Source organism: Dasypus novemcinctus, chromosome X (genome assembly GCF_030445035.2).
Source record: "Dasypus novemcinctus isolate mDasNov1 chromosome X, mDasNov1.1.hap2, whole genome shotgun sequence".
In the NCBI taxonomy this organism is placed as follows: Eukaryota; Metazoa; Chordata; class Mammalia; order Cingulata; family Dasypodidae; genus Dasypus; species Dasypus novemcinctus.
In genome coordinates this window covers 50,565,940-50,854,297 of record NC_080704.1, presented here as the reverse complement: position 1 = coordinate 50,854,297, position 288,358 = coordinate 50,565,940, and the positions used below count along the sequence as shown (strand labels likewise).

General features: G+C 39.0%; 2 protein-coding genes and 2 pseudogenes across 2 annotated transcripts in view; 1 reads left to right on the top strand and 3 right to left on the bottom strand.

Moving 5' to 3' along the window:
- Window positions 1-91,342: 91,342 nt before the first annotated feature.
- LOC101414940 (phosphomannomutase 2-like) lies at window positions 91,343-92,465 on the bottom strand (annotated as a pseudogene).
- A 13,579-nt stretch (window positions 92,466-106,044) lies between these two features.
- On the top strand, window positions 106,045-239,021 carry MAOB (monoamine oxidase B). The gene is made up of 15 exons (XM_058292115.2): window positions 106,045-106,275; window positions 153,252-153,346; window positions 155,849-155,986; window positions 203,394-203,498; window positions 204,235-204,326; window positions 208,740-208,881; window positions 212,552-212,701; window positions 213,944-214,103; window positions 221,958-222,054; window positions 223,153-223,206; window positions 225,167-225,224; window positions 231,441-231,538; window positions 236,241-236,352; window positions 236,926-236,988; window positions 238,026-239,021. The coding sequence occupies exons 1-15, from the start codon at window positions 106,230-106,232 to the stop codon at window positions 238,176-238,178; spliced, it is 1,563 nt and encodes a 520-aa protein (XP_058148098.1). The 5' UTR covers window positions 106,045-106,229; the 3' UTR covers window positions 238,179-239,021.
- Window positions 239,022-258,460: 19,439 nt separating this feature from the next.
- LOC101432821 (SRSF protein kinase 2 pseudogene) lies at window positions 258,461-259,392 on the bottom strand (annotated as a pseudogene).
- A 14,864-nt stretch (window positions 259,393-274,256) lies between these two features.
- Window positions 274,257-288,358, bottom strand: part of LOC101433264 (amine oxidase [flavin-containing] A) — a 90,832-nt gene continuing 76,730 nt past the window's right edge. Inside the window, exons 7-15 of the mRNA XM_058292105.2 lie at window positions 288,122-288,271; window positions 287,684-287,843; window positions 286,750-286,846; window positions 285,172-285,225; window positions 281,618-281,675; window positions 280,270-280,367; window positions 278,407-278,518; window positions 278,160-278,222; window positions 274,257-277,124 (exon numbers count right to left, since the gene is read on the bottom strand). Of these exons, the coding sequence (XP_058148088.1) occupies window positions 276,978-277,124; window positions 278,160-278,222; window positions 278,407-278,518; window positions 280,270-280,367; window positions 281,618-281,675; window positions 285,172-285,225; window positions 286,750-286,846; window positions 287,684-287,843; window positions 288,122-288,271 (939 nt within the window). The 3' untranslated portion in view covers window positions 274,257-276,977. The remainder of the gene's footprint in view (window positions 277,125-278,159; window positions 278,223-278,406; window positions 278,519-280,269; window positions 280,368-281,617; window positions 281,676-285,171; window positions 285,226-286,749; window positions 286,847-287,683; window positions 287,844-288,121; window positions 288,272-288,358) is intronic.

Genomic DNA, 288,358 nt, shown 5'->3' with positions numbered 1-288,358 from the left:
CTAGAATTAGAATTTCTAGATCAGGACTCAAGCTTCCTGACTTTAATGTATATTACAAAGCTGTAGTGGTCAAAATAGCATAATATTGACACAAGGACAGACATGTTGACCAATGGAATCAAATTGAGAGTTCAGAAAGAGATCCTCTTATTTTTGGCAAATTGATTTTTTGATAAGGCTGCCAAATCCACTCAATTGGGAAAAATAATCTCTTCAACAAATAGTGCTGGGAGACTTGCATACCCATATGCAAAAGAATGAAAAAGGACCTATAACACCATATACAATAATTAACTCAAAATGGATCAAAGATCTAAATATAAGAACCAGGGCTATAAAACTCCTAGAACATGTAGGGAAGTATCTTCAGGAACTTGTGTTGGGCAATGGTTTCTTAGACTTTACACTCAATGCACAAGCAAAAAAAGGAAAGAAAAATAGATAAATGGAACCTCCTCAAAGTTAAAAACTTTGTTCCTCAAAGGACTTTATCATGAAAGTAAAACGACAACCTACATGATGGGAGAAAGTATTTGGAAACCACATATCCGATAAAGGACTAATACCCAGAAGATACAATGAAATCTTACACTTCAACAATAAAAAGACAAACAACCCAATTAAAAATGGGTGAAAGACATGAACAGATACCTTTACAAAGAAGATATACAAACGGCCAGAAAGCACATGAAAAGATGCTCAACATCATCAGCCAATAGGAAAATGGAAATCAAAACCACAATGAGATATAATTTCATACCCATTAGAATGGCTGCTATTGAAAAAAAAACAAAAAACAAAGTGGATATGGCTTAAGCAGTTCAGCACCCACTTCCCACATGGGAGGTCCTTCATTTGTTCTCAGTGCCTCCTGAAAAAAAAAAAAGCAAAACAAACAACAAGCAAAACAGTCAAGGAAGCCAACTCAGGGAAGTGGATGTGATTCAGTGGTTTTGAGTGCCAGCTTCCTGCATATGAGGTTTCAGGTCCAATTCCCGGCCCCTGGTACCTAAATAAATAAATAAATAAATAAATAAATAAATAAATAAATAAATAAAATGTTGAAAAGGATGTGGCTGGTGGCAATGGAAAATGGTGAAGCCACTGTGGTAGCCAGTTTTGCAGTTCCTCAGAAAGTTAAGTACAGAATTACTATATGTAACTCCACTCCTAGGTATACTCCTCAAAGAATTGAAAGCAAGGACTTGATCTGAACACTGATGTTCATAGTGGCTTTATTCACAATTGTCAAAAGATGGAAGAAACTCAAGTCTCCATCAAAGAATGAATGGATAAAATGTGGTATATATACATTCAATGGAATATTATTCTGCTATAAAAAGGAAGTCCTGATATATGTAACATGGATGAACATGGAAGACATCATGTTGAATGAAATAAGCCAGCCACAAAAGGACAAATATTGTATAATGCCACTGATTTGAAACAATTTGAGTAAGCAAACTCATAGAGTCAGAATGTAGAATATAGTTTGCCAGCAGATGGGATGGGGATAGGGAATGGAAGTTAAAAATTAAAATGTACAGTGTTCTTACTTGGAATGATGGTAATTGGATGGTGGTGATGGTAGCACAACATCCTGAATACAATTAATAGTATTGGAATATGTATTTCAATATGATTAAAAGGGGAAAATTATATATATGGTAACAGAATAAAATTTTTAAAAAATATCCATGGATTTACACTACAGAATTAGTAAACACTAAGTTAAACCATGGATATTAATTAATAGTACAATTACAAAAACATGCTATCTTTATTTATTTATTTTTATTTTTTTATTTTTATTTTTTGTCTTTATTTTTTCAATGTTACATTCAAAAAATATAAGAGGTGCCCATATACCTCCCACCCCCCTCACCCCACTCCTCCCATAACAACAACCTCCTCCATCATCATGGGACATTCATTGCATTTGGTGAATACATCTCTGAGCACTGCTGCACCACATGGTCAATGTTCCACATTATAGTTTACACTCTCCCCCAGTCCACCCAGTGGGCCATGGGCGGACATACAATGTACAGTATCTTTCCCTTCAGTACCACCCAGGACAATTCCAAGTTCTGAAAATGCCCCCACATTACATCTCTTCTTCCCACTCCCCACCCTCAGCAGCTACCATGGCCACTTTCTCCACATCAATGCTACATTTTCTTTGATTACTAATCACAGTAGGTTCATGAATAGAATATCAGTAAGTCCACTCTAATCCATATTCTGTTCCTCCATCCTGTGGACTCTGGAATGGTTGTCCTATCTTTATTTATTTATTTATTTATTTTTAAAGATTTATTTTATTTATTTCTCTCCCCTTTCCCCCTTCCCCCGAGCCCCTGTTGTCTGTTCTCTGTGTACATTTGCTGCGTGTTCTTTGTCCGCTTCTGTTGTCAGCGGCATGGGAATCGTCATCTTGCTGCGTCAGCTTTCCATGTGTGCAGCGCCGTTCCTGGGCAGGCTGCACTCTCACCCTGGGCGGCTCTCCTTACGGGAGAAGTGCGTGTGGGGCTCCCCTATGCGGGGGACACCCCTGCATGGCACGGCTCTTCTTGTGTGCATCAGCACTGTGCATGGGCCAGCCCCACACGGGTCAAGGAGGCCCGGGGTTTGAACCCGGACCTCCCATGTGGTAGACGGATGCCCTATCTACTGGGCCATATCTACTGGGCCAAGTCCGCTTCCCTGTGCTATCTCTAATTGTAACAAATATTCTACAGCAGGGCAAGTTATTGTTGATGGTAGTGGTGTATGAGAATCTTGTAAACCCACAAGTTCTCTAATAAAGAAAAATTTTTAAGATAAAACGTTACTTATAATGAAAGGATAGCAACTATATGATCATTTCAATAGATGTCAAAAACACATTGAATAAAATAGTATAGTTACTCTTTAATTTTTTTTTCAACAGGGAGCAGATGTGGCTCAAGCAGGTGGGTACCTGCTTCCCACATGGGAGGTCCTGGGTTCAGTTCCCAGTGCCTCCTAAAGAAGACGAGCAGATGCAGCAAGCTGACATGAGTGGACACAACGAGCAGACAACAGAGAGATGAGGGAGCCATGTTGGGGGGGATTTTTTTTCAAGCAAAATAGAAATAGGAGAAAACAGTTTCAATAATGTAAATGCTAGTCACCAAGGCATCATCTTAAATGGTAAAGTCTTGTATTTAAATCATAAGCTAGACAGAATTGTTTGCTATCACAATTATTCAACATTGTCTTGGAAGTTCTATACAATGCAAGACAAGGAAATAAAATTATTGTTATAAATATTAAGCAATGTAAATGATCCCTCTTTACAGATGAATATGATCATATACTTAAGAAGCACTAGAGATAAAAGAAAAAACATTGACATTTATAAGGGAATTTGGCTAAGATGGTCAGATATAAAATGCACATGCAAAACAACATGTATCTCAATTGTAGTAATAAGCATTAAAAATGTAAACAGGAGGAAATATTCTATATAAAGCAGTACAAAAGTAACAGCATGCTTGGGATTATATTACAAAGAATGGTAAAGTCCTACATGAAGATCCCTATAAAATGTTATTCAAGGACATAAAATTAGATTTGAAAAAATGGAATGATATACCATGTTTTAAATATGAAAAATTTGGTCCCTTAAAATTATAGTACAAACATAATACAATTTCAACTGTCCAAAAAAGTATTCTTTTTTGTTTTGTTTTATGAATTGTATAAAATAACTTTAAAATGAACATAGAATAAATAATGCCAAGAATATCCAATATTTTTAAGGAAATGAATTAAACTGGTGATTTGATGTACTCAATACAAAAATATTATATAGGGAATTCTGCTTCCAAAAATTGTCAGAGGAAGACACTGATGAACAACCAAAAACTAGAGGGGTATGGCCATGTGAAGAAGGAAAGTAGATTGCCTGAGATCTACAGGTAAATGACTTTAGCACTTGAGGCCATTACCCAGTCTAGGTAGTGCACAGAAAACTGAGCTCCAGCAGAAGGTAAAAATATTGTTGGGCTGGGGAATCAAAGCTTAGAGTTTGAGGTTGCAAGATCAGATGGAATCTGGAGCAGAGAGAATCCTAGAATTGCAGACATGAAGTAGGGCAGGGGAGGAAGCAAAATCTTTGTATAAAATTCCCTCACATCTTTGGTTGACTCCTAAACTGTACATACAGGAACAAAGTAGAAAGCAACAACCAGAAGACAAAAAGCTGAGCATCTGCCCAATCCTGGGAAGACCAAATTTCAAATCTCACCATTTTCGGGGCTTGGTAATCACCTTGAACTTCCATTACAATCCTAAATGGACCTGCCATTGGATTAAAATATATTTCAATAGTGCAAAGGATGAGATGGGGGCAAATGGAATTGTTTTTGTAACATTCTTACTTTATATGTAAAATATAATAATAACAAATCAATATATGTGATAAGTTAAGGATGCACAGTCTATCTCTAAAGCAATTACTAAAAATTAATACAAACAGATCTAGCTAAAAATCAAATAGAGAAGAAAAAGGAACTACAAAACAATACCCAATCATCTCAAAAGTAAAAAGGACCGTATGATCCAATAATTCCTGTACTAGGAATATATCCAGAAGAAATGAAATCTGTGACATGGAAAGACATTTGCACTCTGATATTCATAGCAGCATTATTCACAATTGCCAAAGGATTGTCAATCAACTGATAAACCTGAGTGTCTATCAACTGATAAACAAAATGTGGTATATACATACAATGGAATACTATGCTGCTATAAGAAATGAAATTGGGACACATATGATTACATAGATGAGCCTTGAAGACATTATGCTAAGTGAAATAAGCCAGACGCAAAGGACAAATATTGCAAGGCCTCACTAATATGAATTAAATACAAGGAATAAACACATGGAGTTAAAACCTAGAGTATAGGTTATTAGGAGATAAGAAGAGGCTGAGAAGGGGTACTGATGTTTAATGTACACAGAAGTTTTAATGAACCTGACTGTAAAAGTGGAAATGGATAGAGTTGATAGTAACACATTATAATTAGTAGAACTAATGCAACTGGTTTATGTATGGGATTGTGGCTGAAAAGGGTAGTCTAGAGATGTACATGTCAACTGAAAGAAAACTAGAGAATAATCTAGGGGCTGAATAACATACTGAACCCAGAGGTGGATGAGAATTGTGGTTAATAGAACAAATATCCTTCTATGAACTAGAACAAACATGCATCTCTATTGCAAAGTAGTAAGAATCTGGAGAAACATGGGAAAAATACAATTACTGTAACTAATGGACTATACTTAACAGCAATATATAATATTGTTGCATTACTCCCAAAGGTGTACTGTGTTAATAGTAGGGGGTATGGAAAAATATACCAAATGTATATTATAGACTATAGTCAGTGGTAGTAGGACGATGATATTATCTCATATTCTGTAAAAAATATTCCATTACAATGTAGTGTGTTGGTGAAGGGGTATTGTATGGGAATTCCACACATGTGCATGATTGTTTTGTAAGTTCACAACTTCTCTAATAAAAATATATTTTAAAAAAGTAAACAGGAAGGGAAAAGCAAATGAATAAAAGCTAGAAGAGACATATAGAAAAAAAGAAAGATGGTTAATTTAAACCTAGTTATATTACTTATAAAATAGCTCTATCATTAAATACAAATTGACTAAACACTCTAATTAAAATTTAGGGATTATCAGAAGAATAAAAATCAAGATCTAACTATGCAATGTTTACAAGAGACACATTTTAAATATAGGACAAAAACAAGTTGAAATTAAAAAGATGAAAAAAGAAATACCCATACAAACACTAAGTATAAATATTGTTGTACTAATATCGGACAAAATAAACTTCAAGACAACATCAAGCACCAAAGAAAGAGAATATCAAGAAGATAAATGTGTATACAGTAGTAACAGGAATTTAGAATACATAAAACAAAACTTTACAGAAATAAAGAGAGAAAATATATGATCCATAATCATAGTTAGGGATTTTAAGTCATGTTCTCAGTAATTCATAGATCAAGCATACAAAGAAATCAGTACAGATATAGAAGATTTGTACACTTTCAACTAACTTGACAACTGATCATTTTAGAGCACTACACTCAATAACTGCATAGAATGCAAATTATTTTCAGATGCACAGGGAACATTCATCAATATAGACTTTTTGCTGGCCATAAAACAATCTCAAAATTTTTGGTAATATTTAAGTCATTACAGAGTATGATTTCTGACTACAAAGGATTAAATTAGAAAGTCATGACAAAGCATACAGACACCATGATATATCTGTAGAATGCAGCTAAAGTAATTCTTGGATGGAAATGTTTGACTTTAAAGGCTTATATTAGAAAATAAAACGCATGCCTCTTCTGTCACTTTTACTAAGCCTGTGGTTGGCGCTGGGTTTGGTGTATGCTCATAAGACTCGAATCTTTGGACTGTCTGTGTGCCAGCTGGGTCCTGAGCCTCAGCAGAGTTGCAGCACCTACTTTCTGGTTCGTTGGACTTACCCAGATCAGCTAACAAGGAGGTGAGGATGGTCAACATGACCCCAGGGAACCAAGAGAGTCTACAGCTGCAAGCAGGAGAATTCCATCCATCAGCCATGTGGGATCTAAGACCCCTTTTGATTTAGAGGTGGAGTGGACATCACCATCCCAGGGTGCTCAGTATGGAGGAATATGGATTAGAGTGGACCTACTGGTATTCTACTATAGAATTATTGTGACTCTAGCAATGGAAGAATTTGTGTCATTGATGTGGAGACAGTGGCTGTGGGAGTTGCTGAAGGCAGGAAGAGGGAAAAAGAAGTGTGATATTGGGGCATTTTCAGGATTTGGAGTTGTTCTGAATGATATTGCAGGAACAGATGCAGGACATTCTATATCCTACCAAATCCACTGAATGGACTGGGAGTGTGTAAACTGCAACATAAACTATAATCCATACTGTATAGCAATGCTCCAAAACATACTCATCAAATGCAATGAATGTACCACACTAATGAAATTAATTGTCAATGTGGGACAAGTGGGGATGTGGGGAGTGGGGTATACGGGAACTTCTTATATTTTTTATTGTAACATTTTGTGTGATTTATGTATCTTTAAAAAAGATAATTTTAAAAAGCGCTTGTGTCAAAAGAATAGCACCTTTGTGTACGGCAGGGGAAGCATAGAGAGATTAAGAGGTGATGAGTTTTGTTTGTCTATCTGTTTTTTGTTTATTATTATTAGACTAATAAAAGTGCTCTAAGAGTGATTGAAGTGATGAATACACAAATATATGATTAAAGTGAATACCATTGTTTGTACACTTTGGATGGATTTATGCTTTACTAATATGTATCAATAAAATTAATTTATTAAAAAAAGGCATACAATTAATAATGTAAGTTTACACCTTAAGATGAACAAATTAAACTTGAAGTACGTAGAAGACAGGACATAATAAAAGAGCCAAAATCAATTAATAGAAAACTGACAAACAATAGAGAATATCAGTACAGTCAAAAGTTGATTCTTTGAAAAGATTAATAAACTTAAAACTGATTTATCTCTTGCAAGACTTAGCAAGAGAGGGAAAACACAAATTGCTAATATTAGGAAAGAAAGGGAGAACATTCCTTCAGTTTCTACAGCCATTAAAAAGATGAAAAGAGAATATATGATCAACTTCATGCTAATACAATGCAAAATTTATATGAAGCGGACAAATTCTTTGAGAGACACAACCCTAAAAAAGCTCATATAAGGGAAGCAGATGTGGCTCAAGCAATTGGGCTCCTGCCTACCACATGTGAGGTCCATGGTTTGGTTCCTGGTGCCTCCTAAAGAAGACAGTGAGCTGGCACGATGGGCAGACATAGTGAGTTGATGCAACAAGATGACACAACAAGAGACATAAGAATAAAAATATGAGTGACACAGCAAAGCAGGGAGTGGAGGTGGCTCAAGCAATTGGGCTCCTAACCTCCTACATTGGAAGTCCTGGGTTTGGTTCCTGTTGCCTCCTAAAGAAACAAGGAAGATGAACAGACACAGCAAGTGCGAACAACAAGGAGGTGGGGAGAAATAAATAAATAAAATAAATCTTTTTAAAAAGCTGACAGAAAAAGTAATAAAAATTCTTTTTTAAAAAAAGATTTATTTATTTATTTAAATGTATTTAATTTCTCTCCTCCCACCCCAGTTGTCTGCTCTCTGTGTCCATTCGCTGTATGTTCTTCTGTGCCTGCTTGTATCAGTGGCACCCGGAGTCTGTGTCTCATTTTTTTGTGTCATCTTGCTGCATCAGCTCTCCGTGTGTGCGGCACCATTCCTGGGCAGGCTGCACTTTTTTCGCCCTGGGTGGCTCTCCTTACAGGTCGCACTCCTTGCGCGTGGAGCTCCCCTACACAGGGGACACCCCTGCATGGCACTGTGCATGGGCCAGCTCATCAAATGGGTCAGGAGGCCCCGGGTTTGAACCTTGGACCTCCCATGTGGTAGGCAGATGCCCTATCTGTTGGGCCAAATCTGCTTCCCAATAAAAATTCTAAATAGCTCCGTACTTATTAAAGAAACTAAGTTCATAATAAAAAAAAAAACCAATAAAACAACCCTTTCCACAAAACAAATTCGAAATCCAGATATTTACATTGGTGAATTCTATCAAAATGTAAGCAGAAATAACATCAATGTTATACAAACTCTTTTAGGTGGAAATATTTCCCAATTCATTGTATAAGGTCAGCACAACCCAGATACTCCAAACCATCAAGAATAACAAAAGAAAATAACCTTACAGGTGATCTATCACTTAAGAGCATTAATACAAAAATCCCTAAAAGTATTAATAAAATTAATCCAGCTATAGAGACAAAGGATGTTATGTTACAACTAAATGGAATTTATCACAGGAATGAAAGCTTGTTTTAAGATTTAAAACCAATTAATGTAACTTAAAACTCTATTAATAGAATAAAAGGAGAAATCATATGATTACTTCAATAGATGAAGAAAAATGGTATTTGACAAAATTCAATACACATTCATGGTAAAAACTCTCAGCAAATTAGAAAGGGGGGGAACTTAATCTGATAAATGATAAAAACTCTACAGCTAACATCATTAGTTAGCAATATTGAATGCTTTACCCCTCTGATTGGGATTAAGGGAAGGAATGCTGTTCTCACCATTTCAATTCACCACATAACTGGAGTTTGTTTACTTAAGGAAAAAGAAAAAGATAAAAAGGCATAAAAATATGAAATAAATTAAAACTGTCCTCGTGCAGGTAACATTATTGCATGGTTGTGTATAAGAAAATTTTAAGGATTCTACAAAAAAACTTAATACAACTAAGTCAACTTGAAAAGCGACAGGGTACAAGGTCTATATATAGACATCAATTCTATTTCTATATACTCACAAAAAATGATTGAAAAACAAAATAACTCTAAGATATTATTGACAAAAATTACAGAACTCTAAATAAATGGAAAGAGATGCATATTCATTGATCAGAAAATTTAATATTGTTAAAATGTCAATTTCCCCCAAATGGACCTGTATACTCAAAGCAGCCCCTAACATAATACTAACAGGGTTTTTTGATAAAAATGACAGCTGATTCTAAAAGTTACGTGGAAATACAAAGGACCGAAAATAGATAAACAATTCTGAAAAAGATAAAAGAAAGTTGGAGAACTAACACTACCTGATTTTAAGACTTACTCTAAAGCTTTTACAGAGTGATATCAGCACAAGGACAGACAAATATGTCCATGGACTATTATAGAGTTCAGGAATTGACATTATAAATAAACATATATATATACACACATGCACACAATAAACATATATATCATGTATATGTGTATACAATAAATAATTGATTTTAATAAAACACAAAACTTAAGTAATAGTGAAAGTAAAGTAATTTTAATAAATTGTACTTGAATAGCTGTGTATCTGTATGGAATAAAATGAGCCACATCTACCTCATACCATGAAAATTTTATTTGAGATGTTCACAAACTTAAACATAAAAGCTCTAGCTATACAGATTCTAGAAGAAAATGTAGACATCGATCTTCACAACTATAGGATAAGAAAAGACACAGAAAGCATTACCTATAAAAGATAAAATCATTAAATTACATTTTATCAGAGCTAAAAACTTCTGTTAATCAAAAGATACTGTTAAAAGAATTGAGGCAATCCATAGACTGGGAGATATATTCATAATACCTATATCTGATAAAGACTTGTATTCTGAATACAAGTCTTTCTAGTCTGAATATATATATTTTTATTTTCCCCCTTTCCCCTCCCCCTCCCTCCACCCTACTGGTTTTGCTCTCTATCCATTCACTGTGTGATCTTCTGTATCTACTTCTCTTTTACCAGTCTTCTCATATTTTCTCCATTAGGATTCACCAGAATTTGATCCTGGAGACCTCTGATGTGGAGAGACGTTCACTGTCAGCTGAGCCACCTCAGTTTCTGGTCTCTGCTGCACTTCATCTTGGTTCTTTCCTTCATCTCTTTTTTGTTGCATCATCATCTTGACGCATGATTCACTTGCACAGGCACTCTCGCCATGCAGGCACTCAGCTCACCACACAGGCACTGGCTTACCATGCAGGCATGCTTTCTCTTCTTTTTCACCAGGAGGCCCCAGGGATCTAACCCGGGTACTCCCATATGGTAGGCAGAGGTCTTATCACTTGAGCCTGAATATATATATATATTTTTTGAATATATTTTTAAAACACCCACAAATCAACAATAAAAATAAAATCCAAAAAATAAAAAAATAAAACCCAATAGAAAAAATAATGAGCAAACAACTTCAGAAGACAGTTAAAAAGGAAGGTATAGGTGGCTAAAAGTACATGAAAAGGTACTAAAGTGCATAGGCCATCAGGGAAATGAAAATTAAACCCAATGAGATATAAATTGTATCTCAATAAGAAATTAAAAAGCAAGCCAAAAGGAAAGTGGCATACAAGACCGCCTAAAATTTAAAGACTGACAATACCAAATACTGGCAAGAATATAGACCAATTAAAATTCTCATAAAATGGTAGGAGTGTAAAATGGAACCACTTTGGAAAAGAGTTTAACAGGTCAAACATATACCTACTCAATGACCAAGCAATTCTACTCTTACATGTTTACCCGAGAAAAACAAAAATACTTGTCAACCAAAAGATCTGTACAAAAAAAATTTTAAGGAGCTTTGCAGATGGAAACACCCAAATGGCCATCAACAGGAGAATGGATAAACACACTGTGGTATATTGCATACATTCACACAATGGATTAAAAAATCAAAAAGAATGAAACAACCTGGATGAATCTCAAAAACATTGTGTTGAGGGAAAGAAGCCAGGTACAAAAGAATATATGACCCCATCTCTTTGATATTCTGGTAAAAGTGAAACAAATATGTATGTCTAGAAATCAGAAATGTTTGCCACTGGAAGGTGGAGCATGAAGGAACTTTCTGAAGATATGGAAATGTTTTATATCTTGATTAGGGTGGTGTTTACATGAGTGTATACAGAGTGCAACGAGCAATTATTTAAGATCTGTGCATTTTAATATATGTAAGTTATACCACAATAGAAAAGAAATATTGGAAGTAAAAACAAATTGCCAAGGGTAAGAGATGAAATATCACTTGTATAGGTCAAATGAGGCACCTAAAAATCATATACTGCAGATTTAGGCATGGATTCCATGAAGGAACTATACCTAAACCCAAAAGGGCAGTTGTTGCAGCATTCCATTTATTTTAAGGATTTCACTGATTAGTCAAGGTAGTACTTCTCTTCAGTAGGAAAAGGATGGAAGGGTTCTGAAACAATGATTCTAGCACAATTGGCTTTATCTCTCTAAAAAAATAAAACCAGACACATATATTCCAACAAAGTAACAAAAGTTTCATATGGATTAAGAATTCAAAGTTTAAAAATAGAATACAAATTATCCTACAACAAAAAACACAATTAGAAAATGGGCAGGGTGTTCCAAGAAAGTGGCATCAGAGTAGGTCAGGCAGGGTGCTGCTCTCTTGTAAGACAGGGGAGAAGGGGTAGAAGTTGTCTGAGAGTGCTGCTTTAGGGATCTGCAGATCAAGAGATTGTTGCACACATTGTTCAGGAAGGACTGGGGACAGAGTGAGAAAAGATCAAAAAGAGTTGAGGGCAGAGAGAGAAGTGGCTGGGAATGCTGTCCATTCCCCACCCCTGAGGTTAACAGCCTTGGTAAAATCTGTGACTGAGCAACTAACAGATGGGGAAAGGATATATCCCCCCCCCTGGGAAGAGGGAAGGTGTGGTGGAAAGTTGAGTGTGGTTTCTTCTTGGCAAGTTTAACCAGCATAACTCAGTTTTGAATTGCTGTTCAAAAGATCCAGTCAGTGGAAATTGAAGGATTCATCTCTGTGGAAAGGTTTGCCAGAGAGTGGCATCTGCTGGTCAGCCAGGAAAGTGAAGGAAGACAAGCCTTTCTCTCCCATTTCTTTCCCCAGCGTATTAGATCTGGTCTACACCCCAGTAGTGGCTCCCTGGCCATGTTTTGACCATTTAAACAGGGCAATGTTAAAGTTTTAGAAAAAACTGAACCCAAACTCAAAGAAGAGCACTGAAATAAAGCCACTAGGTGAGAGAGAGAAATTATCAGCAGAGTAAAATTACCAACACAATCAGATGCCTAGATAGCAACAAAAAGGATTAAGCCATACTAAGAAACAGGAAGATATGGCTCAGTCAAAGGAAAAAACTAAGAATGCAGATTAGACACGGGAAGACAACTAATCAATGATGTTCACACAAATCTCTTTAATCAATTTAAGATGTTGAAGGAAAATATGACTAAAGAGATAAAGGATATTATAATACTGTGTGAGCATAAAGAATAATTTGAAAGCATGCAAAAAAGTAACAGAACTTATGGCAATGAAAGACACAATGGATGAGATTAAAATACATTAGAGACAGATAATAGCAGATTTAAATTGGTTGAGGACAGAATTAGTGAATTGGAAGATGGGACTTCTAAGCTTGAAAAGACAGAAGAAAAGAATGGAAAAAATTGAACAGGGTCTCAGGAATTGAGTGGTAGCATGAAATGCACACACATATGCATTATAAGTGTCCCAAAAGAAGAAGAGAATGGAAAAGGAAAAGAAAGACTATTTGGGGAAATAGTGACTGAAACATTTCCAACCCTTATGAAAGACATGAATATCAATATTCAAGAAGAACAACATATTCTCCACAGAATAAATCTGAATAGACTTATTTGTAGACATCTATTATTCAGAATGTCAAATGTCAGAGATAAAGAGAGGATTTCAGAAGCAGCAAGAGAAAAGCAATATATCACATACAAGGAAGCCTCAATAAGACTAAGTGCCGATCTCTCATTAGAAACCATGGAGGCAAGAAGGCAGTGATATGGTTTAAGATACTGAAAGAGAAAAACTGTCAGCCAAGAATTCTCTATCCAGCAAAACTATCCTTCAGAAATGAAGGTGAGTTTAAAGTCTTCACGGACAAACAAAAGTTGAGAGAATTTGTCTCCAAGAGACCAGATTTACAAGGGATATTAAAGGGTGTGTTGCAGTCTGAAAGGAAAAGACAAGGGTGAGGGACTTGGAGAAGAGTGTAGAAATGAAGCATATAAGAGAAATTGAGAGGGTTAAAACACAGACAGCAGTAAGATATGACAACAGAAAGCCAAGGAATAAAATGGATAAAATAAGTAATGCCTTCACAGTAGTAACATTGGCTGTTAATGGATTGAACTCCCCAATCAAAAGACATAGACTGACAGAATGGATAAAAAAAATTTGATCCTTCTATTTGTTGTCTACAAGAGAGTCACCTTAGATGCAAGGACACAATTGGGCTGAAAGTGAAAGGCTGGAAAAAGATGTTCCACACAAATAATAATCAAACAAGATCTGGAGTAGTGATATTAATTTCAGACAAAATAGATTTTAAATGCAAAACTGGTATAAGATATGAAGAAAGTCACTATATATTAATAAAAGGAAAAATCCACCAATAAGAAATAAAAATAATAAATGTCTATGCACTTAACTTAGGTGCCCCAACACTGGCAAAACTGAAGGGAGAAACAGATGTCTTTACATGACTGTAACCTTCAACACACCACTCTCAATGTTAGCTAGAACATCTGGACAGAGGATAAATAAAGAAATAAAGTGCTTGAATAATATGATAAATGAACTATATCTAAGACATTTTATAGAACATTACACCCCAAAACAGCAGAATATACATTATTTTCAAGTTGTCATGAATCTTTCTTCAGGACAGACCATATGTTGGGTCATAAGTTAGATCCCAATAAATTTTAAAAGACTGAAATTATGCAAAGCACTTTATCTGACCATAGTGGAATAAAGTTGGAAAGTAATAACAGCCAGAAAAGGGAAAATTCACAAATGCATGTAGATTAAACAACACACTCTTAAATAATTAGTGGGTCAAAGAAGAAATTACAAGAGAAATCAGCAAATATCTTAAGACAAATGGAAGTGAGAACACAATATATCAAAACTTATGAGATACAGTAAAAACGGTGCTGAGAGGGAAAGCTATAGTCTCCAAAGCTTGCATTAAAAAAAGAAGAAAAAGCAAAAATCAAAGATTTAACTGCACTCCTGGAGGAACTAGAAAAACAATAGCAAACCAACCCCAAAGAAAGAAGAAGGAAAGAAATAATAAAGATTAGAGAAGAAATAAATGAAATGGAGAATAAAAAAATAGAGAACCAACAGAACTAAAAGTTTGTTTTTGAGAACAATAAAATCAACAAATCCTGAACTAGACTAACAAAGAGAAAAGAGAGAAGATACAAATAAATAAAATCAGAAATGAGAAGGGGAGCATTACCACTGATCCAGTAGAAATAAAAGAGACCATAAGAGGATACTATAAACAGCTATATGCCAGCAAACCATAGACAATATTGATGAAATGGACAAATTCCTGGAAACACATGAACAACTCACACTGACCCAAGAAGAAATAGAAGCCCTCAACAAACCAATCACCAATAAAGAAAATAAAACAGTCATCAAAAATCTCCCCAAAATGAAAAATCCAGGACCAGATGACTTCACAGGTGAAATCTACCGATCATTTAAATAAGATCTAATACCAATCTTGCTCAAAATCTTCCAAAAACTGAATAGGAAGGAATGCTACCAAAATCTTTCTGTGAAGCCAACATCACCCCAAAACCAAAGCCAAATAAATATATTATAAGAAAAAAGAAAATTAAAGAATTTAATTTCTCTAATGACTATAGATGACTATAGATGCAAAAATCCTTAGCAAAGTACCAGGTTGTAAGGATGGTTTAGCATAAGAAAATAAATCAGTGTAATACAATGCATTAATAAACTGAAGAAGAAAAATCACATCACCATTTCAATTGATGCAGAAAAAGTATTTGACAAAATATAACACCTTTTCTTGATATTTTGTTATTCCGAAAGATAGGAATAGTAGGAAACTTTCTCAAAGTGATAAAGTGCATGTATGAAAAACACACGGCTAACATTGTACTGAAAGATGAAAGACTGAAAGCTTTTGTGCTGAGATCAGGAACAAAATAACGATGCTCACTGTCTCCACTGTTATTTAATATTGTGCTAGAAGTTCTAGCTAGAACAATAAGGCAAGAAAAAGATATAAAAAAAAAAGAAAAAGATATAAAAGTCACACAAATAAGAAAGGAAGAAGTTAAACTTTCACTATTCCATGATGATAGAACCCAGTCTTTAGAAAATCTCCAAAAAATCCACAACAAACCTACTAGAACTAATAGATTATTTCAGCAAATGGGGGGATACAAGACTAATAAACAAAAATCAGTAGTATTCTATACACTACTAATGAGCAATCTGAGAAGGAAGTCAGAAAAAATTCTATTTACAATAGTGACTGAAAGAATCAAATATTTTGGAATACACTTAACCAAGGACACTAAGGGCCTATTCATAAAATTAAAAAATATTGCTAAAAGATACCAAAGAATACCTAAATAAATGGAAGGACATTCCGTGTTCATGGGTTGGAAAACTAAATATCACTATAATGTCAATTCTACCCAAACTGATCTACAGATTCAATGCAATTTTGATAAAAATTCTAGCAGCCTTCTTTGTAGAATTGGAAAAGCCAAATTTGAAGTTTATCTGTCAAGGTAAGGGCCCCCAGATAGTCAAAAATAACTTAAAAAGGAAGAATGAAATTGGAGAACTCTCACTTCCTGACTTTAAAGCATATTATTTTGCTACAGTGGTAAAAACAGGATGGTACTGGCACAAAGATAGATAGACCAATGGAATCAAATCAAAAGTTCAGAAATAGACCCTCACATGTATGACCAAGTGATTTTTGACAAGCCTGTCAGACCCACTCAGCTGGGTCAGAACAGCCTATTCAACAAATGGTACTGGGAAAACTGGATTTTCATATCTAAAAGAAAGAAAGAGGACCCCTATCTCATGCCTCATACAAAAATTAACTCAAAATGAATCAAACACTGATCAAAAATGAGAAACATAAAGCTCCTAGAAGAAAATGTAGGGAAACATCTTCAAAATCTTGTGGTAGACAGCAGTTTCTTGGACCATATACCCAAAGCATGAGCAACGAAAGAAAAAATAGGTAAATAGGACTTCCTTAAAATCAAACACTTTGTATTTCAAATGATTTTGTTAAAAAGGTGAAAAAGCAGCCTATACAATGGGAGAAAATCTTCAGAAACCACATATTCAACAGGGGATTTATTTCTATGTTATATAAAGGGATCACACAACTTAAAGACAAAAAGGCAAGCAACCTAATTAAAAATGGGTAAATGACTTGAAAAGACATTTTTTGAAAGAGGAAATACAAATGGCCAAAAAGCACATGGAAAGATGCTCAACACCACTAGCTATTAGGACAATTCAGATCAAAACTACACTTAGAAATCATTTCATACCTTTCAGAATGGCCCCTATTTAAAAAAAAAAAACCCACAAAAAACCTGCAAGTGCTGGAGAGGATGTGGAGAAATAGGAACACTCTTCACTGTTGGTGGGAGTGTAAAATGGTGCAGCCTCTGGAAGACGTTTTGATGGTTTCTCAGGAAGCTAAATATAGAACTGACATATGATCCAGCAATCATGCTACTAGGAATATATCCAGAAGAACTGAAAGTAATGATGTGAACGGATCAATCGATGAATAAACAAAATGTGGTATATACATATGATGGAATACTCTTCAACTGTAAGAAGATAAGAACTGAGGAAGCACGTGACCACATAGCTGAACCTTGAGGATATTATGTTGAGTCAAATAAGTCAGACACAAAGGTATGAATATTGTATGGTCTCACTGATATTAATTAAATACAATGAGTACACTTATGGAGTTGGACTATAGAGTATAGATTAGTAGGAGACAGAACGTGGGTTGAGAAGGGGGAGTTGATCCCGAATATATGGAGTATGTTTAATAATTCCAACTGTAAATATGTGGTAATGGATGGCGTTAATGGTAGCACATTATAAGAAGCATAAATAACAATGCTGATTTATAAATGTGATTGCAGCTGAAAGGGGGTAGTATAGGGAGGTTAATGTTAATTGAAAGACTATGAGATAATAATAGAGACTGTATAACAGTGGTTTTGGTAGTAGATGAGGATTGAGTTTAAGAATATAAGTACAAGAATGTTCTTCTACAAGGTGTTAAGAATATAGTGATACAAAGGGAAACAGAGCTAATGTAACTTGTAGACTATAGTTAAGAGTAATATTGTAGCATTTTTGTAGCAAAGACAAAGAAGGAACTGTATAAATACTAAAGGTCAAAAAAGAATATGAAGTTTTGTTTTATGAAATATGAATATGATTATGCACGTTTTCCATTTTCTTCATTAACAAGGGGACTTGGTCATGTTATTTAACATAAGATACATAAGATTTTTGTTATCTTTCTGAACACTGGAGAAAAATTTGAGTTTTAGGATTAAGTGAGATAAACATGTCTGTGCAGAACTATTTAGAGTAACATTTTCATAATTTATTTAAGTTGCCTTTATTTTTTGAAATTGAAATAAAGTTTACTTTAAAAAAAGAAAACGGGCAAAAGTCATGAAGAAACATTTCAACAAAAGAGGATATACAGATGGCAAATAAACACATGAAAAGATGTTCAACATAATTAGCTATGAGGGAATTGGAAATTTAAACCACAATGAGATATCACTATATACCTGTCAGAATGACTAAAATAAAAAAAAATTTGATCACAACACTAAATGCTGGTGAGGATGTGGAGAAACTCTCAATCACTTGTACATTGCTTATAGGAATGTAAAATGATACAGCTTCTCTGGAGAACAGTTTTGCAAGTTTTTAAAAAATTAAACATGCAACTAACATATGCCCAGCTGTTGCACTCCTGGGCATTTATCCCAGTGAGATGAAAATTTATACTTATACAACAACCTGTATACAATTTTTCATAGCAGCTTTATTTGTAATAGCCCAAAACTGGAAACAAACCAAATATTCCTCAACAAGTAAATGGGTAAACAAACTGTAGTAAATTTATATAATATTCTTGAAATAATGAAATAATAGAGATGAACAACAGGTTGTGAGGGAATGGCATTGGGAGAAGGAAGTGGGTGTCTCTATAAAGAGATAGCAGGAGGGAGCTTTGTGATGAAGGAATTGTTTTGTACATTGGTTGTGGTGGAAGTTACATGAAGCTACATATATGATACAATTGCATAAAACTATACACATTAACTCATGCACACACACAAGTGCAGGTAAAACTGGTGAAATCTGAAAAGTTCTGGATATTATACCAATGTCATTTTGTTTTGATACTGTACTATATTTATGCAAGTTGTTTTCATTGGGGGAAACTTAATGAAAGGAACATGGGGTCTTCCTGAAAGCGTTTTTACAATTTTCTGTGCATTAATAATTATTTTAAAATAGAAAAATTTTAAAAATTCTATAAGAAAATGTAGAGACTTATATGGATAATATAAGACAGCACTGTTGAATAGAAATATAATGTGAGCCAGAAATGTGCGCTACATATTTAATGATAAATTTTCTAATAATTGCATGAGGGAAGTAGAGAAAAACGGATAAAATTAGTGATATATTTTATTTAACCCTACATGTCCAAAATATTATTATTTCAACATATAATCAATATAAAAAGTTATTAATAAGAAAGTTTACCTTCTTCTTCTACCAGCTCTTCAAAATCTAGTGTGTATTTTACATTTACAGCCCATCTCACTTTGGGCTAGTCACATTTCAAGAGCTCAATAGCCACATGTGGCTAGAGGCTACCATATTGAACAGTGCAGTTCTAAGGAATGAGGAGACATTCTTAACTAAAACTTGAAACTCAGAAGCCAGAGAACACATATCTATGATATGTATTGACTACATTTTGGGGCAAACATTACCATAAATAAAGTTAATAAATGAGATTTAAACAAATACGTTAATACAGAGGACAAACAGAGAGTCAATATCTATTACAAAGAACCCTTGCAATTGGGCAAGAAGACCAGACAAGGGACATGAATAAACATCTGGGAGAAGAACAAATATAAAAGCTCAACTTACACATGAAAGGATGCAAATTGAAGTAACAGTGAGGTTTTACTTTATACCTAACAAATTGCTGTTCAAGGGAAAGGATTCTCTCATACACTGCTTCTTTCAGTATAAAAGATCAAAGTCATTTTGGAAAGAGATCTGGCAGTTTTTAAAAATTAAGAAATGCATATGTCCTTTGACTAAGTGCAGCAGTCTTGGAAAACTCTTCCTTTGAAATAAAAGCACCCGTGTGTAATGATATGTGTACAAAGGCACTTATTCATAGAGAGGTAAAACACTGGAAATAAATTTTGTCAGAAAGGAATGGTTCAATAAGTTATGTTCAACTGTAGACTATTTTCAGCCACTAAAAAGAAGGTACCACTTGATTTGGGGGGGCTTTTAAGATTTATTAGAAAAAGAAGATGCAAAAAAGAGTGTATAATAAGATACACATTTTTGAAATAAACTATGAAACACCAATGTGTGTGTGTATGTATGATGCATGTGCATATGTGATCATATAAGCTTAGTGAGAAATATGAAGGATACACACTTGGTAATCAATATGGTTTGTGTGTGTATTGGAGGGGTGATTGTGGGTGAGAGTAGAGTGAGGAGGTAGATGAAGCATCAAAGCTAAAAAGGAAAAAAGCATAAAAGTTTGCTTTATCAAAAATATATGCATATGATAATGTATATGAATCCACAAAGCATTTCAAATATATGTTTTAAAAGAATTTTATAAATAACAAAATTTTATGATTCATGTTCATATTTAAAACACCTCTGGAATTTGAAGTTGATACTTACAGATGTCCTTTGTTTCGAGAGACTAGAGCTAAATAAAAGAAGCATTGTTTTCCTCTAAGAAGGATTTCAGGATCATGTAATTCATAACTTCTGATCTTATTGCCAAAAAATTATCAGAACCTAAATCTATGAAATCCATTCTTTTGTTTCATGTTCACACACACGCACATCCTCCTTTGCCCTGGCTCATGCACAAACATCTGGCCAACTTATTTTAAAATTGCTTGTTGTTGTTTTGATCAGACTGAGATATTCTATGGCTGTCACTGAAGTAACTGAAATATAATATAATGAAATTTGTCTTAGATAAAATTTTTCTTGTGTTGGATGGTTTGGATTTAAGCAAATACCTGGGAAAAACAAATAAATTAGCTCTGCTTTCCGCCTAGAATTTAAATTAGCTTTTTTCAAGAGTTGGATCAGCCCTTTTTAGATGCTTTTACTCTAAGGAGGTTCTAGATATGAGAGTCTTGGGTGCTGACATAATTCAGAATGATTTAAAAAGGGCACAGCCCTTGCTAAATGAAAGGAAATGTTTTGATTCAACAGTCTAGCTCAATAGCATAGAAAAAATCCAGGAGATGTTTAAGTCTGAATCACGCAGGAGCATAATGTACATAGCTGCTTCTCCCCACCCCGATAATCAAATGAACGAACAAAAACCACAAGACTTCTTTGGGGCATGTGAGATTCTCCAGACTGGTTAAGAAATGGAGGGCCCATTTGCCATTGTCTTTATATGGAAATAAGAAGAGAATGTGGCCAAGTTTTACTGAATAATGCTGGAAACCTGTTACTATTGGAAACTAACGTAATATTCGAATCTTGGCAACTAGCAATTTCATAGAAGATTAACTTCTAGCTTTGTTGCATAAGCCTCCCCATCCTGAATTCTGAGCACACTTCAGTGGATAACTTGCCCACCAAATTAAAATATGTGGGACTTTAAAACTCAAATTTTTAATTTTGCAAATTTTTTTACTCTAAGATAAAACTTCAGTGTGTCTGAATTGTTTGCCTAGATGAACCGTGGGACTATATATGACTGCTTTCTTGTGGGACTCTTAGGTTTGTCCTTAGACCTGCCAAGTGCACTGAAGGACAGAAAGATGATTGAGTCCAAAGTGTACTCTTTACCTTTAATGTACAGTTAACAACTAACTCATGAGTGACTTGAGCCATCACTTCAAAATACCACAAATTCTGAACATTCCATGCAAATTGTCTTTTTGTTTATGTAATTCTGTTGTATGTTCTTTGTTGTTTTTTTTTTATACACCATCCCAGATGTTTGGTGCTAAATAAGTTTTAGTTAGATTATTTAATTAATATTTAAAACTCTCTTTTAGATAGCTGATGGAGCAACCGTGCCTGCCTTGACTCAGATGGCCATCAACCCCTTTTCTGGATGACTGAAATCCACTATCTCTTGACAGTTAGGAGTCCTCCAAATTCCACTAAGTTGCTGCAGTTAGTATGAACATTTTGAAATACAAATTCTTCCTCCAGCTTATAATTTTTTATGGCTTCTCTTAATTTTACAGGATACACTTCCAATTCGTATTAGTCAGCGAAGGGGGTTCTGATGCAAAATATCAGAAATTGATTGGTTTTTACAAAGGGTATTTATTTGGGGTAGAAGCTTACAGTTACCGGACCATAAAGCATAAGTTACTTCCCTCACCAAAGTCTATTTTCACATGTTGGAGCAAGATGACTGCCAACATCTGCCAGGGTTCAGGCTTCCTGGATTCCTCCTTTCCAGGGTCTTGCTTCTATCTGGGTTCAGGGTTCCTCACTTCCCAGGGCCCCAGCTTCAGCATCAAACTCCAACATCAAAATTCCAACATTCAGAACTCTTAGCTCTATCCTTTGCCATGCCTTTTTTTGTGAGTCCCCACCCATCAAAGGGTAGGGACTCAATGCCCTACTGGCACAAGAGGTTTACATAATTATTTACTCAAGTAAACCTATGAATCCGATATAATCTAAAATGCCCAGAGGAAAAGATTGGTTTACCAATGTAATCCAATATTTCTTTTTGGAATTCATCAATAATATCAAACTGCTACACAATTCTTTAGCCTTGACCAGGGGCAACATGACTATGCTCTTGCCTATCTCTCTACCTTGCCCTCTGTCATACCCTTCAGGTTCCTTCTTTTCAGGAACATTGAGACATGCTGCATATTGTGCTACATCGGGCCACTATACCTCCTCACAAGAGACTGTGTCTTCTGCGAAGATCCTTCATCTCATAAACTCCTACTACTGGCATCAAAATTAATTTTTGTCTGTAACATTCCCCAGGAAGTCTTCTTAGTTAGGACTTAATTTTCAAGTAACAGATACTGTTTAGAGTTGGGTTAAGGGGAAAATAAATATTTTTGTAAGGGTTTAGAAAAGGACTGAAAACAAGAAACAAGAAGCCACTAAAACCCCATAGTTTCTCACTTTTCACTTGCCTCATCTATTTCACTTTTCATCTATTTTACTTCTTTGCCAAGTGGTCTTTATTTTTTTTGGTTGCCATAGAGCAAGGAAATTTAACTGCTAAGTTTCAGTTTCCTCAGCTGTACAATGGGATAATAATAGTAGCTAACTCAAAGTAATATTGTAAAAATAAAATGAAATGATGCTTTTAAAGGATTTAAATACATTCCTTGGCACATATTAAATATTATTTGTTATGTTATTAGGCAAATGGATCATCTGTATATTAAGATTCTGATTACATTCTATTCAATGTCCAAGACATTATAAGAACTCAGTACCAAATTAAGTGATCCATAAAAGTAAATTGATAGGAAGCAGGTATGGCTTAAGCAGTTGGGCACTGACCTACCACATGGGAGGTCCTAGGTTTGGTTTCCTGTGCCTCCTAAAGAAGACGAGCAAGACAGCAATCTGATGCAACAAGATGACAAACAAGATGAACCACAATGAGAGACACAACAAGCAGGGAGCAGAGGTGGCTCAAATGATTAGGTGCCTCCCTTCTACATGGGAGGTCCCAGATTTGGCTCCTGGTGCCTTCTAAAAAGAAGACGAGCAGACACAGAGAGCACACAACAAGCAGACAGCGAGTGCAAACAAGGAGGTGGGGGGAGAGAAGTAAATAAAATAATATAAATCTTTTTTAAAAAGTAGAATTTTTAAAAGTATATTGAACAATGCATTATACCAGATACTGTGGGAACAAAATATAAAACTAAATGAATATATTTGGAAGTTGGAATGATGTTCCTGTTCTCCTCAAGGGAAGCAAGGTGTGTTCTGACAACCAGAGAAAAATATGCTTGATGGAATTGCTTAGCAAAATTCTGAAACAGATGTCAGAGGGGTGGTCTGGGATGCACACAAGGAAGCCATGACCACTGAGCGTTAGCAATGCACGTTCACTAACAAGAAAGTCAAACTTCATTTCCTTTGTTGATGATGTTAATGAAACTGTTAGGTAAGAGGAATTTTGTGGGCTTAGTGAATCTTAAATTCATCAAGGTATTTGACAAAGCTTTTCATAAGATGTTTGTAAACAAATTTGTCAGATTAGTAACCATTTGAAGGGTTTTATCCAAAGAATGATGAATTGATATTAATAGATGTGTTCAGTGGTGGGTTCAAGGGCTCTGTTCTTTACCCAGCTTTGTTCATTTAATGCCCACAGCAACTCTGCAAGTTAGAGAGTATCATCTCCATTTTACAGTGAAGAAATGAAAGCACAGCATGGGTAAGAAACTTGTGCAATGCCTCACAGCTAGAAAGTCAGAAGAAAACCTTCCTGGAGAAATACTGCTCTGTCAGACACCAGTAACCTTGGGCAGGTTACTGGACCACTCTGAAACTCAATATCCTAGTTGCCGAAATGGGAATAATAATCTTAACAGGATTGTTAGGATGATTAGGTTACTTTTATTCATTCATTTATTAATTCATTCATTCAACAAATACCAATCATTGTGCAAGATGCTGGGGATACACTGGGGTGTGGGGCAGGAAGTGGGTACAGACATAAAAGGAGGAGGAAGGGAGACCTCTAATTACAAGTAAGCAAACAAAAAGGTATCAATTTTGTAAATTGCACTTGCACAATAAAGCAAAAGTACAGGTGCTGTGAGAAAAACTAGCAGGTAGGAAATTCTTTAAGATACAAAAGAACAGGAAATGTGCTTGGTAAATTTTAAGAGTCTATAAAGACATTAAAGGGCCAAATGAGCCATATTAGAGATTAAAGAAAAGTGGGATTCCTCAGGCTGAGATGGTCAGGAAGGCATTTTTAGGGAGAGAGATTTTAAGCTAAATCTTTAAGAATGAGGTCTATTTGGATAGTTAGAGGAAGAAGCAGCATATTTAGGCAAGGGGAGAAGGTTTGGGCAAAGGTCTCAGAAGAAATGGTTCTTATGCCAAACTTTAAGCCAAATGATTTTAATATTTATTCTGTTCCCCATCCTTACAGTTTATGTGTAGATATTCATGCTATCACCTTTAACTTAAAGTACAGGCATCATGTACCTTTAGGGATTATTAAGTAAACATATAAGGAAATGTCTCTAAGAAGATAAGCTTGTGTTATTACTGGACAATTAGAGATTTTGTAGATTGAAAGTAAGGACAATACATACTAAATAGCTGAGAGCAAGATTAAGTAACATGGATATTGGAAATTCAGTGAGACTTGACCACGAAGGAACTCTAGCCTTAAATTCCTGGATATTTAATACACTTTACCCTGGGTAAGTTTTATGGCCTGCATGCTTGTGGTTTTGAGGTCTTAGTAAAATACAGCTAGGGTAGATCATAAGAATAGCAAGGAGAATAAGTTTAAGTTCAGTCTTTGCAAAAGAAGTCTTTTAACACGGAGGGTACATGAAGTATTAACGTCTAGTTTCAAGACAGAGGACTTGGGATCTCAATGAGTCTTCTTACTATTAATAGTAGTAAAATTATGCCATGATTTGAAATGAATAACATAAATGTGAATTGGCAATTAAAACTCATTTCGCCAGTTGCCCATCTTCACCCATTTTTTTAAAAGATTTATTTATTTAATCCCCCCGCCCCCCTTCGCCAGCCCCATTGTCTGCTCTGTGTCCATTCACTGTGTTCTTTGTTTCTGCTTTTATTCTCATCAGGCAGCACTGGGGATCTGTGTCTCTTTTTGTTGTGTCATCTTTCTGCGTCAGCTCTCTGTATGTGTGGCACCACTCCTAGGCAGGCTGCAGTTTCATGCGGGGTTTTCTTGCGCAGGGCCAATCCTTGTGCTGGGGGTACCCTTACGTGGGGGCATCCCTGCATGACACAGCACTCTTTGCACGCAACAGCACTGCACGTGGGCCAGCTCAACACACAAGCCAGCAGGCCCTGGGTATTGAAACCTTGGACCTCCTATGTGGTAGGCGGACACTTTATCTGTTGAGCCATATCTGCTTCCCCATCCACGATTTTTTTCTTCTCTACCGGCAACCAATGTTATTCTGTTCTTTGTGTTCTTCCAGAGATGTGGCACAGAGAGGGAGCCCAGTTTGCAGGGCCACAGTGTTGCACAATGCTAAGGGACACCATAGATATTGAATTCCCAGGATGCTATCGACAGAATACAGTGGAATGGCACTTCCTGAAGTTGTGCGACATAGAAGTCCCAACCAAAGATGTTTGTGTGTGTGTGTATTAAATATACACTTATAAATATATACATGTGCATTTATTTTACACCTCTTTTTTATTTTTAATTTTTTAATGTATTTTTTTATTATTGATTCTGTAAAAATATTACATTAAAAAATATATATGAGGACCCATTCAACCCCACCACCCCCACCCCATCACTCCCCCCCCAGCAACACTCATTCCCATCATCATGACACATCCATTGCATTTGGTAAGTACATCTCTGGGCACCTCTGCACCTCATGGTCAATGGTCCACATCATGGCCCATACTCTCCCCCCATTCCATCCAGTGGGCCCTGTGAGGATTTACAATGCCCAGTGATTGCCCCTGAAGCACCATCCAGGGCAGCTCCAAGTCCCAAAGACGCCTCCACATCTCGTCTCTTCCTGCCAATCCCCATACCCATTAGCCACCATGTCCACTTTTCCCACTCCAATGCCACCTTTTCTCTGTGGACATTGGATTGGTTGTGTCCATTGCACCTCTATGTCAAGAGGAGGCTCAGATTCCATATGGATACTGGATGCAATCCTCCCACTTTCAGTTGTAGGCACTCTAGGCTCCATGAACACCTCTTTTTTAAACCAAGGGTAACATATTGTACACACTGCTCTGTACCTTGTCTTTTTTCTGTTAATAAAATATCTTGATATTTTGTCATAACAGTTTATAAGATGTCCTCATTCTTTTTTATGATGATGATAATAATGTGGTGGTACTGGTGGTGCTCACATATTGAATCTTTTAGGCATTGCTCTAAGCACTTAGCATGTATTAACTCCTACAATCCTCACAATAACCCTATGAGATAGGCCCAGAGAGGTTAAAGGACTGACCCCAAGTCACAGCTAGGAATGGAAACCATCATGGAATTCTTCCATGGTTCCTTGTAGAACTTACATAACCCTGTGTTTTACATTTACAACTATGATTCATTTAGAGTTCTTTCTGGTATGAAATGAGGATCCAATTTCATTGGCTGTTTGGAGATGCTATCTTTCTCATACACAAAAGCTTTGAAAGATTTGGACCTGCTTCTGGACTTTATCTGTTCCATTGATTGTTCTGTCTATATAATCAGGTACCAGTTCCACATAATTTTAGTTAATGAGGTTTCCTAATTTGTGTTCATCTCTTTTGTCTCCTCATTATGCTCCTTTCTCAGAACTATCCCACCAACTGTTAACTTGTTTTTCATTGTTCTTTTCCTTTATTAGAGAGGTTGTGGGTTTAAAGAAAATCATGCATATAATACAGAATTCTCATACACCACTCCACCACCAACACCTTGCATTGCTGTGGAACATTTGTTACAACTGATAGCACATTTTTATAATTGTACTATTAATTAAAGTCCATGGTTTAACTTAGGGTTCACTGTGTAGTGTGGTTCTATGTATACTTAATTTTTTAAATTTTGTTACCATATATAAAACCTAACATTTCCCCTTTTAATCATATTCAGATATATATTTCAGTGCTGTTAATTGCATTCACAGTGTTGTGCTACCGTCACCACCATCCATTACCAAAATATTTCTATCGTTTTACCCATGTTTTTAAAGGAGATGTGTAGAATGTATAGAGATGTATGAAAATGCACAAAGTTAGTAGTTCCTTTATTCTTAAACTGGGGGGTTCCATATAGACATTATGCTCTCTAATGTAGAAAGGATCTAAAGACCCACATAATAGTTCAATGGAGAGTCACGGTGCCCAGGAACACAAACTGTAAAAAAAACTGTTTCAAAATAACTGATTTTATAAAACTGTCTCATGCAACCATAGGGATGCACAAGTTCAGATTCCACAGGGTAAGCTGCAAACCAGGGGCTCCAAAGAAGGTCCTTGATGAGTTCCCAGGAGATGCTGACTGACTAAAGAAGAGGTGGGGATTCTCTCTCCCTGATTGCTGAAATCACTTCCCCTTTTAAGGCCTTCAGCTGATTGGATGAGACATCACTCATTGCTGACAGCAATCTCCTTATTTGATTGTAGATGTAACCAGCCATCTATGCAATCAACTCAATTAGCCCAGTGCTAGCCTGATCAAACAACTGGGCACCATTACCTGGCCAAGTTGACACATTAGCCTAACCATCACAGTCTACCACTTGTCAGCTTGGCAGCCATACACATCACCTGAAACCATACTTAATCTCTAAATAGAAATAATAACATATCTATATTTCCACCTAACAATATTTTACTGTCCTGTCTACAACTGGAATCACACTAAATCCCTGCAGAATAGGGTGCAAGTCCTTGGGTAATATTCACTCTTAAACTTTACACCCTTAAATACTATGACATGAAACTGATACAACTTACGTCATACAGTAAAGGGAAAAGTTAGGGAAGAAAACATAATTTTGCCCGCTTTTTTAAAGAAAATGTACAGACTGGATAGAGATGTATGAAAATGCACAGATAAAGGTAGTAGTTCCTTTATCTTACTCTTTTTCTGGGAATGAGATGACCTAGGGGGCAATTTAACAGTGGTTTTTAAATATACAAAGCACAGGCTATTGAGAGTGAAGCTTATTTTTCTTTTCCATTGAAAGAAAAGCCTAAGAAAAGACTTTAGCAGAATAAATAATTTACATAAGATGGAAGGAAAGAAGGATTTTTTATAGTAAGAATCCTCTAATAAACACTTGAATGAATTACCCAAGGACATTGGAAATCTTCTATTAAGGTATTTTGTAGACATTTACAAGAGTGCTGGGATGGGGATCAGAAGGCCTTTAACCATTATTCACTAATTAGTTCCATGACATTAGGTAAACCACATTACTTCTATGGGTCCTAATTTCTTGAGATGTAACAGAACAGCTTTGTATTGAAGGACACCTTTAATTTTTGGCTAGATTCTCATCTTGCTGGGATAATTCCTAAATCAAGTCAAGGAAAGGGGCTAGATTTCCTTGCTAGGTTATTTAATGGCTTGCAATAATGCTTTTCCACTGAAAGCACTGAATTCTTCACATTTTCTTATCATTTCAGCCATACCCTAGATAGAAAAATGCAAAATATTTTTGTAATGTCTCACAACCAGCATATATTTACTCTGAAAGGTCAAATCGCTACATTGTTTGAACGTTGATGCTTTGCGAAGTGTACTATATGATTTCTTGGAGCTCTTTACAACTTCTGTTTATATTCAGCCAGGACCAGGGATAAGGTATAGACAGGTTCAGCTATCAGCTATCAGCTATCAGAGAGTGACTCTTACTTGTCTTTTCTTTTACCACCCGAGAAAAAGAAAAAGTGATGACAAACTTTTTTTAAGTCACTTTGAGCTGTTATGTTTGTGGTGCTTATTTGCAAAGCTACACATGTACTTCTACAGATATTAGTTCAGGTAAACCAATGTAGATTGAGCAGGCATCATGCTGGGAATACAAAGTTCCTGCTTTATTAGACTCTGGATTAGCTTAAAGATTTATGGATAATAACCCCATCTCTTTCACAGTAATGTGCTACTTGCTGTGATGGAGGCACACACATGGCAGAGAGGTGTCCAGAGAAGGATATTCAGGCTAACCCAGGGGTCCAGGGAAATCTTTCTGAATGACATGATGTTTGAAATGTGTGTCTAGAGACTGAGTAAGAAAGCATTCCAGTTAGGGTTGCCAGGTTGAATATAGGACATCCAGTTAAATTTGAATTTCCCATAAACAATGAACAATTTTTAGTGAAAATATGTCCTATGTATTGTATGGTGCACATTTACACTAAAAAATTTGTTTTTATTTCCCAAATCTGTCAACCCTAGTTTCAGATAAAAGGAACAGCTTTAACAAAGAAGCAGAAGTGAAGCAGCCGGGTGTACAGCGTTACAGGAGGGCCACGCACAAGGCAGAAGTGTGGGAGATGAGGTTAGGGATAGGTAGGGACTAGGTCATGGGAATAATTTCTGTTTCTGGCAAATCTAGAAGGTACAGAAGGTTGAAGAAGAAAGATCTACTCTGTTGACCCAGAATGCATGGATGCCTGCAGAAAGGGTCATATTTTTTGAACTCTCTCAACTCCATCACTTCTGATCATGTCTGTGAAGTCACACCTGGTTCCTTATACCCAAATTCCTTCTTTCTTCTTGCAGCAAAGCCACAGGAGTGTCACACTCAGTCCCAGCCCCACCTGGACTGTAGAGAACTTAAGGATTTGTATTTCAGTAATAAATATTACTGAAAATCCAATCCAACTTCGTGCTGGGTGTGCCTTGGGTCCAGCACTCTGTTGGCTTTATTTTATTTTTATTTTTCCTGCCATCTTCCTGTGATCAAATTCTACTCTGTGAGAGAGTTAATCCTAGTTAATACTGGTAACATGACCAATACCTCTGATGCTTCCTCCAAGGCTAGGAACAGGTGTTCTAGTCAGATCACTCACATTTTATAGACTATGTTGTGCCTGTCCCTTTAAGAGATAAACTCTGGGCTAGCAAGTTTTCCCTCTTAGGAGTCTGACCTTTCACCAGCTTTCTGGTTGGCTACTTTGACTACCCTGGTGGGTACCTGAACTGAGCTTCCAGGTGTTAACTTTTGCCTTGCTCAAGCCATTACTTCAAGTCCCAGGCCTCTGACACCAGTTCCTTGCTTCTCTTCTATCTGCTATAAACTGGTGGGCCTTGGCTACTTCATAGCCTCCAGCCATGGGCACTACTCTGACTCCATCCAGTCCAGTGACTAAGATCCCCACCCTGGGACTGGCACATGCAGCTAGAGTTCCTGCCTCAGCTAGAATGAACTTTACTTATCTTTCTGGGCCTCAATGGTTCTGAACATGCCATCTGGCTCCTCTACCCCTCCTGTCTGGTTGTTCTTTTGAAATTCCTGCCCATCTTAAGGGATACCAGTTTCCAGGGGACAGCCCACCCCTTCTCTAGTCTGGTTCAACTATCCCACTCCCAACGTCAGCGCTCCCCACCAGCTATGGGCCGAGGCTCATGGTTAGTGTGGTTGAGGAAGGCCTTCTTCAATTTGACTTCTGCCTCCCTCTCCAACCTCAGCTCTCACCACCCTTCTATGCTCCTGGCATAGTATATTACTGTTCTTTCCCCAAGGGAGGTACTGTGCAGTTCCACCCCTCTCTATAATGCCTTCTTCCCAGAATGGCCATCCCTGACATGTGTACCCTATTCCCATTAAATTTAATGATTAACTTTATGCTTCTCTGCATTGTGCTAACATCATCACTCAGCATTAATCTCTATATAAAGACTTATCACACTATGTTGCAATTATTTATTGCATTGATTATTCTTTCTCTTAGAATATAAGCATCTAGACCTCCGTGTTATTCATCTTGGTATCATCAGACTGCCTGGTAGCAGGTAAGATCTCAGTGAACATTCATTGCCTAGATGAACATATGGATGCAGATATGCATGAATGAGCCAGACTGCACTGGTTTATACACTGAAGGGCAGATGAGGGTGACACTTTGGACAAGATCATTTATATAGTTTTCCCTATTCTATTCTGCAATTTAAGTGTATTGGGTATTTATCACGCAGTCGACATTCCTCCCCTTTTAACTGTTCAGGATCTAAACTCCCTTCTTACATTTGGAAAATTTGCCATTGAATTAATTCAACCACATGATGGGAGACAGAAGCTAACAGCTAGGTTACAGTCACGTGACCCAAACATAATTAGAGTAATTAGGTATCCCTACCCAAAATTTGAATTCAGAATGAGTGATAGTAGAAGCCAGAGCAGTTAGTGGTGGCCAACAGTGGCTGGTGATACCCTCACCAGGGAATTTGTCTTCTGCGTAACTATGATAGTCTTGAATGCTGTTTATTAATATTTCTAGTTCTTCCATTTTTCTGGATATGTAGTAGAATTTCACTTCCTGGGTACTGTGTGTTTGAGTGGGACCATGTTACAGTTATTTCCAATGAGTTGGGGTGGAAGTGACATGTGTTACTTTAGGGCTGAGAATTTAATTTGTAAAGTGAGATCATTCCCAAGTTCTCTTTTCCCTCTGACATGACCACTGGCAATGTTTGAAATGGTGGCTGCTTTATCAGCCCGGGGTTTTGGAGTGAATACATTGAGCAGAGCCCCTGTTCCAACCCAAGATGAACATGTGGCTTGAGAAATAAACCTTTATTGATTTAAGCTGCTTCAAGATAACCCAGCCAAAATTGTAATTTTGGTTTCTGTTTGCTTATTGGCCTAGTTCTTTAGTCTTCCCACTGATTCTGTGAACCAAAACATGCTCTTCCAACAAGTTCTTTTCTTCTTAAGATAGGCAGAATCTATTGCATGTGTTTACTACCAAAAATACCACCTGGCCCATGGAGGATACACCGACAACTGTGTTAGAAGGTGGCCATTGCAATATGCTAGCTTTGGTTTCATAGGAAAGGCATCATTTTGTCCTAAGACCTATTTTCAAATTATTGCAGACAAGAGGCAGAAAGTTCAGACATCAGAACATTGTCAAAAGTCCAAATATTCTACAGCTTGGTAGCTGTGCTACCTCTGAAATGTTGCTGCCACATTTACCGATTGAAACCTGTTTTTCCAGGTTTTCTCTAATACTATTGTATGGGATGCTTGTGGAAAACCTCCTGACACTCATATATGCATAATCTGGAAGGGAAAGTGAATTAACTGCCCATCAGGCAAACCTTGACCTACAGGAATGTGAGCCAGTGGATAAATAGTCCCTCTCTGTGCCTTTGGCAGACAATCCTGAGGTGCATTCTAAACATCTCCCAGAAGGTCCTGGTGAGATTGAACCCTGGGTGCCCATGAAGGTCCCTTCTTTCTTCTATCCTCTCTCTGAATCCCCATTAAAGTTCCCTGGAATCACTTTCTAAAATAAACTACCTGAATGAAAACCCTTGTCTCAGGCTTTGCTTTTCAGGACAATCCAGGCTAAGGGAAACCTCATTATTAGCAGAGCTAAGGCAAGGTACTAATGCTCTCCAGACTTCTCTGTCCAACTCTATTCCCTCATTGTTTCCAGAATACCTTCCTAAAATACCCACATCCCACACTGGTCTTCTTTCACTTCTCACTTTATTTTTCTTTTTTGTATATGTCTTCCTCATTCATCTACACTCACATGTACACACCATGGATGTTGTTGATTGTTGAGGTTTGCCTTTTTTCTCTCCCCATTGAAGAATACTCAGACACTACCATTAAACAGACTGATATCTTTCCCTAACAACAGTAATAATATATTGATTTACTAGTTTAAGGTGGACACGTTTTACCTTTGCCAAATTAAGACATTTGGAGACCGTTTATTTGATCATTTTTTTTCTTAGAGCAGTTGTAGGTTTATAGAAATATCATGCAGAAAGTACATATACCCACCCCTCCCTATTATTAACATATTGCATTAGTGTGGTAACTTTGTTACAATTGATGAAACAATATTATAATTACATTGTTAACTGTAGTACATAGTTTATATTAAAATTCACTATTTGTATTGTACAGTTCTATGGGTTTTTATCCTGGTAACATACATAATCTAAAATTTCCCACTTTAAAACTTTCAAGTATACAATTCAGGGTTGTTACTTATATTCACAATATTGTGCTACCATCACAACCATTCACTACGTTTTAGTTTGCTAAATGCTGACAAAGCAATATACCAGAAATGAGTTGGCTTTGACAATGGGATTTATTAGGTTAAATGCTCACAGTTCTGAGGCCGTGAAAGTTTCCAAATCAAGGCATCATCAGAGAAGCTTTCTTCCCAAGCTGCAGCTATGGGTGATCAGGCACATGGAAGTGTCTGCTTGTCTCTCCCCTCTCTTCTGGATCTCATTGTTTTCAGCTTCAGGCTGCTCCACTTGTGGCATTTCTCTCTTCTGAATTCATTGACTTCAATGTCTGGAAGCTTCTCTCTGTCTCTGCAGCTTTTTTCTCTATTTGCAGCTTTTTATTCCTCCTTTTATATAGGATGCCAGTAAGAGGATTAAGACCCACCCTGGGTCCTACAGTCTAATCAAAGGCCCTTAAGTGAAGTAATTTAATAAAAATTCCTACCTACAATAGGTTTACATGCACATGAATAGATTAGCATAATAATATCATTTTCCTGGGTCCACAAAAGCTTCAAACTGCCACACTCCACCCTCCGGACTCCAAAAGACATGTTTTTTCCATATGCAAAATATATTCTTTCCATCACTATACTTCAAAAGCCTTAAATCATTTTAGTAACAGCATTAAGTACAAGTCTCATAAAAATCAGCTATAGATTTGCAAACAACTTTTAATCAATTCTACATAGATTAACCCTCAGCTCTCCATTCTCTACCCACCTATTTTATTCTAATTATTAACTCCATGAGTTTAGAGTAATGTATTTAGTTTATGATAGCACAATCATACACTATTTGTCCTTTGTGCCTGGTTTGTTTCTAGAAATGGTTGAAGCATATCGTGGTGTTTGTAACTAGCAGTGCTATTAAATGAATATGACAGTGGTTGAAAGGGAAAGCCTAAGGTCATGTATATTACTAGAAGGAAAATTAAAACTGTAACATGGTGTAGCAGTTTGAAATGGTTATGAATTCCAAAAATTGATATTGGATTATGTTTATAATCTGATTTGTACCTGGGCATGATTGAGTTATGATTAGGGCGTTGAGTCCCCACCCATCCAGGGGTGGGGACTCACAGATAAAAGGCATGGCAAAGAACAGAGTTGAGGGTTTCTTTCTGATGTTGGAGTTTTTTGTGTTTATTTTAAATATTTATTATTTATTTATTTATTTCTCTACCCCACCCCCACACCCCCAGTTGTCTGCTCTCTGTGTCCACTCACTGTGTGTTCTTCTTTGACTGCTTATATCCTTATTAGCAGCACCGGGATTCTGTGTTTCTTTTAGTTGCATCATCTTATTGTGTCAGCTCTCTGTGTGTGCGGCACCATTCTTGGGCAGGCTGCACTTTCTTTCGCGCTGGGCGGCTGTCCTTACGGGGCGCACTCCTTGCACATGGGGCTCCCCTATGCGGGGGGCACCCCTGCGTGGCACAGCACTCCTTGTGCGCATCAGTACTGTGCATGGGCCAGCTCCATATGGGTCAAGGAGGCTCGGGATTTGAACCGTGGACCTCCCATGTGGTAGGCAGAAGCCCTACACATTGGGCCAAGTCCGCTTCCCTCATGTTGGAGTTTGATGCTGAAGTCTTAAGCTGGAATCCCAGGGAAAGAGACAGAGCTGTTTACTTGATAGTCTACAGCTGACCTTGTGGAGGAAACAGAGGAGTTGAGCCCAGAGGAACCCACGAAGCCTGAACCCTCGCAGGCAACAGCAGCCATCTTGCTCCAACATGTGGAAATAGACTTTGGTGAGGAAAGTAACTTAAGCTTTATGACCTGGTAACTGTAAGCTCCTACCCCAAATAAATACCCTTTAAAATGCCCAGCAGATTTCTGGTATTTTGCATTAGCACCCCTTTGGCTGAATACACATGGACTCTATAAGATAGTAAAACCTCAAGTAAAACACGAATATTGGGGATATTGTAAATATAAGTCTGTTTTTACAAAATATTAATACAAATGTACTAGAGAGAAGGAAAAAGAATAGCAGCTGTGTATGGCAGGGGAAGTATAGTGAGATTAGAAGTGGTGAGGGAGGCGGGGCAAGATAACGTCTGAGAGCACCTTACAATCTCTCCTGCAAAGAAGTGGCTGAGTAGGATTGGAATCTTACTGGAGTGGGCTGTTTCGGGGGCTTGCAAGGCAAGAGGTGTAAGGATGTCAATTTGGAGAGACTGTGACAGAAGTAGGGCTTGCTAAAGGTAGAATTGCGGGTTACTAACACAGAGGTCGGAAGTTGTGGGGAGGCAGGACCCTTCCCCCTAGGGCTGGCAGCCACGGTGTTCCCTGAAAACTGTCAGTTGTGTGGCAGTGTCCCCAAGCCCTGTGATCCCCAGATGAATGGTCCCCAGGTCGGTGTCCCCTAAGCCCCATAGCCCATGTTCCACACACCCTGAGTCTACAATATTCTGGACTTCCCTTTCCCAAATCCAGCACTCCCAGAGGTCCAGGATTACCCTAGCTCCCTGGTTTTGGACTAAGTCTGTGAGTGGGAGCGATGCGGTGGAAGGCACAGAGGGGCCAGATGAGTGTGGGTTCAATTTTCTAGTCCCCCCATTTCTTTGTTTTGTTTTGTTTTGGCTTTTTTTTTTTTTTTTTTTTTTTGCACTTGGAGGAACATACCAGCTGGCTTGGGGAGAGCCTGGGAAGAAAGGAGTGGCGAATCTGCTGAGAAAGCCTAATTTACTTAAAACATCTGCGATAGGAAAATTGGTCTGGGAGACGGTGGAGTCAGAAAATCAACTGCCCTCCTGTAACACACCTAAGGGAGAGGGACTGTAGGAGGTGCTTTCCAAGCTTCCAATAGCATACTTGGGGTTCCTGGTGAGGTGTGGGTGCTCTCTCTCTGGAAATTAAGAGTCCTTGTCTTCTGTGCTGAGCTGGTTCAATAAGAACCCACTTGAATCTCCTACCGGACCTCTCAGGCAGCTTTTCTCTGCCCTGGGAGAGAGGGAAATGAGGAAAGGAGAAATGGGGAACGTTAGATTCCTAAGCACTTTATTTAACTGCAAAGAGGATTCCTTGCTTGAAACTTTGTCTGGTTTCAAAGAAACCTTTGTTGGTTTGTCTACTTGTTTTTCCTTCCTCTTTATCCCCCCAAGGCCCTTTTTTCTTTCTTTCTTTTTCCTCTTTTTCTTTTTCTTGCTGGCTTCCCCCCACCCTTTGTCCCCTCTTTCTTTTTTCTTTTCTTTTCTTTCTTTCTTTCTTTCTTTCTTTCTTTCTTTCTTTCTTTCTTTCTTTCTTTCTTTCTTTCTTTCTCTTTCTTTCTTTCTTTCTCTTCTTTTTAATTTTTTAAATATTAGGTGCTGCAGGGAGCATTTCACATTTGCTGTATTTCCTCATCCTCCATTTCCTCTTTTCTGTGTGTATTGATTTTGGCCACCAACATGATTCACTTTCCTCTACATCTTTCTATCCTCCATCATTTATTGTTTCTCTTACATTACACACCTTTTTGTTTGCCTCCCAATTTTTCTGACTGTTTATTTCTAATACCTTTGTTCTGTTTTCTGTCTTCACTCTTGATTTTATTGTCCTTTCTTTTCTCTTACCGTCTCTCCCGAACACACTGGCCTTTTAATTCACACTATATTCCACCCCATATTCAGTTTACTGTCTCAATATAGGTGCTCTACTTTTCTTACTGTTATAACTCTACAGAACTTACATGAGTCTAATATCCATTCTCCTAGATTTCACATGGTTCTTCTGTGAATATTTACTATCAACACTACTATAATTTCTTTTCTTTAATTACTCACTTTTTTATAGCCATAAATTCATACATCAAAAAAGAAGAAAGAGCTAAAATTGAAGACCTAACGCACACTTGGAGGAATTAGTAAAAAAAAAAAACAAAAATCTAAAACCCAAAGGAAGACGAAAAAAAGAAAGAACAAAGATCAGAGCAGAACTAAATGAAATAGAAAATAGGAAAGCACTCGAAAAAATAAACAAAACCAAGAGCTGGTTCTTTGAGAAGATCAATAAAATTGACAAATCCTTAGCCAGACTAACAAAGAAAAAGGAGAAATGATGCAAATACACAAAATAAGAAATGAGAAAGGAGATATCACCACTGACCCCACAGAAACAGACTATCATAAGAGGATACTTTGAAAAATTATATGCCAATAAGAAAAACAATTTAGAGAAAATGGACAAAATCCTAGTAACACATAAGCAGCCTATATTGACAAAAGAAGAAATTGATGATCTCAACAAACCAATCAAAAGTAAAGAGATAGAATCAGTCACTAAAAGCCTCCCAACTAAGAAGAGCCCGGGGCCAGATGGCTTCACAAGTGAATTCTACAAAACATTCTGGAAAGACTAACACCAATCATGCTTAAACTCTTCCAAGAAAATTGAAATTGAAGGAACATTGCTTTACTCATTCTATGATGCCAACTTTGCTCCAGTACCAAAGTCAAACAAAGACTTCACAAGAAAGGAAAATTATAGACCAATCTCTCTAATGAATCTTGATGTGAAAATCCTCAAAAAAATGCTTCCTAATTGTATTCGACAACACATTAAACAAATTATACACAATCACCCTGTGGGAATCATTCCTGGTATGCAAGGATGGTTCAAATTAAGAAAATCAATTAATGTAATACAACATATAAGCAGATTGAAGGGGAAAAAATCTAATGATCATATCTATAGATACAGAAAAAGCATTTGACAAAATACAGCACACTTTCTTGAAAAAACACTGTAAAAGATCAGAATAGAAGGAAACTTTTGAACATGAAAAAAGGGTATATATGAAAAACACTCAGTTAACATCATTTACAGTGGTGAAATGTTAAAATCTTTCCCTCTAAGATCAGAAACAAGACAAGGCTGCCCACTGACACCCTTTCTATTTAATGTAGTCTTAGAAGTTCTTGATAGAGAACTGAAGAAAGAACCAGGCATAAAAAGCATCCAAATTGGAAAGGAAGAAGTCAAAATTTTACTATTTGCAGATGATAGGATCCTATACATAGAAAACACTGAGAAGTCTACCACAAAGCTTCTAGAACTTATAAATGAGTTTAATAAAGTTGCAGTTTACAAGAGCAACATGCAAAAATCAGTAGCATTTCTGTACACCAATAATGAGCAATCTCAGGAGGAAATCAAGAAACAGATACCATTTACAATAGTAAATAAAAAAACCAAATACCTAGGAATAAATTTAACTAAAGATGTAAAATACTTATACACAGAGAACTACATAACACTGTTCAAGGAAATCAAAGAAGACCTAAATAAATGGAAGAATAGGCCCGGCTCATGGATAGGGAGACTAAATATTATTATGATGTCTATCCTACCAAAACTGATCTACAGATTCAGAGCAATCACAATAAAAACAACACAGCATTCTTTAATGAACTAGAGAAACTAACTATGAAATTTATTTGGAAAGGAAAGAGGCCCCAAATAGCCAAAGACCTATTGAAAAAGAAAAAAGAAAATGGAGCAATCACACTACCTGACTTCAAAACATACTACAGGGAAGTGGACTTGGCTCAGTGGATAGGGCATCCATCTACCACATGGGAGGTCTGCGGTTCAAACCCAGGGCCTCCTTGGCCCGTGTGGAGCTGGCCTACACGCAGTGCCGATGCATGCAAGGAGTGCCAATGTGCGCAAGAAGTGCCCTGTCACGCAGGGGTGTCCCCCTCATGGGGAGTGCACCCGGTAAGGAGAGCTGCCCAGTGCGAAAGTAAGAGCAGCCTGGCACCACACGCACAGAGACCTGACACAACAAGATGACGCAACAAAAAGAAATACAGATTCCCATGCTGCTACAACAACAGAAGTGGACAAAAGCAAGAACACGCAGCAAATGGACAGAGAACAGAAAACTGGGGGAGGGGGGGTAGAAATAAATAAAATTTAAAAAAATACTACAAAGCTACAGTAGTGAAAACAGCATGGTATAGGCACAAGGAGAGACACACTGACCAATGGAACTGAATTGAGAGTTCTGATATAGATCCTCATATATATAGCCATATGGTATTCCACAAGGCCACCAAACCCTCTCAACTGGGAGAGAATGGCCTCTTCAACAAATGGTGCCTGGAGAACTGGATATCCATATGTAAAAGAATGAAAGAGGATTACCAGCTCACACCTTATACAAAAATCAACTCAAGATGGATCAAAGACCTAAATATAAGAGCCAAGAGCATAAAGACCTTGGAAAGCAGTGTAGAGAAGCATCTACAAGACATTATAATAGGAAATGGCTTCATGAACTTCACACCAAAGCATGAGCAGCAAAAGAACAAATAGATAAATGGGACTTCCTCAAAGTTAAAGCCTTCTGCACCTCAAAGGAGTATTTTAAGAAACTGAAAAGAAAGCCTACGCAATGGCAGAAAATATTTGGTAACCATATATCTGATAGGAGACTTATATCCTGCATATATAAAGAACACCTATATCTCAAAAATAAAAAAAAGACAAATAACCCATTTTAAAAATGGGAAAACGATTTTAACAGATACTACTCCAAACAAGTTATACAAATGGCTAAAAAGCACATGAAAAAATGCTCAAAATCATTAAGTATTATGGAAATGCAAATCAAAACAATAATTAAATACCATTTTATTCCCATAAGACTGGTAGCTATCAAAAAATCAGAAGAGTACAAGTCCTGGAGAGGTTATGGAGGAATGGGCACACTCATTCACTGCCTGTACGAATGCAGAAGGATCCAGCCATAGGTGGTTTCTCAAAAAACTAACTATAGATTTGCCATATAACCCAGCATTTCCTCTGCTGAGTATATACCCAGTAGAACTGAAAACAAGGAAACAAACTGTTATATGCACACCAGTGTTCATAGTAGCACTATTCACTATTGCCAAAAGTTGGAATCAACTCAAATGCCCAACAACAGATGAATGAATAAATAAAATGTGGTATATACATACAATGGAATCTACTCAGCTATAAGAACAAATACAGTGCAAGCACTTGTGATAACATGGATGAATCTTGAGAACCTTATGTTGAGTGAAGCACCCAGGCATTGAAGGACAAATACTACATGACCTCTCTGATATGAAATAAGTAAACCATGCTGTCTCAGAGAGCTAGAGACTGGATGATAGGCTTAAAGGAAGTTGGGAGTAGAGGAAGGTTGTGAGCTGACACCTACATGGGTGAAATCTATGATAAGCTGAAGGTAAGTATTTGTACATGGAAGGGATGAAATGGGGGCATAGGGATACCTTTGGGTGGGGCTTTGGGGGCTTGAGGGGGTCTAGGGGTGGGAGGAAGGGTCAGATGGCTCACGAAATTGGAGGGAGGATGGGGGTAACATTTGAACTTAGGTGATTGTCAGGTATGTAGTTGAAAGAATAATGTAGAGAAAATTCTTTAGAAAATATAATAAGGAAGGTTACCTGTTTAAGATGCTTAACGGAGGGGCATCTGACACAGGGCAAGCTTTTAGGGAGTGTGCGAGTGCTCATTTTGTCATAGTGGGTTATGTCATTCGGTTGAGACCCCTACAATGAGAGTGTAGTTATACCCACATCCTGTGGAGGACTGATGTTCTCAAACAGCGGGAATTGTATCTCTCGAGAGAATTGGTGGCTTCCAATGGGTTACAGCAGTCGAGTATGTCAAGTCATCAACATTGTTGCAAGTATCTCTGAATATGGTCCTTCAAGTAATGAAGATTGATTGTCACTGTGGGCCCTGAGGGCAGAGGAAAAGAGGTATTGAATAGATGGAATCAGTGTAACTGTGGGACAATGGAAGTGTTCCACAAGATCATGCAATGATGGATATAGGACATGTTAAATTATATCAAAATGCATAAAAGTCTATAGGGTAAAATGTAAACCAAATGTAAAACATAAGATAACTAAAAATTTAGAAAATTATATAGTCTAAAATACTAACCATAATGTAAACCCAAATGGAACCATGTTTGAAAGTCATTGTTTCAATATCTGTACATGAGCTGAAGCAAATATAATATGAACATGTAAAAAGATCATTGCTGGGGAAGGGACAAAGAGTTTGATGTTGGATATATGGGAGTACCATATATTGTATATGTGACTTTTGTGAAGACAAACTTAATAAGTAGAAAAAAAAAAGAAAGGATGTAGACAATGAGGAAGAAGTGGAAGAAATTGCCTTGCCACTGTACATACAGGACAATACCTATAGCAGTGACGAAAGGCAAAACATCAAAAACAAAGCTTTTTCAGTTTTTCAGTTTTTGATACCCAAATTTATTTTTACTTTATTTAATTTTTCTAAATTAGTATGTATTCTATATCTAACCTTTAAGCCCATCACTATATTCCATTTTACTATTAATGGAACCTGGCAATATATTTGGTTTCATTTTGAAAGAAGTTTCAGACCACAGAGAGGTTCAACTATGGCAGGGGAGGAACACAGGTGTGGGATGTTATTGATAGGGGGCACATGGTTGGGAGGGAGTTCTCCAGGGCATGTATACAGGGTACATAAGAATGTTTGATATTTTTGTAGTGGTTTCAGTTAAAAATGACAACTGAGTGAGTGCTGACTTCCTAGCCAGGTGAGCACTATCACATTCCCCAATGGAACAGCAACAATCCCCCAAGTGCAATGGCAAAGACCAATAAAGACTGATGGTCCAACAATAAGCCCTTGATACTGATGGCTATGATTATGAGCCTGTGCACTTGAAATATGAACTAGGCCTAGAGCTGCAGGGTGCCTAAGTGATACCTCCTGAGAGCCTCCATGTTGCTCAAATGTGGCCACTCTCTAAGCCAAACTAGCATGTAAAGGCATTACCTTCCCCCCATCATGAGACATGATTCCCAGGAATGAGCCTCCCGGGTGCTAAGGGATTGCTACCAAGCACCAGCTGATGATGTAACTAGAATAAGACCTAGAATAAAAGGGTCAACTCAGACCAGCAGAATATTTCAGCCTACATGTAATATCAGGAAATAGAAACTGCGTTATGACTTTGGATAAAAGGGGAAATGGAAAGGAGTCTCCAAAAAAGAGCCAGGAGTTCATCAGAGGGGTAATGCTTATGCACGCCTCAGCAGGGTCCCAGAGACAGTCAAAGTAGATACAACCCCAGGTACTGGTTCTCCTGAGGGCTACAGAGACCCACATGCTCTATGGTCATGGCAGATCGTTCTGGAGTTCAGTTCCATGTCAGATGGCCCTACTTTGGAGTTTGTGTTTCTGAATGTGATGTAGTTGGACTCAGATGTGACCTTTCTACACATGCTTCTTCTGTTACTTTTCTCAGACCTGTGGTTGGTGCTAGGGTTTGTGTATACTCAGGAGACCTGTTGTCTATGTGACAGCCAGGCCCTGAGCCTCAGCATACTTGCAGCTCCTACCCAAGAGTGCCTAAAACTGCAAGCAGGAGAATTGCATCCATCATCCATGTGGAATCTAAGCTCCTTCTTGATATAGAGGGGGAGTGGACATAATCATCCCAGAGTCCACAGGATAGAAGAATAGAGTATGGATTAGAGTGGACTTACTGATATTCTACTATGGAACTTTTGTGATTAGTAATGGAAGAAATTGTAGTATTGATGTGGAGAAAGTGACCGTGGTAGCTGCTGAGGTTAGGGAAAGGGAAGAAGAGATATTATGTGGGGGCATTTTCAGGACTTGGAATTGTCCTGGGTGGTACTGCAGGGACAGATGCTGAACATTATTTGTCCTGGCATGTCCCACTGTGTGGACTGGGGAAGAGTGTAAACTATAATGTAAACCACTGTCCATGTGGTGCAGCAGTGCTCCAAAATGTATTCACCAAATGCAATGAATGTGCCGCAATGATGAAAGAGGTTGTTGATGTGGGAGGAGTGGGTTGAGGGGGGTGGAGGATATATGGGGACCTCATATTTTTTTAATGTAAAATTTAAAAACAAAATAAAGGTGGAAAAAATAGAAAAAAAACAAATGGTGAGTTTCATTTGTTTGTTTATTATTATTATTGGAATAATGAAAGTGCTCTAAGAATGACTGAAGTGTTTAATATACAAATATGTGATTACACTGCATAGTATTGATTGTATACTTTGGATGGATTTATGCTTTATTAATGTGTATCAATAGAATTGATTTGTTTTAAAAAATCAGTCATAGCTTGTCTGTACTGGGGCAAAATTCCCTTCTGGCTGTGGACCTGTTAAACATACAATACACATTACCTGCTTCCAATATACAAAGAAGGGACAGTCACAGGATAAATACTTCCATTGCCATAGGTAGAAATTGGAAGGAAAACAGAGGTGATGGGAGCCAAACAGTTGCAAAAACCTACAGGGTATACTCCACTAGTTTTCAAAATCTAAGAGTCACTTACAGAACTATGGTTTCTTATCCTTGTGGTTGGATGGAGCAGCAATCTGACCCTTTCCAAGGGCTTATACAGCAGCCATGCTCTCAGCAACTCAAGCATCTGGGTGGCCCCCAAACTCTAGACCTCACCCTCCAAGAACACTGGGATGATGGCCAGGGTCTCCTCAATCTCCGGGCACAAGCTCAACCCCCTTAACATAGTTGGGTGGCAGCCAAACTCTCCCCAATCCGCAGGGAATGTGTCCCACCCTCTCTGAACCCTCAGGTGTCCACACACTTCCTGAACAATGGGGCAGAAGGCCCACCTTCTCTAATCCTTTCTGCACACATGGGCAGTATCCCTCTCGGCACAAGAAGATGGTTTTAGTCCATACCACAGCTTCCATGATTCTGGCTTTAAAGTTGTTTTTCCTTCAGTGTCTCTCTTTTCTGTCCCTTTCAGTCAATGCTGGCAGTGATTCCATTCATACAGATCTCCCAAAATACTTGTTGGTTTTCTTGCAGGAAGGAAGGTTCCAAGCTGTCCCACAGTAAGGTCTTGCATAAATCCTCACTAAATAACTGCATTTCCAATCCTGACTTACAGTGAAGGAATGGGACTGTTTCCATGTTCACTTAAATCCTCACATGGGACACTATTCTCCTGGGACTCATTTTTCAGAAGCCAGATTTTCCCTAAGGAAAAAGAAAATGATTTTTTCTGGGATACAATATAGCTTCAAATCATCACCCTCCAGCCTCTGGATCCCAAAAAGACTTGTTCTTTCCATATGCAAAATACATTCATTCCACCACAATATCCCAAAGCTTTAAATCATTTCAGTAACAATATTAAGTACAAAGTCTCATCAAAATCAATTATAGCTATGGCCTGTCCTGGGACACAATTCTCCATTGGTTGTGGACCTGTGAAACTTAGAAAACAAGTTATTTGCTTCCGAGATACAATGGAGGAACAATCTTAGGATAAACATTCCCATTCCCATAGGTAGAAATTGGAAGGAAAATAGGGGTCACAGGAGCCAAACAATTCTGAAACCCTGAAAGGTATACTCCATTAGATTTCAAGGTCTGAGGTCTGAGAGTCACCTATAGAATAATGCTTTGTCCTCTGGGCCTGTTAGAACAGCAGCCCATGCTTTCCAAGGGATTGCACAATGGCCCTGCTATCCCCAAATGCTGAGGTGAAGGCTACAACATCTTTAAGCATTGGGGGTCAAATAAAGGCATTCAGGCTCTCGGCTTCACAGTTGTCAGGCATCAGGGTAGTGCCAGCCTCTAAGCTTCACCCTCCTTAGCATCAGTGTGGTGGTCAGCATTTCTGCAATCCCCCAGGAATCTGAAAAACTTGGGGTGGGAGCCCTCTTTCTGGACAATGGGACAGAAGCCCTGCCCTCTCTAAATCAAGGGCATACTCACCCTTTCCACACACAGGGGTGGACTTGCCCTCTAGGCCTGAGAAGATGTCTTCAGTCCAGACCTCAGCTTCCATGGTTCTACCTTTGAAGCCATTTTTCCTTTGCCTGTTCTTTCCCTGTCTTTTTTAGTCAAGACTGGTAGTGGTTCCATTCATGCAGATCTCACAAAAGCTTTGTTGGTTTCACATGTAGTATGCAGGGGTCCCAAATCTCTGGCAGTAGGACTTTGCAAAGATTCGTCCGAATAACTACATTTCCAATCCTGACATGCACTGAAGTGGCTGACTGGTTCCCTGTTCTGTTAAATCCTCACATGGAGCAATCTTCTCTGGGGACTCATTTTCCAGAAGCTCAGAATTTTCCAAACCATCAGTTTCTGGTTTCCTCATGCCTAGGAGTTCAGTTCTCAACTTATCCCTTTCCTCTTGCATTTTACTATAACATGCATGGAGAAGCCTGCTTTCCATATTTAGTTAGGAAATCTCCTCAGCTAAATATCCAGGCCTGTCACTTTCAAATTCTGCCTTCCATATACCATCAGGAGTCAATTTTGATAAATTCTCAGCCACAAGGGTCACCTTCCTTCCAGTTTCCAATAACACATTAATCATTGTTGTCTAAGTCCTCATTGGAAGTACCTTTAAAGTTCATATTTCTACCAACAGTCTCTTCAAAGCAATCTAGGTCTTTTCTATCAAGGATCTTATAATTCTTCCAAAATCTAACCCTTACCCATTTATAAAACCATTCCAACATTTTTGGTATTTCATAGCAGAACACACCCTACTCTTCTGGTACCAATTTCTGTTTCAGTTTGCTAAAAGCTGCTGGGAACAATATATCAAAAATGTCTTGGCTTTTACAATGGGATTTTCTAGGTTAAAAGCTTACAGCTCTGAGGCTGTGAAAGTGTCCAAATTAAGGCATCATCAGAGATGATTTCCCCAAGCTGCAGCTGTGGGTGATCAGATACATGGCGGCATGTGCTCATCTTTCCCCTCTCCTCTGGGCCTCACTGCTTTCAACTTTGAGTTGTATCATCTATGACACATCTCTCTCCCAGGTTGATTGATTTCAATTGCTGGAGGCTCCTTTCTATTTCTGTAATTTTTTCTGTATCTGAAGGTTTTTATTCCTCCATTTATAAAGGACTTTTATAAAAGGATTAAGACCCACTGTAGTACCACAGTTTAATCAAAGGCCCTTAAGTGAGGCAATTTAATCAGTTTAATCAAAAGGTCCCACCTCCAATAAGTTTACATGCACAGGAATGAATTAACTTAAGAATATAATTATTTGGAGTCCACAAAAGCTTCAAACTGTCACAGGTACCAAAATTTTCCACCTCCCTAAACAGAAATTCTGTACCAATTAAACATTAACTCTCCATTTCCCATCCCCAAACTTGCTCCTGGTAATCTGTAGTCTGAGTTCTGACTCTACAAATTTGCATGGTTCTGCAAATTTGCATGGTTCTGCAAATTTGCATTTTATTTATTCTTCCATCTATGGATACTTGGGTTGCTTCTACCTTTTGACAATTTTGAATAACATCACTATGAACATTGGTGGGCACGTATCTGTTTGAGTCCATACTTTGAATTCTTTTGAGCATATACCTAGAAGTGGGATTCTGGACTGTATAGTATTTCTATATTTAACTTTCTTTTTCACATGTATACATTTTTTAATTTTTAAAAAAATTATTTTTGGCAGCATTGCAGGTTTATAGAAAACTCATCCAGAAAGTATAGAGTTCTCATATATATCTCCCACCCCATCTCACATTTTCCCCATTATTAATATTTTGCGTTAGTATGGCACTTTTGTTATCATTAATTAACCAATAATATTAAAATTAAATTGTTAACTAAAGTCCATAGTTTACATTAGGGTGTACTGACTTTTTTAAAAAGTTTTTTAAAGATTTATTTATTTATTTTCCCCCTCCCCCCACCCTGCTCTTTTTGCTGTCTATGTCCATTCACTGTGCGATCTTCTGTATCTATTTTTCATTTTTTCTCCTCTAGGATTCACCAGGATCCGATCTTGGGGATCTCTGATGTGGACAGAGGTTCCCTGTCAGCTATGCCACCTCAGTTTCTGGTTTCTGCTGGGCTTCACCTTGACTCTCCCCTTCATCTCTCTTTTGTTGCATCATCATCTTGCTGTGTGACTCTGCGTGGACACTGGCTCACCATGCAGGCACTGGACTAGCCCCACGGGCACTTGGCTCACCATACGTGCACTGGCTCGCTGCGTAGGCACTGGCTTACCATGCAGGCACACTTTCTCTTCTTTTTCACCAGGAGGCCCCAGGGACCAAACCCAGGTCCTTCACTTGAGTTACATCCACTTCCCTGGTGTACTGACTTTTAAAGATGGCATTGAGAGCATGTTGGAAGGAAGCAGTGCCAAGCCAAACCAAGAGTCACTGGAAGAAGATAGTCCACATTGTGGAGGTGATTTATGTGTTTCCTCTCTCACCAGAGATTCAAGTCTCCTGATAGTAGCTGGTCCAGCCCTACTTCTCTCCCTGCCATCAGCCCAACCCCACTCTAGCCCCCACTCCCACCCTCTCCTTTGACAACCTGGTCACAGTCCTGACCATCCAGGAGAGGGAAGAGTCTGGGCTTCACAGTGGGAGGCCAACCTGGCTGTGACCTTGGGTTTGCTCTGGACTGGTACTTCAGATTCCCAGAGCCAGGGGTCCTGCTTTCAACCCTCCCAAGGAAAGAGACCCATCTGTATTCCCCCTCTGTGCAGACCCCCTAGCTCTTTGCCACCAATGCTGCCTTGTGCCCTGTGCCGACCTATGTCCACAACCTGCCACCAGGCTCCAGTGAGAACCTTTGATGATATCAGGATGAACTTTCCAGCAGGGCTTGCCTGTCCATGGGCCCTTGCCACTCCATGTCTGCAGAGCTGGTTCCCATAGCAGGTTCCACAGCTCCAGCAGTCACACATTTTAGACTGCTCAGGTGGGCTTTGGCTCTAATTTTGACTTATAGAAAATGCTATGAAATGTTTGATTTGACCAGATCTCTACATCCAGGCCCATGCCATCCTTTTCCCATGCCACCTCTCAGAGGGCATCCGGATTGGTTACTGGGAGCTCCCAAAAGGTCCAGAATAGCAGAAACATGATGGGCTGGCTAGGAGCCATAAGGTTTCTGTAACAATGGAGCAGGGTGACATGGGCAAGTGTAGGTGCCCCATAGACCCTATCCTGGGTCCTCACAGGTGATTAAACAACCTGGAAACACTAGGCCTGCACTTTGGCATGACAAAATTTGGCTAGAGCCAAGGGCCTCGCCCTGACTTAGACTGGTAGTGTGCTCTTCCCTCAGGATCCTTTAAATCACATCCTGTTAACCTTACACACAAGCTCCTTTCCTTCATTTCTGTCACCTGCCTCCCCTACAAACAGGTGAATTTTTTTACAGCACTCTAGTCCATATGATAAATTAAGTCAAATAATTGAGGAAACCTTGAACGCTTTGTCCTCTTCTTGTTAATTCATGGACCATATTAACACATGAAAGCCATGAGAAGTCCTGCTATTCCAAAAGCATCATGGTCACCATTTGAAACAATGGGTGCTTCCCCAGACAGACACATTGATCCTTGGAGAGCACAGGGGTAGCCTACAGAGCTGGTGCTTTGGCATCTTCTCAAAGCACTGGGCAGGCCTCAAGGTAGCTGAATACCACTTCTGTGATGTGGGGAAGCTGCCTGTTTGACTCCAAGAAGAGACGGAGACAAAAGGAGACCAGGTGACAAATTTCAAACCCAGAACCAGGGAGTCAGCATCTCACCTGCAGTCTTGACCTTGGCCTGGGCACTCCCCTCACAAGTCTGGCTGATGCCAATATCCTAAGTTTTATAAGTAATTAGAACCTCTCTTTCAGGACGAATAACAACTTGTAACAGGCCCCTCTGTTACTGAGTGTTCTGCTGCAAGTGGTGGGCACTGACTCAGACTCAGACAATGCCAGTGCCTGAAGCAAACTTAGAGATCATCCCACCCCAGCTAGTTCCTTCATGACAGTTACAATCACTCAGCAACAGCTACCTGGGGCACACTATTGAGAAAGATTCTAAGTCTGTTCAGATCCTATGCTCAGTGAGTGGGATAAAGGATTATGATCAATTGATAACAACAGCCATGGGTTTGAAAGGATGAGTGGTGGCAGATGCCTTGTGGTGTGATCCTGTTTCTAGTCTGTGGGTCAGAGGCCTCTGAAGAGCTTGAGGAGATCTCATGAGAGAACCAGGCTTTAAGGTTTATGAAGAGAGCTGAGGCTTCAAAGAGACAGTCGAAGGCACAACCTTCAGTTACACTCTGTCCAACCAGCCTATGGATATAAATGTTACAAAAAAATATAAGATATTCCCATATGCCCTACTCCCTCCCCTTCCCACACTGTCCCACATTAACAACATCCTTCATTAGTGTGGTACATCTGTTACAATTGATGAACACATGTTGAAACATTGCTACTAACCATGGACTATACATTATAGTTTATACTCTGTCCTGCAATATTTTATAGATTTTTAAAAAATTATTTATTATTTTTAAAAATTACATTAAAAAAATATGAGGTCCCATTCAACCCCACCGCCCCCACTCCCCCCACAGCAACACTCTCTCCCATCATCGTGACACATCCATTGCACCTGGTAAGTACATCTCTGAGCATCACTCCACCCCATAGTCAATGGTCCACATCATAGCCCACACTCTCCAACGTTCCATCCAGTGGGCCCTGGGGGGATCTACAATGTCCCGTAATTGTACGTGAAGCACCACCCAGGACAGCTCCACGTCCCGAAAACGCCTCCACATCTCATCTCTTCCTCCCATTCCCCAAACCCAGCAGCCACCATGGCTACCCTTCCCACACCCATTCCACATTTTCTCTGTGGACATTGGATTAGTTGTGTCCATTGCACGTCTATGTCAAGTGGGGGCTTAGATTCCACATGGATACTGGATGCACTCCTCCTGCTTTCAGTTGTAGACACTCTAGGCTCCATGGTGTGGTGGTTGACCTTCTTCAACTCCATGTTAGCTGAGTGGGGTAAGTCCAATAAATCAAAGTGTAGGAGCTGAAGTCTGTTGAGGCTCTGGGCCTGGGTGTCATATTATCAGTCCAGAGATTCAAATCCCCTAAATATATCTAAAACCCCAGCACCAACTACAATTCCAATAAAGTAGCATGCAAGTCTTGTGAAAAGAGATCCCCTCTGAGTCCAATTCTATCACACAGAAACACCAGCCCCAAAGAAGGGCCATCTGTCATGGCAGTGAACCCCATCTGCCATGACCATAGAACCCGTGGGTCTCTTTTTTTTTTTTTTAACATAAACAATGAGTTTATAATTGTTGTGAACTTACAAAACAAACATACACAACATCATACAAACATATATAATATCTCACCCTACCACCAATAACTTGCATTACTCTCAAACCCTTTTAACTAATAATCACAGGGCATTGTCAAAACTCTACTACTAAACAAAGTATTTTCCCCCAACCAATCCCACTATTATCTTTATTTCATTTATATATGAACACACTTAAACAATTAAGTGTATAGCAAAAGTTGTGAACTTACAAAGCAAACATGCACAACATGACACAGGGGTCCCATACATCAACCCATCACCAGCACCTTGCATTATCATGAGATGTTTGTTTCAAATTATGAAAGAATATTGTCAAAATCTTATTACTAATCATAGTCTTTATCTTACATTTGGTGTGTTTTCCCCCCAACCTACCCTATTATTATTTTTTAAATATATATTTTTTATGACAGAAGTTATAAACTTATAAAACAATCATACACATGTGCAGAATTCCCAAACAACACCCCTCCATCAACACATCACAATGTAGTGTGCCATTTGCTACAGCCGTGGGTCTATTTATTCCTCAAAAGAACCAATACCTGGGGTTGTATCTACTTTATCTGTCTCTCAGACTCTGCTCAGTTGTGCATAAGGGCATTCCTTCTGACAACCTCCAGACTCTTTTTTAGAGACTCATAGCTTTATATTCTCATTTCTCCTTTCCATTTCCCCCTTACATTAGGTCAAACAGCATTTTGAAGTCATGTTATTATATGTAGACAGGGATATTCTGCTGATCCGTATTGAACCTTTAATTCAAGGTCATTTTCTAGTTGCATCTTCAGCTGGTATGTGGTAGTGATCCCTCGGTGCCAGGGAGGCTCATCCCCGGGTGTCATGTCCCACGCTGGGGGGAATGCACTGCATCTACATGCTGAGTTTGGCTGTGAGAGTGGCCACATTTGAGTAACATGAAGGCTGTCAGGAGGAAACTCCCAGGCACAGTGCTACTCTAGGCCTTGTTCTTATTGCAGGTGTATAGGCTCAAAAGCATAGCCATTAGTATCAGGAGCCCACTGTTGGGCCCTCCTTCCTTCCTGGTTCTTGCTGTTGCACCTGGGGAACTGCTGCTGCTCCCCCAGGGTCCACGACAGTGACCCCCCGGCAAGGGGCCCAGTACCCCCCCAGCTGTTGTTTTTAATTGTTTCCACTATGAGTATATCTAGACATTACTATATACCTTGGGCATATGCCCTGTATAACTCCCTGTCAACCATATATATCCTGTCAATAACATCCTATATCAGTATTCCTCCGCTGCCATTGTTGAACCACTCTGTGATCCAAAACTTCCTGTAAAGTGAATCCCAACATAATGTCAGCTTCACAAGAGTCTTAGATCACCGAAATTCACATATACAATATACAGTACTTCCCCAGATTCACCATAAAACCTTTTCCCTTCCACAGCGATAATCTCTTAACTTGTTCATATCATATTTCCTGAAACTGATGTACAGATTCCGAGACAATAGCTTTCAAACAAGATGACATCTGTGCTTACTATGTGGTCCATACTTTAGGTTGTACAGTTTTCTAAATTTTTTAGTTATCCTATGTTTTGCCTTATGGTTTACATTATTAGTCTGTCGTCCCCTATATGTTTTTGGTGTAATATTACATGTTTCATATTCATCTTTGTGTACTCTCACAAAACTCCTCTCTTGCCCCCATATTTACCTTGGTTCCATCCATTCCACATCCATTTTCCCCTTCCCTTGGGGCCCACAACGTCAGCCAATCTCCATTTCCCGAGAAGCCATGTCCAGAGATACTTGCAGCAGTAATCAGGGCCTGACTTTCTCAACTGCCCTAATGCCCTGGGAGCCATCCTTTCTCACGAGAGATACAATTCTCTCTATTTGACGGCATTAGTCCTCCCCAGGATGTGTGTCCACCCCAACTCTCACTTCTTGGGTCTCTTCCCAATGGTACAACCCACCTTTACAAAATGAGCCTTCAGCTATTCGCCCAGAGTCCTTCCCACATCAGACCATACCCCCTGAGCATCCTAAACAGGTAACCCTCCTACTTATACTTTGATATGATTTTCTCAACATTTTGTTCTCAACAAACACCTGACATGACAAAATGTATAATGGCCTGTATCTGTCCTTGCAATTCATGCAGGACAATTTCAATGTCCCAAAAATGTGCCCATTCTTCCCTTTTCTTCCCCTCAGAACCTATGGTGGCCACTACCTTTATATCAATGATAAAATTTCTTCCATTGCTAGAATAATAATGTCTATAATACAATAATAATGTCTACTTTAGTCCATTGTTCATTCCCCAATCTTGAGGATTTGGGGATGGTGATGCCCACTCTGTTTCTAATTGAGAGGGGACTAACATCCCATAGGGCAGATGGATGGAAGTAGCTTGCTTGCTAACAGTTACCAACACTCTCTGTTCCTTGGGATAGATGTTGTCCTTCATCATCTTGTTAGCTGTCCTGGGTGAATCCAATGAACTCTGAAGAACCACTAATTTGTTTTCCACAGTAGCCTGCACCATTTTACATTCCCACCACCACAGTACAATTTCTCCACATCCTCTCCAACACTTGCTGTATTCCATTTTTTTAAATAGTAGTCATTTTACTGCAATTTAAATGGTGTTTCATTGTGATTTGACTTGCATTTCCCTAATGACTAATAATATTGAGCATCTTTTTGTGTGCTTATTTGTAATTTGTTTATCTTCTTTGGGTAAATATCTATTCAAGTCCTTTTCCCATTTTTAAATTGAGTTTCTTGTCATTTTATTGTTGAATTGTAGTTTTTTTATATATTCTGGATATTAAATCCTTATCAGATATATGGTTTCCAAATATTTTCTCCCATTCTGTAAATTGTTTTTTCACTTAGGTGATTATGTCCTTTGAGGTACAAAAGTATTTAGTTTTGATAAAGTACTATTTATGTATTTTGTTGTTGTTGTTGTTGCTCTTACTTTTGGCATTAGATCCAGAAACCATTGTCTACGACATGATCCTAAAGATGTTCCCCTGCTTTCTTCTAGGAGTTTTAGAATTTTAAGTTCACATATTTAGGTCTTTGATCCATGTTGAGTTAATTTTTGTATATGGTATAAAGTAAGTGTATTAGTCAGCCAAAGGGGTGCTGATGCAAAATACCAGAAATTGGTCGGTTTGTATAGAGGGTATTTATTTGGGTTAGGAGCTTACAGATACCAGGCCATAAAGCATAAGTTACTTCCCTCACCAAAGTCTATTTTCACATGTTGGAGCAAGATGGCTGCCGATGTCTGTGAGGGTTCAGGCTTTCTGGGTTCCTCCCTTCCAGGATCTTGCTTCTCTCTGGACTCAGGTCCTCTGTTTTCTCCACAAGGTCAGCTGTAGACTATCTGGCAAATGACTGTCTCTCTCCCTAGGGTTTCTGCCATGTCTAAGGAGCCATTTCTATTCCTCTGTGTTCTTCTGCCGGCTCAGGTCTTCTCTTCCTGGTGCTTGTTTTTCTTTCCTCTGTGTGCTTACTTCTTGGGGCTCCAGTTTAAGACTTCAACACCAAAGTCCAACATCAGAAACTCCCAACTCTGTCCTTTGCCATGCCTTTTATCTGTGAGTCCCCACCCACCAAGGAGTGGGAACTCAACACCCTAATAACGTGGCCCAATCAAAGCCCCAATCATAACTTAATCACAACCAGGTACAGACCAGATTACAAACATAATCCAGTATCTATTTTTGGAATTCATAACCATATCAAACTGCCACAGTAAGGGTCCACTTTCACTCTTTTGCACATGGATATTCAATTTCCTCAGAACCGTGTGTTGAAGAGACTATTCTTTCATCATTGAGTAGACTTGTTACCCTTGTCAAAAATCAATTGGCCATAGATGGGAGAATTTATTTCTTCATTCTCTATTTGATATCATTGGTCTATATGTTGGACCTTCTGCCAGGACTATGCTGTTTTGATTATGGTAGCTTTGTAATTAGTTTTTAAATGAGAAAGTGTAAGTCCTCCAACTTTGTTCTTTTTCAACGTGATTTTGAGTATTCGGAGCATCTTACCCTTCCATATGAATCTGAAGATTGGCTTTTACATTTCTGCAAAGAATGCAGTTGGTATTTTGATTTGAATTGCATTGAATATGTAATTTGGTTTTTGTAGAATTGACATCTTAACATTTATTCTTCCAATCCATGAACATGGAATTTCATTCTATTTATTTACTTATTATTTCATTTCTTTAAGCAACACTTTATTATTATATGGGTCCTATCCATTGTTAAATTTATTCCTAGATATTTGATTCATTTAGTGACTATTATAAAAGAAATGAATTCAGATAATTCATTACTATAATATAGAAACACCACTGATTTTTGCATGTTCATCTTGTAACTCACCACTTTTCTGAATTCCATTATTAGCTCTAGTAGCTTTGTTGTGGATTTCAGGATATTCTCTATATTGGATCATGTCACCTGCAAATAGGGAAAGTTTTACTTCTTCCTTTCCAAGGTGGATGCCTTTTTTTCTTGCCTAATTTCTCTGTCCAGAACTTCTAGTACAATGTTGAATAATAATGGGTGCAGTGGACATCCTTGTCTTTTTCCTGATCTTAGAGGTAAAACTTTTAGTTTTTAACGACTGAGTATGGTGTTAGTGTGAAATTTTCATATATGTCCTGGATCATGTTGACAAAGTTTCCTTTTCATCTTCATCTTATAAGAAAAAGGACATGGCAACACCAAAAAAGCAGGAAGGAGGTAATCAGAGATAAAATGACTGTTCTCAAATTAGCATAATCTTAGCTTTCTGAATATTTCACCACAATGTCTTTTATTTTTTCATTTTGTGGAGGGTAGATAGTACTTGGTTGAGCACAGACATTGCCTGTTTCCTCTGCATTCCTTGGTGGTCTCTGCCTGCCCTGGAGCCCACTTTACCCTTAATTCCATTCTAGTACATCACTCAGTTCTTTTCTCTTCAGTATTTGCAAATGAGTTTGCATGTGTCTTACCCAACGCTTTCTTCATACTAGAACCATAACATTTCAGAGACCTCAAAGCCAGGAAAATCAATTTCAAAAATAAAAAGTATTTTGTCTTTATTTGCTTTACTCTGTTTTTTCTTATTATTAGGATGAGAATTCAGGGAAATGACAGTAATCTATATTTTTGACATCAGAAGAGCAGAGGTGAAGTAATAGTTCTGTTATTTATCAGTTGTGTGAAGTTGAAGAAGCCCCCATCTCTGGTAATCATAGTGTCTTTATGTGTATGTGTTTACTGAAGGGGTGTTGGCAGTTTGAGATTGTTTTATGAATCCCAAAAAGAGAAAAATTATGTTTGTAAACTAACCTATTCCTCTAGGTGTGATAAGGTTTGATGGCACTAAATTTGATTGGAGGTCCTTTGATTAGATAACTTGATAAGATTGATTTAGGGCTTTTTGATTGGAGAATGTCAGTGAGGCATGACTCAGGTTGAGGCACCATCCCCTTGCTGGGTCTGATATAAACCCAGAGACACGGAGAGACACAGACACAGGAAAAGGAAGCCGCTTTGTTTGATCCTGCCATGTAAGAGAGAGGACTAGAGGATAGCTTAAGCATGAAGCCCCAAGAAGCTGGGCCCACAGAGCAGCTCAAGAGGATATGAGCCCTGCTATATGCCTTATAGTTTACAGCTGAAATCGGGAAGAAAGTGGAACAGCCAAGACTGATATAAGAGGCCTGGAAAGAGAGAAACCCTATGCCTCATTGCCCTCAGTTGACTTCAAACCTTGGCAGAGATCCCCAGCCATCTTGCTTCAACATATGGCAGCTGACTTTTGTGAGAAAGCACCTCTGATGGTGCCTCAGTTTGGACTGTTCAAGCCTTGAAACAGTAAGCTTTTACCCCAAAAACATCCCCTTTATAAAAGCCAACTCATTTCTGGTATTTTGCATTTGCAGCTCTTTGGCAAACTAAAACAAGGTGTCTTGGGTTTCAGGTAATCTTGTAATTAACAGAATGGTAGGGCTTTGATTTCTGGAATTTCAACTCTGCCCCCATAGCCTCTATGACTTTGAGGACTTTCTGCCCCAGGACTTCCCATGGGGGAGTGGCCACAGCCCTCCACTTTGTTAGGAATTCATGGCTTCTCTTCTATTGGTTGTGTGGAAGTTCTTTTTCTTCACACTGATTGGGTACATATTTGCATTTTAAAATTATTTGTAGCTTGACATTCCTGTGTTGGTTTTGTGCACTCTTAATCTGTTTAGCATGTTTTAAATTATTTTTCTATGAATTAGTATCTTATTTTTTAGTTTTTCGCTAAATTTTATGTTTTTCAAAAGGCTTCCCTTTGATTATCTATTCATTTTATACGAATTTTTCCTATTTATTAAATCACATTTATATTTTTAAATTCTTTTCCTTTTTACTCCCAATGTGCTAACCTCTTTTGATTTCAATTTCTTTTATTTTTTGCCATTTTGCTTTGAACTAGTTAGGTTGGATTTAAAATTTGGGTCTGTGTAAAGGCCAAGTGTGACACAATGGGAAACCAAGGACATAATGCTGTGAAAACATAGCTTGTTACTCACAGGTCCCAAGAAGAGAGGAGTGTCATGAGGTCTCAACAGGAAGTGCAATTGTCCGGAGTGGCTCAACCAGCAGGTGGGGAGCACACAGGCAGAATAAGAAGGACCCGTTGGCTTGTGCCATTACTGTGGTGAAGGGGTAGAAGTTAGATTTCTCACAGGAGTGAAAGAGTGGTTAGTTAAAGCAAACACTTGAAAAGAGAAAGGGCTATGGGATATGAGGGCTGTGGGAAAGGTGAGCTCATCACTTGGGACCCTTTGTGAGATTTGGGTGAGGTATGTGGGTGGTGTATGAGGTGGCCACAGATATGGGTTTGGGCTCTGGATGTGTTTTGCTCCAGGGGTGGAAAGCTGCTTATTAACCAGGCCAAAGGTCAGTGCTGAGGCAAGGGACTTAGCCAAAATAAGATGGATGCTCAGGCAGCACTGAAAAATTGATGATAGTTACAACATTGTTGAATTCTATTTAATAGTTCAACATAAGTATTTATCCTTTAAAATTATGTCTTTGTTACCTTTCCCCCACCATTTTTACCATTTCTTTGTAATCTATTATAAGTTTTCAGGAACAAATATTGTTTTAACGCCCATATCCCAGGCCAAGATTTATTCCTTTTCTTGTAATTTTCAGGCAGGGGACTGTGTGTGATGAGCACTTTCATTGTTTCATTCCTTTAGTGTTTGAGCTAAACACTAAAACACATAGCACATTCATGCTATGTCCAATACTATACTCAACATCTCATTGACTATGGACCCAAAGCACTGCCTCCTGTCCCTATGTGTCCCATGAAACCCTATTCCCTTGGTTATGGAAATCATCAAAGGCCCCCAGCATAGCCACAACTTCAGATGATCACTTTATTTCCAGCTGCCTCCTAAGTTTTGGTACCTAGGAATTTCTACCACCTTCTTATTAACTTGACTATATATTTAAAAATATGTTTGTTATATATTATTTTAATATATTTTTAATTTATTTTTAAAAGATACATAGATTGCATAAATTGTTACATAAAAAATATAGGGGATTCCCATATGCTTCACTCCCCACACCTCCCACTTTTCCCACATTAACAACTTCTTTCATTAGTGTGGTACATTCATTGCAATTGATGAACATGTTTTGGAGCATTTTCACACAGCATGGATTATAGTCTACATTGTGGTTTATACTCTCTTCCATTCCATTCTGTAGGTTACAGCAGGATATAGAATGTCCTGTATCTGTCTTTGCAATGTCATTCAGGACAATTCCAAGTCCTGAAAATGCCCTCATATTGCACCTCTTTTTCCCTCTCCCTGCTGTCAGCAACTCCAGTGGCCACTGTCTCAACATTAATGATATAATCTCTTTCATTGCTAGAATCATAATAAGTCTATAGTAGAATACCAGTAGAATACCGCTCTAATCCATATTTTATTCCCCAGTCCTGAGGATTCTGGGATGGTGATGCCTACTCCATCTCTAATTGAGAGGGGGCTTTGATCCCATATGACTGATGGATGGAATTTTCTTGCTTGCAGTTGTAGACTCTTTCACTTCCTTGGTGTGGTGGCTGTCCTTCTTCACCTCCTTGTTAGTTGTCCTGGGTGAGTCCAATGAACTGGAGAGTAGGTGTTGCATCTCTGCTGAGGCTCAGGGCCCAGCCTGCACATGTACAGCCCAGACATTCAAGTCTCTTGGATGTACACATACCAACTCCAGTGCCAACTATAGGTTCAATAAAAGGGACAAAAGAGGCATGTGTAGAGAAGTCACATCTAAGTCCAACTTTGTCACACTTGAGAGCACAAACTCCAAAGTAGTGCCCACTGTCAAGGCACCAAACTCAGGAGCTATCTGCCATGACCGTAGGACCTGGGTGTCTCCAGAGCACTCAGGAGCTCCATTATTTGGGGTAGTATCTACTTTGGCTGTCTATGAGATCCCGCTGAGATGTGCATAAGTGTTACCTCTCTGATGACCTCCTGACTCATTTTGAAGTCTCTTAGCCATATAAATTCATTTGTCTTTACCATTTCCCCCTTTTATTCAAGGTCTCTTTCCAGTTGCATCACCAGCTGGTACTTGGTAGTGATTCTTTAGTGCCAGGGAGGCTCATCCCCAGGAGTCATGTCCCATGCTGGGGGGAAGGTAATGCATTTATATGCTTAGTTTGGCTTAGAGAGTGGCCACATTTGAGCAACATGGAGGCTCTCAGGAGGTAACTCTTAGACACCCTACAACACTAGGTTAAGTTGAAATTTCAAGAGCAAAAGGCTCATAAGCATAGTCATCAATATCAAAGGCCCATCAATGGACCATCTTTCTTCACTGGTCATTGCCCCTGTAGTTGGGGAATTGTTGCTGTTTGTTACATTTTATCTAGAATTTTTAGCCATTGTGTATTGCGAGAATTTTTTCAGGACATGTAGTATATCATGTGGCTGCAAATAGAAGTTCTATATCTGATTATTACTTAATGTTACCATGAATAGGAAATTAATGAACTTTATTGAAAATCTCTTTTGACTCAAGTGATATTTATCTCCTGGAGTTTTGAAATTTTTACTCAATGTTTAACATTAAAAAAAGACAAGGATAAGACTATTTCCCTACTATTTGGTCCATAATTCCCCTAAAATGTGGACATTTAAGATATAAATTTATTTCATCTATATTTTTGAATCTCATAATAAATTTCATTAAATAAATTATTAAAAATGATTTTATAAAAGGATCTAACTTCAGCATAAGAAACAGTTTCTTGAATCAGGAAAAACAGTGATAATTGTATGAAAAAATATTTTGTGAGAGCATCATTGTTGAGAAATACATCTCTTTGCTTATCTCTTTCATAGGGATCAATTTATGTGCTCCCGAATATTAGTTGAAAATTGCAATTATTTTTTCAAATTCTGGAATTATGTCTTGAGGACAAGATAAACAGAGGCAAACGATATGAAATCTACATGTTTTGGTAGAAATATATTGAATGTCCAAATTTCAGAGGGCTTTTGAACTGATAGAATACAAAATTGTCTGTTGAGGGGAGTAGTTGCTTGGGAGGGACCCCAGATTTTCAAGGGTCTTTTCAAATGTAATATGGGCAATTTTTCTTCTGTCCAACATTTGAGAGGCACAATCATTCATAAAGGTAACCATGTCTGTAATTTGCCATTAAATATGCACTTTCATCATCAAGTGAGCTTATTTCAATAAGTAAGACTGAACTTGACCCAAGACCTTGAAGTCTGGACTTCTGAAGTGAATGTGTATGATCATAATGGGTTGTTTATTACTTGCCTTTTCATCATCTTGCATTCATGCCTGGCAGCACTTCTATTTATGTTAGAAACAAGCTTTCTCAAATGCATATTCATTATTTGCCCAAACTGTCCTTTATTTGCCTCAGTTTTATAGGAAAAGAATTACATTAGAGACTTCTTAGGTATCTAATTCATCTGGGACAGGGTGCTTTCATCTAGCCCAATAGTTCTCAACAAGGGGTGATTTTGTTCTAATGGAATATTTAGCAATGTCTGGAGACATTTTTGGTTCTCCCAACTTGGGCGTGATACTGGTATCTAGTGAGTAGAGACCACAGATGCTCTTAAATATCCTACAATGCACAGGATAGGCCCCAACAACAAAGACTCATCCAATCCAAAATATTGGTTTTGCTGAAGTTGAGAAACCCTGATTTAGATGGAAATAATTTCAGAATTTAAGTCTTTTTCTTTCTTGGTCCCAGATGGTTTTGAATGTCTTCTAATTCATTTAAAGTCTGCCAGGTCAGAGTCTATGCTCTTGATTTTTACATTTTCATATCAAAGTATTAAGGACCTAATAGTTGATCTTTTTCATTTTGCCAACTCAAGAAAGTTAACACTTATGTGCTCTAATTGCATGTTTCTCAAAACAGAGTGCTTGGGCCACTAATCAGTGACAAAGTTTCACTGAAGACCTAAAAATGTAAGTTTTTGTATCAGTCTTTCTAGGATAGTCAAATGCAATTTTGTAGATGTTTATTGAATTTTGTTTTATGAGTTTTTGTTTGTTTGTTTTTACTGGTAAGTGTAATAAGTAGAATCAGCAGCTGTGGAATCTTTTGCCCTGCCTAAGTCAGTCTAGTCAAAAAGAGTTTGGGAACCACTTCTACAGAAACTCTCCCTTGTATAACCTCTGGTCTTGACTCCTGCAGAGATATTTCTGCCCATTCCTTCTCCCTGCTATCCTTTACTGATGAAGATCTTGGTCTTCCTTCAAGACTCACCTCAAGTTCTCTCACACTGATTGATGTATTCAGTTATTTTCTCATTAACTATATTGGCAATCAACTAAGCACCATAGCCACTATGCTAAAGGCTGGGGATATAGGGGAAAAACACAAAAGACAGATTTCCTTGAGTAGCTCATTGTTTTTAGAGAAATTCTGACCTCTGTTTATACCTCCCTTGCCCTGTACCTCATAATTTAATACTTGAGCATAGACTGCTACTTATTACATTTATATTAACTTCTATGTGTTGATTTATCCTCCTAAACTAGAAACAAAATAACTTTTGGGGCTAGGTAGGGTTGCTAGTTAAAATGTAGAATGCCCAGTTAAGTTTCAATTCAGATAAATAAATAGGTTTTTCATATGTGAGCCCTGTGTAATAATAATAAATTATTCATTGTTAATCTGAAATGTAAATTTAACCGGGAATCTTGCATTTTTATTTGCTAAATATGGCAACCATGTTTAGGGCAAAGTTTCTCCAATATTTTCCTTACATCTCCAAGGACATGTGACAGAGAGCTTGATATGCAGTTAGTGACCAAGTAAGCATCAGTTGTCTTATTCCTTTGATATTGGTAGAAAGCTAAGATTTTTTTTCTCCAAAGATAGGGTTAATGAGGAATTTGTTCTAATTCATACTCACATCATGGTTAAATCATTTGTGGCCTGAAGTATGGAGCAGCTCCTAAAAGAGTGGTGTTAAGGATGTGACTTCTAAAGAAGCACATTAGGAAAGGAGAGAATCCAGGCCCTAGGGATTTTGAGGGGTTGGTGGGGGTGGGATGGAAGGTGTGTTTGTCTTTTAGTTTTTACATTCCAAATCAGAGTTTCACATGGGACATTGGTATATTGGTAATAAAGAGACACAACTTATTTCAGGCTCAATTATTTGAATAATTAATTGTGGAAATTTAATCCCCAGTTTTTTCATCCAGCACTTTGCTATCAATGAACATTATGATATTTCTACAATGAACATTGTGCCTGAAAATTCCGTACAGCCTTATTTGAGGCTACTCCTGAAATCCCAGCACTGATGAAATGACTTGACTTGAATGCCAAGAAAGCACAAACAGTCATTTACTAAATAGATTTTAGATAAGTACCTCCATTCTGAGGCCAGGAGGTCAGAGTTTCTATTTGCAACACCAATAGGGGTATTGCTTTTTGAAGCCTAAAAATGACATGCTACCTGAAAGCAGAGTACTACACAAACAGAAACGACAGTCACCCAAAATGCTGTGACAACTTCTCAATATTTGAGCTTTTTCATACTTGCTTTTCATAATCAGGAGTCCTGCATTCTAGTCCTGGATCTATAAACGGGTGCTGTTGTTTGCAAGAGGACGAGATGAATTGATCGCTTATTTAGATTTTCTGGGTATTTCACAGCCCCTTCCTTCCTCCCCTGCCCCCTCCCAGAGCCTACCAGCTTCTGGCCTTGTCCTTTGTCCACAAGGCTTTAGATGGGTTGCTTTGGGGAGATGACAGAGGAAGTATAGACCAGATGATTCCAAAGTTCTTTTTCAGCTCTGTGGCTCACAGCGCCAGTCCTGTTAAGGTTGAAAAGTATTAACTTCCCATCTGCCTTGAGCTGGTAGAAAGGTTTATTTGTCTTTGTTCTATGTAATTTCCAAATGGAAAACAAAGAAACTGAAGGATTTCTTAAAGTAAGGAAGATAGTAAAACTTCATTGTCTTTAGAATACAGCAAATCCTCTATTACCCTCCATAGTTGGACGTTTTCCAGATTAACATGTCTTTATCAACTGATTACCAAATTTATAAGCATTTGAGTGTAATAAAATATGCTTAAAATTATAGTCAGCACATTTTTTAAACATTTTGTTCTGGAAATTTTCACAAATGCACACAAGTAGAAAGAATTCAAAGTAGTATAATGAATCCCCATGTATGTTAGACCCAGCTTCAACATCTATCACTATTTTGCCAGTGTTTTATCTACAACCACCACTATTTTCTACTAAATCTTTTTAAAGCAAATCTCAGACAATACTGATTCAAGTGATTTGTAGAAATATTCTCAGTCTCGACATCTGGCATTGTAAAAAATTTACCTTTGGTACAGATTGTTTAGCACTTATATTGCTAAGTGCTTAAGGTTTTGCCTTTCTGGAACATGCTCTGCAAGAGTCAGCGTCTTACCTCTATCTTTCCCAACCTTGTAGCTTGGCCCCTTTATCTGACTCTCTAAGTTCTGGGGCCAGCCCCTCTGTCTTGTTCACCTCTTTTCCTTGTCTTGTCTAGACTATACACATTAGGTAAGGGGGAAATGAGCCAATTTCTGTTTTTTTGGTTAGGAAGACTAATTTTTCTTATCTATCTCAATCTTGTTTCTATAAGCCAGTCTAACACAAGTATAGCTGTCAGCCTGTTTAAGATGTGGCTTTTTCCCTGCCTACTCTACTTTGATCTAATTCCTGATCATCCCCTTGCCCTGGGTCTGGTCTTTACTCTGGCAGCTTCCCCACCCCTTTATTAGAGAAGTTGTGGATTTATAGAACAATCATGCATAAAATACAGGGTTCCCATATACCACCCCACCACCAACACCTTGAATTTTTATGGAACATTCATTACAATGAATGATAGCACATTTTTATAATTTTACTATTAAAATCCACAGTTTAATGTAGGGTTCATTGTTTGTGTAGGGTAGTTCCATGGATTTTTTTAAAAATTATTCTCTTACCATATATACCAACTAACTTTTCCCCCTTTTAATCATATTCAGATATATATATCTGTGCTGTTAATTGTGTTCACAGTGTTGCTACCGTCACCACCATTCATTACTAAAACATTTCCATCATACATAAACCAGTCTATGAACTTTTGAGTTGGATCTAGATTTTCCTGCCCAACTTTTCTTGAGGGACCTTGACTTGAAGCTGGGCTCCCCCAGTTCTTGAACTGCTTGAGGATGTGATTCCTGCATGGCCATGTCTTTGGGCTAAAAAACAAAAACTTGGCCCATTAAAGGGTCCCCTACTGCATTCTCATTTCCCCCAAGGAGGGGAATTGGATGCTATCAAATTATGACCAAACTGGTTGTGGATATTTCACTGGATAGAACCAGGTGCCTTAGAACACTTTCCATTTAACATTACTAAAGCGCTGTCCTGGCTGCAGTGGCTGACTCACCCTTTTATTATTTTATCCTTCAGTATATGTCTTCTGAAAAAACTAATAGAATATTCGGGGTAGTTGGGGAAAAGACACTGGTAGGTTTTTTGTTTTTGTTTTTTTAATTAATTAATTTTAATATTACATTAAAAAAATATGAGGTCCCCATATACCCCCCGCACCCTCACCTCATTCCTCTCACATCAACAATGTCTTTCATCATCGTGGCACATTCATTGCATTTGGTGAACACATTTTGCAGCACTGCTGCACCACATGGATAGTGGTTTACATTGTAGTTTACATTCTCCCCCTGTCCACACAGTGGGCCATGCCAGGACAAACAATGTTCAGCATCTGTCCCTGCAGTACCACCCAGGACAACTCCAAGTCCTGAAAATGCCCCCACATCATATCTCTTCTTCCCACTCCCTACACTCAGCAGCTACCATGGCCACTTTCTCCAAATTAATGCTACATTTTCTTCCATTACTAATCACAATAGTTCATGAATAGAATATCAGTAAGTCCATTCTAATCCAGACTCTATTCCTCCATCCTGTGGACCCAGGGATGGTTATGACCACTCCACCTCTATATCGAGAGGGGGCTTAGGTTCCACGTTGCTGGATGCAATTTTCCTGCTTGCAGTTGTAGGCATTCTTGGCTTCCTGGTGTGGTGGTTGACCTTCTTCGCCTCCCTGTTAGCTGGCTGGAGTAAGTTCATTAAACCAGAGGATAGGAGTTGCAGGTCTGTTAAGGCTCAGGACCTGGCTATCACATGGACAGTCCAGAGATTCAGGCCCCCTGAGCATACACCAAACCCCAGCGCCAACCATAGGTCCAGTAAAAGTAACAGGAGAGGCTTGTGAACAAAGATCACATCTGAGTTCAACTCCATCATACTCAGGAACACAAACTCCAAAGTAGGGCCCACTAACACGGCACTGAACTCCATCTGCCATGACCATAGAACCTGCGGGTCTCTGTAGCCCTCAGAAGAACCAATACCTGGGCTTGTATCTACTTTGGCTGTCTCTGGGACCCTGCTGAGGCATGCATAAGAGCGACCCCTCTGATGATCTCCCAACTCTTTTTTGGAGACTCATAGCCATATAAACTCTTTTGTCCTTTCCATTTCCCCCTTTTATTCAAGGTCTAAAAGCACTTTTGACACCTGATATTTCATGTAGGCTGAGATATTCTGCTGGTGTGAGTTGACCTTTTTATTCAAGGTCATTTTCTAGTTACATCATCAGTTGGTACTTCGTAGCAATCCCTTGGCACCAGGGAGGCTCATCCCTGGGAGTCATGTCCCACGCTGTGATTGGCTTTGAGACTGGCCACATTTGAGCAACATGGAGGATTTCAGGAGGTAATTCTTAGGTACCCTGAAGCTCTAGCCCTAGTTCTTATTTCAGGCACACAGGCTCACAAGCATAGTCATTAGTATCAAGGCATCATTGTTGGACCATCTTTCTTTATTGGTCTTAGCCATTGCACTTGGGAAATTGTTGCTGTTCCATTGAGGAATGTGATAGAATTCCCCCCAACTCCCCACCTAGGAACTCAACACTCACTCAGTTGTCATTTTTAACTGTAACCACTATGAAAATATCCAAACAGTTTTATGTACCCTGTATACATGCCCTGGAGCTCTCCCTTCCAATCATGTGCCCCGTATCAATAACATCCTACTCCAGTATTCCTCCCTGCCATAGTTGCACTTCTCTGTGATCCAAAACTTCTTCGAAAATGAAACCTAATATATTTCCAGGTTCTATTAACAGTAAAAGGGAATACAGTGATGGGTTTAAGGTTAGATGTAGAATACATAATAATTTAGAAAAATTAAAATAAAAATAAATTGGGGTATCAGAAAATGAAAAAGCTTTATTTTTGATGTTTTGCCTTTTATCACTGCTATCAGTGTTGCCCTGTATGTACAGTGGCAAGGCTATTTCCTCCATTTCTTCCTCAGTGTCTACATCTTTTCTTCTCTTCTTTTTTTTCCCCTAATTACTAAGTGTGTCTTCACAAAAGTTATAGATCACAGTAATTCATATATACAATATATAGTACTCCCACATATCCAGCATCTAACACTTTTTCCCTTCCCCAGCAATGATCTTTTTACATGTTCATATTATATTTACTGCAACTGATGTACAGATATTGAGACAATAGCTTTCAAACATGGTTACACTTGGGTTTACATTATGGTTTACATTTTAGCCTATGGACTTTTACACATTTTTGGTCTACTTTAACGTGTCCTATATCCATCATTACATAATCTTGTGGAACACTTCCATCGCCCCACAGTTACACTGATTCCATCTATTCAATACCTCTTTCCCCCTCCCCTCAGGGCCCACAGTGAAATCAAACTTCATTACTTGAAGGACCATATTCAGAGATACTTGCAACAATGTTGAGGGCTTGACATACTTGACTGCCCTAACTCACTGGGAGCCCCAAATTTTCTTGAGAGATATAATTCCCTCTATTTGAGAACATCAGCTCTCTTCACAATGTGGGTATACCTTCACTCTCATTGAATGGATCTCTATCAAATTATATAACCCACTATGGCAAAATGAGCACTCACACACTCCCTGGAAGCCTGCCCTGTGTCAAATTCTCCCCTTTAAGTATCTTAAATAGGTAACCTTTCTTATTATATTTTCGAAAAAGTTTTCTCAATATTATACTTTCAATCACATATCTGACTATCTCCTATGTTCAAATGTTCCCCCCACCTTCCCCCTATTTCTTGAGCCATCTTACGCATCCTCCCATCCCTATCCCCCCTCAAGTCCACAAAGCCCCACCCAAAGGTATCCCTATGCCTCCATTTTATCCCTTCCATGTACAAATACTTACCTCCAGCTTATCATAGATTTCACCCAGGTGTCAGCTCGCGACCTTCCTTTAACCCCCAAATTCCTCTAAGCCTATCATCTGGTTTCTGGCTCTCTGAGACAGCTTGGCTTACTTATTTCACATCAGCGAGGTCACGTAGTATTTGTCCTTCAGTGCCTGGGTTGCTTCACTCAACATAAGGTTCTCAAGATTCATCCATGTTACCACATGCGTTTGTACTGTGTTCATTCTTATGGCTGAGTAGTATTCCATTGTATGTATATACCACATTTTATTTATCCATTCAGTTTTTGATGGGCATTTGGGTTGATTCCAACTTTTGGCAATAGTGAATAGTGCTGCTATGAACATTGGTGTGCATATATCAGTTTGTGTCCTTGTTTTCAGTTCTCCTGGGTATATGCCCAGCAGTGGAATTACTGGGTCATATGGAAAATCTATAGTTTGTTTTTTGAGAAATTGCCAAAGTGTACTCCAGAATGGCTGTATCCTTCTGCATTCCTACCGGCAGTGGATTATTGTTCCCATTCCTCCACATCCTCTCCAGCACTTACAGTCTTCTGTTTGTTTCATAGCTGCCAATCTTATGGGAGTAAGATGGTATCTCATTGTAGTTTTGATTTGAATTTCCCTAATAGCTAGTGATTTTGAGCATTTTTTCATGTGCTTTTTAGCCATTTGTATTTATTCTTTGGAGAAGTGTCTGTTCAAAAATTTTCCCATTTTTAAATGGGTTGTTTGTCTTTTTATTTTTGAGATGTAGGAATTCTTTATATATGCAGGATATAAGTCTCCTATCAGATATATGGTTACCAAATATTCTGCCATTGTGTAGGCCCTCTTTTCACTTTCTTGACAAATTCCTTTGAGGTGCAGAAAACTTTAATTTTGAGAAAGTCCCATTTATCTATTTGTTCTTTTGCTGCTCATGCTTTGGGTGTGAAGTTCATGAAGCCATTTCCTATTACAATGTCTTGTTGATGCTTCCCTACATTGCTTTCCAAGGTCTTTATGCTCTTGGCTCTTATATTTAGGTCTTTGATCCATCTTGAGTTGATTTTTGTATAAGGTGTGAGCTGGTAATCCTCTTTCATTCTTTTACATATGGATATCCAGTTCTCCAGGCACCATTTGTTGAAGAGGCCATTCTCTCCCAGTTGAGAGGGTTTGGTGGCCTTGTGGAATACCATATGACTGTATATATGATGATCTATATCAGAACTCTCAATTCAGTTCCATTGGTCAGTGTGTCTCTCCTTGTGACAATACCGTGCTGTCTTCACTACTGTAGCTTTGTATTATGTTTTGAAGTCAGGTGGTGTGATTGCTTCAATTTCATTTTTCTTTTTCAATATGTCTTTGGTTATTTGGGGCCTCTTTCCTTTCCAAATAAGTTTCATAGCTGGTTTTCTAGTTCATTACAGGATGCTGTGTTGGTATTTATTGGGACTGCATTAAATGTGTAGATCAGTTTTGGTAGGATAGACATCTTAATAATATTTAGTCTTCCTATCCATGAATGGGGAAAATTCTTCCATTTATTTGAGTTTTCTTTGATTTCCTTGAACAGTGTTGTGTAGTTTTCTGTGTATAAGTTTTTTACATCTTTAGTTAAATTTATTCCTAGGTATTTGATTTTTTAATTTTCTATTGTAAACGGTATTTGTTTTTGATTTCCTCCTGAGATTGTTCACTATTGGTGTACAGAAGTGCTACTGATTTTTGCTCATTGATCTTATAACCTACAACTTTCCTGAACTCATTTATGAGTTCTAGAAGCTTTGTGGTAGACTTCTCAGCGTTTTCTATGTATAGATTCATGTCATCTGCAAATAATGAAATTTTGACTTCTTCCTTTCCAATTTGGATGCTTTTTATGCCTGGTTCTTGCCTCAGTGCTGGAGCAAGTACTTCTAAGACAATGTTAAATAGAAGAGGTGATAGTGGGCATCCTTATCTTGTTTCTGATCTTAGAGGGAAGATTTTAGGATTTCACCATTGTAAATGAACTAGCTATGGGTTTATCATATATACCCTTTATCATGTTCAGAAAGTTTTCTTCTATTCTGATCTTCTGCAGTGTTTTAATCAAGAAAAGGTGCTGTATTTTGTCAATGCTTTTTTCTGCATGTATAGATATGATCATGTCATTTTTTTCCTTCAATCTATTTATATGGTATATTACATTAATTGATTTTCTTAATTTGAAACTTCCTTGCATATCAGGAATGAATCCCACTTGGTCATGGTGTATAATTTGTTTAAATGTGTTGTTGAATAAGATTAGCAAGTATTTTGTTGAAGATTTTCATGTCTAGGTTCATTAGAGAGGTTTGTCTGTAATTTTCCTTTCTTGTGGTGTCTTTGGCTTTGGTATTAGGGTAGTTTTGGCATCATAGAATGAGTTAGGTAATGTTCCTTCTGTTTGGGTTTTTTTGAAGAGTTTCAGCAAAATTGGTGTTAGTTCATTCCAGAATGTTCCATAGAATTCAGCTTTGAAGCCGTCTGGCTCAGGGCTTTTCTTAGTAGGAGGTTTTTAATGATTGATTCTATCTCTTTACTTGTGATTGGTTTGTTGAGATCGTCAGTTTCTTCTTTTGTCAATATAGGCTGCTTATATGTTTTTAAGAATTTGTCCATTTCCTCTAGATTGTCGTTTTTGTGGGAATATAGTTTTTCTAAGTATCCTCTTATGATAGTGTTTATTTCTGTGGGGTCAGTGGCGATATCTCCTTTCTCATTTCTTAATTTGTGTATTTGCATCATCTCTCTTTTTTTCTTTATTAGTCTAGCTAAGGGTTTGTCAATTTTATTGTTCTTCTCAAAGAACCAGCTCTTGTTTTTTTTTTCATTTTTTCAAGTGCTTTCTTATTTTCTATTTCATTTAGTTCTGCTCTTATCTTTGTTATTTCTTTCTTCTTTTTTTTGGGTTTAGTTTGTTGTTTTTTTTACTAATTCCTCCAAGTGTGCAGTTAGTTCTTCAATTTTAATTCTTTCTCCATTTTTGACATATGCATTTATGTCTATAAATTTCCCTCATTACTGCTTTTGCTGCATCCCATAAGTTTGGATATGTTGTGTTATCATTTTCATTAGTTTCAAGGTAGTTATTGATTTCTTTTGAGATTTCCTCCTTGACCTACTGTTTTTCTAAAAATTTGTTGTTTAACTTCCATATCTTGGTGTGAAATCTGGGCCTCTGGCCCTTGCAGATTTCCAGCTTCACTCCACTGTGGTCAGAGAAATTATTTTGTATGATTTCCATCTTTCTGAATTCTTTGAGACTTTCTTTGTGCACTAGAATATGATCTATCTTAGAGCATGTTCCATGTGCACTTGAGAAAAATGTATATTGTGCTGTATTTGGGTGTAATGCTCTGTATATGTCTATTAGGTCCAGTTCCTTTAATATATTGTTCAAAGTTTTTCTTTCTTTATTGATTCTCTTTTGAGATGTTCTGTCTAAAGTTGATAGTGGTATATTAAAGTCCCCCACTATAATTGTAGAGGCAGCTATTCTTTCAGTTAGTGTTTCTAGTGTTTGCCTCACATATTTGGAGGTGCCCTTGTTAGGGGTATAATTATTTTTGATTGTTCGTTCTTTCTTCTTGAAAGATTATCCCTTTCACTAATATGTAGTGTCCATCTTTGTCTCTCACAATTGTTTTGCTTTTAAAGTCTATTTTGTCTGATATTAATATAGCTACTCCTGCCCCTTTTTGGTTATTGTTTGCTTGTAAGATTGTTTTCCAGCCATTCACTTTCAACCTCCTTAAATCCCTGGGTCTAAGATGTGTTTCTTGTAGACAGCATAGAGATTGGTCATATTTCCTTATCCAGTCTTCCAGTCTGAGTCTTTTGACAGGTGAGTTTAATCCATTGACATTCAGTATTATTACTTTCAAGGAACTATTCATATTAGCCATATTTTCTTTGGATTTGTATTTTATTTTGTTTGATTTTTTTTCTCTTTTTGTCTTTTTAATTGCTCTTACACTCTCCTCCAACTCTGCCTCTTTTGTTTTTTCCCTTCTTCCTACAGAACTCCCTTTAGTATTTCTTGAAGGGTAGGATTCTTTTTGGCATACTCTCTTAGTTTCTGTTTATCTGTGAATATTTTGAACTCTCCATCAGTTTTGAATGCTAGCTTTGCTGGATAGAGTATTCTTCATTTGAAATTTTTTTTCCTTTAGTACCTTGACTATGTCATACCACTGCCTTCTTGCCTCCATGGTTTCAGATGAGAAATCAGCACTTAATCTTATGGAGCCTCCTTTGTGTCTGATGATTCTCTTTTCTCTTGTTGCTTTTAGAATTTTCTCTTTGTCTTGAGCATTGGATAATTTGACAAGTATATGTCTTGGGGTGGGCCTATTGGGATATATGCTGGTTGGGGTTCATTGTACTTCCTGGACATGTACTTCCATCAACCTCAGTAGATTTGGATAGTTTTCAGCCATTATTTCCTCCAACACCCCTTCTGTCCCCTTTCCATTCTCTTCTTCTGGGATGCCTACAGTGCATATGTTTGTGCTTTTTGCATTGTCATTCAGGTCCTTAAGTCCTAGATGGATTTTTCCTATCCTTTTATTGATCATTTCTACTATCTGTTTGATTTCAGATGTACTGTCTTCCATATCACTAATTCTTTCCTCTGCCTCTTCGAATCTGCTGTTATTTGCTGAGAGTGTATTTATGATTTCTTGTATTGTGCTGTTCATCACCATCATATCTGTTATTTTTTTTGTATGATTGCAATTTCTTCTGTATTCTCTCCAAGTGTTTTGTTCATATTCTTAATCTCTTCCTTCACTTCATCAAATTGGTCACTAATATATGTTTTGAGAGCTTTAATTACTTGTTTGATGTTCTGCTCCTCTTCCTGGTTTTTAGTTTGTTCATTTCTTTGGGGCATGTTTTCCTGATCACTAGTTTGGTTTGGATTTTTTTGTTGCTGTCTGTTCATCATTTTATCTTGATGGGTTTAATCAGTTCCTTACCTTCTTTGTCTAGTCTTGGGGATTAATTGGTTGTTGTTTTTGCATATGTGTTATGTCTTCTCTTTGTCACTTTGTTCTTCTTATTCTATTTTCTTTTTGCTGGATAAGTTCACTTGAAGGAAAATAGTAGGGTCAGGGAAAGCAAAATGAGTAAGAAAAAAATGTATAATAGTAGTATTTATAGTAAATGTTAACAGAGTAACCATGTGAGACCTAAGAGAATGGATATTAGACTCATGCAAGTTGTGTAGTGTTATAGCAGTTAGTGAAGTAGATTACTTATAATGAGACAGTCAACTGAATATGAGGGGGATTATAGTATGAATTAAAAGGCCAGTATTTTCAGGAGAGAGGGAAAGAGAAAAGAGACAATAATATAAAGAGTGAATAAAAGACAGAAAACTGAACAAAGGTATTAGAAATAAAAAGTCAGAAAATTTGGGGGCCAAACAAAGAGAGGTGTAATGCAAGAGAAACAATAAATGATGGAGAATAGAAAGATGTAGAGGAAAGGAGACAGTGTTGGTGGCCAAAATCAATACACACAGAAAAAAGCAAATGGAGGATGAGGAAACATAACAAATGTGAAGCACTCCCTGCAGCACCTGATATAAAAAAAAAAAAAACAAAATACAAAAGAAGTGAAAGGAAGATAAAGAAAAAAGGGGGGGACATTAAAAGGGGGGAAGCAAGAAAGAAAAAGAGAAAAAAGGAAAAGAAAAGGAAAGAAAAGGAAAGAAAAGAGAAAAGAAAAGAAAAGAAAAGAAAAGAAAAGAAAAGAAAAGAAAAGAAAAGAAAAACTGACCTTACTTAGAATGTGGCTCCCATTATCAGAAAAAGGGCCTTTTAGGGGTAAGGAGGAAAGAAAAACCAGAAGACAAATCAGCGACAACAACAACAAAAAAGAGAAAGTTTCAACTAGGAATCCTCTTTGCAGTTAAATAAAATGCTTAGGGGTCTGACATTCCCCCTTTCTCCCTTCCTCCCTTCCCTCAGCAGCAGGAAAGCTGCATGAGAGGTCCAGTAGGAGGTTCAAGTGGGTCCTTGGTAAACCAATTCGACACAGAATACAATGTCTCTTTATTTCCTGCAAGAGAGCACCTACACCTCACCAAGAACCCCAAATATGCTATTGGATGCTTGGAAAGCATGTCCTAAGGTCCCTTTCTGTTAGGTATGCTAGGGGAGGATTAATTGATATTTTGACTCCTCCTTCTCCCAGACCAAGTTTCTTATCCCAGGGCATTTAGGTAAATTTGGCTTTCTCAGCAGATTCACCTCTCCTTTCTTTCCAGGCTCTCCCCAAGCCAGGTGTTATGCTCCGCCAGGCTCAAAAAAAATGAGGGGGACCAGAAAATTGAACCTGCTCACCTAGCCCCTCCACGTCTCCCACCAAATCTCTCGCACTCACAGAGTCAGTCTAAAACCGGAGGGCTAGGGCAATCACGGACCTCAGGCAGCACTGAATTCAGGAATGGGTAATCTGCAATACTAAGGACTCAAGGTATGTGGATCTGTGGAGCATGAGCTATGGGTTCTTAGGGGACACAGACCCCAGAACCACGAATCTGGGAAACACAGGGCTTGGGAACGCTGCCACACAGCCAACAGTTTTCAGGGAATGCCTCGGCTGCCAACCCTAGGGGGCAAGGGTCCCGCCCACAACATCTGACCTCCAAAATTCTACCTCTAGCAAGCACCACCTCTGTAACTGTAAATAGCAAGCACCACTTCTGTAACTTTCTCTCCAGATCGACATCCAGACACCTCCTGCCTTGCAAGCCCCTGAAACAACCAACTCTGGCAGAACTCCAACCTCACCCAGCCGCTTCTTTGCAGGAGAGATTATGAGGTGCACTCACTTAGGCGCCATCTTGCTCCATCTGCACTGGTAGGTTTTTAAGCATCTTTTTTAAATTTGGAATTAAAATTGCTTTCCTTTTTATCTTTATCTTGAAACACTTTCAAACTTACAAGACAACTACAAAAATAATAAAAACCCAGTACTGAGAACTCCAACATACTCCTATCCTTCCAGATACCCAGACCCACCAATTTTAACATTTTGTCACATTTGCCATATCATTCTAACTATCTACCCATCAATCAATCAATTTATCCATCCATCTATCTGTATATCTGTTTATTTATCAACCCATTTTCTGAACACTTAAGTGTAGGTTGTATATATCATGCTTCTTGAATGCTTAATACTGCCATGTACATAGCCTAAGAACAGGGTTAATCACTTTTGTATCCCCCTTAAGTTATCAAGTTCAAGACATTTAAAATTGATATAATTTAGGACTAATGCTTCCAGAACTTGAGTTGCCTTTTTTCTGTTATTTTATTTTGCTGAATTTGAAATAGTTATTTTAAAACTTGACATATAATAAAGCCTAAAGCCTATATTCCAAATTTCCCAATAATGTTCTTTTTTTTCCTTTTTTAAAAAAAAGAATGTCCTTTTGAGCCTTCTCCCTTGTTAGATCCTACCCAGGATCATACTGCCTTTATTATTTTGTTTTTAAAAGATATTTAGATCATACAAATGTTGCATAAAAATATAGGGGATTCCCATATGCCCCACTCCCCACACCTCCCACAGTTTCCCACATTGACAACATCCTTCATTAGTGATGTACATTCATTGCAATTGATCAACACATTTTATAACACTGCCACTAAGCATGGATTAAAGTTTGCATTGTATTAATAGCTTACACTCTCTCCCACCCAATTCTGTAGATTATGGTAAGATTTATAATGGTCTGTACCTGTCTTTGCAATGTCATTCAGGACAATTCCCAAGTCCCAAAAAATGCCCCCATATTGTACTTGTTTTTCCCTCTCCCTGCCCTCAGACTTCCAGGGGCCACTGATTCCACATCGAGGATATAATTTCTTCCATTGCTAGAATCACAATAAGTCTATAGTAGAATACCAGTAAGTCTACTTTGGTTCATACTTCATTCCCCAATCCTAAGGATTCTGGGATGGTGATGTCTACTCCACCTCTAATTGAGAGGAGACTGTGATCCCATTGGGCCAATGGGACTCTCTTGCTTGCAGTTGTAGACTCTCTTGGTTCTTTGATATGGTAGTTGTCTATCATACCTCTATGTTAGTTGTCCTGGCTGAGACCAATGAACTGGAAAGTAGGAAATACTGCCTTTAATTGCTATTGTTTGATTTTTCTTTTTTTAAATCATGGGACTATATACATAACATAAACTTTCCCATCTCAACCACTCTAATTTCTGTTTCTATGAGTTTGTATATTCTCATATATTTTATTTTTGGATACAGTTGGGCTTAATTTAACATACTAAATTTGTACCAATCTAATTTGCTTTGATACCAACTTAACGTCACTAGTATGTATACAAATTATGCTCCTATATCCCACCATCTCCCCAAATTTATATAGTTCTTATCACAAATCACGTTTATACATTATGAGTCCAAACCACTGTTTTATCATTACATTTTATGCATTTGCCTTTTAGATCCTGAAGAAGTGAAAGTAGAGTTACAAACCAAAAATACAATAGTACTGGCATTTATATTTACATCTGTTGTTATCCTTACTGGAGAGCATTATTTCTTCATGCATTTTGATCTGCTGTCTATTGTTCTTTCTTTTCAATCAGCAGGACTCTCTCTTTAGCGCCTCTTGTAGGGCTGCTCTAGTGGTGATGAACTTCCACAGCTTTTGCTTATCTGGGTATGTCTTCATCTCTCCCTCCTTTGTGAAAGATAGTTTTGTCAGATATAGAATTCTTAGCTGACAGTTTTTTGCTTTCAGCACTTTAAATATGTCATCCCACTGTCTTCTTGCCTCCATGGTTTCCAATGAGAAATAGATGCTTAATCTTATTGAGGATCCTTTGCACATGACATGTTGCTTCTCTCTTGTAGCTTTCAGAATTCTCTTTGTCTTTGACATTCAACTGTTTGATTATAATATGCTGTGGCATAGACCTATTTGGGTTTATCCTGTTTGGAGTTCTTTGAGCTTCTTGGATGTGTATATCCATATCTTTTGCTAATTTTGGGGAGTTTTCAGCCATTATTTCCTTAAGTCTTTCTGTCCTTTTCTCTCTTTCTTCTCTGTCTGAGACTCCTACAATACATATATTGGTATGCTTGATAGTGTCCCACAGATTTTTCAGACTCCTTTCACTTTTCTTCATCCTTTTTTCTTTCTGCTCCTTGGAAAGAATGATTTCAATTGTCTTTTCTTCAAGTTATCTCTTTCTTTCTTCTGAAAGCTCCAATCTGCTGTTGAACTCCTCCAGGAAATTTTTTATTTGTTACTATTGTGTTCATCTCTTTTGGTTCCTTTTCTCAATTTCCATCTGTGTTTTGATTGTCTCTTTCTGTTAATCTATCATTTTCCTGATTTCCTTTAGTTCTTTGTCCATGCTTATTTTAGCTCTTTGAGAATATTTAGGACCATTTTTTAAAAGAGTTTGTTTGGTATGTCCCAAGTCTGGTCCTCCTCTTGATGGTTTCTAATGCTTTAATCTTCTCCTTTGCCAGGGCCATCACTTCCAGTTTCTTTGTATGCTTTGTAACCATTTGTTGAAACCTGGATATTTTGATATTTTAATGTTATCCCTGAGATTGAGACTCTGTAACATCTGTTCCTTAAGCTTGCATCCACCTAGCATTATCACAGAGATTTCTTTGAATGTCAGGAACTAACAAAAAAGGGGGGGGGGAGAAAACATTTTTCCCAGACTTTACTGATTGACCTGTGAGAGTGCACTCCTTCAGGGTTTATTTATGCAATGAGTATAAAGAATAGCTTGAAGTCAAAGTATAAGTTCATCCTTTTTATGCATATGTCTTATCTTAGGCATACACATTTGGCCCTGGGAATTCCTCCATTTACACAGATACAAATGTCTCCTCTTCCCCAGGAAACAATTTCCTCATGTTTCTGGGTCCTGCATTGTATGTCCTACAGCCAGCACTCCCTTATCCCAGGTAGTACTTGACTACTTTCCCCCAGATTTCTAGAGGAGAGCTCAGTGAGCTGCCATCTACACACAGGGCAAGTTGCCAGACAGTAAATTCCCTCAGGTCACCACCAAACACATTGGTCCAGGCCTGCGTGCTCCTAGTATGTGCATGATAATTACTCTGCTTCCTCCAGAACTGGGATCTGCACAGGAAGCATGAGTTGGCTTCACTCTAAGGCTGTGAGGGGTAGGGGAAGGACCAGCCAGGGTAGCACGAGGTTCTACTGCTTTTCAGTAGCCTATTTCTTGATTTGTCACTCTTCAGTCCTTTAACTATTTTCTGAAGCTTTTAGAAAGATTTTTCTGCCAGTTCTTGCTGGTTGTTCTTGGGGATGGTGTCCTGAAGCATCTCATTCCACCATCTTTTAAAGCGTCTAATTTAAAAACAAATCTCCTTTCCCTTGTCAAGCTTCCAGCATTAAAGATAAAGCAAAATGTACAACTTAGATAATATCTGATGAACTCTGTTCTGCACAGCCTGCCTCTTTATTGAAACCTCCTGTGGCGTCATAAGAGATTCACTGAAATATTTGTTAATGAAAAGCTGGACAGCTAGAAAGAAGTAATAAGGACATGGTATCTCTTTGGCAGTCTTTTAATAAAAAAATGAAAGGAAAGTAAGTTCATTTTAAATGATGGAAGAAGCACGGATTTCATCAAGTTGAAAAGGCAAATAAACAGTGCTAAAGGCAAACAACAGTCCTCTGTGCTTCTTGGTTAGAGGTGTTGAGCATTACTCTATAGGAACCTAAATTAGGTTTATTGTACTTGTCTATTTCTTGTTTACTTTTCCTAGGATAAGTACATTTCTTATTTATAATGGCAACAATTCCAGTGATGAGCACAATGCCTGACACAGAGATGGTGTTCAATAAATTTTTCTTGAATGGATGAACAAAAAATAATGCATGACACCTTCCTGCAGGAATTATATTATCTAGTTGGGAAGAGAAGACACAAACAAAGGTCAAAAAAATAATACTTTCTATTATTTTATTCATTGTTAATTATTCACTGTTACTATTTTATTATTCATTGTTAATTTTGCTGCATTTGTGATAAGTCTTAAAGGTGGTCAAAGATACTCTTTCTACCATGGAATCTCTCCAGTTTTTTCAATGCTCCATCCTCAAGCTTGCCTCTAGTTTAGCACTGCTGTTCACTCTGCCTGGAGTGCTTCTCCTCCTCACTAGAATTAACTCTGATTCATTCTTCCAAAACTAGCAAAAAAGCCATTTCCTCTTACAGATTGTGGTAAGGGGCAGTCCTCATGCACCCACCTATTCCTGGGACCCACAAATACATCCTGTGCTCAGGACCAGGTGTGTCAGCCTAGTGGGATAAAACACAATCCCCCAGTAGATAAGGGGACTGCCAGAACATTCCTCCTCTATTGTCCTGAGCATCTGTAAACATTCACTGGAGGCAGTCTGACTTTGCTAGGGGTGTTTTGGGACATTCAACTCACACCCTAGTGGTATATCTGTCTCTGGGAGAGAGGCAGTGGAGTTCCTCCACTATGGCAGTACACAAGCATAAAAGAGGGATTTCTTTGCATAGAACACTCCCTTCTATTAGCCATGGATTGAGACCCATGGGTTATGGGGAACCAGTGCCCACTAGTGAAGCTAACCTTGCTCTTTCTTCTCTATGTGAGTAAAATATCTTTCTATCAGAGTTTGTGTGCATTGTGCCTTTGCTGGTGACACTGACACCTGGATTGAAATGGGTTGACATCTCTTTAGGTATCTCTCCTTCTGCCCAACAGTTTGTTGTAGTCAACAGGATCACAAAAGACAAAAAAGTCATGGCATGGTGGAGGCATAAAGGATCTGTTGCCTCAAGGTGGTATAGTTTCCCTGGGGAGTGGCGGGCTGACTGAGGTGCTGTTTTCCCTTGTGTCACCTGGAGATATCAACTGAAAAATAGCAAACTAAGCTTCAGGACAACAAAGGCATTTATTTGGAGTGATTTGGGGAGAACGGATTCAGGTAGCAACCCAACTCATATCCTGTCTTGGTGTTTCTGGGCAAGGGATTTAAAGAAAAAGATTAGGCAAGTTGTTTGTGACTCGTGGATATTTGGGGGTACTCTATTTGTCCTTCAGGTTAGTTTACTAAGTTCTTTCTTGTGGTTTTTTTTTTTTTTTGGTGTCCTGATGTCCTTAGGGTTTTGAGGAATATTGCTGCTTGAGAATTTGTATAAGTGGCAGTTTGTGATATCTAGCTGAGATTTGCATAAGAGTAACTTCCAGAATAACTTTCTTACTCCATTTTAAATCTCTTGGCCATAGAAACTATATTTCATTTTATTTCTTTTTACATTTCCCACTTTTGATCAAGATCTTTCTCCAGCTTTTTGGTACCAGGGAGGCTCATCCCCATGTGGGGGGGAAGGTAATGAGTTTATTTGCAAAGTTTGTTCTAGAGAGGGGCCACAATTGAGCAATAAGGAAGTTTTCAATGGGTGACTCTTAGGCGTTAATTATTATTAGGCTTAGTTTTTTCAATACTTAAATAAGTTTCGTAAGTATAAGATCAAGGGCTCAGAGCACTAGTGTAACTTGGGAAGTAGTTTTGCCTGTTATTCTGGAAATGAGGCAATGATTAAGAGGCATTATAGTGACTATTTTTAAAAAGAGAATTAGCAAGGTTTGAAATAAGCTATGAATCCAGACTCCCCAAGATCTGAGATTTAGCCAACTAAATAAGTCCTGTGGGTACAGCCAGTAACTGGGGCCCTTCTCTGGAGTCTAAATTAGCACAGACTCAGCAATGTGATAGATTGCTAAAGTCAGCAGTTGTGAGGCTAGAAAAAAGGGTGATTAATGGAAAGGGAAGAGGAAGAGAAAGTAAGGAAGAGAATGAGGAGTTTTAAAAAGGGGAAGGATTAATTGTGGAAGGGACAGAGATGGACTAGAGTACAAAAGAAGAGGTGAGGGAGGAATAAAAATGCAAATAAGAGAGCCAGTACGGTAATAATGATGATTATAGCAAAGTTATTGAGTTCAGATCAATCTGATGAAAATCAAGTCTGGTCCTGATTCTTGGATTAGCAGTCTGCATCAGATGCAGTCTACTTCGGCGTTACTTAAGCCTAAAATCACCAGTAAGTATTAAATATACAGGCCTGGTCCTGGGTCTTAAGTTAACTATATATATCTGGTGTTATATACTTGTGTTCCTGGGTAATTTTGAGCTTTAGGTCTGATAGGAATGGATTTCCAGGCAGAGCTGGGAGCTTTCTTTAAATAAGGAATCTGAATCCAAGAATCAGTACCTTTTACTTTAGCTGCAAATGGGTTAGTTAAAAATACCTGATAGGGTCTGTTCCAGCAAAGTTGGAGTGCATCTTTATAGAGGTTTATTTTCGAATATGGAAAGTCCCCAGGCTGAAGATTGGGTTTTGAATATCTTCATCTTCCAGGAGCATGCTGTATTAGGTTAATAATACAAAATTTTAATATCAGTCAAAAAATTATACTAAGTGGAGACCAGAGAGTACTACATATTGTATGATTCCATTTACATAAAATGTAAATATACATCAATTAATGAAGATGAAATTAGATTAGTGGTTATGCTGGGGAAGGAATGCTAAGGGATGTGGAGTCTTTCTTTTTGGAGTAATGAAATAGTTCTAAAATTTTTGAGATGATGTATGTACAACATTGTGATTATACTAACAGCCATTGACTATACAATTTGGCTAGATCATATGGTATGTGAATATATCTCAATAAAACTGCTTAATAAACAAATAAATAATTGTGCAAGAATAACTAAAAATAGCAGATATGTATAGCAGAAAAAACATGAGAGATTGAGAAGTGAAGAATTTTCTTGTTTGTTTCTTGTTTATTACTAGTAGTATTGAAATGATTTACATACAACTATGTGATTATACGAAATACCATTGATTGTGCACTTTGGATAAATTGTATGCTTTATTAAGATGTATCAATAAAAATTGATTTGTTTAAAAAATTAAAAAAAGAATTGTTCTACCAAGGCTTCATCTTTAAAAAATTTTTTATTAGTTCCTCACAATAGATTTCCTTGAGGCAGGACCATATATCCCAGAGTTTATTTTCATAGGTCTCCTTGTTATAATTTCAAATGAGGATAACTTATGTTTTCCAAGAGTGGTTCTTAGATTTAATGACTATAGGTAAGACTTTTGGCAATGATAGATAGGAAGATTCCATGAATTTAGCTAATTGAATTTTAGCTATACCATTTGTTCTTTCTATTAAGCCTGAGGATTGGAGGTAATAGACACAATAAAAATGTTGCCAAATGGTCCATTTTATTTGCTAATTGTTTTCATAATTTGTCCTATAAAGTAGTTTCCTTAGTCACTATGAAGTTCAGAGGGAATTCCCCAATTTGGAATTACTTTTTTCTAATAATACCTTTGTGATGGTAGCAGCAGTAGCCTGTCTACAGGGAAAGGCTTTATTCAGCTGAATGGGAGTACATACAAATCATTACTGAAGCATATGTATAGCCTTGGGAAGGGGTTAAATGAATAAGATCTAGTTGTCAAATTTCACAAGGCCCAGTTGATAAGGGAGAATGTTCTTGAGAACTATGGAAAGGTTTTTCTGGCTTATGCTTGGGACAAATTAAACAATTGTGATATACCTTCATAATTATTTTAGGGGATGGTTTCCAGATACATTGCTTTCCTCAGATTACCATTTTTATCAGTATTCCAGTGAGATATATTATGAATACGTTCCAAAACTGTTTCCTCGAGGCAAGCAGAGAGTTAAATTATGATTTAATTGCAGGCTTATAAAAGCAGCCAGGATTTTTTAATTTTTTCTTAATCTCTTACGGAGGAGCATTTTGGTGAATCTCACGGAGTAATGTTTTTATGTTTTGAATAGAGCTATTTGATACAAAAGTAATTATAGAAACAGGAATAGGTTTCGAAATTATTGCCGCACTTTTTGCAACTGTATCAGCCATGTGGTTGCTGGTGCTTTCCTCCTTATTTGCCCAAGCATGAACAAGAATTTTAACTATAGCCAAAGCCTTTGGTAACAGTATAGCATCCAGCAATTCCTTAACATAAGAGCTGTTTATTTTTTAATTTTTCCTCCGTTGAACGTATAAAAAACCTCTTTGTTTCCATAGTATCCAAAAATTATGAACAGCCCTGAAGACATACTATCAGTATATATATTTGCTGTTTTTCCTTCTGCAAGTATACAGGTACTTGTAAGGACAAAAAGTTCAGCTTGCTGGGATGACATAGCATTTGGTAAGGAACTTGCTTCTATTATCTCATGGTTAGAGGTAAGACCATTTCCACCACAATAGATTCCTGAGTTATCTTTAAGGTGGGAACCTACTGTATACCAGATAATATTTGCATTATCAGTTGGGGGTTCTTGTAAATCTATTAGAGGGGTTTACAATTGGTCAGTTGAAGTTATAGGAGTTTTGTTTGAAATAGTAGAAAGTAAAGTAACAGGATTAAGGTGGTGACAATGAACAAAAGGGACATTGTGAGGGGAAAGCAAGAGAATTTCAGTAGTTAATCTATGGGTAGAACGAGCTTTAACACAACGAGGGAGATAAAAAGTTTAGGGACTTTCAAGACATTGGAATTGCCCTGAATGCTGTTGCAGTGATGGATACAGGCCATTATATATCTTGTCATAACTTACAAAAAGGTGTGGGAGCGAGTTTAAACTAAAATGTAAACGATAATCCACACATAGTGGCAATACTCCAATATATCCATCAATTGTAACAAATGTACCACACTAATGAAGGATGTTGTTAACGTGGGGAAGTGCAAGAGGGGTAGGAGTGGAGCATATGGGAATCTCCTGCACTTTTTATGTAACATTTATGTAATCTAAGTTTCTTTTTAAAAAAAACTAGAATTAATTGCCTAGGGAAAAATGAATTGAAAAAGTATTACTATAGTTTTGTTTGGATTATTGCTAATATTTTATTGTTCTATTTTCTATACAGAAGGAATTCCTTAACAAATTAAGTTATTTATATATTTTTTTTAAGTTAAGGGAGCTTCCATAATCATTTCGATTGATTCTAAAAGATTTGCTGTTATAACAATGGATCTCATGAAAGTAGGGAGCCCCTTGGCTATAGTACCCAATTGCTGGCTATAACATCCTAGAGGTCTGTGTTGGTCTCTGTGCTTTTATATGACACCTAAGGTGCTCCCTTCTCATTCATGGACAAGGAGAAAAAAAGGGTAATTTTAAATTAGGGTATCCCAGAGCAGGAGTGCTGAGCAATCTATGCTTTATTACCTTAAAGGAATTTTGACTAGTTTCTTCACAAATAAGGGGCTTACTTTGTTGAGCTTTAAACACAGCATATAAAGATTGAGCCATCATAGGGAATGGAGGTGGCTCAAGGTATTTGGCTCCTCCCTCCCACATGGGAGGTACCAGGTTCAGTTCCCAGTGCCTCCTAAAAAGAAGGCAAATAGAGAGCAGACAGCAAATGCAAACAATGAGGGGGAGGGGAGAATAAATAAAATAAAATCTTTTTTTTTAAAAAGGTTAAACCATAAAAGAAAAATTAGGAATCTCTTTTCTGCAATATCCTTGCAAGGCCTAACAATCCTCTTAATTGACATTTGGTCTTTGGAGGAGGGAAAGTCAGAATGCTTTGGATTTGGTCAAGGTCTAGGAGGACGCTCTGGAGGCAGGGATATATGTAATAGTGTGATGGATTGAAGCTGTACAGAAAAATCATGTTCTTAAAACTAGTTCATTCCTGTGAGTGTAAACCTATCATAAATAGGGCCTTTTGATTAGGTTTCTTCAGTTAATCTTAATCTTAATCTTAATCCTGTCACTGGAGTCCCTTATAAGAGAATGCAATTCAGAGAGGAAACAGAGAAAGCCACAGAAGAAAGAAGATGAAGCAAGGAAACCCAGAAGAGAAGGGAGACACCAGTGGATGCTGCCATGTACTTTGCCATGTGACAGAGTAGTCCAGGATCACCAGCAGCCAGTCTTCAGGGAGAAAGCATTACCTGATGATGCCTTGATTTGGACATTTTTTTCTCAGCCTTGGAACTGTAAGCTTAGAAGCTAATAAATCCCCAATGTGAAGCCAACCCATTTCTGGTATATTGCTTTCAGCAGCCTAGCAGATTAAACAAACAGAAAGAATATGACCTGTATCAGTAGGTTATATGGACCATAAATAAGTTGGAATAGTATCTAAAAGAAGGTGATATTTAAACTTTATTTCTTTGACAGAAAAGACAGGAATATATATGGGATTTAATTCCTTATCCTGGTCTGTTGAATCTGGTTCTAAGAGTTCCAAATTAATTTCCCCCTTCTGGAAGTAAGATATGTGTGCTTGGAATAATCAAGGGAAATCTCTTTTGTGGAGGTGAATTGGGATAGAGGGGACTAATAAAATTTTACGAGTACCTCATACAGGTCCTAATTGAAAGGGAATTGGGGGAGATTTAAAGAGAGTCATGGGTTTGCTGGAGACTCCCACCATTTGAATTATTTTGTGCTCCAGGGAGGAGGGTTAATGAGAGTGGTAGTATTTAAAATAAAGAAGGTGATACTTGCTTGTATCTATTTTTTTAAGACTTATTTAATTTATTTATTCCTACCCCCTCCCCCATTTTTTGCAGTCACTGTCTGCTCTGTGTCCGCTTGCTGTGTGCTCACTGTGTCTGCTTGTCTTCTCTTTAGGAGGCACCAGGAACTGAACCTGGGACCTCCCATGTGGAAGAGAGGTGCTCAATCACCTGAACCATCTCAGCTCCCTGGTTTGCTGTGTCTCTCTTTATCTTTCCTCTTTGTGTCTTTTGTTGCATCATCTTGTTGTGTCAGCCTTCTCCAGAAGGCACTGGTAACTGAATCTAGGACCTCCCATGTGGTAGGCAGAAGCCCAATCACTTGAGCCACATCTGCTTCTCCCTTGCTTGTTTCTAATAGAGACCGTTTGTACTCATTTCCATTTATTAGAGCTATTGTGCCTGAAGATGTGACATGGACAGTTGGAAAAACCTCTGCCATATTCCCAGAGCATCCCTAGCAGTCACACTGAAAGCACTTTGCTTTCTTAGAGAGCAAAGAGAGTGTTTGATTGTTTTCAGGTAGTTTGGGGCAGTCTTTTTTCCAATGTCCAGGTTGTTTATATGCTAAACTTTAGAGTAATTATAAGTACTGGCGTGCTGAACTCAAGTACCTGAAAGGGTTCATTGGGGCTTATTTAGATGCTAGAACTGGAAACTCATGGTTTGTGCTAACGGTATTTGTGTTGTTTTAGCTTGGGAGGATTTCTTTTATTTTTCCAACCTTTTAAAGGTGTGATCTAATTGATCTGTGAGATTTTTTAAATCATTAGGTTCTGTTGCGATCCAGTTTAGTTGTTTACATTTAAGAGTGATGCTTAGTTCTTCTGAAAGGCCATGAACAAAAGTAGAATTAAATAGGGAAGAGGTTTAATAGTTAATATGATCAAGACCTGAGACTTGTTTAAAGACTTTTTTGAACCTGTTATAATATTCATATATGGGCTCATCTGGTTTCTGGATACATTGTTAGATTTTTCTCCAATCAATAATTTGGGGGAAAACTCCAGGTATGACCTTTCAAAATTCCCTAGCTAGTGTAAATGCTTCAGGTTGTCAAGAGTTCTTCAGTTTGAAAAGTCATTTAAAGGATCTTTCCAATTAGCTTTGTCTATCCAGATTTTGGCATGACCTTCACTAGTGGTCATGTTAATTAATTGGTAAAGGTTTGGGTATCCAGGATTAAAATTCTGAATGACAAGACTGAATTCTTTTGCAAAATCCGCTGGATTTTCTGAAGGTTTTGAGAAATCTTATCATTATAGGAGGGGAGTTTGGCTAAGCTAGGATATAGAGAGGACAGAGGGGTTTAAAGGAGGGTTGGGAGAGTAGAGTCAGGAATTCTGGATAATTTTTCAAGCTTGATAACATACTTAGATAAGTCTATTAATCTCTGTTAATTTAGTATTTTTTTCTTGAAGAGAGGCAATTTTAGAATTAGTTCTATGTTTAGAAGCTTCCAAAACCAATTAAAATAAGTATCCCATTCGCTTGCTAAGTTTTAGAACATCTATTTTCTAGTTGAGTGCACAAATATACCAATTTAGGCATATCGAAAGGTTCCCATTGTGGTCATTACAATTCAAGATTTTCTTTAGTGTGTCAGGTCCAGCAGGATAAGATTTTACATGAGGTGGAACCATAATTTTTGTACAAGAAACCAGCTGGCATGCTAAATGGGGTGCACCATTAGAATTCTTAGGAATTAGAACCTGTTCTTTTAGTTAGTTCTATTGTGACTGATTCTAAAGCCAAGCCTGAGAGGAACAGTCTAGGTTTGAGGCAAGCATGATGTTATATAGTATCCCTTCCGCAGGATACTTGTTTTACCTAGCCAATAGCCTATGCTCTAATTATCTGACACTTAGCCCTAGTTGCATGGAAATTGTCTTGACAACAATGGGCAATCTTATGTCAGTCTAGTCCATTTGTGACCACATTATCCTTTCATGGGAACCTTGGTCTTTGGAAACCAAGGCTTTTCATCAAACAGTGGTGGACACTCTAATAGTGTTTAAGTGCCCATCCTGTGCCTGCCAAAATAATTATTTGCTTGCTCACAGTCAGAACATAGGTCAATTTGATTGTTAGGGAGACAGCCCTCCACTGAAAAACAGCTCAGTACCAAAGTGGGACTTTTTAAACTCCTATTCAAGTACTCACCAGACAAGGACATTTTCCTTGTATACCAAAAAGGACAAACATGAAAGGACTGCTCCCGTAAGTCCAAACTAGAAGGAAAACAGCTCAAATACACAAAAGGGCTGCTGCCACCAGCTCAAACCAAAAGAACCAAAGTTCAAATGTCCTTTACCAGAAGAACACCCAAAGAAAGGCCAAAACCTCAACTAAAACGCAGGTTTGGAGCCAAGACGATTCACCGACAGGAACCCAGATCCATAAGGCAGACAAAAGAACTGAAGGGGCTCTTGCTAGTATTGTGCTCAGATCTAATGGCAGCTCCAGAGTCATGTTGGTGGTCACTTCAGATCCTGCTTCTGACACCATGTAATGCCAACAAAGAAAGAAAAACTACGGAAGCTAAGCAGGGTCTGGCCTGGTTAGGACTTGGATGGGAGAAATAAAAACTAGGCTCAAGGCAACAAAAGTGTTTATTTGGTGTCTTAGAATTGCAATTGGGGGAGCACAGATTCAAGTAGCAACCCAAATCATGTCCTATCTTGCTACTTCCAGGCAAGGGGTTTTACAGAAAAAGAAGATTAGGCAAGTTGTTTGTGGTTCATGGATGTTTGGGGTACTCTAATTGTTCCTTCTGGTTAATTTACTGAGTTCTTTATTTTGTAGTTTGTCCAGATAGCCTTTTGGTTTCGAGGAACATTAATGTTTGAGGTTTTGCATACTTCAAAAATTTTTGATATCTGACTGAGATTTGCATAAAAGTAACCTCAGGAATGACCTCCTGAATCCATTTTAAATCCTTATTTTATTTCTTTTTACAGGGACTGGTGGGATGTAAGCAGTCTCCCTGTTAACAGAGATGAATTGGCACGGTGGATGAGGAAGGTTGGTTCCAGGAAGAGTAGGGAAACTATACCCTGGCTCCTGGCACCTGTGCACTCCCCTGCCACTTGCCAACTCTCATGGTGTCTCAAGGGTTGCAAATGACTCCCGAGGAGAATCTGGGATCCCCATGCAGGGAGATCCACTCAGTAAAAGCTGTTTGCAGGCTCCAGGTTAGGCCTGTTTTCATTCACTGCAGAACTACTGATGGTATTGCTGAAAATCAAACTGTTGAATGAATGTCTTGTTTTAAGTATGAAATACAAAAGTTAAAAGATAGATATGGATAGAAGCCAGGAGAGGGTGGCGTGTCTTGGTCGGTGTGTCTGTTCAATGGGGGATATTGCAGACTCCGCTATCTAGGGTGAAGTGGCGCAGTCTGCGAAAGTCAACTACTGTCCTTCTGCTACAATGCATTTTCGTCCTGTATCAAGCAGGACAACCAACAGGATAGAGATATAGGCAAGTCGATGCCACTTTTAGGAGTATGGGTGGCTTTCCCAACTGCAGAAGACAGCCCCAAAAAGTAAAACCCCATAGGAATCTGTTCATTAGGCTATAACTGCTCTGAAGGTAAAGGTGATAGACACTTGTTTTAGGACCCTGCCCTGGGACAGGATGTGGAAGAGCAAGTCCTGTTTTGGACAGCACTGGAAGCATTCAGGAAACAGGGGTCTCCCCAATGGAAGACACCCTTGTCCCTTTCATTGTCCTTTGTGATGACAGTGGGAGAAATAGTAGAAAAGCTCCCCTGTTAAGTCCAGCTCTGGGGTGGCATCTTCCCAGAGGGCCAAGAGCAGAGCAACAGGAAGCCACCCCATCAAAAATACCATAAAGGGAATGCAAAGAGTGGCCAGGGAAGACAAAGGAGGGGGTGGGGGCCACCTGCTGGGCAAACTGGCTTTGTTTACTAAACAAAGGATAAACAAGGGATAGATAAAACAGAAATTGTTGGGATTACTAAATAGAAACTTGTCAACACTTTTGAGCAGAAGGGGGTCCCTCTAAATTAGAGATTAAGTCCCTGGTACACACTGTAAAGGAATAGGCAGAAGAGGGCTCAGAAAAATTTAGAATCCTGCATCCTCACCCTCCCAGGCCCTGAACACAGTGGGGGAAGGGGAGAAGCAACAGTTGACAAAGGCTCCATGTGCTTGAGCAGGGCAGTGAGGAAGACAATTCCAATTAGGAGCCTGATGTATTAGATAGGGAGAACGATCCCCCTCACCTGTATCCCTGTCTTACTCCCTTTAAGAAGAACAATTAAGGGTAGGAACAGGGTCTCTGAGTCCCCACTAGGGATCAGCTGTCCTATGTTTCCATTTGGGTGGAAGGGGAAAAGGGGAGAATTCAGACCTTTGTGAGGTGCCCAAGTGACATTAATTCCAGGGACCCATGGTGGAAAGGGCAAATTGGCAGCTTTGGGGTGCTTTGGAACTGATGAGGTGGCCCATGGCAGGCAAGTGTACACGAGCTTGTGGGTGGGACTCTTCGGGCCGTTTCATGTACCAGAAAATGTCGTTTCCCGCCACTGAGTGCATTATAGGATTGACATTTTGTTGCCTATGGCACAGAACAACACTGTGGCCCGAGGGGGTATGACCCCTCTTTATGAGAGATTTGAGCCATAACCACGGGGTGTGTCTACTGTCTGCTGTCTGAGTTGCCAGAGCCTAATCTAGATGTTCAACAAGGGCAATATCAACTTCAAGGCAGGGAAAAGGATATTACTTTGTTGGTTCACAGTCTCAAAAGCGGCAGGTGTGTGAGAAGCACTCTATTGCAGTTTTGTTTTTCTTTGCTGTAAATAGTAAAATCACTTTGATTTCCTACTCTTCCTTTTGAAAGGTCATTATAGTATCATTTGAAAAGCAAAACCCTCTAAGCCATGACCATTCTGTGTCAGGGGGCGGGGGAGGTGCGAAGGGGACAGAGTTCATAGTCGACATGTCCTGCTTTTGCTTGACCTGGCCTGGGCTAAGGCCAGCCTGGTGGGTGGCTTGGAGAGATGCATGCTCATCTGAGGAGGGCTGGGAGGCACAGTGCTGCTCAGGCTCCTTTCACCAGAGCCTGCAGAGGCATAAGGGTCATGATATTTTCAAATTGGGAAGTGACACAGGAACCATTTCCTCTGAAGCTCTTATGCCGGGCATGGGGCAAGGGCCTTGTACCTTCACCCAGGTCACAGAGAACTCCCTGGCCATGGCAGGGGAGGAGGCACAGGCCCAAGCCTGGGCATACCCACACCCCTTAGAAAAGGATCTGTGAATAAGCAGCCTGTTCCCGACCCAGGCTCTTTCCTGATCCCTGCAAAAACTAAGGGTAAACAATGTTGCTGTGAGGCCCAGCTGGGTCCAATAAGGAGAGAACTCTCTTGATGAAGTAGGAAATCCCAAATTAGTTTCTCCAGACTTCTGGCTGGTGCCAATTGCCCACCAGAAGTTATTGATTCATAGTTCCTGTCATCTGGCTGGTCACAGAGAACTAGCTGAGCTGGACAACACCAAGTGAATGCAGTCAGTGACTGCCAAGGGCCAGCTGGGGGTAAACCCCTCTAGGTCGGTGCCTTCTGGCTGGCCATTTGCCCACAAACACCTCCATCATGCCAACATTCCCGAGAGATCCTTGCCCCAGGATGTCCAGTCCTTCCTTTCTCATCACCAAACCCCCTTTTCAGCAGGAAGTTGAATATTAATCCTGCTGACATTTGTCACAAGACCTACAAAGAGGGAGGACTCAAGCACATCTGTTCCTTAATTATGATTCTAGAATCATGGGGAAGTTTCCCAAGCATATGTGTGCAGTGATCGCACCTATTGGGGAGGGTTCTCAGGCTGGGGGTGCTAAGGGTGAACATCTTTAGTTGGAGATATTCCTTTGAGCCAGTCTCCACACAGCATTCTTCTGGGACCCCCTTCCCGAGTAGCGGCACTCCAGGCTCTTGGGGACAGTGTGAACAGTGTGGAGAGCCCTGCAGGGGCTGGGCAGGGGAACCCTTGAGGGAGGAGGCTCTGGCATGCTCCCAGTGTCACTTTTAGGCTTGCTAGCCTGGGGTCCCCCACCCAGGAAAGACTGTTAGGAAGTCTTGTGGACTCCTTGCAGATCTGGCAGGTATCCTTGGGCATGATCATGGTGTAGCCCACAATTCTTGGGACTGTTAAAATCTCATGGTCCTTGCCCCCTGGCATGGTTTTGTCTCCAAAGAAAAAAATGGTCTTATAACCATCCTCTTCCACATGTCCCAGACATCAGAAAAGACATCAAAGGTTATCTGGCCTCAGATGGAAAATGTGAGGTCTTTCCCTGCAAACTCTTCCCTCAGATCAGCTACAAATTTTTGTCTTATGATTTCTTTTTCATTGAGTTCATAGATCAATGTACTTTCTTCTTGGTTGCAGCTTCTTCCTATAGGGTAAACATTTAACATCCTATTTTGGAATTCAATGAAAGTGCCCCCTCTTCTTTGGGAGTTTAACTTTCACAATGTAGCTCAGACAGTAGTTGATTAAGTCTTGGATGAGGGCCTCACCCAGGTGACCATGAATATTCTGTTTACATCTTCATATACTACCAAGCCATTTTCTGGAAACATATAACCATAATTTTCAACCACATCATTTCCCAGTTGTTCCTGCATTTTTTCAAAGCCTGACCCACCAACCATACCAATTTTGATCTGCCTCAATTTTTGTAGCAGGCCATCCATTTCTCTGATAATTTTTTGCTGCAGGTCTGTCAGAGTCCCATCCACATCAAAGAGGCATAGCACAGGGCTGGGGTGTCTCCAGTTCTGTCCGCACCTGACAAGACTTGTTGGCACCAGGAATTCAACCCAGAACCCTATTGCACTTTAACTGTCCAATCTGGTTAGTAAAAGAGGTTTCAGAGGCCTGGAGGCTGACAATAGAATACCACAGATTAAATGCCAAGGCATTGCCCTTGGTTCCCACAGTACCTGATGATCATTGTTGTCACCAAAGCAGTGGCAGCCCACACAGGTGACTGATAGGCTGTTCCACTGATGCCCTTTATCTGACTCTAATATCAGAACTGTTCATACTCACTGATGGTTTGAAGCAATGTCATACCCCAGAAAAATCTTATTCTTAAAGCTAATCCACTCCTGTTGGTGTACACCTATTGTAAGTAGGGTCTGTTGATTAGTTTAAGTCAGTTAAGGCCATTTTGATTAGGTTACTTCAGTTATAGCATGGTCCAGTATGGGTCTTGTGGCAGTTTGAAATTTTTTTATGAATCCCAAGAAGAGAAAGATTATGTTTGTGGGTTGGTCCACTCCTGTGGGCATGAGCAACCTTTTCAATTGGGCTGAGACATGACTCAGGTTGAGTCTCCACCTTCATGCTGGGTTTAATAAGAAACAGAGACACACAGGAAAAGAGAGCTCTGCCATTTTTGATCCTGCCATTTGACAGAAAGGATAGGTTCAAACAGCTGAGGTCTTGGGGAGAGATGAGCCACTTGCCTGATAGCTTGCAGCTGAAATAGGGAAGAAAGCAGAGCTGCCCAGCCTGACAGAAGAGACCTGGTGAAAGACAAATCCTGTGCCTGGTTGCCCTCAGCTAAGTTCTGGGAGATGGTACAGCATGGAGGGGAAGGCAGAGACTAGGCAGAGATTGCTCACCATCCTGCTTCAACACGTGGCAGCTTACTTTAGTGAGAAAGCACCTCTTATGATGCCTTGAGTTGGTCTTTTCATGGCCTTGGCACTGTAAGCTTTTACCCCAAATAAATACCCTTTATAAAAGCCAGCACATTTGTGGTACTTTGCATAGGCAGCCCTTTGGCAAACCAAAATAGATCTTAACCTTCTTACTGGAGTCCTTTATAAGAGAATGGAATTCAGAGAGAGAAAAAGAGAAAGCCACAGAAGCAAGAAGCTAGAAGTAATGAAACCTGAGAGAGAAGGAAGGGACCAGCAGATACTGTCATGTGCCTTGTCATGTGACAAAGGAGTCCAGGATTGCTGGCAGCGTGTCTTCAGGAAGAAGATATCATCTTGATGATGCCTTGATTTGAACATTTTTCTTAGCCTCAGAACTGTATGCTTATAAGCTAATAAATTCCCATTGTCAAAGCCCACACCTATTTCTGATATATTGTTTTTGGCAGCTATATTAGTCAGCCAAAGGGGTACTGAGGCAAAATACCAGAAATTGGTTGGTTTTTATAAAGGGTATTTATTTGCAGATACCAGGCCATAAAGCATAAGTCACTTCCCTCACCAAAGTCTATTTTCAAGTGTTGGAGCACAATGGCTGCCGACGTCTGAGAGGGTTCAGGCTTCCTGGGCTCCTCCTTTCCAGGGTCTTGCTTCTGTCTGGGTTCAGGGTTCCTCTCTTCCTGGGGCTCCAGTTTAAGGCTTTAGCATCAAACTCCAACATCAAAACTCCAACATCAAAAACCCCCAACTCTGTCCTTTGCTGCGATGCCTTTTATCTGTGAGTTCCCCGCCCACCGAAGGGTGGGGACTCAATGCCCTACTGGTACAAGAGGTTTACATGATTACTTAATCAAGCAAACCTCTGAATCCAATATAATCTAATATTTCCAGAGGAAAAGATCCATTTATAAACATTATCCAATATTTCTTTTTGGAATTCATCAATAATGTCAAACTGCTACAGCAGCCTAGAGGAGTAGAACACATTTTGGTACCAGGAAAGTGGGAAGCTGCTACAGCAAATACCAAAAATATTAAAAAGGGTTTTTAATTAGCTAATGATTAGAGGCAGGAAGAATTGTGAGATGCTTGATGGAAAAGGCATAGATTGTTTTGAAGAGACTGTTGGTGGAAATATGGACTTTAAAGTTACTTCTGATGAAAACTTAGAAGTAATGAATGTGCCATTGCAAATTGGAAGAAAGATGATCCTTGTTTTAAAGCAGCAGACAATTTGTCAAAATTGAGTCCTGATGTTGGAAGGCAGAATTTGAAAGTTACAAGCTTCGTTATTTAGCTGAAGAGATTTCCAAACTAAATGTGGAAAGTGTGGCCTGGCTTCTCCTCATAGCTTGTAATAAAATAGGGAGTGGGGGTATATGGGAAACTCTTATATTTTTTAAGGTAATATTTTGTGTGATCTACATATCTTTTAAAAAAATAATAAAAAATAAAAATAAAAAAATTAAAAAAATGATAGAGGAAAGGCATATAGTGAGAACAAAACTCCTGAGTACAAAGAAACCAGAAATTGATGGTTTGGAAAATTCTGAGCTTCTGGAAAATGAGTCCCCAGAATATAGTGCTCCACATGAGGATTTAAGAGAACAGGGAACCAGCCATTTCAGTGCATGTCAGGGTTGGCAATACAATTAATCAGAAAGGATATGTGGAAAGTCCTACTCCCAGGGTTGGGACCCTTGTGTACTACATGTGAAACCAACACAGTTTTTGCAAGGTCTGTATGAAGGGAACCACTGCCAGACTGAACTAAAAGAGACAGGGAAGGGGCATATTGAACGAAAAATGACTTCAAAGGCAGAACCATGGAAGGTGAGGTCTGGACTGAAGACATCTCAGGGCAAGAGGGCAAGCCCATCCATGTGTGTGGAAAGGGTGAGTATGTCCCTGACTTGGAAAGGGTGGGCTTTCTGCCCTGTACTTCAGAAAGTGTTACCACCCAAGGTTTCTCAGATGCCTGGAGGATTTCAGAGAGACTGGCTGCCACCTCAACGCCTGATGAGGGTGAAGCCTAAAGTCCAGTTACCACCCTGATGCTTGACAACTGTGGAACCAAGAGCTTGAATGCCTTGATTTGACCTCCAATGCTTAGAGATGTTGAAGCCTTCACTCCAGCATTTGGAGAGAGTAGGGTTGCTGCACAGTCCCTTGGAAAGGGTGGAGCTGCTGATCCATCAGGCCCAGAGGACAAAGTTTCATTCTGTAGATGACTTTCAGACCTTGAAATCTAATGGAGTATTCCCTTCAAGGTTTCAGAACTGTTTGGGACCAGTGACCCCTCTTTTCCTTCCAATTTCTCCCTATGAGAATGGGAATGTTTATCCTATGACTGTCCCTCCATTGTATATTGGAAGCAGATAACTTGTTTTCTAAGTTTCACAAGTCCATAGCCAAAGAATAATTGTGCCACAGGACAGGTCATGCCATACCTATAACTGATTTTCATGAGACTTTATACTTAATATCGTTACTGAAATGATTTAAGGCTTTGAGGTATTGTGGTGGAATGAATGTATTTTGCATATGGAAAGAATATATCTTTTTGGGGTCTAGAGGCTGGGGTATGATGATTTGAAGCTGTATTGTATCCCAGAAAAATCATTTTCTTAAAGCTAATCCATTCCTGTGGGTGTAAACCTATTATAAATAGGCCCTTTTGATTAGGTTACTTCAGTAAAGGCATGGCCCAAGGTAGGTTTTGATTCCCTTACTGGAGCCTTTTATAAGAGAATGTAATTCAGATCAAGAAAGAGAGAAAGTCATGGAAGCAAGAAGCTGGAAGCAATGAAACCCAGAAATAAAGGGAGAGACCAGTAGATATCACCAGCATTTTAGGAGAGCATGGCTGCTGTGCAATCCCTTGGAAAGGGTAGGGGCTACTGCTCCATCAGGCCCAGAGGCCTTGCCATGTGACAGTGGAGTCCAGGATCGCCAGTAGACAATCTTCAGGAAAACGGTATCACCTTGATGATGCTTTAATTTGGACATTTTAATGGCCTCAGAACTGTAAGCCTGTAAGCTAATAAATACCCATTGTAAAAACCAACCCATGTCTGGTATATTGCTTTCAGCAGCCTAGCAGACTAAAACACTCACTAATGCTACTAATAAAATAGGACAGGCTCAGAAAATCTTATCATTAAATGGAAATGTTATAGCCAAGACTTAGCCCAAACCAGCACCTCAGGGAGTAAGCCAACTCAATACACAAATAGCTGCTTTGCTGGAGGGGGCTGAACAGCCCACAGAGGCAGCTCCTGCCACTCTCTTGGTTAAATGGGACCCCTATTTCAAAGATGTTCCAGCTGATGGTATGGATCAATTCAGAGATGGATCTTCACAACTCAGGGCTGATGGAGTCCATAGGGCTGCTGCTGCCAGCCATCCCACAGATGGCCACAGGATGGCCACATACTGACTGATACTGGATGACAGCATTCAGCCCAACAGGCTAAACTCTGTGTAGTAGTGATGGCTGTAAGGCTACTCCACTGCAAATTTCTCCTACCTATTTATGGACTCATGGGCTGTTTCAAACAGGCTTATATGGTTCATCAGCTGACAAATCAATGATTGTATGGAGAAAGAGGCTGTGGCAACAATTTGCAAGCTGGGAAGGAGATTTAGGCATCACATGTGTTGAAGCCCTTGGCAAAGTGCCAATTGAAGCAGAACATAAGTGGAATTTCTTGTACTGAGTAAGCATGCGCCCATCAGGTTGCCACTATTGTTCATTGCATCCACCACCAAATGGTACAAAGAAACCCACCTCAGATGCAAGAGTGAGCCATATCATGAGGGACGACCCTGGGGGAAGTGGAAGTCAAAGATGCAGCACAGTCATGTGACTCGTGCTAACAAGTTCAGGTCATGCAACATTGTGAGCTAGACCATGTGAGTAGGGGCTTAGGCCACACATGAGTGTGGCAGCTTGCCCACATAGGACTGCTGATTTGTAGTCATAGGTTATAGCGATGTCTCACTGCCTTAGACACACACTCTGGATTTGGGATGACAATTCTTGTGTGTCATGTGGGTGCTGGGGACATCCTTGCAGCCTTGAAAGAAACACCTATGCCATGTATTTGGCTACCCAGCCAGATTCCAATCAGTCAAGGTACCTCATTTACAGCACAAATAACCCAGCAATGGACACTCTCGTGGTATAAGATGGACCTTTGTTATATTTATCACCCCTAAGAAAATGGGGCAATAAAATATAGCAATGGATGACTCAAACAACTACACAAAAGCCATCAGGGACAAATTACCAGGTGGTACCCTGTCTGCCTAAGGCTATGTGGATATTACACACCACACTCCAGAAGAAGGGAAGCATGGTACTGTAGGATATACTGGGAAATACTGAACTTGGAGGGGGTAGAGGATCAGCCTGACTACGTTACACCTGATGAATCCAAATCTCACTATACCCAACTGCTCTTTTTCCTTTTTCCCCACTGGAATGCACTCCCCAGGGGTGGTTTGTGGGCCTTTCTTCAGTAGTAATACCACAAGGCCCCCTAATCCAACCTAGAAGTGATGCCTCTCGAGGAACTCCATAGGAATGGGGGAAGAGATGACAGAGCACTAAGGTACAAGGGTTCTTCTGGGTACACCTGGAACTCGCAATCCTTTGGTACAAGTGGGCAACATTATAGATTATGTCACATTTTTTCAAAATGTGACTTCTGTCCCTGGACTGGACAATTGGGGCAGAAAATTTTGAGTTAAATGACAGGGGCACTGGATCCCTGTAGAAATTGTGGCTTCATGCCTTGGCTAGACAGCCTGAGTGGCGATAATTAGGCAATCTTCACATCAATTTGTTGGGCAAGAGCATCTTCTCCCTTAGGAGGTAAGGGGAGGGTAGTGTTAGTAATCTTGTCTTTCTCTCCCAAGTCTAGGTCACAGTGATGGACAGCCCTGATACACATGGGCCCAATGATACAGAGTTTTGCTAGAGTTACCAATCAGACCAACTGCTGGCTCTGTCAGGATTTGAATCAGATGACAGACCAGCTCTCCACATCATTCCAGCCAGCCTATCAACATGATGGACCACGCTGGCCTATTGGATATATGACTAGTTTCATGCAGAAATCACTATATAGGCAAGTATGGTCAACTCCACTGAACATGGGAGACATCTTTTGAAGTCCAGGGGCTCTGCATAATGAGATCCCCAACCTTGGAGGAGAACTTTTCCCTTTGTATTGAAAATGTGAAAGGCACCTGGGAAAGGTTCTTAATGACTATTGTGACAGTTTGAATTTGGTGAATCCCAAAAAGATTATGTTCTTAAACTAATCTATTCTTGTAGGTGTGGTGTCCTTTGATTCCATTAGGTTCACTTTTGATCACTTGATTACATGGCTTTTGACTGGACTATATCAGTGAAACCAGCTTGGGTCTCTGTCCTCTGGCTGGGTCTAATATAAATGGAGACATAGAGAGAGGGACACACAGAGGCAAAGGAAGCTACCATATTTGATCCAGCCATGTGAGAGAAAGGACTCCTGGTTCACCCACAGCTGAGCTCAAGGAGAGACACTCCAAGAAGCTCAAGGAGCTGAGGCCCATGGAGAGATGACCGACTGGCCACAGTTGAGTTCAAGGAGAAAGTAGGGAGAGACTGGCAGACCCACCATCTTGCCTGATTGCCACATAACAAGACACCAGGGCTGCCAGTAACTGATCTTGTTGAGAAAGCATCTCTGATGGTGCCTTGGTTCTAACATTTAATGGCCTTGGAGCTATAAGATTTTACCCTAATACGTTTCCCATTATAAAAGCCAACCCATTTCTGGTCCTTTACATTGGCAGCTCTGTGGCAAACTAAAACAATTATTATAAACAAATAGTGTGGTTTGGTTCTGAGGATGACACTCTTGAGCCTGAATTTAGTATTACTATGGCAACATTTGTATTGCAGTATATGACAAGGCAGCCCAATGTACAAGGACTGGTGCCTACAGCTGGTGTACTGGGAAATCTATAGAATCAGTGGGGTATGGAGTACCACAAGTATTCCCCTAAGACTAGAACACCACACGGTTGGGTAGACCTTAAGTCTGGGCTTATCTGGCCTGACAATGGCAGCACACTATTTAGCTGCACTGCCAGGAGGGAGGGCATTCTACACACTTATATTGAAATGTTTACTGTTTATACAAGGTGGCTGGATGAACTTCTGCCAGGCACCATGGGGATTGGTGATGTGCTGATGCCCAGCTAACTAAAAAGAAAGAATGAGATGCCCGTTTACCGCCTAACAAGTGGGTCAAAGGGACTACACTAACCCTGGCATTAAGGGAAGTTGGACTCCATGTGTGCCAGGATCATTTGTAGAGTGCCTTTCCTCCAAACTAGTGGGGGCCATATGGCTTAGGATATGTGTTTCCCGATATCACTCTGGAAAAAAACTTAACATTCCCTAAAATCCCCAACCTGGGCTCCTTTGCACATCACAGCCTTCATACAACAGATAACCCCCTCCTGAGATGCAGCAGTGCTTTTCACCACATGGTATACTTCCTAATTCCCAGAATCAGGGTGCATGAACTTGAAAAGACTACATATACCATACCCAGTATTATAGAAAGGGGATTTAAGTCCACTTGATTCATTGAGACTACTCCAGTGTGAGGTAGACAGTGCAACCGCCACTGTCCCCCAAAACCTCAAGTGTGCTGGACATTTTGACAGCAAGTCTGGGGTACATACACTATGCTAGATGAGAAATGTTGCTTTTACATAAATGAATCTGGACATTGTGAGTAAAATAGAGGGCATACAAAATACAGTTCAAGTTCTTCACAAGACTGGAGAAATACAGCCCTTCAACCTATATAGCTGGTTTGGACTAAGCAATGGGTAGGGTAGCTGATTATGATCCTTCTTTCAAGCAGGCCTCATCAAACTGCTAGGGTGATCTTATTAGTTGCCCTCCTCAAATGTTGCCTAAAAGTTTTAGAAACTTGGTGCCCACACATGTGACAGCTATCAGAGCTGTGTGCTGTGCCCCCAATATGCAGTCCTAGTGCAGCCTGCCACCTTGCCCTGAGACCCCACAACTACATCCTGTGCTCAGGACCAGGCATATCAGCCTGGGGCAGGATGAAAAACAATCCCCTAAAAGATTAGAGGACTGCCAGGACACTCCTTCCCCTATTGTCCTGGGCATATGTAAATATTCACTGGAGACAGACTGACTTTAGTGGACCGGTTTTTAATAACTTCCAGCTCACACCCTGGTGGTATATCTGTCCCTGATGGGGAGGAAGTGGGGTTCCTCCACTAGGGTTTACAAACAGAAGAGAGGATGCTGTCCTTAAAGCATCTCCCTACATCAGCCACAGACTTAGACCAAATGGCTATAGGGAACCCACACCCACTAGGGACGCTGACCTTGCTCTCTCTATTCTCTGCATGAGTAAAACATCTTTCCATCAGAGCTTGTGTGAGTCATGCTTTGGCTGGTGACCCTGACACCTGTATTGGAGTAGGCTGACATTTCTTTAGGTATCTCTCCTGACTGACACAGGTCCTCGATTGTCTGCTCTAGGTTAGTTGGTCCTCCCATGTGTTCCAGAGCAACATTCACAATTACGTGCAAGACCACTCCACCCTGGTGTCTTCCCTAATGGTGTGTGAGCCTCATGAGGTCAGGGGTAGCCTCCATCTGGTTCATTTCTTCCCGAGGACTCAGCTCTAGTGTCTGCCTTCTGGCAGGTTTTCAATAAATGCTTGGATAATGAACAAACGCCTTCTTATTAGGACTACCTTAAAACAGGTAAGGGGCTCTAGAGCATGGAGCAGACTCTGGAACTGATGGGGAAGCAGAGGCCTGGAGTAGAGCAGAACATGTTCAGAGCTTATGTTCCATGGACCATTAGCACTGTCATCACCTGGAACTTGTTAGAAATGCATCCTCTCAGATCCCAACCCTGACCTAGTGATGGCATGCACGTTAAAGTTTGAGAAACACCACTTTAGAGACTTGGTCTGGCCACAGGGTGCAGGAGGACAAGATAGACATCAGGAGTTACTCCATCTAAGAGACTGAGGGCCCTGACCAGGCCTGGATGGTTGCCTGTATTTGGTAACAGAGATGGCCTCAGAGACCCTCTAAATGCTCTTATTTCAACATACAACCAAAGCCCAAGTTCTCACTCATTCCTTTTTTACCTCATACAGTACAGGGTAACTGATAACCTTTGTCTGTCCCTACATAAGGATAGACAAAATTCCATTTGCTAGTGAATTTTCTCCACAGACATCATGGAACTATGGTTCCTCATCTGGCCTCATTGCCAGTCAGACATAGGGAGGGATATTTACCCTGCGCTGGACTCAAAGCCTTTGATGCTCAGGTTGACTTTGCACTGTTGTAACCAAGCCAAAGAGATCCCAAGCAGATTCCACAAGGATCCTCTCCATCACACCCCATCCTACCCCATCTTCACTTGCAGGCTAGGAGAGGGGGCAGAGATTCCATAGCAAAGGCGTCCACAGCTTCAAGAAACTGTGGGTGGAGGTAGATTGGTGTTTTAGTTTGCTAAATGCTGCCAAAGCAATATACCTGAAATGAGTTGGCTTTTACAATGAAGATTTATTAACTTATGAGCGTGCAGTTCTGAGGCAGTGAAAGTGTCTAAATCAAAGCATTTTTAGAGATGCTTTTTCCCCGAGCTGCAGCTGTGGGTGATCAGGCACACGGTGGCATCCAGTTGTCTCTCCCCTCTCCTCCAGGCCACATTGCTTTCAGCTTCTGGTTAAAGTGGCTTCCTCTCAGCTTCTATGCTCCCTTGATTTCAACTTCTGGCTCCTGGGGACTTCTCTCTCAGCTTCTGGGTTCCTCTCTGTCTCTGCAGTCTATTTCTGTATCTGCAGCTTTTTATTCCTCCATTTATTTATTTATTTATTTTTCCAATTGGATACCTTTTATTTCTTTTTCTTGCCTAATTGCTCTGCCAAGAACTTCCAGTACAATGTTGAATAACCATGGTGACAGTGGGCATCCTTGTCTTTTTTTTTTTTTAAATATTTATTTATTATTATTATTATTTTTAAATTACATTAAAAAAAAATATATGAGGTCCCATTCAACCCCACCGCCCCCGCCCCCCACTCCCCCCACAGCAACACTCTCTCCCATCATTGTGAGACATCCATTGCACCTGGTAAGTTCATCTCTGAACATCACTGCACCCCATAGTCAATGGTCCACATCATAGCCCAGACTCTCTCACGTTCCATCCAGTGGGCCCTGGGGGGATCTACAGTGTCCCGTAATTGTCCGTGAAGCACTATCCAGGACAACTCCACGTCCCGAAAATGCCTCCACATCTCATCTCTTCCTCCCGTTCCCCACACCCAGCAGCCCCCATGGCTACTGTTCCCACACCCATTCCACATTTTCTCTGTGGACATTGGATTGGTTGTGTCCATTGCACACCTATGTCAAGTGAGGGCTTAGATTGCACATGGGTACTGGATGCACTCTTCCTGCTTCTAGTTGTAGACACTCTAGGCTCCATGTTGTGGTGGTTGACCTTCTTCAACTCCATGTTAGCTGAGTGGAGTAAGTCCAATAAGTCAAAGTGTAGGAGCTGAAGTCTGTTGAGGCTCTGGGCCTGGGTGTCATATTATCAGTCCAGAGATTCAAATCCCCTACATATATCTTAAACCCAGCACCAACTACAATTCCAATAAAGTAGCATGCAAGTCTTGTGAAAAGAGATCCCCTCTGAGTCCATTTCCATCACGCAGAAACACCAGCTCCAAAGAAGGGCCATCTGTCATGGCAGTGAACCCCTTCTGCCATGACCATAGAACCCGTGGGTCTCTTTATCCCTCAAAAGAACCAATACCTGGGGTTGTATCTACCTTATCTGTCTCTTAGACTCTGTTCAGTTGTACATAGGGGTATTCCTTCTGACCACCTCCAGACTCTTTTTTAGAGACTCACAGCCTTATAATCTCATTTCTCTTTTCCATTTCCCCCTTACATTAGGTCAAACCGCTTCCCGAAGTCATGTTATTATATGTAGATAGGTATATTCTGCTGTTCCGCATTGAATCTTTAATTCAAGGTCATTTTCTAGTTGCTTCTTCAGCTGGTATGTGGTAGTGATCCCTCGGTGCCAGGGAGGCTCATCCCCGGGTGTCGTGTCCCACGCTGGGGGGAATGCATCACATCTACACGCTGAGTTTGGCTGTGAGAGTGGCCACATTTGAGTAACATGAAGGCTGTCAGGAGGAAACCCCCAGGCACAATGCTACTCTAGGCCTTGTTCTTATTGCAGGTGCATAGGCTCAAAAGTGTAGCCATTAGTATCAAGAGCCCACTGTTGGGCCCTCCTTCCTTCCTGGTTCTTGCCGTTGCACCTGGAGGATTGCCGCTGCTCTCCCAGGGCCCACAACAGTGACCCCCCGGCCAGGAGCCCAGTACCCCCCCAGCTGTTGTTTTTAATTGTTTCCACTATGAGTATATATAGATATTACCATATACCCTGGGCATATGCCCTGTATAACTCCCTGTCAACCATATATATCCTGTCAATAACATCCCATATCAGTATTCCTCCGCTGCCATTGTTGAACCACTCTGTGATCCAAAACTTCCCATAAAGTGAATCCCAACATAATGTCAGCTTCAGAAGAGTCTTAGATCACCAAAATTCATATATACAATATACAGTATTTCCCCAGATCCACCATAAAACCTTTTCCCTTCCACAGCAATAATCTTTTAACTTATTCATATCATATTTCCTGAAACTGATGTACAGATTCCGAAACTATAGTTTTCAAACAAGGTAACATTTGTGCTTACTATGTGGTCCATACTTTAGGTTGTACAGTTTTCTAAATTTTTTAGTTATCCTATGTTTTGTCTTATGGTTTTCATTATTAGTCTGTCATCCCCTATATGTTTTTGGTGTAATATTAGCTGTTTTATATTCATCCTCGTGTACTCTCACATAACTCCTCTTTTGCCCCCTTATTTACCTTTGTTCCATCCATTGCACGTCCATTTTCCCCTCCCCTTAGGGCCCACAACGCCTGCCAATCTAATGCCCTGGGAGCCGTCCTTTCTCACGAGAGATACAGTTCTCTCTATTCGACAGCATTAGTCTTCCCCAGGATATGGGTCCACCCCACCCAATGGTAGAACCCACCTTGGCAAAATGAGCCTTCAGCTATTCCCTCCGGAGTCCTCCCGCATCAGACCATACCCCCTGAGCGTCCTAACCAGGTAACCCTCCTACTTATACTTTGATACGTTTTACTCAACATTTAGTTCTCAATGAACTTCTGGCACTCTCCCATGTTTGTATGTTGCCCCTCCCTCCCACCTATATTCCTCCATTTATAAAGAACTCCAGTAAGAGGATTAAGTCACATTCTGGGTTACACAATCTAATCAGAGGCCCTTAACTGAATTTAATCAAAAGGTCCCACCTACAATAGCTTTGCAAGCACAGAGATGGATTAGCTTTAAGAACAGGATTTTCTGGAGTCCACCCAGCTTCAAACTGTCATAAATGGGTGGGGCACAGTGAAAAGGAAGTCAACCCAGGCTGTCTGTAGGAGCTTCACCCTGTGCAGTGGGGTAACAGGGTGAGGCTCAAGTTTCAGGGCCCTAAGTACAGCTGAGGCACAGGGTCTGTCTGTTTTATTCCAAAGTAGGAGAGAAGGAAGTTTTTAGAACTCAAGTCAGAGCTGGACCAAGACTTTGCCTGACACTTCTCAATCACAGAAGTACCTGAATCATTTTCTATTCTGAGGACATCAGAAACTCAAGATGTCTTGGCAGCAGCTGGAAATACGGAGTGGGGCAGGGTGAGCTGGAGGTTTGTTCCAGGCTCTCATGCAATTACTGGAACTGAAACCAGTTGCTCCCAGGCCCACAGGTCCCCTAGTCTGAAAAAAAGCATGACACACAATTTCTTGAAGAGCCACTCTACATTTCTTCTTCCCACTTTTAGTTCCTGGACGTTGCTTTGCTAGTGTCCTGAAGAAATACACCTCTGTTTTTACCTGGAATCACCTCAGTTTAAAAATATACAATCTTGTTGAATTGCCCCTATATTTGGCAAACCCAGGGTCTCCAGCCTCATGTCCCAGAGCTACATAAATACCAATGTTCACTACTTCAGGGATGGGGTGGGGCTTAGAACTGGGCTTTACCCATCCAAGGACTAGCCAAGATGCCACCAGTCTCCTGGGTTCCTGCCTCAAATTGTCCAGTACATCAGCATCAGAATATATCTCTTTAGGTGCTGCATTTGCAATGCTAAGGAGGAGCCCAGTTTCCTGAGTTAAGTGTAGGCATAAGGGCAGGGAGAATGAAGAAGGAAGTTGGTGTTTGGAAAGAAGGTGAAGTGAGCTGGGAATCACGATAATGGCAATACTGCATGGTGGGTCTCTTTGTTAGGAATCTTCCTGGCCTTGTGCTTGTTTTTCATTTTCTCATGCTGTCTGCCTTCTTCACTTACTAACTACTTAATCTCGCTTTCCTCTTCTGTAAAATGGGCTGTTGTAAGGTTTAAATGGAATAATGCGTGCAAACGCTTACAGGTACCTAGAAAGGTCTTATCACTAATGCTTATACTGGGGAGTAATTGGGGCGCTGGAGGAAGACACCCCAATCTGCCACCTTCGCAGTCACCAATCTTAAAAAGCGCATTAGGGAGCTGATAGGAAAATACCTGGTGGTGGCCCCCGGGAAGGGACTCTTTGAGGCCCGGTTTTGACCTCTTCCCCCAGCTCCCGCCCTCCGCAGGTCTGCGGGGCTGGCTGCCGGCAAGGGCCGGTTGGGGGCGGTGGCCGAGTTCTCCACCCAGCCTGCGTGTCGGCGGGCGGAGCTCCGCGCTCTGGCGCCTGGGGCGGGCAATACAGGGGCTCAGCTGAGGTTCTGGTGCGCGGGTGCAGCGCGCGGAGGGCAGGACGACCCGGGCCAAGGCCGAGGCGCAGACTAGATAGCGGGCACCTGGGAGGTCCGGAGAGGGGCGAGCGCCATGACCAGCAAATGCGACGTGGTCGTTGTGGGGGGCGGCATCTCAGGTCAGTAGCGGTGCACGCCAGTGCTCCCTTCCATCTCCCGCGCTCGGACTAGCGGCTGCCTGGGAAAGGGCGCGAGCCGAAAGGGCGAAGGCTGCGCGCGGGAGCCCTCAGAGTCTCTGTTCACGCGCGGGGATCTAGCGGGTCTTGAGCGCCGCCGGGCACTGAACCCTTCCTTGGGGGGAAGGATTTGGTGCGCCTCCTAGATAGAAGCCGAAAGCTGGAAGTCTGCTCCAAGTCTGGGGCCAGACTTTGAACTTCTCCTTTTGGAAGACTGCCAAACTGACGCTTACTGGAATCTTTGCAGAGGGGAAAGGGGGCGGAGAAGTGGGAGTTCCTACTGGAGAGGAGATCGCAAATGTCAGTCCTTTGCTCTAACTTGACTTTATACTCTGCACTCTTGCTTGGAGCAGGCCTGTAGCAGAAGGTATTTTTATTCTGGCACCAGGAAAACGACCTTGAACAGCTCCAGGGACAGAAAGAAGGATTGGTCGATTGATTGCCAAGGACCTTCCTGACCCTCATTTTCGGCTCTACCCATGACCGGAAGGCTGCACAGCGCCTTCTTGGCAGATAACCTCTTCCCCTTCTTTTCTTCCACCAATGGGCAGTGTTTCCAAGCCGCCTAGCAGGGCTGGTGTGGACAAACTCAACTCTCTGTTCTGGTCCATATTTGGCAAACAGAGATGGGGGGCTGTGTGGACAGCAGGGGTTCCCAAAGACAGGAGCCAGAAGGAAGGATGAGACGAGTTGGGAGATAGCTAGGAGCATTAGGCAGATCCTAAGGGGGTGGAGTCAGTGGGAATAAACAATGCTTCCAGAATAGCCTAACAGACCCCTGGGGACGCTTTGGCGGAACTCCCAGTATCTCCTAGTGTTTGGGCAGTAATTAGGTAGTTAGGGCACCTCCAAACACCAGGGATGTGTTGCATAGGAATTTCCCTTACCAGATTTGGAGTAGCCACTTTAGACTTCAGGAGTAGGGATGGATCCTACTGCCTGTGAGAAAGACAATGGAGAGGTGTTCTAACTCTCCTGTGCCAGGTGAAGAAACCAAAACTTTGGATGTGCAGCTGACCCTGTTCTTTGCTGATCCTTCCACTCCAGGCTTCCTTGCCTTTAAGTCAGATCTTGGGCTACAGTGGGGGAGAGTCCACTTCTGTCAGACTGCCCTCTTGAGTTCACTCATGCTATGTTCTGTGCCAGTGCTGCAGGTACATAGATGCAAAGGCACAACCTCTGAGCTCCAGGAGGATCCCTACAGGGTTTCTGTAGGAGCTGCCAACTCAAGGCAACCCTGCTGGCCAGATCTTTATATATACAATTAGGAAAATATTTCTAACACAGAACAGATAAGCGTGGGCTTTGAAACAAGTGGCATGCTCTGGATGGCCAAGGATGTATAGATTCTGTTTTCTTTCAACATTTTTTGACATCTTCTCTCCTAGAGGAACTGGGATTTAAAAGCATGCCTGCTTATGTGTCTTAGAAAATATTACTAAGTGCCTCTTTGTGCTGCCTTGCACATCACCCCATCATACAGAGGCTGAAGATTCTTTCTTCAGGCGCCCAAAGTCTTTTTTTTTACACAGAGTATGCAAGTGGGTTCAGATGATTCTATTTCCCCCCTTTAGTTTGCCCTCTGTGGTTCATATTCCAGTCCTTCAAGATCAAACATTAGACTCATGCAGGAGGGGCAGATAAGGGTTTTGCTATTTTTACAGAGCAGCAGTAAACCTGAATACGCCTAAATGCTGACCAAAAACAAGGCACTGCTGAATAGATCTGCCTTTTCTCAAGAATATGGAATAAGCATTGCTCTAAGAACCTAGAAAGCAGGGTTCCAACTTTAGCCTAACTTAATTGCTTTATCTCCTACATGGGAATAACATCAACTAGTCATGGATTATCGGGTCTTCATGATGAGCAAGTGAAAGGTATGTGTGCTATAGTTTTGCAAAGTCTGAAATAGGACACAAGATTTCACAAGAGTTTTCCTCATTTATGCAAACAATAGCCATCAGAGTAGGCAGTGGTAGGGAATGGAAAAATGGATCACATTGTTCTTGCCCTGGAAAAATTGTCAAACTAGACTGGGAGATGGTATACCCAAGCAAAGAAAAATACAAGGTAGAAAGTGGTACATGCCACAAGAGGGGTCCACTCATCAATTCATTATTCATTCCTTCAATGCACATTTACTGGCTGTCCCACATCTTATTTTAAAGGTAATAAAAGATGAATTATATTGGGTCATTGTTCTTGCAATGCTCACCAGCCAATTATTTGAACATTTAATACTGATTGTTTATGATAGCTGCTTCTGTAGCACATGTACAATTTTGTAGGGAAGATGATGGGAGAAAATGTCAAATTCTACCTGAGGAAATCTGGGAAGACTTCACAAAGGAGGTGACATTTGAACTTGGAGTCTATGAAATCACCAGGAGACTAGATGAGAAAATGCTTTAAGCTAAGGAACAGCTTATGTGAAGTCACAAATATGTGAAAGAGTATGGTGGCTTGTTTGGAAAGAACTTCAGTGTGAAGGGTTGGGGGCACTAATGGGAAACAAAGCTAGAAAGATCTAGTGTGATGAATCGTGGGGGCCTTGTACATCATTCCCAAAAGGTTTGTCCCTCTCTGTGGTCAATGAGTGTCCCCTGACAATTTTTCATTCACAGAATGACATGTGTCTAGTGACTGGGAATCTGATCAAGGTGTTAGCAAATATAGGGATGGGAAGAGGAGGAAGAACAGGTTTTGGAGAAAGATGGTATATCTAGAGTTGGAAATATTGGGAGGACACCCAGGGAAAGAAATCTAGCATTTGGAAATGTGGGGAAGAAGTTGTGGTTACATATGTGTGAGAGAGAAGTTTTAGTGGAAACCACTGAAGTAGATGAAATGACCAAACCCAAGAGTTTAGAGAGACAAGGCCAAGTTTGGGTCTGTGTGGGCTGCTTACACTAGCCCCCACTCTGGGGAGATGGACAATATTTCAATAATCCTCCATAGTTTCTTCAGAGAGATGTGGAAAATAAGAAACTGAAAAACACTTAGCTCAGAACATAGCTCAGATGTCACCAAAGCAGCCTTTTCTATTCCCCCCACATTGGATTAGATGCCTCCGTTCCTTTCCATGAGTTTTAAATTATTCACTTACTAATATCTCAATATCTTCCCCTCATGCACATGCTATTGGGGAGATGTCTCTTTTTCTCCCCATAGAATCCCAGCCACCAGACTCTGCCTGGAATGATTAGTGCCCAATAAATGTGTTGCATTAATAGACTTTAACTTTGCACCAACAAAGTAGCAATTTAGTGGATATGAAATTCAGATCCATTTGTTACCAGCCCTTTTGCATTTCCTACCAAATCCCATTGAGAATGGGAAAAGTGGTAAAATCAGAATTTCAGAATTAGTAGGTGACCAACAAAATGATTTATTTTTACAGGTCTCTGAATTTGCCTCTGGTTTTCAAAACTTTGTTAATTATTAAACTTGAAAGATTCTGGCAATTCGCTTATAATTTTTAAAGCTATCAGCAAATTTTAATCACCTCCTTTGGGATATACAGAGATGTACTGGGAATATAGCTGGTTAATATGTAACTTTCTTTTTTTGCTGTTTGAAAACATGTCAAGACAATTATAAAATAGCTTTTTAAAAATGTGTATGGTATGTAAATGCATACCTGCTTAAGTCTTTTTCACGTCAGGAACAGGGCATCTCTGGAGTCTGGTCAGAGCAACAGGCAACTCCCACATGGAAATCGAAAGTAGCACGTTGCTTCATCCATAAAGCTTTGTTTTAGTGTTTGGTTTGGTGGACCCATGGAAACTATCTTTTGCAGTTCTGCAATGACTCTTGCTCTGTCCCCAAATAACAGCTAAAAAAAGGGAAACTGGAAGCAGAAAGGAGAAAGTTTTTGCCATACTGAGACAAGAGGTTCAGCCATCTGAGCAAGGCTGAACTCTCTGAAAGAATTGGAGCCAGCCTTCTGACTTGTAACTAACACCTGGCAGGTGATTTGGGTGGTTAGGACAAGAAACCTGTCTCAGGCTGGCAGATCTGGCCTAGGCAAGGAGCGTCAGAGGCGACCCACAAGAGATCATGAGTTAAGGGATGTAGTGGACAGATGTTGCCCCTGTGTTAATGACGAAACCTCCTCCTCACCTTAGATGAAAAAAGATGAACTTTTAAGGGTTCTTAGAACCTACACGAATGTTCTAAAAAAATTACAATGTGGATATCCTTGAAAATTCGTGTATCCCAGCTAAGGAGAGGGTATAGAGAGACAGTCCAGAAATGTTAAAGACCGTATACTTTGTCAGACAGACTGGTTATGAATCCCAACTCCTACACTTACCTTAAAAGAGTTATATAATCCCCCTGTCCTTCAGCTACTTCATTTTAAAAATAAGCCTCATAATGTCTTCCTGGGGGGATTGTTGTGATGACTAGAAATAATGCATATGATGGGCAGTGCATGGTGGTCATTATGGCTTCAGCTTTTAGTTACCTTACTCTGCCTTTTGGAAAATTGTCCCTTGTTTGGTCTTTAAGGTTTTTGAATCTATGGGTGCAGAAACAGGCATTTATGTGTAATCCTGTCTTTCTTTTCACTAACCACTAATTATTCGTGATATGAGGTAGGGGCTTTCCTCGTTCCAGCCTCATCGTGCCCCACCTCAACCTTTTATTTTCCCCTAGTGAGCAACGTTCAGGTCTCAGGCTCAATGCAGGCTCTGGGACCTACTGTGCTCCTCATAGGAAAATCCTTGGAAGCACCAGACTTGTATTTTAGCATCTCCCCAGACTAGCTGTTACTGCATCTCTAATCTGGCTCTCATTCCAGCCACCTAACTCCTGTCTTAATTATAATGAAAAGAGCATTATTGAGTGTTGTCTATGTGCTGGACAAGGTGTCAGGAGCTTGACTTTTCAGAGCAGCTCTTAGGGTTGCAAAATGACAAAGTCCTGTGCCTTTGCTTCATTCTAGTATATGGAGCATATTCATGGACCATGTGAGCAGGTTTAATTTCTAGGCTCTTTTCTATTCTCAGAGGTCACTAGGAAGATTTAAAACTTCGCTTAGTTTTAACAATGGCATCAATTTCCTTCTCCTCTAGCTGGGTGCAGAGGACAAGTCTCCCTGTTGTACAGTGAAAGTGGTAGAGCATAGAGGAAAAAAACATGGCAGCTACCCTGTTTCACTACTAACTAGCTGTGTCACCTTGAGTTTCCCATGCCTTAGTTTGCTCATCAGGAAAATGGGATTAATAATAATATCTGCTTCATAAGGTGGTTGAGAATATTAAAAGAGAAAAATCATGGAAAGTGCTTGGAATGGGGCTTGGTGTCTGGCAAGCACACAATAGACATTACAGATTATTGTTAATCAGGCTGACAAAATTGTTACTAACCACTAGTGGGTCTGAAAAGCCAAGGTGCCAGCTTGTCAGAATTTGGGTTGAGGAACTGATTTGTGGCTGTGCAGGTGCATGCATGAATATACACACGCAAACACACACAGTCATACACAGAGACACATAGGTTCACTGAGACACATGCATAGACATACTTACAGATACACAGACACACAGGCACACTCACAGAATTTTATTCTGTAAGAGAGATGCTGCTACAAGTCCTACTTTTTTGGCTTGTATTCTAATTACCAACACAAAAGACATAAGCAAGCCCCCAGCTAAAATTTTTTTTAAGTTTAAACTGTAATTATTTTTAATATATATTTAAGAGATTAATATATCAGAAATTTTAAAGCAAAATGCATTTCTGTATGAATATTTCTAAGCTATGTGGTACATAGCAGGCATTTGGTTAATATTAGAATTGCCTCACTTTTAAACTCCATTTAACTTTCATATCCCTGTTTGATTTCTTCTACTCTTGATGAAAATGTCTTACAGGAGAAGCTAGTTCTAGTCGCGCAACCTTTGCTCATTATTGGTGCATCCATTTCCTCTGCAGCAATAACTTAGAATAAACCTTGATATCATTTGTCCACACTCACATGGCTGCAAAGACACACACACTTTGAGAGGATTTCAGTAAAGTGTTTACCTTATGCAACAGAAATATATGTAATTAAAATTTGCTTTAAAATACTACAGCTTATAACTGAAGAAATCCACTGTTTTAATGATTCCTACACTTTTGTCAATAAATGTAGAGGTGATGGGAAGCGGATTTGGCTCAACTGATAGAGCGTCTGCCTACCACATGGGAGGTCCAGGGTTCAGACCCAGGGCCTCCTGACCTGTGTGATGAGCTGGCCCATGTGCAGTGCTGATGCATGTAAGAAGTGCCCTGCTATGCAGGGGTGTCCCCCGTGTAGGAGAGCCCCACGTGCAAGGAGTGCGCCCTGTAAGGAGAGCCGCCCAGCACGAAAAAGTGCAGCCTGCCCAGGAATGGCGCCGCACACACGGAGAGCTGTCGCAGCAAGATGACACAACAAAATGAGACACAAATTCCGGGTGCCGCTGACAAGAATATAAGTGGACACAGAAGAACACACAGAAATGGACACAGAGAGCATACAGCTGAGGAGGGGGGTGGCGGGGAAGGGGAGAGGAGGAAAAAAAGGATAACACAACAAAAAGAGATACAGATTTCTGGTGCTGTTGACAAGAATACAAGTGGATACAGAAGAACACACAGAGCAGACAGTGGGGTGGTGGGGAAAGGGAGAGAAATAAATACAAAATAAGTCTTTAAAAAAAAAATAAATGTAGAGGTGACCGTTGGATGAAATTTATCCTATGAGCTTGAAGAAGAAAATTTAGTTTCTAACTTATTTCTCCAACATTTTGGATGTCAGTTGCGTTTCCATGTTCCACTGACATAGTATAATCCATATATGTTGTTTCAGTGTCAAGTTCTATTTCTCTAGATATCAGTAATGGCAATTAGTATGTTATACTAAATTCCGATATATTGATATATTGATATATTTGATGGATGGCTGTTGAATTAAGACTGCTACAATTTAAATAACATTTAAGGTGAATGAATATTAAATTATTGCACGTGGCAAGAGCACAGTTAATGGCAGATGTCAGTCAGCACCTGGAACAAATGAAATGTGTACAGTTCCATATAACTCTGTGTAAGAATTACCACTAATTTTAGTCTCATTTGTTGGATTTGACAGACAATATGCTTATGGTCTTAGAATGCCCTGTGTTCATCTCTATTACTGCATTTACCGTATTTTAATTAAATTACTGGTTTTTAATTTGTGAGCATCCACCTGACCATAGGCTGTTCAAAAGCAGGGACTTTATATGATTTAACTCCCTATGTCCAATGTCTAGCAAAGTACCCAGCACACTCTAATGATAAAGAAATTGATTTAAACTTTGGAATCCCTGCATCAGGGTCATGGGTGTTCCCAGACTTTGGACCAAGAGAAAGTAAGCCCCTCAATTCTGCTGATGGCCTCCTCCTCAACAACATTTATCAGAATTGCACAACGTTGCACAACCTCAATTCTATTTGCTGTCCTCCAGTTTAAATAATCCTCCCTTTTCATGACAACCTCAAACATTTTTAATGATTCTTTTATACTGAATTTAGAATCCTGACCTCATCTTTTGGAACTGGAGCTCCTTTTTATTTGTATGACCCCCCACTGAGTTTGTCTTAGATTGTGTTTTTATAGTTAGGTATCTTTAATTATATGTCACTATTTTCATGTTATTTTCCAGGTTTATATTTTAAAGCAAAAAGCTCTGTGGAGGTAAAATACATTTGTTATCCAAAAGGGCATTGTTCTTAGATAACTTAGGATAAAGTAGAAGATTAATAACCTAGTTAATTAATAAGGAAAATTCCCTGAAACCTTTTTAAGAAAAACTGCCAGTGATATAAATGAATGATGCAATTGCATTCTTCCTTGGTGATTTTCTAGTTTGGGAGATTTTTTTTTGAAGAGGAGGGAATATAAATTTTTTAAAAATATGACTTATACAAATGTACACATCTATTGTAAAAATCTGTAAACTACAAAAAAAATCCATAATTGCACTGCGCATAAAACTAACCACTGTTAGTGTACTACTTCTATTTTCTTTTCACAAGCCAGATATTGGATTTACCATAATCATGGTAACCCTTTTAAATTAAATAATAATGAGTAAATAATATGTTATACATGTTTAACCATGTCTTAAATGTTTTCTTTCATATAATCTTGATAACTTCAAATTTTACATCATGTGAGCATATTATATTGAAGCAGTACCCTATTGCTGCACAATTCTGATTACATGCAAAATTCTGATTACTTCTTTAGGAAATTTTTAGAAATAAATGTTGGGCATCTTTTTTTTTTTTTTAAGAGGTACTGAGGATTGAACCCAGGACCTTGTACGTGGGAAGCAAGTGCTCAACCACCGAGCTATATCTGCTCCCCAATAAAGTTGTTTTTTTCATTTGTTTGTGTGGTTTTTGTTTTTGTTTTTGTTTTTAGGAGGTACTGGGGTTTGAACCTGGGACCTTGTACATGGGAAGCAGGTGCTCAACCACTTGAGCTACATCCGCTTCCCATGGGTGTCCTTTTTTTTTTCACTCTTGTGTAAAGCTGCTTTATTAATTTTTCCTTCTTTACTTTTTAAAAATGTTACATTAAAAAAATATGAGGTCCCAATATACTCCCACCCCCCTCACCCCACTCCTCCCACATCAGCAACCTCTTTCATCATCATGGGATATTCATTGCATTTGGTGAATACATTTTGGAGCACTGCTGCACCACATGGATAGTGGTTTACATTGTAGTTTACACTCTCCCCAGTCCACCCAGTGGGCCATGGCAGAACATACAAAGTCCATCATCTGTCCCTGCAGTACCACCCAGGACAACTCCAAGTCCTGAAAATGTCCCCACACATATCTCTTCTTTCCTTTCCCTACCCTCAGCAGCTACCATGGCCACTTGCTCCACATCAGTGCTACAATTTCTTCCATTACTAATCATAGTAGTTCCATAGTAGAATATCAGTAAGTCCACTCTAATCCATACTCTATTCCTCCAGCCTGTGGACCTGGAATGGTTTTGTCCACTCCCCCTCTATATCAAGAGGGAGTTTAGATTCCACATGGATGATGGATGCAATTCTCCTGCTTGCAGTTATAGGCACTCTTGGCTACCTGGTGTGGGGGTTGACCTTCTTCACCTCCCTATTAGCTGACCACGGTAAGTCCAATAGACCAGATGTTAGGAGTTGCAAGCCTGCTGAGGCTCAGGGCCTGGCTGTCACATGGACAGTCCAGAGATTCAGATCTCGTGAGTATATACCAACCCCAGCACCATGGGCATCCTTTTAAGGCATTTGATAATTATTGCAAAATTGTCAAAAAAACCCTAGGAAAATTTTGCCAATTTACTATGGTAGAATTTTCATAATGGACTTCTTGGGCACTTCCACAGGAAACCAACGTTTCTCGCTCTCCAGCACAGTGGTGAAAATCATGATACTTCATTAGTTCATAACTGTAATTTAATGAAGTTGCAGGTCCTAGAAATTACAAGTACCTTTAGTTTTGTAAAATTTTAATAATGGCAGATAAATTTTGCCCTCTGTGAGGTGCGAACAAACCAGTTTTTCTGTTTATATTTTATGCTTATCATTATTAACTCAAGACAAATACTTATTACAGTACTTTTAAATTTATTGGATGCTGCTTATTCTGTGCTTTTAGAAATTTGGCATCATTAATTAGATAATTCTGTTGTTTTTTCAGTGCAGAAAAGAAAAAGCAGTCACCCTGTAACCAACTATTTTCTATGGTTATATTTTTTTACCCATCTAGATAAGACATGAACATAGCCTTTCTCCACTGCCTATTGTAACAGCTGATCAAACAGCTGTTTCATGTCTTACATTTTAATTTCCTCTCTAGTTTGCATTCACATCCTCTGATGGTGTTTAGTTTATTTAGGAGACCTGAAAGATACAGTTGAGTGTTTCAGAATAGTCCTTTAATACTATGCCAGTTAGCTGAAATCAAATAGCCATTATTAAGCACTGATGGTAAGGACACAAAAAAGCATGCTCTAAAATGAGTTATCCTCATCTCATCAAATGTGTTTTCCTACATTGTTGTTCCTGCAGGGAGAAAAATGTGTTTGTTCATTTTTCAATTAAACCTTTATTGAGTTCCCTATTTACCCAGTATTGGGCTAAATGGGAGAATATACAGATGGGCAATACATGTGCCCATCTTTAAGGAGTACAACAAACAAAAGGAGGCAGACACGTCCAGGGAGATTATCTGAGGGTGATGGATGCCGAAAAAGACATGTTCATTTGGTTTAGATGAGACAGAGAGAATGTCAGCTTCACCTCAGGGTTCCAGAGGACCTGAAGGAAGGTTTGGTGATGGAATTTATTGGAGAGATAATCAGCCAATTCAAATATTACTCCTAAAAATATTGCTTTAAGTGGTTGAAACTCAAATCTATGATCTAACATACATAGGGTGTTGAAATTTCAGTTTCACTCTTTTTACCGTTTGCCCTAAAAAGGCAGTGGTGTAGTAGATACTGTGGTGAATTGCCCCATGGCCCTTGGGGACCAAGTCAGTCATTCCCCCAACTGCTGAGTGTTGGCTGCTATGGGCTCACAGCTGAGTCCTTCTCTGAAAATTGTCCTTGACTGAGCTGACTCATTTAACTTCTTCTTCTGCACAATTACTTTCTGCACTTATTGAACCCCAATAAAGCTTCTGTATGAAATCTGTCTGAGTCTTTTTGCTCTGCAAACTAATCTAGACAGCCAATGATTGAACAGTAGTTTTGTTATGCACTTCACAAGATATTGTTGTAACCACGAAGCTTCAATCTTATTAAGAACTGTAAGAAATAGAGACCATTTGAAAGACTTGAACTTTTTAAGGATGTAAAAAGCCAAAAAGGCTTGGGAGGATGCTGAGCCTCATCCTTAGTTCTATGTAACCTCTCTTAGATGCCCTGAGAGCACCGAGAATGGATGATGACCCCTACACTGGCCCAGACAAGCTTCATGGAATCAAATTCACCTCTCACCATTCTTTGGGCTAATTTAAAGCTGAGACAAGTCCCCTATGATCTGAAAGTGCTACAAATACAGATTTCATTATTTATTGGAGAAATTTGTGGCCATGCAGCCAAGAGAGAAATTATGAGACAAACATTCTTGATGTGTGAAAGACTGATTGCAGAAGGATGGTGATTATTCATTTATCAGAGGCCACCATTTTGTATCCAGTCAGGATTTTTTATTCTTGGAAAAATAGTGCTGTTGGCATGCACCATTATTCTTCCCTTAATCCTACTACCATTTTGTACAGCCTCTTGTAGGATATCTCACAGGGAGTTGAAGATACTGAGAGCAATGGTAAAATCACCATGGAATGAATCTCAGGTGGATAAAAGAGAAAGTGAGGCTGTGAGGTACCTGGTTGGTAGTGATCAAGTGGAAAGGCTAATAGATTGAAGGTCTTTGTCTGGCTGAAGGACATTCATACTAGAGGAATTTGAGCAAGTGAACTAGAAAGATAGTTGGTTCTCTTTGTGATGAGATGTGCTGTAGGGTTTTGACAAGTAACCTTTTGCTTGTATTTTTGGAAATGACCATTGATGCTATTTTAACAAGGTGCAACATTTTCAGTCAGTATTTCCAGAGATATGATCCTCTGTGTGATTCAACAATTGATTTAAGAGCCAGAAAAAATATCCTTTTTATTATTAATCTTCTGTTGGTTTTACATTTGGACAGAGGAAACAACTGTCCATTTGGTCTAAGTTTAAGGATGAGTGGAATGTCCCTCTGCCTGCTTGAGAAGGGCAGGAATCCCATACTTTGGGACCTGAAGATTCTAAGTCAGGGGTTCTTAACCTTTTTTGTTCCATGTACCCCTTATTAAGTCCACACTATACTGTGAATTGTTTAATAAATATATCACTCCTGCACCAATATGTCCCCTCAAGAATAATGTTTCTTTTTTAAAATTTCAATTCAAATTCACTGATTCCTGGTTCAGAACCCCTGTTCTAAGTAGAAGTCTGTTAAAATTGCATGCACTTCACTAGGAAGGATAACCCCTCAACTTGTTCTTAAAGATGATTAGAAAGAAGAAGAAGAATGTATAATTTAGTGTTCAGTAAAGCCCAGTGGGGACAGCACTTTGTCCCATTCTGAAACCTAAGAGGAAAGGAGGAAGGAAAGGGAGAAAGGGAGAAAGAAGAGAGAGAGACAGAGAGACAGAGAGAGAGAGATAGAGAGAGAGAAAGAGAGAGAGACAGACAGAGATCCTGTCCTTCCCATGCCCAACCGAACCAAAGCTTATAAAGCTTATGATGCCGTTAGCACTCTGAGGCTTCTGTTATCTGACAGAAAATAAAAAGTACATTATCTGTGGAAATGTCTGTAAAAGGAAATTGTGGGCCAGTTTTTATCCTGTGATTCAGCCTCTTATATTTACTATCTACCCAAGATCTTGCCTGGAAACATGGCCCTTTATCTCCATCTGTCTGTGCTGGTCTTTCATTTAGAAAATACTGAGTGCCTTCTACATGCTAAGAGCTAGGGATGAACAATCAGGAAACAGTTCCAGCTTAACACACACAAGAAATGATATTAAATTACTTTCCTGTACCTATTTATTGATGGCTCCAACGCAAAAATGTACTTTTAAAATGAAAGAGCAGCCTCTTTGTACCTTTAAAGAGCTTACCTTTGGACAAAGTCAGAATGGATGCTAAGATAGCTTGGGTTTTGGTTTCCAAGGGCTCTTTTCTATGCTTACTTTTTTCGTTTTACTCAGAGGAGGTGAGATATTTCTGGCCATAGAAGAGGTAGTTGGAATATTACACATGATTTTTATGTAATCAGAAATCTGGGTGCACACAGGAGCAGCCAGGGTCTGAAAAGAAATCACATGATCGTAGTTGATACAAGACAAAACATCCAAAAGGGGCTGTGCTCTCCCTTTATCCCCTCATTCCTTTCTGAGTTCATGGGGTATGTATCCAAGGTGACAGTAAATTTTCCGTTGATAAATCAGTCTATTAGTCAATAATATTGAGCTTCCAGTGATTAGATTTGAGAAGTGGGGCAAAGTACAAAGAGGTTGAAGTAGCTTTAAGGTAAGGGAGACGATTTGTTTTGTATATGGAAGAAAAATCATTGGGTGCTTATGATTGCTTTATTTCTGGGTTTTTCCTTATGAGCAGAAAACTGTGAGAAGCTGATGAAAATGAGGAAGCATTTTTTTCTCCTACCGTGTTCTTTGAAAGATATATTTCGGTAAACAGATAACTTTTAAATCTAGCTTTTTCTTCACCATAATTCCTTTGAAAGGACTTCATAGGTTTAAAGATTGCTTGAGAAAAAAAATTCATAATCAATCTTTAAATTTAAAAGCATCAGTGAACTCTAAATTCCCAATGTGTGTATTATGATGTTCGAATATAATTTCTTAGGGAATATGGATTTTTTTGTTAAAAAAAGTATTAGTGCTTAGAATTTAAATCTGGTTTCAAATAATGCATTCTATATACATTTTAGCATCTTTTTCAATATTTTTCAAATAAGATGAAGACCTCAATGACTATGAAAAATGATGCTCTGTATACAGTTTTTAAAGTGAGAACTTATTGGATTTTGCTAATAAAATAATTACAACTATGTGTGAAGGAAAACCAAATACATCTTCAAAATATAGTAAAATAATATGTGCTCAATAGTTTTAAAAGACCTTGGTTACATATAATTCTTGTGCACATCATAAGAAAGGATATATTAGTTTTTTTCCTCAACAAATAAATCTTTCCTGAAAGGAGGTGTGTGCAGTATATTGGTTATTATAGTCCAAACACTAAATGGAAGATCAGAAAGAGATAAAGAGTAGAAATGCAGGTTTAGAGCTTGTATTTATCTCACACTGTTATTTGGCCAGTTCAGTATTGTTTTCTATATATTTGACGTCTAGATATTGTGGTACAATGCATTATAGGGGTGTTTTGCCCCATCCTACTTGCTTCCCCTTAAGAATTGCCTATTTCAGTATACGGGACCACCTTCCTCCCAGCGTTCAAGCCAAAGCATTTGTAGCAGACATTGTAGGTGTCCCATCCATGTCTCCCTGGTACTCATTCTCAGATATATGGGCTTCCAGCTGCTACAAACGTTTGCTTAAGGGCCTTTTTCTGGCCACTGGAGTCTCTCTTGAGTCATGCCCAGAGAAGGCCACGAGTGGAGGTAAGGCCGATGCCCTCCAGGAGCAGCCCTCACCCGTGATTGACATAATTTGATGGATAGGTAACCCAATTACCCTGCCCCTTGGGACAGACATCTCTAAATCATGTGCTCTATACTGTCTCCCAGAGGTGTCCTGTGTGGGATTGAGCCCCAGTTGCTCACAGTGGTAACCCGCTTGATACTGCTTTCTTTATTCACTGCTTTCCCTCCCTTGTTTCACCTTCCCAGACCCTTACTAGGGGCTTCCTGAGATTATGTTCCAAATAAACTACTTGACTCAACTCCTTGTTTCAGGGTCTGATTTTGGTCCAACACAAACAAAGGCAAAATTATTCTAGATACTTTCTTCATTTATTATTCCTGAAGCCCTGCTAGTTCCATTTTTCAAAATATGCTTTGGGGGAAGCGGATTTGGCTCAATGGATGGAGCATCTGCCTACCACATAGGAGGTCCAAGATTCAAACCCAGGGCCTCCTGACCCATGTGGTGAAGCTGACCCACGCACAGTGCTGATACGGAAGGAGTGCCTTGCCATACAGGGGTATCCCCTGCATAGGGGAGCCCCACGTGCAAGAAGTGCCCCCCGTAAGGAGAGCCATTCTGTGCGAAAAAAGTGTAGTCTGCCCAGGAGTGGAGCTGCACACATGAACAGCTGGCACAGCATGATGATGCAACAGAAAGAGACACAGATTCCTGGTGCCTCTGACAAGAATACAAGTAGACACAGAAGAACATACAGCGAATGGACACAGAGAACAGACAACTGGGGGGAGGGCACAGGGAAAGGGTAGAGAAATGAATAAAAATAAATCTTTAAAAAATATATGTATACAGACATTGGGACCAGATGTGGCTCAAGTGGTTGAGCACCTGCTTCCCATATGGGAGGTTCTGGTTTTGGTTCCTTGTGCCTCCTTTTTTTTTTTTTGAAAGCACAGATTTATTTCTTTTTTTGTCTTTATTTTTTTGAATATTACATTAAAAAATGAGGTCCCCATATACCCCCCACTCCCCTCACCCCACTCCTCCCCCATAACAACAATCTCCTCCATCATCATGAGACATTCATTGCATTTGGTGAATACATCTCTGAGCACCACTGCACCTCATGGTCAATGGTCCACACCATAGCCCACACTCTCCCACAGTCCACCCAGTGGGCCATGGGAGGACATACAATGTCCCGGTGCCTCCTAAAAACAAAAAAACAATAGCAAACAAATGAAAAAAAAACAACTCAGGGATGCCAATGTGACTCAGTGGTTGAGTGCTGGCTTCCCACATACAAGGTCCTGGGTTCAATCCCTGGCTCCAGTACCTCAAAATATGTGTGTGTGTGTGTGTGTATGTACACACATACACATACATGAAACTTGTCCACCTCACTATCTCCACTGCCCCTTCCTGGTTAGGGTTCCTTACCTAGACCACTGTAGTTCCAAGAGTTTGCTCATTTACATCTCATCATTCAGTCCAGCACTTCTCTGATCCATTCGTTAAGTGAAGCAAAAACAACTTTGTTTTTCATTGGAAAAGTATTCAAATTTAATGTTTTTAAGTTATGCAACATATTCATTGTCAGAAATGATCCAAAGAAAATTGTGCAAAGAAAAAGCTCATTATTTCTCAGCCTTCACCCCCTCCCAACCCTCCTGAGGTGACCTGTGTTAAAAAGCCTGGTCCATATCTTTCCACACTTTAATCCTTACGGGGCATTTTTTCTAAAATGTAAACCTAATAAGGTTACTCTTCACCTTAAAACCCTTCAGTGGCCAACCATTACCCCCAGGATGAAGTCCAAATTGGAAATCATGGCCCAGACATACCACAGGGCCTGACCTCTAATGACCTCACAAGCCTCACCTCCTGCCAGATTCTTCCTTCCACCCTGCAGCCATATTGTCCTACTTTCATGGCTTCAAATCATCTACCAAATCCTCTGCCCTTTGTAATGATCTTCTTGCACTCTTTCCTTCTATCCCCCACTTATGTCTCTCTTTTTTTTTACACTTTTTTAATTAATGTTAATAGATCACAAAGAACATTACATTAAAAAACATAAAAAACATAAGTTGCCATATACCCCACTCCCCACCTCCCCACCCCATCATTTCTTTAAGTTATAATTTTTGAAGATATATACATCACAAAAAAAGTTACATTAAAATATATAAGAGGTTCCTGTATATCCCCCATCCCCCCACCCCACTCCTCCCATACCAACAACCTCCTCCATCATTGTGGCACACTCATCACACTCGATGAACACATTTTGGAGCACTGCTGCACCACATAGATAACAGTTTACCCTGTAGTTCACACTCTCTCCCAGTACATTTAGTGGGTTATGGCAGGATATATAAAGTCCAGCATCTGACCCTGCAATATCATTTGGGACAACTCAAAGTCCCAAAAATGCCCCCACATCACATTTCTTCTTCCCTCTCCCTGCCCTCAGCAACTACTCTGGACACTTTCTCCACCTCAGTGCTACAATTTCTTTTATTACTAGTCACAATAGTTTTATAGTAGAATATCAGTAAGTCCACTCTAATCCATATTTTATTACTCCATTCTGTGGACCCTGGGATGGTGATGTCCACTCCACCTCTAGATCAAGAGGGGGCTTAGATTCCACGTGGATGATGGATGCAATTCCTCTGCTTACAGCTGTTGGCACTTTTGATTCCCTGGTGTGGTGGTTGAGCATCTTCGCCTCCCTGTTAGGTGACCTGGGTAATTCCAATGAACCAGAGAGTAGGAGTCACAATTCTGATGAGGCTCAGGGCCCAGTTGGTACATGGGCAGTCCAGAGATTCAAGTCCCCTGAGTATACACCATCCTTAGCGCCAAACACAGGTTCAGTATCTACTTTGGTTCTCTCTATGATCCTGCTGAAGTGTGTGTAAGCGTGACCCTCTGATGCCCTCCCGACTCTTTTTGAAAGACTCCTAACCACATAAACTCATTTCTCTTTGCCATTTCCCCCTTTACTCAAGGTCAAAAAGCTGTTTTTAACTTTTGATCCAACATGTAGGCTGAGATATTCTGCTGGTCGGAGTTGACCCTTTTATTCAAGGTCTCTTTCTAGTTGCATCACCGGTTAGTGATTGGCACCAGGGAGGCTCATCCCTGGGAGTCATCTCCCGCACTGGGGGGAATGTAATGCATTTACATGCTGAGTTTGGCTTAGAGAGTGGCCATATTTGAGCAACATGGAGGCTCTCAGGAGGTAACTCTTAGGCACCCTGCAGTTCTAGGCCTAGTTTATATTTCAGACCCACAGGCTCATAAGCATAGTCATCAGTATCAAGGACTCATTATTGGACAACCTTTCCTTGTGGTCTTTGCCATTGCACTTGGGGGATTATTGTTGTTCCATTGGGAAATGTGACAGAGCTCCCCTGGGTAGGAATTCAGCACTCCCGTAGTTGACGTTTGTAACTGTAACTACTGTAAAAACATATCAGAACATTTTTGTGTTCCCTATATATGTGCCCTGGAGAAATGCCCCCACTCATGTACCCTCCATCAATAACACCCCACACCAGTGTACCTCCCCTGCATAGTTGAACCTCTCTGTGGTCTGAAGCTTCTTTAAAAATGAAGACCAATATAGTGCCAAATTCAAATACGAAATTGAAATATAGTGATGGGTTTAAAGTTTAGAAATAGAATGCATAATAATTTAGAAATACTAAAATAAAGTAAAAATAAATTGGTGTATTAATAAAATAAAAAGTATTATAAAGCTTTTTTTCAAACATTTTGCCTTTCATCATTGTAATATATGTTGCCCTGTATGTACAGTGGCAAGGCACTTTCTTTCATTTCTTCCTCAGTGTCTACATTCTTTTTTTTTCTAATTTTTAAATTTTGTCTTTGAAAAAGTTTTAGATCACAGTAATTTCATACTCAGTATACCCCTACATTGTATATACATCCAACATACATACATCCCATACATCCAACATCAAACCCTTTTCCCCTTTCCCCAGCAATGATCTTTTTTACATGTTCATGTTATATTTGCTGCAGTTGATGTACAGATTTTGAAACATAGCTATCAAATATGGTTCCATTTTGGTTTACATTATGGTTTATAGTTTAGACTACAAATTTCTAAATTTTTACCTTCCTTATGTTTTACATTATGGTTTACATTTTAGTCTACATACTTTTATACACTTTTGGTGTAAGTTAACATGTCCTATATTCATCATTGCATGATCTTGTGGAGCACTTGCATATCCCCCCAGTTGCCCTGCTTCCATCTATTCTATATACTTATATAACTCTTGATCAGCCTTCAGAATTTATCTGAAAGCCTTGTATCAACTGCATTGCACCCCCAGTTCTACCTTCCCACAGCACTTTCCTTCTATCCCTGCTATAAGCTCCAGGAGGTCAGGGCCTATGTCTGTCTTCTTCACTATCCAGTGCAATTCCTGGTACGTAGTAGGCTCATGATAAATATTGATTAATATGGCATCTTTCTTTTTAGAAATAAATTTGCAACTTTGACCTTTGAATTGCATTTGAATGCTTCTTTGTTGTCACTGTGTTCTGAATTACTTTAAAACAGTTGCTATGATGGATGAAAGAGTGCCTTTGATTCACAGTTCTTTTGAAACAACCTAGTTGGATAGGAAAATTACATTTATAATGAAGGGCGTGTCCTTATTCTTCCTGAGTCTTCTTGTCCCATTTTCAACATCCATGTCCTCAGTGGTTATTTGATTGCAGCTCTCACTCTAATCCACTTTAAAATGGGTCACAATGCCTGTTCTGCATTTCCACAACCTCTAGAACTCTGAAAATTGAAAGCATCCCCTGGAGCAGCATACTCAATTGCCAGCAAATCCTACCAGTGTGTCTGGTTTGTGACTTGTCATATGTCGTTTGTAGACATAATACATGTAATCACAGGGTGGCTTTCCCACTTCTCATTAGGGTTATTACATAAAATATGCACATATTGTGTCTCTCTAAAATCTGAAAAATTCTAAATTCTGAAACACACTTGATCTCAAGGGTTTCAGATCGGTAAGATCATTGAAAATCATAAACTAGGAGAATGACATAAATCAGAAAATATAAAACCTAAAGTGAGATGGCTATATACTACTCTGTTTCATCATTTGGTTTTTGCTTGTTGCTTGGTGGGTTTTCACTATCACATGTGACTCATTGTTCTCAGAAAGAACCTGTATATTCTCACTTAATTTTTTAGCAAAAATGTAATATGTAGTAGTCCCAACAAAATTTCCCAGTTTTACGCTTTAATTACTTTAATGGCAGCTCCTCCATGGTATACACTTTTCTATCCATCTGTGTAGGGCCATCATTCAAACTGAGCCCCACAGGCCACAAGGGGTTGCCTGCTCACCAGTACTTGACTGACACTAGAATCCTGCACTTGCTAATCTCTGCCAGCCTCAGCGACCCTGATCTGCTCCTGAAACATTTAATGCCAAGCCCGTGGGCTATATGTGTTGCAGTGGCCCACTGCACAATGCTACCATGGAGGCTGCTGCTTCTATACCTGTAGGACTGAGGCCTCTGAATCCTTTGGTCTGAGCCAGTGACTCTAGACACTTCTGTTCCCAAAGTCACCACTTGTCCCTTGTAGCCTAGTCTGCAAGTAAAGTCCCTTGAAGGATGTCTGCAGTCATTACAGTGAGCAAGTGAAACTTGGCAACATATATAAACACAAATCAACCAAATCTAATTCTACATCTGTCTCTCTGTGCTGAATAAACATGTAAGTCCAGAAAATTTATTTTAATGACTTCATCAATTATCAAACAATCGTTTCAGATCTTTCTAGTGGGCAAGATACAAATATTATTTGAGAAAAGAGGAAACACTAGCACACATCTTGGTTTGGGTTCTCCCAGAAGCAAACCTTGAGACAAGCAAGTGACTGCAGGTAGCTTATTTGGGAGGTGACCCCAGGGAATTCCAGTAGGGGAGTGGAGATTTGAGGCAGGGCAGGCAAGGAAGGCAATACAGGATCGTTTTGGAGTCTGTTTTCATGGAGAGTGTCTGGAGTTCAGTCCTGCTGGGGAACTTGGGGAGAGCACATAGGATCCTCCTCAGAGATTTCCCCCCTGAGATGTGAAGGAGCTGGGCTATTTAATGCGCTGAGTGGTGCTAGTAGCCAGAAGAAAGTCCTCAGGCAGAGTCCAGTCTTTATTGCTCAAGTAAGCAATATTTGCATGTAGAAATGAAAGAGGAGGGAATATGGGTGGGATATCAGCAATGCCTGCTACAGCATCTTTCATTGAAACCTCTAAATAACTAAAAAGTAATAATGAGGGGAGCAGATGTAGCTTAAATGGTTGAGCACCTGCTTCCCAGATACGAGGTCCCGGGTTCGATCTCTAGTATTTCCTAAAAACAAATAGAAAAACCAATTCCATTGAGGAGCAATGTATTATATAGCTCAGTGGTTGAGTGCCTGCTTCCCATATATGAGGTCCTGGGTTCAATCCCTGAAAATAATAATGATAATAACAGCAAACCTGATTAAGTTCTAAAATTTAATCTTAGGTTTTTAAAAACAACATCTTTACTGGGCTAAAATTCATATACCATATAACTCATTTAAAGTGTACAATTCAGTGTTTCACTTTTAGCATATTCATAGGGTTGTGCAATCTTCACCTAAATGCAATTTTAGAACAGTTTTGTCCCCTTCAATGGAAACCCCACACCCATTAGCAGTCACTCTCCATTCCTCAACACTACCAATCCCCAGGCCCTGGCAACCACTAATCTACATTCTCTCTATATATATGTTTGCCTTTTCTGGACATTTCATATAAATGGAATCATGCAACATCTGATCCTTTGTGACTGCCTTCTTTCACTTAGCATAATATTTTCAAGGCTCATTCATATTCCATTGTATGGATATACCACATTTTGTTTATTTATTCATCAGTTAGTGGGCATTTTGGTTGTGTCTACCTTTCAGCTATTGTGTATTGTGCTGCTGTGAACATTTGTGTACAAGTATCTGTTTGAATATACGTTTTCAATTCTTTTGGGTATATACACAGGAGTGGAATTGCTAGGTCATATGTTCATTCTTTGTTTAACTTTTTGCAGGTCATCTTTTTAAGATTTAAAAATATGATCTGTAAAGATTTACTGAATGCCACTTAGTGGGAGTGTACCTAGAAAGTCATTTTTATATATTGCTTCTTGAAAAGAGGGGAAGTTGATTGTATTAGTCAAGGATACTGGAAGAAGATAGCAGGGCCTTTAATTATAGTAAAGGCACATGACTAGAGGAGCCTGTCCCCCCCTGTGCTTTTCCCAGATGGTTGGTACTGGAAGAGTTCTTTTGGGCAGAAACCTTAAACTGCTCAGTTTTTCAGGCAAGATGCTGTCTCGAGACTGGTCTGGTTTCTGGTGTTACTTAGTTTTCCAAAGGCTAAAATAGAGACACAATCAGGAGGCATCCATGTACCATGCCAAATAACACCAATCCCACCCTTTAAAAGCTGACTCAGGACATCTTGAATTCGTTGTACTAATAAACCTCCTTTATGTATGTAGTTAGGCCCAAAGTCCAAATAAGGTATCATCTTTGCAGGAATAAACCCATGTATCAAAGTGCCATTTATCAATTTGTTTTAGTTTCCTAGGATGCTCAAGCAAATACCATGCAATGGGTTGATTCAAACAATGGAATTTATTTGCTTACAGTTTTGAGGTTAGGAAAAAGTTCAAATCAAGGCATCGTCAAGGTGATGCTTGTCCCCAAAGACTGTGATATTCTGGGGCTGGCTGCTGGCTCCCCTGGGTCCTTAGTTTGTCACATGGCAAGGCACGTGGCAGCGTCTCCTGGTCTCTCCTTTCTCTTCTAGATTCAGTAGATGTTCAGTTTCGGTCTCCTCCCATGTGGCTTTCTTGTAGTCTGAATTTCATGTTATTCATAAAGGACTGAAGTAATAGGATTAAGACCCATCCTGATTGAGGTGGGCCATACCTTAACTGACCTAACCTCATCAAAATGTCCTGCTTACAGTGGGTTCTCACCCATAGGAATGGATTAGATTTAAGAACATATTTTGTTATGTGTTTTCTGGGGTACATACAACTCCAAACCACTGCACCATCTATTGCTTGGCATGATAATTTGCTGGATTATGTGTTGATTATAAGTGTTCCTGGGAGGTGGTATGAAACTAGGTAAATTTCCAGCAATGAAATGCAGACTAAATGGAAATATAGACACATTTTAGTTTATTATTTGTAAGTGGCACTCATGAGACCAATGATGGTAAAGCATATTAACTACTAAAACAATGATCATCCTAAACAACAGACATGGGACAAGCAATATAATATGTATGTATATAGATAATATGTATATTTGTAATGTGTATACATATTTATGTTTATAAAAAAACCACAACATTCCCCAACATACACATGAAAACCCCAACTAAAGAAAATACTTTTATGTACACTTAAGTACATGCATAAAAACATTTGTACAATATGTTTATATGTATATTTGAGTATTATATGTATTATATAATACATGTCTCCTTAGTCACAGCTTTCATGTGATCCTTGGGGCATTTTAGTTGGCTGGTAAGCTTGGAGTTATAGGTAGCGATGTCAAGTTCAATCCCTCAATAGATGAACAATAATTCCATTATATTCATCAGTTTAGAAAGCGCAATGTAAACAATGTTATTAGATTCCAAAATGTACTGTGTAACCTAATAAAGATGTATTGGATTTCAAAGAAAAAGCAATTAAGGGAAACAGCTCCCTAGCCTTGAAAAAATAATGTGCATCAGTCTCTCCTTTCCCCAATCTGATCATTAGGTTGTAATTGAAGTAAATTTCATAATATTAAGTAGTTGAATTTATTTTTATTTAATTTGATGTATAGCCAACCTTTGAAAAAGACCTTCTATGAATTTACTTGCCTGAGTTTTTTCTGAAATAGGGAGGGTTTGTGGCAGTATAAAGGAAGATAGACTAATTTATAGAGAAATTTTGCAATTATGTAACTCTAGTGATTAAATCAGGTCTTTGTAAAGTATAAACATATAAAGAGAAGTTAATCATTTTTATAGAGAATCCTGGAAATAGTCCAGGAATTAAAATTGTTTATATGGCATCATAATGAAGTAGGTTTGTATAATTATCTCTGGATTAATTATTTTTATAAATTAAGTTTTTAAGTCCCAATGTCCAAAACAACCACTCTTAATAATTGGCTATATTCTCTTCCAGGCTTTTTTCATGGATCTGTTTGCTGTGTGTGTGTATGTGTGTGTGTGCATGCCTGACACATTTATATTTGCTGTCATATTATAGACTCAATTTTATATCATTTTCACTTGATATTGTAATTTAAGAATGTTTCATATCATTACAATCTTTTTGAGAATAATTTAATATCCATCAAATAGGCATACTATAGATTACTCAACTAATACCAGACTATTGAACATTTTTATTATGTATATGTATATTGTTATCATAAATAACAGTACCCTAAAGATCTTTAGGAATAATGATTTTTTTCAATATTTGGTATCATTTCCTTAGGATTAGATCACAAAGTAATAATTTCTAGTTTAAAGATATGAGAAATTTACAGCTTTTGATAGATATTACCAAATTGCTTTTTTCAAGTGTTTTGTCGATTGCTATTCTGGCGAGCCTTGTTTCATCACACCATTGTAAACATTTAATATCATCTTTTCCCCCCCAATCTTTCTTAAATTGAAAGGTGAAAATGGTTTTTCTCAGTTTCTCAAATTGAGAGGTAAAAATGGTTGTTTCATATTCTTAATCACTAGCAACGTTGAACCTATTTTTTCTTGTGTCTACTATTAATTTCATTTTTGAGGAGGACCATTTTAATTTCATTTTTCTTGACTTGTTAGACTATGGGGTAGAATTCATTCTTCCTTTTAAATAAGCAAATATTTCTGAACTAATAGGTAACTATTACCAGAAACATTTTAGCCAAGATGTTTAAACACTCTTCCTTTGAGATCCATGATGCTCTTCCTATGCTAGATTCTTCTATGAGCCTCACAACCACTTTCAGTGTACAGATTTCACACCCCAGGTGTATGGCCAACAGCCACTGGACGATTCTGATACTGCAATTAAAAAGGCCTAATCCAATAAGTAGACTTCCTTGAACATGTTTTTCATGTGGTATTATTCTATGCAAAATTTGTTTCGTAATTCTACTACTTTTACAAACTTCCAGGGGAACTCTGGTTTCAAAACTCATCTTTACTTAGATGACTCTCTAAATTCCTGTACCTTTTCAGCAAAACCAACACATGTGAAAATAAAGAAATATTTATTAGTTTTTGTATTTGGGTCTGTTAAAGGAGACAAAGGGACTGAGAAGTATGGATACAGATGGACATATTAAAACACATAGAGCTATGAATAAACATAGAGACCCTTATAAGACACAAACGCAGAGTAAATGAGTTCCAAAAATAAAGACCTGTGGAATTCAATCATAAAGTCAGAAGGCAAAGAGGTACAGAAGAGCATAACATCACAACATAATTTTCTGAATTTAGAATTTTGCCGATAGAGGTTTTTATGCTCTTGTATTTTTTGCTACTGTGAGTGTATGAGGTGACATTGCCATTTTGAGTTCCATTTGCTTCTTTGGGTATGAGAAATTCATCAAGAATCACAGGTTCCCAAGGTATGGATCATACCTCCCTTTGACAAGATGGAAATGGCCTCTTCCAGTAGAGGTGACTTCACCTTTCAATTCAGTGGTGATTAATTACATTTATATATATGGTATTTCATTTGAAGCACAATATTAAAACACATTTAAAAGGTAAGGCATTTCTGTGAGTAGCTAGTATAACATAGATCAGGTGTTTTTCTTTTTGACAACCTAACAGTGCAGAGATAGAATTTAAATGCCACAGAGAAATTAATAGTAAAGCCCTTAAAGTACCTCGTTAAAATATCAAGTGCTCAGGCAACCTGTTTGAGTTTGCTAAATGCTACCCAAGCATATTATCAGAAATAGCTTGGCTTTTATAATGGGAATATTTTAGAGTAGAAGCTTACAGTTCCAAGGCTGTGAAAACGTCCAGATCAAAGCATCATCAGAAATATTGTCTCACCAAAGGTCAGCTGCTGACGATCCTGAATTCCTGCCATGTGGCAAGGCAAAATGGCAGCTGGTCTCTGCTTTCTCCTGTAGGCTTACTTTCTCCCTGAGTTCAGCTGTGGGCAATCAGGCATATGGCTTCAATCTCCCCTCTCCTCATTGCTTCAACTTCTGCTATTCCATTGAGTTCAACCTCTGGCCTCTCTCTCAGTCTCTCAGAGTTTCTCTTTCTGTTCCTGAAGGCAATCCTGCAGTGCTCTCTCACATAGCAAGGTAAAATGGCAGCTCTCTTTCTCTGTATGTATTTCTGCATGTTTCTCCTATTTATATAAGACTCCAGAAAGAGGGCCAAGACCCACCTTGAGTCATGCCTCACTGAAGTACTCAAATCAAAGGCCCCCAACTGCATTCAGTCTAATCATAAGTGTTCTATTCAAAAGGTTCCTTAACCTTATCTAACCAAAAGGTCTCATACAATAGGTATAGGTATACATGCACAAGAATGGGTTAACTTAAGAACATAATTTTCTGGCGGCGGACTTGGCCCCAATGGATAGGGCGTCTGCCTACCACATGGGAGGTCTGCGGTTCAAATCCCGGGCCTCCTTGACCTGTGTGGAGCTGGCCCATGCGCAGTGCTGATGTGTGCAAGGAGTGCCCTGCCACGCAGGGGTGTCCCCATGTAGAGGAGCCCCACGCACAAGGAGTGTGCCCTGTAAGGAGAGCCGCCCAGAGTGAAAGAAAGTGCAGCCAGCCCAGGAATGGTGCCACACACACGGAGAGATGATGCAACAAGATGATGCAACAAAATGACACAACAAGAAGAAACACAGATTCCAGTGCCGCTGACAACAACAGAAGCAGACAAAGAAGACGCAGCAAATAGACACAGAACAGACAACTGGGGTGGGCGGAAGCAGACAAAGAAGACGCAGCAAATAGACACAGAACAGACAACCGGGGTGGGCGGGGGAAAGGGGAGAGAAATAAATAAATCTTAAAAAAACAACAGTATAATTTTCTGTGTTTCATAAGAGACTCAAACCAGCACATGACCATTGGTAGAGGAAGTAGTTAAATTTTCTGACAAGTGCCCAGTGTGATGTTACTGGTTAAAGAAAACTCTATAAACTTTAGACATGAGACAGCGAGGTTGCATATCTGACATTGTGCTGTCAATATCGGGGGTCCTGTTTTGAATCCTTGTGCAGGTGAAAGACTCCCTAACTCCTAAACTGGTACCTTAATGTATTCCCCTGGTAAAGTTTTGTATTTGTGCAAGAACTTAGAGATGTTTGAAATAGAAAATTTGGGGCTGAAAATTTTGAAAGGTACCTGTGATCAAATGGTCACATTTGACAAAAAAATCACTTTTGTGGAGTGTCAGATTTTAAATTAGAAATGCATTCTGGTGGACCCACCTGAATATCAGGGGAAAAGCATTACAGTAGATGGGAACAGTTGATACAAATCCCCTAAAGGTGGTGACAATTTTGACACGTTCAAGGACCAGAAAGAAATTTGCTATGGCTAGGGTAGAATGAACAAGGAGTAGTAATGCAATCTATGTAGGCAAGAGTGAGGCTATAAGGGTAAGTTAAGGTAAGAGGTTGGTGTGTCTCCTGTTTTGCAATCTAAGTGTCACTGGAAGATTTTAACCAGGGAAATATCATGAATTTGACTTGATTTTAAAAGATTTCTGTGCTGTGTAAATTGAAAACATAGATAAGAATGAAAACAGTTGCCAGGCAATTGCAGTAGTCTAAAGGAGAAATAATGCCTTCTTAGACCAGGGTGGTAGTAGTAGAGGTGCCAAAAAATGGTAATTTTCAGTTAGAGTTGATTTGCTGATGGATCAATTATGGGGGGGGGGGGGTAGTCAGGAAAAATAAGAATTAAGGATGATTCTTAGATTTTGACCTGAACTACAGGGTGAATTGTGGCACTGTTTAGTTTGCTAAAAGCTGATGGGAGCAATGTACCAGAAATGTGTTGGCTTTTTAAATGGGAATTTGTTAAGTTAAAAGCTTAAAACTCTGAGGCCATGAAAGTGTCCAAATCAAGGCATAATCAGAGATGCTGTCTCACTGAGCTCCACCTGTGGGTGATCAGGCATATGGCTCATCTCTCCCTTCTCCTTCTGGCCTCAACTCTTCCAGCTTCTGGCTAAAATGGCTTCCCCTCAGTCTCTGTGTTCCATTGATTCCAGCTTCTACTCTCCAGGGACTTCTCTCTCAGCTTCTGGATACTTCTTTGTCTCTGCAGTTTTGATCTGTGTCTGAGGCTTTTTATTCCTCCATTTATAAAGGACTCCAGTAAGAGGATAAAGACCCATCTTGGCTAGGCAAACTGAACAAAAGGTCCCTAACTGATCAAATCTAATCTAATCAAAGGTTCACAATACATTCAATTTAAGAAAAAAATTTTCTGGAATCCACAAAAGACTCAACCAATGCAGGTACCATTACTGAAATGGAAAAAACAGAGAGTAACAGGTTTGGTGGAAAGGAAACAAGAGTTCTGTTTAGGGCATGCTAAATTTGAGATGATTGTTAAATAAACCAGAAGCACAATTAAGTAGACAGTATATATGTCAAGTGTGAGGCTTAAAGGCCATGGGATTGGATAAACAGCATCTGGAAACTATTTTTTTAAACAAAATGTTATTGAAGTATAACATTCATACATGAGCATACATAAGCGATAAATATACAATAAAAGTTGTGAACTTACAAAACAAATATGCATATCATCATATGGGGCTCCCATACATCACCTCACTACCAACACCTTGAATTGTTGTGAAACATTTGTTAAACACTGTGAAATAACCTCTTCAAAATATTACTACCAACATATCTTACATTTGGTGTATCTTTCCCCCAACCCAACTGATTATTAATACCCTGTATTAGTATTACATACTTGTTATAGTTCATGAGAGAATATTCTTATATTTATCCTGTTAGCCACAGTTCATCTTCTACCACTGGATTCCCTGTGTTATACAGTCTCATGTTTTGTACAATCTAGTCAAAGTGTACACTCACTCGCTTTCATTTTCATCACAGACGAAATGTGCTATCATCATCTCAGTCAGTTTTAAAACATTTTCATTACTCCAAAAGGAAAAATACCATACCCCCTGATACCCCTTATAGTTGTCTCTTAGAATTGATATAAAGCTACAATGGGATATCATTTCACACCTATTAGAATGGCCAGTATTAAAAAAAAACAGAATTGATATAGTATCTTCTTTGCCATTGCTGCAAAAACATTACAATATAATTGTTATTTATCATCCATTAGTTACATTAGCTGTAATTTTCCCATGTATCACCATATTCTTAACACTTCATAAAAGAACATTGTTACGTTTATGTTATTAACTGCAATCTTCATCCACCACTGAAATTGCTATGTTATATATTCCCTATATTATTCTCTATTTTCCTTTCAATTGACATTTATGTCCACAGATTACCCCTTTCAACCACGATCTCATTTATCAATTAGCAGTATTAGATATACTCACTGTAATGTATTGCCAGCAACTCTATTCATTTCCACACTTTTACAATAAACATTATTAAAAATTCTACATTCATTGAACATCAGTTCCCATTCTCAACCCATATCCTATTTCCAAGTAACTTATACTCTAGAGTTTATCTCTGTGAGTTTACTCAATGTATTTAGTTTACATTAGTTAGTCCATACAATATTTGTCCATTTGTGTCTGGCTTATTTCATTCAACATAATATACTCAAGGTTCATTCATGTTGTCATATTCATCCCAATTTCATGTCTTCTTACAGCTGAATAATATTCCATTGTATACATATACCACATTTTGTTTAGCCATTCATTGGTTGATGGACACTTGAGCTGGTTCCATATTTTAGCAATTATGAATAATGTTGCTATGAACATCAGTGTGCAAATGTACAAATGACCACAAAGCACATGAAAAAAATGCTCAACATCAGTAGCTATTAGGGAAATGCAGATAAAATCTACAATAGAAGTGATTAAAAACACACAAAAAAAAGAGGTCCAAGAACTGAGTCTTGGGCTTTCCAATATTTAGAATTTGGAATGAGGTGAAGAGGAGGAGGATCCAGGAAAGGCATCCGAAAAACAACCACAATTTAGAGAGGAAGAAAACTAAGGAAATGTGTGGTCCAGAAACACAATGAAGACAGTGGGTCAAGAAGGAGGGCATGGCCAAAAACTGCTGAGAAAATGAGTAATTTAAGGACAAAGACGTGACCATTGGATTTGGCAACATGAAAATCACTTGTGTCATTGACAAGAGCAGTCTCAATGGAGATGATAGGAACAAAAGCCTGTCTGGAAGTGGGGTAAGAGAAGAATGTGAGGTGGGAAAATAGAGGCAGTGTATATAGTTTACTCTTTAAAGTAGTGCTATGAAGGGATGCAGAGGGATGGGACTGTAGCTAAAGGGAGATGTTATACTACAGTTAGGTTTTTGTGAAGATGGTCGATACCAGAGCTGGTTTGTGTGCTGATGGTAATCATCTATAGGAGAGACAGAAATTGACAATGCAGGAGAGTAAGTATATAACTGCAAGATCAAAGACCTGGGGATTCCAAAAGAGAATGGGGGGGGGGGGGGTTGGCTTTGTTAAAGAAAAGTCACTTCATTTAAGTGGGAAAGAGGTACGAATAGGCCAAGGTGAAGGTTATGTAGGTCGTAGGAAGATGAAAGAGTTCTTTCATTTTCTCAGTGAAAAATGAGGCAGAGTTATCACATGAAGAAAGACGGGGGTGAGATAGTGTCGTGGAGGAATTTTAAGAAGAAAAAGGTAAAAAATAGCCACTTTGGACAGTGGGCATTTAAACATACAAGAGTTCAAACACATCGTTTGTTTAGTTGCAGGAAAGTGCCAAATTCAGTGGTGTCAATTTCAGAATAGAGATGCTGATATATTTTTTCTGATGATGATTAATCAAGACATTGCTTTGATTGCTCCAAGACCATGAAAAAAATATTATCAACGTAGAAGAAATTGCTTTACCTCTTCTCTACTATAGTAGGTGTGCATTCGTACAATCCATAATAGGATTTATCCATTTATTTTGCTGCAGGCTAAAAAGAAAGGGGTTTAAGATCTAGCTTTGTGTGTGTGTATGACATGCAGTTTGAAGAATTATTAAAAACTAGGTTATACAAATATTGTAAGACTTGGTTTATAGATAATCTATATTGAATCAAAGGTTGATGAGAGATGCTATAAAAAGCCATAAATTGTTTGCAAGCATTTGTGGGGAGATGAAAGTGAAGGAGCAGTAGAAGAATGATTAATTCTCAAGCCTAGCCTGCTCCTCCACCAGATAGCAATAAGTTCAGTATGTCCAAGTCATTTTGCACAAATAATCTTTGCATCAACCCTGCCTTCAAGGTATCATCCCCATTTCAAAAATTGTGGTTATGTATGAGAAGTTAAGAATTTACTTGCCCGGGATTCTACAGCACGTAAGAGACAGAGTGGGGTGGGATCTGAATTCTTCCATTTTTAAAACCAAGTACTTTCTAAGATGTTGGATTCATTCATTAATTGAACAAATATTTGCTGGGTTTTTACCATGCAACAGGCACCATGCTGAATTTGTTGCCATATTTTATGCTCAGAACTCTTCCATGAGGTAGGGGTAAACATTTTCACTCTTTTCCACTTTAGGAAATTAGGAGACAAAGGAGGGAATAAACTTGATCACCCAGTCAGTGGCAGACCCAGAATATGAGCAATGTCTAATTTTTAATAAAGATATTAAAATTCCAGTTTTGAGACCATACAAAACCAATTTAACAAGAGGAACTAATTAAGGCAATTGGATTGATGGGGTGGGGACCATCACACAAGATGACATCTAGTTAGTCTGACTAGGAGGGTCTGGGATTTTTCTTGTTTTGGGGTGACTAAGCAGATATCGTAAAGTGAGTGGGGCAAATGGATTCTAGCCAAAGACACCCCTGAAATAATTTGCCCAAAGAGCAATAGAGATTTTGTTTCTCTTAAGTGGAGTTATTGCACTGGCATTAATTTTTTGTGTGTGGCAAGTCCCCTTCTGCTACTGATCCTGACAACTGAGTCTGTGGTCTCTTACTGAGAACTAGAACAATCCTTTATTTTTTTAAGTATAATTTTTCTCTAAAAAGATTGAACCTAATCAACCTATAAGTAATTTCATCTCAGTTTCATTTGAGGCCTTGTCTTTGTGAATGCCAGCCAGCTTGTTTTGGCTTTCTGTCATGTGTTTTATCAAACCACCAGAGAGGTTTGGCTAGACATGGGGAAGTTTCAACCTATCTCCAATCTCTTGGTATTAAATAACAAGAAAAGCCTCTTTCCAAAAACAATTTGAGTGAAAAGTTTAAAATTGTGGCGCTCCCAAAAGATTCTTGTGGATTTAGATGTAAACTGTATCTCAAATTGCCTTCACTGGCTCACCATGATTTCCTCATTCTTATTAGGAGTGAGGTAGTATTGGTTGCTATGGAAACTGATAGCTGGAGCTCCTAACACTCCAATTTGCTGGTTAACTCAGGGTGACTAGAGGTGATAAACACCTGAGCTGTGTTTTGCAGGATGAGGTGGAATTACGTGAACTCTTCCCAGCAAAACAAAGACCTAGAAACACTAAACAGTATGCAGTATGGAAAGATCCTTGGGGGGTTTAGTATTGCCAGAGTGTAGCGTACAGGGTGGGGAGTGGAAGGATAAGAGGCTAGAGAAGCTGGCAGGGGTCAGGTCATGCTGGATCATGTAGGGCATTATGGGTAAGATAGAATGAAAGACCAGGAAGACTACCCAGGTTTTAGGGTATGAGTAATAAGCCAGAAAAATAAATTGGGAAAATGGGTAGGATTTTATCATTCATTGGATTCAGGTTTGTCAATTATCCCTATATTATAAATATGCTGAAAACCAGGGATTTCCTTAGTCATTAGGCTAAGAACTTTGCTTTCGAGCAGTGGTAGAAAGCTAACTTGAATTAGTGAGGACCGGGAACAATGGTTCCCCACCCCTCTATAAAGCCATGTCCCCATTAATGAGATGAGGCCCAGATGTTATCTTAGAGTGTATGTTCTTTTTTTTTTTAAGATTTATTTTTTAATTTCTCTCCCCCTGCCCGTTGTCTGCTCTCTGTCCATTTGCTACATGTTCTTCTTTGTCCGCTTCTGTTGTTGTCAGCAGCACGGGAATCTTGTTTCTTTTTGTTGCATCATCTGGTGTCAGCTCTCTGTTTGTGCGGCGCCATTCCTGGGCAGGCTGAACTTTCTTTTGCCCTGGGCGTCTCACCTTATGGGGCATACTCCTTGCGCGTGGGGCTCCCCTATGCGGGGTACACCCCTGCATGGCACGGCACTCCTTGGGCACATCAGCACTGCGCATGGGCCAGCTCCACACGGGTCAAGGAAGCCCGGGATTTGAACCACAGACCTCCCATGTGGTAGACGGACACCCTATCCACTGGGCCAAGTCCACTTCCCTTGAGTGGATGTTCTAAACCAGTAGCCAAATCTCTCACAATTGGGGCATGGCTAGCAAGTGTTTTAAAATTTGATTTTGAGTGCTTTTGTTCAGGACATGCACTCTTCAATTCTCCAGCCCTTGCCACTGGCTATTGTCTTACACCTGCCAGCTTCGCACTTTACCTACCCACCTGGTCTGGCTTTCTAGGTCATTGGAGTTGTCAAACCTTGGAATGGAGTGAAAAAGAAGAGATCTTGCCTGAACCTTAAAATCTGTAACTCATAGAGACAAGTCCAGGCAATGTTAGGGTCTAGCATTTCAGAGACATGAGGTGAAAGTAGCTTGCCAGTGCAATCAGGAATGCAGGAGAAAATTCTTTGCAGCCAGATTGGCAGGTGACTTTCCTTTGTCATGTAGGCAGAGACCAGGGTGAAACATACCACATCACTGCAGGAAAGTTCTTTGGGGCTGTCAGCCTTTCTCTGAGTTCCAATTTTTTGTCAAGATGACCACAGAATGGGAAATCTATTTCCAGGTGCTAGAGGGGTTTCAAGTTGATAGTGTTGATGGTGGGATGCCGGTGGTGGAGGTAAGCACTGGCTTTCCACTGCTTTCTACTTTTTTAAAAGATTTACTTTTATTTATTTATTCCCCCCCCCCCATTGTTTGGGCTTGCTGTCTGCTCTGTGCCTGTTCGTTGTATGTTGTCTTCTTCCTCTTTTTTTTGGAGGTACTGGGAAGGGAACCTGGGACCTCTCATGTGGGAGGGAGGTGCCCAATGGCTTGAGCCACCTCTGCTCCCTGCTTTCTGTTTAAAAGGAAAACAAAATCATAATTACAATTTTAGTATAAAGGAATTAACAAAAGAAAATAAAGTAAGAGTAGATATAAGCATGATGTAAAAGCTGCTGTGATTAAATTTTTCATTATGATCATTTATATTTAATTTGAACAGATCAGAACTTTTAAAATAAGCTAATTTAGCACTTAAATTTTAACCCTAGTTTTTAAGTCACAACATGTAACATTCACAAAGTTAAAATAAATTGTAATTTTAACCTATAAAGTAAATATTAATATACATTTAATGCACCTTTTTTCTTTGTCTGCATATGACTTTTATTCTCTGTCATTTGCTCACTCTCTATTTTTTTTTAATTAGAGAGGTAGGTTTACTGAAAAATAATGCAGAAAATTCAGAGTTCCCACATATATCCCATTCACACACTGCCATTTTCCCTATTATTAACACTTTATATTAGTGTGGTACCTTTGTTACAGTATTATTATAATTATACTATTAACTATAGTCCATAGTTTACATTAGGGTTCACAGTGTATTATAGTCCCTAGCTTCTTAAAAAATTTTATTATATGCAACCTAAAAATTTCCCCCTTAACCACATTCATATATATAATTCAATGATGTTGATTACATTCACAATGTTGTGCTACTATCACCACCATCCATCACCAAAACTTTATCATCATCCCAAATAGAAACTTTGTACCAATTAAGCATTAACTCCCCATTCCCTAAACCCTCCCCAATCCCTGTTAATTTGTATTCTGGTTTCTGTCTTTGAATTTGCTCATTCTAATAATTTCATATTGGTGTGATCATACAAAATTTTTATTTTTAAATTATTCAAAGTCAAATTTGAAATATTTAAAATTTCCAAAATTTGAATTTTGAAATCACTAGGAAATCAGCGGGGTCTTTGATTAGAATGAAAATTGTGGAACACTCCTTAAAATATCATGTAGGGGAAAGTAGATGTGGCTCAAGCAGTTGGTGCCCACCTACAACATGGGAGGTCCCGAGTTTGGTTCCTGGTACCTCCTAAAGAAGACAAGCAAGACAGCAAGCTGACACAATGGGCTGGCGCAGTGAGCTGATGCAACAAGATGATGCAATGAGATGATGCAACAGGATGATGCAACGAGATGACACCCCAAAGAGGCACAGTAAGGAAAACACACAATGAGGTACTTAACAAGCAGGGAGCAGAGGACGCTCAAGCCATTGGGCACTTCTCTCCCACATGGGAGGTCCCAGGTTCAGTTCCCAGTGCCTCCTAAACAAAAAGAAGATGAACACACAAATAACAGACACAGAGAGCAGACAGCAAGTGCAAACAATGGGGGATGGTGGGGGTGGAGAAATAAAATAAATACTTAAAAAATATATCATTTAGGGGTTTTTGGGGGGTGAGGGGCAAATTCATGAACCTTCAGTGGGGTTGCTGACTTTCCCTGCTGATGGAGAAAATGTTTTGGCTCCTTGTCTCAAGGCTGCTGTCATAGATGCCAACCTTAGGCATGAGAGTGATGAAACAAGGAGAGTTTGTTCAAAGGCAGCTGGACAGAAGCTGTACATATGAAATCAGCTTATAATAAAACACACCTTCGTCCTTATCCCTCCTTGCTGCACTCCTCAGCACACACTCCTCTCAAGAATAACCTTAATGGAGTTTTCCAGGAGAACCATATATTTTTTACCTCTTTGTTGCCCTCTGTTTATCAATTTAGAATTCCGGATACAAGTTCTGTTCTAGTTGAGTGAATTAAAAAAATGCATGAGAATTCTAAATGTATCATGACTTCACAAGAATCCTTGTTTTCTTTTTCCAACTACAGTTATTACAGTAACTCTATTTTAGTTGGAAGAGTGGCACCCTGTTGCAGGAGCAGTGGTAATTTGTACATTACTGCTTCAATTCCATCTCCAGGTAATGACCCTGGTCATGTATGTTGTTCATAGCTTCATCACACACACACACACACACTAATGTGCTACACTCTGTGTGAATCTGTGTACATGGGTTTGGATCTAAATACACTTTGAGTGGGACTGTATAATCTTAGCATGCATCTTTTTGGTAAGGGGAGAGAGACAGAGACAGAGACAGAGAGACAGAGACACCAAGAAAGAAAGAAGGAATGTGCTTAGCTCATGAACTTAGGGAATAATTTTAATGCCAGAACTGGTTCCTCCAACTCTTTTGACTAATGTTTTAAAGTGGTTGTTAAGGCCTTAAAGAATAGAATTTGCCAAACACAATTTTTTTCAAGTGGCCTGTTCCTGGTCAAGTTTATACTCTTGACAAACCTCCATGTTTCTATCCCACCTTTCCTGGGTGCCCAGCAGTATAGAGTACCTGAGTTGACAGGATGAAAGCTCTTGTGTCTGGGTATGTCACAGCTTTTCTTTGGCAGTGAGAAAACTGATGAGGCTCTGAAATCAGAGTTTTCTTGTTGAAGTTTCATAATGACATTGACAATCATTTAGTTTTAGAGTAGAGTTTAATGAGAGGCTTAGCCATCAGACATTCTAAAAATGCTATGGAACTTGTATTAAACATAAAATTTGTATAATCTTGGCAGTGGTTAAACTCTTAACACACATCTCAGAAGGCTTCATTCCTCTCTTGGGTTCCAGAGCATTCACAAACCCTCACTATTATTACTACTCTGTACTGAGTGCTGAAAGGCCTTCCCTTTATCGTACTGTTTATAGCTCAGAGGCTGGAACTCAGATTCTTCACCTTTGTCACTATGAGGCTGATCAATTGCTAATGTAACACTTGTTTGAGTTGGTGCCTCATTTTCCAGGTCCAAAAGAGCACCTGAAATAGCACTTCTACTGTCAAACGTCCTTCTTCTCTGCCCTCTCACCCCTAACGAACACCATAGCACTCCTGAGACTATGAGAAACACCAGTATAGCCTGGCCAACTAGGACTTCCATCACTAGGGGATTACAAAATAGATTTAATTAAAAGTGCAGTTAATTTAATATAGAAGGTAAATTTCCCATCCTACCCAAATTTACTCATCTGGTTGTCCTTTGACCTCCCCTGTAATGTTTTATTTTTTGGCTGGAGGCAAGTCAGTCTTAGACATCAAAGCCTTGGTAACACACAGCCTAAGGACAATGGCGTTGTTGAGAATGTTAAAGAAAGAATTTTTTTTAGCCACCTTAAGAATTAAGGGTGGACATTGCTGACCATTTGATGTATGAGAGAAAGATGGGAAGATCCTGGGCCCTTCATGACATTGTTGGGCCCCTGCTCCAACACTGTAATCACCTATCTCCAGACTTTTTGTTATGTCAGAAAAATAATCTTCTACTTGTCTCAAGGCCTGTCAGTCTGGTATTCTGTTACTTGTAGCCAAAAGAAATCCTTACCAATTCAGTGTCCAGAACTGAATGGCTTGTCTTATGTTCTGCTTACTCCTGAAACCTATCTTTGTCTTTCCTACTCCAGGGCCCTCAAGGCAGAATCCTGGGATCATTCCTGACTCAGCTCTCTTCACTCTCCGACCACGGATGATGCATATTGATTCTTCATCCTAAATCTGTCTCCTCCTTTCTATTCCCTTTGTCACTGCCTAAACTTTAGCCTTCGCAAAGTCTTAGTCAGAGAATTTTGAAGTTCTCCTTTCTAGTCCCTTGTTTCAAGTCTTTCCCTGGTCCAGTTTATTCTGTTTGACCATTCTGTTGAAAACAATTTTTTTTAAAAAAAAGGTAATTTAATCATTCATGTCATTGAAGACCATTTATTGATGTGAAATGATAAGGTACATTATAAATGAAAAAGTAGGTAGGAAAATATATCAAATCCCACAGAAAAAAGGTATGAAAAAAATACACCAAAATGTTAATATTAGTGTTCTCTGGTGAGTAGTTTGAGTGATTTTTAATTTCTTCTTTTTATTTATTTAAATTTATAGAATCCCTCAATGGAGGTATGCAATGTGTTAATTAACAGTTTTGACAAGTCCAGTACAATAGAACCCTGTTTAACATTTTTCTAAAAATTTCTTTTTATTAATTTTTTAAAAGATTGTGCAGCTATTACTCATATGCCTACCATCTAGATTCTATAATATATGTTTTGCTATATTTGCTTTACTCCATTGTATTCATTTATCCATCTCTATCCATCTACCAATCCATCTTCTTTCCTGTTTTCTTTAAATTTCCCCTTTATAAGAGAAGTTGTAGGTTTACAGAACAATGATGCATAAATACAGAATTCCCTTATATCACCCCACCACCAACACCTTGCACTGGTGTGGAACATTTGTTACAATTTATGATAGCACATTTTTATAATTGTACTATTAATTAAAGTCCATGGTTAACTTGGGTTTCACTGTTTATGTAGTATATCTCCATGGATTTAAAAATAATTGTTACTATATATACAATCTAACATTTTTTCTTTTAAAATATTCAGATATATGTTTCAGTGCTGTTAATTGCATTCACTGTTGTGCTATCATCACCACCATCCATGGCCAAAAAATTCCCATCTTTCCAAATTGGAACTCTGTACATTTTAAGCCTTAACTTCCCATTCATTCAAAGTAAGTCACAGACATCAGTAATTACCTCAACACGCTTATCCTTAACCGGCTTTGTGTAAATCAGCATTTCCCAATGACCACACAAATGACGTTTTTGATTAATGGTTATGAATGTTATCAAAGTTTCATGCTCCACAGGGCAGACTTTATTGTTAAATATTTTCTTCCACTGCCTTCTTGACTCCATGGTTTCTGATGAGAAATTGCCGTTTAATCTTATCTAGGCTCCCTTGTACATAACACGTTGCTTTTCTCTTGCACCTTTCAGAACTCTCTCTTTGTCCTTGGCATTTGACAGTTTTGCTACTGTATTGGTCAGCTGAAGGGGTGCTGATGCAAAATACCAGAAATCTGTTGGCTTTTATAAAGTGTATTTATTTGGGGTAGAAGCTTACAGTTAACAGGCCATAAAGCATAAGTTACTTCCCTCACCAAAGTCTGTTGCCATGTGTTTGAGCAAGATGGCTGCCGACGTCTGCCAGGGTTCAGGCTTCCAGGATTCCTCTCTTCCCAGGGCTCATTTCTCTCTGGGCTCAGCTGCTCTGCTCTCTCCACAAGGCCAGCTACAGACTATCAGGCAAATGGCTCATCTCTCTTCCTGGGGCCTCTGCCATGTCTAAGCAAGCCGCCTACTTCTCCGTGTGTTTACTTCCCGGGGCTGCAGCATTAAAACTCCAACTAACTCCTGTGCTTTGTCATTTTCTCTGTAAGTCCCTGTCCCCTTTGTGGGCAGGGACTCAATGTCCTATTGACATGGCCCAATCAAAGCCCTAATCATAATTTAATCAAGTAAAAGTGAAACCTCTGACAGACTAGTTTACAAACATAATCCGATATCTGTTTCTGGAATTCATAAGTAATACCAAACTGCTATAGCTGCTATCTGTATGGGCATGGATCTTTTCAAGTTTATCCTGTTTGTGGTTCATTGAGATTCTTGAATGTATGTGCTCAAGTCTTTCATTAAATTTGTGAAATTTTTAGCCATTTTTTCTTTAAATATTCCTGCCCCTTTCTCTCTTTTTTCTCCTTCTGAGACTCCCATAACACATATATTGGTCAGCTTGTTGGTGCCCCACAGGTGTCTTTGTTTCTGTTCACTTTTTAAAATTCTTTCTTCTTTCTCTTCCTCAACTTGAATCATTCCAATTGTCTTGTCTTCTCATATACTGATTCTTTCTTCTGTCAGCGCCAGTCTGCTGTTGCAACCCTCTAGGGAATTTTTCATTTCAGTTATTATGGTCTTCAACTCCAGTAATTATTTTTTGTTCCTTTTCAAAACTTTTATCTCTTTATTGGGATTTTCATAGTGTTTATTCATTGTTTTCCTGATATCCATTAGTTTTTTCTCTGTATTTTTCCATCATGTTCTTTATATTGACAATCTTTTTTTAAAAGTCTTTGTCTGGTATATCCACAGACTGCTTTTCTTTGTCGGTATTTCCTGATTTTCCATCCTATTTTTTTGGCTGGTCCATCATTTCCTGTTTCTTTGTTTGTCCTGTAATCTTTTATTGTGCACTGTACATTTAAGTTATTTAACATGTTAATTCTGGTGTTTAGTCCCTTGGGCATATGTTCTTTAAGAGTTTATCCAGTTGGTGATATAACAGAGATTTCCTTGAGTGCCAGGAGTTAACAAAACCAAAATAACTAAAAAGAGAAACACCTTTTACAGTCTTTGCAAATTGGCTCTGTGTTCGCTGGTGTTTTCCTTCAATGTTTAGACCTCCTTTCAAGAAAATCAGCTCAAGCAAAGTGAACTACAGGGTCTTCTCTTTCTGTTCTGAGCCTGAGTCTTATCCTGAACTTTTGCTTGTTCCTGACCTTAGGAATTGCCCTATTTACAGGAACACCAAAGTTGGTATTCACTTGCCCCAGGCTGCTCTTATCTTATTGATTTTACAGAAGTCTAGTTGCTGTCAAGCTGTTTCTGATTGCAGGGCAAATTCTGGGATGGCAAGCTAGGGACATGTTTCCTTGTTGAGTTTTTCAGGCTGCCAATAGTTAAGCATTGACATACAGGCAACCCAGTATGTGCTTAGTGGTTACTCTAACCCCTCCTGAATAGACTAAGGGTTCCAAAATGGAGTACAGGCTAACTCCATACTGTGCCAGGGAATGGTGGGGAAATGACCAGTAAGAGCTCCAGGAGCTTCTCTTACACTTCCTACAGCTGTGTTTTCTTGGTTCATCACTCACTCAGTTACTGTCACCTTTAACTGTTTGCTAGGGTTTTGAGGAAGTTATTTCTGCCAGTTTTTGTTAGTTGTTCCAAGATTTGGGGAGGATAATGTTTCCCTGGAATGTATTACACTGCCATCTTGGTTGATCAAAAGTCCTCTCTGGTATGCTTTTAGAAAGAGTATTCTTGGAAACATTTGTGTTTCTTTATTCATGCATATCCTGTCCAATTCTCTAAATGATTTGAGACATGGGAATTAAATTTTTGTTTTATGGAACAGATTTTAAAATGAATAATTTAACATGCAAACTTGAGAAAGAAAAAGCTATAATTTCTAGGTTTGTTTCCCTTTTTCATGGGATACCATGTTGAGGTAAAGAGAAAACAAATTTTGTCTACTGCAGTTATAATACACAAAAGATATTCAGTTGCTTTCAAGCAAAAATCGATAAAGAGAGACACTTGGATATGAAACAAGTCTCATTATGATTACTGACATTTCAAGAAAATGCAATCATTTGCATATAAAGCTTGATGAAGAAACAATTTTTATGGTTTTAGACATATTCTGAAAGCCCTTGGAAGACAATCTCATTCTAACATCTTGAAGCTGCTGCATCTGCAGAAAGGTTTCTATGGCAACTTATGAAAGCTCAATGTTTTATATCCTTTCCAAGATCATAAATCATCCCACAGCTTGAGTCTTTGGTAAAGGTCTCCTTTATTTTACAAGCTATTGCCATTTGTTTTTGTGTTATATATTTTGATCATCTTAGAGAAAACAGAGCAAGGTTTGCATGCTTCCAAGGAGGCATGGAGTCATATCTTCTTCATTTTTTAATGCTAGATGTGGATAATGTAATACTAGTCTTTGCATCTCAATGATCGAAATGATGATATACATTGATATGTTTGGTTTATGTCATGTGGAGTTTTGGTTTCCTAAAAAGGCATGATTGGTGTCTTCTCAGGGAAGAAGAGTCAGTCCAAACTTAAGGAGATGGAACTGTTTGGTCAAAGCAACTCAATGTATAATTCAGTGAAACAGTCCTAGAGAGTGCTGCATTGCATCAAATACTTTCGGACATCCTATAATGATATGGTCTCAAGGCTTTGAACACTTACTGGTGATTTTTTAATCAGTGTAGTCTTTCTGAGAAAGTTCATAAATATATTTCTGATTTTAAAACTCTGCACGCTTTGAGAATTTTGCTTTCACAACACAGGACTTTGTGTAAGATAGGATTTAATATGGCTTACGAAAAACACATAGGACACAGAGGTAAAACTGTGTTTTAGACCTAGCTCTGCCATTGTTAGCTGTTTAATTCTAAACAAGCCATTGAAACTCACAGAGCCTCCATTTCTTAATCTGAGAATTGGGGATAACAATGCAATTTTCATTGGGTTATTGTTAAGGATTGAATGTGTGCAAGGTTTGAAAATTGTGCAGTGCTGTACAAATGTAAGGTGGTTATTATTTTGGTTGATTGCCTTTATTTCCACCCCTTTCCCTTTGAAAAAGTCAAGGATATCCTTTAAGTGTGACCAGAGAAGGAAATCAGTGTCAGTATGTATGATTATTTTCATTCCTTACAATATAGTAAATATTCTATGTTTATATAGACACACATTGCATCCATTTATTTATTTATTGACTAAGAAATTAAGTGGCATCTTGGTCAAAAGGTATTAAATAAATCCATTTAACAAATATTTAAGTGCCAGCTGTCTACTAGCATTGAGGAGACAAAGGCAGGCTGAGGTTCAAAATAAATGAATAAATTCTTATCAGTCAGGAAATGATTTTTATGAGTTTCAAGCCTGGAATATAAGGCGGTTCAAGTGATGCACTGCAGATGGGTACTGAGCTGGTGCAGTGAAAGGGGGCATGCAGTCCAGCCCATACTGCCAGCCAAGCCACCTGCACTGATGTGGGTTGCATTCACCTGAAAGAGGACTCCTGTTTGAAATTTCCTGCCAGGAGGGTGTATAACTTATACCAAAGCACTGATTGTGCTACCAGTGGCCCTGATAGTGGGCCCTGAAGGTGGGGCATCCTTGTACTGTCTTTGATCTCAAAGGGAATGCTTTCAGTGTTTCACCATTTTGTATGGTGACAAGCGCAAGACCTGCTTGTTATCTTGAGTCAGATTGCCTGAATTTGAATACTGGCTCTGCCACTTACCTGCTCTGTAACCTTGGGCACTTTATTTGGCCTCTCTAGGCTTCCCTTTCTACACTGGCCCACCTCATAGAGTTGTTGGAAGGATAAATGAATTAAATGTAATACACTTAGAATAGAAGCTGGCCCATAGTCAGTGCTCAAAAATGTTAGCTGTTTTTACTGATGGCTTTACCTGTTCAGGGACTCGTTATCCTGTATTTAAAAGTTCAACAGCTGATATCTGAATTCTACCGAAAAATACCACTTTCCTTGATTGAATTTGGGTTCAAACTGTGGACAGTTTTCTTCTTACCCTAGATCTTTTTTGTTGGATTTCTGTTAAATAACTAAAAAACACTCTTTTTATAGACATCAAAGTATTCCAGTTCTTTGATGAGATATGCCTGTACCTTTTACCAGAGTTGCAAAGTTAAAGATACTTTGAGGTATGGTTAATTTCATTATCAGTTTTGGTTGACAAGATTCTGGGTTGTTGTTGTTGTTGTAGCATTAAATTCGGAAAAATTCTTTATGTAGTGTCAAAATACAAATGTTTCATAATGTTTTCAAAACAATTACCTGCACATTTTAAAATGTTTAAAAGTGTTGTTAAATATCAGATTCTGATATGGAGAACATGAAACAGATTGACAAAGCAAAGAATGAGGCAGATGGTGATTCTTCCTTCCTTTCATATCTGAACTCTATCTAGCTCTCTTAAGATACTTTGAAGAGGTCACTTTTAGGTGTTACCGTCACTGTGTATATTTTCCAGTCTCTTACAGTATCTAGCTCTTGGGCCATTTTTTATGGCACAATACTGTAAGCAGAGAAGGCTAATATTGCACACCACTGATCTAGGTATTTAAAATAATATGGGCTCTAATCATAACCAAAGTAGTCATCACTTTGATGGAACCTGTTCCGAGAAAACTACTCTTGAAGAAAGACTCAATATTTTTGTAATTTTATTGCATTAGTCTACCATTGTTCATGTGTGCCATGCTGTGATTACATCCAAGGGAGATGCCCCGAAGACAAGACATTATTCACTCAGCACCATTTGGAGGCAAAAAGGAGATGACATGACCTGTCAGAGGTCTGTCAGGGACACATACTGGAAGCTTCTGAAAGTGTCAAATGATAATCAATTGGTGAAATATTCATTGATCATGCATGTTAAATTCAAACTTAATTAGCTTTTTAAAAGTACACAATGATTATAAGCTTGCTTGTAAATTGTCTGCAAGAGTTAAATATCTATGTAAAAGCAAAATTGGTATTTTAAGATTCTTATATTTAAAGATAGCACAGAAAGACATAAGATACTTTGCACCAGTCAGTGCATAGAGTTACTGTATTTTGATGTTTTCCTTTTTAATCCAAGGGTGGTGACTAAGAGTTAAAGTTTGGAGTTGATCTCTGACACTGCCACTCACTAAGTGTGTGACCTAGAGCAAGTCAATGAACATCTCTAAACCTCCACGTTTTCATTTAGCATTTCATTCAGCATTGTGAGAATGAAATGAGCTCTTGGTTATAAAGTTCTTCACACAGACCAAAGTAAATGCTCAATGCTTAGTCATAGTGGCTGTTACGGTTCTGAATATTTTCATTTTTCAACTGTTATTGCACTGTCAGGAAACTATTGTATAGCATTTAAACAGTGCCAGCTATATTGTCTAGTGTTTTTAAGACAAATCTATTTGTTAGTTTAAGGTTTTTTTTTTTCCAAGAGTATTGCTTGTTAACATTTCCAGACTTCCCAGAGGATGTAACATCTCTTATATTTTTGTTTCTACGACAAAATGTGTTAAAAGTGCCAAGCAACCAACATAAATATGAACTCTTAGTAAACAAGTCTCTTGTAAGTTGGGGAGGCTCCGTATCGTTATTTGCCTATACTTTGATCAGTCAAACCATTATTCCTTTTCACTACTCATCCCTGAGCAATCCCTTGAGAACTAGCTCTTCTTCACAATCTTAATCACCTCTGGTGACTACCTTAGCCACCAGACCCTCATTCCTAAGTTGTTTCGGTTCCCTGAAATTCCTTCCTCTTTAATTGCAATCACTTCCCTAAGCCACCAATATTTGGGTCAATTACTTTTCAAATCAAGTTTTGTCAGTTGATGTCCAATGAGCATTTTGAATGCGCCACATATAAACATTAGTGAGAAAAAGTGCAAGGAATTTCCAAAAAAAAAAAATCCCTAATGTCATATTTAAAGATATTTTGGTAACTTTCAATTCGTGACTTTTTCAGGCACATGATATGTGCGCACAACTCTATTCAATGAGTTGCTGAGACACCCATCCCCATTTGTTTTAATAACTCTATGTTTTGCATCATATATTATTGGATAACTGCACTTAGAGTTCCCTTTGTGGAATATAAAATGCTAGTGTATACAACTGATGTTGTACTTCACTCTGAATCCTTTTGTTTAAACCTCAGCATGCTCAGGTGGTTTATCTGAACTCATTGGTAACAGCTGCTGTTATGGATGCATGTTATTTCATTTGTTGAATTGATGCTTGATAAGAGAAATGTCATTGTATTATCTGCTATTTTGAATTTAGATAGAAGTGATTTTTTTCTTTTTTCCTTATGAAGGTAAAATTGGAAAATAGGAGTGAGAAATCCTAGCCCTGCATCCCTAAATTAGGCCACTGGATGGGGCTTGTGGCCTTTGGGCCTTTACCCTGCTATTCTCCCAATAAACTGGAAACCTCTGCACTGCATCAAGGAGAGATCAGAATATGGATGAACTCAAATAATGAAATACCAGATCAGCCTTTTTTAAAAATGGGCTTCTTCCTTTTACGATAGCCATTAGATGATGACTGAGACCTCAACTTTTCATTAGCACTTTTACCAGGGGATCACATTTTATGTTGTATGGAGACTAATCAAAACACAAGGTACAAGAGTATTCTAAAAACATGTTGATCCAAGCAAAGTGAAAAATATCTTTGGAAAAAATGCAGATGCAACCAATGGAGAGAATGGGCCTCATTGAAAGTAGTATTATGTAATGGTTTTGAATATAGACACTGGAACTAAACTGTCTGGGTTTGCCTGCCGGCTTAACCACCTATTCCTTATGTAACCTTGAACACTTCTTCTTGCTTCAGTTTCCTCAGCCAGAAAAAAGGAACATCAATAGTATCTTATTTCAAATGGTGGTTGTGAGAAATCAAAACACTTAGAAGAGTAGCTCAAATGTAGTCATCAATGTAGGAATATTAGTTATTTTTATGGAAATCTTTTTTCTCCTCTACTAGTGGGGTCTGAAAGTTCCAGTACTATTTTTTCAAAAGACAAAATAGAAGCTCTTTTATTTACCTAAAAAGCACAGCAGCATCTTGGCATTTCATTGATTTTATTTGATCTCATAAGGCAAATGAGAAAGGTAATTGGAACTGAGAAAATTCAATTCATCATGGTAAGAGCACCAGAGTCTGTCATCTGAGCAAACTCTTACTAAACTCTGTAATAGTGTAGATGCAGTATTTTAACAGTTCTGAGGCCCAAAACTATATCCCAGCTGTACTTGTACTAAAAACTAAATGCACGACCAATTATATTTGTCAAAACTCATTGCACTGTGTACTGAACCAGGTAAGATTTTTATTGTATGTGAATATACCTCAATAAAGCTTATTTTTAAAAACCTGTTTCAGGATGAGGGGAATGAAGTTGGCATTCAATAAGTAGTTTTGATGAAATTAATAATTGAATAAAAGAATGAAAAAATGGAGTCATTTCATTCTTCAGCAGTGGATCACATCAGGGAATTAAGATACATAACGGGGTCAAATTTTATGTCCTTGGTTTTGAAACTTAACATCAACTTCCAAAAGTCTACTTTTAAAGCCCAGTATCCTGAGTTTTCTGGGTTTTTCATATTTACCTTAAGAATGAAGTCAGTGGCTAGTCTTGGTCCTCAGTCTGCTGGGACTCATACATTTCCTTTGAGTGTGGCCTTGTGTTTTCACTTATATTGCCAGACATATAATCATGCAATTTAGTCCTTAAAGATAGACATTTTGATATAGTGGCCAAGGTTGTTTTTAAGGTTTGATACATTTACCAGAAATAAAATTCATTTTGCTCTTTCTAGAAACATCTGCTGGTTTCCCAGACTTGGAATCTGGGCTTCTACTGAGAAACCCTATCCACCTGGTATTTGGTAAATTGAATGTTAACATTGGGCCTCATGTGAGCCAAAATGGACTTTTCCCATTGACTTCTTTTTTCTTATTGACTATTAGTATGAGGAACTTTCTGGGTTGTCTGTAAAGTACCTGATTTTCTCCCAGGTATGGCAGCAGCCAAACTTCTCCACGACTCTGGCCTGAATGTAGTTGTTCTGGAAGCTCGGGACCGCGTGGGAGGCAGGACTTACACCATTAGGGTAAGACGTTAAGAATGGCAAAGAGAAAAATGGGACTAAAGCTGAGTTTTTTGTTTGTTTTGCTTTTTTTTTTTTACCTAAAAGTCCTGAGTTTGGTTTTACTCTTTCTGAGAAGGTAAATTTTAATCTGAAACATATTACATAGCTTCTCTTTCAATTTGCCCGCTTTTACTCTTTATTCTGTCCTTTTTCTCTTCTTGCCTCATGATACTTGGCACCACACAGTTAAGATTTAAGATTGGGGATAAAGGAGGAAGGAAGTGGGCATGTATGTGTGTGTGTCTAAGTAGAAGAAAAATATCAATTTCTTTGTACCTTCCAACTCTAACTTCAAAGCCTCTCTAACACCAACACAGTCATTTCAACCATACTAACTAAACTTTCACCTGGATAATTTTCCTTCATCTTTTTTCTTTCAGATTATGGTCATACATTTTATGTATTTATTTTTTATTAAAGAAGTTGCAATCTCTTTACAGATTACAATCATGCATAAAATATGGGCTCCCCGTATACCACCCTATTAACACCTTGCATTGGTGTGGTCCATGTATTACAACTGATGAAAGCACATTTTTATAATTGTGTTATTAACTATATTCCTTGGTTTAATTTAGGGTTCACTGTTTGTGTTGTGCAGGTCTATGGATTTAAAAAAGTATATTCTAGTACCATATATGCAACCTTACATTTTCCTTTTTGTCATATATTTTAATGAATTTTTATCACTTTATAAATGTCCTTATTTAAATTGCTAGTTAATTGTTTCAATTCTGATATTTTTCCCTCAAATTAATGATTTTCTGTTGAAAATAGGGCTAAGTATAGCAGGTTTCTTTACAAGGAAATCTCCTACTTCCATATATTCAAGATTTTAATAATAGAATTAGGTGCTACCAATATAGTTTCATTTCCAGAGAGAAGAGAAATATAAAATCTCAACAACTTGCCTTTTGGAAGGATTTGTCAATAATATATGTTTAACATTCGTACCTGTTACTTACTTTTAGTCCTTTCCTCTACAATTGAATTTGTTCTCAACAAATGTTATTGGGTGCCTACTATGTGTCAGGTACAGCAATCACCAAAATAGGGCCTTACCCCAAGTTGTTCAGAGTCTCCTGGAAGATTTTGACAGGTAATTACAACTCATGAGAAGACGTGCTTCAATGGGGGATAGGTGCTGGGCTGGGGTCGTGCCATGGGAGACATAGGAGGGGCCTTCACCAAAGTCTATGACCCAGAAGGCTTTCTGACTAAAAACCATATAAAAAAAAACCCCACATTGACCTAGACATAAACCCTATATCCTAGTTATCTGTGATTCCATGCAGTTCTCCAAACTTGTCCTAGCCCTTCTCATCTCTGGGCCATTGTTTATGCCATTACCTGCTTGTAAATCTCTCTTTACCATTGTCACATGGAAAAACCTTGTCCATATGCCAAATTTTAGTTTACATATCTCCAGGACATCATCCCTTTCTATTCTAGACAGAAGCACTCGCCTTTCTTCTGTGTTAATACCTCTTACTAGTTCCACACATGGGACAAACATTGGATGTTGCCACATAGGGTTCTTTCTTATGTATATTCTTTCATTCGGGTTTGGAACCTCCATATTTCTATATCCAGCACATAATGGTGCCTTGTACAAAAAAAGAGGCCCATTTAATATGATTAGGTTTTGTATTTTCAAAAACACCCTTCTTTTATTTATTCAAAAAAGGTATTAGGAAATTGCTATAAGCGTTTGGAATACACCAGTAATAAAACAAAGATGCCTGCCCCTGTGAAACTTATGTTCTTTTTTCAGGGGTAGGTGTGGTGCTAGACAAGAAGCAAACAAACAAAAACCAGGAAAGGAGGGCCTTCTCTGGTGTCCCTGACCAATAGATACCCAGTTCTGCTTGTACACATTCAGAGATTAGGAACTTTATTACTCATTCTTGTTCAATGGTTGCACTTTAGCCATTGGAAGTGAAGCTGATTCAAGACCATACTAAAATCCAGTTAAAATAAAAGCAACTTCAAAGAATCAAATTATGACCAAATATTCCCTAAAGCTACCTTTCACATATTTGGATTCGCAAACCACATAAGAAGTGATAATTTCCTTTTTACTTTTCCTCTAACATTAGGTGACTCAAAATTAGCCTGAGATACTGAATAAAAAGAAATTCATCAACAACTCATAGCTTATGAATTCATGGCACTAAAAATCAAACCATGTTATGATATGTTGTGAATGATGGGGTTTAGAAGTCTCTTGCCTGTTAAATTTTATCAATTTTGTTTTAAAATTAAAGATTGATTTAATAACTAAGTCACATAAATCATGAAGTAGACTTGAGAGCAGAATCAACTTCTTGATGGATACACCCAAGTAGTATCTATAACCTGTGAAATACCAATGTATACATATGCTTATTTCAGGACTGTCTTTTAAAATTAGAAATAACATTTTCACAAATATTAATTATAATTTTCTCCATGGAAAAACAGAACCAAAAGGTTAAATATGTGGACCTTGGAGGATCCTACGTTGGGCCAACCCAGAATCGTATCTTAAGATTAGCCAAGGAGCTAGGATTGGAGACCTACAAAGTGAATGAGGTAGAGCGTCTGATCCACCATGTAAAGGTAAGCCTGCACCAGTCTTTCAAGGATTTGAAGGCTTCTCCATGGGTATTTCCATATATAAGTTCCAGATGATTCTTTCGGAGGATTTTCTGCATCTCTGAATGATGCATATGTATTTTAAACCTATTTGGCTATGCTGAGAATTTATTCACTGTTATCAAAGTGAGACTAGGTAGAAAAATCTAAACCTATTTAGAAAGGGTGTCAATGAAGTCATATTGCCCATTTGGTAAAAATTTTAACAAAAGCATTAGAGAAAAAATATTTGTGATTGATTTGTAAATATCCTTATTTAAATATCTGGGGCTGTTTCATGTTATACAAAAACCTATGTACAGTTTAATAAATGCTGTCCTAGACTTCACATTTTAAAGAGTATTTTGGAATTTTATCATTATGTCCCACATACCAGCTAAGGATACTCTTCTTCTGAGATTTACGTAAAAATCGCTCAAGTTCCACATCCCCTCTTTCTTGAATTTCTGTGAGTTTACTTCAATTTCTGTGAATACGGAGATTCAAGATTTCTGCGAATTTACTGGGTCTCACATTCCCATGATCATTTGTAGCTCATGGGTCCTGCTTCCTCTGATGCCTATACTCATTCACATCTCATGTCTTATGACTCTTTTCTTCCCTTTGTTCTATATGAAACAGAGTTCAATACTAGCCTCTTTGTCTTGATTTTTCTTAGATTACCCAAAGCATTTGTGCCCAGCACACTCCACTAAAGTTTTGAGCAATGGAGGGATTTTGATTTGTAGAAATACAATTTACAATTGGATATTGGGCATCCTAACTCTAATAACCCTTCAGATCATTGCAGTCCTGGAATTTAGCATGGCAATACTGAAATTTGCTGTACATCAATCAGCAGCTCTTGGTAAATACCCTTCGTTTGGTTCCTTACTTTCAAATGTAGGTTATGTTGACCAATTTCTTATGACTTCCTTGTTCTACCTTTAAGACTTGCACAGACTGTCTTCCCAGAACACTGGGATCTCTTTTAGGTTTTCCAGCAAAGCAGGTGACCAGAGATTATATTCACTCATCTGTCTTTGTGTTTACTTGGTTCCTGTTCTCTTCAGAGCTCTGTGTAGGATGCCTTATTTTTTCTAGGTAATCTTATGGCTGACATCAGGTTCCGTGTTTGAAAAAGATTGTTCATTGTCATCATTTGAAGAAATGATGTTACACTTACACTTAAATAATTTTTCTCAGTGATTGCCAAATGTGATGCTTTCTTAGATTATTTCACATCATCTATATGCAGCTAAGAAAATATATGTCATAAAGTGGTATCCCTCACTTGATACAAGGTAAATACATATGCCAAAAGTGCTCTTTATAAAATTTAAAATGAAAATAAATGCCATTACTTTTTAGTTATTACAAAAATGAAGTGTGTTTATAGTTTTAAAAAATTAGAAAATATGCAAAACTGTTCCATAATCCAAACTAGAGAAAATCACTCTTCAATGTTCTCTTGATTCATAGATTTTCATATTCCTGTATTGTTATTTTCTGACCTCTGGTGGAGGAAATGGGAAATATCAGTGCACTTAAAAATATTTATACATATGCATGCGTTTCTGTTGTATATACTAATTTACCAGTATTCTTTAATTCTCACTAATTATGAAACAAAGGTTCTTGACAAAAGAGTCAATTTTATCTCCTTGTGATCATATCCAGTGAAGAGAGCTGCGTAATAATAAACAATGATAAAGACCTTATAACTACAAAGTCTTCCCCAACTAAATACTTGCTTTCAACCAGCACCCACACTGTCTCTTTAGTCACATGTCATTTTTTTCTCATTTTTAACCCACAAAAAACATGTTGTGTGACTATATCCATTTCTGGAATTATTGACAAGAACTCTGACATTTTATTTCCTACTACATACCTGATAAAGTAGTTCAGAAATTTGCCTCCTCTATTGTGGTAGTCAATATTCTGTGCATTACATGTTTTATTACCTGTTTTAATAACTACTCTGCACAAGTCCAAACTATGACCAGATATTTGTGCTTTATTTCTTCATCAGACTTGCATATATTTCTTAACCTGCAGCCTGAGAGCAAGGAGTATGGTACTTACCTTATTGTCATATCCTGCTATTCAAGCATACCTGTTGAAAAGATATGCCTTATTTCTTACATGGCCATTAATAGAAGATAAATGTTACTTTCATAATTAATAACATTAGGCTAAGGAACTTGGGCATACTGTTTGGAATTGAAACTGATGAACTGGGACTACCCAGACAAGGGTAGCTCATGGTGGGCTAACTACACAAAAAAGGAATGTCTTCTTCAAAAGAGGGTGGCTGTCAATATCACCAGTTTTCTGGTAGCTCTAGAAGAAATGCTCTGCTAATATATGTGGCGTTTTCATGCTTGCTCCATAACATGCTTCCATAACTCCTTGTCAGCTGTCATGAAGAGGCCCATATACTGCCTGGATCAGATCTGTAGGAAATGTTTATACCTACCAATGTCATTCATTTTAGTGTTACTGTAGCTCAAGCTCCCGTTGTTAAAATGTGATTTTCCAAAGCCTTGGTGGTGAGTGAAAGATGTGACACTAAGCTACATTGGAATTTAATTGTCAGTGATCACTTTGGCTCAAATCTATGTAATTTAGATGTTTTCTTCACTTCTGAAGTCAGCTATAGACTTGTTAATGCTTGACAATTATTTTTAAGCATCTACTCAGTTTTTCCCTTTATTAGATAAGTTGTGGGTTTAAGAAAAGTCATGCATAAAATACAGTATTCCCATATATCACCCCACCACCAGCACCTTGCACTGGTGTGGAATAATTTGTTACAATTAATGAAATCACATACTTATAATTCTGTTATTAACTATAGCCTATGGTTTAACTTAGTGCTTGCTGTTTGTGTAGTACAGTTCCATGGATTGTTTCTAAAAAAATTATTCTGTTACCTCATATACAATGTAACATTTCCCTTTTTAACCACTTTCAGATATATGTTTCAGTGTTGGTAATTATGTTCCCAATGTTGTACTACCATTACCACCACCCATTATCAAAACATCTCCAATATTCCAAATAGGAATTCTGTACATTTTAAATCTTAACTTCCCATACCCTGTCCCCACTGAATCCTCTGGTAAACTGTATTCTGTATTCTGACTCTATGAGTTTACTTATTCTGATTATTTTATGTCAGTGAGATCATACAATAATTGCTCTTTTGTGTTTCTATTATTTCACACAACATCATGTATTTAAGGATCATCTATTTTATCATATGTATCACAACTTCATTCTTTTTATGGCTGAATAATACTCCATTGTATGTATATACCATATTTTATTTATCCATTCAATGGTTGATGGACACTTGGGTTGCTTCCGTGTTCTGGCAATTTTGAATAGTGCTGCTGTGAACATCATTGTGCAAATACCGATTCAAGTCTCCGCCTTCAATTCTATTGAGTTTGTACTTAGTCCTACGATTGTTGGGTCATAAGGTATTCTGTACTTAATTTTCTGAGGATCTGCCAAACTGTCTTCCACAGCAGCCACACCATTTTCCATTGTCAACCAGCAATTAATGAGTGTTTCTCTCTCTTTGCATCCTCTCCAACACTTGTAATTTTCCATTTTTAGTAGCAACTGTTATAATGGATGTGAAATGGTATCTCATTGTGATTTTCATTTGAATTTCCCTAATAGCTAATGATGTTGAGCATCTTTTCAGGTACTGTGTGTGGCCATTTGTGTATCTTCTTTGGAGAAATGTCTGTTCAAGCTTTTTGCCAATTTTTAAATTGGGTTGTCTTTTTGTTGTTAAGTTGGAAGATTACTTTATATATTCTGGTTAGTAAACATTTAGCAGATACATGGTTTCCAAATATATTTGCCCATTGTTTAGGTTGTTATTTTACTTTCATGATAACCTTTTTTGAGGCACAAAAGTTCTTCATTTTGATGAGGTCAGATTTATCTATTTTTCTTTTGTTGCTTGTGCTTTGGTTAGAATGTAAAAAATCGTCATCTAAAAGAACATCCTGAAGATGTTTCCCTATGTTTTCTTCTAGGAGTTTGATAGTTCTGGCTCTTACATTTATGTATTTGATCTATTTTCAGATGATTTTTATATAAGGTGTGATGTGGGGCCCTCCTTTTTCTTTTTCTTTTTTCTTTTTAAAGGTTTATTTATTTATTTATTTCTCTCCCCTCCCCCACCACCCCAGTTGTCTGTTCTCTGTGTCTATTTGCTGCGTCTTCTTTGTCCGCTTCTGTAGTTGTCAGTGGCATGGGAATCTGTGTTTCTTTTTGTTGCATCATCTTGCTGTGTCAGCTCTCTGTGTGTGCGGCACCATTCCTGGGCAGGCTGCACTTTCTTTCGCTCTGGGTGACTCTCCTTACAGGGCCCACTCCTTGTGCATGGGGCTCCCCTACACGGGGGACACCCCTGCGTGGCACGGCACTCCTTGTGCGCATCAGTACTGCGCGTAGGCCAGCTGCACACGGGTCAGGGAGGCCTGGGGTTTGAACCGCGGACCTCCCATGTGGTAAACGGATGCCCTAATCACTGGGCCAAGTCCGCCACCCTCCTTCTTTTTCTTGAAACGGAGGTACAGTTTTTCCAGCACCATTCGTTAAAGAGACTACTGTTTCCCAATTGAGTGGTCCTCACCCCCTTGTCAAAAATCAGTTAGCTAGAAATGTGAGTGTTGATTTCCGGGCTCTTAACTCTATTCCATTGGTCTATATATCTGTCCTTGTGCCAGTACCATGCTGTTTTGATTACTGTGGCTTTGTAATAAGTTTTAAGATGGGGAAGTATGATTCCTCCAACTTTATTCTTCTTTTTTAAGATGGCTTTGCCTATTTGGACCCACTTAGCATTTTATATAAGTTTTATGAGTGGCTTTTTCATTTCTGCAAAAAGGTTGATGGAATTTTGATTGGAATTGTGTTGAATCTATAAATCACTTTGGTTCAGATATCATAACAATATTTAGTCTTCCAAACCATGAATATGGAATGTCCTTGCATTTATTGAGTTTTTCCTTGATTTCTTTTAGCAATATTTTGTAAATTTTTGTGTACAAATCCTTTACATTCTTGGTTAGATTTAGTCCTAGATATTTGATTATTTTAGTTGCTACTGTGAATGGAATTTTTTCTTGATTTCTTCTTCAGATTGTTCATTGCTTGTATATAGAAACACTACTTATTTGAGGTATTGATCTTGTACCTGCTATTTTTTTTATTTTATTTTATTTTTTATTAATTTTTTTTAAAATTGACTTTGTAATAATATTACATTAAAAATATGTATGTGAGGTCCCATTCAACCCCCCCCCCCCCACCCCACCTCTCCCCCCCCCCAGCAACACTCATTCCCATCATCATGACACATCCATTGGATTTGGTAAGTACATCGTTGGGCACCTCTGCACCTCATAGTCAATGGTCCACATCATGGCCCATACTCTCCCCCATTCCATCCAGTGGGCCCTGTGAGGATATACAATGTCCGGTGATTGCCTCTGAAGCACCATCCAGGGCAGCTCCATGTCCCAAAGACGCCTCCACCTCTCATCTCTTCCTGCCTTTCCCCATACCCATCAGCCACCATGTCCACTTTTCCCAATCCAATGCCACCTCTTCTATGTGGACATTGGATTGGTTGTGTCCATTGCACCTCTATGTCAAGAGGAGTCTCACATTCCACATGGATGCTGGATGCAATCCTCCCACTTTCAGTTGTAATCACTCTAGGCTCCATGGTATGGTGGTTGTCCTTCTTCAACTCCATCTTAGCTGAGTGTAGTAAGTCCAATAAATCAGATTGTAGGTGCTGGAGTCTGTTGAGGCTCAGGACCTGGCTATCACATTGTCAGTCCAGAGATTCAAATCCCCTAAATATATCTTAAACCCCAACATTAACTGCACCTCCAGCACATTAGCATGAAAGTCTTATGAAGGGAGATCCCATCTGAGTCCAGATTCATCACACATAAACACCATTTCCAAAGAGGGGCCATCTGACCTGGTAGTTAACCCCATCGGCCACGACCATAACTCCCATGGGTCTCTTTAGCCCTCCAAGGAACCAATATCTGCGGGTTGTATCTGCTTTATCTGTCTCTCTGACTCTGCTCAGTTGTGCATAAGGGCAATCCTTCTGCCAGCCTCCAGACTCTTTTTTAGAAACTCGTAGCCATATAAACTCATTTCTCCTTTCCATTTCCCCCTTACTTTAGGTCAAACAGCATTTTAAAGTCATGTTATTTTATGTAGACAGGGATATTCTGCTGATCCGCATTGAACCTTCCGTATAAGGTCATTTTCCAGTTGCATCATCAGTTGGTAGTTGATAGTGGTCCCTCGGTGCCAGGGAGGCTCATCTCCGGGTGTCATGTCCCATGCTGGGGGGAAGGCATTGCATTTACATGCTGAGTTTGGCTTTGAGACTGGCCACATTTGAGTAACATGAAGGCTGACAGGAGGAAATTCCCAGGCACAATGTTGCTCTAGGCCTTGTTCTTATTTTATGTACCTGCTATTTTGATGGATTAATTTATTAGCTCTATGAGCTTTGTTGAAAAGCTTTATTTTCTGTATATAGGACCATGTTATCTGCAAATAGGAAATGTTTTACTTCTTCCTTTCCAATTCGGATGCCTTTTAATTCTTTTTATTGCCTCCGGCAAGAACTTCCAGTATGGTATTGAATAGCAGTGGTGACAGTGGGTTTGTTTGTCTTGTTCCTGGTCTTAGAGGGAAAGTTTTCAGTCTTTCACCATTAAATAGGAAGCTGGAGCTTTTCATATATGCCCTTTATCACGTTGTGGAAATTTTCTTTTATTCCTGGTGTTCTAAGTGTTGAAGGGGTGCTGGATTTTGTCAAATGTCTTTTCATTTATTTATTTTTCTTCCTTTCATTGTATTAAGGTGGTATTGAATTGAACTTGCATAATCAAGTGGGATTTGATCATGGTGTGTAATTTTTTTAACATGCTGTTTGATTTGGTTTGCTAGGATTTTATTGAGATTTTTTGAATCTATATTTATAAGAGATATTGGTCTGTAGTTTACTTTTCTGGTGGTATTTTTATCTGTTTTTATTATGAGACCTCATAGAATGAATTAGATAGTGTTCTCCCTCTTCAGTTTTTTGGAAGTTTGAGCAGAATTGGAGTTAATTCATCTATGAATGTTTAGTAGAATTCCCATGTGAAGCCATCTGGTCCTAGACTTTCCTTTGTTGGGAGGTTTTGGATGACTGAGGCAATCTCTTTAATAGTTATTGGTTTGTTGAGATCTTCTATTTCTTCTTTAGTCACTGAAGTTAGTGTGTTTCTAAGAATTTTTCAATTTCCTCTACATTATCTAATATATTGGTGTACAGTCATTCATAGTATTTCATTGGTGTTGGTATTATTGCTCCCCTTTCCATTTATGATTTTTGTTTGTATCCTTTCTCTCTTTCTCTGTCATTCTAGCTAAAAGTTTGTCAATTTTATTGATCTTTTCAAATAACCAACTTTCAGTTTTGATTATTCTCTATTTGATTTTTCTCTTCTCTAATCTTTTGATTTCCTTCCTTCTCACTTTGGGTTTAGTTTGCTCTTTTTCTAGTTCTTTCAGTTTAGTGATTAGGTATCTGCATCGAATTATTTCTTCTTTTTTTTTTTTACATGTAAGCATTGAGAGCTGTGAATTTGTCACTTAGCACTACCTTTGCTTCATTGCATAAGTTTTGGTATGTTGCATTTTCATTTTCATTCACCTCAAGATATTTCCCCTATTTGCTTGTGATTTCCTCTTTATTCCCTTGGCTGTTTAAGAGTATATTGTTTAATTTCCACATATTTTTAAAATTTTCATTTATCCTTCCATTATTTATTTTTAGCTTCATTCCATTGTGGTCAGAAAAGATGCATGTTATGATTTCAATATTTCTTAATTTATTGTGACTTGTTTTGTGACTTAACATATGGTCTCTCCCTGAAAATGATCTATGTGCAGTTGAGAAGAATGTCTTTTCTGGTTTTTGTTGAGCAAAATGTTTTATATATGTTTTTTAGGACTATTTGGTGGAGAGTATCATTACAGTCTTGTATATCCTTATTGATCTTTTAATTACATATTCTATCCTTTATTGACAATGGTGTATTAAAGTCTCCTACTATTAATATAGAACCATCAATTTCTCCTTTCAAATCTGTCACTATTTGCTTCATATATTTGGCGCTTTGCCCTCAGGTGCATGTTTATTTAGAGTTCTTATATCTTGTTGTTGAATTGTCCCTTTTGTAAGTATAAATGACCATCTTTGTCATTCATAACTATTTTTTACTTAAAGTCTATTTTATCTGATATTATTATGGCTACCCCAGCTTTCATTTTGTTGCTACTTGCATGGTATATCTTTAATCATCCTTTCACTTTCAACCTATTTGTATCTTTGAATGAAAAGTGAGTCTCTTGCAGATAGAATATATTTGGGTCATGCTTCTCTATCCATTCTGCCATTCTCTACCTTTTGAACAGAGAGTTTAATCCATTTACATTTAGAGTCACTACTGATAAGGCAGAACTTTGTTCTGCTATTTTGCTATTTAGCCTTTGTAAGTCAATACATTTTTTGTCCCTCACTTCTTTTAAAGCCTGCTTTTATATTGATTTATTTTCTTGTGTTATATCATATTGAGTGCCTTCTCATACCTATCTGGATATATTTCTCATCTGTTTCTCTTGGGGTTACCATAGAGTTAAAATTGAGCATCCTAAATATATGAGTCATATTTGGTTTGATATCAACTTAGCTTCAATAGCGTAAATATATACTTTTCCTATAGCCTCTATCCCCCCACCTTTTTTTTTTTTTTTGGAACTTTTTACTACCTGTATCTTTGTTCATTGTTTGTCCAACATCATAGATTTATCCTTAATTTTTATGCATTTGCATTTTAGCACCTGTAGGAAGTAAGAAGTGAAGTTACATACTAAACTATACACTACAGTAATACTGATATTTAGAATTACCCAAATGGTTACCTTTACTGCAGATCTTTATTTCTTTGTACTGCTTTGACCCACTGTCTAGTGTCCTTTCCTTTCAGTCTGAAAAACTCCCTTTAGCATTGCTTTTAGAGTAGTCCTAGTGGGGATGAACTATCTCAGCTGTTGTTTTTCTGTGAATGTCTTCATCTCTCCTTTGTTTTTTCAGGAAAGTCTGGATGAACGTGTAATTCTTGATTGGTATTTGTTTTCTGTCACACTTTAAGTATTTCAACCCATTGCCTTCTTGCCTCTTGGTTTCTGATGAAGAATCAGTACTCAGTCTAATCAGGACATGTTGTACATAACAGAAAGCTTTTCTCTTGCAGTTTTTAGAAATTTCTCCTTGTTCTTTGCATTTGCTACCATGATCAGTATATGACAGGATGTATTTTTTTAACGTTTATCCTGTTTTGTGTTCTCTGGGCTTCTTAGATGTAAATATTCATGTCTCTTGCTAAGTTTAGGAAGTTTTCTGTCATTACTTCTTTGAATTTTCCTTCTGCTCCTTTCTCTCTTCTTTCTGGGACACCAATAGTGCGTATATTGATATGCTTGATGGTGCCCCAGAGTTGTCTTAGGCTATTTTCTCTTTCTATAATTCTTTTTTCTTTCTGTTCCTCAGCCTGACTCATTTCAAGTATCGTGTCTTCAATATCAATGATTCTTTCTTCTGCCAGCTCCAATCTTCTCTTGAAGTCCTTCTGGGAATTTTTCTTTGCTGTTATTGTGATCTTCAACTCCAGCAATTCTGTTTTATTCCATTTTACAATTTCTATCTCCTTACAAAGATTCTCATATTACTCATTCATTGTTTTCCTGATGTCTTTATTTCTTTCTCTGTATTTTTTTTCATCTTCTTGAGAATTTTTAAGATTGGTTTTTAAAGGATTTGTTCGGTATGTCCATATTCTGGTCTTCTTCGTTGATGTTTTCTGGATTTTTATCCTCTTCCTTTGTATGGGCCATCATTTCCTGTTTCTTTGTTTGTCTTGTACAGTTTTGTTGCACACTGTATATTTTAATATTTTTAAATGTTCATTCTGGGGTTTATTCCCTGAGATGTCTGTATATTGATTTTGCAACCAGATGGTGATAAAACAGAGATTTTCTTGAGTTTCAAGAAGATCAGACCAAGACAAGTGCATCATGCAGAGCTTTCCATTTCTGTGCCTATGTCTTGTACTGGGCTTCTCTTTATTAGTTGTTTTGTATTACCTCTCTATAAAAAGTTTAATTGTGCCCTCTGTTTCCCAGAAGACAGACCTCCCTCTCCCAGGTGTTTGATGCCAGCAAGCTTTTCCTCAGCCTGTCCACCTCTATCATTTCTTACATTCCTTTTGTTGTCTCAAGCTACTTTCACCTGAAGGTCAGATTCTGGGTAGAAGTGCATACTGGAGGGTGCTTTCCCATGTCAGTCTTTCCCAGCCCAAACAGGTCCAGGGACCCATGAACAGGGTGCAAATGAGCTCTATTATGCCCTGGAATGGGGGATCATGAAGGGCACCAAGAGTTTCTTCCAGGTCTTCCCAAAGCTAAGTTTTGTTGCCCTCCCAGCAAATGCAGCCTTTCAACTAACTGTACCCCTCATCCCTGAGTAAGCATAACATCTTAAAACCTCACCTGCTGCCACCTTTTTCCAGGACAGGTTGAAACAATCGTTCCCACTGCCTTTGTCTGGGGTGGCTTTGAACAATAGCTGCCCCCAAAGCAGCGCCAACAGTGGTTCAAAGTCACTAGTCAAAAGTCATGATCAGCGATCAGCCATGCTCACTACTGGTCTTGGGGAAAAGGACTTTTATATTCCTTTCTGTCAATAAGAATCTTGCCAGGGCCTTCATCCCATGGTGGCCTGCCACAAGAGTGGGAGATTGGCACTGTAGCTGCCATGCAGAGAGAGAAATTTACTGTTCTTTACCTTAATTATCAGTCTCTTCATCCTGCTCTTCCCTGGATGCTGTACAGTGTTCTTCTGGCCTCAAGAGTTTGAAAATAGTTATTTCAGACAGTTCCTGTCTGTTTAATGGTTGTTCTGGTAGAAGTAATGAATTTTAGAGTTTCCACTCTGCCACATTCTCACAGTCCTTCCTAGGGAAATTCTCTACTGGGGTTTGTTTTTTGTTTGTTTGTTTGTTTTCTTCTCTATTTTTTTAAATTTTACATTAAAAAAATATGAGGTCCCCATATACCCCCCACCCCCTCACCCCATTCCTCCCACATCAGCAACCTCTTTCATCGTCATGGGACATTCATTGCATTTGGTGAATACATTTTGGAGCCCTGCTGCACCACATGGATAGTGGTTTACATTGTAGTTTACACTCTCCCCCAGTCCACCCAGTGGGCCATGGCAGGACATACCATGTCCAGCATCTGTCCCTGCAGTACCACCCAGGACAACTCCAAGTCCTGAAAATGCCCCCACATCATATCTCTACTTCCCTGTCCCTACCCTTAGCAGCTACCATGGCCACTTTCTCCACATCAATGCTACAATTTTTTCCATTACTAATCACAATAGTTCCAGAATAGAATATCACTAAGTCTACTCTAATCCATACTCTATTCCTCCAGCCTGTGGATCCTTGGATGGTTATGTCCAGTCCCCCTCTATAGCAAGAGGGGTCTTAGATTCCACATGGGTGCTGGATGCAATTCTCCTGCTTGCAGCTGTAGGCACTCTTGGCTCCCTGGTGTGGTGGTTGACCATGCACATAGTTGAGAAGGCAGCCGTTTAGATGTTTTGTGAAATGAAAAAAAAACTGCACCACTTTAGGGAATATTTGCTAAATGAAAATAAAAAGACAAAACAAAAACAAATTCTTAAGAAACATTGCTATATTTTGACTTACACCTCTTCTTTCATCTAGTGTGCACATGTGTGTGTGCATGTGCACGTGTGTGGTTGTCTTGTGGTTTTTTGTTTTGGTTTGTTTGCTTTAGTTTACATTTGAAGGAGTTGGAGAAAATTCTGAGGTTTGGTGCAATTTAGAGTATTGGCAAATAAATTTCTCAACCTCAGAAATTTTTCATTCTGAAATTTGAAACTAAAGTCCAGGCAAATAAAGCATGAATCAGCATTAGGGTGCTTCATCGTTGTAAATATGTAGTGTAGTCAGCTTCAATACTGTGATTGAGGGGAAGACCTCTCAAATTTATTGCATACTTGTTGCTTCCATAACTTCTATTGCTCAGACTACTTCATGGAGGAGGTGCCATTTTGTCTGGCTGCTCAGCCTTGTTAACAATTCTGAAATACAATTGAAAATTGTAAGCACCGTAAAGGCAGAGATGGGAAACTGTAGCTGTCTCTCTACGAGGCCAGGTTAGTGAAATTCTGGAATGAGATCAAAAGTGTTAAACTGTCTCTTGGTATTGGGGAACTGTTGCAGAATTAGAGTATGAATATAAATAAATAAAATATTCAAGTTATAATTGCATTTGGCAAATGGAAATCATCCTATTGTGCAGAGCTTCAGCATCTTCTAGAGATAAACTGGCCAAAAGTGTCTTGTCTCTCCAGGCTCTTAACATCTCCTCCTCCAGGCCCCCCACCCTCAATCCTGTTAATCCAGGGAAACCTGGATCAAAGTCCAGAGCTTACTTGCTTCTCTCATAATGACGGAAGTCTCCAGGAACAGGTTAGACAAACATTTGTATTTCATCCAGGAACAGCTGCCCATTTCACATGAACTTCTCACATGCCATGGAACGCTGGCTAACTCTGCGAGTTTGGCCTATTTGAGGTGGGCTTAGTGAACACTTTTTTTCCATTCCCACCAACACTCCATTTCATTTCTTATTTTTTGGAAACGAATTTGTCATATTATCATGGGACATTTTTTTGGAGAACAGTAATTTCCTCTTCAGTAAGTGAAAGCCATTTATCTAGTGATCATTCTGAAGCTTATGTTAAATTGTTCTGGAAACCAAGGTGCTCATTTGTGTTCTTCAGAGAATATAGGCAGAATTGCAGCATGTAATAATTTGTTGAAAATGATTCCTTAAATGACTGGATTTGGAACAACATTTTTGGATATGAGATGAATTTATTCTAGGCTTCCAAGGTTTCTATTTGGAACTAAAATTTAACAGCAGTAATAAAATCAGCAAACATCATATTCTCCATTTATACACACATGCACACATATCTGCATACACTTAACAGTGACTAAGGCTGTGGGTAACATGAATTCACTTTAAATTATGCTGGAAGCAGTGCATGGAGAATGTATAGAATTCAATTATAATGGTGACATTCACAAGAGGAAACAGGGCTGTAGCTGAAATTTTGCACAAAATATAATGGCATCTATACAGTGTAATCATGTGAGGGCATACAATGACGGGAGTCCAACTCAGCAATTATGGTGACTAATAAGGGAGACTGTGTAATAGATTATAATGTGTCAGTAGCCTGTGGTACCAAGGTATTTCCAGGAAGTACAAGAAGACCTAAAATGGGTTAGCCTACTTTGCCACACCACCAGCATCAGGCCCCTACAGAATGGCTTAGGTATGGATTCTTAGTTTTAGTCCCTACCTTTCTCTCGGTCTCTGCTGCTGCAAAAAAATAATAGCAATGGTAACAATACTTTGGTATAGCCATCTAGAACCTACAAAATGCTTTTACACATGATATCTTATTTGGACTTTCCAAATGTCAGGCTAAGTAACTAGAAGTTATTCTATTTCACATCTAGGGATCCAGAAACTTTAGCCCTATTTAACAGATGAGGGCATATAGTTTAGAGATTATTTGCAAATGCTAAGACTTCATGAGGCTAGAGCATGAACTGAGGTCACTGGGTGCCAAAAATACACCATAAAGAGCTCGCTGTCCCCTGGATGAGGGGTCCGTGAGCTTTCTCTCTCCGTCATTTTTGCTGAGCCCCGGACCAAGCTTCACCACCTCTCTTCCTGCAAAATTTGCACTCTAGCATCTTTGAAACTTCAGTTCAAGATCCTCCTTTGTCTTAAAACTTACTGTAGTTGACCACAGTTATTCCATTTGTTCTTTCCCAAACCCTTTACCCTACTCTTTCTGATTACACTTTGTAAACACCTGTTTGGAAATAGGAGGAATAGTTTTCTGTTATCTGTACTTCAAGATTTTACACATTCACACATGTATATAGCATATTTTGTTTTTATTTAACTTTCTTGGATTCTTATTTTTATTCTTTCATATAGAGAAAGATTTGAAGTCTGCTTTTTCACTTTTGAATATTTCACAAGTATTTTTCAGTGCCATTAATAGTTTTTTGTAAGTACCATTTTAAGTGGGTGCATAATATTCTGTCATAAGAACACCCTGTAAATTAATATATTGGATATTTAGCCAATCAGTCACGATTAATTAAGCATCTACATTCGCTTCAAATTGACCAACACTTACTGAGCATCTAACATATGTTAGTAATGTGCAAGGCACTGGGATAAATAATAGAATTTGAGACAATTTGGGGGTAAAGATGGTGGCATTTTTAGGCTCATAGATTCTCTTTCCCTTGATAGCAAATGAAATTAATAAAAAAAATAGGGACAAATATGACTAAATAAAATAAAGCAAAGCAAAAATTGCCCATGCCCCAACCAAACAAGGAAAAGAGAACAGCATTACATCATAAAATTTGAAAATTGATGGTAAGGAACACTTTAAGTTCCTAATCCTGGTTCTTCAATCCCAAAAACTACATTACTGTTGAGAGCAAATTTATTACAAGTAAATGCCAATAATCTTTAACACTCTTTCCAACAGTTTCTCTTTTGCCTTAAAGATTGGTAAGTACCTGTCCTTCCTTCCATATTATCCAGGAAATAGTTTTGCCAATGTTTTGGCAGTTTCTCCAATTTTCAATCTTGGGACATCTATTTATTTTCTGGCCTCCTGCAGCTTATCCACTAAGCCAGAAGCATGTAATTTAGATTTATTTTATAGCTTCACTCCACTTCAAAGCTTCACAAATGAAGATTCAAAATTTAAACTCAGCCATGAGTAAGTCTTGGTAAAATTGATATTAAATATTAAATACATTTAAATAAAGGTTTAAGTATAAATATTAAAAGGATCATGATAGTTTTATGGAATGTAAATACTATATTAGAAAAACTTTTGCATAGTAAAAAATTATATAATCCACAAAATTAGAAGGTGAGGGAAATTTAAGAAAGGGTACGTGCTACTTACATTTTATTCAGAACATGGACTTAAATCTATACCAAAATTGCAAACTTACAGCTAATAAAAACATGGTCTTAAATCTCTTAATGATTTTTATGATCTTCTGACTAATACTACAAGTCTCTTTCTGAGGGTTATGAAACATTAATTTAAAGTTTAGCATTCCTTCAGTTCACTTCTGTTTTTGTTTCTTTCTTTCAATTCAGGTACCTTTATATCATTCACAATAGCAAGTATAATATAACTCAATTTTCATATAGTTTTTACATCTTTCTTTGTCCTGTCCCCCTTTCCTTCCTTCCTTCCCTTTCTCTCTTTCTCTTCTTTCTTTCTCTTTCATTTTCTTTTTTCCTTCCTCTCTCCATCATTGATTTGTTCTTATCTATCCATATTGACCATCCATCCATCCTTCTAACCATCTTTATTTTTTGCAGATGCTTATAAAGAGATCTGGAATGCCATACACCAAATGTTATAACTTTTTTGTTTGTTTGTTTGCTTTAACCTAATGATGCAATTTGGGGTAATTTGTTGCTTTCTTCATTGTACTTTTTAGTATTGCTAGAATGTTTTATAAAGAGCATCTCTCATTTTTAAAGAAAATGTAATTAGACACAGACCTTACTCCTGAGAACACATGATCTATGAGAAGATGGTATGGCTCTCATCTGCCTGGGCAGCAGTCCCTGGGCTACGTATCTATTAACAATAACAAAACTGCTTCCAGACCAGGATTAATGATTGAGTTTAGAGCCTTTGAGTTTAGACAGTCTAGACCTCAAAGGTATTAATGGAATGCAGAAATTTTCCAGTGTCTGATACACACACACACACACACACACACACACACTTCATCCTTGACTTTTTGTGTGACCTTGATCATATTATTTATGCTTTTCTGACTTGACATCTCCATTTGCAAATATTCATACCTATCCTGCTTAGTGATTTGAGCTTTTAAAGAGAGAATATGGTAACAGAAGAGGCTGATTAACATCATTCTAACCAGCAAGGCTGCTGCAATAGACTGAAGGTACTAAGAATGTTTTGGTAGGAAGGATGGACTGTTTATTTTCCTTTTGAAGACAAACTTTTCTAATAGTAGGCTCTAGGGATTTGAATTCCTATCACATAAGAATTTCAATGGTAAGATACTAGGTAGTATGAAGTTTCACAAATTTTTTTCGAAAGAGAACCAGAACAACAAATTCATCCTGAAAATATTTCCATAGTCTCTTTACACAGAGAAATATGCCCCTGACTGCCCTTTAAGCCCAACCTTCTCTCCTTATTTATTTAATTTTTGCTTCCCATATCATTAGTAGGTTAGGACAACATTTGGCTGTAACAAAAGTTCACATGGCCAGGAAAACAAAGACTAAATAGAGAATAGAAAAGAGAAATAAAATGCCCTTTTCTGATTATATTACCTTGTAAGTTTTCTTCCGCTCCACTCTGAATTCTTTAGACCCCAGAATATGGAACCTTGCCTATGATTAGTCCTGATCAAGATCCTTTCCTCCAGGTTACTCAATGGTCATGCTATCACTCTTGTAAAGCTGTATAGACAATGGACCAGTCAAGGTTTATTTTCCCAGAGAATTAAAATACATGCATTTTTTCTTTTTTAGATATGTGTGTCAAATATGAGAATACTCATTAAAATAACTCAAAATAGCACTGTCCAAAAGAAATACGTGTGCCATATATGCAATTTAAAATTTTCTAGTAGTCATGTTTTAGTTTGCTAAGGGCTGCTAAGACAATATATGAGAAATGGGTTGGCTTTTACAATTGAGATTTATTAACTTATAAGCTTACAGTTCCAGGTGGAGAAAAATGTCCAAATCAAAGCTTCAGGTGAAACTTTCTCCCTGAAGATAAAGCTGCCAGTGATCCTGGACCCCCATCACATGGCAGGGCACAGGGGAGGCACCTGACGGTCTCTGCCTTTCCCTTCAGGCTCTGTTGCTTTCAACTTTTGGCAGTTTCTTCTGTGGCTTTCTCTTTCCCAGATGCAATTGATTTCCACTTCTTGCTCTCGTGGCTTTCTCTCTCAGCTTCTGTGGACTCCTTTCTGAGTTCCTGTATCTCTTCTCTTTGTATATTTATCCCATTTAAAAAAGACTCCAGTAAGAGAATTAAGACCCATCCCGAGTCATGCCCTACTGAAGTGATCTAACCAAAGGCCCTTAACTGAAGTGATCTAATCAAAAGATCCCACCTACAATAGATTCACACCCACAAGAATGGATTAATTTAAGAATATGATTTTCTGGGGTCCACAAAAGCCTCAAACTACCACAACACATTAAAAATGCAGAAAGAAACATGTGAAACTAATTTTAATAAAATATTTTATATTTGACACTGTATATACAAAGCGGTATCATGTCAAAATGTGATCAGTAAAAACATTATTAATGAGATATTTGACATTTTTTAAACCATATCTTTGAAATCTGTTGTGTATTTTATAGCATTTGGACAAGCCATATATCAAATGCTCAGTAGTGACATAAGACTAGTGGCTACTGTGTTGGACAGTACAAACCTAAAAGGTTAACAGATTTCATGTATTTTTGTAAACATTTCTAATACATATTAAATTTTTAAAAGGCCTGTACAAAACATATGTCTAGATCTCACAACATAAATTCTATATTATGTCACACATTAATTTCACTGATTCATGTAACTTCAAAAACCTGGCATCAAAAAGAACTTGGAAGTAAACAAAGATTAAAATTCCTTTTATCCCTTCTGCTTCTTAAGGGCAGACTGGCTTTGAATCATTTTTAGAAATATATCCTAAAACCACACAGGAAGATGCATCATTTAAATGCATGAAGCAGCAAGCAAGTTGCAACTAAATGAGGATGAGGTGATCAGAGATGCCAACATAAGCGAATGCATTAAACACTTCCCAAAGCCCTGGGACATTGTTAAGTACAGTTAAAGGATTAACTTTATGGAAAGCATAAATATAATGTATAACCCATTACTGGATAAATTTGGTAAATTGTCCCTGACTAAGACTAACTCAGGAGAAACCATAGAACTGGTCCAAAGTGCTATAAATAATTATTATCTTAAAATATACTTGGATAAAATTTCAACTAGTAATGTTGAAATAGCTCAGTGGAAGAAGTAAACGTATTCATTTCATCTTTCAGCACACTTTCTTCATGCAAAATTCTGGGCCAAGGGGCTGCAGAGGAAACTGGAGCTTTTTATCATTGACATTATTGCCCTTTTTTTTAAGTTGGCACATCCTAAAGTCAGCTGCTACGAACATCTTATAGCCACACGCAAACCAAGAGAAAATGACAATTTATAATTACCTCTAAATTTAGGCTCTCTAGCTATACCAAATAGACGTATTCATTGTGGCTCTGGAAGATTCAGTTCAAAATTGAATTTAATATTAGCAATGATAATCAGCACCTCTTGAGATTTCAGTATATCCAAAGCAACATGCTAAGCATTATCTCACTTTGTACTCAAATAAGCCTGGTGGCTATTGTTATCCCCTCTCTATAAATGAGGACATTGAGGCACAAAGCATTTAAGTAACTTGCTCATGATCCCCAGATTGTTAAGTAATGGAGTGGGGACCCAAACCTTGATCCTTCCAATTCCATAGTTTGTGTACTTAGCTCCTCAGATGAGGTGCTATACCTACACAGAAATTAAGTGTAGGCAAAGTCTCAAGAAAGGTAAGGACAAGGGTAAGGGTGCTGAGAAATGAACTTTGGGGCAGAACCTCAACTCTCTCCGTTTTTCTGCTCAGGTTTTGCTTCATAATGCTAACTTCCTCTGCTTTATGCTCCATCACTGATTTTTTAAAAATCTCCATTTGCCCTCCCGGTACCTACCTGATCTCCTAACAGTGTTAGGAGCCCAGGGAGGTGACTCACATGAATTGTCTGTCCATTTGATTAAATCAATAACCATTGGAAGATATCAAACCATCTTTTTTCATTCTTACTTCAGGAATCCTCAGAGACCTTATTTTTAAAATAGCATTATTGTGTATTAAATAATTATAGTGAGCCTGTTAGAACTCCGTGTCACCCAAGATGAAACTGAGAGTAGACAGACATACATGTATCCTGGATTCAATTAATTTTTCCATTGTGAAGTGTAAACATAGTAAGTTTAAAAGAAGGACTGTTTTATGTATAACCTCATGCTTAAGCAACAAGTAGAAAATAAAACTACATATTTGAAAGTGGCTTTATGTTGAGTAGGTATTTTGGCATTTGAAGGGTGCCACTATGATACCTACTTACACTGATTCTTTGGAATAAAAAGAATGAGGGTCCATCTAAATACAACAGGTTTTTTTTAAGCTGCTACTGCCCTTTCTAAGGCCGGGATTTTGTACTGATGCTATTTTAGGAGCCTCATATTTCTCCCTTATTGGTTCCCAGAATTTATACCAGATCACTGTTGATATCCTGTCTATATTTCCAGCTGGAGCAATGGTTTCTTGACTGTAGAGCCCTAGGAGAAAAAGCAGTAAAATATTAGTTAAATGCTCTTGGTTCCCTGGTGTGGTGGTTGACTACCCTCACCTCCCTGTTAGCTGACCTGAGTAAGCCCAACGAACTGGAGAGTAAGTGCTGCAACTCTGCTGAGGCTCAGGGCCCAGCGTCTACAGCAGCAAGCAGGAGAATTCCATCCATCAGCCATGTGGGATCTAAGCCACCTCTTGATTTAGAGCTGGAGTGGACGTCGCCATCCCAGTGTCTTCAGGATGCAGGAATAAAATAGGGACTAGAGTGGACTTACTGGTATTCTACTATAGAAACATTGTGACTCTAGCAATGGAAGAAATTATATCATTAATGTGGAGACGGTGGCCATGGGAGTTGCAGAAGGCAGGGAGTGGGAAAAAGAGGTGTGATATTGGGGCATTTTTGGGACTTGGAGTTGTCCTAAATGTTATTGCAGGGACAGGTCCAGGGCACTCTATATCCTGCCATAACCCACTGAATGGACTGGGAGAGAGTGTGAACTACAGCATAAACTATAATCCATGCTGCGTAGCGATGCTCCAAAATGTACTCATCAAATGCAATGAATGTACCACACTAATAAAAGAAGTTGTCGATGTGGGAGGAGTGGGGTTATGGCAAGTGTGGTGTATGGGAACCTCTTATATTTTTTAATGTAACATTTTGTGTGATCCATGTATCTTTTTAAAAAAAGATGATAGCAAAAAATTGTGAAAATTTAAAAAAAGTTAGAAGGAGAAAGAATCATATTAAATCTATATCATGGCCTACAAGTACCTACTTGATATGTCTCACCAACCTCCTGACCCAACTCACTCTATTCTAGTCACACTAGCTTCTAATATACCAGGATTATTCCTACCCCAGGAGTTTGACACTTTGAGGCAGGTTAAAGATGGCCATGTACTCTGTAACAATGTTCCCATGAAAAGATGGATTCTGTCTCCTCTCCCATTGAATCTGGGAGGGCTTTGTCACAGCTTTGAACTGTAGAATATGATGGAAGTAATAGTGTTCCAGTTTTAGGGCCCAAGCTCTAAGAAATTGATATTTTTCATTTCTCTTTTGGAACTTCTTTCTTGGAGTGTTGAGTAACCACCATATAAGAAGTCCAAATATCCTGAGACCATGCTGGAAAGGCCATCTGTGGGCACTCTAGTCAACTGTCCCAGCTGAATCTGGTCTTCCAGTCACCCCTACCAAAAGGCTGGACTTGGGAGTGAAGCCTTATTGGATGGCCAGCCCAGTAGAACCTTCAAATAACTCCAGCCCCAGCCACTATCTGATGAGTGACCTCAAGCAAAAATTGCCCGGCTGTGCCCAGTCAACCCACACAATGTAAGAAATAATAATAGATCTGTGTTTTAAGCCAAGAGGGTTTCTTCTTTTTATAGTAATAGGTAAGTGTAACAAACTCACTATTCCCTCCACTTGGAACACTCTATCTCAAGGCTTAACTCATATATCACCTCCTCAGAGAGACCTCTTATGAACATGTCTTTGGGCATAGCCTCTCCCAACCACACCTGCTGGTATTCTCTATTCCTAGTTTATTGCAGCTCTGTGCTGTTGTTTTTTCATAGTGCTTATAAATGTATAACATTTCATATTATATATACATATATTTGTTTCTCATCTGCCTTCTCCTGGTAGAATATAAGCTCCATGAAGGCAGAAATTTTTTTCTGTTTCATCCACTGCTGTATTTTCAGCATTCAGATCAGTGACTGGCACATAGTATACCTTGAGCAAATATTTCTTGCATAAATGACTGAAAGAATGGGCCTTTGCTCCATGTGAGATTGTTTTTTGTAGAGCACAATTTGTCAGATCTTGATTTGGCATCACTTATTAAGGCAAAACAAAAATATTTTGGTAAGAAGTAATATAGCTCTACAGGAAAACAAATACCTACCTAGTAAGATGTCAAGAAACTAGTAGGGACCTCCATCTCAACACATATACCACTCTCTGGGATTCATCACATGATTTATAAAAATATATGGCTCATTAAACCTTAGAGCATCTCAAAAAAGTGAAATTCAGCACACGTTGTGAAGCCTTAAGATATCATCACAATGAGTTATACTGCTTCATTCCATTAATTGGTGATGAATATATTCTTAGGATGTTATTTTCTTTTCCAGCTCTGAAACATTCTATTCAAACAGATGTGTGTACATTTGGTTAAAGTAAGTGTTGGCAGCAGACATTCAATAATTTTGAAGAGGAGTATTATGAAACTGCAATTAGATCACCCTGCATTTCTTATCATAGTCATCATTGAAAACTACTTTTGGTCAGCATTAGTTAGCTAGCATTCTACGTCTCATCTGCTTTGGAGTTTAAAACAATCATATGAGAACAATGTCCCTGAACAGAATTTTTAAATTGAAGCCATGCCTTAGAATAGTGTTGGGTTGTTTTGGTGACATTCTAAGTTAAAAAGATCATTTTAAGTGTGTCTAAATGATACAGATCAAAAAAGGAGAAAATACTAGTACAGTGACAGACTTCCTGAGCATACATACATAGACTTGATGATGGAAGAGGTGAGATAGTTGAAAATAATATCAAGAAAGAGAAATTTTAAAATGTGTATAAATTTACAGAAGCCATGCATTATTGAGCATTTTAAAGAATGTCTTTCCTAGTTTTGAAAGACATAGCCTTTGGCCTAATAGTCTTTTGCTAATATTTTCCAGTAGCTCCAAGATATGTTGGCATTATCATATCAAAGCCCTTGGTAGTCTTGAAAAAATACTTTATCAAGTGTATTTTCTTGGGAAAGTTAAAAAATAGAAAAATCAGTCCAGCTGTAATAATATAAAAGTTAAAAGCTTAGGCTTAGAGCTCAGCAGCCCTGGATTTGTATTTCAGACTTACTACTTATTAGCTGCATAAGTTTAGGCAACTTTCTTAACTTCTCTGTGCCTCCATTTCTTTATCTGTAAAATGAAGATAGCAACACCTTTCTCATAGGTTGTTGGGAGAGATACATGAGTTAAATTTGTAAAACCCTTAATAGAGTCCCTGGCAAAAACCATGTGTCTAGAAAACATTAGCCAGTGGAAGATGATGATGATGATGGCGGTGGTGGTTGTGTTGGTAGTGTAGGAATTATGATGCTTGCCTATCACAATCTTTATTTCTGTTTTTCATTTTCTTCTTGTTCATGACTTTTCCTTTGCAATAGTGTATTCTGAAGCATATCAGTGTTAATCAAAAGTACCCTTTAAGTGAATTTCTTTGAAAACTCTTTCTTCCTCAGAACGATTATTTAAAAATAAGCAAATCCTCTGGGATGTCCCTTTCATCTCAGTCCAGTTATTAAAATTTGAATTCTCTTAAAATGCTTCCAGGGTGTCTTCCATGTCAATTTCACAAGTTGCCTTTCTGCCAAAGTTACCTCTTTCTTTATGTGAATCTCATTTCAGATTCCTCCTGCTACGTCATTACCCTACTACTCCCCAGAATATTCCTCTAATCATGATTTTCCCAGCACCCTTCCTACTATCTGTACACTCAACAAATGAATCGCCCTTAAATCGACACTATTTCTCTACTAGGGAATAACTTTCATAGCAGCAAAGCTCCTTTAGGAGTCATGGAAACCCTTTATATTTATGCATAAAGATTCATTTGATTTATTTTAAAGTTCTTATTTCACAGCATCATATTTCCTTGAGGAAATCTTCTGGCTTATCTAAGTGAAACATCATTTGGTTTGTATCACAAGGGAAAGTAAACATTTTTCCTAAGAAATTTACAGAAGGAAAAGTTGGCATCTGTACTGACATTAATCAGAAGCATACTTTGGACTTGTGTAATGCTCCAGAGTGAGTTATCCAATGGCAAGTAGAACACATACTATGTTTGAGTAAATTCAAGATTACAAATTTACATCTTGTAAGGATCTCTACAGAGTAGAGGAAGGGACACTAACTTTGGAGTCACAAGACCTTTGCTAAAGTCCTGGGCTTTGCACCATGAACCTTAAGGATCTTGGGCGTGTATATTAATGCTTCTTAACCTCACTTCCTAATCTGTAAAATGGGACTATTCGTTTCTACCGCCCAGGATTGCTATGGAAATTAAATGTGCTAATATATAAAAGAACTATATAAATATTAGGTACTGTCACCTTTACTTTATTTTTTAGAGAGGTTGTGGGCTTACAGAACAATCACACATCATTACTTCTTTTTATTGATACTATGTGGTAGAAAAATTCTTTAGGAGGGATTTTTTGTTGTTGTTCAGTTGCTTTATAGCCACAATTTTTCTAGGTTAGATCATCACATATTCTTAGATTCAAAATATAGTCTGGTAGCAAAAAGATAATAGTTGACATCTGAAGAAAAATCCATTTTCAGAAAAATCATGTGTTTTAGCAGTCCTAATTTACTTCTCTCTCTCTCCTTTTGTAATGCACCGTGCATGTATCCAGGTTACAAAGAGCCTTTTCATCTTCTCATTACTCTATATATTTTGGGGACATCAAAAGCATTCAGCTAATATCTTTGAAAGACTAGGGGCACACCTGTCATCAGCACCTGTGATTGCAGTGAGGCTACAGTTGGGGTGGAAAGTGGTGCAGTTGTTTAGGATTAGCTGGGCTGCTCTCAGAGACTGGAGTTCAGAGTCCAGTCCTGGAGGTTCAGAGAGGGCTTGAAAGAGCATGCGACTGGATGGGCATCTTCCCTGACAAGGGGGCTGTTGCAGATGGCTTTCTCTGGTGGTCAATCCCAGCATCCTCAGTGATGCCTGAAAGGGCAGGAAGTTGTGAAGATCATCTGTGGGCTCACACAGCAGACATTCCCCAGAGGGCCTCCTTTATGGGAGGCTCAAGATGGTTCGTAAAGAGGCTTTGTGATATTTATGAAAATAATGACGATAACAATAACCAAGATAACTAACATCCACTAAGCACTTTACATTGTCTCGTTTAATCCTCATCATAGTTCTGGAGATAGTACTATGATTTACATTTTACAGATGATGAAAGTGTCAGAGGGGTAAAGTACCTTACCTAAGGCCATAGAAGTTGTCTATTTATAGAGTCAGTGCTTTAAATCTCTAATTGACAGTTGGAAGTAGCTTTTATGGAAAGAAAGGTGTAGGGACAGCAATTATCATATTAGTCAATATTACACATATACTATGTACAAGGCGCTGTGTTAAGAGTTTTATATGGATGATCACTGATGGCTCACAATAACACTGGGATGTTGGTTCTGTTTACATGTGCATTACAGAGGCTCGAAAGTTTGTCTCATGCCCGAGTTCAAATGTTTAGCTAGTAGCATGTTGAACATCAGCTGTGTTCTCACTTCTAAAGGCATGCATGTATTAAAATGGATCTATTTCAAGTGATTTCTGGCATTTTAACATTATAAAATAAGGGTTTTCCTTAGGGTTAAGCCAAATCCCTCCCTCCCTGCCTCCATCCCTCTCTGCCTCCCTCTCTCCCTTCCTTCCTCCCTGCCTTCCTGCCTTTCTTTGTTAATGGTATTGTATTTGGTTTTATTTCTTTACCATCCTACAATTCAATCTCCATAAAAATCACTTTACTTCTGTAGTAAAATTTTCCAAACCATAAAATATCTATACTAGTGTGCAATTTTATAGCCCCTTAATAATGACTTTTTAAAAATCACTTTATCTACATTTTTATCTATGAAAACCCACATTAGATTTATTCATTAAACTAGACTATTAGAGCTGGAAAAAGACCTTCTGTGTAAATTCTTAATGACACATTTTATAAAGACTTTTAGTGAGATTAAAGGTGATCTTTTCTCTAAGAATTACATTTAAGCTGATGCATCTAGCTAAGCATATTAAAAATACATGGAAGAGAGGATTTCAGTATATTGACTTGCTTAAGATTCATCGGAATTCCAGGATCATGTGGATTTTAAATCCAAGGTCCTTTCCTAAACAACTCAAACTTGTAATAGGAGTTTTTACAGATCCTAGGAGGTATTTTTAAGATGATAAACTCAATCTTGCTTCAGGCACTGACCTTCATATGAATATTAATGGGATTTAAAATTATGATTTATGACGTAAAAGTAGCTTTGCCTTGTGCGCCCTTAAGTTTGATGATAAACTTTCTCCCCTCAATTTCCTTCTTTCAGTCAGTTAACCTATATCTGAGTATGTTTGTAGCCACTACTAATGTAATCCCCATTTCCTTAAGCACATCTCTGGTAAGGATCATGGAGAACATTAGGACTTCCTCACCAAACTCCCCCAAAAGAACACTCTATTTCCAAATGAGGTCCATTGTGCCTGTTACCAGAAGCTTTTTATGAGGTTCCGACCATCCCGGATATCTGGGATTGAGGCTTTTGAGACATTACTCCAGTTTGCTGTGTCTATGCCAATGAATGGCTGTCATAGGTTGGGGTCCCCAGGATTCAGACAACTTGATGGAGATTAGCATGCAGTAGGTTATTGGGTAGTGCTCTAGGAATCACTAGCTATGGATAGGAGAAGAAGGAGGCAGGATTGAACAGAGGGACAACTCAAACTGTGGTATAGTTTTAATGGAAGCCTCAACTGACCTTACAAGGAATTCTGAAGATGAGATGATCCTTTAGAACTATCCTGAGTGGGGCAAGAAGGGAAAGCCTTTATACCTGCACATCAATTAGTCATTGCAAGTGGGCCATCCAAGGAAGGCAACCTGACCTTGATTAAAGCAGCTTTTCTACAGCTGGGATAATTTCTGAAGGGGCTAACAGCAAAGGCTGCCTGCCCTTGACAGCAGCTGAAGAAGTTAAGTCCCTTGTATGGGAAAGGGGATCTGAGCAAGCTTTTTGCAGTATCCATCATATTGACCACTTGGGAAGCCCACTCTGCTCCTTAATGGTTCTAGGCAAAACTTTATTTAGTGGGCCTTTTGGAGACCTTGTTGGATGGCTGACAAAATGGCCCTGGACTGAGAAGCATGGAACCGTCTGTGGCAAAATAGATGGTCATGATTGTGCTCTCCATGCAACAATTCCCTTTACCTGAAGACCAGAGGTGCCATCAAAGGGCTTTTTCAATACACAGCCATGTAGCCATATGAAGTCATGTACCCAGTCGTGCATTATGCTGTTGTTATGGCATTATAATTCTTTGTTTCCATGGACCTGCCTCTCCAACTAGACTTCAGAGTTCCTTCATTCTGGGCTTATGTCTTATTTCTTCTCTGTATCTTCAGGGCATTGTATGGCACCTGATTCATAGCTTTGTGGATAGTACAATGAAAGAATAAATGGTCCAAGTGTTAGCAGCACTTAAAAGTATGATACATAAATATTTCTCCTGGTCTAGCCAAGCCTATCAGACAAAGTTGATAGGTTTTGTGTTAAATAGTGTTAATTCTAATTTGATACTAATCCTTTGCTTTCTTTCTCTGCTAAGGATTTAAAAAGCCACAATTACATTTAAACAGACAGTGGAATGGTGATGAGGTAACCATGTTGGTGCCCTGCTATTGCTTGTCTACGCAGATCTTAGATCTCCTGCTACATGAGAAGCAGCTTGAACTGGGGAACTAGCTTGACTTTAAGCAGACCAGAATTTGAACCCCATTAATTAGCTGTATGATCCTGAGAAAGTAATTCATCCTCTCTAAGACTAATTTTCCTCTTCTGTAAAGTGGGTTAATACACGAATGTTCATAGCATCATTATTCATAAAATCCAAAAAATGGAAACCTAAATGCCCATCAACTGATGAATGGATAGTATAATCTAGTATATCCACACAACAGAATATTATTTGGCAATAAAAAGGAATGAAGTTCTGATACATGCTACAACATGGATGGACCTTGAAAACATTATGCTAAGTGAAAGAAGCCAGACACAAATAGCCATATATCCTATGATTCCATCTATATGAAATGTCCAGAATAGGCAAAAACATAGAGACAGGGGCTAAGGGGTGGGGAGAACGGGATGTAACTACTTTAGGGATATAAGGTTCTGTTTTGGGGTGATGAAAATGTTCTGAAATAAGTGGTGGAGACTGTACAACTCTGTGAATGTACCCTAAACCACTGAATTGTACACATTAAAAGGACGAATTTTACGGTATGTGGATTACATCTCAGTAAAGCCATTGTTATGAAAAATAAGGCTTGCAATAGTACCTACATCATAAGATATTTGTGAGGATTAAGAATGATGAAGTAGCAGGCAACTGGTAAGGGATTATCAAAGGTAGTTGTTCCTATGCATGGTCAAATGAAATAAACTGCATGCAAGGACCCCAGAATTCTGACAGGCACTAATGCGTAAGGACTGGGATCTGCAGCTCTTTCTCTGAGCCTGGGTTGGATGCAGGAGTTTTTGCTAATTATCATCTATACCTACCCTTGAGTGAGAGCTGTCTTGGACTTTGGGAACTGTGGATTTCTTTTCTCAGTTTGGCCTAACAACCACCAACTGGACACAGGTTATCAGCAATGCCTATGTCACATAGATTATGGGGACCATTCTAAACTCAATGTAACTGGAATGAATAAGGAACTTGTTTTTATATTTTCTCTCTCAAAGAGAGTCAGCATGGACATTGAACATCCCTTTCCAAAGAAAGAACCTTCTCTGATTAACTAGATGCTGTCGTAGTACTTCAGGTTGGGCAGGAAGTTTTTCTCCGTAACAGTAGATCATTGCCAGCTTGACCATAGTAAAAGCTAAGGTCCTTTTCTGCCCAGTCAATGAATTTGTATTTCTGAATATTGATTAATACCCTGAATTCAGCAATTACAGCAACTCTTCAAAAATTAAAAAAAAAATTTTTTTAGGAGGTACTAGGGATTGAACCCAGGACCTTATACATAGGAAGCAGGCGCTCAACCACTTGAACTACATCTGCTCCCCACATTAGCTATTCAAATTTTAAAGCTTCATTGAGATATAATTAACACACCATGCATTCACTCATTTAAAGCATACAGTGCAATGGTTTTTCAGTATATTCAGAGTATGTAATTTTTATCAATGTATGATACACATACAGAAAAGGGGACAAAACACAATTGTGCAGCTTAATGAATTTTCAGAATGAACACAACCATGAAGCTGGTGCTCAGATCAAGAAACAGAACATTAAATTAATTTTGTCTGCTTTCAAATGTTGTACAAATGGAAGCATACAGTATTTAGTCTTTCGTGCCTGGCTTCTTTTATGAATTCATGTTGTGAAATTAATTCATGTTATTATGGGTAGTTGTAAATCGTTCATTTTTAGTGCTATATGGTGTTCCATTGTGGCAATATAACTCTATTTGCCCATAGTACTGTTAAAAAACACTTCATATTCTTGTGTAGGTTTTTTGGTGAAAATTTCTTTTGGGTATAGACCTAGGATTGGGTCATAAGCTATGTGTATATGCAGCTTTAATAGATACTGCCCATTTTCATTAACAAGAGAACATTGCCAACCTTTGGTATAGCCATCGAACTTTCTCAGCCTCAAATTCCTGGACTCTTGGCAGAGGAGGTCCACAGATAAGCTTCAGGTATCCTCCCCAGCGTTATACACAGAATTGTGTGTCTATATGCACTTTACTGGAGATAGTTCATGGTTTCCAACAGATTTTAGAGGGTCTCTTATCCCAGAATAGGGCAAGAGCCACTGCTACAAGTTTACAGCTTTCTTATCACCCTAACATTATAGAAGTATGTTTTTTTATTTGAGCCAAGCCTATTTTTCATGGAAAAAAACAAAGATTTTAGGTAGCTGTCTGTATTTCTCTCTTTTTTTAATTAGACAAGTTGTAAGTTTACAGAAAAATCATTCAGAAAGTATGGAGTTCCTGTATACCTCACTCTCACACACACACATGTTCACCTATTATTAACACTTTGCCCTAGTGAGGTATCCTTGTTACAACTGATGAAACTATTATAATAATTATGCTACTAATTATAATCCATAGTTTAAATTAGCGTTCATGCTTTTTGTTGTATTGTTCTATGGTTTTTTTTTTCATTAAAAATTTATTTACGTATATCACTCATACATAAATATACATAAATATTAAGTGTATAGTAAAAGTTGTGACCATACAAAACAAACATGCATAACATTATACAGCACTCTCATATCCCACCCTGCCACCAATTCCTTGCATTGTTTTTTGATTTTGTTTTTCTTTTTCTTTTGGACTGAGTTGGGTCTTTTATTTACTTATTTATTTAGAGTAATGATTCCATATTTTTTATTGTATTTTTTGAAGATACGTAGATCACAAAAAATGTTACAATAAAAAATATGAGGTTCCCACATACCCCACACCCAAACCACCCAACCCCACCCACTCTTCCCACATCAACAACCTCCTTCATCATTATGGCACATTCATTGCATTTGGTGTATACATCTTAGAGCACTGATGCACCGCATGGACTATAGATAACATTGTAGTTTACACTCTTCCCCAGTACATTCAGTGGGTTATGGCAGGATATGTAATGTCCAGCATCTGTTCTTGCATATCATTTAGGACAACTCCAAGTACCAAAAATGCCCCCACATCTCATCACTTCTTACCTCTCCCTGCACTCATCAACTGCCGTAGCCACTTTCTCCACATTGGTGCTACAGTTTCTTCCATTACTAGTCATAATAGTTCTATAGTAGAATACCAGTAAGTCCACTATAATCCATATTTTATTCCTCCATCCCATGGACCCTGGGATGGTGATGTCCACTCCACCTCTATAGAGGGGGCTTAGATCCCACATGACCGATGGATGTGATTCTTCTGCTTCAAGTTGCAGGCACTCTCGGTTCCCTATTGTGGTGGTCAACCATCTTCAACTCCTATTAGCTGACCTGGGTAAGTCCAACAAACCGGAGAGTAGGAACCACAACTCTGCTGAAGCTCAGGGTCCAGCTGGCACATGACCAGTCTCAAATTCCTGGGCATACACCAACCCCAGCCCAACCACAGTTTCAGTAAAAGTGACAGAAGAGGCATGTGTAGAAAGGTCACATCTGAGTCCAACTCCATCACATTCAGGATTCCAAAGTGGGGCCAACTGACAAGGCACTGAACTCCAGAGTCAACTGCCATGATCATAGAATCTGTGTGTCTCTGTAGCCCTGAGGAGCACCAATACCTGGGATTTTATCTACTTTGGCTGTCTCTGGGATCCTGCTGAGGCGTGCATAAGCACAACCCCTCTGATGACATCTCAACTCTTTTTTGAAGACTCTTAGCCATATAAACTCATTTGTCTTTACAATTTCCTCTTTTATTCAATGTCTTTTTCTATTTGCATCACCAGTTAGTGATTGTTGGTAATCCCTCGGCCCCAGGAGTTATGTCCCACTCTGGGGGAAAGGTAATGCATTTACATGCTGAGTTTGGCTTAGAGAGTGACCTTATTTGAGCAATATGGAGGCTCTCAGGAGGTAACTCTTAGGCACCCTGCAGCTCTAGGCCTAGTCGACATTTGTAACTGTAACTAATATAAACATACTCAACATATATCAAAACATTTTTATGTTCCCTATATACAGGCCCTGGAGAACTCCCTCCCAACCATGTGTCTCCCATCAATAACACCCCACACCAGCATTCCTCCTCTGCCATAGTTGAACCCCTCTGTGGTCCAATATTTCTTCAAAAATGAAGCCTATTATATTGCCAAATTCAATTAATAGAAAAATGAAAAACTAATGATAGGTTTAAAGATTAGAAATATAATATATACTAATTTAGAAAGAACTAAAATGAAGTAAAAATAAATTGGGATATTAAAACATGAAAAAAATATTATAAAACTTTGTTTTTGACATTTTGCCTTTCATCACCATAATGTGTGTTGCCCTGTCTATACATTGGCAAATCAATTTCTCTCTTTTTTTTCCTAATTTTAATTTTTACCTTCCAAAAAGTTTTAGATCACAGTAAGGTCACATATACAATATAGAGGACTTCCATATATACAACCTCAAACCCTTTTCCCCCTTTCCCAGCAATGATCTTTTTACATGTTCATGTTATATTTGCTGCAACTGATGTACAGATATTGAAACATAGCTATCAAACATGTTATCCCATGTGTGTGTACTATATTCCTTCTTATAGCTGAGTAGTATTCCATTGTATGTATATACCACATTTTATTTATCCATTCATCTGTTGATGGGCATTTGGGTTGATTCCAACTTTTGGCAATAGTGAATAGTGCTGCTACGAACACTGGTGTGCCTATATTGGTTTGTGTCCTTGTTTTCAGTTCTACTGGGTATAGACCCAGCAGTGGAATTGCTGGGTCATATGGAAAATCTATAGGTAGTTTTTTGAGAAACTGCCAAACTGTCCTCCAGAATGGCTGGATCCTTCTGCATTCCCACCAGCAGTAGGTGAGTGTTCCCATTCCTCCATATCCTCTCCAGCACTTGTAGTCTTCTGTTTTTTGATAGTTGCCAGTCTTATGGGAGGAAGATGGTTTCTCATTGCAATTTTGATTTGCATTTCCCTAATAGCTAGTGATTTTGAACATCTTTTCATGTGTTTTTGAGCCATTTGTATTTCTTCTTTGGAGAAGTGTCTGTTCAAATCTCTTGACCATTTTTTAAAAGGGTTGTTTGTCTTTTTTTTTTTCTTTTTTTTTATTGACTTTGTAATAATATTACATTAAAAATATATATGTGAGGTCCCATTCAACCCCACCCCCCCACCCCCCCTCTCCCCCCCCCAACAACACTCGTTCCCATCATCATGACACATCCATTGCATTTGGTAAGTACATCTTTGGGCACCTCTGCACCTCATAGACAATGGTCCACATCATGGCCCATACTCTCCTCCATTCCATCCAGTGGGCCCTGTGAGGATTTACAATGTCCGGTGATTACCTCTGAGGCACCATCCAGGGCAGCTCCATGTCCCAAAGACGCCTCCACCTCTCATCTCTTCCTGCCTTTCCCTATACCCATCGTCCACCATGTCCACTTTTCCCAATCCAATGCCACCTCTTCTATGTGGACATTGGATTGGTTGTGTCCATTGCACCTCTATGTCAAGAGGAGGCTCAGATTCCACATGGATGCTGGATGCAATCCTCCCATTTTCAGTTGTAATCACTCTAGGCTCCATGGTGTGGTGGTTGTCCTTCTTCAACTCCATCTTAGCTGAGTGTGGTAAGTCCAATAGATCAGATTGTAGGTGCTGGAGTCTGTTGAGGCTCAGGGCCTGGCTATCACATTGTCAGTCCAGAGATTCAAATCCCCTAAATATATCTTAAACCCCAACATTAACTGCACCTCCAGCACATTAGCATGAAAGTCTTATGAAGGGAGATCCCATTTGAGTCCAGATTCATCACACATAGGTTGTTTGTCTTTTTATTTTCGAGATATAGGAGTTCTTTATATATGCAGGATATTAGTGTCCTATCAGATATATGGTTATCAAATATTTTATCTCATTGGGTAGGCTCTCTTTTCACTTTCTTGAGAAACTCCTTTGAGGTGCAAAAGGTTTTGATTTTGAAGAGCTCCCATTTATCTATTTTTCTTTTGTTGCTCATGCTTTGGGTGTGAAATTCATGAGGCCTTTTCCTATTACAAGATCCAGTAGATGATTCCCTACATTGTTTTCCAAGGTCTTTATGGTCTTGACTCTTATATTTAGGTCTTTGATCCATTTTGAGTTGATTTTCATATAAGGTGTGAGATGGTAATCCTCTTTCATTCTTTTGCATATGGATATCCAGTTCTCCAAGCACCATTTTTTGAAAAGGCCATTCTTTCCCAGTTGAGTGGGCTTGGTGGACTTGTCGAATATCAGATGAATATATATATTGAGGATCTGTATCAGAACTCTCAATTCAGTTCCATTGGTTAGTGTGTCTATCCTTGTGCCAATACTGTGTCATTTTCACAACCATAGCTTTGTAGTATGTTTTAAAGTCAGGTAGTGTAATTCCTCCAATTTCATTTTTCTTTTTCAATATGTCTTTGGCTATTCGAGGCCTCTTTTCCAAGTAAATTTCATAGTTTTTTTTCTAGTTCATTAAAATTTGCTGTGTTGATTTTTATTGGGATTGCATTGAATCTGTAGATCGGTTTGGGTAGGATAGACATCTTAATGATATTTAGTTTTCCTATCCATGAACAGGGGATATTCTTCCATTTATTTAAGTCTTCTTTGATTTCTTTAAACAGTGTTGTGTACTTTTCTGTGTATAAGCATTTTACATCTTCAGTTAAAGTTATTCCTAGGTATTTGATTTTTTAAATTTACTATTGTAAATGGTATTTGTTTCTTGATTTCCTCCTCAGATTGCTCATTATTGATGTACAGAAATGCTACTGATTTTTGCTCATTGATCTTATAATCTGCAACTTACTGAATTCATTTATAAGTTCTATAAACTTTGTGGTAGACTTTTCAGGACTTTCTATGTATAGGATCCTGTTATCTGCAAATAGTGAAGTTTTGACTTACTCATTTCCAATTTGGATGCCTTTTAGGTCTGGTTCTTGCCTCAATGCTTGAGCAAGTACTTCTAACACAATGTTCAGGGGCATCCTTGTCTTGTTCCTGATCTCAGAGGAAAGATTTTAGGATTTCACCATTGTAAATGATGTTAGCTGTTGGTTTTTCATATATACCCTTTATTATGTTCAGAAAGATTCCTTCTATTCCTTTCTTTTGTACTGTTTTTATCAAAATAGGTTGCTGTATTTTTTCAAATGCTTTTTCCACGTCTATAGATATGATCATGTTATTTTTTTTCCTTTGATCTGTTTATGTGGTGTATTACATTAATTGATTTTCTTATGTTGAATCATCCTTGCATACCAGGAATGAAATGCACTTGATCATGGTGTATAATTCATTTAATATATTGTTGAATATGATTAGCAAGTATTTTGTTGACGATTTTTGCATCTAGTTTCATTAGAGAGATTGGTCTGTAATTTTCCTTTCTTGTGGTGTCTCAGTTTGGCTTTGGTATTAGGGTAATGTTGGCATCATAGAATGAGTTAGGCAATGTTTCTTCTATTTTGATTTTTTGGAAGAGTTTATGCAAGAGTGGCATTAGTTCTTTCCAGAATGTTTGGTAGAATTCACCTGTGAAGCCATCTTCCTATTTGGGAGGTTTTTAATGACTGATTCTATCTCTTTACTAGTGATTGGTTTGTTGAGATCATCAATTTCCTCTCTTGTCAATGTAGGCTGCTTATGTGTTTCTAGGAATTTGTCCATTTCCTCTAAATTGTCCTTCTTGTTGGCATATACTTTTTCAAAATATCCTCTTTTGATAATCTTTATTTCTGTGGTGTCAGTGGTGATATCCCTTTTTCATTTCTTATTTTGTGTATTTGCATCTTCTCTCTTTTTTTCTTTGTTAGTCTACCTAAGTGTTTGTCAATTTTATGGACCTTCTCAACAAAGCAGCTCTTTGTTTTATTTTTTCTAGTGCTTTCTTATTTTCCATGTCATTTAATTCTGCTCTGATCTTTGTTATTTCTTTCTTTCTTCCTTTGGGATTAGTTTGTTTTTGTTTTCTTACTTATTCCAAGTGTGCATTTAGGTCTTCAATTTTAGCTCTTTCTTCTTTTTTTGATATGTGAATTTATGGTTACAAATTTCCCTCTCAGAACAGCTTTTGCTGCATCTCATAAGTTTTGATATGTTGTCTTACCATTTTCATTCATTTCAAGGTTGTTACTAATTTCTTTTGAGATGTCCTCCTTGACCCACTGTTTGTCTAAGAATGTGTTATTTAACTTCCATATCTTGGTGCCAAATATGGGTCTCTGGTACTTGCAGATTTTCAGCTTCATTCCACTCTGGTCAGAGAAATTATTTCATGTGATTTCAGTCTTTCTGAATTCATTGAGACTTTCTCTGTGGCCTAGTATGTGGTCTGTCTTGGAGAAGGATTCATGTGCACTTGAGAAGAATGTATATTCTGCTGTATTTGAGTGTAATGTTCTGTATATGTCTATTAGGTCCAGCTCCTCTAATATATTGTTCAAAGTCTTTGTTTATTTATTGATTCTCTGCTGAAATGTTTTGTCCAATAGTGCTAGTGGTGTATTAAAGTCCCCCACTAAAATTGTAGAGGCATCTATTCCTTCACTTAGTTTTTCCAGTGTTTGGCTCATGTATTTGGAGGTGCCCTGGTTAGCATCATAAATGTTTATGATTGTTCTTTCTTCTTGAAAGATTATCCGTTTCAATAATATGTAGTGTCCATCTTTGTCTCTCACAATAGTTTTGCATTTAAAGTCTATTTTGTCTGATATTAAATAGCTTCTCCTGCCCTTTTCCTTTTTATTGTTTACCTGTAAGATTGTTTTCCAACCGTTCGCTTTTGACTACTTTGGATCCCCAGATCTAAGATGTGTTTCTTGTAGATAGCATATATATGGGTCATATTTTCTTATATATTCTTCCAGTCTGTGTCTCTTGACAGGTTAGTTTAATTCATTGACATTCAGTGTTATTACTTTCAAGGAATTACTTACATTATTCATATTAACTTTGGATTTGGATTTGTCATATGTTGTTTTTTTCTCTGTTTTTATCTTTTTAGTTGTTCTTACACTCTCTTCCAACTCTGTCTCTCCTGTTTTTTTTCTTTCCTCATGCAGAACTCCCTTTAGTATTTCTTGAAGGGCCAGTTTCTTGTTGGCATACTCTCTTAGTTTCTGTTTTTGTGTGAATATTTTGAACTCGTCATCATTTTTGAATGCCAGCTTTGCTAGATAGATTATTCTTGGTTGGAATGTTTTTTTTAGTACCTTGACTATGCCATGCCACTGCCTTCTTGCCTCCATGGTTTCAGATGTAAAATCAGCACTTAATCTTATGGAGCCTCCTTTGTATGTGATGATTCTCTTTTCTCCTGCTTTCAGTATTTTCTCTTTGTCTTAAGTATTGGATAAGTTGATAAGTATATATCTTGGAGGAGGCCTGTTGGGATTTCTGCTGTTTGGGGTGCATTGTGCTTCCTGGACATGTACACCCATCTCCCTCAGTATGTTTGGAAAGTTTTCAGCCATTAATTCCTCCAACACTCCTTCTGTCCTCTTTCCCTTCTCTTCTCCTTCTGGAATGCCTATAATGCATATATTTGTGCATTTTGCATTGTCATTCAGGTCCTTAAATCCCTGCTGGGTTTTTTTCCTATCTTTTTAGTGATCAAGTCTACTATCTGTTTGATTTCAGATGCACTGTCTTCCACATCACTAATTCTTTCTTTCCTCTGCCTCTTCAAATGTGCTATTATTTGCTGAGAGTATATTTTTGATTTCTTGAATTGTGCTGTTCATTGCCATCATATCCGTTATCTTTTTGTGTATGTTTACAATTTCTTCTGTATGCCCTCCAAGTGTTTTCTTCATATCCTTATTCTCTTCCTTCACTTCATTAAATTGGTCCATGATATTTGTTTTGAGAGCTTTAATTCATTGTTTGATGTTCTGCTCCTCTTCCTGGTTTTTAGTTTGTTCATGGATTGGGCCATGTTTTCCTGATTATTGGTATGATTTGTAATTTTTTGTTGCTGTCTGGTCATCATTTTATCTTGATGGGTTTATTCAGTTGATTGTCTCCATCTAGCCTCTGGGTTTATTTAGGTGTTGTTTTTGTGTGCATGTTAAGTCTTCTCTTTGACACTTTGTTATTTTTATTCTATTTCCTTGATGTTTTCTAATTTCCCTGGAAGGAAAATATTAGGGCCAGGGAAAGCAAAAGATGTTAGAAAAGAAAAAGCATAATAGTAGTATTGATAGTAAATGTTAGGAGAAGAACCATATGAGATCTAGGAAAATGGGTATTAAACTCATGTAAGCTGTGTAGTTATAACAGTAAAAAAGTGGAGTATCTACAATGAGATGGTAAACTGAATATGGGGAAGAATATAGTATGAATTAAAAGGTCAGTCGGTTCAGGAGAGAGGGAAAGAGAAAAGAAAGGACAAATACAAAGAGTGAATAAAAGATAGAAAGCTGAGTAGAAGTGTTAGAAATAAAAAGTCAGAAAAATTGGGGGCTAATCAAAGAGAGGTGGAAAGTAAGAGAAACTATAGACAATAGAAGATAGAAAGATTAAAGGAAAGGGGATAGCTTGGGTAGCCAAAATCAGTACTCATAGAAAAGAGGAAATCGAGGATGAGGAAGCATAGCAAATAAGAAACACTGCCTGCAGCACCTAGTAGAAGAAAAAAAGGAAAAAGTGGAGGGGGGCGGGGAACAAGCAAGAAAAAAAAAGGGTGGGGGACATGGGGGGATAAACTGGAAGGGAAGACAAGAAAACAATCCAACAAAAAAGAGCAGACAAGGCCTCAGGCAAGGAATCCTCTTTGCAATTGAATAAACTTCTTTAGGAATCTATCCTTCCTCCTTTCTCTTTTCCTCATGTCCCTCTCTCCCAGGGCAGCAAGAAGTCTATGTGAGGGCTCCCCTTGGTGATTTGAATGGGACCCTGATGAACCAACTAACCACAGAAAATAATGACTCATAGTTTCTTTGAGAGAGAGCACCCACACCTTGCCAGGAACCCTAAATATGCTATTGAAAGCCTACAAAGAACTTCCTACTGTCCCCCTCCTTTAAGTGTGCTATGGAGGACTAGTTAATTTTCAGACTCCACCTTCTCCCAACCCAAGTTTCCCTATCCCAGGGCTTTTAGGTAAATTGGGCTCTCTCAGCAGATTCACCTCTCCTCTCTTCCTAGTCTCTCCCCAAGCCAGCTGGCATGCTCCTCCAAGCTCGAAAAAAAAGGGAGATCAGAAAATTGAACGTGCACTCCTCGGACCCCTCTGCATCCCTCACCAAAACCCTCCCACTCTCTGAGTTTGTCCAAGACCAGAGGGCTAGAGGAATGCTTGAGTTCGAGGAGTGCTGGGTTCAGGGAATGTGGGCTTGGGAGAACACGGGCTCGGGGTCGGGGTACGTGGGTTTGGGGAACGCAGATTACAGGGAATGTGGGGTTTGGGGAACACGAGGTTCAGTGAACATGGGCTTGGGGATCACACGTTTGGGGAATACGGGGCTCAGAAACACCACTGTGCAACCGGCAGTGTTCAGGGAATGCTGCAGCTATCAGCCCTAGGGGAAGGGTTTTGCCTTCCCACAGCTTCAGGTTCCAGTGTCAGAAATCCACAGTTTTATCTTGAGCAAGCTCTCCTTTTATCACTGTCTCTCCAGATTGATGTCTAAATACATCCTGCTTTGTATTTTCCTAATACTGCTCACTCAGGCAGGATTCTGTCCCCACTCTGCCGATTTTTTGCAGGAGATGAGGGGGGTGCACTCACTCAGATGCTATCTTGCCCCGCCTCCCCCTTTGCGTTGTTGTGAAGCATTTTAATCTAATGATGAAAGACCACCCTCTAAATATTACTACTTACCAAAGTATCTTACATTTGGTGTATTTTCTTCCTACCTCACCCTAAATATTATTATTTGTATGTCATTTATATGTGAACATATGTAAACAATAAGTGTATAGTAAAAGTTGTGAACTTACAAAGCAAACATGCATAACAACACACAGGGATCCCATACATCAACCCTCTACCAACACCTTGCATTGTTGTGAAATATTTGCTACAAATTATGAAAGAATATTGTCAAAAATCTTACTACTAACTATAGTCCATATCTTACATTTGGTATATTAATATTTCCCCCAACCCACCTGATTATTATTTTTAAAATATATTTTTATTACAGAAGTTGTAAACTTACAAAACAATCATGCACATATTCTGAATTCCCATACAGCATCCCTCCATCAACACACCACACCATACCGTGGTGGAACATTTGTTACAGATTGTGAGATAACATCTCTATGAGTTTTTAAAATGTTTATTCAGGTAACATAAACACAACCTAAAATTTTACATTTTAACCACTTCAAATACACAATTCAGCAGTATTAATTACAATCAGAGTGTGCTACTATCCATTACCAGAACTTTTCCACCACCCCAAACTGAAGCTTTGTACCAATTAAGCATTAGCTCCCCCTTCCCTACCCCTACCCCGGCCTCTGGTAACCTGTATTCTAGTTTTTCACTCTATAAATATGCATATTCTAATTATTTCATATAAGTATAAGATCATACAATATCCTTTTGTGACTGGCTTATTTCACTCAAAATGATGTCTTCAAGGTTAGTTCATGTTGTAGCATGTATTCTAAATCATTTCTTTTTAGGGCTGAAAAGTATCCTATTGTATTTTGTCTTCATTTTCTCAGCTTCTAAAACAAGTACCATACAATGGGTAGGCTTAATAACAGCCATTTACTGGCTCACAGTTTCAGAAGCTGGAAGGCTTGCTTCCTCTTGGGGGTTAGCATCTTCTAGCTGGCATGCAATCTTTGGGTTCCTTGACTTTTCTGTCACATGACAATATATATGGTGGCATCTTATCTTTTCTCTTCTGGGTTCTTTTTACTTTCAGCTTCTGGCTGCTCCCTATGGCTTCTCTCTTTGTGTCCAGTTTCCTTTGCTTATAAAGACTTCAGCCATATTGGATTAAGGCCCACCCTCATTCATTGTGAGCACACCTTCACTAATAACATCTTCAAATGCCCTGTTTACAAATGAATTCACATCCACAGGATCAGGATTGGGACCTGAGAATGCCTTTTGTGATTTCCTTCCCAGTATATGTATATACCACATTTTACTTATCCATTCATCAGTTGATGAACATTTGATATGCTTCCATCTTTTGGCAATTGTAAATAATGCTGTTGTGAACATTGTTGTGCAAGTATCTGTTTGAGTCCCTCCTTTCAATTCTTTTATGTATATACCTAGAAATGAGAATTCTGGGTCATATATTAGTTCTGTACTTTACTTTCTGAGGAACCACTGAACAGTTTTCCACAGTGGCTGCACCTCTTCACCAAAAATGAATGGGTGTTCCTATTTCTCCACACTATTATTCACCATTATTTTTTAAATAGTAGCTATTCTAGTGAATGTGAGGTGGTATCTCATTATGGTTTTGATTTGCATTTCCCTAATAGCTAACGATGTTGAGCATCTTTCCATGTGCTTTTTGGCCATTTCTGTATCTTCTTTGGAGAAATGTTTTATTCAATACTTTTACCCATTGTTTAATTGGACTGTTCATCTTTTTGCTGTTGTGTCTCTATATTTTTGAAAAGCAGGTTATTCAAGGCTAGAGTACCTTGGGATTTTGCTAATGCTAGTGCATGTTGGGCAGTATGTTGTGTATATTCAGAAATTACATGCCCTAGGTAAAGGGATGATATTTAATGGGATATTTTAGATGTCTATTCAATTTGATAAAATAAACACTTATGTGTCTACAAACTGAAAGAGCGAAAAATTTGGCACAGGCCAGCAGATTTTAGCCATGGACATTCTACTGCTTTGGAAACAACCTATTGGCAACAATAGTGTGTACTGATGCTTCACAATGTGATACGTGCTGGAAATAACTGATATAAGCAGCAGAGGCTTAGGGGTACAGAACCCTGCATGTTTCTGAGCACACTCATTCTTTGAGGTAAACTTTCTCCCTAATTTTGGAAACTTTTCCCTGTGGAACTCAGGTATGTGTCCACTGGCAGGAGTATTTACAACAAGTTATGAAGGTAAAGAAGACAATGATATTGAATAAGTCACTTCGGATGGGGGAAGATCATCTTCTCAGCTTAAACACTTACTTTAAATTTTCAGAAGAAATTAGTTTTTATTGTTTAGAAAGCATTCAGTCAGATTTTTGCTGAAAAATTCCTCTTCCTATTTTAGTGCTATTGATCCAGTTATCCATCTATCCTTCCATCCATGCATCCATGCACACATGCTTGCACGCATCCATCCATCCAGCCAATGTTTGCCAAACACCAATTGAATATAAACATTCTTAAGCTTTATAGGATGATACAAATGATTGTTCTTTCCTGGAATAGTTGGAGAGAGAAGACATAACCATAGGGAATATTGAGAGAATAATATCAAGGTAACATGTGCAAGTACAATCTAATATGGTAAGGATGCAGAATTGAGTGGGTGAGATGAATTTGGGGAGGCTTTTTCAAGAAAGTGAGCCTTGAGTTGAGTATAGAAAGTGACTGAGGTTTTGCAACTATGGAGATTAGAAAGCAAAGAACCTTCCAGGGAAGATACAATAACGATAGAATAGTGAGGATGACCCACCAAGATCAGGAAAGCTGTCTGGCCAAAGCACAGAGGCTAATAGGCTGCACAGATGATGGCAGCCTTAAGAACCAGGCTCAAAAGTCTGGATTTGTTCCAGTGAGTAATGGGGCATCCCTGTAGGCATGCTACCTGTGCAGTTCAGGCATGCTCCCACCTCAGAACACTTGCTGGGTCCTGTACCTGTAATACTCTCCCACCAGATATCCACAGGGTTTCCTCCCTCATGCCTTTCAAGTCTTCACTCAAATGTCACCTTGCTGGTGAGGTCTTCCCTGACCACCCTATTTAAAATTGCAACCCACCCCAAACCACAAACACTTCTTTGCCTTCCCCTCTCTTTTTTTTTCCTTCATAGCACTTGTCACTTTCTAATAGACTCCATAATTTTCTTATTTTTTTTAGTGTCTAGTTTCACCTACTAGAATATAAGCTCTGGGAGAGCATAAATATTTGTTTCCTGTGTTCACTATTGTACCCCCAGTTCCAAGAATAATGCCAGGTACATAGGAGGTGCTCATGGCATATTTGTTGAATGAATGAATTGATGTGGTAGCCATTTGCAGGTGAGTTGGAACAGGGCTTGTCTTAGAAAAGGAGGAACAAGTATGGAAGAGATCTGACTGGTTATTGAAACTGTCATTAGCTTCAGCCTGATTTGTAAGAATCTCAAGTGGTTACTGAAGCTAAAAGTCTTTCAGTGACCCTCTATAAACCAAATAAGAAATGGCTCATGTAGTGGAAACCCCAGTAAGAGCTTGAGCTCTATATCCATAAATTTGATGCTAAATTCTGTTCCCACCACACACAAGCTCTGCAGCCTTTAATGGATAATCTCTCTATGCCCCAGAACTCATTTTAAAATGAGCATACAATTAACAGTTTACTTATTGGGTTGTTGTGAGGATTAAATTAGATAATTTAATTATAGCTGTTAGCCCAATGTCTGACAAGAAGCATTCAATAATTATAATTAAGAGACAGGAAAGCTTCATGGTTAGGAGCACTGGCCATAGAATGATTGGATTTAAATCCTGCTACCACCTACTAGTTGTGAGACCTTGAGAAAATTATAATTATTTCATTTCTCTGTGCCACAGTTCCCCACCTGGAAAGGGGAATATTTTACCTATCTCATAGCGTTGTTGTGAAGATTAAATGAGTCAATATGTATAAAGTATATAGAACAGGCCTTGAACAGAGGAAGCACTCAATGTTAGCTATTGTTGTTATTATTTGTTATTATTATTCCTAAGGACTTTGTCCTGTTTCTCAGTCACTAGCACCCGCATCTTTCCTGTTTCTCCTAACATGGAAAATTCCAGGACTGTGGGCCTGCCAGCAGTGCTCCATGCTCCACTCAGCTGCAAGGTGATACCAAAAATGAAACACTGACCTTGATGTATGCCCCTTCTTTCAGTTTTACCCATGAGGTGATTCAATCAAAAGACAGTGTTGATGTCAGCTCTGGGAGTTTGGAAATGTGAATTAGGGGAATAGAGTAGGCACATGACCAGAGGAAGATAAAGTATTTGTCTAAAGAGAGTTTGTAGGACTCCCCCTTCCCATTCTTGGAGAAGGTTAAGTTTCTTTTCTTCCAAACTGAAAATATAAATCAAAAGTTGTGAAGGCAGTTAACAGCACTGAAATATATATATCTGAATATGATTAAAAGGGGAAATGTTATATTGTATATATGGTAACAGAATAAATTTCTTTAAAAAAAATCCTTGGAACTACACTATACAAACAGTGAGCCCTAAGTTAAAACATGGACTTTAGTTAATAGTGCAATTATAAAAATGTGCTGTCATCAACTATAACAAATGTTCCTTACCAATGCAAGTTGTTGTTGGTGGGTGGGTGGTATATGGGAATCCTTTATTTTATACATGATTGTTCTGTAAACCCACAACTTCTCTAATAAAGGGGGAAAAACTAACAAGGAGAATAATAGCATAGGAAATCAAATATAAAAGGGCATTTTAAAAATAAGAACATTGTGTGTCCAATAAATGTTGTTCAAGGCTGCATACTTGAGAGATGTCAAACATTTATTATGTACCTACTGTATGCCAGCAATCTATATCAGCAGGTCCTAGATATACAATTATAAATACAACAATAACAGCTGCAATAACAACGACTTTTGTTGAGAACTTACAATGTGCTAGCCACTGTTCAAAGTGACTTATGAGGATCAGCTCACATCATCTTTCCAAAATGTCTATGAAGTAGTTTCTATCATTGCATTTTACAGCTGAGTAAACCAAGGCACAGAGAGGTTAAGCCGCTTAACACAGCTAGTGGTACAACTACTTTGGAAAACTGTTGAATTTTAAAAGTTAAACAAATGCCCACCATACATTTTCAGCCATTCCACTACTAGACATTTACTCAAGAAAAAGGAAAATGTATATACACAAAAAGAACTGTACAAGAATGGTCAGAACAGCCTTATTCACAATAGACCAAAACTGAAAATAGGTCTCAACAGGTGAATGGATAAACAAACTGTGGTGCATCCACACAATGGAAGACCATTCAGGAATTAAAAGGAACAAATTGCAAGGACATGGACAAAACTTAAAAATATTATGCTGAGCAAAAAACAAGTCAGGTGTAAAGGATTACATTCTGTTTGATTCCAGTTTTTTAAAAAATTCTAGAACAAGTGAAACTAATCTATAGTGACAGAAAACAGATCAGTGGTGATCTGGGGATGGTAGGCAGGGGAAAGATTCACTAGGGAGGAGCAAGAGGGAACTTTCTGGGGGCGATGGGAATGTTCTCTGTCTTAATTGTAATGGTGGTTACAGAGGCACATACATGTGTCAAAATTTCCCAAATTGTATGCTTAAATAGGAAAATGTATGTAAATTACACCTCAATAAAGTTAATTGAGAAAAAACGTAAGCCTGTATCTCAACTCTTCCCTGGAGCTTAATGACCTTGTTGGAGAGAGAAGATCGATAAGTTGACTGCTAATATAATGCAAGAACGAACATTATTATAAAAATGTGCTTTCAGGAAAGGAGAGGCTGAGCTCAGTATCTGACAAGATGGCTAGACTGCCCCACAGGATTATCAACGAAGCCCAGGGTTTGCTAGCAGAACCAGTTCCCAGTATTACAGCAGAACCAGATGAGAGCAGCACCCATTGTTTTCACGTGATCATTGCTGGTCTCCAAGATTCCCTCTTGAGGGAGGGATTTTTAAAGTTGAACTATTCCTTCCAGAAGAATATCCAATGGCAACCTTAAAGTACATTTCATGACCAAAATGTATCACCTTAATGTAGACAGCTGGGAAGAATATGTTTAGATACTTTGAAAGATAATTGATCCCCAGCACTGCAGATTCACACAGTTCTGCTGTCGATAACAGGCTTTGTTAAGTGCTCCCAATCCAGATGATCCATTAGCAGATAATGTAATGGAGCAGTGGAAGAACAATGAAGCCCAAGCCATAGAAACGTCCAGAGCATAGACTAGGCTCTATGCAATGAATAATGATTAAATTGATCTGCTCACCAAGTGTGCATCTCCTGTTCTGCCAAGACTTCTTTTTTGTTTGCATATGGACACAGTGTTAGAAACATTACAAAATAAAAGTCCAGACATCTTCATTTCTTTGGTGATTAAATGTAACTTAGCAAATCTATGTCTTGTCCTGATTCACTGTTGTAAAGCATGAGCAGAGGCTAGAAGTATCATCTGGATTGTTGTAAAATGTTTAAAAACAGCGCCCCCCCACCCACTTTTTTTCATTTCCCCGATAATGGTTTAAGTATAAAGCACTGCGAAGGAAGGTAGTTGTCAGGGTGAGTTGCAGGAGTGTGGGTGTTTTTCTTTATTTTATTTTTACTTTTGAGGAGGGAGGTAGTTTTATTTTAATTTTATGAGCTCCCCCCTTTTATGGTGATCTAATTAAATGCATTTGTTAAAAGCAGCTAACCAGTTGTTCTTTAAAATATGCCCTCTAGCCAAGTCTAACTTAATTTAAACACTGTAGGTAGACAAGCTTGAACATGTGAACCAAAATGCGAACACTGAACAAACATCACAGCCCTCATTAATAACATTGTGACTTTGCTGTCAAGTACAAAAAAAGCTTGTGACTATTTTGTATGGCTTATCTGGAAACTTCTGTACATCTTATGTTTTAGTAAAATATTTTTTTGTTATTCTACTTTGCCTTTGTACAGTTTATGTTATTACTATTTATTTTCCTTTTCCAGTATGACAAACATATTTTAAAAATTAAAACTCTGATGGAACATTTAAAAAAATGTGGTTTCACCGATTGCAACAAATACACCACAACAATGAAGTGTGTTAACAATAGGGTAGTATACAGGAATCCTGTATTTTATGCATGATTGTTCTGTAAATTTGCAACTTCTCTAATAATATATTATATTAAAAAACCACAATGAACATGAAATCTCTTCTCATTTCACAAAGCTATTTTTATTTTTGCCTAAAAAAAGCCATATGAGATGATTCTCTGCAGAACAACTCAGAATTATTGTGAGACAGGTTCATTGAGAACCCCAGGTTACTCTGATTTGGTTGAAAGATGCTGTCAGAAAGCACAAACTGACTTCTGACTCATATTTTCAAATTTACCCAGAGCTGTTTTTCTGCATGTTTTTTAACTGCCTTCTATGAGGTAAGCTTTCCAGAGATGATTTATAGGCTGTTTTATTTTTAAACCTCGGAGACTTGTGTTCCCTTTATTTCTATCTCAACATGCGACTGCCATAAGAACCAGATAGTGTAAACGTTTCTGGAAGAGAGGCTTGTAATTGCCTCATCTTTCTGCATTGACCTTGATGATCTCTGGGACCTCCTGTGTTGACTGGCAAGTCTGATTCTTTGGGAAAGCTTTCTGGGCCACACTGTGTGGCTTTTCCTACAAATGGTTACATGCCTGTGATTTATTTTTTTATCCTCTTCTAATTTGTATAACATTTATAGTTATAATTTTTTGAACCCTCCTGGCATACCTGGTCTCCTGACTCTGAGATATTTGTAAATACCATTGGTAAATGAGATTAGTTTAGGTGACCCACTTCTGTTTTGGTATTTAAATTTTACCTGGCAAAGATTCCAACTTCAGAGAGAACACACTTTGTTACTGTGGTAGTTGTGGTACTGAACTTTTTTAGTTTACAGAGAATTTTACTGGAAATCACTATGCTAAAATGTTAAGTATGCTGCAATAGAGCCCAGATTTAGATTAAATACACATTAGATTGATTAAACCCCTACTCAATAACCTGAAAGAAAAAAAGGCAATAAAAAAGTAGGGTTCTTAGCACACAAGGAAGTAAGCACTTGGTTGTATATCTCAGATTGATAACCAATATGATTTTGCTTATAACCATTTACCAACCTTGCAGATTTAACTACTTTTACATTATAATAAATATTTCTTGTATTTCACAGGGCAAATCATATCCCTTCAAGGGTCCATTCCCATCTGTGTGGAATCCAATTACTTACCTAGATTTTAATAACCTATGGAGGACAATGGATGAAATGGGACGAGAGGTAAAGCTTCCCAAAGCTTCTTTTACTACATGCATGTTTTTCATAATAAGTTTAGTACTTAAAAGAAAAAAAAGGAGGTATGGCATTGTGTCACCAGTGTGCCTAGTACATTGTCTAGTACAGAATAACTCTCAGGAAAGATTTGTGAAATGAATAGAATGAGCTGCCTCTAAAAGAAATCCGATGTCAAACAGACTGCTATTGTATACTATTGATGAGGAGAGAAAAGATCATATATCACTCAGCCTTCCTGGAATGACAGTTCTAATTTAGAAAACCCTTGTGACTAGGCAAAATAGGTTTTCTGGGTCTTTGAGTCTCCACCACATCCAAACCTACAGCCCACAAGTAAACACCTACAGATAAAGCTTCATCTAAAACTGCAATTAGACATGATTTGGTGCAGCTGACTAATCCTTGATAAGAGTTGAATTTATGAATGTTCCCTATAAATTGGGAACTTAGTAATCCATATTTGGAAATGGCCCAATTACAACATTCCCTCCAATTATTGTATGGGAAGTGTTATCATAAATTAAATATGGATTGAGTGGTATAGGTCTAGAATAAGAAAGTCACACCAACAACATTAGTTGTGCAGTGCAGTGAAAGTAACTGTTGTGGGGACTGGGAAAATGTACATATTTTTTCTTTCAGTTAGTTTTTTATACTATTTAAAGAGTTGTTTAAAATGAAAAAAATTGTTTTTCCTCTTAAAATCCTCATCTGAATGTAGATTCCCAGCAATGCTCCATGGAAGGCACCTCTTGCAGAAGAGTGGGACCAGATGACGATGAAGGAGCTTCTGGACAAGATCTGCTGGACTGAGTAAGACACAGGCATTTATTGCAGCCAACTTCCAGGTTTATTTAGCTATATCATTCAACAAGTAAGGGATAACTAGCCTCTTTGTATCAAAACCTACACCAAACATCAGGTGGAATGCTGTAAGTGTTAGAACTGGACCTTGCCCTAAAGTTGTCTACACATCAACCCCTTCTTCCTTGGGGATGGTTTTTGCAGCATGAAGGTAGAATTACCCCCAGAGAGTCCTCAGAACAGAAAATAAAGTGCCACCTCCTTTGCATAAAACAGTGCAAAGACCATCAGCTTAAAGGTCTCATTTAGCAAGTTGTTGAGGTAGGAATGTTTTTCACTCATCACTTTTGGTCAAGTGTAGAGTTGGTTAGTATATGCATTGAAATGTGTGTGTGTACATTATGTAATGTGGTACAATTTTCAAAGATTTGAAGAGGAGCTTCTGTAGAAGTTCTCTAGATAATTCACAACTGTGGGGGAAACATATGACTGAATTGAATGCTCTCCTTTAGTGAAAAACATATAGCATTGAAAGCACATATTCAAGAGTTAAGTTTTAAATTCTTGTTGGCATTGCTTGGAACGATGTACAAATTGCTGGGGCTATATGGACAGATGATGTGAAGAGACCTGATGCTCTTGGAAAGCAGGGAAAATGGAAATGATTGTTGAGTTTGTACTTCAAGAACATGGTGAGCTTGTGAAAAACCCAGTAAGAAAAATGGAAGCCAGGTTCAAAGAACCTGTCCTCCCATAATAAGTAGCATTAGTTGGGAATATGTTTGGCTGTGGGGTTGACATCTTCACTTTCTGGGCATTGAGGAGAAAACTGACAACTAAAATTAAAAACAAGGTTTCAGGATTATCTATTTCTAATGTGTGGAACTAATCAAAAGACATAAAAATGTAAATACTCCTTGATATAGAAATTCAGCTTCTTAGAATTTAGCTTCAAGAGGGAGAGGGAAAAGAAGACATGAGAAATGCAGAAATGCATACAGAAAGGAAGAGAGAAATTCAAAGCATTATTTTGAAAATGGAAAATCCGAATGTCCAAAAATAGGAAATTGGTGAAACTAATTATGGTACATCCAAAAAATGGAATATTCTACAGTCTTTTAAAATCATGCTGTAGCAAAATAGTTAATAGGTTGAAAACATTGTAATGTTAAATACATAAAGGTTGTCATTGAGTATGTATAGTGTGATATATGATCTCATTTAAAAAAATAAAACTGCTTATTTGTGTACTACAAAAACAGTGAACAGTCATCAAATATTTTTTAACACTTTTTATTTCAGTTTAAACATTTATCCAGATCATTAAATGCTTCATCAAACATCATATTTCATGGTTGCAGAGTATTCTATGGAAAGTATATGCCGTAGTTTATTTACCCATTACCATACTGTTGGACATTCCAGGTTTTCATTATTATCATTATTAAGACACTCCATAATAAAATCTTTAAACTTCTCCTATGTGCAAACTTTGAAAGCAACCAACTATGGAATAGTAAGATCCTTTTATGCCATGAATTCAATACCTGTTGTTACTATGTCCTTCTTAACACTTACCTAGTGAGTGCTATTTAACACTTTTTGTTAGAATGTAGTTTGCAATAGATCTTATTTTGATTGTGACAAAATTGCCATATTTATTTTAGAATTCTGTAATTTAAACTTCCAAAATATAGTGAGTATATAATTATCTGCATTTGTTTATATCTTTTGTTATAAATATCTTTTAATTCAGTTAGGTCTTTTCTTTCCCAGAGGGCCTTTTTTTTTTTTTTCGCACGGGGTGGCTCTCCTTACAGGGTGCACTCCTTGCATGTGGGGCTCCCCTATGCGGGGGATACCTCTGCGTGGCACGGCACTTCTTGAGCTCATCACCACTGCACGTGGGCCAGCTCACCACAGGGGTCAGGAGGTCTGGGATTTAAACCTTGGACCTCCTATGTGGTAGGCGGATGCTCTATCAGTTGAGCCAAATCCACTTTCCCCAGAGGGCTTTTAATCTCCTTGAAGATAGGAAAGATAGGACCAACTGTATTTCTTTGAGATCACAGAGACCTCATTTTTTCTGCCATAGCTCTTTGCCCAGTTCTCCACTAAGTGAATATTCAAGGTCGTCAGCTGCCTAAATAAAGATTTATGAGATATTAGAAGCATATGAACAAGAAGCATTTTTAGAGAAGCGGACATGGCTCAACTCATAGGGCATCCGTCTACTATAAGAAGGGTCCAGCGTTTGATCCCCAGGGCCTCCTGATCCATGTGGTAAGCTGGCCTGCGCAAAAGGAGTGCCGTGCTATGCAGGGGTGTCCCCATGTAAGAGTGTCCCACATGCAAGGATTGCACCCCACAAGGAGAGCAGCCCTGTGTAATAAAGCACAGCCCACCAGGAGTGGCGCCACACGCTCAGAGAGCTGACACAGCAAGATGACGCAACAAAAAAGAGACGCAATTTCCCAGTGCTGCTGGATAATGCAAGCAGACACAGAAGAACACACAGCGAATGGACACAGAGAGCAGACAATGGGTGGGAAGGGGAAAGAAATAAATAAATGAAAAAAAATAAAGAAGCCTTTTTAAACTTTTCTTAAGCAAGATATGTATGCTATTTTCTGATTTTAAAGGAAGTAATCCCCAGCATATTAAGCCTATTATTCAAGCTAAAGCACAATCATTCATTCAAAGACTAATGTTGATCATTCTTTCAAGTGTTGTCATTTATAAAGGGCTTTTCAGAAACATAAATTATAACTACAATGTGATCCTAACAATGTAAACATATTTTTAAAAACCTGTACCTAGAAAAAAAGGCACCAAAACGAGATCAGGGATTATCTCTTTAGGGGCTGAAATCTGAAAAGTGCTCACTCATATTTTTACTTTTATAAATTTTCCAAATTTTATATAATGTTTATATATTTTCATGTAGAGAAATATAATAACATTTATCATTTAAAAAGTCAACAGGGCAAAGAACACAAAAATATTACTGCACTATGTTCCTTGACCTTTTTTCCCTCTTTTCTTTTCTCACTGAAGCTCCCAGAGTAAATCAAATAAAGGATTAGGAATGGACTGGCCCTCCAAAGAGAATTACTTTTAGATCTCTCTCTATTTCAAACCAGATTATTTCTTTCCCACCAAATTGGTAACAATAACAACTAGAATCACAGCAATATTTTTTTATGTTTAATATTGGCTGCCTAGCTGGGCCAACGTTAAGCTTTAGTTATTTATTACCCCATTCACCTAATGCCCTGAATTCACTGGTAAAATAAAGAACAAAACAAACTAGACATCAGGAAAGAGCAAAGGATGTTTTTCAAGTAATATTTTAAACTGATGTCTGGATATTTGCTTTAAATAGATGCCACAGATTACCTCTGCAAGTAAGGTATGAGTCAGCAATTCCCACCCCTCCAATTATGACAAGGAATGATATAAAAATAACTGTAAATATATACATTACACCATTTTGCAGGTTATAATGATGGGGACTGCCACAGAAGTGCTGTCAAGTTCTTAAGACTTCAAACATGGACAATAACTGGTATATGTATTAAGTGTGATTTTTTAAACCTCCACATTCAAGATACCGGACATTGTATGTCCTCCCATGGCCCACTGGGTGGACTGTGGGAGAGTGTGGGCTATGATGTGGACCATTGACCATGAGGTGCAGCGGTGCTCAGAGATGTATTCACCTAGTGCAGTGAATGTCTCATGATGATGGAGGAGGTTGTTGTTATGGGGGGAGGAGTGGGGTGAGGGGGGTGGGGGGTATATGGGGACCTCATATTTTTTGAAAGTAAGGTCAAAAAAATAAATAAAGACAAAAAAAAAGATACGCTAGAGTAGGGAGATGCCCTTTCATGTGTATTTGCACTTCCAAGGTTGCCAACTGACTAATTATAAAATATTTTTAGATGGGTTTTGGAATAAGGTATGGTAATAAATCGGTGGTGATAAAAGTGGAGAGATATGGTTAGAGACAACAGGACCCTCTGATGGACTGAGTAGAAAGTGATGGAAAGAGACATCAAGGAGGTTATCTAGATTTTTGGCCTTAACAAATGTATGAATGCAGCTGCCTCTTATTGAGATGGGAATCTCTAGAAGAGCAGCAGATTTGTTGGGAGAAATCATGACAGCACAGAACAGAATATGGAATGCTAGCTGATTTTAAGTAAGATATTTTGGTTAAGTTAAGGAGAAAAGAATTCTCATATTCCCAAACATCTCTGATGTCATGTTTTATAGTGTTGGGTGCTAGATACAATTTTCTGAGACTTGCCAAACTGTACTGAACTTAGTCAAGTAAATTTATTATTTGAACTATTTCCAGATTATTAAGAAGATGCTATCCTGTTTTGGCCAATTTTGCTCTTGTTTCTTCCCAAACAGATCTGTGAAGCAGCTTGCCATTCTCTTTGTGAACCTCTGCGTCACTGCAGAGACCCATGAGGTGTCCGCTCTCTGGTTCCTGTGGTATGTGAAGCAGTGTGGGGGCACGACCAGGATCATTTCAACAACCAATGGAGGGCAGGTACACATCCATCACCACACCATTCCAACAGAAACACAGCCACTGCCTTTATGGGAGTTTGAAGTCTTGTGGGGCAATCCTTCAATTGTGAACTGATGAAGCAGAGGGCAGGCTCATGGCCTTTACAGCTTTATCATGGCAGCTCAAGGTGACTTTTGTGAGACACAGCCTGTTAGGTACCCAATGTGAGGGCTCAGCAGCCAATGTGATTTTAATAATAGACACGTTTCTCTTTGTGTACTTTTGAAATTTTCCATTAGTACATATATGCAACTCAAAATTTCCCATTTAACCACTTTCAAGTGTACAATTCCATGGTATTAACTACATTCACAATATTGTGCTACCATCTCCAATTGGTAAATTCATAGGAGACTATCTGATGTACATATCTTGAGCACTTCTTGGGAAGCTCAAAAAGGAAGACCACTACAAATAAAATGTGGTATATACATATAATGTAAAATTATGCTGCTGTAAGAAGAAATGAAATTGGGACACATATTATAACATAGATAAACCTTGAGGACATTATTCTTGGTAAAATAAGCCAGACACAAACAGACAAGTAGTGTATGGTCTCATTAATATGAACTAAATAAGAAGAATAAACACATAGAGTTAAAATCTAGATTGTAGGTTAGCAGGGGATATGATGAGGGCTGAGAAGGGGTGCTGATGCCTAATGTATTTTCAACTGGCTTGGCTTTAAAAGTGTAGAAATAGAGTTGATTGTAACACATTAGAGTGAGTATAGCTAAAACGGCTGATTTATAAATGGGATTGTGGTTGAAAGGGATAGTCTAGGATGTAAATGTCAATTGAAAGAAAGCTAGAGAATAATCTAGGAACTGAATAACAGTGAACCCAGAGTTGGATGAGGATTGTGGTTAATAGTACAAATACAAGAATGCTGTTCTATGAACTAGAACAAATATACATCACTATTACAAGATAGAAAGAATATAGTGATGCATGGGAAATATAAAATTAATGTATCTTTTGGACTATAGTTAACAGCAATATTGTAATATTCTTCCATCAATGCTAAAGGTGAAACTAGGGGGTATGGAATTTTTTTCTTTTTAACTAACGAGATCATTCAAAGGTTTACAGTGGTGATGACTATGACTACACAACTCTGTGATGAAAGAGAGAGCCACTGAGTGTACACTTTTGACAGAATGTACAAAGCATGGGACAGTGAACCATGTGTTGGAAGACAGACTGTGGTTAACAATACAATTATGAGACTGTTCTCTCATAACCTGTAAGAGATGTACAAGACTAATACATAGTGTTAAGAATAGGGGGTGTATTAGTCAGCCAAAGGGGTGCTGATGCAAAATGCCAAAAACTGGTTGGCTTTTATAAAGGTTATTTATTTGGGGTTGGAGCTTATAGGCACCAGGCCATAAAGCATAAGTTACTTCCCTCACCAAAGTCTATTTGTTTTTTTAATTTATTTTATTTTATTTTTTATTTATTTCTCCCCCCTTCCCTGCCTCCCCCCAATTGTCTGCTCTCTGTGTCCATTAGCTGTGTGTTCTTTTGTGTCCACTGGTATTCTTGTCAGTGGCACCCGGAATCTGTGCCTTGTTTTTGTTGCATCATCTTGCTACATCAGCTCTCCGTGTGTGCAGCCCTATTCCAGGGCAGGCTGCACTTTTTTCGTGTGGGGCAGCTCTCCCTACGAGGTGCACTCCTTGCCCATGGGGGTCCCCTATGCGGAGGACACCCCTACGTGGCAGGGCACTCCTTGCGAGCACCAGCACTGCACATGGGCCAGCTTATCACATGGGTCAGCAGGCCCTGGGTTTGAACCTTGGACCTCCCATGTGGTAGGAGGATGCCCTATCCATTGGGCCAAATCAGCTTCCCTCACCAATCTATTTGGAACAAGATGGCTGATGACATCTGTGAGGGTTCAGGCTTCCTAGGTTCCTTCATTCCTGGGCTTGCTTTTCTCTGGGTTCAAGGTTCCTTCTTTCCGGGTGCTGGTTTCTCTTTCCTCTGGGTGCTGGATTCCCGGGTCTTTACCATCAAACTCTAACATCAGAAACCCCAACTCTGTTCTTTGCCATGCCTTTCATCTGCCATGTCCTTTGGTGGGTGGGGACTCAACGCCCTAGTCATAACTCAATCATGCCAAACAGATCAGATTACAAGCATAATCCAATATTTCTTTTTGGAATTCATCAATTATATCAAACTGCTACAGGGGGTATATGGGTGTACATTATTTACCATAGTTAATGGTAATAGTCTGATCATGTTATTTCATAATCTGTAACAAATGTTCCACAACAATGTAAGGTATTGGTGGAGGGATGATGTATGGGAACTCTGCACATTATGCGTGATTGTTTGTAAGCCCACAACTTCTCTAATAAAAATGTTTAAAAAATAAAAATTCTAAAAAGGAAGGCCACAGTATTGATTTCCTAGGGCTGCTGTAACAAATACCACAAACTTTGTGACTAAAACCAATAGAAATTTATTCTCTCAAAGTTCTGGAGGCCAGAAGCCCCAAATCAAAATCGAGGTTCTGAGGGAGAATCTGTTCCATGCATCTTTCCTAACTTCTGGTGGTTGCCAGCAATCCTGGGCGTTTGTTCTTTGGCTATAGCTGCATCACTCCAATCTCTATCTTCACATGGCCTTCCTCTATGTGTCTGTGTCTTCTCCTTTTCTTTGTCTTCTTAGGACACTCGTCATTGGATTTAGGCCCCACTCTAATCTAGTATGATCTCATCTTGAGGGCCTTACCTTAATTATATCTGCAAAAACCCTTATTCCAAATAAGGTCACATTCTGGGGTCCTTTGTGGACATGAATATTTGAGGCCACTATCTAATTCAGAAATTCCAAATTCATTCATTCATTCATTCATTCATTCATTCATTCGTTCATTCATTCATTCCATGCCTGTTTCCTGAGTCTCAACATTAAAGTTCTTAATCTGCTTGATGGTCATTTCCTTTTCCTTTTCCTCACCTCCCCTTCTTTTTCTTCTTCTTCTATTCCCAGACCTATTTTGAAATAGTCTTTTAAAAAATTAACTAAATTGAAATTTTCAGAGGAGGTAGTTAGTTCAACTCTATTTGTACAGCCATGCAGAACCCGTAGAAGCTTTAGCGGGCCTCCAGGCAGGTGGGCTCAGTGAGGTGAAACGAACTAGGGGGTCACAAAAGCAGTAGCCACCTGACCCAGGATGAGAAAGGCAACCTTCCCTAGGGAGTTGGCTGGTGACTGGCTGAAGCAGGGAGGTTCCGAGCCTGAGTGTCCAGGAGGGGGAAAAAAAGCTTAGGTGTGCTCAGGCAAACAGTGGCCCAGCTTTAGGAGTGCTTCATTAGACCAGCAGTCCAACAGGAAGAATGAAGACAGAACAGGGACATAGATGAGTCTATGGCAGGATAGGGGGGTCAGACTGAAGATGTCAAGCTAGGCTGGGAATTCACGTGCACACAGCCTGGAAAGGGAGTTAGGAAACCTGCACTTTGTCAAAAAAACAGCAATCACTAGTTAGAAAATAATGGTAAAAGACATTATTCACAACAACAAATGTAGCTTTAAACCTCCCAGAATAAAGATATATGAGGAAAACGAGAAACTTAATAATCCATGCCCATCCCTTCCTACCCACATCTTGAGTCTTTTTACTTGTCAGGAGAGGAAGTTTGTAGGCGGATCTGGTCAAGTGAGTGAGCGGATTATGGACCTCCTTGGAGACCGAGTGAAGCTGGAGAGACCTGTGACCCACATTGACCAGACGGGAGAAAATATCCTTGTGGAGACTCTAAACCATGAGATGTATGAGGTAAATAAGACCCTTACACTAGAGGGAAGAGGTCAGCATCCCCCTGATAATTAAAGCTTAATCAAAGCCAAGAATACCCCAGTCTTCATAGGCAGTCCCTTTGCCAAAAGTGAAAAGCTACCTCCACTTGAAAGAAAACAACCAGAATATTCATGGAGTTTTTACAAATATATATATATCAGCCCTCTGTACTGGGCTCTGACATACATAGAAAGCAAAATAAAATATTTAATTGATATATACTAAGTGTCTCCTATGTGCATGGCATTATTATAGAATTTGGTAACACAGCAGCGAACAAAACAAATAAAAATCTTTACCCTCCAGTATTAAATGTTTAAGAAGAATAACATACAAAACCAACATTCAAGTGTTCAGATAATGGATTGGTAAATAAGTAGATAGCCCTCCAGACAGATGACTAGATAGATGTATCAATAGTTGGGTAGAGAGATAGAATATTATGGTAAATGTGACAAAATATTAATATCTAGGGGGATAGGAGTATGTTGGGATTCTCTGTATGGGGTTTGTATTATTTTTGTAACTGTCTTGTTAAGTTTGAAAGTATTTCAAAATAAAAAGTTTTTAAAAATCTCTATCTTTATGAAGCTTTTGTTAGTGAAGGAGAAAGAGCATAATCAAATAAATAATTAACATAAAATATACCAGATAGTGATAAGTACCATGGGAAAAAAAATAAAGTGGAGAAGGGGAAGACAGTGTGCCAGAGGTGGGGTAGAAGAATTGGTCATATAATTTTAAATAATGTTCTAAGGAGAAGGCCTCAATAAGAAGGTGGTATTTAGAACAAAATGGAAGGAGATGATGGAATGAGTCATGTGTTTCTCTAAAGGAAGAACATTACAAGCAGATGGAATAGCCAGTGCAAAAGTCCTGAGGTATAAGCAAGCCTGGCACAATCAAGGAACAGCAAGGTGGGCAAAATGGCAGAAGTAGAAAAAGTGAAGGGAAGAGTCTCAGGAAGCGACATCAGAAATGTAACAGAGGTCCATTTCATATACAGCCTTGGACATGGCTGCAAGGAACTTGGCTTTGACTCCAAGTGTGATGGGAAGTCATTGGAGGTTTTGAACAAGGGAATGATAAGTTCCATTTTAAGATCCTTCCAGTTTCTCTGTTAAGAAAAGACTGAAGGGGTACAAGGGTAGGAAGATGGAGAATTATTAGGAAAAATACAAGAACAACCGACCAACAACGTTCACTGTGTTTTCCTTCCAGGCTAAATATGTGATTAGTGCTGTTCCTCCTACTCTTGGCTTAAAGATTCATTTCAGTCCCCCGCTGCCAATGATGAGAAACCAGCTGATCACTCGAGTGCCTTTAGGTTCAGTCATCAAGTGTATAGTTTATTACAAAGAACCCTTCTGGAGAAAAAAGGGTGAGTAGCCAGTTAGCCATATGTGGGACTGATGGCAAAGGGAAGGGTGGACCTAAACCCCTCTTGTTTGCTGGAGGTCCTCCTAGTCATCCTAAGTCCAGCCTTCATCTTCTCTCACCCTCAGCACCCAGCCCTCCCCGTGGTGGCTGCCTCAGCCCCTCATCCTATCCCCATTTGCTCTGAGGTAGGGGACTGTTAGCAAACTTTGAATCCTGTTAGTCTCCCTTGGTTCTGCTCATCTTTTATTTTATTTTATTTTATTTTATTTTATTTTTTTAAAGATTTATTTATTTCTCTCCCCTTCCCCCCCCAGTTGTCTGTTCTCTATGTCTATTTGCTGCATCTTCTTTGTCCGCTTCTGTTGTTGTCGGTGGCACAGGAATCTGTTTCTTTTTGTTGCGTCATCTTGCTGTATCAGCTCTCTGTGTGTGTGGTGCCATTCCTGGGCAGGCTGCACTTTCTTTTCACGCTGAGCGGCAATCCTTACGGGGCGCACTCCTTGCGCGTAGGGCTCCCCTACGCAGGGGCACCCCTGCGTAGCAGGGCACTCCTTGCACGCATCAACACTGCATGGGCCAGCTCCACACGGGTCAAGGAGGCCTGGGGTTTGAACCACGAACCTCCCATGTGGTAGACGGATGCCCTAACCACTGGGCCAAGTCCGCTTCCTCATCTTTTAATTATTTACACTTTTCCCCTTTAATCTTATATATATATATATATATATATATATATATATATATATATAAAATCTAATTTATATCAATTTATGTAGTAAATTATAGAAGTAATAATTTTTATCTGCAATTTTTATTGCAGAGTAAACAACATGTTCATTGTAAAACATACAAAAAATAAAAGTGTATGTCTCTCTTCCCATATCCCTCCTCCCAGGGAACCACTGCTAATAATTTACTTGTTATTCCTTAGAGATTTATTTTATACATAGGCACACTTAAAATGTATGGGCAAATATATACTGTAAATATATATTAAATAATATATATTTATATGTAAATATAATTTTACATGTATATGTTATATGTTTTCCAAAGGCATAGTATTTTTTAATATGATGCGTATCATACTGAATTTTTCTTTTTCTTGGTAACTGTATGCCATGGACATCTCTCCACATCAATATATTTAAATCTACCTCAACAATGTTTCATTGTACAGCTCTGTTAAAATTTACCCAATAGATCTGCTGTTGACAGACATTAGGATTGTTTTTAACTTTTTATTATTACACATTATGCTGCAATAAACAGCTTCCTGCATGTAGCTCTGCAGATTTGTATAGGAACATTTCTTTTTTATAAATTTGCAAAGTGGAAGTATTACGTCAATAGATTTGGGCAGACCTTTGAAAAATATTTTTGGGTAAAATTTGCTTTATTCGAAATGGATTTTGTTGCCTTTCTGAAATTTTTATCAGAGTTCCAGTCCTCCCATGTCCTTACCAGCTAATATTCTTAGATTTTTTGCCAATCAGATAGAAGAAAAAATCTCATTTGTCTATAATTGGTTAATTTTTTTCATTAATAAGGCTGAGGGGTTATACTAAATTATTTTTTGTTACCTGTTTATCCTTTGCCTGCTTAAATTTTTTTCTTTCTGTGCTGCAAATATTTTCTCCCAGTCTATCAGCTTTCATAAATTTGTTTGTGATGGTTTCACCATGCTAAATTCTCAAATACACATGCTCTTCCACTGATCCCCACACATTAAGAGATTAAACATAAATTACAACTATATGTATATTCATAAATTATATACACTCACCTCTGAAAAGTATTGTTATCATATGACATAACAAATGTAGATTTTCTTTTAAAAAACTGATTTTTTTTAAAAAAAGAACTTATAGTACTTTCTTCCACTATCTAAAGGTGTGGTCTAGGTGTTACACCCTACTTTGAATCTATATTATCTATTCCTATGACAGCACTGTTCTGTTTAAATTGCTGTACATTTATAGCATGTTTTGATATCTGGTAGGACATTCTTTCATTACTTTTCCTTTAACTTTGTCCTTAGTTATTTATACTTCATCAGTTATTCTTCCAGACCGATGTTTGCATTTTGTCAGACACTCCTCTTTCCATATTCCACACTCAAAAAACATCTATTGAATTATTTTATTTCTGATAATTTCTGAATATTCCTATAACCTCCCATAACTATAATATTCTTTTTTCCTTTCTCTCTGAGGATGTTACACTTTTCAGAAAATTTCTTCCTAACCATTGTCTTTTTTTTTATTCCGAGTTATTTTGTTTGTTTCTGTTGTTGGGTTTGCTTTTCCTATTAAAGGACTTCCTAAAGGCCTGGAAGTCCTTGAATGGCCCTTTCACTTTAAGAATGAGGCCCTACAAAATTACCTGGTAGCTGTGTGCAAAGGCGGGGCTTCTGAGCTTTCCACCCTCAAATGATTGAAATACTAATTCATAGTACATGGTTGGACCTGGTGTGAAAATGACTTTTCTCTTGGCCTTTTGTTCCTTCACTTCAGCTAAGTACACCTGCATGGCTCAGAGGCCAGCTTTGCTCTGAGAAGGAAGTATCCGAAGAGCCCCTCCACCCAGACAGCAGCCTCTCCATTCTGGCTAGCTAGCTTTCCATCCCACCCAGCCAATCCCGACATGATCCATGTGCACTTGTCTTTTCTTTTATCAGAGCCTGACCTGTTTGTGTCCTCTCTTTCTTGCCTTCTTATGCCAGGTGTCTCCTTAGCTTATTTTCTTGTATTCTGAAATCATGTTGAGTTCTTGGGTTTTAAACATTGCTTCTTCCCACATTTGAGTTTTTCCCAACCTTTCCCTGCTCCTATACATCTGAGGGGAGCAAAAGCTCCCCTCAACACAGTGGTTAACTCAGGCATTGATTCTCCTGGGCACGCAGTGGGGAGGGATGTGGGAGGAGAGATGGAAGCAAGTGCAGTTGAAAAAGGTCTACAGGTGAGTCTGACCACACACTTGCACAGGTACAGGTTGAAGAGGTGCGCACACCCTCCAGTTTTCTCTGTTCTTGCTCCACCATTTTGAAACCCTCTTCTTGGCTTTTCTAAAGAACATTTATTCCAGAGTCCTGGATCATAATTTGTTCAAACCACCTCATTTTAGAAGGTGTCAGAGTAGGAAGCTCCAGGAATCAGTCCCAACACCAGAACAACTATTAAACAGGCAGGAACGGTCTGACTCAGCTATTTCAAAACTCCAGAGTCCAGTAGAACACTGTACCACATCCAGAAAGAGCAGGAGGGAGAGGGTGGTAAATTATGGTAAATACCAGTAAATTGCTCTCTCCATGTGGCAGTTATTGATGCCCAGCCCCCACTCTCCCTGCAGACAGCAGTTGGATCTGGCACCTGGCACAGCTTGCTGGTGCCAGAAAGGGACATGAAAATCCATTTCCCCAGCATTGATCCCTTTATGGGTCCCTGGCCTTCCTCAGGCTGAGAAAGAGTGAATATGGAAAATCCTCTCCACCATGTCTCCCCTTCTAGAATTTAACCTCCAGGCAAAACAGTTTGAGACAAGGAAAACAGTGTAAGAAAAAATAAAGGCAGATGGTTTGGGACAAAGACTTGTCTATTTAAAAGCCTGCAGTGGAATGGCAGAGATAGGAGAAGGTCTGTTTCCTGGGCAGTAAAGGGGACATTCAAACTTTTGTAAACAGGGAAGCTCTTAAGGCCACTGCAAGCATAAGCCCAGAACAAGGCACAGACCCAGAAAAGATAGGGACAATGCCAAGCATTTGACTTGGGATAACTTTCCTGATAGGAAGGCTGAACTCCAGCTGAGAGCACCAGCCAACACAAAGCCAATTTGCAAACACAGTAAAAGGTAGTATTGCTTAGGTATGCTTGGTATTGCCAGCTCATGACATTCAAGAAAATCTGTCATATGTTCAGCTGGTTACATAGATTAAATGCCTATTTCTCATCAGAAACCATGGAGACAAGAGGCAGTAGGTTGAAATATTTAAAGTGCTGACAGAAAACAACTGCCAACCAAGAATTTTATGTCCAATGAGATTTTCTTTCAAATATGAGAGAGAGATTAATACATTCCCAGATGAGCAGAAGCTGAGGGAGTTCATTACCGGTAGACCTGACCTACAGGAAATATTAAAGGGAGTTATTCAGACATGGACACTTGACAGAGGTTCAAAATAGCATAAAATAACAAAGACCTCTGATAAGGTAACCATTGGGTAAATATAAATGACAATATTAGTGTATTGAATTTTTTGGCAGGTAAATGCACTTTTTACTTCCCACAGGTGTTACAATGCAAATGCATAAAAAGTAAAGATAAATCTATGGTTTTGGACATACAATGCACAAAGATATAAATGATAATACATATAAAAAAAGGTGGCGGGATCGTGGGATATAGGAAAAGTATATGTATATGCAATTGAAGTCAAGTTGGGATCAAGTCAAATGTGATTGTTATATATTTAGGATGTTCAATTTAATCCTATGATAGCCACAAGGAAAACAGAGGAAAATTATTTCCAGATAGAAATAAGAAGGGACTCAATATTTTACAGTACAAAAAATCAAATAAATGTGAAAGTAGGATTAACAGAAGGAAAGTCTTTACAAAAACTAAATTGCAAAATAGCAGAAGAAAGTCTTGCATTATCAATATGCCTTTAAATGTAAATTAATTAAATTCTCCAGTCAAAAGGCAGAGATTTATTAGGATAAATAAAAGCCTAATAAAACTATATGCTGTTTATAAGAGTCTCACCTTAAATTCAAAGACATAAGTAGGGAAGCAGACTTGGCCCAGTGGTTAGGGCGTCCATCTACCACATGGGAGGTCCGTGGTTCAAACCCCGGGCCTCCTTGACCCGTGTGGAGCTGGCCCATGCGCGGTGCTGATGCACGCAGGAGTGCCCGTGCCACACAGGGGTGTTCCCGCCTAGGGGAGCCCCACGCGCAAGGAGTGCGCCCGGTAAGGAGAGCTGCCCAACATGAAAGAAGGTTCAGCCTGCCCAGGAATGGCACCACACACACGAAGAACTGACACAGCAAGATGACGCAACAAAAAGAGACACAGATTCCTGTGCCACTGACAACAACAGAAGCGGACAAAGAGCACGCAGCAAATAGACGCAGAGAACATGCAGCAAATAGACACAGAGAACAGACAACTGGGGCTGGAAGGGGAGAGGAGAGAAATAAATAAATAAATCTTTTTTTTTAAAAAGACATAAGTAGGTCAAAAGTATAAGAATGGAAAAAAAATATACCTTGCAAGTAGTAACCAAAAGGGAGCTGGCATAACTATATTAATACCAGAAAAATAGTCTTTAAATAAAAAACTGTTATGAGGAAAAAAGAGGATCAGTATATACTGATAAATGGGTCAATTCAACAAGAAGATGCAACAATTATAAATATGTTTGTACCTAACAGCAGAGCTCAAAAATATATGAAGCACATGTTGACAGAATTGAAGGAAAAAACAGATGGTTCTACATTAATAGTAGGAGATTTAAGCACATCACTTTCATTAATGGATAGAACATCTAGACACTAGTTCAATAAGGAAATGAGTTGAATGATACTCTAAACGAATTAGACCTAACAAACTTATATAGAACAGTTCAACCAACAACAAGGGAATACACATTCTTTTTGTATGGATCATTCTCCACAACAGACCATACCCTAGGTCACAAAACAAGTCTCAATAAATCAAAACCTATTGATATAATAGAATGTATCTTCTCCGACCACAAAGCAATGAAGCTAGAAGTCAATAACAGTGTGCGAAATGGAAAATTCTCAAATATGTAGAAATAAAATAAAGTGCTCTTATACAACCAATGGGTTAAAGTAGAAATCACAAGGGAAATCAGGAAATACCTTGAGATGAATGAAAATGAAAATAAACCATAAAACTTATAGGATGCAACAAAGGCAGCACTGAGAGAAACTTTTAGCTCTAAATATTTATATTGAAAATGAAGAAATATTTAAAATTAGTGAACTAACCTCAAAACTAGAAAAATTAGAAAAAAAACAAACTAAACTGAAAGCAAACAGAATAAAGGAAATAACAATGATTAGAGCAGGTAAAAATGAAACAATTAAATAGAGAAATAAAAAACAAGAGAATCAACATCACTAAATTAGGTTCTTTGAAAAAATCACAGAAATTGACAAACCTTTACTTAGACTGATGAAGAGAGAGGTCACAAGTAAAATTAGAAATGAAAAGGGGGACATTACCACTGACCCCCTGAAATAAAAGAGTATAAGAGGATACTATGAGCAACTGCATGCCAGTCCATAAAAAAGACAAATTAATGGAAATATAAAAATTACCTATACTGGCTCGAGAAGAAATCTAATATCTCAACAAACCAATAACTAGTAAAGAGATTGCATCAGTCGTCAAAAACTTCACAACAAAGAAAAGTCCAGGACCAGATGGCCCCACAGGGGAATTTCGCCAAACATTCCAAGAAGAATTAATACCCATCCTGCTCCAACTCTTCCAAAAAACTAAAGAGAAGGGAGCACTCCCTAATAAAGTATCACTCTCATACCAAACCAGATAAAGATACCACAAAAAGAAAATTATAGACCAACATATTTTATGAATGTGGAGGCACAAATCCTCAACAAAACACTAGCAAAACAAATCCAGCAGCACATTGAAAAAATTATACACCATGATCAGGGGGATTTAAGGTCTAAAATGTACAGAGTTTCTATTTGGGATGATGGAGAATTTTTGGTATTGGGTGGTGGCGAGGTTAACCCAATATTATGAACATAATTAATAGGACAGAATCATATGTTTGAATGTGGTTTAAAGGGCAAATTTTAGGTTTTATATATATATATATATAATTAGAATAAAATTTTTTAAAAATCTATGAAACTACATAACACAGCCAGTGAGCCCTAAGTTAAAACATGAACTATAGTTAATAGGAAATTTATAAAAATGTGCTTTCATCAGTTGTAGCAAATGTATGACACCAATGCAAGGTGCTAATAATAGGGTGGTATAAGGGAACACTGTATTTTATGCTTGACTTTTCTGTAAACCCATAACTTCTCTCATAAAGATAATAATTTTTTAAAAACTTCAATTTGCAAGTAAATGATGGAGCAGGAGGAGGCATACACTACAGTAGGGCAAAATTTTAACAGTTCACATTCTTCCCTGACATTTTCATCGCCATTCTGCCATACTCATTTGTTGAAATCACATGTATTTTGTTCAGGGAAAGAATGGGAGAAGCACTCTTTTCCACAATGAAGTGAAATTGTTTCCTAAGTTGTTCTGGAGGGGGAAAAGAGTGTTTAGAGGTCATGTTTGAAATGGAGGGTTTGGGACTCTGGATTTTAGTTATTCATGTTTTCTCTGCCCTGTCTCCTGATAATCAAGTAGTAGATAAAAATAGAAGAAGTGGTTCCTCATAAAATATGAAATTCAGTCCCTTCTATTTTATAGCAATGGAGTATAATTTCCTTTACATATCTTTAGTTTTATTCTGATTTCATATGAAAGAGGAAATAAGGAAAACCAAGTATTAACAGCAAGGAATACAAGGTTTCATTAAATGTGTGGCCTGAATTAATTCATAGAATCACATTGTTTTATTCTCTGTGGCAATAAAGCTTACGGTTTGATTTTTCACAAACCATTAACTACTTAGTAATCCTTTTGACATAGTTTGGTTTGCTTCAGTGATATTATAATATCCTACATTTGGCTTTGGAACTTCTCAAGTTTGAAAGTGTTTGCTTCATTGTAACAGGCTATGGGTAAATTGATGGAATGATAAATACCTTTTTCCATTTTGCTCTTCTACAAGATTACTGTGGAACCATGATTATTGAAGGAGAGGAAGCTCCAATTGCTTATACATTGGATGATACCAAACCTGATGGCAACTATGCTGCCATAATGGGGTAAGACACATTTATGGTGGTGTGGATGCTATCCAGTAGTGATAAAGCAACCCCATAATATTAATAAATGTGGCCTTAACTTGGTCAAATGATGTATTTTACCAAATGACACCCTTCTCTAAATCCAGCAGTAGAAAATTTTGTATTGCTTTTTTTCTTTTAAAATAATGCCTTCTAATAGAATAAGTATCTACAACTGAGTTCCAATGCCAGTAACATGGGTTTATACTTGCTATATTAATTTTCTGCTTTCTATTAATGCTGGTGATATATATATGTATTTAGTTGAGCTATCATTTTGTGAAAGCATTCTATAAAGGCCTGACTTTGGGTGTTTTGCTAAGAGAGCTTCTTCTGTAGACTGTGTGGGCATCAGTGGTATTTACATTCTGTGGGCTGCTGAGATTTTCCAAGTCCCTCTAGAGAGAAGCCAAGCCCAGCCCAGTCATCAGCTTAGAAGGGAAGAGCAGAACTGATGGGACATGTCTTGGGGCCAGAACTTGGGCCAGAGAGGTAGTTACCTGAAGCAGCCAAAATTGAGTTGAGCCACAGGATATATATGAATCTATCTCAGGGAAAGTCAAGGATCAAAGCAAGGAGATAAAAGACAGTCATTAACTTGAAGGCATAGTTGAAGGAATCTGTAAAACTCATAGGGCTAGATATGAAAGGCAGATTCTAGAAGTCTGGGTGCTAGGGTGACACCTTAGTGAAGGCAGAACCAAAGAGCAAGGACTGGGATAAAATGAGAAAGGCTCAGGCCCTGCCTTAAGTGAGTATTGGAGGCCCAGGCCTTAGTCCTTTGGGCCACCAGCCACTCAGTGGTAAGGGTGTTAAGGGTGGGCTGGGGGTTGGTCATAAATTTACTAGGCAAGAATTGTGACCTGTTTTCAATTCCTTGAACCCCTGAAGCTAGAAGATGCTCTTCAGTGACAGGAATTTGAATAACGTGTAAATAATAAAACTCAAAACATAAAATAAGCCAGTACATAATTCATTTCATCACCCTGTATACTAGGCATGTGTGTAGCTAGAGAAATGAGGCCAGGATGAAAACAACAATTAATTTCCCCCCTTTTTCTTGTTTGTATGTTGTAGATTTATCCTTGCTCACAAAGCCAGAAAACTGGCACGTCTTACCAAAGAAGAAAGGTAGGTAAAGATGTTCCTCTTCTTTTATTCCTTCTTTCATTATTTCCCTCCCTACCTGTCTGCCTTTCATTTTTCCTTAATGTTTGGGTTTACGGACTGCCTAGTAATATGTGTATTGCAACTGATACATGTCTGTTATGTTAATTATTAGGGTCTTGTTGTATAAGGCATAGTGCTGATAATGTAAACTAATATTCAAATTAATATTCAGTTTATTGTGCATAAGGCGCCATGCTATGAGTTATGGAGAATACAAAAATAGATATAACCCAGGGCTGAAAGTATACATGGAGAAGGCATAACAAGGTGCACAAATTACTGCATTGCAGGGCAGTCTGCAGTACTTACTACATGAGTGATGCATAATAATTACTAATTAGAGATAGAGAGGGTCTAATTTTTCTGGACGTGGCCATATCTTCTGGCAAGTTAGTATTTATCACTGCCAATTATTTATTCCCACACCACCACTAATAACAGACTTACCAACTAAAAGCCTCCTGAATCACATTATGAATCATTCCCTCTCCCTTCTTATGTGTGCTACTCCATGACCTTTGCCACCTCTATTCTAAGCCAGGGCTATGGAGGTCAAACTGGTCCACTCACTTGCAAATGTCCCCACTAGAATATAAGATCCATGAAGGTAGGACGTTTTGTCTGGTGGGTTCACGCTGGATCTCCAACCCCCGGAGCAGTGCCTGGAACATAGTGGGCACTTGAAAATGTTTTGTCAATTGAATAAATGAATAATGGTTGCTTTCAATCATATCTGCAAAATCTACTTCATCGAAGATCATTTGGATGGAGATCAGGCTACTAATTATGATGTAACCGTGAGCATCACTGCTCTCTACTTGGAGCAAAGGAGCCTTAGGGAAGCTACTTAGGTCAGGGGTATGTCACCTGGGTGAGTCATTTGCAGTCACATGCCTTTGCATCTGATATGAGAAGCAAAGAACATAGTCATTCTCTCTCTCTCTCTCTCTCTCTCTCTGTCTGTCTCATAGAGGCACCAAGAGGAATAATTATAACCAGTAGATTACTTGTAAGGAGAAAAAGAATCACTTGGAAGGTGTCTTTAGCTCATTCAAGCTCTTAGATGTGAGCTAACATAGGTGTTAGTAGCAGGGGAGAAAAATTCTATACAGGCTTCAGTGTCCCACTTCCTTTCAACAAGAGTTTCTTCATCAGAGGCCACATCTACTTTCTAATCAAGCAGCCATTTCATTATTTAAAAGTTACACCTCAGCAGAGCAGGTGTAGTTCAGTGGTCGAGCACCTGCTTTGCATGTATGAGGTCCTGGATTCAATCCCCGGTAGCACCTAAAAAAAAAAGTGACACCTCACAGGGCATTTTGGGGTCTGTATTTCCTCTCAGTGAAGAAATCTGATCTTCTTTCTAGAAAGACTCGTCTGCAAATACATTTCTTGATGGATGCAAATGCAGGACATTTGTCCTTTTGAAAATTGATTTCTGAAAAGTCTTTGTATATTTAGAAACTTATTTCTTTGCTATATCTGTTGCAAAAAAATTCCCAATTTGCCTTTTGATAATTTATGTGGCCTATTCACTTTATACTATAGAAAAATTTTAACATTTTATGTTGCATATTCATGAATTTTTTTCATCATGACTTCTGAATGGTCTATCATGCTTAGGAAGGACTTTTTCATTCCAATATTTTTTTAAAAAGGAACCAGTTTTTCATTCCCTTTATAGTTTCATCTTTTGTGTATAAATTTTTGATCCTTCTGAAATATATTTTTTTATTAATAGTTGTGACCATATTGTGATATTGTGTTATTAAATTATAGATTTAATGCATTTGAAAGAGAACAAAATGCGTGGTTTCAAAAAATTAAAATGAACTGTCAATTGGAAATAATAGCTCATAGAGTCTTTTTATATGAAAGGCTAGGTGCTTCTTTCTTTCACTTGTTTTTTTTTTTCCAATAGGTTGAAGAAACTTTGTGAGCTCTATGCAAAAGTTCTGGGATCCCAAGAAGCTCTGCAAGTGAGGCTGATTCCCTACCCTTTCTTAAGGGAGAGATCTTTCTTTGTTTTCCAGGGTCTGGCAGGGATGGGTCTGTGTGAATCAGGCCCTAAAGCCCATGTCTTCCCTTAATATATTAGCAGAGGGATCTGCACATGACTGATCAGTTTATAAGTTGTCCCAGAGAGTGTGGGCTGTAGGTGTGCTGGTGGTGGGTCAGCATCCTGTAACACTGCTGCACCTTAGGTGGTGCTCCAATTGTTCTCGAATTCAGGGCTCTTCTTTGAACAAGGGGTTGGCCACTGTGCTCCCAGGTCTGTCAGGGAATAAAGAAAGGATAGCTTCTGCTACCTACGATGAGATCCTAGATCCTAGCAGCCAGAACAGGAATGAGAAAGACCTTTCCTTTTCTCTGTTGTTGTGGTAACATCCACATACATAAACTAGCATGTAAGTATCTCCTAACACCCACTCAACCCCCAAAGTCTCTCAGGTCAAAAAAAAAATAGGATGATGTACCCCCTCCCAATACCTCCCCCTTTTGGCCTTGTTTTACCCTTAAACGTTAGGGGTGGAAGGAAGACACACTGAATGACCAGGAGTGAGCTCTGTCAACTGAGTTTCCTAGACATTTTTGGAAGTAGCCTGAGGACTATAAGCATATTAAGCAAGTAGTGCCCTGAGGTGATTAAAGGTGGAATGGGAAAGAAGTGTTAGGGAAATAGAAGTGTTCAGCAAGCAAAGCAGGACTTCTTTCTTAGGGCATTTGCTGACAACCAGAGAGCCCAATGTACATATAAGTAATAGCAAAAAATACCTTCATCAATATTAAAGTGATGAATTCATGTTCTGGTTACATTCACCAGATTTCTGGATTTTTCATGTTTTGACATGGAGTATGTCACCTTTTGAAAGTCACTATTAAATCCAGCTTTCCGTGAAGCATTTGACAACAATGGAGACTAATGTACAAATGAGCAGTTAAAGCATAAGAAAAATCTAATGAAGGGGCTAAACATTTTTCAGTTTGTTAAGCCTCTTAAACCCAAATCTCTGTACCATAATCTAATTGAGCAACTACTTGGATTAGTTCTATTAATTTCAACACTTCTCTTGCTCAGCTTTGGAGTGACTTGCTTCCTCCTGATCAAATTGCTATGGGCTTTGAATTTGTCATTTCTGTTATGGGCTTTGAATTTGTCATTTCTGTTCACTCTTTTATAGCAAGATTTTTTCTCACCTTTCCAAATGTTCTATGCTTGCTATAGGTGAGTTCTTTCTCGGTAAACGCATGAGAACAATTCATTGATTGTTTGGGGATAAATGTAATATTAATGTGGACTATATTTCATTTTTGGCTTTCATTTGCCACTTTAAATACGGGCATAGCCTCTAGGCTTTTTTCTTCAAGGTAGGGTGAGTGGAGTAGCCAAAACAAAAATATATGCCTGTTTAAAAATCACTTAAATTATTTTTAATAGTTTATCTGTTTAAAAACATTGTTCAAGATATTTCGCCTCAATAGATGTCCAAGCTTTTTTGAAGTTGAGTTTAGAGCCCTCTCACGCTAAAGCAGCTCGTAATGGAGGTTCCTCCAACAGCATGTGAGGAAAGCAATTATATCAGATTTCCAAAAGAGGTGATCATTTTTAATTTGGGAAATTTCCTTTTTCTGAGAAGAATATGGATGATTAATTCTTGATAATAAAAATGAGCTAGTTCTGTCATTGTTTGCTCTTGGAATGGACAGGGTCACTTTATTTACTCTTAGGTGGGGTGTCTAGTGCATAGAAGGAAACAATTGCTGGGAGCAAGGAAAGGTAAAGAACACATTCAAACCTTTCTTCTGATTGGCTGGAAACCACTAGAGAAGGCTGCTCACAAAATGATTATGGCCCTAAGATGCAGAGCAAAAGGGCTGGGGCATGATACTTGGTATCCATATAAGAGGCCTGGAACCACTTATACCCCACAGGCAGGGCCTCACACTTTGTAAATACAGTGTGTTACAAATGACTATCCAAGTTCAGGTATGTGATTGCAAATTTTTAAAACGAAACATTTTTTCAAACCTTATTTTTTTTTTTTTTAATTTTTTTATTTTTTATTGACTTTGTAATAATATTACATTAAAAATATATATGTGAGGTCCCATTCAACCCCACCCCCCCACCCCCCCCTCTCCCCCCCCCAACAACACTCGTTCCCATCATCATGACACATCCATTGGATTTGGTAAGTACATCTTTGGGCACCTCTGCACCTCATATACATTGGTTCACATCATGGCCCATACTCTCCTCTATTCCATCATGTAGGCCCTGTGAGGATTTACAATGTCCGGTGATTACCTCTGAAGCACCATCCAGGGCAGCTCCATGTCCCGAAGACGCCTCCACCTCTCATCTCTTCCTGCCTTTCCCCATACCCTTTGTCCATTATGTCCACTTTTCCCAATCCAATGCCACCTCTTCTATGTGGACACTGGATTGGTTGTGTCCATTGCACCTTTATGTCAAGAGGAGGCTCAGATTCCACCTGGATGCTGGATGCAATCCTCCCATTTTCAGTTGTAATCACTCTAGGCTCCATGGTGTGGTGGTTGTCCTTCTTCACCTCCATCTTAGCTGAGTGTGGTAAGTCCAATAAATCAGATTGTAGGTGCTGGAGTCTGTTGAGGCTCAGGATCTGGCTATCACATTGTCAGTCCAGAGATTCAAATCCCCTAAATATATCTTAAACCCCAACATTAACTGCACCTCCAGCACATTAGCATGAAAGTCTTATGAAGGGAGATCCCATCTGAGTCCAGATTCATCACACATAAACACCATTTCCAAAGAGGGGCCATCTGCCCTGGTAGTTAACCCCATCGGCCATGACCATAACTCCCATGGGTCTCTTTAGCCCTCAAAGGAACCAATATCTGGGGGTTGTATCTGCTTTATCTGTCTCTCTGACTCTGCTCAGTTGTGCATGAGGGCAAACCTTCTGCCAGCCTCCAGACTCTTTTTTAGAAACTCGTAGCCATATAAACTCATTTCTCCTTTCCATTTCCCCCTTACTTTAGGTCAAACAGCATTTTAAAGTCATGGTATTTTATGTAGACATGGATATTCTGCTGATCCGCATTGAACCTTCCGTATAAGGTCATTTTCCAGTTGCATCATCAGTTGGTAGTTGATAGTGGTCCCTCGTTGCCAGGGAGGCTCATCCCCGGGTGTCATGTCCCACGCTGGGGGGAAGGCATTGCATTTACATGCTGAGTTTGGCTTCGAGACTGGCCACATTTGAGTAACATGAAGGCTGACAGAAGGAAATTCCCAGGCACAAAGTTGCTCTAGGCCTTGTTATTATTTTGGGTTTATCAGCTCACAAGCATAGTCATTAGTATCAGGGGCTCACTGTTGAACCCTCACTCCCTCCCGGTCCCCACCACTGTACCTGGGAGACTGTCGCTGCTCCCCTAGGGACCACGACAGAGCACCACTGGCCAGGAACCCAGTACCCCCCCTACTGTGGTTTTTAATTGTTGCCACTATGAGTATATCCAAACATTACCATGCACCCTGGACATATGTTCTGTACAGCTCCCTGTCAGTCATATATCATCTGTCATTGGTATCCCATACCAGTATCCCTCCATTGCCATTGTTGAAACACTCTGTGATCCAGAACTCCCCGAAATTTGAAGCCCAATATAATGTCATGGTCCCTTACTAGGGAATGGCATATAGCGATGAGTTTAAAGGATAGATAAAGAACTTGGATAAAGTTAGATAAAGAACTTAGATAAAGAATGTTGACTTGAAAAAATTCCACATCCTATTTTTTTCCTTTTTTTTTTTTTTTTTTTTCCCCCCCCCCCCTAATTATTCAGCTTTTCTTCACAGGAGTCCTAGACCACAGCAATGTATATATATAATATACAGCACTCCCACACATCCACCAGAAAACCTTTTCCCTTCCACAGTGATACTCTTACGCCCTATTCATATCATATTTACTTAAAGTGATGTACAGAGTCTGAGACATTAGCTTTCTAACAAGGTGACATCTGTGTTTACATTATGGTGCATACTTTAGGATACACAGTTCTTTACATTTTTAGTTATCCTATGTTTTACATTATGGTTTACATTATCAGTCTGTCATCTCCTATATGTTATGGTGTAATATTACATGTTTTATATCCATCCTTGTGTACTCTCAAGAAACTCCTCTCTTACCCCCCATTTACTTTGGTTCCACACATTTAACGTCCATTTTCCCTTCCACCTTGGTGCCCTCAGTGATAGCCAACCTCCGTTTCCTGAGGAGCCACTTCCAGAGATAGATGGAATAGTGTTCAGGGCCTAACTTGCTCAACTGCCCCAATGCCCTGGGAGCCACCCTTTCTCTCGAGGGATACAGTTCCCTCTATTGGATGGCATTAGTCCTCCCCAGGATGTGGGTCCACCCCCACTCTCACTACTTGGGTTTCTACCCCATGGTGTCACCCACTCTGGCAGAATGAGCATTTAGACATTCCCCAGGAGCCCGTCCTGCATCAGACCCTCCCCTCCGAGCATTCTAAACAGGTAACCCTCTTTATTATATTTTGATATGATTTTCTCGGCATTTTACTCTCCACCAACACCTGACCCTCTCCTGGTTCGTATGCTACCCCTCCCTCCCCCCACTTTTGGGCAACGTTACCCACCCGTCCCTCCCCAGCCACCCTCAAACCCGCAAAGCCCCAAGCAAAGGCAACCCCTTGCCCCCCTTTTATCTCTTCTTTGTGTTCATACTTACCACCATCTCGTCTTAAATTCCACCCCTGCAGACATCGGCTCATATCCTTCCTCCACCCTCCGATTTCCTGCAAGCCTATCGTTCAGTCTCTTGCTATCTAGGGCAGCTTGTTTATTTCATATCATTGAGGTCATGTAGTATTTGTCCTTCAATGTCTGGGTTGCTTCACTCAACATAAGGTTCTCAAGATTCATCCATGTTATCACATGTGTTTGTAGTGTGTTTGTTCTTACAGCCGAGTAGTATTCCATTGTGTGTATATACCACATTTTATTGATCCACTCGTCTTCAAACCTTATTTTTAAACAAACCATTTTCTCTTAAAACTTGCTATGTTGAGTTTACCTTTTCAAATTAATGCTTAATGGTAAAAGCATATGTTCAGCTATTTTAATAAAGAACTTGAACTTTGCAAAATCTCTGCTGACGTTTGTCTATTCATGGCAAAAACACATTTTTCAGTCCAATTGTTGTGTGCAAGTTCCACTATCAACAGAAGTGTCTGCATCCCACAAAAATATTAATTTGTCCTATCCTTCCCTTAACAAAGAAAAGTATGCTTCCCTTAACAAAGCTCACGTCCATGAAAACATGAATATGGTCATCCTTTTTCCTTTTTTTTTTGTTAAAGATTTATTTAGTTATTTATTTTTTTATTTCTCTCCCCTTTCCCCCTACCCCAGTTGTCTGTTCTCAGTGTCTATTTGCTGTGTGTTCTTCTTTGACTGCTTCTGTTGTTGTCAGTGGCACGGGAATCTGTATTTCTTTTTGTTGCATCATCTTGTTGTGTCAGCTCTCCGTGTGTGCGGTGCCGTTCTTGGGCAGGTTGCACTTTTTTGCGCTGGGTGGCTCTCCTTACGGGGCACACTCCTTGCACGTGGGGCTCCCCTATGCAGGGAACTTTTTCCTTGACAATCATGTTTTTCTCCTTTTTCTTTTTTTTTTAAAAGATTTATTTATTTATTTAAATCCCCCCCTCCCCCGGTTGTCTGTTCTTTGTGTCTATTTGCTGCATCTTGTTTCTTTGTCCACTTCTGTTGTCGTCAGAGGCACTCTCCTTTTTCTTGATCCTACCACTCTAATAAGTATAAATCCTTCTTAAAACTTGTCTTGGAAAAAAAAAACTTGTCTTGAAACCATTAGGCACTAAAAATTTCTTAAGAGGTAAAACCGATGTAAAAATGGGAATAGACAACTACAATTAATGAAAGATATGAATGAATCATGTAAGAAAAACTTCAAAAGTCAGAATTTCTTAGGAATTTATTACCAAGAAAATTTACCTGCCAAAAGATATAATTTTAAAAGCATTGGGAATTTGAGGCTGTATTTCAGAAATTAGTTGGTTCTCCAATAAGAAGGCTGTTGGACTATGTTTGATTTATTTTAGACTAAACAGCTTCCTTTGAGTGTCCTTCAAGCTTTTGCCACTCTGCCTTGCAGCCGGTGCATTATGAAGAGAAGAACTGGTGTGAGGAGCAGTACTCAGGAGGCTGCTATACAACCTATTTTCCCCCTGGGATCATGACTCAATATGGAAGGTAGAGTATAAGTGTGTTAGGCTGTAACTGAAATTTCCTGAACCTGATTTCAAACTCTAAACAGATTCATGTAGCTCCTCTCTCCTGTTTCTTGTAAATACAAAAGTTTCCTTTGAACTTGGTGATTCTTGTGAATTAAGTCATTATAACTCTGCTTCATGGTAGTGCCTTTTATTCTCCATTCCTCTGAAGGAAGAATTTCAATCAGTATAACCAAAGAAGGATATGAATTTAGTCAGAGGGCTCACTTATATTGTCAGAAATGTCCTTATAATGATTTTAGAACTCGGTAACATTTCCTCAAATGGTATTGTAAAAGCACCTATTGGTTGTGGTGTTATAGAAACCATATGTGTTCTAGACTGAGAGTGAAGAGACTGGGGTTCCAGTTTTGGCTCTACCAATAACCAACTTGGCCATCCTGAATGGGTTGTTTCTCCTCTCTGAACCTCACCTTCCAAAGTACAAGATGGCATACAATGGGCAATAATTAGTATCTTAATGAGAGGATGACTTATCGTTTAATATCTTTTTTTTAAAAGATTTATTTAGTTATTTATTTCTCTCCCCTTCCCCCCCCCACCGCCCCAACCCCGGTTGTCTGTTCTCTGTGTCTATTTGCTGCGTCTTCTTTGTCCACTTCTGTTGTTGTCAGCGGCACGGGAATCTGTTTCTTTTTGTTGTGTCATCTTGTTGTGTCAGCTCTCCGTGTGTGTGGCACCATTCCTGGGCAGGCTGCACTTTCTTTCATGCTGGGCAGCTCTCCTTACAGGGCACACTCCTTGCACATGGGGCTCCCCTACGCGGGGGCATCCCTGCGTGGCAGGGCACTCCTTGCGTGCATCAACACTGCTCATGGGCCAGCTCCACACGGGCCAAGGAGGTCCGGGATTTGAGCCGCGGACCTCCCATGTGGTAGACGGACGCCCTAAGCACTGGGCCAAGTCCGCCGGTTCACATCTCTAACATTACCTTTCACCCATTAAGGGTACAGTTCAATGGCTATTCATATTCACAGCCTTGTGCATCCAAGCATGAGTAACTGATGTTTAGTGAATTGTATATGATGACCACAACAAGTTAGGAATTAATGATAGAGCAGTGATTATTATGGCTATTTTAGTAATACTAAACCAAACAATAATTTAATGCCAAGAGTTCAATCTAAACAATACAAAATATAGAATAGTAAGTGAAAGGCTGGTGAGGGTATGCAACAAAGAGAAGGTATAAGTAAATAGAAATGGTTAATCAATCTGTCTATGAAAACTGGTCAAAGAAAGATTAAAATGTACTTATCAGAAAGTACAGCATAACTTTGTTTAGCACTTTGCTCATCTTCCTGAAGATGGAAAACTCTAATCCAAGGGGCACCATTAAGTTAATTTTTAGATATACTGAGTGTAAAACGTGTCAATAGTAATTGTTTCATTCAGGATTTATTAAGTACCAACCAATTGCCAAGCTCTGTGCTGCAAACTTAGGATACCAAGAAAAACCCTCCTGGCTCTGAAGGAGCTGACAGTATTGGGACCAGGCTGGAGATGCGGAGAGGACAGAATACCAAATATTGACTCTAACATACTGTAGTGAATATTCTAATAGAGGGATTAAAAAAAAAGGAACCATGGGGACAGATGGATGACCCTTACATAGAGAATCTGCAAAGACTGCAAAATGCGGATACCACTAGAGGCAAAGAAAGGTGACTAGGGAATGCACTCCAGGCAGATGGAACAGAATGAGCAAAAGCTCAGAAAAAGTTCATGGTGTGTTGGTGAAAAGTGCTGCATGGCTGAGGTATGTATGGTATTGGAGACAGAATAGAGAATCTATTTGTTTTTGTTTTTGTCTTAAGTAAGAAATATGATATGACTAGATTTCTGACCATGGAGCGGCAGTTTTGTGCTCTATCCCCTAAGGGGTGTCAGGAAAATGCCTCCTGAAGAGAGGGGTCCCAAAAAAGGACACTCACCTGCACTGGCTGGATCCTGACCAGGAGAAGGAAACAAGATAAATTCCATCATATCATGCATTGGTGTGACGTGGTAGCATCCTCTTTCCTCTTTATACCTGCCCGGGGACATCATGCATCAGGCTTCGCATGACTATCTTCAGTTTGTAGTGTAGAAAGTACGGCACTGCATGTCTTAGTGAAATAACCCTCAGCCCCCTAGCCTGAGCATGCTCACAGGGCTTCCCTTGAATCTTAACGTCCATGTATTTGGGGTACTACAAATAGTTTTGTTTTCACTGCCTTGGCAGTACACAGAAAATCTTCTACTTTAGATGGAAGGCAGAGGTCAGTATTAAGAGTGCAACTTTAGGCAAGCAGTGAACACATATCGTTTAAGAAATTTTACTTTTGGATATAGTGAAGAACTGCAGTGATTAAGCAGTAAAAACATAAGGCTTTGTTTTACTCCATTAAGCTACAAGAGGTACACATGGAAATATGCATTTGGTGAATGTATATTTTCTGTTTATTTGCCTGGAAAAGAAGGGGCAGAAATTTTTCTCATCTAGCTGTTAGGCTTCTTTCCAACCCCCACTCCCCATGGAAGAAGATTTCCACATGATGAATGAAGGGAAAATATTTCTTTCACTGTCTGAAATTAATTTTTGGTTTTTACATTCCTATTGTTAGCATAATTAGTTCTGTAACCTTTGTTCTCTCTTCTAATATTTAATTCTAGGGTTTGTCCAGGTCTCCCAGAGATTTCCAGTTTTGGGTTAGTTTCCTCGGTTTGAAAAAAAAAGTTAACTTTGTGAAAAGCAGCATTGTTTCATGAACATGGAGAAGGCAAATCCACACTCTCTTGCAGGAAGCTTTATCTGAATACCCTAAGGCTCTCTGGCCTATGCTGACTATAATACTTCCAGATTATTCCATGTATTGTCAGCACCTTAGTATCCTATAGTATGTTCTTTTTTTATTTTCTCCCTTGTGTTTTCTTCATGGCTGCTGTGAAGACAGGTGAAGGAAAACCCACCAATTCAAGCCAGCCCATTTGGTTTTTTATTAAAGGCCTGGTGGTATCATGTTAACTAAGATGAAGCATGTGTGTTAGCTCTGAACATCACTTATCTGGAATAATGCAAACCATTATAGAATGACATGTTGATTGTGATATTTTTGTCAGAAGTATGACAAAAGTCCACTCTTAAAGGCCAAGTGCTGTGACACCTCTGTCCCTTTCTGTAGCACGTAGGCTTTCACTTTGTGCTAAATGGTAATGATGATACACCAGGCAAAGCCTATAGGATAAAAACACAGACTTTGACATCTGGTAGACCTGGTTCAAATCCTGGCTCTTCTATTTTCTGGCATTGTGGCTCTCAATAAGTCACATTTCTCTGAGCCTCAGTTTCCTCACATGTAAAATGGGATAATGATAATAATAGCTATGTCATAGAATTCTTAGAAGGATTTTTAAAAAAATAATGCAATATAGGAAGAAAGTATAACAAAGTGGTGAAGACTGTGGGTTCTGAAGTCAGATTGCCGGGGTTCAAAAATACAAGCTCTGCCACTTAGCCATGACCTAGAGTAATTTTGCTTTGTCTTTGTTGCTGGTTAGGTTCCCCCAGGAAGCAGACTCTAAGACTACGTTTAGCATGCAGGATATTTATTAAAGAATGACCTAGGGATCCACACCTGGGAATGGGAGGGGCATAAACAGGAATGGGCAGAGGAAAAAATTGGACTGCAGTGCAGTTCCAGTGAAGGCTTCGGCTGACCCCACAGGGAGCGGCTGTAGTTGGGATGGCCCTTAAGAGTTATCCCAAATAGGGTGAGTTTTCAGGTCTTTATACACTCATGATAATCAATCATTGGTTGCAGCTGCTGCTGGAAGGAGGCACACCTTGGGTACAGCAATTTTCCTCAGTGGATGCAATCTCCAAAGAGGGTCAACATCAGAAGGGATCTTCTGGCAACACTCTCAGCCACTCAGAATAAGGCTTCATTTTGGAAGGGCTATCTGAGCAGTGCATAATAATGCCTACCACATTCTCTGTACATCCATATTCTTATCTGCAAAATGGGGATAATAGTACTGACCTCATAGGGTTGTTGTGAGGATTCAAGTATTTAGAAGGGTGCTTGGCACCCTGTAAATGTTAATTGTAATTTAATGCTGGCAGACTCTTAGCACTAGAAAAGTAGATGCTCAAGGACTGGTAGTTTATGGAGCCATAGTCAAAACCACAAATTTATTAAATGATACGGATTGTAAAGGGCTTAGAAATCATTGAAGTCTGTCCTTTAAGAGATAGGGAAGTTGGAGTTCAGTAAAAGGAAGTGGCTTGTTAAGTTCATTGGTAGAAAAACCCGACCTGGAACTGGTGACACGTGTCACTTTACCCAGAACTGCTGAGCCACAAAAGGAGCCAGACATGGCCAGGCTTATAAAGTACTTTATTTTATGTATGTGAAGCAAATGCATATTTTACTTCCATCATTGCCAGTTCCTTTACCTGTAAGCTCTTAGTGCAGGAATGGAATTTGGTTTTAATTCTATTTTTATCCATGGCAAGGATCATGCAAGAGCTGGAGGAACCTAATGAACATTATTCCAAAATTCCCAAAATGAACTCCCTGAGTTTAGAATCTGAGGAAACCGACCAGCCTGAGTCTTTGTGAGGAACGCTCTTCTCTGGCTTTATGAGACAAACTGTTTTCTTTTTCTTTTCTTTCAAGGGTTCTACGCCAGCCAGTGGGCAAGATTTACTTTGCAGGCACTGAAACTGCCACACACTGGAGCGGCTACATGGAGGGGGCTGTGGAGGCCGGGGAGAGAGCAGCTCGAGAGGTAAGGCCCAATGTCACAGGCTCTGGGGAAGGAGGCAGCTCATGGGCCTGACAAGCAAGTCAAAGATGTCTGAGCTCCTGTGGATCAAGTCCGGAGTAAGCCCCACCTGAACTATGAATTGCCATTTTAACAGTAGTCTCAGGTGGAGTGAATACCATAACCCAAAAGTAATAACTGAAATGTCTATAACTTGACACTCAAGGTAAAAAGAGCCCATTGGCCAAAAAATCCACCTGACTCTACTTGAGAGATACCCTGCTTCTAATATTATAGAATCAAACATGTATCTGTTAGGACTCAGAATTTGTATATATTTCCAGACCATTCTGCTGATCTCATCCCTATTAAGGGATGTTGAAAACTATTAAAAGTGATCCTAATGATTGGAACTTCTTATACCAAAGATGAAGATGTTTCGGAGCCTTTTAAAGGTTGAATGGACTGCTTTGGCTTTTACCCTGATACTTTTGGTGCTTATCCTAAGAGACATTCAGTTAGTCCTTTTTTTTAAAGAGCAGATTAGGAAAAAGACAGTGCCACTTTTGCTATAAGGAAGAGGCTCTTTCATTTCAGATCCTGCATGCCATGGGGAAGATTCCAGAGGATGAAATCTGGCAGTCAGAACCGGAGTCTGTGGTAAGTTATATTTTATTTCATGAATTTAAATCTCTTTCATCTAAAAACAATTATTTTCAAAAAGAACACACTTGTATATATTTACATACCTTTCCCAGTGTGATTCAATCCTTGAATGCTTAAGGAGGTGCCATGGGTTAGTGAAGAGGTGAAATATTTAGGAGAGTTTTGATACATTCATTGCTAATACATCAATTGTAGGTTATTTAGAGAAATTGTTGCTTTTTTGGTGATGGAAGGAGATAATGCTCAGAAGTTACAGATATATTAAGAACTCAATAAACTCCTGTTGAATAAACCTCTAAGCTGGTGATTTTCAACAGGGAGGGTCACAAATGAAAGGTGAATGTGTCAGTATCCCTTGTCCCAGGGGCAAAGGGATGGAGTTAAGTGCAGTATATTTATATTAAAAATGGGTTTTCAATATACTTGTCATTTTTGTAATAAAATGCCTGGAAGTTTTCCTTGTTGAGAACAAGGGTCAAAAAGATCAAAATTATTCCTTTATCTTATTTAGCGTGAAATCATAGAAAGTAGCCCTCCCCTCCAAAGTCATTTTCTTACTGCTTCTGTCAGAGATGGAATTGTGGTTTGTGTGGACCACAGATTAACTCACACAACAAATATCTGAGGGCCCTCTTAGTATTAACTATTGTGGTATGGGATGGGTACTGCAAAATATTCACAGACCTTAACATCTGATGGGGAATCCAGATGATAACCAAAAAGTGCAAATACGATGAAGAAGACATGCTGTGGGTGAATGGGGAAAAGCAGGACTATCCTGATCTGGAGGCTCAAGAAAGGCTTCCAGAGAAAGTAAAGTTTAAGCTGAGACTTGAATGATGAATCATAATTAGTCAAGTAAAGATCCCAGTGGGGAATAGGAAGTGAGTTCTATGAGCAGAGGGAACATTATGTTGGATAACCACGAGGGTCAAGAGTGGGTCATGTTTGAAGAACTGAAAGAAATACAGCCTTTTGGAGCAAAGTTGAATATAAACTTTGTACTAACAACAAATACTTTCTGAATTTAGGATGTCCCAGCACAGCCCATTACCACGACCTTCCTGGAGAGACATTTGCCCTCTGTGCCTGGCCTGCTGAGGCTGATTGGATTGACCACCATCTTTTCAGCAACTGCTCTTGGCTTCTTGGCCCACAAAAGGGGGCTACTTGTACGCCTCTGAAGAGACGGTCTCTTTAACCACACACTCTTCTATGCTCTTTGATGTGTGGGTTTGGGGAAGGGGTTGAAATAAAGCTCCAAAAAGATATAATGAATGGGAGTGATGTGGGGAGTATGAAGACAAGTCAGTGACAACAGGAAACACATGATCACTTTCTGCATTTTGATCCCTGGTTATCATCCTTTAGCTGGTTCAGCACCAAGTCTGTCTCACCCATTTCCAAGTTTACTGCCCCTGGGATCTTTACAGTGTTAATTAGGCTTGCTTAATGTCCTTGCTGTCCCACAACACACCTTGCCCTTGCACAAACAACTAGTTTTTCTCATCTCTGTGGCTTTGTGCTAGTTCTTTCTCTTACTTGTAATAAATCTTCCCACGTTCTCCACATTTGTTGTTAGAATCTTGGATTATTATAGTTGGAAGACCATAGAAACAATCTATTCTACACCTTCCATTTTAGAGTTGAGCACACTGAAGTCTAGGGGGGTTGAATTTAATTGCCCAAGTTTCACAAACAGCCATTGGTATTTTGGGGGACCAGAACACAGATTATTTTTCCCACCTCCCAGGATGTGTCCTCCAACCACCCTCCTCCACTTCATGACTTAATTGCTGCTGGTGTGCTCCTCTGTGGGTTTTACTCTGCACTAAGTTGTCTTGCACTACGCAAATGTCACTTAGTATATATCCTTAAGGCTCGCTGTCTTATGCATTGTGTCTCTAGCTGATTTAAATTTTTTAATGGTAGAAATCTTGTTTGTTTTTGCTTTTGTATGCTCCATTACGTCTAGATATGAAGGTCACTACACATTGGCTGATTAAAAATAAAGTTGATTGACCAGATGCTCACTGTATTTTTTTTCGGGCAGGGGATAATACTTCCAAGGTTTTGGCAAATCAAATCAAGATCCAGTATTAGACATAGAAATGTGCCTTGAAAGCATTTAGTAAAAACTTCCTTGAGGTCCAGATGATACATGTATTTTGATTGTGTGTTCCATTGTGGGCCATGTGTAATGAGCACTTGGTGAATGATGTCTAATGTTATGGTAAGGATGGTAAAAGACACAGCTCCTTGCTTTCACTCCTAAAGAGCTGTCAAAATAATTGACATATTAATGAGCAAGATGCTTAAACTATTAAGATAATTACAATATTTCACTTGACCTTTCATATTTCTTACCAGTACAAAGCTTTTCAGTAGGTACACTCATTAATTTAAAACTACATTTTCACAGTCCATTACATCCTATTTGAACTACTTTTTAAATGACATCATCATTTGAGAGTGCTCATAACTTTCGACTATGAAGGTCAGCTTTTATCAAGAAGTGTTTTAAATCCATAAATCACCATTCTCATGCTCTCCTTTAGAAAATGAAGCTTATTCTTATCATGAGTAAAAATTTTTAAATCCCCCAAGATTAATAAAAGTAGAACATTTCTGATTTTACAGTGACATTTATGTTCATGAATTTATAGGAAATTTAGAGACTAAATGAAGAGATAAAAGAATCCACTAAGACTCTGTAACCATTTCGGTTTTTGAATCTTTCTAAAGATATAATGTGTTTCGCATAAGGGTATCTTCTTGAACATGCTCTCTTCCAAAATGGTGCCCCCAAAAGTTGTCATATGACTAACTCTAAAACATCCATTAAGAGTAAATTAAGGGGAAGTGGATGTGGCTCAAACCATTGGGCACCCATGTCCCACATGGGAAGTCCCGGCTTCAGTTCCCAAGGCTTCCTAAAGAAGGGTAAACTTCCTAGTGCCTCCTAAAGAAGATGAGCAAGACAGCAAGCTGGTGCAATGGGCTGGCACAGCTAGCTAAGGCTAATGAGGAGGCACAATGAAGAGACATAACAAAAACACAACAAGCAGAGAGTAAATGTGGCTTAAATGATTGGGTGCCTCCCTCTCCCACAGGAGGTGCTGGGTTTGGTTCCTGGTGCCTCCTAAAAAAAAAAAGATGAGGTGACAAAGAGCATACAATGAATAGACACAAAGAGCAGAAAGTAAGCTCAAACAATGGTGTGGGGGGATAAATAAATAAATGAATCTTATTAAAAAGAGTAAATTAAGGTATTATCTCCTCTAGGAATTTCCTGGGCCAATCATCCTCCAGTTGGGCAAGGTGCCCCTTTTCTGTGTTCTCCCAGTGTCACATGCATAGACCTGTGTTCTTGCACTTACTACATTATATTGCAACTATGACAGCATATTAAATTACATGTTTTGACTGAAGTGCCAAGATACAATAGCTAACAGTTACCAAAGTGAGTCCTGAGATAGGCAAAAATAGAAAACTTCAAAGGAAAGACCTGAAAGTCAGTTTCTACTTTGTTGAAATTTCTCACCAGTTATGAGGTTTTTAAAGAGGTAGATTTGTGAAGATACCTTTTTAGGGAGAGCTGCCTTGTTGTGAGTCCAAGGCACTACAAAGGTGAGGGATTGGGGTGCTAACCTTCTCATCCCAAATCTAGCGAGAGGGGCTATAAGGAGATCCTGTCAAGAGCTTGACACGCTCCTGAGGAATCTCCCTTTTTATCATTTTAGTTACTCTTACTAATAATCTTCCTTTCTACACTCCTTCAACCCTCTATCTCCTGTTTTCTCCTTTCAAACTGCAGAACTCTCATTAGTATTCCTTGAAGGGCTAGACTCTTGTTGACAAATTCTCCAATTTCTGTTCGTGAATATTTTGAACTCTCCCTCATTTTTGAATGACAATTTTGCTGGATATAGAATTCTTGCCTGGCAGGTTTTTTTTTTTCCTTTCAGCATCTTAAATATGTCATACCACTGCCTTCTCACCTCCATGGTTTCAGATGAAAAATTAGCACTTAATCTTATTGAGCTTCCTTCATATGTGATGGATTGCTTTTCTCTTGCCGCTTTCAGGATTCTGTCTTTGTCTTGAGCTTTTGACAATCTGATACGTATGTGTCTTGGGGTGAGTCTGCTAGGATTTATTGTGCTTTGAGTATGCTGTGCCTCCTGCACATATGCATACATGTCCCTCATAAGAGTTGGGAAACTTTTGGCCATTACTTCCTTAAACACTCTTAGTGTCCCCTTTCCCTTCTCTACTCCCTCTGGGATGCCCATAATGTGTATTTTTGTGCATTTTGTGTTGTCATTCAATTCCTTGCTGAATTTTTACTTTTTTTTTTTTTTTGGTCTATCTGTTCTATCTGTGTGATTTTGTGTGTCTTATCTTCAACATCACTAATTCTTTCCTCTGCCTGCTCAAATCTGCTGTTACATGCTTCTAATGTATTTTTAATTTCTTGCATGATGCCTTTCATCACTGTAGAATCTGTTATCTTTTTCTGTATGTTTGCAATTTCTTTTGAATTTTCCCCCAGTGTCTTCTTGATATCTTAATCTCTTTCTTCATTTCATTGAGTTGATTAAGAATATTTGTTTGGACATCCTTGATTAGTTGTTCCACATGCTGCATCTCCTCCTGCTTTTTAGTTTGTTCATTAGATCAGGCCATGTCTTCCTGTTTCATAGTATGGCTTGTAAATTTTTGCTGATTTCTAGGCATATGTATATCTTGATGGGCTTATTCAGTTAGTTGGTTTCTCTTTCTATTTTATGGTTTTCTGGTCAATATAGTTAAGAGTCCTCTTTAGCACTTGGTTCCACTTATTCTATATATTTTTAGTAGCCTGTGTTCAACTGAAAAATATCTTAGATACACAAAAAAGGGAAGAATAGAAAAAACAAAAAGAAAAACATAAAAAAGAAGGAAGTGAAAAGAATAAAAATGACACAGAAAAAATAAATAATAAGAGGGAAAAATCATACACAGAAATAAAAATTTTTAAAGGTTAAAAAAGAAACAGGAGGAAAGTATATATGGCTCAATGGATAGAGCTTCCACCTACAATGTAGGAAGTCCAGGGTTTGATACCCAGGGCCTCCTGGCCTATGTGGTGAGCTGCCGCATGCAAGGAGTGCCACCCTGCACAGGGGTGCCCCCCATGTAGGAGTGCTCCCTACACAAAGAGTGCCCCATGCACAAGGAGTGCCACCCTGCACAGGAGTGCAGCCTGCCCAAGAGTGGTGCCACCCACATGGAGAGCTGACACAGCAAAGATAATGCAACCAAAAGAGAGACACAGAGAAGAGGCAATATGAGACGCAATGAACCAGGAAACTGAGGTGACACGAGAATGATCACCTCTCTCCCTCTCTGGAAGGTCCCAGGATGGGTTGCCGGAGCCACCTAATGAGAGTACAACAGACAAAGAAGAACACACAGTGAATGGACACAGAGAGCAGACAGTGGTGGGGAGGGGGAAAATAAAGTAAAATATAAATAAATTATCAGATAAATGAGAAGAGAAGAAAGAAAGACAGATAAGGCAGAAAGGAAGAAAAATGAAAAGAGGGAAAAATGAAAGAAAGAAAAAAAGGAAAGAAAGTGAAAGAAAAAAGAGGGTAAGAAACATTTTTTAGAAAGAAAAGGCAAGAGAAATGGGAAGAGAAGAAAGAAACAAAGAAAAACAGGAGAAGGAAAGAAAATAAGGAAGAGAAGAAGAAATAAACAAAACAAAACAAAATCTAGGCCTCCGCCTCAGACCATCAGGACTGACTAGAGTCCTCCTCTCAGGCTGCCTGTGTCTGCCAATTGCCCTTCTCTGTGGGTATCCTGGTGAAGAGAGAAAAGAAAATAACAAAACAAAACAGGCCTCCCTCTCAGGCCACCAGCAAACCACTAGTCTACTACTCTCTGCCTGCTTGACCCCACAGCTGGCCTCTCCACCAGTACCTGAATGAAGAGGGAAAAAAATGAAAAGAAAAAAAGAGGGAGGGGGAACTTTCAGGCTACATTCCTTTAGCTATCTCCTCGGCTTGCCCCACTCCCTCCTACCATAAGCAGGCCTACCTGTGGGATCTGTCCTCAGCAGCTCCCCTCTCCCTTAGAGCCAGCTGTCTATCTCCTGTGTATCAGAACTGATGAGGTGATTCCCCTCTCCCCAGCATGGGCTGGACTGCTCCCCTCTCCTCAGAGCTAGCTGGGCAGTTCCCCTCTTCCCCATGGCTGGCAGAGCAGTTTTCCTCTTTCCCTGGGTTGACTGGTCCCCTCTCCTCTTCCCCAGTGTCCCACTGGGCTCCTCCCCCCCCCCCCCATGCAGCTGCACTCTCCTATCACCCCCGTGACACCCTGCTTTCTTTATCCCCGGCAAGCCTACCTACCTTCCCATAGTTTCAGGAGGAAGAGTGGAGCCTGGCGTTTCCTACTCTGCCAGATTGGATCTTCCCCTGAGAAATCTAAAGCCCTGGGTTCTGCTTAAGGAGGCTTCAAGCAAAAAGTGAGGGATTCCACAGAGACCACCAGCAAAAAGAAGCTGAGTGGGAATCAAATTTGATCAGCCAAAGGAGGGGGGAAAGAGAGGCTTGTCATAGGTAGTCAGAGTCAGAAGTACCCAACAGAAGAGTCTCTGAGAAAACTCACCTAACTGCCGACTGAAGAAAAGGTCTGTTCACGTAAAAGACAGGTCCAGAGCATATAAAACTATCGTAGAACAGGATCAGTCAAGTAGGAATGTTTGGTAATCCCCTTTCCCTCCTCCCTTTCCTTGCCCAACCCATGAAGTACTAGATTCCACAGTTGGCATGCTAATCAAGGAGTAGGAGAGAAGGGCAGGAAAAGTTATCCACATGCTCCTGGAGGATGTCAGGATAACCTCTGAACCTGACCAACTGGAAAATGGGAGAAGATCTAACTCTAAATGGAATTCAAAGATTGGATTATTCCACAGTATTGGACCTTCCAATGACTGAATTGAGATTGTGGTTTGTGACTTCAGGAAACTGTAGGATTATCTCTTATTTAAGAGTGTTCAGAAGAGTCTTAGATTTGCCAGGGTTTCAAACACAGGCAGGGAAAGAACTTCCCTCACTGATCAGGTTTAAAGAACCAGGAGAAGACTAAAACAAAACAAAATGGTGATTTCTTCCCATTTGACACACTGGTGTTATTCTCATCCATTCCTAAAGGCAGAGACAGTTTTCTATTCATCTCTTCATCCTCAGTGTCTCCTATGGTGCCTAAGTCATCAGAGTTTCACAAAACATAATGAATGCTTTCCTATAATTTTCATTATAATTCTGGATTGACAATTTCATTATTTCCACTCTTTGTAAACTGAATATTCCTGTGCTTTCTTTTGCAGAGCACTAATTGTCATTTTCCCTTATACTCATTTTGAAAATATCATCTTTACTATATTTTAGTAGAGGTAGCACTAATAACCAATTGGACCCAGTTTCCTTTTTGGGTAGGTTGGTGGGTCTAAAGCAATGATTTTTAACTGGAGTGAGCACTAGAATTACAGGGGGGCTCTGGAAAACCCACATGCCTCAGATTTACCCAGGGAGTATTTAACTTAGTAGATTGGATAGAATTCTGTAGTTGAGAATACCTGGCTAAGAACTGCAGGTTCAAAGGAACAATATAGCTTCAAGATCTGGAGTTGAACCTCACTCTCAGGACTGCTACTCTGCCTCCATTTTCTTTTAGCTATCCAGATATATTGGGGTGATAAAAAGGTGTTTATGTACTTTGGATACAAGGAAACAGAATTATTCTCTGAAAGTTAAGCATTAACTCAACAAGTTAAAGAGTGAGATGTTTCCTGGATCATAGTTACTACTCTACTAAAGAAAGAATGTCTTGATTGGAAAGCATGGTTGTCTTAGCCTGGGTTCCCTTTAAAAAGCAGAGCCTCAGACAAGAGCTTCTATGCAAGTAGCTTATTTTGAGAAGTGATCCCAGGGAGTGGCGGAGACTGGGAAGAGTGAAACAGGGAGGGAGGTAAATCCAATTTAAGAATGCATTATCAAACTGATCATTGCCGTGGACTATACCAGGCTCAGTCCAAATGGGAACCTTTGAGGAGCTGTGCAGAATGCACCTGAGAATAGATAACCTGATAGACCAAAGAGGGGAGTATTTATCAACCATTGATTGATGTTTTTCCTGGAATGTTAATTCCCTTTTCTTTTCAACTTTGCCTATTTACCAGAATGGCAGACCGTGTTCAGTACGCATGGAGGAGGCAGGGAGGCCCTAGGGCAGAAAGTGAAAGACGCGAAATGCTACTGAAGAAGATGCTGTAAGGAATTTCACATCTGGTTGCTGCAAGAACAGCTGGATAAAAAGATGGGTTGAAAGGTGTGGTGGTGTCCAAAAGGAATGTGTCCTATATATTGGGGCCAATACACAACCTGGAAGAATTTTGCTGAGGGAAGAACAAATAGATTGCTTTTTTTTTATCCATAAGAGAGATTCTGAATCTGAGAAGAATGATCTTTTTATGTGGCAGTCTTATAGGTATTTTAGTTTTAAAGGGTATGCCTATTTGGGGATCTTCAAGGCTACACAACTGGAGTCAATCTCAGATGGGATTGACTCTCAAATGGGTATGATCTCATGTCAGAGAGATAGCTATGAAACAGTGTTTGTCTTGCCTTGGGCTCTCTCTCTCTCTCTCTCCCATTATTTTTTTAAGTAGTCAGAAGTGGAGACTTACACAAACACCTCACGGTTTACTGATCCTACTACTGTGGCCACAACCAATTGGACTAGGGATGATCCCTGAGTCAAAGACAGCCTTCTATGGGTAGACAGTGGTCCATGAGTTGAACTGGCCAATGCATTTCTATGGCAGTATGGAAGATAAAGTGGACACAGGGAGGGGGCAGGCTAAGTCACAAGAATGAAAAGGGGGAATGATGCCCAATTATGAATGAATGACATTACAGTAGTTGCGGTGTCACTTGACCTTCTGAGGCATCTTAACAGCAGCAGCCAATGTCACCATGAAACTTGAATGCACCACACAAGATCTGATTTCCCCAGCTTCCTCGCTGTACTTAGTTTTTCTATGGAAACTGGGTGTGCGTAACTAACAGAGACCACTTTTCTCTGCCAACATTACTCTACTCTCCTACCTGCTTCCTTTCTACCATGCTTGTTCCAATTACCTAGTCTGCTGCCTGTCACTCTGTTGTTACCACAAACCCCTTAGGCTCTTGTATCCTGGCCAATCTGCTAGGATCCCTTTATTTCCTTCTTAGCCTTGCCTCCAAACTAAAAACACATGTCCAACATGAATTCATCAGAGTATTTTTCTCACTCCCTACTCATTTCAACAATGTAGTAAACTTTGAAACCAAATAGAAAACCTAGAATGCTTTGGACTCTAGGGGATTTTGTAGACAACTTGGTATAAGGCGGTGGTAGGATTTGTTGTTGTTATTGCTGCATGTTTGTTTCTGGTTTGTTTTTTAAGTACTGGGGAAGACTCATCTGATTTGAAAACTCTCCAGAAGAGTGATCTTACTGACATTTCAACCTGTGGACATTAGAAGCCAAGTTCCTTTTTTTGGAAATAACTGATGTAATCAGATTGTACTTAACCCTGGGCTGCTACCTTCTGATGTGATTTTTCTTGCCATTTCTGGTAAGGCCAGGCGATCACTCACTGACAAGTCATGTACCACTCCTGCAGAATGACATTTCAGTCTCTGCCTCCAGCCATTATCACCTTAACCTCTTCTTTCTCCTTTCTTTACATCTCTAACCCTTAATTGTTTCCTCCTTGAGTTTTCTGATTCAATTTATTCTTCTTGAAAATCCATTTCCCTGAAAGGCAAATGCTGAGTAGTACTGAGCTTTTGCTCTTGAGTTTGCCCTAGCTAACTGTCTTATGCTTAAACCATTGCATTGCATTATATTTTCTTTTCCCGAACCTGCTATAAAAATCTTTTCAATACCAGAATCTTCCCTGCATTATAGAAAATCAGGAAGCAAGCCTTGTATTTGTGTTGGACAATGGGAAGAAGACTTTCTGCTGCTTCAGAAGAGCATGAGGGATAGCTTGGGCCAAAACTATATTGTCCCCATGATCCAACCTTCTATGACCTCATGTTGCCTTTTACCTGATCTTCCCCTTCTCTGCCACTCTGCCTCCAGTGATGCCATATGCTCAGGCCCTTAGTCCACTTGTAAAGACTGGATTAAGAAAAATATAATTCTTTCTGGAGTCCAAGACTCATTGGGGATGTTTCCTGAACTATGCATTTCTACATTTCAGAGGCACTCCAAGGACAGGATTTTCTTCAAAATAGATTTTTAAAAAGCTTCTTGGAATGTCAAATCCAGTAAATAAATTATGGGCTCTTAAGCAATATTTTATGAGCACCTCTCCATTGACTCCCTGAATGCCCTCTTCATACATCCTTGAGCCTCCTTCTTTGTATGCACCCAATGCCATGGAACTACCTAAGCAAAGGACAATGTAGGCAATGAAACCTACCATGGAATCAAGCAATGTAGAAAGAGGGTTCACAGGGAAGACTTAAGGTATGACAGGCTAATCCCATTGGCAATAGCCATCTCTCTTTCTCTCTGTCTGTCTCTCTCTCTCTCTCTCTGTTTAAACACAAAGGGAATTTATTACTTAATAAAACAAAAGTTCCACAGGTAGGACCAAGTTATAGGCATAGTTCCCCAGGAAGACAGAAGCTGTTGTGTTAACTATTCCTTCTTCTGCATGATGGATTCATCCTTAGGTTTAAACCAAGATGTCCCCTGCAATTCCAGGTATTTCTTGAGATATTATATGTCCAGAAGTCCATAAGGGCTGTGTCATTTGGTATCTCTTTCTCAATAACAATGAAAATTTTCCCAGAATTTCCCCAACAGAACATCTCCCCTAAAAAAAAAAAAAGAGTTTCCAGGAAATGACACATGCTTATACCTAAATAAATCACAGTCAGTGCTATTGCTATAATTGGCTTAGATTTCTAGAGCTGGAATTTTGTTGAGCATGCTCTGACTTACACAGCTCTGAGGAGAAAGCAGAGTATTGGAACAAAATCAAAATTATATTCAGTTGGAGAAAGGAAAGTGGAATTGATGTTTTATACACAAATGAGAGGGTCAGCTAGTTACTCAATCTGGTTGACCCGAGATGTACTCTTTCAGAGACTCTCCAGGGTTAGCTGTCTTTCACAACTATAAATGGGAAGGAGGTGGTGATTCAAGGCTTTTAGCCATGACTTTTTGACCCACAAGTTAGGACAGAATGATGAATATTAGTCTTACTATGCATTTTTCACTTCCTTCTTAATAGAATTTTATTTAGTCCCCACCCCATATTTAATGAAAATTAATATTTCCATACACTATAAACAGGAATGATGTCCCTTTGCCAGAAGATAAAATAGTACATTTCCTTGCTATTTCTTGGTTCTACAGTGATAATTTCTTAAGATTGTAAATTACATAGTACTCAGCTAAAATATTTCTACATAAATTGTTACAAAACTTGCCAAACCACAAGGATAAAAGTAATTTTTGTTCAATAAATGACATTTGAATATCACACAACACAAAAAGCAATGTTTAGAGACATGCTATTGTTTCCAGAAGGAAGTAGGTTAGGAAACTAAACTGAAGACAAAAGACTACCCTTCCCCAGGATTACAATGCACAAAAAGCAAAATGTCAAACAAAAGTATCTTGAAGCAAAATAAAAATCTGAATATGAAGCCAGCTCACTCGTAATCTTCTTAAAGAATAAGAGTCACGATTTAAGCTCAGAATATAGCTCAGAATACTATATTTTTAGAATCTACTAAGAATTCAACCAAGGATACCAAAGGCATTCATCAGCTCATTTTTCTGGAACCCTTTCTAGCAGTGGGATCAGGAAATCTGTACACTTTGCAGCATCTTCAAGGGGCCAAACATACTTTTCCACAAGAACATCAAAGAGGTGCAAGGGCTTCAGCTTGGTGACATGCTGAATTTCTCCTTTTCTGGTGAGAAACTCCTTGGAATATTTCCCCAATATAGCATATTTTTGAGGGTATAATTTATCCCAGTAGTTCAACCATCAATGCTATGTGATCTCTGCAATTGAAGAATTCCAGAGAATATTTTCCAGATAGCGCGTAATGCCTTGGGGTCCTGCTTAGCAGCTCTATAATGTGGTCTTCATCTCTGGAATAGTCTTTCAACATATTCAGATACCTATACATCAGCAAAATTTACAAGTCATACTAGGAAACAGGAAGAGATGTTCCCTGCATTTTTTTGGCCCAGCCAAAGGAACAAACCAAACATCCCTAAGAGATACAGGATTTAAAACAATTAATTAACGTTAATCACACAACTCTCCTAAATAAATTCAAAGAATTTTAGGAAAATATGATGAAGAGATAAAGGATATTAAGAAGACCCTGGGTGACCATGAAGAACAATTTGAAAGCCTGCAAAGGAAAGTAACAGAACTTGAGGGAATGAAGACACAATGGAAGAGATTAAGAGTGGACTTACTGATATTCTACTATGGAACTATTGTGATTAGTAATGGAAGAAATTGTAGCATTGATGTGGAGAAAGGGAGCACGGTAGCTACTGAGGGTAGGGAGAGGGAAGAAGAGACATGATGTGGGGGCATTTTCAGGACTTGGAATTGTCCTGGGTGGTGCTGCAGGAAGAGATGCTGGACTTTGTATGTCCTGCCATGGCCCACTCGGTGGACTGGGGGAGAGTGAAAACTACAATGTAAACCATTATCCATGTGGTGCAGCAGTTCTCCAAAATGTATTCACCAAATGCAGTGAATGTCCCATGATGATGAAAGAGGTTGTTGATGTGGGAGGAGTGGGGTGAGGGGGATGGAGGGTATATGGGGACCTCTTATATTTTTTGAATGTAACATTTTTTTAAAAATAGGGAAAAACACATTAGAAATAAATATAAAAAGAAAAAGAAAAAACAAAAGAAAAAATAAAAACAAAAAATACATTAGAGGCACATAAGAGCATATTTGAATTGCTAGAAGACAGAATTAATGATTCCAGGTATAGAACAACTGAACTGGAAAAGACAGGATAACAGAAAGAGAAAAGAATTTAAAAAATGGAACTGGGTTTCAGGGAATTGAACAACAACATGAAACACAAAAACATATGTGTTATTGGTGTCCCAGAAGAAGAAGAGAATGGTAAAGGAAAAGAAAATATGTGAGGAAATAATGACCAAAAATTCCCAACCCTTATGAAAGACATAAATATCAATATCCAAGAAGAACAAAGCACCCCAAACAGAATAATTCTGAATAAATCTACTCTAAGACATATACTATTCAGAAAGACAAATATCAGACATAAAGGATTCTGAAAGCAGCAAAGGAAAAACAAAGCATCATAATCAAGGGAACCTGGATAAGATTAAATGCCAATCTCTCATCAGAAACCATGGAGGTAAGAAGAAACTGGTACGAAGTATTTAAGGTACTGAAAGAGAAAAACTGCCAGCCAAGAATTCTGTATCTGGCAAAACTGTCCTTCAAGAATGAGGATGAGCTTAAAGTCATCAAATACAAACAAAAACTGAGAGAGTATGTTCACAAAAGATGAGAATTACAGGAGTTACTAAGGGAGTGCCACAGACGGAATGAAAAAAAAAGAGATAAGTAGAGAAAAGTGTAGAAATGAAGATTATTAGGAAGGATAAATTAAATGATAAAATTTTTAAGATATGGCAATGGAAAGCTAAAAGAGAAAATGGATGAAATAAGTAATGCTTTTACAGTAATAACATTGAATGTTAATGGCTTGAACTCCCCAATCAAAGGACATAGACTGATAGAATGGATAAAACATATGAGTCATCTATATGCTGTCTACAAGAGACTTACCTCACACATAAGAACACAACCAGGTTGAAAATGAAATGTTGGAAAAAGATATTCCATGCAAATAATAACCATAAAAGAGCTAGAGTAGCAATACCAATATCAGAAAAAATAGATTTTCAATACAAAACTATTGTAAGGGATGAAGAAGGTCACTGTATATTAATAAAAGGAGGAATGTACCGAGGAGAAATAACTATAATAAATATTTATGCAGCTAACCTGGGTGCCCCAAGATGCATGAGGCACACACTGGCAAAACTGAAGGGAGAAATTGATGTCTCTACAATAATAGTTGGAGACCTCAACACGCCACTCTCAATATTGGATAGAACATCTGGACAAAGGATAAATAAGGAAACAGCTTGAATAATATGCTAAATGAATTAGATCTAATAGATATTTATAGAGCATTATACCCCAAAACAGCAGGATATACATTATTTACAAGCACTCATGGATCCTTCTCCAGGATAGGCCATATGTTGAGTCACGAGACAAGTCTCATCTCAATAAATTTAAAAAGATTGAAATTATTGGAATCACTTTTTCTGATCATACCAGAAGTAAGCTGGAAAACAACAATAGGTGGAAAAATGGAAAATTCATAAATGTATGGAGAGAAAACAACATAGTCATATTCATTTTTTAAAAGTTACTTAGACTACATAAATGTAACATAAAAAAATGTAGGGGATTCCCATATGCCCCACTCCTTATTCCTCCCTTACTTTCCCACATTAACAACATCCTTCATTAGTGTGGTACATTTGTTACAATTGATGAACACATATTGGAGTATTGCCACTAAGTGTGGATTATAGTTTACACTATATTTTAAACTCTCTCCCACACAATTTTGTAAGTTATGACAAAATATATAATGGCCTGCATTTGTCATTGAAGTGTCATTCAGAACAACTTCAATGTCCTGAAAATGCCCCCTTATTACACCTATTTCCCCCTCTCCCACCCACAAAACCTCTGGTGGCCACTGCCCCCACATCAATTAAAAATTCTTCCATTGCTAGAAAAACAGTAAGTTTATAGCAGAATAACAATAAGTCTACTCTAGTCTGTCGTTTATTCCTCCATCCTGAGGATTCAGGGATGGTGATGCCCACTTTGCCTCCAGTTGAGAGGGGGCTAAGATCTCTTGGGGCAGGTGGATGGGACTATCTTGCTTGCAGTTGTAGACTCTCTCTGCTCCTTGGGGTGGAGTTTGTCCATTATCAAAAGCAACACACTCTTAAATAATCAGTGGGTCAAAAAGGAAATTGCAAGAGAATTCAGCAAATAACTTGAGACAAATGAAATGAGAACACAGCATATCAAAACCTACAGTACACCACAAAGGCAGCACTGAGAGGGAAATTTATAGCCCTCAATGCTTGTATTAAAAGGGAAGAAAGAGCTAAAATTGAAGATCTAACTGCACACCTGGAGAATCTAGTAAAAAAACAGCAAACTAATTCCAAGCCAAGCTGAATGAAAGAAATAGTAAAGATCAGAGCAGAAATAAGTGAAATTGAGTGTAACAACAACAACAAAAAAACAGTAAACAGAATCCAGAAAACAAGAAGTTGGTTCTTTGAGATCAACAAAATTGACAAACCCTTAGCAAGACTGACAAAGAAGAAATGATAATAGGGGCAAATAAATAAAATCAGAAATGAGAGGAGAGACATTACCACTGACCCTGAAGAAATAATAGAGATTAAAAGAGGATACTATGAACAACTGTATGCCAAAAAAACTAGACAATGTAGAGGAGATGGACAAATTCCTAGAAATACACAAACCTGCACTGACCCTAGAAGAAAGAGAAGACCTCAACAAACCAATCACAAATAAAGAGATTGAAAAACCTTGCAAAAATGAAAAGCCCAGCACTAAATGGCTTCACAGGTGAATTCTACCAATAATTCAAAAACAATCTAATACCAATTTTGCTCAAGCTCTTCAAATAATTTGAACAGGAAAGAACACTACCAAACTTATTCTATGAAGCCAGCATCACCCTAATACCCAAACCAGTAAATTTCTATGTATTCTATATCTAACTTTTAAACCCATCACTATATTCCATTTTTCTATTAATGGAACCTGGCAATATATTGGGTTTCCTTTTTGAAGAAGTTTTGGACTAAGAGAGGTTCAACTATGGTGGGGGAGGAGCACATGTGTAGGGTGTCATTAGTGGGGGGCACACGGTTGGGAGGGAGTTCCCCAGGGCATGTATACAGGGTACATAGAAAGGTTTGGATATTTTCATAGTGGTTTCAGTTGGAAACAACAGATGAGAGAGTGCTGAATTCCTGACCAGGGGAACTCTATCACATTCCTCAATGGAACAACAACAATCCCCCAAGTGCAATGGCAAAGACCAATAAAGATGGATGGTCCAACAATGAGCCCTTGATACTGATGGCTCCGATTATGAGCCTGTGTGCCTGAAATATGAACTAGGCCTATAGCTGTGGGGTGCCTAAGAGTTATCTCCTGAGAGCCTCCATGTTGCTCAAATGTGGCCACTCTCTAAACCAAACTCAGCATGTAGATGCATTGCTTTCCCCCCAGTGTGGGCTATGACTCCCGGAGATGAGCCTCCCTGGCACCGAGGGATTACTACCGAGCACCAGCTGATGATGTAACTACAAAAAGACCATGAACAAAGAGGTCAAATCAGACCAGCAGAATATCTCAGCCTACATGTAATATCAGGTGTTAAAAACTGCATTTTGACCTTCGATAAAAGGGGGAAATGGAAAGGACAAATGAGTTTATATGGCTATGAGTCTCCAAAAAAGAGTCAGGCGGTCATCAGGGGGTGATGCTTATGCATGCTTCAGCAGGGTACCAGAGACAACCAAGGTAGATGGAAACCCAGGTCTTGGTTCTCCTGAGGGCTGCAGCGATCCACAGGTTCTGCGGTAAAGACAGATGGCTCTGGAGTTCAGGGCCATGTCAGTTGGCCTTACTTTGGAGTTTGTGTTCCTGAGTGTAATGGAGTTGGACTCAGATACAACCTTTCTACACATGCCTCTTCTGTTACTTTTACTGGACCTGTGGTTGGCATTTGGGTTGGTATATACTCAGGAGACCTGAATCTCTGAAGTGACCGTGTGACAGCCAGACCCTGCTCCTCAGCAGACTTGCAGCTCCTACCCTCTGGTTTATTGAACTTACCCTGGCCAGCTGACAGGGAGGTGAAGAAGGTCAACCACCACACCAGGGAGCCAAGAGTGCCTACAGCTGCAAGCAGGAGAATTGCTTCCATCATCCATGTGGAATCTCAACCCCCTCTTGATGTAGTGGGGGATTGGACATAGCCATCCCAGGTCCACAAGATGGAGGAATAGAGTATGGATTAGAGTGGACTTACTGGTGTTCTTCTGGGGAACTATTGTGATTAGTAAGGGAAGAAATTGTAGTAGTGATGTGGAGAGGGTGGCCACGGTGACTGCTGATGGTCGGGAGAGGGAAGAAGAGATATGGTGTGGAGGCATCTTCAGGATTTGGAGTTGTCCTAGGTGGTGCTGCAGGGACGGATGCTGGATGTTGTATGTCCTGTCGTGGACTGGGGGAGTCCACTGGCTGGACTGGGGGAGAGTATGGACTACAATGTGGACCACTGTCCACATGCTGCAGTGGTTCTCCAGAATGTATTTGCCAGGTACAGTGGATGTGCCACAATGATGGAAGACTTTGTTGATGTGGGAGGGTTGGGGTGTGTGGGGTGGGTGGTATATGGGGACCTCATATTTTTTTTAATGTAACATTTAAAAGAAAATAAAGAAAAATAAATAAATAAAAGGATACTATGAAACAAAATCACAAACCAGTATCTCCAATGAATACAAAATACTTGCAAAACAAATCCAAAAGCACATTGAAATAATTATACCTCACAATTAAGTGTTTTTTATCCCAGGTATGCAAAGATGGTTCAACACAAGGAAATCGATTAATGTAATAAACCAAATTAATAAATTAAGGAAGAAAAATCACATTATCTTCTTGATTGATCCAGAAAAGGCATTTGAAAAATTACAGCATCATTTCCAGATTAAAAAAACACTCCAAAAGATAGGAATAGAAAGGAAGCTTTCTCAATATGGTTAAGTGTATATATGGAAACACCTACAATTACCATTGTACTCAACAGTGAAAGACTGAAAGTTTTCCCACCGAGGTTAGAGACAAGACAAGGATGCTCACTGTCACTACTGTTATTCAATATTATGCTATAAGTTCTAGCTAGAGCAATTAGGCTAGATGAATAAATGAAAGGGACCCGAATAGGAAAGGAAGAAGTTAAAACTTTCACTATTCACTGATGATGTGATCCTACATCTTAAAAATCCTGAAATATCCATAACAAATCTACTAAAACTAATAGATGAGTTCAACGAAGTGGTAGAATACAAGATTAACAAGCAAAATCAATAACATTTTTATACACTACTCATGAGCAATCTAAGAAGGAAATGAGAAAAAATTCCATTTATAATAGCGACTAATAGAAGCAAATATTTAGGAGTAAACTTAACCCAGAGGACATGAAGGACCTGTATTCAGAAAACTACAAAACATTGCTAAAGAAACCAAAGAATAATTAAATAAATGGAAGGGCGTTCTGTTTTCATGGACTGGAAGACTAAATATCCTTAAGATGTCAGATATACACAAACTGATTTCAGATTCAATGAAAGCCAATAAAATTCCCAGCAATATTTTTGCAAAAATGAAAAAGCCATTTATCAAATTTATTTGGAAGAGTAAAGGGGCCTGAATAGCCAAAAATGTCTTTAAAAAGAAGAGTGATGTTGGAGGACTCTCACTTCCTGACTTTAAAGCATGTTACTTAGCTACAGCTGTTAAAAAAACAAAAACAAAAAACACAGCATGGTACTTGCAGAAAGACTCATAGACTGATCAAAGAAACTGAATTGAGAACTCAGAAATAGACCTTCATATCTATGTCAAGTGATTTTTGACAAGGTCTCAAGCCCTCTTAGCTGGGTCAGAACAATCCATTCAACTAATGGATGTGATCCTATTTCTAAAAAATCCTGAAATATCCTTAACAAAGCTACTAAAACTAATAGATGAGTCCATCAAATGCCTGAAGAACTGTTTGTCCATATCCAAAAGAAAGAAAGAGTACTCTATTTCACATCTTAATAAAAAATTAACTCAAAATGGATCAAGGACCTAAATATAAAAGCAACAACCCTAAAACTTCTAGAAGACAATGTTGGAAACTCTTCAAGATATTGTGGTAGGCATTAAGGAACTAATGCCTATATACCCCAAGCATGATCAACAAAAGAAAAAATAGATAAATGGGATCCTCTTAAAATTAAACTCCCCCACTTTTTATCTTTTATTATCTTTTTTTAAAAAAATACATATATTACACAAAATGTTACATTAAAAATATGAGGTTCCCATATACTCCACTCCCCACATCCCCACTCCTCCCACATTGTAAACTTCTTTCATTAGTGAGGTACATTCACTGCATTTTTAAAATATCCTCTTCCATCTTTATTTTATATCTGAGTCTCACATGCCCTTATATATATATTTTTTCATCAGCACCACTTCATGCTTATTAACTGTTGGTGGGAACGTAAAATAGTACAACTGCTGTGAAGGACTATTTGGGAGTTCCTAAGAAAGTTGAATATAGACTTCCATGTGACCTGGCAATACCATTACTAGGTATATAACCAAAAGAACTGAGAGCAGTGGCACAAACAGATATCTGCACACTGATATTCACAGCAGCATTATTCACAATTGCCAAAAAATGGAAACAACCCAGGTGTCCATCAACTGAGAAATGTATAAACAAACTGTGGTGTATACACACAATGGAATATTATGCAGCTGCGAGAAGAAATGGAGTCGTGAAGCATATGACAACATGACTGAACCTGGAGGACATTATGTTGAGTGAAGCAAGCCAGACAGAAAAAGACCAATACTGTATGATTGTGCTTTTATGAACTAAATATATATTGTGCAAACTCATGGTGTTAATACTAGAATATAGGGCACCAGAAAAATAATTAGGGTAGAGAATGGAAATCTGAGGGTTAATCTGCACAGAACTGGTAAAAATGTTGTTTGTAAATCTTTGGAAATGAACAGAAATGGGGAAAGCACATCAGGGTGTTGGTAACTAGCAGAGCTATTACATGAGTATGAAAGTAGTTGAAAGGGAAAGTCCAAGAACATGTATATTACTAGAAGAAAAGCTAAAAAATGTAACATGGGACTTTATAACATAGTGAAACCTCATGTGAAATATGGGAATATTGCATTTATAAAACAGTTTTTACAAAATATAAATACAAATAAACTAGAGAGATGGAAATAAAACAGCAGCTATGTACAGCAGGGGAAACATAGACACTGAGAGGTGATGAGGTTTTTTTGTTTGATTTTATTAATATTATTATTGAAATAATGAAAATGCTTTAATAATGATTGAAGTCATCAATGCACAACTATGTAATTATACCAAATACCATGGATTGTACACTTCGGATGGATTCATGCTGTATTAATATGTATCAATAAAATTAATTTGTTAAAGAATAAAAAAGAAAACCTCTGTGGAGCTATAGTGATACATCTGGCTGGATGTCTTCTATGAATTGTTTATGTACCCAACAAGCTTTCCCCAGATCAGAATTTTTTTCTCTAATTTTATCTGCATTCCATGGATTCAGGGGATTCACCAACAACCCAGCTGCCTGTTTTTTTGTTTTTGGTAAATCCCCAGTACTGGAGGCTGAAAATGTCCTGCTTCTGTCATGGGATGGATTGCTTTCCTCTTGATTAGTAAGTGGGGATCCCTCGGAAAGTGCAGAGCCACAGGCTATAGGGTCTAAGTGCCCAGAGAAAAGTAAAGTGGAAAATTCTGGAAACTGAAAATGTGGAATTTTATATCGTCTATTTGGCAGTTCACCACTGAATTGTTCATAGGAGCTGCTATATGTGTAATCACTTTCCACATTTGACTCACCAAGGTTATACACATTCCTTGGGAATTGGGCAATCTTCATTATCTTCTTCATCATCTATCTCAGGGGTTCTTAAGATTTCAGAGGGTCCATGAGCTTGAACTGAAAATTCAAAAAGCATTATTCTTGTGGGGACACGTTGATGCAGGTGCAATATATTTATTAAATAATACACAGTGTAGTGTGGACTTAGTAACGGGTCCGTGGTTTTCACCTGACTGGCAAAGGAGTCTGTGGGAAAAAAAGGTTAAGAACCCCTGTTCTAGTTGCTGTTCCAGAATGGGCCATCCTAAAAATGACCTTTGGTTTTGGGTGATTCTAATCAGGTAAGGTCTATATTTGCAAGTTCCTTTTCAACATTATTTTTATCTTTCTCAGTGTTTTCTCTCTTGGCATCTTCTTTCTCTTCCTGATTCTCTGATTCACCATTGTCATTTGCAGTCTCTCCCTCAGTGGACTCCTCTAATTCCACTGTTTTTAGTTTCACCTCTGAGCGATATTCCTCATCTTACTCATTGGAAGTTACAGCTGAGGTGATGTTTTCTTCTATTATTTTCCTTTGAGCTTCTTACTCCAATTCTATTTCCTGCGGGTGTTTTTTCAAGAACTCAGCCTGCCTCTTCTGTTTCATTTTCAGTTTTTTCTTTTTTCTTTTAGATATTTTTCCTATAGGCTTTTGTTGTGGAGCCATACTCATTGCAGACCCAGAAGGAGGAAGAGCACCTGCTTTCTGCTACTCGATGGCCTCTGCCGCTGTTCTTACACATGCATCATCCACACACATCAGGATGTTTTCCTACTTTATGTCAGTATAAATGGTCTTGCACTTACTGTGTAGATAATCTAAACTTTATAGAACCTGTTGCATGATTTTCTTCACGCGATGTATTGGGGGGCCTTGGTAGTTGGACTTAGTGATCCACTTGAGGAGGTGGTGACCAAGGACTTCAAAGACCATGCAGACATGTATTCCATTCCTGCTTGCAATCTTGAAGTCATCAGTTGGCTGTACCACCATATCTTTATTTGGGTCACTGGGATCACTTTCTCCAACACATTTGAGCAATTTTAATTCGTCCAGAGCCATTTCTGTAATGCTCGACCCTTTTTACAATGTTCATTGCAATGTCTTCCCCACTACATGTCCCAGCATAGCCAGACAGTAAAGAAGTGTCCCCATCCTAGCTTCCTAAAAATATGATCCCGGCCATTAAAAAGGTCTCCAGATTTTACCAGATGATAGCCACTTTTGCAATAGTCCACAGTGTCCTCTTGCTCCTCATTGTCTGATCCCAGGATCTCCTCCTTTGGCTCTGCGGAAGTAGGGCCTAGCAGAGTTGGTGTTGAGGGTGCCAGCGGCAACAGGGGGTGAACTAAGGGAGCTTTCTGCTCAGGTTCCAGCCTTTCTGAATAGGGCAAGTTCTCAGAGTTAACTAACATCAGCAACTCAGTCTTCAGCTTGGTTTCCTGTGTGTATCCATCAGGCAACAGGCTGGAACTTTCACATATATATTTCACATATATGATATAACTCTATCATTCCTGATGTACACACATAAATCCAAACTGCAGGACAACAAAAAAGGCTCTTGCCCATTAGGAAAGTCATACCTTTTACAAATGTTTCTCATTTTTCGGCTTCCATTTTTGAGTCTGAATGACCAGCACTTTCCAGGAGCTCATCTTGATGCAGCAGAAGGGGTATGGTGGGGAGGGGTCCTGAGGCTGCTGCAGCAGTGACAACATGGGAGCCAAGCCAGGCTGTAGCCCCTAATAGAATCTTGATTGTGTTCAACTATTCATCTGTGCCTGTGCTCCAGGACAGCTAGGCTGGCCACATTGTCAGTCCAATGAGGTGTGTAGTAATTAGTCTATGTCAAACATGTGGTCTTTTTCCTTTGTCAGTGATTGACCTAAGTATGGATATATTATGCAAATCTGATCAATGACACAAAAAATGTCTGGCCAATGACTCAAAATGTCTTCTTTTCTTTAAAGATTTATTTTATTTATTTATTTCTCCCTACCACTCCATTGTTTGCATTTGCTATGTCTGTTTGCTGTGTGCTGGTCTTCTTTTCAGGAGGCACTGGGAACTGAACCTGGGACCTACCATGCGGGAGGGAGGCACTTAATTGCTTGAGCCACCCCCACTCACTGCTTTGTTGGGTCTCCCATTATGTTTTCCTCGTGTCTCTTGTTGTGTCATCTTTTGCGTCAGCTCGTTGTGCCTGCCCATCATGTCAGCTTGCTGTCTTGCTAGTCTTCTTTAAGAGGCACCGGAAACTGAACGTGGGACCTCCCATGTGATAGACAGCTCAGTCAACTGAGCCACATCTACTTTCCCAAAATTTCTTTTTGGGGGGAGGACAGGAACCATTTGGAAATGTTCTTCATTCTTAAAAACAGATACTTGAATAGTTCCATCCCATCCTTCCACTGGACACTATGAGTATCTGGATGTGACAATTGTAACGCTGCAGCCATCTAACTTTCAGATGAAGGTAGAGGTTCATATACAAAGTAGGTCAAGGCCAAAAAAATTCACAAAGAAATGAGCTGCAATTCTGATTCACCATACTATGACCTGCCCTGTCTTGGGATGTCTGGTCATATGAGAAAATAAATTCAACAATTTTGAGTGCAGGTTTTCTGTTACTCACAGGTCAGAACATCCCAAAATTTCCAGCAGGACTGACAAAATTTTAAGATGTTTTCATAAGACTAGTCTATAGATAATAATCATACTTATTATTGCTTATTATAACAACCACTACCTCTAACTAAACAAATTCTTTTCAACCCTGTATATCATCTCATTTTATCATTACTTCAATCCCTTCATCTCCATTTTATGGATGTGGAGTCTGAGAATCAGAGCTGCCACTTGACAGAGTTCTCATAATCAAAAGGGGGAAGAGATGAGCTTCAAACCCAGATAGCAATTGTTCTAAACCTGTGAGAGTTCTCTTCACTGTTTAGACTCCTTGGGCCAACCTTATAATAACATTTATTCAGAACACCTAGGGCCTGGACTTTCTGAATTGTTGGTATTTCCAAAGCTTAGATACTTTATTTTCAAAAGAACTTCCTTAACAACTTCCAAATAAGTTATTTTTCCCACCCCTTTATATGGATTATTTAATGATATCCATTCAATAGTAACTCAAGAACTGTTTGTTGAATGCTGTCTATATTCCATGTATTGTTCTTAGTGCTGGCAATACAGTTATGATCAAAACAGAAAGTTCTTTCCCTCATGGAATTTAAAATCTAATGGATAGACAGTAAATAAATAAATGAATAAATACTTGAAAATATACTGTTAAGTGGAGAGTATTACTCAAAAAATTAAGCAAAGCAAAGGGATAGTGTGTGATGTGGTGGCAGTGGGTGGCTATATTATATTATGTGGCTAGGTTAGACCTCACCAGGAAATTTGCTTTTAACCAGATACCTGACTAAAGTAAGGGGATGACCCATAATGCAATCTAGGGGAAGAGCATTCCCAGCAGAAGAAACAAGCACAAGGCCCAGATGTGAGAGTGTGATTGGAGTATTAAAGGAATAGCATAGAAGCCAGTGTGGCAAAAGCCATGGTAACTGAGAAAATTAGTAGCAGGAAACTATTTGAATTTTATGCTAAGTATGAAGACAATTCACTGGAATAGATGGAGTAGAGTAGATATTCTGACAATAGAAGGATCACTCTATAATGAATACTGTGGTGTGCAGGATTCTCCCAGCTGGTAACTGAGAGGTTGACAGATCATAACTGCGTCCCTTTCTGGAGGCTGAAGAAAGTTCCCCAGCCCAAAGACATGCCCCTTCCTAGGGGCAACCCACATCCAATGACTACCAGTGAGGAGATACAAAGGACTATCCCAGCTCTAGAGCTGAAGCTCCAGATTGCAACTGGATCAGAGTTTAACTTCACCCTCTGTCCAATTTTGCTTTCCTCACACCCTCACAGGTATTAATCCCAAGGGCATCCCCCAATAAATTCCCTGCATGCAAATTTCCATCTGAGAGTCTGCTTCTTGGGGGAATCTGGTGAATGACACATCTTGTGATATAGTGAGCAGCTTGTTTTATGGTGAAGAGTGGAAGCAGGAGACTAATTAGAAGGCTAGATCAGTTGTCCAAGCCAGAGATTTTAGTGGTTTGGACGAGAGGAGTCCAATGTGATAGACTAGAGATATATACATTAGATATCCATGGACATCCAAGTGGAAATGTTGGTGGCTGTTGGCTATATAAATCTAGAGTTTAGGGAAGAGACTGGGGCTGGTGATGTAATTTGGGGAGACATACGATTGAGTGTAGGTAGAGAAAGATCTGAGGATGAGCCATGTGACACCCATACATTAGACACAAAATATCTAGACAATTGCAAACAGCCATGATCCCTGAAAGAAACATATATCTAAGAACCATCAAAATTTGTGTACTCACACACTGGGATCACCCATTAATATCTACATTATTATAATTTTTTCAGCGATTATAATGACTTGAAGTTTAAAAATGAGTGAATTATTTTTAAAAATCTTTTTTAGAACATTTGTTATCTATTTCTGGTTCAGACACCTGATTAAACAATCTGCTGCTGTATTTGATCTTTATCTGCTAGTTCTCAAAAGATTCATCCAGGAATATGTGTAAATATTAAGTTAATGAAACAAAATAGAAAATCAAGACTTAGCCAAAAGGAGATGGTAGGGGACCTGTAAGTAGAAGAGGAGAAAGCAAATGGATAAGCAGCTGGGTGCAGGGAAGGCTAATGGCTGTCTAGGTGGAGGATCCTGAAGACTCCAGCAAGGACCCATTGACTAAGGTCTGAAATTTCTCTATTTCATTTTGTCATACTGGGACATTAACTCAGAAAGCCTCTTGAATTGGAGTCCCTTAAAATGCACATTCTGCCCACCAAATGGATTCCTGGAATGTCTTACCCAGTGTGAATAAGCTTCAACAAACTGTGGTCAGCTCAGGAACAGTCTACTCTGAAGATGGAATTCTGGGAGACATCAGCACAAGTTAAATATGGAATGTTGGGAGAATTGGATTCCTCCTTCCCCATGCCCTTGCTTCTCTTTCTGCCCACCTCCTCAATGTCAGCTTTACCTCATATCTCTCCTTGGCTCCCTCCTGGTGTATTATCTTTCAGTGTGTAATCTCCTAATCTCCCATGATCTTGCTGAGGGAGGGAAGAAGGTCCAAATGTATCTGGTGCTTGCCAGGGGACAGTGAGTAATGCTAAAAAGATACTTTTCATGACTTGATCTCAGAAAGATATGCTTCTTACTTGAAAATTACCTGTATAACAGCAGATGGCTGAGAGTATGAGTAAAGATAGGTGTGGGGGAAGGCTGTGATAAGTTCTATAGGCCTTTTGTCCACCCAGCAGGCTGTGGCCTGAGAATCTTCTTTTAGGAGTTGTAGCTGCCTTGGGTATCCTCCCCTATTGTCAGTCTGGAGAATTTCTCCATTTTATTTTCAGCAACTCAGCTCCAGAACATCCTCCTTCAGGAAGCCAAGGACAGGACAGTCACCTGGGTCCAGTGAGGCTCTTCCCTGACCCCAACCCACTGAGGGCCACAGTGCCAGTCACACAGTATGTCTGGTGGATTCAGAGTCCCAGCCCTGAGCAGGGATGTGAAGTGTCACATTAAGGCACAGGATAAGAAATTGCCAGTACCTGGGTTCTAGACACATCCCTGCCCCATTAACGAGGAGTGATGTGAACAGGGTAGTTATGGTACTCAGTGCAGACCACAGGCTTACAGCTGGGCTGCAGATCCCAGCCTCTGACAAAGGTGGGTCTGCCTCAGGGAACAGGGCTGAGGTTCCATGCCCAGCAGCCTTTAGCAGTCTCCCTGGAATTCTACAGAGGTCCCAGATCTGCTTTTAGTGAGTAGGGCCCACCTGCCTGGGTTTGAACATATCTCCTGCCCTGGATTTCCTATTGTTATGCTCTGCCAACCCCCAGAGCCCCTGTACCTGTTTGCTTGAAACAAAGACCAACAATGGCTGGGCCCAAAGATGCCGGCCAAGCCCACCTGCTCCCCTGAACATTCCCTGACCTCTGAGCCTGATGTTTCCCTTTGCTAACTCTGGCCACCCCACCAAGCTGCCTCTGCTTCAGGAGAGGGGCTTGTGCCAGGCATGGATCCCTTCTCAAAATCTCTGGGGTCTGGCCATGAAAAACCACCCTTTCCCTGGACATTGATCCGTGAAGGATTTGATCTGCCTAGTACTCTAAAGCAACCACCTGGCCCTAAACAGCCATGATATTTTCCCAATGCTGTCTTATCTCCTTCCCTAACCAGAAATTCCTGCCATGGATTTATGTGAGTGGTGGTGGTGAGGGATATGGAATGGGGGGCTGGGGAGTGGAGAAGTAGGTAGGCCCAACTCTAAGAAGCCAGCGGTACCCTTCCTAGGTAGTCCAGTGTCGATCCTGGCCCTTGGAAGGAGCTAAAATGAAACTGAATTTTTTCCTTTTTGTGCTTGTTAATCTTAATTTGTTAATTTTGTATTTCAGTCAGATACTCAGCTTCCCCTCGAGACTGGGCATGTCATAAATGATCAAGTGAAATAAATAATGAATAAATGCTTCTCTCTTGGATTCCAATTTAAATCCAAGGAGCCCTGGTGAGATCTGAGGACGGGGCCTGTCAATTATTTCTTCCAGATTGACCTCGGGTCACTGATTGGCTCATTTAAATTCCTTCTTTTGAGGGCATGTAACAATGGAGGTAAAAGAATTAAAGAGCAGCAAACTAGAATTAGTGGTTGGATACAGTTTGAAGCTATGTTATTACCATTAGGCTACTGGGCACCACGTGAAATTGTTGCAGAGTGAAACGACACCAGGTTTTCCTTTTTCTCATGCAAGTGATGTTTCATAGTGAAACCTGCAATACTAACGGTTATCTCTAATACTGCACTTATTTGCTTCTGTATCTATACCAAAAACATTGGCTTAGGCCAGGACTTCCCAATCTTTTTCACATCATATCACATGGGCTAAAAATTGAATTTGTATGGCATTCTGGGTAAATGGATAAGGTTATTCCATGCCTGGAAGTGGCAGCCTGTGAGCTCCAGACACCCAAGATCCAGTCCTTCTGCCTGGAGGGTGGGAGAGCTCCAGAAGTCCATATACCCGTTTGTGTTTGGGAGTCATAGTTTAGGGAGACATTAAACAATCATTTAAATAAATACATAGTTTCAAATCATTATGAAGGGAAAGTTAAGGGAACAATAAAGAGATTATAGTAGGGAATTAATTGTGAGGGAGGGGTTGTCAGGAAGGAAATCTCTGAGGAAGCGATATGTAATCAGAGACCCGAAGGATTGAGCCAAGTGAAGAATAGAGAAAGGAAACTTCCAGGGAGAGGAAACTGAGAGGAAAGGAATGCATATGTGTAAGGATTTATAAAAAGGTGGCTGGAAGGTCCTGGGGGAAGAGGAGAACGGCACCAGAGGAGGATGAAAGGCCTTGAAGTTTATGGCGTCTTGTATCCAGAGTGCAATGAGCAGATGTTGAAGGGACTTAAACATGGACTGGCATATTTCAATCTGCATTTTTAAAGAATCACTCTGGCTACTGTGTGGGAAATGGACTGGTGGTATGGTAGAAACTAGGAGTCTTGGCAAGACAAGACTAACAGGAGAGGTGATGGTAGAGGAAAAGTAATTCAAGATATATTTTGGAAGGACGGGTCATAGGAGGTCACAAATTGACCTTGAGTCTTCATTTTTTCAAGGCTAATATTTATTGTTACTCACAGTTTCTCCTGCATTTTCCCATGAAATCCTCAGAACAACTGAGGAGCTCCATTTAAAAAATGGGAAAACATACACTTAATACCAAGATTCAAACTCAGATTTACTTGACTCCAGGAGCCTGATCTCTTATGTAAGCTCAGACACCTTTCAAACAAAGGAAGGTGATTTAACAATCTTTGTTTCTGAAGAAAACTCTTGGGGCATTTAGGAATAATAAGGATTCCCAGTTCTGTGTTAAGTGTGAGAACTGAAACCAACATAATTATCTGTCAATGAGCTAAACTATATGGGGAATCAGTCCAAATAACTTGATTACCTCTTTCAAGAATTACTTGCTCCTGGAATATAAAACTTTGAACCAATAAAAATAGATTAAGACTAGCAGCTTGCTCACTAAAACACTTTACAACCCTCACCCATGTCTATAAAACTATAAAGTTCTTTAAAACACTTCACAACCCTCACCTATGTTTATATGTTTATAAAGGTATTATGTCATAAACAGCCCAATCTGTTTTCTACTTTGCAAGGTTTGCTTTAAAAATCACCCAGGCCAAGTTGAAAATCTTATAAACCTTCCTTATTTTCTCCATTTTGACATACCACTAAGACTCTGTCAAGATGGTGTTCTTTCTTACTGAGGTGAGTCTAACAAACTTAGCATTGCTTGATCAACACGTTTTCTGGGTGGTCTTTGGGGATGTCAATGGTTGACAAGTACCTGGTAGGATATTTTGCTTTGAGGTTCTGCCACTGGAGGAGAGGTCTGAGAAGGTTCATAAGAGAGTACAGAACATAGTCATGGGCTGATCCTGAAAGAATTCAGTTATTTGGATTAGGGAACAGAAATTTCGGTTCTCTAGCTCATTAAAGGTGCAAAACTGAAGTCAAGGTTTTGTACTTTCACAACAAAAATACATTTGCTTCTTGGGATCACAGATTTCAACCTTTTTAAATTGTGGTGGTTTGAAACTGTATATACCCAAGAAAAGATATGCTCTTAAATTTAATCCATTCCTGCCGGTGTGGATCTATTTTAAGTAGGACCTTTTTGTTTTCTTTCATTTTTAAAAAAAATATATTACATTCATAAAATATGAGGTCCCCATTCACCCCCACCACCCCCACCCCACCACTCCCCCCCCACCACTCCCCCCACAGTAGCACTCTCCCCCATCATCATGACACATCCATTGCATCTGGTGAGTACATTTCTGGGCATCGCTGCACCCCATGGCCTGTGGTCCACACCATAGCCCACACTCTCCCACATTCCATCCAGTGGGCCATGGGAGGACATACAGTGTCCGGTAATTGTCCCTGCAGCACCACCCAGGACAACTCCAAGTCCTGAAAATGCCTCCACATCTCATCTCCTCCTCCCATTCCCCGTACCCATCAGCCATCATGGCCACTTTTTCCACACCAATGCCACATTTTCTCGATTATTAACCACAATAGTTCATGAATAGAATATTATTAAGTCCACTCTAATCCTTACTGTTTTGATGAGGCTACTTCAGTTAAGTTTTGACCTACCTCATTCAGGATGGATCTTAATCCTCTTACTGGAGTCCTTTATAAACAGAATGAATAAAGAGAAAGAGAGAGTGAGAGTGAGAGAAGAAAGCCAGAGAAATAAGAAGACGAAAGCAATGAAGCCCAAAAGAGAGAGAGAGACCAGCAGATGCTGCCATGTGCTTTTCCATCTGGCAGAATGGCCAAGAATTGCTGGCAGCTGGTCTTCAGGAAGAAAGCATCACTTTGATGCCTGGATTTGGACATTTTCATGGCCTCAAAACTGTATGCTATCTAACTTTATCCAAGTTCTTTATCCATCCTTTAAACCCATCGCTATATACCATTCCCTAGTAAGGGACCATGACATTATATTGGGCTTCAAATTTCGGGGAGTTCTGGACCACAGAGTGTTTCAACAATGGCAATGGAGGGATACTGGTATGGGATACCAATGACAGGTGATATATGGCTGACAGGGAGCTGTACAGAACATATGTCCAGGGTGCATGGTAATGATTGGATATACTCATAGTGGCAACAATTAAAAACCCAGCAGGGGGGGTACTGGGTTCCTGGCCAGTGGTGCTCTGCCGCGGTCCCTAGGGGAGCAGCGACAGTCTCCCAGGTACAGCGGCGGGGACCTGGAGGGAGTGAGGGTTCAACAGTGAGCCCCTGATGCTAATGACTATGCTTGTGAGCTGATAAACCTAAAATAAGAACAAGGCCTAGAGCAACATTGTGCCTGGGAATTTCCTCCTGTCAGCCTTCATGTTACTCAAATGTGGCCAGTCTCGAAACCAAACTCAGCATGTAAATGCAATGCCTTCCCTCCAGCATGGGACATGACACCCGGGGACGAGCCTCCCTGGCAACGAGGGACCACTATCAAATACCAACTGATGATGCAACTGGAAAAGGACCTTATACGGAAGGTTCAATGCGGATCAGCAGAATATCCAAGTCTACATAAAATAACATGACTTTAAAATGCTGTTTGACCTAAAGTAAGGGGGAAATGGAAAGGAGAAATGAGTTTATATGGCTATGAGTTTCTAAAAAAGAGTCTGGAGGCTGGCAGAAGGATTGCCCTCATGCACAACTGAGCAGAGTCAGAGAGACAGATAAAGCAGATACAACCCCCAGATATTGGTTCCTTTGAAGGCTAAAGAGACCCATGAGAGTTATGGCCATGGCCGATGGGGTTAACTACCAGGGCAGATGGCCCCTCTTTGGAAATGTGTTTATGTGTGATGAATCTAGACTCAGATGGGATCTCCCTTCATAAGACTTTCATGCTAATGTGCTGGAGGTGCAGTTAACGTTGGGATTTAAGATATATTTAGGGGATTTGAATCTCTGGACTGACAATGTGATAGCCAGGTCCTGAGCCTCAACAGACTCCAGCACCTACAATCTGATTTATTGGACTTACCACACTCAGCTAAGATGGAGTTGAAGAAGGACAACCACCACACCATGGAGCCTAGAGTGATTACAACTGAAAGTGGGAGGATTGCATCCAGCATCCATGTGGAATCTGAGCCTCCTCTTGACATAGAGGTGCAATGGACACAACCAATCCAATGCCCACATAGAAGAGGTGGCATTGGATGGGGAAAAGTGGACCTGGTGGCTGATGGGTATGGGGAAAGGCAGGAAGAGATGAGAGGTGGAGGCGTCTTTGGGACATGGAGCTGCCCTGGATGGTGCTTCAGAGGCAATCACCGGACATTGTAAATCCTCACAGGGCCCACTGGATGGAATGGAGGAGAGTATGGGCCATGATGTGGACCATTGACTATGAGGTGCAGAGGTGCCCAAAGATGTACTTACCAAATCCAATGGATGTGTCATGATGATGGGAACGAGTGTTGTTGGGGGGGGAGAGGGGGGGGTGGGGGAGCGGGGTTGAATGGGACCTCACATATATATTTTTGATGTAATATTATTACAAAGTCAATAAAAAAAAAAGAAAAAAAACTGTATGCTTGTTAAGCTAATAAATTCTCATTGTTTAAGCCCAAACTATTTCATAGTATCTGCTTTGAACAAGCGTAGGAAACTAAAACATGTATGTAGAAGACAAAACTGGGAAATGGCACTATTCTAGGGTGGAGGTGGGGATGGGGGTGGGGGTGGGACAGTGGCAGGAACAGGGGAGATTCTACATAGTTTTAAATCATCAAAAACTCTACTTGGATGCTACAAATTTAGGTGCCTGGAGGAGCAGGACTTTGAGGACAGGCCAATGCTGACATTTCATTCTTGGTTTTCAAGAATATCAAGGTTTATATGCTCAGCCAAATAATGGCTCCCCAAAGATGACTATGTCCTAATCCCCAGAACCTGTGAATATTTTACCTTATATGGGAAAAGAGACTTTTCCAATGTGATTAAGGATCTTGAGTTGGGGATATTGTACTGGATTATCTGGGGGCTCAATGTAATCACAAGGGTCCTTATATGCAGGAGGTAAGAGGCTCAAAGTGAGGAAAAGGCATTGTGTCCATGGAAGTAAGAGATTGGAGTGATGGGGCCATGAGCCAAGGAAGGCTGGAAATCTCTAGAATCTGGAAGAGGCAAGTAACAGATTCTTCCATGGAGCCCTCAGAAGGAGCCAGCCCTGCTCACACCTTGATTTTAGCCCTGGAAGAATCATTTTGACTTCCTGACCCTCACAACAGTAAGATTATAAATTCCCATTGTTTTAAGACACTATATTTGTAGTAATGTTACAGTGGCCATAGGAAACTAATGCAGCCCACAAAATTAACATGGTGATGTAGCAAAGGTAGCCAGGCTGCATGTGAGAGAAACTGATCTTCCTTCAGACCCCTTAGCTTGTCTGAATTTGCCCCATTTCTCAGTGAGCTTGCCTTCACTATGCACATTTAGGCCTGTCACTGCATGGTCGAAGTACAAGCCCCATCCTCCACTGGCAACCTTGCTGGGCCCATCTAAGGGGTTCAACATTTGCATCTCCCATGTTTGCAGGTTGATATGGATACAATGGCCTGCCACAGCCAGCTGGATATACACACTGGGCAAGCAGACCTTTACTCATTTTGTTAGTGTAAATCTAATTCACTGCCAGATATATTTAGTGTATATCTGGTCTGGACTGCACAGTTTATCAGTTTAGATGTTTACCTTTTCAGGGCATAGTTGTTGAGGATGTTTCTGTTTAGTTCCCATAAACTGAACCTACACAACTCTCAGAAACCATTCAAGATGCCAGGCACTATTCACTGTCTTTTTTCCTGAATTTGTCCAACTCAGAATAATCTGATTTATTGTCCTATAAGATGGTCCTAATACAATACAGTAACTAAAAGAAACACAATTTTGACTCTCAAAGCTTGAAGAGTAATACAGATTTTGACTATAACACATGATGCCTAGCCACACTTCCTAAAAGTCCTACTTACTTTCTGTGTCTCTTGGTTGTTAGCATGGCTTTGAAAACCTCTTTTTCTCTCTCACAGAATACCAGAGCCTAAATTTAACTTCCTGAAACTTCCTCTTCTTCTCCCCAGCCTCCTTCTCCTGCTTTTCCCAGATTGGTTCCCTGTCCTAAGGTAAAAGCCATCCACCTCTCCCAGCTTCCATCAGTTTTCCTCTCCACCCATTACCCAGATGGACATTACAGATGTAGAGGGTCCAAACAGTTCTAACAAAGAATCTTCCTGTGAGATTATTGCAGGTAAAAGGCTGTGAAGATTAGATATTTATATTTTTTATCCCTGTCACAATTGAAAAGGAGCACAGAAATTCTGTAGTTTGGGATGAAATTCTGGGTGACATGGCACTTTTAGTTTTCCCTAGGATGAAACTGCCTCAAATGCTTTAGAATTTAAGAAACAGCGATGTTTCACCAGAAGATGGCAGGCTTTTAAAACAAATTTAGGTGGTCCAGTAGCACACTCATCATGGATAAAGATCTCCCGAGTGCACAGAAAGGCCGGGTAGACATGGAACAATAAATGGTGGGTGAATAAGGTCAATGGACAAATGGGACTTAGCATTCAGCATGTATTGATAATGTTGGAATTTTCTCCATGCTCTTTATTTTTTACTTCCCTTTTTTGTTCTGCATAGTAACTTGATACACAGCGATGCTTATGGAGGCTTGAGGACAGATCCTAGTGACCTTTCTATAAATCTCACTTCCTTATAGAAACTTATGCTGCTTTCATAGTATCCTATGCATTTCTTTAATAGCATTTATCAGAGCCAAGATTAGTGTATTGCTTGGTGTCTACAATAGACTGTGCTCCAGGAGGGTGGGCTCCGTCTGTCTTGCTCCTTGCTGAGTCACAGTATGGTGCTCACCTAGCACAAAGTAGGTGCTCAATGAATACGTGTGAAATGACTGTCCAAAATCAAGGTAGCTGCTCGCAAAATTTTGAAAGTGATTTCTGTCCGCTTCTATTCAAAAATTTCTATGGGTCATAGCCTATACTTATTGAGTGCTCACTATGCTAAGTCCTTTATATTCTTTATCCCACTTTTTCCCAACAATTTTATAATGCAGGTACTAGAGTCACAGAATGGGTGCCTAGAGGCACATAAGTAGTAAATGACACAAGGTTCAGGGATGTCATATTCACCTTGGTGTCATCAACAAATCAGGATTCTCATCATTATGCTGCTCTGTGGACCTTTTTTAAAAAATATATATTTTTATTTATTTATTTATTTTAATTTTATCTTCATTTATTTTTTTAATATTACATTTTAAAAATGAGGTCCCCATATACCCCCACCCCCCTCACCCCACTCCTCCCCCCATAACAACAATTTCCTCCATCATCATGAGACTTTCATTGCATTTGGTGAATACATCTCTGAGCACCCTCCCATTCTTTTTTCCCTGCTCCCACCGTTCTGCCAGTATACATCCACGCACCATACTCCGCCCTCCCCTCCACCCCACGTTTCATCCTTGAACCTTGGTGGTTCTTGGAAAATATCTGAGGTCCATTAATTTAGAAAACCTGATTCCCACTGAAGTATAAAAGGAGTATAAAGTCTTGTTTGGGTCATAAATACATTAAAGGGATCGTGTTTGAGTGGTCCACGGTCCATTTTGAAGGAATGCAAGTTTCCTCAAGTTGATCTCTTCACAGGAGGCCCCTGAAGCTACTTGCAAAAACCCAGTCCCAGGCTAAGGGCAATTAGCTCACACCAGCTGTTGCTGAAACCTGCCTTCAAACCCTGAAGGGAATGGTCTTTGCCAAAGAACATGCCTTGCACTTTACCACCACCCTCAGTGTCAAGTAAACACTATTGTTTACATAATCCATTCAATGCTCCTCTCCTGTTTACTAGAATTATTTCGTAGTCAGCACAGATTAAATGCTGACAGAAAAGCTGTGGTATGTATCTCACTGCAGGATACAGTTTTCAAATGACTTTTGGCGCTGCTCTTCTCAATCATGACATTTACATAGCAGGAGATAAACACTGCCTTGGGACGGGTTGGGGGAAGCATTTCTTGAGGGAAATTTCTGGACTAAGGGAGCTTTATTTTCCTTTTGTCCTCTCAAAACCAGGCTTCCCTTACCAGCTCAAGGTAGTTTTACAAAATGGTGCTAGTCTGCTCATTTCTTAGAAAATTAAAGGCAGTAAAACATGCCAAACCAAACCTTGCATTTATTAGGGATTTGAAGACAATTTGATCATGTAAGCAAAACCTTCAACTGTGTTTCAACTGGTCAGCAATTTTTAAAAAGGAATTTCAATATAAACGACATTCAGAGGGATAGATACTTCCCAGGTCAGCCCCATTCCCCACAACTCCCTAATGTCTTACATCTCCTCCTGCTCATGTTTTGCTGCTTGGCTCCTAAAGACATTGGACTCCTGCTTACAAAAATAATTTTTTTCTTTTATTTTTGTGCTAGCAACCCATAGAGGCTACCAACTCCTTAATTCAGAAGGATGTTGAAACATTCCTAGGGTTCCTTCCAATTCTTTTTTTTTTCCTCCCACATAAAAAAAAATAGCTCAGAAATGTACACTTGTGAAAAGCAGCTCTCTTGCCTAATCGGGATAGGTTCACTAAGATAGCACCATTCTAGCTGTAAAAATCAAAGCTCCAGTCTACAATGTCTTACATGTGACAATGTTTTATTTTCTGGAGGAAAGTGAAGACTGTGGTGACCTGCTCTAGATCCTCCAGTTGCTGGAAAATGGGCTGGTCTCAGTTCCCAACTGCAGTATCTCATTAAAAAGTGTCCTTGGCCATAGGGACATGCCTCACCTAAGGTAACATCCCTCCCTGAAAGTGGCTGATGAAGGGATACAGGTGTCAGACCCTCTCACCCCAATGGGAGACAACTCTGAAGGTCTTCCCAACTCCTCACTAGGATCTGACAAAACCTGTTGCAACTGCATTGTAGGTTAGCTTTCCTCCTGCCTAGACTTGCCTTCCTCATCCCCTTAGGTGTTTCCTAAGAGCTGTTCCCAGTATTCTTGCTCCTCAGACTGCATCTCAGACTGTTTCCCAGAAACCTAATCTAAGACAAGGAGTTAACTGGGATACAGAAAGGCCGAGTAACTTACCCCGACCATACCAGCAGGCAAAACCAGAAAGTAGCTGGAAACAAAATTCATAAATTGCACAATTTTTGCCATGAATCCTTAGAGGCCATCTAGTACAATCCACTCTTTTTCAGATGGGCAGACTGAGATAGAGAAACAAAGATTTTGCTCAACGTATCATAGCTAATTAGGTGAGAGAACTTAGATCAGAATCAAGCTCTTCTGTGGCCCCTCCAGGTAGATCATGATATTCTAGCTTTTAATCAGTTCCCAGGCAACTTCAATGCTACATGAGAATCAAACCAATCTTTGAGAATTTGAAGTCAAAACGAAGTGGATTTTGAAGCCTATTCTCCATGGATAATGCCTCATGACAACCTCCTATATAAAAAGTCACTTAACCTTCTGACCACCAACTGAATAAAGGAGCCAGGACAGAATTGGGGTGGCAGTGCACTTTATTAATAAACAAAAATAATACCATACAGGCAATATCTTACTTTAATGGCAAAATACACGCATATGCACACTTCCAAGTGTAGCACTGGGGTAAGTTTCAGACATAGGACATTAGGCACCAAGTTCACAATCAAACTAAATATAGTTCACAATCCTTCAATACTTTTTCTAATAAGTGACTTATTTAACAGTTAATTGTGACAAAAGGTTAACTGTTTCAATTTAATTCTCGGCTTTAGTATGGAGGCAGACTCAGCATTCAGGACTGTGAAGTAGATGCCTTAGCAGGCTAGCCTCGAATAGTTTCTTAAATTCATTTTAGTTTCTCTAGTTCAGAAAAAAGACCTATGGTATCTTCGTGTTGGATGCCCTCACATATAAGAGTTCTTGGCTCCAAGTTCATGTCTAGGCATACCTGAATTGATATTAATTTTGATACCAAATCTAAAGCTTAGCAGAGTTTATCGAATTAGGATAAATGAATTGGTATTCTAAAAAGCTTGCGAATAGGGTAAAGTGCATACTCAGGAGTCCTTCAAAATTCAAGACAAATATGTTAACCTGATAACCTTTCAAAGTGTTGCCAGTTAAGAAGTTTAAATAAGCGTTTCCCAAAAGATGTGTCAAGAATGGGTTAATTAGTAAGTGAACAGAAACAACTGAAAAAGATTAGGGATGAGATTTCTTAAAGCAGTTTGTGATATGCAACTCCTTATGTATGGGAGCATGTATCCAAGACATTATGCAAAACTTCTAAGATGGCTAAAATGCCTTTGAACTGTAAAGAGTGACCAGAAAAATCCTGCTTTGTGTTTTTAGGAGAAGCAAAGCTTTGGAAGACCTCAAATCGTCATACCAGGGTCTAGTGACTTAATTTTGGGCTTATGATAAGGTTAATGATGTAATAAACTTGGTTGGCTGACTTCATCTGGCAATCTTTAATTTTCATTAAATAAAACAGGCAGAAGATTAGGTTAAAAGGCATCTGAACATAATGGAGATAATAAGGGTATGAAATAAAATAGTGAAAATGGGAGGAGATAGATGTAGCAGTAGACTCACCAGCTATAAAACAAACTTGGGACATTCAGTACAGGGATGAACATGATGATAACATTCTATTATAAAAGTATAAAATAATTGAGGTACATAATGATTAATCTGAATAATAAAAAGATGAACTTGAATCTAGTTTATTTAATAATATGTGGAAATATGTCCATCAAAATTTTTACTTTAAAAGTTTTGGCACATAAAAGAGCTTGCTATCTAGAAACTTCTAGAAATAGCTCATTAATCAGTGGTGCAGGATAAGATACTACTGTATGTACACTATGTGTTTACCCAAGCCTTCTGAATCTTCTCAACTGCTTTATTTGATCACATCTGTGTTGATTTTTCCAGATATTTATATTTAAAAAAGAAGTAATTTATGGTTGAAATTTTTAGGAAGGGCTTTTTAAAATCTTAGAGTTTTTAATGTAGGCCACTATTCTGGGCCTACATTACTCCTAGGTTAGAGAACTTAGTTTTCATATATAAAACCATTCAATTTTGTGTCTTTTACAAAACTTAATAACCAAAGCAAATGAAGTTATAATATAGAGCCCAAATCTCTTCTTTGCATTTGATAGTCTGAACAAATAACAATCAGAAACTTATCATGTGTTTTTCAGTCCTTGAGAGTAATTGGCATGCTAATATTTATTAAAAGGTAACAACGTTAAATACATATTTAAGTTAACGGATCTGCTCAATTATACTGTAGTTATAGGAAACAAGAAAAAATACATGCCACAAGGTCCTTCAAATAGCCAGGGTCTATGTGAAAAGAGGATAATACTGTTTTCCTGAGATCAGCACAGAATGTTATCAATGACAATGAGTGAACTGATATGCCTGTTGGAGTTGGGTCTCCTGTGGAACTAGGGGCTAGTCAGGGAGGCCTCCTGGGCTAGGGTCCTGCCACTATTTTATTTTGCTCACCAGGGGAGATGCACAAAAATCACAGCAAGTCAATTTAAGTATTATAACTATGTCAACACTGTCCTCCTTAAGAGGCAAAAGGAGAAAACACAAATAGGCTAGTGCTAAGACTAGATGTCTAGAAAAGGAATTAGAAGTGGTCAGGGGATTGCCGAGGCAGAACCCTAGAAGATGTCCTCCTACTGTGCTGAGGGCCAGCATGCCCCGCCCTCACATGCTTTCATTTCCCATTCCCTGATGATCCAAATTTGGAGCTGCTCACCCCCAGGAAGCTATGAGTCTCCAGGCTCTGTACCTGCACTTCACCATTTCCTAAAGACAGGATGATGACAGTCACAAGCTGGGCCTTTAACCTACTCAACCTCTACAGAGAGAAAGTTCGATGATTTCTGAAATCATTAGGTATTTTGTCTTATGGGGGAGAAAAACAGGAGACAGACATTGTTTCTGATGAGCAATTCAACTTTAACTTCTCAAAATCAATCACAAGGTTCTATTCTATCAATCAACATGATTTATTCTACACAAAAAAGATGGAGCTTGATCTTACCGAAATTAATTAGGTGATTCTTTTGGTTGTATTTAAGACTGAAACTAAACTGGGTGGTTAAATCCAGTGTACTTAAAGATGGTCCAATAACACAGCCTTTAATTTGTCAATATTTTCCTTTTGATGGTACTGGGGAAGAGTAAGGAGAAAGCAGGAGGCAGAAAATTTAAGATCGTGTCAGCAGCTTGCATTTATACACCACAATCCACAGGGCAGTTACTGAAGTGGAAAATCCAATGATCTTCAGCAGGCCAGCCACCGAAGGCAGGTTCCTTTCCCAGAAGGTGTGGGTGATTTCCACAGATGGAACATCCTAGATGAATGAACACATATCCTTAACAGAAAACTCTTGCACTGACAAGGAGCAGCAAAACATATCTGTTAACTAAGTGCATGGATATTCTCTGGATAGCTGAATCTAAAATGAGCAGAGGTAGGGAAGTGGACTGGGCCCAATGGATAGGGCGTCCGTCTACCACATGGGAGGTCCGCTGTTCAAACCTCAGGCCTCCTTGACCCGTGTGGAGCTGGCCCACGCAGAGTGCTGATGTGCGCTAGGAGTGCTGATGCGCGCTAGGAGTGCCGTGCCACACAAGGGTGTCCCCCACATAGGGGAGCCCCACGCGCAAGGAGTGTGCCCCATAAGGAGAGCTGCCCAGTGCGAAAGAAAATGCAGCCTGCCCAAGAATGGCGCCAAACACGAACAGCTGACACAACGAGATGATGCAACAAAAAGAAACACAGATCCCTGGTGCTGCTGATAAGGATAGAAGCGGTCACAGAAGAACACATAGCGAATGGACACAGAGAGCAGACAATTGGGGGGGGGGGAAGGGGAGAGAAATAAAAAAAAATCTTTAAAAAAATTTAAAAAATAAAAAAAAGGAGCAGAGGGAAGCAGATTTGGCTCAATGGATAGGGTGTCCACCGACCACATGGGAGGTCCAGGGTTCAAACCCAGGGCCTCCTGACCCATGTGGTGTGCAGTGCTGATGTGTGCAAGGAGTGTCGTGCCACGCAGGGGTGCCCCCCGCATAGGGGAGTCCCATGTGCAAGGAGTGCACCCTATAAGGAGAGTCGCCCAGTGCAAAAAAAGAGCAGCCTGCCCAGGGTGGTGCCACACATGCAGAGAGCTGACGCAGCAAGATGATGCAACAAAAAGAGACACAGATTCCCAGTGCCGCTGACAAGAATATAAGCAGACACAGACGAACAAACAGCAAATAGACACAGAGAACAGACAACTCGGGGGGGGGGGGTGGAGAGAAAATAAAATAAAATAAGCAGGGACGAGATGTGAGTTTTATATGCAATTACTGGTCTATGGAGATGGAGCTGCCAAACTTACCTTTGACTCAGGTTCCTGTACCCATATGTCTTTCTTTGCCACCTTACCCAAAGCATTCAAGACCTGAAAGAAAGTGAGAACTTATGAATAAATTTCTGCCATTTCAGCAGACTCAAGGCTTTACTGGTCGTGGGAGTGAGGGGCAGAGAAATGGACATACAGACTGTTAGTTTTAAGAACCAGAAAAACCAGATACCAAAAATGCTGCTGTGAGTCAGGATGGAGAGGGCTTGGCTTCCTTGCTTACCTCTCGAGCTGCCCGTTCTCCGGCCTCTACAGCCCCTTCCATGTAGCCGCTCCACTGGGTGGCAGTCTCTGTGCCAGCAAAGTAAATCTTTCCCACTGGCTGGCGTAGAACCCTTTGAAGGAACAGAGAAGTCACAGAGCTACCTGGGAAGGTGTTTAGGGCAAATGAGCTAGTCACTTGCTTTCATTTACCCCACACAAGACAGGGAAACTGAAATTGCTTTAAAAATACCACACAATTCAGCCAAAGGTAAAAAGCTACTCCTTGTTTCCTGGGCCAGAACTATCAAGGATCTGAACTTTCAAGCCAGAGAAAATCAGGCTGTCAGATCACCAATAACTAAAGTTGACACTGACCTTTTTCAAGCCAGCCAGACTTGTAATATAAGAACATGCATTAAATCCATAATCAGTTAGAGTTGCTGGTGTGTGTGCTTCCTGTTTAAGGTCATTCTGTTCCCTACAATATATGATGCCTGGCTTTCCAAGAGATCTGTTCTTTATGAGATCACATTCGACTGCAGCCCCAGCCACACAGGCACCCCCAGTGTGTCAGGAATAACTATAGTGCAAATTGGAAGACAGGGGAGACTGTCATTTCTGGCAAAGGAGAGACCGGAGGGATTAGATGGGTCTGTCTCCTTGAAAGTAACCTCTGTACAGTTAGTTTCTATAAACCTATCTGGGGACCAGCTGAGGGCAGGGGAATGGTTTTCCTTCTTACAAAGAGGTCTTAGTAAAGAGAACCAAGGAAGGGCTGAGCTAAGTGGGCAACTATTCCCTCTTTCCTTCTCGACTTTGAGGCCTGCCATGTCTGCGGTCACTTTCATAAAATCTTCCAAGCTACATGCCCTCCAGCTACCCTAAACGCCTTCGCCTAAACCCACTGTCACTCCTCTTTCCAATTCAGGAACCCTTGGCTTCATCTATTCCTGATCCTATTTCCATATTCTAAACTTCTACTTTGACTCCAGAACTTACCCAGTTAAACAATCCTGTTATCACCACCAAAAACTGATTCAATTAGGAAAAAAGAAGACAAAAAGCCCCTATAAAGAAAAGGTTAACAAAATCCTTCCTTCTCTGTGGACTAAATTGGCCTTGAGTTAACTTTCTAGCTCTGTTCCTCTGGAAATCTGATATAGGTATAATGCTCTCTGTATTACCAGGCAACACTGCTTATACTAAAAATGATAACCCCCTGTTTGTAAACTACATGTGGGCTGGGAGGACTGTAAATGAACTGTAAATATCTGGTAGGAGAGCAGTGTTTCAAGCTTCTCTGAGTGTGGTGAGGCTCTAGTAACTGGGTATGTCCAATGCAGGGAAGCTGGATGCTATGCCTATAAACCTGTTAGGACAGCTATGGCTCCTAGGGGGCAAAGGGCTTGTAAACAAAGATGGACTCCCCACCCTGTGGGGATTTCATCTCTCAACACCTTAGCTGTATACAGCAAAGACTCCTCCCACTGAAAAGGAATGCATGACACTGCTCTGCTGGCCAACCATGTTAATCCATATCCTTTTGAGTAGACTGGTGTCAAGCAGTCTATGGAAATAGTGTGAGACAAAATGTCTAGTTGAGCTCAAGAAGGCTCCTTGATATATGCTTCAGCTTGTTTCATTTTCACATGAACTGCTGACATCTGAAAAGCTTACTTGTGTTCAGTTATTGTTCTGTGTGATGACAGAAAGTATATACTTACCGTTCTATGGGCATTCAGAAATACACAAACCGACTATCTGGGATACTAGAAATAGGAATGATGACTACTATTGTTATCAAATTCTCACTGAACTTCAATTATCTTCTTAAAAGTTTGATGCATGTCTTTTATTAATCAGTGCAGTGTCTAGGTTGTACCTTCCATATTGAGTCATGATCCCAGGGGGGAAGTAGGCTGTGTAGCAGCCTCCTGAGTACTGCTCCTCGCACCAGTTCTTCTCTTCATAATGCACCGGCTGCAGTTGAGTGGGTAGAAAATTCCAAGGGAAAACAAAGTTGAAATGCTGCCAGTCAATAGTGAAGACTCTTGTGTGTTTTTACTTTAACAAAAAGATTACATTAAAAAAAAAAGGTGGCCATGCTTTCCCCACTCATTTAAAGGGAAACGTGGTGGTATCAAGAATGGCTTTTTGTGAGGTACCAAGTGATGAAGCAGATACTATTTTAAAACCAGTGTTTCTGCTTAGCTATATTAGATATCAGTGTAGAATGATTTGGAAGAAATATCCTATTGGAATAGGATCATCCACATTCTCTTTTCTCAACCTGAATTTGAGACATGAAGTATTCCAATATCAGCAAAAGAAGGAATTTTCACATCGATTCCTTAGACCTAAATCTACAAGAAACTCCATCAAGTACCAGGTTGTAGAAAGGCCTCCTCAAATCTTTGGATTCCTGAAAATTACAGAATATACTTCCCCAACATCCAGGCATTATTGCCGAGGAAAGGTTGGGAGGGAGGAAGAGGAAGGCAAGTACAATGTCTGAGAAAGGCTTTATTCAGAATCACTACTCTAAGCTGAAAAATGAATGATGGGAATTAAGATGAAAACTTTCCTAAGAGACATGAGAGAACATTCTCTTATTTCTCTAACACATTTTGAAAGTTTATTATTTGCACAGTTCACAGATAATCTCCTGAAAGGGTCCCTGGCCATCTGGTAGGCTCTTCAGAAATAATTTCATTGTCATAATCTCTTTCCGTGGTGGACTGAATGCACTGAAATACATTTAAATGCATTTGGAATTGAATCTACAGATGGAAAAGTAAATTGCCATGAATTTGACCTGGGCAAAGTATCTAGATTCAGTTTATCTTGTCAAAGATCATGTTACTGTGTTTTCACCAACAAATGATGACATCTCTAGAATTTTCTTTTGCAGCAGGCAGTTGACATTGACAGGAAGGAAGGGCCTCTGTTCTGGGCTCCATCTCACCCCCTGTTGAGATAATATCTCCAGGTCCAGGAACTAATTACAATTATCCAGAGTACAGAGAAACTGCCCAAAGGAACCTTTTCATCAGAAATTCACTGCACCTGACATCAGCTTTTAATAGCCTTTGGTGACTACTTTAGTTAATCCTTCAAGTTAGCATATCCCTTCATACTCTCTTCATAAAACTGTCAGGAAACCAAAATCTAAGTAACCACTTTATTACTTAGAGCAACCCTGTTAGGGATTAAAGCAGGTGAATTCTTACTTGTAAAGCTTCTTGGGATCCTAGGACTTTGGCATAGAGCTCACAGATTTTCCTCTTCCTATAAGAAAAGACAAAAAAGTGGTTAAGTCATAACTGATGAGTATAGAATAAGTATAGTGAGCACCAGAGCTCTTGCCCAAGAACCAGATTTATTAAGGAAAAATTAAAATCAATGCCACCTGTAATTACACAAAACTCACAGTTCCATGAATCTCTGCACCCAAATTAACTCTCTATGGCTCAAATACAGTCATTTGATTTGATGATTCAACAGACCCTTTGCTTCTTTCCTTACCCCATACAATATCCATCTGAGATTTAAATGGGGCAAATGAAATTATGTTTAGTTTGAGGAATTGATTCTAAGTCAATTTTCTGGAATCTATAGAATTCTAGGAATAATTCCTTTTATACATCTGCAGTACATATAAAGATAAGTGTCTTTATAACTATCCTATAGTGGATTTTAAATAGCTATGAAAATATAAAACTCATTTAATAACATAAGACATTCCATATGGGAGAGAGGCCTCTGGTCTAACGACAGTCTAAAAATCTGTCATTTGATAGAATGGTCTGCAGACCACAGTACTCCAAAGAGTATTTGGTGAGTTGGTGGCATGAAGTGATGTTACCTCAAACACAGTCTTTGGGTCTCCCTCATAATTCATTATTTAAATGACAAGCACAGAACATTGTACATATCAGATCTGAAAACTCAGTAGCTTAATTTATCCAGGCTGTATTTGAAACAAGATACATTTTAAACTCACACTTACTCTTGGTTAAATATATTTTTAAAAAAGGTCTAATTTACTAAATCATTCATTTTAGAAATTAATGGTTCTATTATTTCAGAATTTTCTTGAACAGATTCACACTTATTCAACTATATTCTCTTCATGTTTACTTTCTTTAGTCTTCCTATAGTTTAAACACTGAAAGTGCTCCAAAATATTTGCTAATGGCTAACAACCAACTGAAAAAATGTTTACTAAAAAAAATGTGGCAAAGAGTTTAATTTAAATCTGTAAAACAAGCCTTAAAAGCTGACAAGACAAATGGCCAAATAAGTATAGGGGGAAGGGAGGTCAAGCTTACTAGTAATAAAAGAAACACATTTAAAAAGATACAATTTTATGTTGCCAATAACATTAGAGAAATATTTTTTAAAACATGTCCCCAATTTCTCTGAAGAATGTGGCATAAAATTCAACCTTATAAATTTATCGAAATTCTCACTTACACTATTTATGTAACTCCTGGAACTTCAACCTTATGAGTGTAGAGTGTAAAGTAAGGAAGAGGAAATGTTATTTTAGAATGTTGCTTATTGCCACAATTTTGCCATGGAAGGGTTTAAGGAAGAGAAAAATGCTACTCCTGAGATCATATCGCACAACATAAAAAGATATTTAAATTACAGAAGTGTCAGAAAAGTTTCACTTACTTCAAGGAGATATTTATACTATAGGTAAAAAAAATGATAAAGGAAAGGAAGAACTAGAAGAAATCTCAAGACGATTGTCTATCTAATCTGAACCCCTTGTTTCAGTGAACTGAAGCGACTTGTTCAACATTGTTCAGCTAATTAATGGCAGGGCCAAAGTTTTACTCTTTTGAGCATCCTGCCTGTATGTAGTAGGTGCTCAATAAGTATTTGTCAACTCAAAATTCATCCTCAACCTAGTATAGTACCTTCTGTCCTACAGTGTAAGGAGATGACTGATTCTTACCTACTTCACAAGGGTGTTAGAAAGAAAAATTTAGACATTTTTAATCAACTAGAAAATAAAAGTATTAACAATCATTATTCTGAAAAGATTAATGATACTTATTTTTGTACATGTCATAAACTACTTGTTAAAAGAGAGTGAAATCTAAAATCCATTCAATGCTTACCTACACTGTAGTTAAATTTCATTCATTAACAATAAAAACAGTAATAATAGAAATGTAAGTCAATATTTACTGTATTTCACATTATTAGATGAGCCAAGGAACTAAGTCCTACTAAGTACTTCAAGAAATTATCTTCCTCTTTCCTTCTTTACATTAAAATTCAAGTTTTGAAAAAGATATGTAGGCTGAGAATGTGGAAGCAATGTACTGATTAATTAGTTTGACTCTAAACATAACTATATTTTAAATGGTGGCCAAAAGAGGTCATCATGCAAATCATCTTGTAGTTGAATTTATCCACAGGTTTCTAAAACTGATTGCTCATCATAATCACCTGAGAAGCTTGTTAAAAATACAAATATTCAAGCCCCATCCCTATCCTACTGAATCATCATTTACATGTCAGAAAAACATATTTTCAAAACATTTTTTATGAGACTTTGATGCAGTCAGCTCTGAGAACTGCTGCTCTCATCAGTGACATATTGAGAGTTCTAAGAACTTTGGAGAAGTTCAGCCACTGTGTGGAATCATAACCAAATGTCTACATCCAGGTTGGTATTTACTGTACTATTAAAAATGAGGAGAGAGCAGGAAATCCAAAAGAAAATGTCAAGCTTAGTGTGGTGTAATGAAACAAAGTCCAAGTTAGATGCTACTCCTGACTTGGTCACAAACTAGCTGTGGATCTTTGGACAAATCAGTCCCTGTTACTGGATCCCAAATTCCTCCTCTATTGAGTAACTGGACACTAAAATAGTTCCCTTCCTAACATCAAAGCTCGTGGTTGCTCAAGCAAACAAATCCCTGTGCAAGTGTGGGAACCCATTCTGAAGCTTTCCCCTGATTTCCAAAGTCATCCAAGTAACTCTTCAAATGGATTTGCTGTTTAATTTACTCTGCTTAGACAGAAAAGAGAGACATATGCACTTGTGTGTGTATTGGTCCTCTTCAAAAGCTAGCTAGCAAAGCCTTTAGAGCTACCCTAAAGTAGAGAAGTCCCAGAAACTCCCAGAAGCGTTCCTGCAGTGGACAAATGGCTTTGATGTTAAAAGGCTAAACCTTCCAGGTAAGATTTTATTTGAACAAAGGATTCCAGGGCAAAAGGAAGTAACTACAACAAGATAGAAGGAGAGAAAGGGAAAAAGAAAGAGAAAAAGCCAGTCTTAAAAACTGTTTTATACAAAAAAGCTCTCAGGAGAAGGGAAAATAAACGATGTGTCCTAAGTGATCAAAAGTGATGACGTTTATAAAAAAGTTGTCTCAGGTTAAAGTACACAGGTATGGATCGATATACTTTTCAGTAAAAGTACATGCCAGAGCACCTTGTAAAAGAGGTAATAGCCTTGAATGGGACTCAGGATTCATACTCTTTCTACAGCTAATGTTTTCTATCATTTTTCTCTATCCATCTGGCAGGGAAACTCTAACTCTACTGTGAAATGAACACAAATACATAAAAGCAAATTAATATGTTTACATAAGCAAAGACTGGGTCAAGGGGGCTGTAGCAAAATACAAAAAGGTTCATTTGTTGGGAGTTTGAAAATATTACTACACTATTGGCTTTTCATCATTCTGTGCTGTAGTTAGTGCAATAAACATAATAGAAGGCTAATTTCTAATATATTTTTTCAGATGTCAATTCTTACCTTATTTCTTTATGGAGCTTAGCAAGTTGACTGGCTTTTCGGGCAAGAATAAAGCTGGAGAGAGAGGTTACATTTGAATAATCATTTTAAAGTTATTTTAAGAGTGAACCACTGTCTTTCAAGCATTCTTGCCTCTATGTACTCAGCATTACTGAACTCTCCTGTGCCCTCCCATTATTTCACCCTACTAAAGCAAATGCATGCTATCTTCGGTCTGCCTCTGTGTCCAAAATCCCTGCTTAGGCTGTGGGCTCCAACACAACAGGTCACCTCCTGCTCAACATTTTATACCTAAAGCTTAGCACAATTCTTGACATAAATAGGAAATCATCAATGTTCATTCAGTAGGACAGCACCAATGTTCTTCCATCCACAAATGGATGGGTCTTGATGCATATATTTCTGAAATCTATCCCTCAACTTTCTGCTTTCCTCTAATATATAGAAGGTGGTTTCGAACTACCATAATAACCTGCATCCTTTTCTTGCCCAATGTGGTTTGAGATAAGAGGACATGTTGTTTAGAAGGTCATTATGTTGTAAGCACCTGACCTCCTCAAGGATGCTGGTGTTATTTCTCATATTTCACAGCCAAATTAATAGTCATAAAATGTCTTATCTGCAGTACAGTAGGGCAGCCTGCATTTTTTTAGGTCCCTAAGCACATGGGTCTGTTTGTTTTTACAAATTTCCTTCAAAGATACAATGGTCATGAGCTCAACTTGCCCCATGCCCCAGAGAAGGCACATGGTATAAATTTCTCCAAGGTGAAGGGAAAAAACACATGTCACCAAAAGTCACTTGGCTGTTTCAGAAGCTGTGTCCTTTTGTCATGGTGTGTCAGAACAAATAACTTCTTTTTTTGTATAGTTTTTGAGGAGGGCTAAAAGCAAAGCAATTGGGAGGCTGTTGCAATCCTCACCAATTCTTTTGTGGAGGCCCCATTTCCTTCTCTGGATACCTGGTCCCCAAAGGGCAGACTGGCTGTGTGCAGGGATGGAAGGAGAGGGAAAGGCTTGTCCTCCTCCATACACAGAACTATGCCCTGGGTCATTCCACACTTCAGAGGGTAAGCAAAGCAAAGCTGGAAAAGGATACCTGTACTGTGACCTACTAGGAAGTATCACCCCTCAAGGCTTGACACAATGTATAATAACTGTGACTCCTAACCGGTCATCTGTCTTCTCTCTCTGGGTAACGAACATTTCCTATTTAAAAAAATGCTTGGAATGGACAAAAGGATAGAGCCCAGAAGTTCTAAACTTTGAGGGTTTCACAAGATAAAATAGTTCTCATTCCAGAATGGCTTTTCCTCTCTATCCTCAATGTGTAAGTTTTATAGGAGGGAAGCATATGGTCACAAATTCAGAATGATAACAATTTCAATGAAGAGCTCTAATGTTCTGGTGCCACACACAAAACACTACTGAAATATGTTAATACATGAAAACATAATGTAATTTTATAGAGTCATTTCATCATTACTTTATCTCAATTCCAAAACATTATGCTCTGCCAGTACCTACATCAATGCATCAACACAATATGGAAAATGCAGAGTACCCAGCTCTAACTTACCCCATGATGGCAGGCAGTGATCCATCTGGCTTGGTGTCATCCAGGGTAATTGCAATTGGGGCTTCCTCATCTTCAATGATCATGCAGCCACAGTAATCTTAAGCAGGAGAAAATCAATAGGAGATTGAGACCAACCTCATCAGAGATTGAGGGGAAAAATATCTAAGTATTTGAACTATTTTGCTAAGGAGAACGCAAATCCTAAACTATTGATCTTTCCTCCAAACCTAGAAGTGATTTTCTATTAAATAAACACACTGACTATATACAATGATGCCTATTCACCCACATGGACAATAACCGATCTCTACGATCTTTACAAAAGGCTCATGAACAACACATGGCAAAAATGGGAAGATGGCCCTGGAGGCCTGGAATATGTGGGAAAAAAGAGGGGTTGTGTTAGAGGGAATCACCCCATCAACCCACAGAAAAAGTAGTGGAAGGAGTCCTGTGAGCATGAGTGGAAGGCTTATCCATAGTAACCCATATATCCTGAGGGCCTGCTATGCCCCAGATCCTGCCTCATTTAATTCTCACAACACCCTTACAGTAGGTATCGTCACCATTTTACATGAAGAGATTGATGCCAAGAGAGGTTAAGTGTCACACCTGAGGCATGCAGTTAGCAAGCCACTGATGGCCAAGAAAGCCTGACTTCAAAGTCAGTGCTCTTTGCATAGTGTGCTTTTGCCTCACTCTGCCCATGAAGTTGTAAGATATATACCAGGAGCCAGGGCAACAGAGACCCCACAACTGGTATGATCATGTGCTTTTCTTCCATTGCCATCAAATGTTATTTTGTATTGTCAGATCCTCTTTCTTTACCCATCTGAAAACACAACTTTTTTTCCAGTCAGTGCCTAGCATAATATTCTTAAAGAAGTGTGGCTCCTTCATTAACTGAGTTTGAGCATGAATAAGAACAGCCTACCATTCTTCTTCCAAAAGGCCTCCTTGTAATACATCATGCATTTAATGATAGCCCCCATGGGAAGACGCTGAATTAACTGGTTTCTCTCTGATGGCAGCTCTGGTCTGAAGTGGATCTTGGCAGTCAAGGCTGGAGGGACGGCACTAATTACGTATCTGCACTAAAACACACATACACAAAATATCACCTCAAACTGTCAGCTGCAGTCTTTATAGAGGGGCTGAAACATCATCCTTATCATTTCAATGGCAATGGGCCGTAACAACATACAAAGAGTTGCTTATCAGAACAAGATAGGTCAATCAAGGCTGGTAATTTGGAAGACTGAATCAGAAACATGGCAATATCAATTATGTGATTTATATTAATATTTATTTAGAAGCTGTAGAAGACAAAATGCCCATGTCATATACACTCCTTTAGACTAAATTGAATTACCTCATAAAGTTCATGATTTAATGTCTCTATGATGATGTTGTCACCTGACTGGTCAATATAGGTGACAGGACGCTTCAGCTTCACCCGGTCCCCAAGGAGGTCCATTATTCGCTCACTCACTTGACCAGATCCACCCACAAATTTCCGTTCCTATAGGAGAAGGCAGGCAGGAAACATTATAAAAGCCCAAGGAAGGGAACTCATAATATTTGCCACTGATCAGAGCAGCCTCCAGAA

Coding starts and splice junctions, on each gene's coding strand:
- MAOB (XM_058292115.2), top strand. CDS start 106,230: ATGACCAGCAAATGCGACGTGGTCGTTGTGGGGGGCGGCATCTCAG. Junction 223,207..225,166: donor CGTCTTACCAAAGAAGAAAG/GTAGGTAAAGAT, acceptor TTTTTCCAATAG/GTTGAAGAAACTTTGTGAGC. Junction 236,989..238,025: donor AGTCAGAACCGGAGTCTGTG/GTAAGTTATATT, acceptor TTCTGAATTTAG/GATGTCCCAGCACAGCCCAT.